The 213,029-nt window shown below is 35.4% G+C and overlaps 1 protein-coding gene and 1 pseudogene across 3 annotated transcripts; one reads left to right on the top strand and one right to left on the bottom strand.

Annotated features, from left to right (window-relative positions):
• Positions 1-18,793: 18,793 nt before the first annotated feature.
• On the bottom strand, positions 18,794-211,629 carry Ptpn4 (protein tyrosine phosphatase non-receptor type 4). Of its 3 annotated transcripts, none has more exons than XM_004836053.4 (27): positions 211,042-211,629; positions 170,217-170,371; positions 136,696-136,803; positions 124,475-124,517; positions 124,298-124,376; positions 119,522-119,566; positions 119,228-119,280; positions 118,530-118,650; positions 117,354-117,441; positions 107,920-108,008; positions 98,234-98,297; positions 94,577-94,749; positions 80,108-80,176; positions 74,095-74,220; positions 71,380-71,538; positions 60,517-60,676; positions 57,345-57,428; positions 57,202-57,258; positions 52,751-52,907; positions 49,345-49,511; positions 43,441-43,531; positions 43,209-43,270; positions 39,402-39,548; positions 37,439-37,567; positions 35,226-35,374; positions 25,790-25,925; positions 18,794-19,256 (listed from the first exon to the last, which is right to left on the bottom strand). In XM_004836053.4, the coding sequence occupies exons 2-27, from the start codon at positions 170,352-170,354 to the stop codon at positions 19,179-19,181; spliced, it is 2,772 nt and encodes a 923-aa protein (XP_004836110.2). In that variant the 5' UTR covers positions 170,355-170,371; positions 211,042-211,629; the 3' UTR covers positions 18,794-19,178. The 3 variants fall into 3 exon arrangements, with proteins under 3 accessions (XP_004836110.2, XP_012932182.1, XP_021092238.1); XM_013076728.3 differs by having other exon boundaries at positions 124,298-124,397; positions 211,042-211,248; XM_021236579.2 differs by lacking the exon at positions 71,380-71,538 and having other exon boundaries at positions 124,298-124,397; positions 211,042-211,188.
• LOC101701541 (dnaJ homolog subfamily A member 1 pseudogene) lies at positions 63,072-64,301 on the top strand (annotated as a pseudogene).
• Positions 211,630-213,029: the final 1,400 nt, after the last annotated feature.

Genomic DNA, 213,029 nt, shown 5'->3' with positions numbered 1-213,029 from the left:
ACAAATCCTTCAGGAGTGACAGGAAAAAAAAGAGATGAATGTGTAAAATTACTTTGGCAGACACTGACAGTGATAAATGCTAAAGAGAAAAGTAAAAGCAGGAACTAGTCTTAGGGAATGAATGGTTTCAGTTTGAGACAGACAGGCTAGGGAAGGAAGAAAATCTCTGTAAGAAGGTGGCATTTGATTGCAAACCTAAAGGAGGTGAAGGAGTGGTCATGTGGACATCAGGGAAGAGATCAAAGGCCCTGCAAGGGGGCATTGGGACCTTTTCAAGGAAGACCAGTGTGGCTAGAGGGGACGGAACAAGAAGAGGTGACAGAGGAAAGGGGCATGGGGTAGTGGCCTTGTGGGCCCTGGCTAGAGGAATAAGGCAAGTCAGGAGGATATTTCACAAAGATTCTGAAGTTTGGAGGAAAGGAGGAGAAACATATTTACTGAGCCCTTCTGGCAGTTTGATGCAGCTTCAGCTCTACCACCCAAAACCTGAGTCGGTGCAGCAGGGATAGCTGTTCTTGGCTCTACAGGTGGTGGCATTGACCAGATGGCTTCAGTCACCTGTGTGACATCTTTGCTGTGGAGGCAGAAAGGACAGTTGACTTCTCCTGTGCCTCTTGCTAGAAGAGTACTTGGGATGGCAAAAGAGTGAAAACACAAAGCCTTTTAAGGGATATACCCAGAAGTCACAGAAACACATCAGCTGCTGGTTACTGATTTAAGCAAGTGCAAGAGATGTGGGGTCAGGGAGGCTTCTGGCTAGATTTCAGAACAAGTCCTGGGAGGCCAGGTAATGTGGCCTTGAGGGGGCAGTTCATGAAGCTGAGAGGGTAAAACCAGTGCAGAGGAGACCCCAGGATATTAGAAAAGCTAGAAATGTGGAACATCTGAGGAAAGCCGTGAGAAGTGAGCAAAGCCAGCCCAAAGAGAAGCCACAAGGGCTACAACAACTTGGAGTGCTGTAACGGTGGGGCTAACACATCCCCTTTGGAGTTACACCACAATTTGTCCCTCGTGCTGGACATGGAACTACAGGATTTTTTAAAATTTTTATTTTATTGGTACATTTTAGGTATCCAATATAATAACATTTATCATTGGACATGTGCACATTTACATAATCTCTCTTGGTCCTTATTTTCCCCCCTTCCCCTGCCCTCCCTTCAACCCCTCCAACCCTCCCTATTTACAAAGACTTTGTTTCCATTTTTCCATTTTCTCATAATAATTCCATTCCCTTCTTTCCTTTCCCCTACCCCTCCTGCTTCCCCTTCCCCTTTGCGCCTTTTCTTCCTATTTCACATTATCTATTATATCTTTTAGTCATTATTTACACTTTCAGTTTCTCACACTCAAGAAACGATTTGGTATTTACACATGTGTGTCCTATTTATTTCATTTAAGAGTATTGCCTCAATGTGCATCCATTTAGCTACAAATGTCTCTAACTTTTCATTTTCATGGCTGAGTACTACTCCATTTTATAAAGAAACCACATTTTCTTTATCCAGTCTCCAGTTCATGGGCATTCAGGCTGTTTCCAAGTTTTAGCTATTATAAACTGTGCTGCTATGAACATGGGTGCACATATATCACTGTAGTATGATTCTTTTTAATTCTTTGGGGAAGATACCCAGCAGGGGACTAGCTGGGTCAAAAGGGACTTCCACTCCTAGTTCATTGTGGTACCTCCATACTGATTTCCACAGTGGTTGCACCAGTCTACACTCCCACCAGCAGTAGAGCAGTGTTCCTCTTTCCCCACAGCCCTGCCAGCATTAGTTATTGTTTGATTTCATGGTAGCAGCCATTCTTTCTGGGGTGAGGTGGAATCTCAGCGTTGCTTTCATTTGCATCTCTCTGATGACCAGAGATGTTGAGCATTTTTTCATATGTTTATTTGCTATTTCTACTTCTTTGTCCCTTTTTGGATACTGTCTTTAATTTGGGAGGTCTGATATTTTTAAGTTCTTTATAGATTCTAGATAGTAAACCTTTGTCTGAGGAACAGCAGGTGAAAATTTTTCCCACATTGTGGGTTGTCTCTTCATTCTGTTGGTGGTTTCTCTTGCTGTGCAGAAGCTTTTTAGTAAGAAGAGATCCCACTTGTGGATTGTTTGTGCTAGTTCATGGGCAACTGAGGTTTTGTTCATAAAATCTTTTCCTATGCTAATGTCTTCAAGAGTTCTACCTAACCTCTCTTCCAGCCGCTTCAGCATTTCTGTTTTAATATTTAGATCTTTAATCCATTTTGATTTTCGTTTAGTGCATGGTGAGAGATATAGGTCTAATTTTAATCTTTGGCAAGTTGAAACCCGATTTTTCCAGCACCATTTATTAAAGAAGCTATCTTTCCTCCAGTGAGGGTGTTTGGCTCCTTTATTGAAGATGAGATGGCTGAATGTGTCTGGCGTTTCTGCATCTTCTAATCTGTTCTGCTGGTCCTCAGGTCTGTTTCTTTGCCAGTACCATGCTGTTTTTATCACAGTAGCTTTGTAGTAGAGTTGCAGGTTTGGGATTGTGGTACCCCCTGCCATGTCTCTGTTACCTAGAATTGCTTTTGCTATTCTGGGTCTCTTCTTGCTCCAAATGAATTTTTGGATTGTTTTCTCAAGGTCTGTGAAGTATGCTCCTGGGATTTATATTGGGATTACATTGAATCTATGTAGCAGTTTTGGAAGTATGGCCATTTTCACTATATTAATCCTTCCTACCCAGGAGCAGGGGATGTCTTTCCATTTTCTGATATCATCTTCAATCTCTCTTTTCAGAGTGCTATAGTTTTCAGAGAACAGGTCTTTGATTTCTTTAGTTAGGTTGATTCCTAGGTATTTCAGTGTTTTGGATGCTATTGTGAAAGAAATTGTTTGCCCTATTTCTCTCTCAGTGAGTCTCTTGTTCGTGTGCAGAAAAGCTATTGATTTTTGTGTGTTGACCTTATATCCAGCTACTTGACTGAATTTGGTTATTAAGTCTAGAAGACTTTTGGTGGAGTTCTTGGGGTCTTCTATGTAGAGTATCATGTCATCTGCAAATAAGGACAATTTGACTTCTTCATTTCCTATCTTTATTCCTTTTATTTCTTTCTCTTGTCTAATTGCTGTAGCTAATGTTTCCAAAACTATATTGAACAGGAGTGGTGATTGCGGACATCCTTGTCTTGTTCCTGATTTTAGTGTGAAGGATTTCATTTTGAGCCATTTAGTATGATATTGAATGTTGATTTTTCATAGATGGCTTTTATCAGATTGAGGTAGAGACTGTCTATTCCAATTTTTTGTAGGGTTTTTATCATAAATGCATGTTGGATTTTGTCAAATGCTTTTTCTGCGTCTATGGAGATAATCATATGGTTTTTGTCCTTGGCTCTATTGATATAGTGTATTACATTTATTGATTTGCATATGTTGAACCATCCCTGCATCCCTGGGATGAATCCCTCCTGGTCAGGGTGTATGATCTTCTTGATGATCTTCTGCATTCTATTTGCCAGTATCTTATTAAGGATTTTTGCATCTATTTTCATTAGTGAGATTGGCCTGTAGTTCTCCTTTTTGGTTGGGTCTTTCTCTGCTTTGGGGATCAAGGTGATGCCTGCTTCCAGGAATGAATTTGGGAGCATTGCTTCCCTTTCAATTTGATTGAAGAGTTTAAACAGTAGTGGCAGCAGTTCCTCTCTAAATGTCTTATAGAATTCAGCAGTGAAGCTATCAGGACCCAGGCTTTTTTCATTACGTTTTTAATTACTTTTTCAATTTCGTTAATTGATATTGGGTTGTTTAGAGTTTTTAAGTCTTCCTCGTTCATCTTTGGTAATTCATATGTATCTAGAAATCTGTTCATTTCTTTTGTTCGATTTATTGTCATATAGCTTTTCAAAATAGGTATGGATGATCCTCTGTGTTTCTGCTGGGTCGGTTGTAATTTTACTCTTTTCATTCCTAATTGGATGGATTTGGGCTTTTCTTTCCATTTTCTGATAAGTTTGGCTAAGGCTTTGTCCGTTTCATTTATTCTTTCGAAGAACCAACTCTTGGCTTCATTGATTTTTTTGTATCGTTCTCTTAGCCTCCATTGCATTGATTTCTGCTCTGATCTTTATAATTTCTTCCCTTGCTTTCAGTTTCTCCTGCTCTTCTTTTTCTAGAAGCTTGATGTTCAGCATCAGGTTGTTTAATTGGGCTTGCTCTGTTTTCCTAATATGAGTATTCACTGCTATGAATTTCTCTCGTAAGACTGCTTTCATTGTGTCCCATAGATTCTGATATGCTGAATTGTCATTGTCATTTAATTGTAGGAACTGTCTGATTTTTTTCTTTAATATCCTCCATGACTCATCGGTTATTCAGAAGTATGTTGTTCAATTTCCATGTGTTTATGAAATTGTTGCAGTTTCTTTTACTATTGATCTCAAATTTCATCACACTATGACCTGATAGTATACAGGGGATAACTTCAATTCCTTTGCACTTAAATATGTTCTGTGAGCAAGTATGTGGTCTATTTTGGAGAACGACCCATGTGCAGCTGAAAAGAATGTATATTTTGATTTTGTGGCATGGAAAACTCTGTAAATATCTGTTAAGTTCATTTGTTCAAGAGTTTGATTGAGGCATGCCCTCTCCCTCGGCCACTGCTGCTGCCTCCTTCTGCCGCTCCTGGAGCTGCTTGTGTGCTGGTTTGGTGCAGACCTGGTACCTCTTTTGTGAAGACGCAGCTGAGAAGACTCAGGCGCTCACTATGGCTGATGAAAAGTCCAAGGAAGGAGTCAAGACTGAGAACAACGACCATATTAATTTAGAGGTAGCAGGGCAGGATGGTTCTGTGGTGCAGTTTAAGATTAAGAGGCATACACCACTTAGTAAACTAATAAAAGCCTATTGTGAATGACAAGGTTTGTCAATAAGGAAGATCAGATTCTGATTTGATGGACAGCCAATCAATGAAACAGACACACCTGCACAGTTGGAACTGGAGGATGAAGATACAATTGATGTGTTCCAGCAGCAGACAGGTGTCTACTAAAAAGGGAACCTGCAACAACTCTACTCCAGAACTCTGTTCCTACAGACCAAGCATACATTCTCAATTAGAAAACTGTAATTTCGTTCCACCACATCCTGACTACTACAGTATTGTTTTCTCTATTCTTTCATTTACCCCTTCCCCATTCCTTTATTGTACATAAAGTATCTGGTGTATGTGCACAAGCATATTGCATTTTTTTAACTAAATGGCCAACAATATATTTTGATTGACATCAGATGGAGACGGGATAGGGAGAAACTGGTTCTGTGAAAATAATTCCCTCTCTCCATTAGTGGCATGCTCATCAGCTCTTATCTTTATATTCCAGTAAGTTATTTTGCTCTCACTGCTTTAACAGAAAAGACAACAACATAAAAATCCTTGCATACCTTGTTTGATTGGAGAATTTTAATATTTTTCATTTATCATTGTAAAACCAAGGACAATTTTATAACTTTTTTGTACCTAGCTGTTACATGTAGGGAAATCTGTCTTTATGTTGGAGTAAATTACTCTTTAAAAGAAAAAGAATCCTAGATAGTTTTCCCTTTAAGTCAAGTGTCTTGTTGGGGTTTTTTTGTTTGTTTTGTTTTTGGTACCAGGGATCGAACTCAGGTCCTTGCACTTGCAAGGCAGGCGATGGAACCACTGGGCTAAATCCCCAGCCCTGGTGTCTTGTTGTTTAAATAAACTTGTTTTAAAAAAAAGAGTTTGATTGAGTTCTAGTATTTCATTGTTTTTTGTCTAGTTAATATATCTATTTGTGACAGTGGGATATTGAGGTCCCTCACTACTATTGTATTAATGCTTATATGATTTTTCCTGTCTGCTAGTATTTGTTTTATATAGTTGGGTGCACTAATGTTTGGTGCATAGATATTTATGATTGTCATCTCTTCCTGTTGGATTGTTCCCTTTACAAAGATGTAGTGTCCTTCTTTGTCTCTCTTAATCAGTGTTGGTTTGAAATCCACTTGATCTGCAAAGAGGATAGCTACTCCTGCTTTTTTTTGGGTTCCTGTCGCATGGAGTATTGTTTTCCACCCTTTAACTTTCAGTCTATGTTTCTTTTTGAACTGTGTTTCTTGTATGCAGCATACTGTTGGATCTTGCTTCTTGACCCATTCTGCCAGTCTATTTCTTTTGATTGGTGAGTTGAGACCATTAACATTGATGGTTATAACTGATACGTATTGACTTATCCTTGTCATGACTTTTTCTTTTTGTTGGATTCTCCCCCTTTGGATTTAATTTCTTGTTGTACCCATAGGATTCATCCTGCTGGGCTTCCTGGAGTTGTGATCCTCATTGTCTTTTCCTAGGATATTATCTAAAATTTTTTGGAGTGTTCGTTTGGTATTCACGAAGTTCCTCAAGTGCTTTTTGTCATGAAAGTCATTTCTCCATCAAAGACAATTTTGCAGGGTACATCAATCTGGGTTGGAGGCTGTTTTCTTCTAGGGCTTGGAATATGTCACTCCAAGCTCTTCTTGCCTTGATGGTTTGTGTTGAGAAGTCTGCTGTGATTCTGATGGGCTTTCCTTTGTATGTGATTTGTTTCTTTTTTCTAACTGCTTGTAGAACTTTGTTCTTCCAGTGGGTTTCTGAAATCTTAACAATTATATGCTTATGTGTAACCTTCTTTTGATCAAGGCTATTTGGAGTCCTATATGCCTCACTTATCTGTATGTCAAGTTCTTTTCCGCTGCTTGGGAAGTTTTCTGCCATTACTTCTGTGAACAGTTTTTTTATATCATCTGCACTCTCTCCTGTTTCTTCATTGACTCCAATTAGTCTTATGTTATTCTTCTTTGCATTGTCTAGCAGCTGCTGGATTGATTTCTCATGGTCCCTTACAATTTTAAAGCAATTTTTCTTTTCCTGGTCACTAGTTGCAATCTCATATTCTATATCTGAAATTCTGTCCTCACATTGGCTCATTCTGCTGTGTAGACTTTCAGTGGAGAGTTTAATCTCTGGAAATCTGTTTGCATCTGTTTCATGTTTTCCATTTGTTTCCTATATTGGCATTCCATCATGTTCCTCAGCACCTCTCTAGATTCGTTAATCATGTCTTGCACTATGGGCACCATCTCTGCTGTTACCTGAGAAATTATTTCTGATTTCATTTTTTTCCAGATCTTCTTTTGTTGCCAGTTCAGGGAGTCCAGGTGGTTGAATATCAGTATTCCATCTCTTTTCCCTTTGGGGTTACTGTAGGTGATCTGGAAGTCTGGTTTTGAGGCTTGTTTACATGTTTTCTCATTTTGACAGGGAGGGCGGATGCTGATGGTGCCTGCGAGGCTCACCTCCTCTGTGCTGGGAGCAGTGGCACATTGGCCTGGAAGCGTCCTCCTCTGCACTCGGGGTGGTGGCCGGAACTACAGGATTTAATTATCTTGTAGGATTTTGGTCTTGCTTTGCTCCCATTCCTTTCTATCTTACTAATTGTACCTATTGAAATGGGAATGTTTATCCTGTGCCATTGTAACTTTCATTTTTATGGGGGCACAAAGCTAAGAGTTTACCTTAAATCTCAGAGACTTTGGACTGGACTTTTCAGCAATTCTAAAACTATTAGGACTTTAGAAATCTTGAGATGGACTAAATGCCTTTTGCATAAATAATGCACATGAGTCTTTTGGAGTTCTGGGGCAGAATGTTATGGTTTATATCTAAAATATCTTCCAAAGCCTCATGCACTTAAAGGCAAGGCTTTTGGTAGGTGATTGCATTATGGGTTTATAGCTGCCTTCTTGTTAGGTCTTCAGAAAAGGTGGGTCACTGGGGGCATGGCCTGTGTCTATCTCTTCTGTTTCTTGTTCTCCTCTCTCTCTCTCTGCTTCCAACTGCCATGCCATGAGCTGACTCCTCTGTGATGCCCTTTTGTCATGCTGCTCCTCCTTGGGGCCAGCCAGCTATGGATTGAAACAAACTCTGAGCCAAAATAAACTTTTCCTCATTAGAGTTGTAGGTGTTGGGTTTTGTGTCAGCAACAAAGGAAGTAACTAAGCAAGTTACAGAGCAAGACCAGTTTCACAGAGTGGCTACTCCTTTTTTATCTTTTTAATATCATTGAAGAAGAGAAACATTCTCTCTGTACCCTCTTAAAAGTTTTATTGAGGGCTGGGGATTTAGCTCAGTGGTTTCGCCACCTGCTGCGCAAGCACGAGGACCTGAGTTTGATCCCCAGTACCAAAAAAAGAAGAAAGGATATCATACTCCTTGATTTGTAGTTTTTCTGCTGTCTGCCTTGCAAGTGCAAGAACGTGAGTTCAATCCCCGGTACAAAAAAAAAAAAAGTTTTATTGAGATATAATTCAACTGTTTAAAAGGTATACTTCCATTTAAATGCTTCTATTTTCACAGAGTTGTACAACCATCACCACAATCTAACTGTAGAACATTTTCATAATCTATTCATGGGAATTGTAGCAAGAATGAAAGGATGTTGGTTATACTGCATCTTTATTATAATAAAAAAGCAATGATGGCTGGACACAGTGGCCTACTCCTGTAGTTCAAGCTTCTCAGAAGGCCAAGGGATGAGGATCACTTAAAACCAGGAGTTTGAGGAAGCACAGACAACATAGCAAGACACCATCTCTTAAAAAGTGGAGGGAGAAGGGGGATGTAGCTCAGTAGTGCTTGCCTGTCCTGAGGGAAGACTTGAATTCAATCCCCAACACCACAAAAAAATAATGGCAGTGCTGATGATATGGGAAGGAGGGAGGCAGAGGAAATACAGAGGAAATAAGAATGAATCCTTAGTTGAAGCTGGGTGATGGGTACTGTACTTAAAATCATTCTATTTTATATATAGATTTAAATTTTTCTATAAGTGAAAAACAGGACTTGGGCCAATCCCTTGGAAAGCCTTCATTCTCTTGATGTATCCCATTACTTGTTTTGAAAACTTCAGCCTGTTAGGGCCATTTCCCTCAAAATTTTATTTGAGGCTTACATGTTTGAAAGACCATATTGTTTATTTATTTATTTTGGTACCAGGGATTGAACTCGGGACCTTGTGCTTGCAAGGTTATCGCTGGGACCACTGAGCTAAATCTCTGGCCCCTGAAAGACCGTATTGTAATCTATCTATTTACCACTCAGTAATAGAACATATTCTTCCAGTACTTACAAATCTTTCTCGTTCTCCTAAATTGTTACATAGTATAGCAGCTTGGAGAACCTCTTCTCCCTTCCTGCTTAGTTTCTTTTCTCCTATATCAGAGTGTTTGAAAAACACTCTGGATTAAGTAAGAGAAGTATGTTGAGGAAGATGGTTATAGGCTGAGGAAATGTAGAGACTTACAGGAGGGAGAATGAAACCTCTTATGACCTTCCATATCATATTTAGTTGCTTGTGCTCTAAAAAATGTAAGATCACTCCTAGTAACTTTTATTGGTTGGGGGGTGGAGAGAATGGGATTGAACCTAGGGCCTTTGGACTGTTTCTTACCCAGCCCATGTTTACCACTCCTTCTTTTTGGTACTAAGGAATTGAACCCAGGACCTTCACACTAAGCTATCTCTTCAGCCTGTATTTTATTTTCTGAGACATCTTGCCAGGTCGCGCAGGTAAAACTTGAACTTGCCATCTTCCTGCCTCAGTCTCCCAAAGTTCTGGGATTACAGCCATGTGTCACCACACCCAGCTTCCAAAAATTTTAAAAGTATTTATTTTGAAACAGGGTTTCACTGTCACTAAATTGTCCAGGGTGGGCTTGAACTTTGCAATCCTCCTGCTTCAGCCTCCCAGAGTGCACAGATTACAGGTGTGCCTCACCACACCCTCTTGTGATTCTTTCAATGGAGAGCTAAGGCTTTTTTCTTGGGATTTGAGTCTTTTGAAGTCCCTTGTTTTTTCTTGGGGGAAAAATCATTAAAGTGCATTATCTTTTTTGTTAGTCTCATAGTTGTCTTTCTCATACCCATTTTTAATAAATGAAAATGTAAATTAAAATATTAAGGACTTATCTTTACAAGGTTTTTGCAAAAACGCAATACTCTATACTCACTGGCTCATGTGATAATTAACTAAATGATATAATAAAGATATTGTGCCTATGAGGAGGTTATTTGGATGATGGTTAAGAAAGCTTCAGTCACAGATGCGATTAGGAATTAGTGCAGAGCCTGGGCAGGTACAACTCAAACTTGAAATCATTACGATTGACACACTTGTTATACAAGTGTTAAAGATGTCCTCATATCCCTAGTCCCCCAAAAGAATAAAACCAAACACAAATGACACACTAAAAATGCTTTGCAATGTATGACTATCAAATGACTAGTGTCTTTAATTTCCAACATCTCGTAAGTGTAAAATGTTACATCATTTTATATTAAAAAGTGAACAACAGATACTGCTATGGATGTAAGACAAGAAAATACAAGGGACCAATAAAGATATGAAGAGCTACTTAATCTTTACACACAAGAAATGAGTGTCAAAACATTTCATCTATGAGATGAGCAAGTAAATGAAGTTTGGTAACAGTTATGATTAAGAATGTGGAGAGTTTTTTGCTTTGGCTGGAACATAAACTGGAATAATTGTCTGCAAGAAAAATTACACAGTATTTATTGATATGTAAAAAAGCAGGTGCTGTATGATCTAGCAATCCTCCTGCTAGAAATTTATCTTATACACATACAGCAATGACTAACAAAATCTGCGTAAGGATCATCATAGCAGCATTGTTTGTATGACCCAAACTGGAAATAAACTGAGCATCTATCACAAAATTGTTATGGTATATTCATATGATGGAGTACTAGGCAATGATCTAAAAGAATGAAGACCTAAATATGCTGATATGGAAATATTTCAAGGTGAAAAAGCAAGTTGCTGAACATACTGTTTAACCTTGCTGGCATTAACAAAATGTATATGTATATGCAAATACTGAAAAACATGCCCTCCTTCCAAAGAACAAGGAATTGAAGAGGCTGCCATTGATTTGAGGGGGTTTTTCTTAGGGATAGGGCATGGGGGAAGAGGCTGTTACAAATCATTCCGGATTTTACAAGGGTTTTTTCTTTTTCTGAGATGGGATCTTGTTATGTTGTCCAAGCTGGCCTTGAACTTTTGAACTCCTGGGTAAAAGCCTCTTGCCTCAGCCTCCTGAGTGGCTGAGATTACAAGTGTGCACTACCAGGTCTGGCTTTCTCATAATGGATTTTTATTATATCCATTAAGAACAGAGACATAGAATAGTCATAAATCTTTATTTTTGTCCTAGTTACCTAAGTGATTATTTTCTTTCAGATAAAATGGCATACTTGATTGCACCTTGGGGAAGATGTGATCAGGCTGATCTCAGACCTATAGACACAGATTTTCTGAGTGACAAGGTCTTACATAAGTGTTAGTAGAATAAAAGTACTGGTGTTGGGAGAAGAGAGGAATCAACAATGGCTAGTGGCCACAATGCAGGAGATTCTCTTCAGACATATTGTAATTTTCTAAATCCCTTTTAATTCCTACTCACTCCCTTCATTCAGATACAACCAGTATGCAAACCAGTAATCCTGAAATCAATTTCCTGCTTATCATTCTCCCCATACTTCTTAAGTGATTACATAAGTTAGAAAAGCCCAACAAAAAACTCCCATAAAATAATCTTTTTTTTTTTTTTTTTGGCACTGGGGATTGAACTCGGGACCTTGTACTTTCGAGGCAGGCAACGGATCCACTGAGCTAAATCCCCAGCCCCCCATAAAATAATCTTGAAAAACTCCTACACTTTAGATTACTAAAGTACATCTTTATTTTGCAATTGAACATTAAGAGTCACAGCTAGTTTTTATCACGTTTGTACCTGAACAACTACTTTTCTCAAAATGAAATACTGCCAATAATATATGTGTAATAGTATTTCACATAGTATAAATTGCTTTTAGGACTAAAACAGTTTCAATTCAAACTAGTATTTTTATCCTGTTTGCTTTTGGTATTTGTAGATCTTTAAAAAGAAACATGAATGGCAGGAATTCTAGTTTTTTCACTGAAAGTAAGACAAATTCACAAGGCCTTTCAAGCACACAGTAAGCTGCAGTGACAAATGCATAGTAAGAATCTCAAAGTATCCAGTGTTGACCAAATTCAAGCTTACAGATTTTAAGTTAACCCTTAGCTTCTTCGCTTAATTATGAGAATGAAATAGTGAAAAAGATATTTTTTGTTGAAATGAGAAAAGGTAGTCTAAAAAAATTAAGAGACTAATTCCATCTTGCTATTAGCTCAGTAGAAACATCAAATGGCAACAGAAATGTAAAATATTTTAATCAGGAAGTAAACTAGACTTTTAACTAAGCAAATTTCCCCTTCATATTTACATATAGCACCTATTACAAGAAAATAATCCCAAATTAAAATATCCTCTACATAGAAATAATTATTTTCAAAATTTGTTTAAAAATATTGATGAGTACACAGTAAGCTATCAGTCCTAAAATTAAACCTACACTGTAGAAAATGACTAGCTTTTCTTATTTGATAAGATTACAATAGATCATAATTGTAATGTTCCGATGCTAGAGAACACGGGGTTGGGCAGTTTTATTTTTTAAAGCAGATATATTCTACTGGCAGAAAATGAAAACAGCTCAATGTAAACTGTTTTAGCCTCTTATGTCTTGCCCTTTGTCACATATATAAACTGTCAGAACTTCTGTCCCCTCAAACTTACTGATGATAAGTATCTATTTAACTCCTAGGTATTACAATGAAAACAGGTTTCCAAGTATTCACTTAACATACACAAGATGCAAAGCAGAAATGGTTATAGTAAACCAAACTTGGTTGAAACTAGCTGAGACAACTCAGAATCTAGCAACACAATCAACTGGATGGCCTTTATTATACTATGTAAGTTACAGAAAGGTGGCAAAGCTAAAATCGTACAACTTACCTTTTATATATCAAATAAGCTATGAAGAGATCATGTGAAGTATTTAAACTTGGGTCCAATCTAACGAGCTCCAATACTAATCAAATTTCTTCTGTATTTACAAAACTTCTAGGATAATTATATTTTTAAATGTATAAATTAAGTCAGTAGTAAGCATGAAATAAAGTGCTACTATTTGAAATTCAATAAACCAGTCTTAGCACTGAGATTTGAACTATTCTACAGAATTAAAAAAATCAAATAATCTTGCCAACTCACTTAAGGTTAAGACAAGATGGGTACCAAGGAATCATAGGACTGGAATGAAATTTTCTTGTCCAGAAAAGCAAGTAACTGGGACATTAAAATTCAAGAGTAGAAACCAAAATGCTTCATCTGATAAAAGGTAAAATAGTCTCAATTGTGACTACAGTGGATATGGAGAAACCATGAATCACCAACTGTTTGGGCCTAAGGACTGAGCAGGGCTATCTCCTTCTTAGTGGCTTCCTGGTTATAATTTTATGGTAAAATTTGGAAATTCCAAGGGTTGAGGGAATCTGACACTAAATTTCCTAATAGCTGTAGCAAAAGTTAATGAAGAAAGATATCATTTAGTTGTTCAGGGTATTTACTTCATATGAGAGTTAAATTAGTGATTTTGAAAAAGTTGGGAGAGTTGGATATAGGTGTCAACATAGCAAGTCCCAATTAAATCACGTTTAATGAATGATTTACTAAATACTACTACCTTTTAACAGAACTACTAAACAATTTCATCATGTCTGTAGAGGTTAGTTTAAAAAGGTTTTTTTGTTCAGCTGAATTAATAAACTTTTAAGCACAGAAAGCACCACTGCTACAAGTCTGAGTTGGGTTCAGTGGCCTTATGCATCTATGACATGATAATAAAAGGGCAAAACCATTTATCATATCAGAGGCTTCTGGACACATTACTGCAGTGAATCTTAGGCACAGTTTTCTGGCTTCACCAAAGTCAAGTTCTCACAACAATGCTGCCACAGTGACAAAGCTTGGGAACTTTCCTCCCTAGTAGATACATAACAGCAGCATGTTTATCCTCACACACAAACATTCTTCCACACCCTAGAAGTCTAGAATTTAAATATTTTACACTTAAAAACAGTATGTGCAAAATTTTCTGGAAACTTTCTAATCTTGAGCCAAAGCAAAAGAATATGACAAAGAATGCACATTATACTTGAATGCTTCAATAATGATTACTCTTGTTTATATAAAAATTATTTTTTAAAATTGCATTTTGTGTAATGACATATTCTTTCCTTTCTTTTTTCCAATGCTTTGCAGACTTTCTCAACCTGTAAGAGTATCCTTAAAATCAAGTCATAATTCTAACATTTGAAAGATACATTCATTTTCTCTATAGCATGAAAAACATACAAATATCATTTTATCCCTTTAAACAATGAAATTAAAGAATTGACAGTTTCAATCTTTTGTCCATAGAAAAATATTTTATCATTTACAGAACGACAGGAAAACTCCACAGTGTTTAACTGAAACTTTGATGAATGTAACAAGGCTTTCAAACATTTTCATTCTTGTAGCAGAAATTTTAAAAGGTTTCAGGAAATTAAATGTTTGAACTCTTCCATAAAATTGCAGTCTTTAACTTGCAATACTGGTAGTAACTTTCATTATATAAATTAAAGAAAAAGATGGTTTACTTATGTATGCATTGAACCATGTCTAACCAATGCTGCTGGACTATACCCCAGCAGATATTATTTCTAGCTGCCCATTTAGCCTGCATGACCAAAATAAAAACTTCAGAATCAACAGTATTCTACAGTAGAAAAACATAAAAATAAGATAGCAGCAAAGATATATATGGAAACATAAACATTTTAGTATCTACCTAAAACAAATTTACCAAGACTCTGCATTTTTGGCAAAATAGGGGTTGCTGTTTTTTTTCTGATAATATTAAAAGACATTATTATAATTGCTACTGAGAATAAATGAAGTCTACATGCAATAGAAATTATGTTAATAGTTGTAAGTGTGTTAAAAGAACCCAAAACATATGATTTAGGGATTAATTTCTTGGGCTGTTAAAATTGCCTAAATTATCTATTAGCAATTTTTTCTCAAAAATGTTTTAGGATTATATAAATTCCCTTGAATCTATACAATTCTCTAACAATTTTATAAAGTAGGTGGTATAACTTGTGTAGTAATCACATTCAGACACCAATAAATACGTCCCACAGATCACTAATTCCAGTATTTGTTATATTAATTACATGTAACAGAATAAAATAGCTATTTCATTTGGAGGAAGACACAACAAATGGTTCCAGAAATTGTGGCTAGCTGAAACAAATGTGGGAAGTAAGCAGTATTAAAATAAAGTATGTATTTTACTAATGTGGCAGCTTATAGAAAAGCATGTGGTGGCATCATTTATCTATGTCTTGTCATTTAGATGTTTGTCCCAACAAATATTTACCATAATGTATTTACTATAAGTGATTTAAATTCAAATTAACAAACTATAAAATAACTGCTAGAAAAGAATCTGTAAACATATCCACATTATTGTGGTATAAATAATTTTTACAAATTCAAAACTACTTTGGCAACCTTACCATCACAATATTTAAAACATTCAAAATAGATAATAGCGCACTGTTATAAATTCATGTTTCTTCTCCTTCCTGATAAGAGTATAAAACAAGTAATGCTTTAATTCTATTAGTTCACTTATGAATATAAATTATTTAATTATGAGGATGTATGTTCTAAATCTTAGTTCTGTTTTAAATGCTTTTAAAAATTAAGTCTTCACTTGCAGTTCAGGGTGTTTTCCCACAGCATACGTATTAGCCTAACTACTTAACAAAAGCTTATGCTTTCTCTCAGGGAAGCATAACTAGCAAAATGGAGTTAGGGTCCTAATTAGGATCATTTTGGAAACCTATTTATTTTCTAACTTAAGTGACATCTCCTAAAGTTGTCATAGTTATGAAATGAAAACACTGCCTGAGCAACTTCTCAAGTTCAAATAAACAAATTTACAAGAATTTGATATTCACATGGGCTACAATTCACTGAAGTTCTAGTATAATAAAAAGAACATTAGATTGAAAATTAGAAAACTTTTCCCTTCTTGTCTTGGCAGGCTACATAAAGGAAAATTTTCTTAGGCTGTTTACTTGGCTTTGATTAGAAACGGACGCACTGGTTTAACAAATACAACCAGTTCTTGAGAATGCAAAGCCTATTCCAAAATATTCTTCATCCTATGTACACAGTGCTGATACAAATCAAATACTCAATAAAATGCTTGAAATGAACACAGAAAAACTACCCTAAATCAGAGAGGGAAGTAGTTTTTCATTAACACTCCTTAGCATTTATAAAAGCCTCCTGATTCACAAATAATTATTTCCACTTTGAGTATATGGGCGCATGGGGGCAGCTGTGACTAGAGGAATTGGGGCAGTAGTTTACATACGAGAAATTTGGCATTTTTATCAATCAGTATTACCTTGTGGATGGAGTCTAGAACTACTGGGTTTATGAAAGCTAGCATTATTTCTAGAAACCTATTTAGATTAGTAAGCAAGTTAAAAAATTCTTAGGTTTAATGGATAAAGTTTTATCTGCTTGACAGAGAAGCTTAATTAGCATATTCATTTTAAGGAGTTCTGAAAGATAATTCATTTTAAATTTAAGTGAGATCCTGATAAATATGCCTTTATAAAAGGATCTTTTTCTGTACATGAAAATACTGATACAGGGTACCTTCCAGATGAAAAATTCGTGCATGAGAAATTTGAATGTAATTCTATATTTCAAATATATTGTCATTTCAAGATGGGGGTTAATGATTAAAAAGGGAGCTGCACTCATTGCCAACAATTACACTCAACCTCAGAAGTATAAACAAAACCCCTAAATTAAAGACAATCATCTTTTATGTCTACACAACTGTTACCTTTTTTACTTATTGTGTCATATTCTGTCCATAGTCAAAACTGACAGATTTTATTTTTTAAATTTAGGCCAAAACAACTGTCAAAAGTTTTTAAATATTCAGACCCTAAACATGGTTTTTCTTTTTCACTTTTAATTTGTAATAGTGTTACATCGGCCTAAATTAATGTTGGTAGAGAATGGAATGTTAAATAAAGTAAGACTACAGTTAATTTATTATCTTACATTGTCTTGAGTATGAAATCAGGAAATATGTAAGAGAATTTCTCTTTGACATAAAGGTTATGTTTCTCTCTTTTAAAATAGACAAAATATTTTAATATGACAATTTATTTGATATCTTGGGTGTTAATGTTAGGAGCTTAACTTTCTAGAATTTATTATTGTGGATTTTTAAGAGGTGAAATGACATCATCTAGGTTTACTAAAGATTTTTAAATCGTATCAATTTTAACCATATCCATATAAAATAATCATGTAAGAAGCTGGGGATGATTGACACATGCCTGTAATCCCAGCTCTCAGGAGGCTGAGGCAGTAGAACTGCCATAAATTCAATGGCAGCCTGGGCTATCTAGTGAGTTCAAGGCCAGCCTGAACTACATAGGGAGACTCTGTCTCAAAAAGCAAAACAAAACAAAAAAATTACACCAAAACAACAAAACCCCAAACAAAAATCAAATAATTATGTAAAATAATGATTGAGTAGGTGGGCAAATGTTCACTTATATTAAACTGGACAATTTAAAGTTCTATCTCACTAGACTTAAAAACAGAAAAACTTGTCAAAAATATACTCATCCTTGATGGGACTCAGATCCTCTCAAGCTGGACAATCAAAAGTCTCCTTACCAACATGCTTATAACTTAAAAAGTATATATAAGCTAGAGTAATTTAAATGTACACAAAAATAATAAGAAAACGCTCATTTTTGTTTTTGAGGGGTCACACTTAGAAATCAGTCAATAATATTTAATTCCTTGTTTGAAGAAACCCAACCAAAGACTAGTGCAGAAAAAGCTTGGTATTAACTGAGTACTGAAGAGCAATACTTTAGTTATGGATAGGAATAAATCACAACTATTTAATTGTTCTCTAACTTTAGCTTAGAGTATCAATATTTGTCTTGAACATACATGTTACACGCCATTTCTAAAGTTAGAAATAAAATAAATATGAAACTTGAAGAATAAGCTGAGCTGCTAAACTGTAACCCCTGTCCCTCAGTAAAGGAATGTTTGGATTTTGAACAATTCCATAACAGCAGGACATGAACTCAGTAGAACACAATTTTAACTCTGCTTCTTATAGCAAAATATTAAGTACTGAGTAAGAAACAGAATTTCTTTACCCTTTTTTCACTGCATAACTCTCAATACAAGAAGCTGTTTTTTTAAAAATGTGAACTTATTCAAAATGCATAAAAATGTCAGAATGTACAATATACATACACACCTCCTAGTGGGGTCAAATGAGTGCCTTTTCATTAGACATACAATGAGATCTCAAGGCACTTAAGGGGTTAAGACAATGCATGCATTCTTTTACATCAAGTATGTGAAATCACATGATTTGGAATAAGCCAACCATAAGATAAATATAAATTATATTATTAAATCCAAGAAAATTTGTAGATTCATATTTTACTTTCTATAAGATGCTGGTAAATGGACAATATGCAGCATTTCCTGGGAATAGTAACAAATTCCACCTTTCTTCTTCTGAACAGCAGGTCTCTACTCGGGGGGCAGGGTTGTAGGGAAAGATGTGCTGCATCCATAGGCAGTGTATTGGCTAATATGGAGAATGATATTGCTAAAATTTTAAAAATAAAATCTGGTAATCAGTATTAGTAGGTACATAAACCACCAAAAAAGACCAGAGCTGACTTGTGATGTTTACTTCTTTTTGCTTTCAAGATACAGGTGTACACCAGAGATGAGAATTCTGAGCCTTGTTTGTGGCAATTCTACCAGAAGGGGACTGCATGGCACCACCACAAAATTTCATAAATTACCCTGAACATACTCAGTTATTCACTATTTGTTCGGAGCAAAGCATGAAATAGTCTTCAAACACATGAATTATAGATTTTGAAAGAGTGACATTTTTAAACAATAAAGTGCAACAGTGCTGAAGTTTTTCAAAGTTTTTGTGAGTTCTTTTTTTTTTTGAGATGCCATTTCCTGTGAGCAGTGTCATGGCACAGTAAATATAATGAGAAGTAGTTTTCCAACACATATCCCAGAACTTTTGTTTTCTTATTTATTTTATGATGGTGTTAAGGGTTTAACAAAGCCTTCTTCATAAACTTTCAAAATAGCTTCACATACAAATCTGTATTGACTCTGAAAAATAAAATACAAAAAATAGAATTAATCAGAAACATCAGAATACACACACGTGTGCCAAACAAAAGCAAAATACCCCCAATCTTAGTTAGCACTTGGCTTGCTTAAAAAGGAAATGCAGAATGAATTAACATTAAGATACAATTTTTTACCAAAAGATGGGACAAAAGTAAAAGTGCAACATATTTTATTGACAAAATTCACCTACACATGACTGGTATGGATGCAAAATACTACAAACTCTCTGAAGAAGAATTTGCAAACATTTAACAAAATACATTATTACTTCTTTTTTCTTTTTTGGCACCAGGGATTGAACTCAGGACCTTGCCCTTGTGAGGCAGGCAGGGATGCCACTGAGCTAAATCCCAGCCCCATTATTACTTTTTGACACAGCCATCCCACTTGCAGGAACATATCCAAAGGATAAACTAGAAAAAGAAACTGAAAACACATATTGACAGATGAGGCTGTTTACTTGATTATTTATAACAGAAAAGTTACAAACAGTTCAAACTGTCATCAGTGAAAGTTGGGGTAAGTAATCTGTATCTCAGTGAAAAGGAAAAAAAGTTCTCCATACAGACTACTATACAGGATTGCAGAATATTTTAAGTAAAAAAATCAAGGTATATAAAGTTTGTATAACAGAATATTTTTGTAAAATAAAGGGGAAAATATAACTATCTATATCAGTTTAGCTTTTTTTGGGTGGTGGAGGTACTAGAGATTGAACCCAGGGCTTTCTCACTGACCCACAACCCCCCTTTTCTCCTTTTCTTTTCTTTCTTTCCTTTTTCTTTCTTTCTTTCCTTTCTTCTCTCTCTCTTTCTAACTTTCTATTTATTTATTTTTTTGCTTAAATTATTTTATTGGTACATTTTAGATATACAATATGTTTATATTTATCATTGGGTGCTTGTACCTGTACATGATGTATCTTAGTCCTTATTTTTTCCCCATTAGCTGTGGACCCTTCATCCCCTCCATCCTTCCCTATTTACATAGACTGTTTCCATTTTTTTCTTTTCTCATAATTTTTCCTTTTCCTTCTTTGCTTTCCCCTTCCCCTCCCACTTCCTCTACCCCTCTGGACCTTTTCTTCCTATTTCAAATTATCAATTATTCATTTTAATCTTTATTTACACTTTCAGTTTCTCACACTAGAGAAACTACTCAGTATTTATACATGTGTCCTATTTATTTCACTTAAAGAGTATGGCCTCAATATGCATCCATTTAGCTATAAATGTCTCTAGTTTCTTGTTCTTTATGGCTGAGTAGTACTCCATTTTATAAAAAAACCCACATCTTCTTTATCCAGTTTCCAGCTGATGGGCACTTGGGTTGTTTCCAAGCTTTAGCTATTACGAACTGTGCTGCTATAAACATGGGTGCACATATATCACTGTGATATGATTCTTTTAATTCTTTTGGGAAGATACCCAGCAGGGGAATAGCGGGGTCAAGACAGTTTCTTGCTAAACTGCCTAAATTGGGCTTGAATTTGCAAACCTCTTGCCTCAGGCTACCAGAATGCTGAGATTACAGGTGTGTAGCACTACTTCCATTAAAAAAATAAAATAAAACAAACAAATAAATAAAGCAAAGATAAATAATTTAAAAATGGTTTCTTTTTTTGGTACCGGGGATTAAACTCAGGCCCTTGTGCTTGCAAGGCAGGCGCGGCATCACTGAGCTAAATCCCTGGCTTTAAAAATGGTTTTTTAGGGGTGGGGATTTAGCTCAGTGGTTTCTGTGCCTGCCTCGCAAGGGCAAGGTCCTAAGTTCAATCGCAGGTACCAAAAAAATAAAAAAAATAAAAAAAATAAAAATAAAATAAAAATGTTTTCTCATAAAGACATAGACTGAAGAGGAAGCATGAGGCTGGACTTCATTAAATACATTTTTCTTATTTTCCAGATTTTACTTTAGAACTATGTATTATTTTATACCTTTATATTTTATATTAATTCTAAAATTAATTTTTAAAATTTCTAAATATTGAATATATAAAATAAAAGTGTATATTTCTAGTTAATGGCATAACCACATAAAGGGGAGTTATTCCAAGGGACTTTATGACACTAGCTCTTGGAGGATATATCTAAACGTAAAAAGAAGTGTGAAAAAATTAAAAACTATCTTTAGTAGCTACACTGTTGTCCTGTTAATGTCGTCATTTTGAAACTGTTGGTGTGCAATTTGAAATAAAACAACAGAGTACTTATGTTATTCTAAGTCTTTCATTGTTGGTATTGAAGAAAGCCAATATTCTTGCTAAAGGAGATAAAAGTATCAGAGGTGCTAAGTAAAACCACAGAATCAATATTAACTTATCACATATATATTTTCCTAGCTCTGGCAATTGAACATTTCAGGAAGAGCTGGGGGAAATAGCTCAGTGTTAGAATGTTTACCTAGCATTCATGAGCCCCTGGGTTCTATCCAACCCTGCAAAATCCAAACAACAATCAAACAACAAAAAACTGTAGTAAATTTTATGATTATGTGTATTTTACAATTAAAAAGAGAAAAAAAAAACCTATTATGAAAGAATGTAGCTGGGCCTGGTGGCACATGCCTGTAATCCCAGCATTCAGCAGGCTGATGCAGGAGAATCTCAGTGAGTTCAAGGCCAGTATGGGCTACACAGTCAGTTCAAGCCCAGCCTGAACTGAAATTTTACAATAAAGCCATATTAATCATAACAGTAGAATAAGCCCAGACTGCATAGTGAGACTGTCTCAAAAAAAAAGAAAAGAATATAGATTGAAAAGCAAAAAACTCAAGAAACTGTTAGCAAATCAAATAAAGCAACACATAAAAGTAATTGTACATTAAATTGAGGTGATATTTATCTCAGGAATGCAAGGTCAACTTAACAACCAAAAATGTAACACACCAAAAATATGATGCATCACAAAAATGTAAGAATAAAACTCCCATATAATCATTTCAGATGCAAAAAAAATTTTTTGAGAAAATTAAACACCTTTTCAGGACTGAAATACTTATCAACTAGTACAGAGGAAGTTCTTTAACCTGGTAAATAGCAAAAACTCTTGTTTAACATTTCTAGTGGTGGAAAACCAAAAGCCTTCCTGATAAGATCAGGAAAAGTGTTTTGGCCTCGCTACTTGTTATGGTTTAAATACGAAGCATCTCCAAAGACTCATGTATGGAGTGCTTGATCCCCAGTGTAGCATGCTCTGAGGTGGGCCCTAAAGAGGTGACTGGTTTAGGAGAGCACTAACCTCATCAATCCATTGTTTATAGCTGAATGGGCTATTAGGAGGTGAGGTTTAGTTGGAAGAAGTAGGTCAGTAGGGGCTAGGCTTTGAAGGATATATCCTGTCTCAGTTCTTTCCTCTTTCTTGTACTCTTATTCTCTCTCTGGTTCCTGGCTGCCATGAGGCGAACAGCCTTCCTCTGCCACACCCTTCCACCATGTTTCTGACTCACCACAAGCCTAAAGCAATGGAGTCAGCTGAACATGGACTGAAACCTCTGAAACCATGAGCTGAAATAAATCTCTGCTCTTTTAGGTTATGTCAGAAATTTTTTCCCAGCAGTGAAAATACATCACTTCCATTCAACACTGTACTGGAGGGTTCTAGGCAGTATACTTATGTGGGGGGAAAAAAAGGGAAAGGAAGAAAAAAAGGTATCTAGATTGAAAACAATAGCTTTTAGCAAGGTTGTAGGATATATGATCAGTAAATAAAATCAACTGCATCTCTATGCCTTTGCAGTGAATAGTCCAAAAATGAAATTAAGTAAACAATTCCATTTACAATACCATCTAATGACAAATTCTTATGAATATAACAAAAGAAGTATAAGACTTGTGTATTAAAAGCTACAAAACACTATTGAAAGAAATTAAAGACCTAAATAAACAGGACAATCCTGTTGTAGTTTGGAAGATACAAGTATCATCAATAAAGCAATACTTTCCAAACTGATCTACAGATTCAACGCAATCCCTCCCAAAATTCTAATTGGCTATTTTTGCAGGAGGGACAAATTGATTCTAAAATTCATATGGAAATGCAATGGACTCAGAAAAGTTAAAACAATTTTGAAAAAGAACAAAGTTGGATATTCATATTTCTTGATTTTAAATTTTACAATAAAGCCGTATTAATCATAACAGTAGAATAAGCCTAAGAGTAGATATTCATATCAATGGAATAGAACTGAAAGCCTAGAAATAAATCTTTATATTTGTGGTTAACTGATTTTTTGAAAGAGACCTGAGACAACTAAAGAGGAAAAAACAGATTTTTCAATAAACAATGTTGGGACAACTGGATAACCACATGCAAAGTAGTAAAGCTGGAATCCTATCTCAAAAATATACATAAAAATTAACTCAAAACAATAGTCCTAAGTATGAGATCAAACAATGTAAAACTCGGGCTGGGGATTTAGCTCAGTGGTTCTGCTGCCTGCCTCGCAAGCGTAAGGACCTGAGTTTGATCCCCGGTACCAATTAAAAAAATAAATTAAAAAATAAATAAATAAAATAAATAAAAATGTAAAACTCTTACAACATTTACATCTTTGTGGGCTAAGTAATGATTTCTTAGATATAACATCAAAAAGCAAGCAAGCAATGAAGAAAAATATAGGTAAACGGGACTTCATCAAGATTTAAAACTTCTGGGGACAGGGATTTAGCTCAGTGGCACCACTCCTGCCTCACAAGTGCAAGGTTCCTGAGTTTGATCCCCAGTACCAAAAGAATAAAAAAAAATTTAGAACTTTTGTGCTTCAAATGCTAAAATCAAAGTGAAAAGACAGATAAAAAATGTTTGAAAATCATAATTTGGTAAGGGACTTCTATTCAAAAATATATAAACCAGTGATAATTTTAAAAAAGGAAAAAGATTTGAACAGTTGTCCCTACAATAGCTGAATACAGAATTATTATATGATCCAACAATTCTACTCCTGTGACTACCCAATATAAATGAAAATGCATGTTCACACAAAACCATACATATAAATTTTCATGGAAGCATTATTCATAACATCTAGAAAGTGGAAACAACCCAAAGGTCCATCAATGGGAGAATAAATCAAATATGTTATAGCTATACAATGGAAAATTATTCAGCAATAAAAAGAATGAAGTACTGATCCATACTAATATTATGCTAATTAAAAGAAGGAAAACAGACCAGACTATATGGTTGTATTCATGTGAAAACATCCAAAACAGACAGAGGTTAGTTTTTGCCTAGGCTGCAGGTAAGTTGGATGTTAAGGAGGTTACAGGGCAAAGAGGAATAATTACTATGTGTGGAATTTTTTGTGGGGTGATGAAAATATTCTAAAATTAAATATAGTAGTGGTTGTGAACCTCTGTGATACACCACCAAAAGGAATGCTAAAGGGGTAAAATTTGTAGGTGGGTTTATATTTCAATAAAGCTGTCTCAAAGAAAAATGCTATGATTTATATGAAACAACTTAAAATCTGAATACTGACTACTTGATTTTAGGAATTATTCTTCATTACATTTAGGTGAAACTGATATTTTGTTGTTTAAAAGAATAAATACAGTTGATATCTAAGATTTGCTTCAAATATGGGAAAGTGAGTTCTAAACAAGTTATTCATTATATTGTCTGCTTTTGTGGTATATTTGAAATCTTTTATAATTATAAGCAAAAAAAGTGGCAGGCAGTTATTAAAGCACCTAAGTTACTCTGTTTCAAGTAATCTAACCTCCTCTAATAACTCTAACCTTCCACAATGGCTTAATTAATAAAAAAAAAATCTTAACATTAACTCTAAAATTCCATAATTCCTCTTTTGATTCCTACAGGATAATTAAGAGTCAGTGGAGAATATAATAAATAGCTTAATTTCTAGGCTTTTTGTTGTTGTTACAATTTAAGTTCTTATGTAAAAAAAAAAAAAAAAAAAAGGCAATTCCATCACAGGCATTTGGCTGAAAACAGGCCCACCACGATTCTCCAGTTGAATATTTCATCTGACTAAGTAATACAAGGCAAGTTCCTCTGCATCTGTTTAACACTCAAGATTTAACATGCTATGGTTGGGGATTTAGCTCAGTGGCACCACGTCTGCCTCGCAAGAGCAAGGTCCTGAGTTCGATTCCCAGTACCAGAAAACAAAACAAAACAAAAAGATTTAACATGCTATTCATTTGCATTGTTGGCAAAAATGTTTCTGTAAAAGGGCAGATATTATTTATTTTAGAAATTACAAGCCATATGGTATAATATCTTACAACTTCTTCACCTGCTTTTGTAATATGAAAGCAGCCGAAGACAATACATAAATGAGCATGGCTGGGTCCCACTAAAGCTTTATTTACAAAAACAAACGGTAGATCAGATTGGCTCATAGGCAAAAGTTTGCTGATCCCTGTGCTCAGGGTTATTAGCTCCTGGTAAGGAATTAAAAAAATAAAAATAAGATTTAGAATACACAATGATAACAAAAACCATCATGTTGAGGATACACGTGTGTACATGAAATACAGTACTTACAGGTGTTTGGATCATCATGGCTCGTTGATCTCTCATGGTTCTTACAATGTCTAGGGGATAAACTGGCTGATTGCATTCAATGAGACACATGGCTGTTTCCATAGTAATAAGAACCCCAGTTCTTCCAATTCCAGCACTTTTAAAAAAGAAAAGTATGGGCAAGTCTTACTGATAATATTGTTAAAATTCTTGTGACTTATATACAGACAAATGAAAGTACTGAGTCATAATATAGAACAATTATGTAGCAAGACAAATTTTTTCTTTATTACACAGCTCTTTTTTATTAGTATAGGTTTGTGATACATAATAATTACATTCATCTAGGGGAATAGGTATGTATACATATTGCATCTTAATAATTTTTGCTCCCCTTTCTCCTCTCCTTCCCCTCTCCCTCCTTCCCCAGATCCCCTTCCCATCACCACAGAGTCTACCTCTTTGTTTCCTATCATCTCTCTTACTTTGCTCTTTATTTACATTTTGGGTTTCATATGTTAGAGAAGCCATGGGATATTTAATCTTCTGTGTCTCATTTATTGCACTTAGCTTTATGGTCTCAAGAACCATCCATCTTCCTACAAATGACTCAAATGTATCTATTATGGCTGAATAGTACTCCATTGTGTATATATACCGTATTTTCTTTATCCTTTCCTCTGCTGATGGGTATAAAGGCCATTTCCATAATTTAGCCATTGTAAATTGTGTTGCGATAATCATGGGTATGCATGTATCAATGTAATATGGCTTTAATGCTTTCAGGAAGAAGAGGTAATAGCTGGGTCAAATGGAGTTTCTGTTTCTTTTTTTTGAGCCCTTGATAATAACCATTCTTAGTGAAATAAGATGGAATCTCAGTGTTGTTTTAATTTTCATTACTCTGATGGCTAAAGATGTTGAGCATTTTTTCATGTATTTATTGGCCATTTGTACTTCTTAGAAGTGCACGTTCATTTCAGTTGCTTGTTTTTCAACTGGGTCTTTTATTTTAGGGACTCAATTTTTTTTTTAGTTCTATACCAGTCTTCTGACCAAGTATACAGCAGTTGGCAAAATTTTTTTCCATTTTGTAGGCTGTCTCTTCACTCTGTTGGTTGTGTACTTTGATGTTCAAAAGATTTTTAAATTTGATATAATATCGTTTGTTGATTCTTGGTATTTTATCTTGTACAATTCAGGTTCTATTCAGAAAGTCCTTGTCTATGCCTATGTTTTCAAAATTTTTCCAGTTTTTTTTTTCCAGCAGATTCAGGGTTTATATATACATATTTTTTTTTTTTTGTACCAGGGATCGAATTTGGGACCTTGCGCTTTTGAGGCAGGAGCTGGAACCACTGAGCTAAATCCCTGGCTAGGGTTTATATTTTTATATCTAGGTTTTCAATCCATTTTGATTTTATTTTAGGAAAAGGTGAAAGATATGGATCTAGATTCCATTCTTCTGCACATGGATAACCAGTTTTTCCAGGATTCTTTGTTAATGAGGCTAACTTTTCACCAGCATATGTTGTTGACCCCTTTGTCAAAAATCAGACGGTTTAAGGTGTTTGGGTTGTTTCTACATCCTGTACTGTATTCCACTGGTTAATGTGTCTGTTTTTTTTTGGTACCGGGGATCGAACTTGGGACCTTGCACTTACGAGGCAGGCTGCAGAACCACTGAGCTAAATCCCCGGCCCACGTGTCTGTTTTTGTGCCAGTTCCATGTTATTTTTATTACTGTATCTTTGTATTATAACTTGAAGTCCAGAATTATAATTCCTCCTGCTTTGCCCTTGTTCATGACTGGTCTGGCAATTTTATTTTAGGTCTCTTCTGGGTCTATACAAATTTTAGGATTTCTTTTTTCTAGTTGTGTGGAGAATGCTGTTGGTAATTTTTTTTGGTGCCAGGAATTGAACTCAGGACCTTGTGCTTGCCAGGCAGGCATGGTGCCACTAAGCTAAACCCCTGGCCCGCTCTTGGTATTTTTGATTGGGATTGAATTGACAATATTGTTTCTGTCTGTTGAAGAACAGGGGATGTCTTGCATTTTCTAATGCCTTCAAACTTTTTCAGGGCACTATAGTTTTTGATATAAAGGTCTTTAACTCCTTGGTTGGGATCATTCCTATGTATGTATGCATTTGGAGCTACTGTGAATGGCATTTTTTTTTCCTGATTTCTTTCTTGGTGAGTTCATTGTTGTTGTACAGGAACGACTGATTTTTGTGTATTTATTTTGAATCTTGACACTTTGCTAAATTTTTTTGATTAGTTCTAAGAATCTTCTGATGTAGTTTTTGGGATCTTTTATGTAAAGAATCATGTCATCTGCAAATACAAATAGTTTGACTTCTCCTTTCCTATTTGCATCCATTTATTTCTTTGTCTTGCCTGATTGTTCTAGTCAAAATTTTGAACAGGAACAGTAAGAGTGGAAACCCTTGACTTGTTCATAATTTTAGAGGAAACGTTTTCAGTTGTGCCTCATTTAATATGATGTTGGCAGTGGGTTTGTCATAAATGGCTTTTATTAGTTTATGGGGAGGTCATTATCTACCTATTTTTGTCAGGGTTTGTATTATGAATGGATGGTGGATTTTATCAAAAGTTTTTTCTGTATGCTTTGTGATGATTATGTAACTTTTATCCTTATTTCTATTTATGTGGTATAAATTACTGACTTGCATATGTTGAACCATTCTTATATCCCTGGGATGAGGCCGACTTGGTTAGGATGTTTTGCATCTATTTTCATTGAGGAAATTGGCCGGTAGTTTTCTATTGTTGAGTTCTTGTCCAGTTTTGGTATCAGGATAATGCTAGCTAGCTTCAAGGGATGGGTTTGACTATATTCCTTCCCTATCAGTTTCATGAGAGAATTTAAGTATTGGTGTTAGTTCCTTCCTGAAGTTCTGGTAAAATTCAGCATTGAATCCATTGGGATTTTTAGTTGGTAGGGCTTTTATTTTACTGCTTGTTATAGTCTGTTCAGAGTTCACTGAGACTTCTTGGTTCAGTTTTGGTAATTCATGTGTCTAAGAATTTATCCATTTCTTTCAGATTCTCTAATTTCTTAGAATATAAGTTTTCTAACTAGTTTCTCACAATTCTCTACAAGTCATCTTCTGAAAAGGTATAAACATAATGAGGAACTTCCCTTAAAAATGCAAAATAACAGAATTATAATAAATTAACACATAGGTAAAAGACAATATTTTATACTTTAAATAAGTTAATGTTTTAAACAAAATTTAATTTTAATGAACTTTACCACTGAAAGAGTCAAGAACTCTTCGAAGTCTAATTATTAACCATGAAACTACTGAATACTTAGGAAAATGAAATGGATAAAAATGTTTTGCCTCTCAAATATTTGGTGTATAATCTGTTTTGATGATTTGAAAATATACACTTAAAATGTCTAGAAGATTTAAAGGTAAAGGATAGCTCAATATATCTTCTAAATACAACACTTAAACATGTGGTTATGTTAGGGAGGAAATAACTTGGCTCCTAATCTTTGGGTCAGTGGCAGTGAAGGTTGTAGTTGATTCTTTCAGGGAAGGGGACACTTGGGTTTGAAGGGAAGGAATGTAGCCTACCATTCTTTACCTAGAGCCCTCGGAATTATGTAATAATATTTGGACGGGTCATTCTAAGAGGTGGGAGTACTCAATGAACATCTTTAAGAGGGGCCACAAGTAAGGAAGGAGTCTCCTACTGGGTGCCTATGTTAGAGCCTGAACATGTGCCTCGAAATTAATATGTTGAAACTTAATCTTCAGTGTGACAATATAAAGAGGTGGGACATGTAGGAATTCATTAAGTGATGAGGACAGAGCCCTCACAGATGGGATTAGGCCACATATAAAAATATGAAAAGGGCTTGAGGGAGTGGTTTCACTTCCCTGTCCCTTCCACCTTTTCTGCTGTATAAAGACATGGCATTTGGCCTCTGGGAGGATGTAGCCATAAGTCACTATCTTGTAAGCAGTCAGCAGTCTTCACCTGATCCCAAATTTGCAAGAGCCTTGAGCTCAGACTTCTCAGTCTTCAGAACTACAAGAAATAAATTTTTGGGGCTGGGGATGTAGCTCAGTGGTGCTGTGCCTGCCTGGTCCTGAGTTCAATCCCTGGTACCAGAAGAAAAAAAAACAGACAGAAAGAAATAAAATTTTGTCCTTCATAAATTATCTAATCTCAGGCATTTTGTTGCAGCACCAAAGAGACAACCTACAACACTGTATTTCATCAGATCTAAATTATAATCCATTGCAAGACATGTTCCAATTTCAGAGATATTAAAAATGAAAAGCTTCAAGAACACCTGAGGAACTTTATGAATACCAAACCAGCACTCCAAAAAAATTTTAAACAATATCCTAGGAAAAGACAATGAGAGTCACAATGCTATGAAGCCCAGCAAAACGAATCCATCAGGCAAGACAAGAAATTAAATGCAAAGGGGACAATCCAACAACAGGAAAAGGTCATGACACGGATAAGTCAATATATATCAGTTATAACCAATGTTAATGGTCTCAATTCACCAATCAAAAGAAACAGATTGGCAGAATGGGTCAAGAAGCAATATCCAACAATATGCTGCATACAAGAAACACACTTAATTCAAAAAGAAACTCATAGACTGAAAATTAAAGAGTGGAAAACAATACTCCATGCGACAGGAAGCTGAAAAAAAGCAGGAGTAGCTATCCTATTTGCAGATCAAATGGATTTCAAACCAACACTAATTAAGAGAAAAAGAAGGCCACTACAACAGCCTTATAAAGGGAACAATCCAAGAGAAAGAGAAGGCAATCATAAATATGTATGCACCAAATACCAGAGCATCCAACTATATAAAACAAATATTAATGGACATGAAAAATCAAATAAGCATTAATACAACAGTAGTGGGGAACTCAATACCACACTGTCACAAATAGATCAACTAGACAGAGAATAAACAACGAAAAACTAGAACTCAATGAAATTCATGAACAAATGCTTAACAAATGTTTATAGCATGTTCCACTCCAAAAAATTAGAATACACATTCTTTTCAGCTGCACATGGGTTGTTCTCCACAATAGTCCACATACTTGCTCACAGAACATATTTAAGTAAATGCAAAGGACATGAAGTTATCCCCTCTATATTATCAGATCATTGTGTGATCAAATTGGAGATCAATAGCAGAAGAAATCACAAGAATTTCACAAACACATGGAAATTGAACACCACACTCCTGAACAACCAATGAATCACAGAGGAAATTAAAAAAGAAATCAGTTTCTGCAATTAAATGCCAATGCCAATATAACATTGGAATTTATAGGACACAATGAAAGCAGTCTTATGAGGGAAATTCATAGCAGTGAATAATCATATTAGGAAAACAGTGAGCTCAAATAAACAACCTAATGCTGAACCTCAAGCTTCCAGAAAAAGAAGAGCAGGACAAACCTGAACCTCATAAAAGGGAGGAAATTCAAGGGGTAAAGGAAAAGGGAAAGTGGGAGGGGTAGAGGAAAGGAAAGAAGGGAATGGAATTAATATGAGAAAATGAAAAAAATGGAAATAAAGTCTTTGTAAATATGGAGGGGCGGAGGGACTGAAGGGAGGGCAGGGGAATGGGGAAAAAATAAGAACCAAGATACAGTATGTAAAGGCGCAAATTTCCAATGATGAATGTCATTATATTGTATACCTAAAATGTACCAATAAACTTAATAATATAAAAAGGGAGGAAATTATAAAGATCAGAGCAGAAATCAATGTAATAGTAAGACAATGATACAAAAAAATCAATGAAGCAAAGAGTTGGTTCTTCGAAAGAATAAAAACTGACAAACTCTTAGCCAACCTTATCAAAAAAAGGAAAGAAAACACCCAAATCCATGCAATTAAGAATAAAAAGGGTAAAATTACAAGGGACCCAGCAGAAACACAGAGGATCCATCCATACCTATTTTGAGAACATATATGCCAATAAGATCGAACAAAAGAAATGGACAGATTTCTAGATACATACAAATTACCAAAGATGAACGAAGAAGACCTAAAAATTCTAAACAATCCCATATCAATCAACGAAATTGAAAAAGTAATTAAAAACTTAATGAAAAAAGCCCAGGTCCTGATACTTCACTGCTGAATTCTACAAGACATTTAGAGAAGAACTACTGCCCCTACTGTTTAAACTCTTCAATGAAATTGAAAGGGAAGCAATACTCCCAAATTCATTCCTGGAAGTAAGCATCACCTTGATCCCCAGAGAAAGGCCCAACCTAAAAGGAGAACTATAGGCCAACCTCACTAGTGAACACAGATGCAAAAATCCTTAATAAGATACTGGCAAATAGAATGCAGATCAACAAGAAGATCATACATCCTGACCAAGTGGGATTCCTCCCAGGGAAGCAGGGATGGTTTAACATATGGAAATCAATAAATGTAATACACTATATTAACAGAGCCAAGGACAAAAACCACATGATCATCTCAATAGATGTAGAAAAAGCGCTCAACAAAATCAGACACCCATTCATGATAAAAACCCTACAGAAAATTGTACTAAATGGTCTTTATCTTAACCTGATAAAAGCCATCTATGAAAAGCCAACAGCAAAAATCATACATAAACAACATTATCAATGGTCGAAAACTGAAAATTTTCACACTAAAATCAGGAACAAGACAAGAATGCCCACTATCACCACTCCTGTTCAATATAGTTCTGGAAACATTAGCCACAGCAATTAGACAAGACAAAGAAATAAAAGGAATGCAGATAGGAAACGTAGAAGTTAAATTGTCATTATTTGCAGATGACATGATACTCTCATATAGAAGACCCCAAGAACTCCACCAAAAGTCTTCTAGACTTAATAACCAAATTCAGTAGAGTAGTTGGATACAAAGTCAACACACAAAAATCAACAGCTTTCCTATACACAAACAAAACTCACTGAGAGAGGAACTGAAGAAACAACTCCTTTCACAATAGCATCCAAAATACTGAAATACCTAGGAATCAACCTAATGAAAGAAATCAAAGACCTCTACTCTGTAAACTACAGCACTCTGAAAAAAGAGATCAAAGAGGATATCAGAAAATGGAAAGACATCCCTTGCTCCAGGGTAGGAAGAACCAATATAGGGAAAAGGGCCACACTTCCAAAACTGCTACACAGATTCAATGCCATCCCAATTGAAATTCTAACAATTCATAGACCTTGAGAAAACAATCCAAAAATTCATTTGGAATAAGAAGAGATATAGAATATCAAAAGAAATTGTAGGTAACAAAGATAAGATAGGGGTATCACGATTCTCAACTTGAAACTATATTATAAAGCTACTGTGATAAAAACAGCATGGTACCAGCAAAGCAAACAGACCAGAGGATCAGAGGAACTGATTAGAAGATGCAGAAACAACTCCAGACATACTCAGCCATCTCATCTTTGACAAAGCAGCCAAACACCCTCGGTGTTTCTCGAGAAAAGATAGCCTCTTTAAGAAATAATGCTAGAAAAATTGGGTTTCAACTTGCCAAAGATTAAAACTAGACCTATGTTTCTCACCATGCACTAAACTAAAATTGAAATGGATCAAAGATCTAAATATTAAAACAGAAACACTAAACCAGCTGAAGAGAGGTTAGGCAGAACTCTTTAGATATTGGCATAGGAAAAGATTTCATGAACAAAACCTCAGTCACACGGAACTAGCACAAGCAGTCAACAATTGGGATCTCACCTTATTAAAAAGCTTCTGTATAAGAGAAACCACCAGCAGAATGAAGAGAAAACTCACAATATGGAGAAAAATTTTTACCAGCTCTTCCTCAAAGGCCTACTATCTAAAATATATAAAGAACTTAAAAAAGAAATCAGATCCCCCAAATTTAAAGATCCAATCCAAAAATGGGCATCTGAAATGAAGATATTTCTCAGACAAAAAAGTAGAAACAGCAAATAAACATTAAAAAATGTTCAACATTACTGATCATTTGAGATGCAAATAAAAACAATGCTGAGATTCCACCTCACTCCAGAAAGAATGGCTGTTATGAAATTAACCAATAACAAATGCTGGCGGGGCTGTGGGGTAAGAGAAACCCTTCTCCACTGTTGGTGGGAGTGTAGACTAGTGCAACCACTGTGGAAATCAGTATGGAGATACCTCAAAGAACTAGTACTAGAGGTCCCATTTGACCCAGCTATTCCCCTTCTGGGTATCTTCTCAAAAGAATTAAAAGAATGGGCTGGGGATTTAGCTCAGTGGTTTCACCACCTGCTGTGCAAGCGGAAGGACCCGAGTTCGATCCCCAGTACCAAAAAACAAACAAAAGAATCATACCACAGTGATATATGTGTACCCATATTTATAGTGGCACAGTCTGTAATAGCTAAAACTTGGAAACAGCCCTATTTGCCATCAACTGGAGACTGGATAAAGAAAATTTGGTCTTTTTTGGTACCAGGGATTGAACTCGGCTCTTTCCACTTGTGAGTCAGGTGGCATCACCACTGAGCTAAATCTCCAGTCCCGAATGTGTTTTTTTAAATAAAATGGAGTACTACTCAGCCATAAAGAATGAGAAATTAGAGACATTTATAGCTAAATGGATGCACTTAAGAGGCCATGCTCTTAAGTGAAATAAATACAACATACATGTGTAAATACCGAATAGTTTCTCTGGTGTGAAAAACTGAAAGTGTTAATAAGGATCAAAAGGCATAATAGAGAATGAGAAGCAGGAAGAAAAGGGGCAAAGTGGAAGAGGATGGTGGAGAGGTAGGGGAAAGGAAAGAAGGTAAAGGAATAAATTTGAGAAAAGGAAAAAACAGAAACAAAGTCTTTGTAAACAGGGAGGGCAGGGGAAGGGGGAAAAAAATAAGAACCAAGATACATCATGTAAAGGCACAAATTTCCAATGATGAGTGTCATCATATTGTATACCTAAAATGTACCAATAAACTTAATGAATAAAAAAATGAAAAGCTTCTAAAAAAAAAATCAGTGGAGTAGTTTTATCTTATTTTTGTAGTACTAGGGATTAAAACCAGGGCCTCTGCACTGAGCTGGATTCATAGGCCTTTTTATTTTATTTTATAAATTTTGAGACAGAGTCTTGCTAAGTTGCTAAGGTGCCTAGGCTGGTCTCGAATTTGTGATCTTGTTGCTTCAGGCTCCCTAAGCAATGGGATTACAGTTGTGCATCACCATACCCCATTAATATGTATTATTTATCTCTTATCATAAAGTTTCTGCCAATTTTTATGTTAGAATATCTTCTTTGCCTTCTATCTTCAGAGCTCAGTTTTTGAGTTGTCAATAATAATTACAATACAAAGACAAAATAATGTACATATGATATTTTAAACATGATCTATCTTGTCATTTATTCATTCATAAAAGACAGGAAATATAATACCTGCAATGAACAACAACAGGTTCTTCTTTTCCAGCCCTCTTATTTCGTACATGACACACAAAGTTCAAAAAGTCACTTGAATCATCAGGGACTCCATGGTCAGGCCAGGCTACGTACTGGATCTGAGTGAGTTGACGACTTTCATTTTTCTAAGTGCAAAAGAAAAATTATGCACCTTGACTTAGGAGTTACCATTATAAACAAATATAATACTCATGTTATTTTAATTTCAGAAGGAAAGAAAAACCAACTACCCCCTCCCAATAATGTATAAATCCACTAAAACCCTACATTTCAACAACAACAAAAAACATACTATTTTATTTAATTAATTAATTAATTTACTTTTGAGACAGGGTCTCATTATATAGTTCAAGCTGTCCTTAATTTTCATGGCAATCCTTCTCCCTCAGACTCCCCATTGCTGGGATTGCAGGTACATGTCACCACATCTAGCTAAGAAGCAATTTTATAGAAATAGTTGTATATATTTAAGTATTGGCTATTACCACTATTCTCTCCATATCTCAATTTCTATATTGTTTTTTAAAGATGATTATAAAGTAAACAGGCAAAAATAAATTAAGATCCAGAGAAATGCTTAAAGATTAACTACAGAACCATTAGGTGAGCAAGAGTGGTAAAATAAACATTTTTTTTGTGAATAAAACTGGCCTAATCCTGACAGGACAGAGATGAAATTTTAGAAAAAATATCTTCAAATAAATATAGATTAAAGCTGGAGGTGATAAACCAGGCATGGTGGTCACAAATACAAACCTAGGCTGAACAATTTAGCGACTGAGATCCTGTCTCAAAATAAAAACAGGCTGGGGATGTAGCTCAGTGTGAAGACACTGGGTTCAATCCCCAGTAAATAAAAAAACATACATACACACATATTGGAGGAGATCATAAAAACATGAAGCCAATGATGGGTACTATGAAGCGAGACTAAAAGCACTGGATTTAGATACATCTTGACTCAAATCATGACTTGTCTGGTTACAGCATGCAATAATTTCAGTCTTAATTCCTTCACTTGAAAAATGAAATGACATTTATACCTCTATAACCCATCAATCTTATGTTGAAAAGACTCCACGAGAACATCTGTATATTACTCAGCTACTTGGCATCCTATGTTCAGTAACAGGTCATTCAAAATTATGAAGTCATTTTTCATTATCTATTTGGGAAATATCTTATTGGCTTGATCTGTGACATTAGACCATGAGCTACACAGAGTTTATGCCCCCAAGTCTGAAATTCCTCCTCATTTGAATGAAATTTAACTTTTTAACTCTATAGTCACTTTAGCATCATCAATGCCAGTTTCCTTTTTCTTAAATTAGCACAACTTCTAGCTCCTTTCCTTGTGGTCAGAAAGGCCCTGTCTCACTGGTCTCCTGTAAGCATATCCTTAGAGTATGGGTGAATTCTCATTTCCAAAGGCTTAACTTTTGATGGGAGAGGAATGGACTTTCACAGCCTAGTTGTTTCCTCTGCAGCAGTTACTTCCTTCTTTTAGCCCTTTTCAAAATCACAGGTGGATGGCAAGGGAACATCTAGCTGTGGGCAATGAATGTGGAGTACACAGTCTCTAGCAGCCTGTCAGTACTAAAACCACTGTGCCTTCTACATACATCTTTCAGTAGAGACAGTGAGTCATCATTATTAATCAGGTTCCATTTTTGGCTTTGGAAGCTCAGGTGAGTGACCCAGCTAGAATTAAGAGCTGGCAGTTAGAAAGCTCCAACATATCTGTCGTCAAAGGTCTTACTTATGACTTTTTCTTTCTTGATATTGAGGGGATTATGAAGTTGCTATCCTTTTCTCTTTTAAAAAATGATACCCTTCAATTATTTTTTTCTATTTCCACAGACATACCCAAATACTCTACTGTTAGCACTTGGAATAAGAATTTTTTTTATACTCAAATACATTCCTTGTATAATAGCTATGGATAGGCAAAGTACTAGTAAGTATTATTTACCAGACTCCTTTCTCACTGACTACTCATATTTAGTGGCAGAAATGGAAATACATTTATTACGACACAGGGGAATATCCTTCATAAAATTCCAAAGTATTGCACTGAAGCAGACAAATATTTCAGTAATTTTTAAATGTTTCAGGCTAAAAACATTTTCAACATTCAATATCTATCTTGAACACAACAGCTCTAATGAATGACATCCTACTTTTTTTACCTCTTGGTTAAATAGTGTCATCTTCCTGAAGATATAAGCAGAGTTTCCTTCTTCGGAGTGGCAGGTGACTTGGTAACATCCATAGGATGAACTTCCCCTGGGTTCTGGCCAGTACTGGTGACATTTAACCTGATATCAATAAAATTAAACAAAGATTCTCCAATTTTTAAAATGTTTAAAATTAAACAAAGGTTCTCCAATTTTTAAAATGTTTTAAGTTTTAAGAACTTTTAAACTTACAAATAGGTGCAAGAATAATTTAATGAATTTTCTTATACTCCTCACCTCAATCTGCCAACTACTACTATTTTTTTCTGTGTAATTTTTTTTTACCCTTTGTACAAGTAATCCAGTCATAATTTGTAAATATCCTGATTAAATTTCTAACATTCTTTTTGAGCTGGAGATTGAACCCAGAGTCTCTGAGCTACACTACTAACTCATTTAAAAACATTTTATTAGCTTTAATGACATACAATTCATGATCATACAGCCACTCATTTAAAGTATATAACTTTTCAGTATATTCAGTTATGCAACCATTACCACAATCACTTTTAGAATATTTTTCCTATAACCCCCAAAATCCCTATAATTCATAAGTAGTCATTGTGTATTACATACCCTATCCAATCTCCTTTCTCCAGCCTAGACCTAGGCAACCACTAATCTGCTTTCTGCCCCTATGGAACTGTCTATTCTGAATAGTTCCTATTAATGGAATCATACAATATGTTGTCTTTTTTTTGTTCAACTTTTTTCACTCCACATTTTTCAGAGTTACCATATTGTAGCATATATTGTTGTTTTTTATTGCCAAAAATATTGAACTATATAAATATAATCAGATTTTATTTGATATACATTATTTTCACTTTTTGGCTAAGATGAATAATGCTGGTATGAATGCTCGTGAACAAAAAAAAAATCTGTATTTGAGACAAGTCCTCATTATCTAGTCCAGGCTGGCCTCAAACTTGACATACACTCCAGAGGGGTCTTGAACTCACAACCTTCCTGCCTCAATGTGCCATGACGTCTGGCTTTATGAACAAATTTTTCTGTGGACGTATGTTATCAATTTTCTTGGGTAGATCTAGGAATGAAACTGCTAAGTTACAGTAATTCTATGTTTAACCTTCTGAGGAACTTCCAGACTTTTTCAAAGTAACTGTACTGTTTACAAATCCACAAGCAGTGTATGAGGTTCCGTTTTCTCCACATCATAAACAACACTTTCATTATCTGTCATTTCTACGTAAGCTACTGATATGAAGTGGTATCTCACTCTCATTTTGATTTGCGTTTCTCTGATCACTAATGATACCTATTCAAATAGTCCCCCCCCCTTTAATTTAGTTGTCATTTTATTGTAAAGCTGTAAGAGTTCTGTATATACAATGATGCCTGGGTTCACAAATTTGATTCTTTCCATGATTCTGGTCACAAACCAAGTTGAATGAGAACCAAATCAAATTCAATGGTTAGGTTGAGTGTTGACCTTATGGGGAAATTTGATTCAGTTTTTGTTAAGTTTGGTTTGCAACCAGAATCATGGAGAGAATGAGTTTGTGAACTGAGGTATCAACTCACTGTATTGTAGACACAAGCCCATTAGATATACATTCATTCTTTTTATTTTTTAGACAGGATTTCAATAAGTTATTAAGTTGTCCAGACTGGGCTCCATCTTGGAGGTTGTCTCAGCCTCCCAGAGTGATGGGACCACAAGCATGGGCCACCATGCCCAGCTACATTAATCCTTTTAAATAATAACAATGGTTTTTATGTCACATTTATCATGTATTAGTCAGTTTTATGAGTAAACCATGATGATTCATATCATAAAACCATAAGAAAATCAAAATGTTACAAAAGATTAATCAATGTGAATATTTTGATTATATATACAATGTAATTTGAAAAAAGTCCAAGCAGTATGTGAGATTCAACTATGACTTACTCTACCACGTTCAACTTGTGTGGTCAACATTACAACCACAGAGGAGCCTTGTTCCCAAGTCATCTGCCAAAAATCTGTGCAAGTATGCGGTAATGGCCCTTGACAAGCAATGTACTGATTAATAATACTTGAAGAAGGAATTTCCATCTAAAATGAAAAGGACATTAGAGTAAAATCTTTTGCAGTATATGATTTTACTATGATTGGGAATATGAAAACCATCTACTAACTTATTGTTAAATTGAACATGACTAATCTCAATAAACTATAATCAGCAAAACAATCTTGAACAATTTTATCTGTACAAGAAATTTCTTGGCAATACCTAATAGTTATACATATTTATTTTTCAATTAGTAGAAAGAGGAATTTAAATATAAATATTTTTCAAAACAATATTATGATTTTAAAAGCAGCTCTATGGAGAATCCTGTTTCAGAAACAGAGAATAAAGAAATAAAGAATGCCCACCTGTAAGTAGTTTATTGGTAAATTTTATAAGGATAAAAATTTCTGCCACATGTTGTTTGAGCTTGGATTTTGCATATAAAACAACTTTAAGGGATATTTAAACTCATAGTTTTCAAAACAAGGTAAGACAATGAGTATTTGTGGATGATGAGTCATCATTTTACTACATTTGAGACTGAAAATAAAAAAGTGATACATGCACAGTTGATTCAAAGAATACTCAGGGGAAGAGAGAAAGAAGTCTTTCTCCCATCCCATCCTCTAGGTAACACCCAGGAGGGCAATCATTTTCCCCAGTTTTTAATATACTCTTTCAGAGATATACTAAACACAGCCCACAGGTGTACATGTAAAAATATCTTGTTTTTCTGTAAAACTATTTAAAAAGTGGTAGCTCATTATGTTTGACATCTTATTTTTTCTGAGGTTATGTCAAATCAATATCTGTAATTTCATTCTTTTAAATGGCTTTTCTGGATAAAATACACTATAACTTATTTAAAAGACATTTAAGTAGTGCTTTTCTCTTTGCTAACAATAACCAGAGCCTAATATTTCTGTGCAAACATAAATATATCTGTAAGGGCAACAGAAATAAACAAGAATACTGGATAATAATAATAATGATTAATATATAATTTTGCTACCGAAAGGGGTTCTTCCAATTTGTGCTTCTACCAAGAATGTACAGGAATACTTTTTTCCTCATACTTGTTAATATATAAATAATTGCTTGTGCACAATTCTGAAATTTTCAAATATCTGAACTTTAAGACTTTTACCTGACCCAGGCTCATATGACTGCAAAACTTGACCTTCACTTGACCTAAGATTATTTACATTCTTTATTAGTCCCACTTAGTTGGGATGTCTATAGTTTGTTGTGGATGGTGTAAGTATATTGATACTTGTTACAGGGCACTTGTCCCATAATCTAGAGATGTTACTTATTACAGTATATGTGTAATGAACTGAGTAACCTTTTAGAAGCCCAAAAATGCTCTCAAAGCATATGTGACCCCAAGGTTTCAGACAAAGGGTGTGGACCTGTAATATAGTACCATCAAATTTTAATCTTTCAGTTTCCTAGGTGAAAACCCAGTAATTCTTGCTATTTTGATTTACATTTTCCTTTTTTGTAAATTAAGTGTACTTTTAATTGTTTGATATTGTTTTTCAAAGTGTTATAACGCTACTATGGTTTTGCTAAAAACAACAACAACAAAAAGCCCTGATTAGAGTAACATATTAAAGCAGTCTATCCTCAGTCAAATTTTGCATCTGCAAATTTGACCACTTGCTAAGATTTATATATAACCTCAAGACAGTTGTAGGTCAATTTGGTCATTTAAAAGTATGCTCAGAGCAGTGAAAAATCTGAGCCAACAGACATGCGTATTTCCAGCTGATGACAGAGAAGGCAACTCTGTGCTTCTGGTTTCAAATGTCATCCTGTAAACAAGTGGCTTTTTGCAGGGTAGGTAGTGCCACATTTTTCACATTTTTGTGTTTTTTGTTGGTGATTTCACTGTTTACAAACACAGTGTTGAAATGCTGCCTAGTGTTACTAAGTGGAAGAAAGCTGTGATGTGCTTCATGTAGAAATGTGTTAGAGATAAGCTTCCTTTAGGTATAAGTTCAGTGTGAAAATGAATCAACAATATATATTAAATAAGGTGTCTTTAAACAGAAACAAATCTATGTATTGATCAGTTGGTGAAAATACTGTGCCTAGAGGCTTCTGGGAACCTGTATGTTATTTCAGAACTAATAATTATTATTCACTAATTCAGTATTTGCAAAGACTTCATGCATCATAACTACTTTAAATAATGAGAACTGTCTGTATTTACAAATAAAGTGATGTATTCGAGCTTAAAAAATACTTTACAGAGTAATGCTTAGATGAAATAAGATTGGCCATTTGTTGACAGCTGTTGAAGCTGGATGACAGATACATGATAGACTTTTTTTTTTGGTACGAGGGATCGAACTCTGGTCCTTGAGCTTGTGAGGCGGGTGGCAGTACCACTGAACGAAATCCCCAGCCCCTATGATAGATTCTTTATACTATACTTTTATACATTTGAAAAGTCATGAAATTTAAAATATCATTCGCATTTCCTTTTCTTTGAATTGTTTTTCAATGTCCTACGCCATTATTTTAACCAGTCTTTGTTTTGGTAAATCATTTATTGAGTTCATTGTACAATGACTAAATAAGCTTTTTAAAATATTTTTAAGAGTCTATTGTTAGATTTCAGTACTTTCTAATCATACAAAAAATTTAAAAATTTACATTGACAAATTCATCAATTGTTTCTTTTTAGTGTAGATACATACCTAAGCTTAGAAAGATCTTCTCCCTTCTGAAATATTAACCAATTTTCACAGATTTCTTCAAGTATTTTCACAATTTGTTTTTGAAATTGGGTCTTGTTATAAATTTAGAGTTCAGGCTGACTTGAACTCACTATGAAGGCCAGGCTGGCCTCAAAGTTGTGATCCTCCTGCCTTATCCTCCCAACTGCTGGGATTACAGACATGCACCACCACACTGAGCTCAAGACAATCTCATTTTTATATCTGTATTTTGATATGTTTTGAATATAATATCTAGAGCATGTGAAATATTTATAGGTAAATGATATATAGATCTGCTTCAAAACAATTTGGATTTGAGGATATAGATGAAATAAAACTGGCCAGGAGTTAAAAACTACTGAAGCTGAATGATGTGTGTGTGTACATGTGTGTGTGTGTGTGTATAAAGGTTTTATTTTTGGCTCTAAATTTTGTACACTTGAAAATTTTTACATTTCACAATTAAGAAAAAGATAGTGAGCCATTCCTCTCAACTCCCCAGTTTGGCGGGGGGGGGGGGGGGGGGGATGTGCTCTTTACAAATGATATATTGTATATACTTGACTCAACCCATTAACTACATGGCCTATTTCACCTGCAATGATTTAAAAGGGCACTTCTACTGTACACAAAGTTCTTTTTTTTTTTTTGGTACCAGGGATCAAACTCGGGTCCTTGCGCTTGCGAGGCAGGCGGTGAAACCACTGAGCTAAATCCCTGGCCCCACAAAGTTCTAATATTCAGTTCTGTCTAAGTTCTATTATTCTGGACTGGGCTATTCTGTTATACTTCTCTACCTGTGTATTATATACAAGTACCGAACAAGTTTCTTTAACATTACTTTGGTAATTTTTCAGTATCTGGAGTTTAAATTTTCTATTAAGGTTAGGCTCTCAAAAAAGGGCATTAATCTCAAAATTTATAGTGGCTCTCTATTTCAAACAACAAAACATAACAAAAATAATCACTTACATTTATATAGTTTGCATTGATGTAGTCTTCATTACCTTTTAAAATGACCCGTGTAGCATCATCTGAAAAAATTTCAAAGAAATAATGAGATTTTTTGTTTTTGGTGCTGGGGATTGATCCAGGGTCTTGTACATGCTAAACACACATTCCACCATCCCCAGCCTAGAAACAACATTTTAATACATTTTTGTTAAAAAAAAAATTAAATTTAACAGAGATGACAGATACTTACAAGGCGAAATATCTCTGTATCTATTTTTGGAAATATTCTGAGGTAATTTGGCACAAGACATTGTCATTCCAGGTTTTTTCCGATATAGTTGCTTAAAAAAGAAAGTATCAGTTGAATAAGCCATCAAAAATTTGTTTTGTTTTATAGACTTGTTTGTATACTAACAGGAAACAGTTTTTTTGTCCTTTGAATATTTCATCTACACAATGAGGTACTAATAATACACAGAGCACTGAAACAGAATTGCAAGCCTGAATTCTGCAGCTTCTCATGTGAATTATATACCATATTTTGAAAAATGATAAAACAAGTGTAAACAATTTTGCTTATACTAGAGGCACCTGCAGTTTTAAAGAACACGAACTAAGAACTTTATAGAAGAAAAATTGACATGTGCCTTGCACATTTTATAACTGCAATAACTTCTCTATAACATAAACTTCAGAGCAACAAATATGACAGCAATTTTGAAAAACACACTAAAAACCTTTCAGTTTTATTAAATAAACAAGTTCACACATTCCAAATATAGCATTTCAAAATCCATGGTATGCTCATCAAGCAAAATACCACTTACAGCATTCAAGAAGCATTCTTGTCAATCTGCCCACCCTTTCTTCCTTTTCCTTCCTTTCCAAGTACTGGGGATTGAACCCAGGGCCTCTGCACTAAGCTATATCCCCAACCCTTTTTAATTTTGAGATAGGATCTTGCTAAATCAGTAAGTTGCCCAGCCTGGGCTCAAACTTGCAATCCTCCTGCCTCAGCCTCTCAAGAGTGCTTGGATTACAGGCATGCACAATTACACTGGGCTGCATTCTATTCTTCCGATACAGTGACTGAGAATTTTCAAGAGTGCACTGACAAAAATTAGAGAAAGATTAAATCTGACAACGTGCAAACTCCAAATATGTAAGTTGTTTTCCTATAACTCAGGATTTTTAAGTCAACAGTATGCTTTCAAAAAAACAGCTACTTAATTATAGAAGAAAATTTACTTTGATGATATATATATATATGAAATTTCGTTATCGCCATAAAGACATTTATTTATGTAACTATAACTATTATAGCTATTATGGGAGCAATTTAAACAACTCTCGATTTTGGAACTCTTTCTATGTAAAACATTTCTTGGGACATCACTTTAGTTTATAAATTATAATGGATAGTAGATCACACAGTTAAGAAGCCATGAAGCGAGCCTGCACCCCGGCAACAATCCAGTGGATCCATTCCCCCCTCCCCCCCGGCCCGCGCTCCTCTCTACAGCCACCTGGTTCCACACTACAAAGATGCAGAGGACACCAGACCACCAGACCACGGTACTGAGTCCCACTGCTCCCAGCCTAGAGGTAGGGGCTTCTGAGCCATCGTCCCACTGCTCCTGGTCCAGAGGAAGGGGCTTCCCGGTCACCATGCCTCCCGCTGCTCCCAGCCCAGAGGAAAGGGCTTTTGGGCAACCTTCTGTCCCGCTGCTCCTGGCCCAGAGGAAGGGGCTTCTGGGCCACCATCCCTCCCACTGCTCCCGGGCCAGAGGTAGGGACTTCTGAGCCACAATCCCACTGCTCGTGGTCCAGAGGAAGGGGCTTCCTGGCCACCATCCCTCCCGCTGCTCCCAGCCCACAGGAAAGGGCTTTTGGGCCACCATCCCTACTGCTGCTCCCGGCCCCTGTCCCACCTCTCCCAGCTCAGAGGAGGTAATCCGTGCAGGGGCTAACAGCTCTCCACCCCAGTCCAAATGAGAAAACACGTAAATAATTCTCAAAACCAGACTTCCAGATCACCTACAGCAACCCTAAAGGGAAATGAGATGGAATCCAAGAGGAAGAGATGACAATCATAAATATCTATGCACCAAACACTAGTGCGCCCAACTACATAAAACAAATACTAATGGACATGAAAAGTCATATATGCACTAATACAATTGTAGTGGGGGACCTCAACACCCCACTGTCACAAACAGATAGATCAACTAGACTAAAAATAAGTAATGAAATACTAGAACTCAATTGAACTCTTGAACAAATGAACTTAACAGATGTTTACAGAGTCTTCCACCCCACAAAATCAGAATACACATTCTTCTCAGCTGCACATGGGTCATTCCCCAAAATAGACCACATACTCACACACAGAACATGTTCAAGTAAGTGCAAAGGAATTGAAGTTATCCCCTGTATATTATCAGACCACAGTGCGATGAAATTGGACAACACACTTCTGAATAACCAATGGGTCACAGAGGAAATTAAAGAAGAAATCAGACAGTTTCTTCAATTAAATGACAAGGACAATACAACATATCGGAATCTATGGGACACAATGAAAGCAGTCTTACGAGGGAAATTCATAGCAGTGAATATGCATATTAGGAAAACAGAACGAGCCCAATTAAACAACCTGATGCTACACCTCAAGCTTCTAGAAAAAGAAGAGCAGGACAAACCCAAATCTCATACAAGGGAGGAAATTATAAAGATCAGAGGAGAAATCAATCCAATGGAGACTAAGAGAAGGATACAAAATATCAATGAAGCCAAGAGTTGGTTCTTTGAAAGAATCAACAAAATTGACAAACCCTGGGCCAACCTTGTCAGAAAAAGGAAAGAAAAGGACCAAATCCATGCAATTAGGAATGAAAAGGGTGAAATTACAACAGACCCAGCAGAAATCCAGAGGGTCATCAATACCTACTTCCAGAACCTATACACCAATAAGATGGACAACACAGAAGAAATGGACAGATTCCTAGATACATAGGAATTACCAAAGTTGAACGAAGAAGACCTAAAAATTCTAAACAACCCAATATCAACCAACGAAATTGAAAATGTAATTAAAAACTTATCAACTAAGAAAATCCCGGGCCCTGATGGCTTCACTGCTAAATTCTATAAGACATTTAGAGAGGAACTGCTGCCACTACTGTTTAAACTCTTTTATCAAATTGAAAGGGAAGCAATACTCCCAAATTCATTCCTGGAAGCAAGCATCACTTTGATCCCCAAGGCAGAGAAAGACCCAACTGAAAAGGAGAACTATAGGCCAATCTCACTAATGAACATAGATGCAAAAATCCTTAATAAGATAATGGCAAACAGAATGCAGAAGATCATCAAGAAGATCATACACCCTGATCAAATGGGATTCATCCCAGGGATGCAGGGATGGTTCAATATATGCAAATCAGTCAATGTAATACACTATATCAATAGAGCTAAGGATAAAAACCATATCATAATCTCCATAGACACAGAAAAAGCATTTGACAAAATCCAACATGCATTTATGATAAAAACCCTACAAAAAATTGGAATAGATGGTCTCTACCTCAAACTGATAGAAGCCATCTATGAAAAACCAACAGCCAATATCATACTAAATGGTCAAAATCTGAAATCCTTCACATTAAAATCAGGAACAAGACAAGGATGTCCACTATCACCACTCTTGTTCAATATAGTTCTGGAAACATTAGCCACGGCAATTAGACAAGAGAAAGAAATAAAAGGAATAAAGATAGGAAATGAAGATGTCAAATTGTCATTATTTGCAGATGACATGATACTCTATATAGAAGACCCCAAGAACTCCACCAAAAGTCTTCTAGACTTAATAACCAAATTCAATCAAGTAGCTGGTTACAAGGTCAACACATAAAAATCAATAGCTTTCCTCTACACCAATGACAGACTCACTGAGAGAGAAATAGGGCAAATAATTCCTTTCACAATAGCATCCAAAAACTGAAATACCTAGGAATCAACCTAACTAAAGAAATCAAAGACCTCTTCTCTGAAAACTATGGCACTCTGAAAAGAGCGATTGAAGATGATATCAGAAAATGGACAGACATCCCCTGCTCCTGGGTAGGAAGGATTAATATAGTGAAAATGGCCATACTTCCAAAACTGCTATATAGATTTAATGCAATTCCAATTGAGATCCCAGCAGCATACTTCATGGACCTTGAGAAAACAATCCAAAAATTCATTTGGAACAAGAAGAGACCCAGAAAGGCAAAAGCAATTCTAGGTAACAGAGACATGGCAGGGGGTATCACAATCCCCAACCTGCAACTCTACTACAAAGCTACTGTGATCAAAACAGCATGGTACTGGCAAAGAAACAGACCTGAGGACCAGTGGAACAGATTAGAAGATGCAGAAACAATGCCAGACACACTCAGCCATCTCATCTTCGATAAAGGAGCCAAACAGCCTCACTGGAGGAAAGATAGCCTCTTTAATAAATGGTGGTGGAAAAATTGGGTTTCAACTTGCCAAAGATTAAAACTAGACCTATATCTCTTGCCATGCACTAAACTAAAATCGAAATGGATTAAAGATCTAAATATTAAAATAGAAACTCTGAACCAGTTGGAACAGAGGTTAGGTAGAACCCTTGAAGACATCGGTGTAGGAAAAGATTTTATGAACAAAACACCTCAGTTGCCCGTGAACTACCACAAACAATCAACAAGTGGGATCTGTTCTTATTAAAAGGCTTCTGCACAGTAAGAGAAACCACCAGCAGTGTGAAGAGACAACCCACAATGTGGGAAAAAATCTTCACCTGCTCTTCCTCAGACAAAGGTCTGCTATCTTGAATCTATAAAGAACTTAAAAAGATCAGACATCCCAAATTTAGAGACCCAATCCTAAAATGGGCATCTGAAATGAACAGACATTTCTCAGACAAAGAAGTAGAAATAGCAAATAAATACATGAAAAAATGTCCAACATCACTGGTCATTCGAGAGATGCAAATGAAAACAACGCTGAGATAACACTTCACTCCAGAAAGAATGGCTGCTGTCGTGAAATCAACCAATAACAAATGCTGGCGGGGCTGTGGGGAAAGAGGAACCCTGCTCCACTGCTGGTGGGAGTGTAGACTGGTGCAACCACTGTGGAAATCAGTATGGAGATACCTCAAAGAACTAGGACTGGAAGTCCCATTTGACCCTGCTATTCCACTGCTGGGGATCTTCCCCAAAGAATTAAAAGAATCATACCACAATGATATATGTGAGCCCATGTTCATAGCAGCACAGTTTGTAATAGCTAAAACTTGGAAACAGCCCAAATGCCCATCAACTGGAGACTGGATAAAGAAAATGTGTTTTTTTATAAAATGGAGTACTACTCAGCCATAAAAACTGAGAAATTAGAGACATTTATAGCTAAGTGGATGCACATTGAGGCGATACTCTTAAGTGAAATAAATAGGACACACATGTATAAATAATGAATAGTTTCTCTGGTGTGAGAAACTGAAAGTGTTAATAAGGACTAAATGTATAATAGGTAATGTGAAATAGGAAGAAAAGGGGCAAAGGGGAAGGAAGTGGGAGGGCTAGGGGAAAGGATAGAAGGGAATGGGATGAATATAAGAAAATGGAAAAATAGGAACAAAATCTTTGTAAATAGGGAGGAATGGAGGGGTTGAAGCGAGGGCTGGGCAAGCGTGAAAAATAAGAACCAAGAGAGATTATGTAAAGGTGCAAATTTCCGATGATGAATGTCATTATATTGTATACCTAAAATGTACCAATGATTAGAATGAATAATCGATAATGCAAAATAGGAAGAAAAGGTCCAAAGGGATAGGGGTAGTGGGAGGGAATGGGAAAGGAAAGCAGGGAAAGGAAAAATGATGAGAAATGGAAAAAATGGAAATAAAGTCTTCGTAAATAGGGAAGGGTGGAGGGGGTGAAGGGAGGGCTAGGAATGGGGAAAAAATAAGAACCAAGATGCATTATGTAAAGGTACAATTCCCAATGAGAAATGCAATTGTGTTGTATACCTACAATGTACCAAGAAAAGAATTTAATAAAAAAAAAAAAAGCCATGAAGCTAACTAGAATATGTTTTTCCATACAATGATATTACTTACATCAAACTGTGCCAGAACTGTTCCAGTAATAAGCCCCTCAGCTAGCTGGATCATTGATTCCCTCAAGGAATGGTCATCTTGATGGACGCTGTCTTGTGGGGCTTTCTCAGGAATGTACTGAAAGTCTGGCTCATTTTCTAGCTTTTCTTCCACTACATCATATACAGCTAAACAAAACAAAAAGACATAGAAATCTTAATGAAATTTTTAAGAACTTACCAGATATGTTCTTTAACTTTTATCAGTAAAATAATTCATTTATGAGTAATTATACCAGATATGATTTTGTTGCCACTCTATAGGGACCCAGATTATGTAAAGGTTTTGATACACCTGTGGGGGAAAAGAGCATTCTTGGCCACATGCCTGAAAATGTCTGTAACTTGAAATGACATTTAAGAAGCACCTCTGACTAGACCTACCCTTAATTTGTGGGACCAAGGGCCAAAGTACAAATAGAAATCTACATACTAAATATTAGCTACAAATAAAATAAATACAGAAATAAAAGGAATACAGTGCTAAACAAAATATGTTCTATTCTCTTTCTATAAAACCTAAGAGGCCATATTTCAGTTTCCTCTTTTTTTTTTTTTTTTCATACTGGGGATCGAACTTGGGCCCTTGCGTTTGCCAGGCAGGCAGCGGAACCACTGAGCTAAATCCCCGGCAGGAGGCCATATTTCAAATGAGAATTCTAGGCAAGAATTCATAGTCACAAGGTACATGACTCCAGGTCTGTAACCCAACCTACCTATTTTCCTCTTATCAACTCTATTCTTTAACATGGAGACCTATAAACATACATATGAACAGCCTAACCCACATATAAGCTCTGATGATTCTCCTCTTCTGGCAACTATTGCCTCTCAGCCACCTTGCTGGCCTAGAAACATATCATGTTATCTACTACTGTAAAAAATGGACCAGCAGAAAAATGTCCCTGAAGGCCTTAGAAGTAGGCTTAGAGCTATTAGAACAGAGAACCAAAGGCTGAAAAAAGTGCTTTAGAAAGAGAAGAAGTTATAGATGACAGTTTGGCATGTCTACTAGGTCCTACAAAATCTTGAGTCTATTGGAAGCACAGCTGAACAAAGGGCAGAGCAGGGCCTTCTAAAATATGGAGCCAAGGTAGAAGCCTCTTTAACCTTGGTCTGATTGCTCCTCAGTTATATATGTATTTTTGAGAAAAACTAATTACTGAAATAAAGAATAAAAGACAAAAAAGTATAAGTATATTTTGCCTAAGAAGAAATGAGAAAAGAATAAAGATCAGAAAAGCAAAAGTATATTCTTGGCAAATACAATTTTAAATTTTAATTATAAGCTGCTTTAAGTAAAAATAGATATGACAGATCCACACTGAAAACGAATAGAAGTCCTGGTCCAGATTTTAACTATGAAACAATGTTAGAAAGATCTTTTACAGAACTGGGAATACAGCTCAGTGGCAGCTCTCTTGCCTAGCATGTGGGAAGCCCTGAGTTTGATTCTCAGCACTTCAAAAAGAAAAAGTATATTTTGCAAGAAGTAGGCCTTACATGGGTTCCTCTCCTAATTCAAAGCATAAATGAAGCAATGTGAAACTGCAAAAAGACTAAGCCTTTGCCATCATATAGACTTGTTCATATTGTGGCTCCAAACCAGTCATGAATCTGAGCAAACAACTCAACACATGTGCCAAAGTGTCTTCAACTTAAATGAAGAGACTCTTTCTATCATACTGTCTGGTATGAAGATTAAATGAGAATACACAAAAGGGATGAAGTATATAGAAAGCTTTTAAATCACTGTTACCTATTGCTATTGATATTTTAAGGTCTTTAGTACCTATTATAAGAGAAAACAAATAAAATGGAGAGAATGCTTTCCTTGGTCTAGAATTTAAGAAACTTTATGTGATAGAAAAATGCCTAGTAATGAGTGAATCACCTCAGTATCAAGTTCCTTGAAAAATCAAAATAGAATGTTCTGCTGAAGTCTTTTTAATCTTCCTAGAAAGCCAATTCTACGCTATCAAGGGAGAAAAACATAAAAGTTGATAAAAATGAAAATGCCAGTTTTTAGCCAAGAAATAAAAAGAAATGTTTTTGTTGTTTTTACTGGGGATTGAAGCCCAGAGGTACTTTACCACTGAGCTACATTCCTAGTATCCCTTACATTTTAAAATTTTAAAAACATGGTATCACTAAGTTGCCCAAGCTGGCTTCAAACTTTCAATCCTCCTCCCTCCATCTCCCAAGTAGCTGGAATTACAGACATGTGCCACCATACCCAGCTTGTTTGGTTTTTAATAAAAATTAACTTTCTTGCAAAATTTTGCAGAGTTGGGTATGAGGGACAATAGGCAGAATTCTAACTACATTTTATCTTTCTGTGGTATATATTCAACAAGTGGTAACAAACATAGCATTAGCCAAATATTACTGTGGCTAAAACGATGACTGACAGTAAACTGTTTAGAAAAAACTACACAACTATGTATATTGCTGGCATATTGAACTTTTTTCTTAAAGGAGACTAATAAAAGTATTCACGGAACTTGAAAACAATGAACAATGTCTTCTGAACACTGGCTGAAGACTTCAGAGAAAGGGGGAAGCATTTCTACTAAAATTAGCTATTGTTGAAAAACTGAAGGAGGATTAAACTTATTCTGCATAGGACAAAGTGATAGAATTAGGAACAATGTGAGTGAAGGAAAACCGACTTTCAGTTCAATTCATAGTTTAAGATATCCAAAGGTAGAATGCTTTGCTTCAGGAGCCAATGAGTGGTCTACTTCAGCAGGATGCTTTTCATGTTGCTGTAGAGGAAATTCATGCAACTGGCAAAGGAGCTAGAGCTTATGGTGTTTAATGTTTCTCCAAACCTAGGGGTCCGTGATTAAAAATTTATAAGTCAGATATCTGGATAAGGAGATTACAGGGTTAGGCAGGTGGACAACATCTACTGAAAATATAAAGATTAAAAAAATATTTTAACTATAGATTTTTATAGAGTTTTCTATAAGTGAAACAAAATTCAAAATTTATTCATCCGGTAAGTATTTATTAAAAACTTAATGCTACTAAAGCAACTGGAAAAGAGGGAGGCCACTTTAGCTATGATAGAATAAACAGAGAAAGCCTTTCTAAGGATGGCATTTTAGCAGAGACCTTAATTAAGGGTATAAATTATAGAAAAATCAAGAAGTTTGTTGAGTGTTCAGTACGAAGGGAATGAGGAAGACTGAGTTGGAGATAAAGGTGTCAAGAATTTGGATTTTTCTTCAAAAACAAATGAAAGATATTGTTTTTGAGCAAGAAACTGACATGACATGCTTTAGAAAACCCATTCTGGCTGCTGCATCCATAAAACACAGTAATATATATGACAAATTCCCAGTGCTACATAAAGAACTTACCATTAGGTCGAACTAGAAGCACAAGTTCCCCAGAATGTCTCTCACAGCTAGCTTTGATAAAAAGGACAACTTGATCATGGGTATGTTCTGCAATGTCCCAACCGTTGATCAGTACAACTTGGTCCCCTTCATTCAGTCGAGGGACACAGAGGTCAGCCTGTAATGGAATGTAGATAAAGTTTAATATTTGTATGAGGTTTTCTGACAGTAAAGGACAGAAGTTTATTTTTATATACTCTATAGCAGAACTAAAACTACACACAGAAAAGCATCTGTTCATTCATTCCCCTATTTAAAAAGGTAAAAAAATCTAGTTTTCTCATGAAGATGCTATTTTTTCCTTCCTCACTCAACAACTTCCTGATGATGTATTATCTATCTAAAGATCCAAGTAACACTGATGATTTCAAGGGTATACATATAGGCAGCCTTAACTTTGTACTGTCTACATATGTACAAATTTCAGGTACCATTGCTTATGTAGCACAAATCCCAACAACACAGTTCAAATTTTAATTACCATGGCAATTAACTGTGAATCACTGCATGAAGTACAAATTTTGCTGCTATCATGTTTCCCTGAAAATAAGACCTTGCCAGAAAATAAACAGCCTTGAAAACTAGAGATCAAAAATGCCAGCCCCAATCAGCCTATCTTTGTCTTACCTTCCTTACAGAGTAGCCACTGAGCAAGAGATTAGTATAGAAAAGAAACAAAACATGATTAAGTGGAATTAGAGAAGAAATACAAGACCATGGGATTGTTGACACTACTGCTGTTTGAGAGACTCTAGATAAGCAAATTCTTGGAAGTTATTTTCACACCACAGAAAAATTCAAAGGACAACAATTTGGAAGTGTATCCAAACATAAAGAGGATTATGATAATTTGTCAAGGCAAGAAAAGATGTCCACTCTGCACAGTAAGTTTTATGAAAAGGAGGCAAGTACCATTCAAACTACTAGTGACAAGTTTTCAAAAAGAAATTAAACATATTACTTCTCAATGTTTCTGATGTTCTCAATTATGGGATACTAAATATCAGTTCTACTATTTTTCATTTCTTTATACCTTTTTATAGAGCTTTTAATGCTTGGGCAAAATTTAAAAATTTAAAAATTATGAGAATAACTATAACTTTTCCAACTGATAATCAAGATCATGTACTTCCATCTTGCATGATCATTTTTATGGTCTTGTACTACTGTGTAAAGTGAGGACTGCCTATACTTTATTGACTCAAAGCCAAGTAAAAGAAATATTAAATAGAAATATGGACAGTGTGTTTTGGGAAGTCAGCAAAGAAATACATGACAGTCAAGTATGAAGGATGACAGGCCTGATAAAGAAAGAAATGATGGGGCAGGATCTTCCAAGAAAGTGAATGCCCTATGGCAAAGGCATGAAGAAACAAAAGAAAAACTACGCAAATTTACTATAAATACCGATTCCATAAATCCAATAAGTGAAAGGCATTGTGGAAAAAAGCACTAGTTTAAAAGCCAAGCTGTTCCTCTGCTGCTTATAAAATGTGTGATCTTAGATACTCGACACTCTGAAAATGGAACAGAGATATGTGTCCTGATTATTTTATAGTTGTTGTGAATATAAAAATGAGATAATTCTATTCAAGGGTTTAAAATCTGGAATATTAAAATTTAAGGTTATGTTCATTCCCATTGTTTGCTTTATCTCTACTTCTGTAGTGAGGTAGATGACAGATATTTATAAAATTCCCTCTGTGCATGAGCAGTGTGGTACTTCTACGTACTAATTTAGTTCCAAGTTTTTATAAATGTCTTTGGGATACCTGAAGTGAGGTAGAGTGGGAGCTAATGAGTGAAATTTAATGGATTGTAGGAGAAAGAGGTATCCTCTCATTACTTTATGAATACTATAGGTGGTAGAAAAGAGGAGGATCTATGTGTCAGAGAGGGCAGCTATGAGTTTCTCTTACTGTACCCATTATCAGCAAAGGAAACTCTTTTATACTTAATCTGCCTTTTGTTAGATATGTTCTTATTTGAGCTTCATTCTTATCTGAAAAGTCTAGATTAATTATAGATGACGATGAATTTTCTTAGAGCAATAGTCATTAGCTAAAAGATTATCAGACAGAGGGCCAGGGATTTAGCTCAGTGGTTCCACTGCCTGCCTCCGAAGCGCAAGGACCTGAGTTCGATCCCTGGTACAAAAAAAAAAAAAAAAAAAAAAAAAGATTATCAGACAGAAAGAAAACATGATTTTAATTGGGAATTATTCATTTTAGGTATCTATTATAAAAAGATATTAAAATACTTGAAATCCTAGTTCTTTCAGTCACATAAAAAATGTGATTTCCAATTGGTAGACTGTGATGGTTTCTAAATTAATAAAAGACTATAAAAATGATAAACTTGCCGGGGATTTAGCTTAGTGGTTTCGCCGCCTGCTGTGCAAGCGCAAGGACCCGAGTTTGATCCCTGGTGCAAAAAAAAAAAAAAAAAGATAAACTCCTACTGTTCTGTAAGCCAATGTATGGAACATGGTTCTATGTGGCAGAAGGGAAAAATAATCAAAATTTGTATTTGTATAATAGCTTAAAAATAGAACTTGTAAGTGTATTTACAGAATGTTCCCTGAATATCTTGATCTAACTGAAAAGTATCTCTGCTTATTTGAAAACATTCACGGCTCAGAAAGACCAATATTACTTTTGTGTTATTCACTTACTGTTACCACTTCCACACAAATAAAAAAGTATTATCTTTTCTAATTATAAAAGCAACACATCTGCTGTCATGATTCAGACAACAGAGGAATATAGAAGAAAGTAAAAAATATCAATACACTAATTCCATTATCCAGGAGAAACACCACTAACACTTTTAACATATTTTCATATTTTCTTATATGTACACAATTTTAAATTAAAAAAAAACCATGCCAAACATATGTAGATTACAACTTGTACTTTTAAATAATACAATTTTATGGGCATATTTCCATAGTTGTATAGGACTACAAAATCACCCCAAAGCAAGGCATAATTTTTTCATCAACTCTGATGGTGCACATTTTGATTTTACTCAATTTCACACTATAATGAACACTTTCATACAAGTAACTATGGTTTTCTAGCTCAAATATTTCATTAGGAGGAATTCCTAAAAATGGAATTACATGATCAAAAGACAATTGATTTAAAAATTTCTATTTTAAATGTTTTTAGAAGAGTTACAAATGACAGTTTAAGAGTTGACTGTCTACGAGGTTGTTAGGAAACCATTTGTATTCCTCCATTCTATTGCCCTGTCTCTAGAGGCAACAATACTTTTTAACATTTTATCTGTATCTTTTTATATTTATCTCTACCTGTAAATAACATCATCCTTTTCTCTTTTCTATATTAAATATGAACTTTCTACATGACAGATTATTTAGCAAATGTTTACTACTTCATCCATAGTCCCAAACACATACATGTTTCCCATTCAATAAATTTTAGGTTGTCTTTTCCATTGTTGTCCTCTTCCTTCACATGCACTTTATGATCCCAGTAGTCATTTTATATGTAATATCCTTGGTCCCATCTCTAACCATTTTCTTCAAACAAGGACATCTGATCCAAGCTGTATCTATTAAGGCTTCACATCTTATAACATTACAATTTAGACCAAGAAGTTCAGCCACTCTGGTTATTAAGATGGTAACATAAATATCTGAAAGTTATCAGTAGTCATACCTGGCTACCACTGAGGACTAAGGATTAGAGGTAGGTAGCTGTACAAGTTCTTTTTAGTGGAGATTTAGGAGTGACAATCTGGTTTGAGTATGTATATGTGTGGTGGTGGTGCTACAAGGTCTTGGCTTGAAGCTGCCACTTGTATACTGATTTTATTTAGTCTATGTTTATCTGGAGTAACTCGAAAGATGAAGCTGATTCAAGGTACAAATTGGCTTTCACAGAAAGAACAGAAAAATTGCATAGAAAGAACAGATATGACAAGTAGATAGTCTTAATTATTTTTAAAGTTTCTTTTCGAGTCTGAATGCATTCCTGTTTCTGGCTTTTGTGTGATACCTCTATAGCTCTCTGATAAATTTTGTGTTTATGATTATGACGGGGTATTCCTTGAGTACCTCATTACTTGGACACAAAGTCCTTAAAAACCAGAATCAAAACCACATAATCATGATGTCCTTGATCAATCTTGATTGTGGTTTTCAAACCAACTATGAGGTTGTTTTGATAGAATCTGGTAACGCTTTGGAAGCACTGAAAGTCATAAATAGCTTCTTTAAAGATAGAATAAAAACTAACTTTCCAGAAATTTAAGAGATCTAGACAACATTTGATACTAGATGAAAAAAATGATTAAAAACTTTCCTTTATTTAAACTTTTTAAAATGACAAAATAAATACATATTCTTGAAAACTAAATTTACTTATAAAGATTGAATAACTCACAGGTGTTCCTGGTGCCACTCGGGACACAATTACAGGCATCTTCTGATCATATCCTCCCTTGATGAGAAAGTTAAATAAGTTAAATATTAACAAAATAAGACATTTTAATGTGAAAACTGAGTACAATATAAATTCCAGATTACCTTTACATTGAATCCAAATCTTCCATTTTCATCAGGTTTCATTCTGATTAGAACAAGATTATCATGTAGAATACCACCATTAGGCTTGAGAAGACAAAAATAACATAAATTTCTTCATTTTTAATCTATCCTTCAGATGTACATGAAGCATGCTATCTATATAGTTGTATTATCTATAGTATGAAAGAATCATAATTCTATTTGAATTATTAATTCAGGACAGTACATTTTTTGACTAATAACTTAAAGATACATATTTTCTATGCTTTCTTACCATTATTTTGGCAAGAACACTGGCAAAATGAAAGCATTTTGTCTTTATTTCCTCTCACCTCATTTAACCACTCTGATTTTCATCCTCACCACTCTACCACAACTGTTAATTAAGTACATCAAATATTTTCACATTGCTAAATGCAGTGTGCCCTTGTAGGTCCTTGTTTTCCTTGACTTATCTGTAGCCTTTGACAAAGTTAGTCACTCTGTGACTTCCTTCACAAAAGTCCTTTGTGATTTTTTTCTTTTACCTTTCTATCTGCATCTTCTCAGTCTCCTCTACTGGTTTTATTTCCCCCATCTCCTTTATGTTTACAACTTGGAAGGCTGAAGACTCTAAGTAAGACCTCTTAAACATCTACATACACTTTCTTGGTGATTTCTGTTTTCTGATTTTAAATATTAACTATATGCCACCAGCTACCTATAACTACCTCAGATCTCTCACTTCTAGTCCATCTTCATCTCCAAACGAACTCCTACTAGGAAACTCAAACTCAGCATGTATCAAATTGAAGTCCTGATACTCTAGCTGCACCTGCTCCATCTGCAGTGTTTTACATCTCAATAATTTCCAGTGTCACCCTTTTAACTGGTCAGGCTAAAAACATTGACATTACTTGATTTCTCTTTTATTTCATATTTGATTCACTGGCATATGGTGTGAATATGTCAGAAGAGTCAGATCTTATTTCTTGTATGGCCATAATTCTACTCTAAATCACCATTACTCATTTGCAGGGAATATTGCAAAACCTTACAACCAGCACATCTGCTTCTGCCTCACTTTCAGTCTATTTTCAGTTCAACAGCCAGAGAGATACTATTACCATGTAAGTAACATTATGATACTTCTCTCCTGAGATATGTCCATTTGCTTCCTATCTCACTCAGGTTAAAAAGGAAAATCCTTACAATAGAAGACTTTAGGATCTAGCTTATCTCATTTGCTCATATTCTTCTAGTCACACTGTCCACTGATGTTCCTTGATTATATCCATCATAATCCTGCACTATGGTTTCAATGTGTTCATCAAAAGTTCTCATTTGAAAATGAACCTCAAATTCATGGATTAATAGTATTTGGGAAGTGTGACCTTTGGGGAAAAATAAAATTAGACGAGGTCTTGAGTTTGGGGACCCCATGACAACATCGGTGGCTTTATAACAAAAAAAGTCCTGAGTTAGCATGTTGCTTATGCCTTGCCATATGATGCTATGTTATGATACATCAGAAAGGCCCTTATCAGAGGTGGCAACAGGTTACTGGACTTCTCAGCCTCTAGAATCATGGACTAAATAAAGCTCTATTTTTTATAAATTATCCAGTCTGTGTTATTCAGTTATAGTAATGGAAAACACTCTAAGACACTATCTTTGTACCTGTTACTCTCTTAGCTTTCTTGCTCTTCACAAGATATTTACATAGCAAATCACTAAGTTTATTCTTTGTCCATATTAAACTATCTAAAAGTCCAATATTACTGAAATTTTCTAATTCCTGCTTTATTTATACTATGTAATATTACTATATATTTAAATCGTTTAACCTATTATTTATCCTCAGAATATAAGTTCTTTGAAGGCAGAGGGTTGTTTCCTTCATATATTATTTGATAATGTCCCCAGAGCCTGTAAAAATGTGTGCATGCCACATAGCAGGTGCTCCAAAGTAATTTTTGAATATAGAGACAAATTAGATTATAAATTTTAAAACAGCAGGGACTTAAACATGTCTTACTTATCTTTGTATGTCTACTTCCATCAATCAATGTGTCTCACACTCACTAGGAGCCTAATAACTATGAATGAATGCATGAATAAATGATACACTTGAGTCAACGCACAGGATTGTGATAATCTGGGGGTTCTGATCTTTTTTTGATATGTCCATGGTAGTGAGGAAGTAACTGTAGGAGAATAGAATGGTTGCCTTTTGATTTTCAACTTCATATAATGCAAGAGGCTATGAGTGAAAAAATGAGAAGGCAATGAGTACAGTGGCTACTAAAGGCATGCCAATATCTGCTGTGGACCTGCCTCTCTTACCATCTTATTTCATTTCCTGATGGCTTTTAAAGTTGCTGAAATTACTTGTATTTATTTGTCTTTATATTTCTTCAGGAACAGTGTATCCTTACAATAAGCTGGTAATCTCACAGTAAATCCACTTCAGAAACCAATGAAAATTGATAAACCAGAGTATTCTAACAACTTACCAGTTTATTATGGTTTTAACGCATATTCTCTATGGCAAAATTACTAAAACAATTCATAAATTATTTTGTAAAACACAGAGTGAACATACACTTCAAGAACCGTATTTAATTTCAAACAACTGATGAAAAGATAAAGTCTCTGCATTAAGGAATTATATAGCAAAATTAAGGGTATTTAATAGATTACCAATATTAGCATTTGTTCTGGAAGTGTAGGTATGTTATGCAACACCAACGTAAACATAATTTGTCAATAATTCTAACTTCTAAAGCAATAGGCATTTTGTAAATGAAGAAGAAAACTCCACAACTGTGATATCTTATACTACAACTCATGACCAAAGAATGTGATAAAAAAGAGAAAGTGCTATCTGGGCACAGTGGTGCATACTTATAATCCCAGCTACTCTGGAGGCTGGGCAGGAAAAGAATAAATTTAAGGACAAAATGGGAAAATTAGCAAGCCCCTGTCTCAAAATAATATTTAAATGAAGAGCTAACTCAGTGGTAGAGTGCTTGGCTAGCATGCATGAGGTTCTGGGTTCAATCTTTAATACTGAAAGTGAGCGAGTAAAAGAGAAAGTTGTAAGTTACAACTAAAACATACTGTAATACAAAATAAATTGCATTTAGGGTTTAAAACTTGAAAAATGGGAGTATCTGAAGAAGTTGCTTACAGTAGACTTTTCAGGTGAAGACGGAACATCAAATGTTTCATTAGTATGGTTTTCCAGATCTTGCTGAGACTGGGAATAATGAATTTGGTTCCAACTGGTTTTTTTAGATTGTTTGGGTGGTAAAGCTGGAGGCTGTCCATCTTCAGGAGTCTCCTGTGATCTAGATAATAAAAAGAGGGGAAAATTAAATTTTTATAAATTATTTTTTAAAATAGTATCTATAATGTGTAGTAGAAGATAGGCTTTAAGGACCATATTTATTTGTGAGTACTCCTTCTTAATAAAAAATTTCTTGCCTTTAAAGTGACAAATCTGATTCCTACTTTACTTCAAAGGTATTCCTATAGAAATATTTATTAATTTGTTATCATACTATATATCTTTCCCCAAAGATTTTTCTAAGGTTTTCATAGTGGAGTCACAGGTAGCTTGAAAATAAGGCAGGTAAAGAGAAATCAAATTGAGAAGTAGAGTGTTCCAAATGAAACACTTGTATAGTCTATAAAGAATTTAAGTAAGTGGCCTATTCTCTTTAACATGGCTCATGTGAGTAATGAACTCATTAATGTGACAAGGACTAGAAGAATGTTGAGGTGGGTGATCAATGAAGAGACAAAACTGGAAGAAATACTGGAAGATATTTCACCAAAAATTCAACTAACATTAGATAGCATAAACTTCAGTTTGTGGTAGCAGGAATACATCCAGCTAAGAATTATAGGAGAAATTTCAAGCTAGAAATTGTAGCTTCTAAGAACACGCACAGTATAGAACATTACTTGTGTTTTCCACAAAGGCCAGAAGGGGGAACTGGTGGTTCAATTTAGGAAGCAAGCATTCTTGGAAGTTAAGTTTGAAAGAACAGCATATGGTAAAATGGTTCTTGTTAAGAGCACTGACCATCATTGGAATTATTATCTGTCTCAGATGGCAGGAAGTCCTTAGGGGAAAGATAACTGTTTCACTGAGGAAGAACAGATAAGAGAGCTGACAGTTGCTATGCCACCCCACATGGTTACTGCTGTGGTATTCAGACATACATTTCATCTAGGGTGTAATCACTTTCGTTGACTGACAACGCATGCCTAACATTCAAGCTGTAGTATCTCGAGAAAGTAGAAGTGTATTAGAGTTTTAAAATATTCTTTGCCTTCCCCTGGCTGACAAGCAGGCTTGACCATGGATTTAGCCAATGAAATGTGGATAGAAATGGTATATGCCCCCTTCTTTTTTTTTTTTTTTTTTTTTGGTACTGGGGATCGAACTCAGGTCCCTGAGCTTGCGAGGCAGGCAGCGGAACCACTGAGCTAAATCCTGGGCACTATATGCCACTTTTGACAGGACACTTTCAGTAACAGTTCAAGATTATGTTCTCCCTTCCACCCAACACCTTTGGTCACGCATCTAGTCTTGTTCCAGTAGGGAAGTGCTGTTACGCTGGGTCCCAGGATGAAGATAACGTGGAAGAGTCATAACCGACCCACGATGTATAAACAGGGCAAGGAAGAGATAACCTTTGTTGTTTGAAGTCATTATAATTAGGGTCATTTGCTATCACAGCATAATTTACCCCAAGATAACAAAGGTCACAGGAGGAGTAACTCTTGGGTACATTTTCCCTTAGTAGAGGAGGTGTGAACCTCTTTATAAAGGTTGGCTCCTAGAAACCTGGCAGATATGGGGATCAATAATGAATGGTTTGATTGTATAAATATCTAGGAACATTTCTCCCAAGGAGATCCTGAAATGCTCTAATCTGGCACAAAATATAACCACTAAACAATTAGCAAGAACACAATACTTTTCCTGCCTAGAAATTTGCAGAGAAGTATTCAGCGCATAAGTGTTCTAGATTCTGATAAGCCCATGAGGACTGAGTCAGTGTACACACCCCTCCCTTTCAGCAACAGCTTTCATTGAGATCTGGCTTAATGGCCAGGGATTGCAGGTGCCAAACATGGCAGTTTTTAATCTGCTATTTTCAACTCCAAGAACTCAAACCTTTAAGGACCAATACAGGGTGTAATTTTAAAAAATGGTGAATGATTAAAACCACTTATTAGAGTAAAAGACATGTCACTAATTGCCCTCAAAATAGTCCTGCTCATTTTGATCATATGTATCCCATCATTCTTGACAGTTTCTGAAACAGTTCAGGGAGTCCACTTTCATGGCTGTTTTCAGTTGTGCTTTCCTGGCCACCTAGATGTTCTAAATCCCTTCAAAATGTTTAATTTTCATGGTCATTTTGACTTTGTGGAGGAGTCAGAAGTTACACAGTGTCATATCTGGTAAATAAAATGAGGGCACACCATAATGTTTTTACAAGACTAACCTTCCACTGGATGGGACTCAGCAGCAGCATTCACTGTATGTTTACCTTGTAAAGATGCTCACAAAAGAGGACTTCCAGAACTGCTTCAGAAAATGGCAAGAATCAGAACTTTCCAGAATGTGCTGAGAGGTGGAGGAGCGGTGGCTGCCAGAGCTGTGCACTGCTAAGCTCTCCTTCCCGCTTCCCCCACTCTGGCCCAGCCCACTCACCAGCTGTGAAAATGGTGAAAGAAACCACTTACTAAGATGTTTTGGGGGTTAAACCCAATGCCACCCAAGAAGAATTGAAAAAGGCTTATAGGAAACTGGCTTTGAAGTACCACCCTGATAAGAATCCAAATGAAGGAGAAAAGTTTAAACAGATTTCTCAAGCTTATGAAGTTCTCTCTGAAGCCAAGAAAAGGGAATTATATGACAAAGGAGAATAGGCAATTAAGGAGGGTGGAGCAGGTGGTAGTTTTGGCTCCCCCACAGATATCTTTGATATGTTTTTTGGAGGAGGAGGAAGGACGCAGAGAGAAAGGAGAGGTAAAAATGTGGTACATCAGTTCTCGGTTGGATACCTTAAAAGATGTATATAATGGTGCAACAAGGAAACTGGCTCTGCAAAAGAACGTGATTTGTGACAAATGTGTGAGTGCTTTCTCAAATGCCGAGGTACTGGAATGCAAATAAGAATTCATCAGATAGGACCTGGAATGGTTCAGCAAATTCAGTCTGTGTGCATGGAGTGCCAGGGCCACAGAGAAAGCATCAGTCCTAAAGACAGATGTAAAAGCTGCAGCAGATGGAAGATAGTTAGAGAGGAGATTCTAGAAGTTCACATTGACAAAGGCATGAAAGATGGCCAGAAGTTAACATTCCATGGTGAAGGAGACCAAGAACCAGGACTGGAGCCAGAGATATTATCATTGTGTTAGATCAGAAACCATGCTGTTTTCACTCCATGAGGAGACGACCTTTTCATATATATGGATATACAGCTGGTTGAAGCACTGTGTGGCTTTCAAAAGCCCATATCCACTCTTGATAACCGAACCATAGTCATCACCTCTCATCTAGGTCAGATTGTCAAGCATGGAGACATCAAGTGTGTGCTAAATGAAGGCATGCCAATTTATCGTAGACCATATGAAAAGGGTCGTCTAATTATCAAATTTAAGGTAAACTTTTCTGAAAATGGCTTTCTCTCTCCGGATAAAACTCTCTTTGCTGGAAAAACTCCTACCTGAGAGGAAGGAAGTTGAAGAGACGGATGAAATCAGGTAGATCTTGGTAGAACTCGTGGACTTTGATCCAAATCAGGAATGAGGGTGCCATTATAATGGAGAAGCCTATGAGGATGACGAACATCATCCCAGGGATGGTGTTCAGTGTCAGACCTCTTAATGGGGCAGTGAATAATACTCACTGCTGGCATTTTGTGTGCAGTAGTGAACACACAAAGGACTATAATCATCATTTGCTCACTACTTGCTATTATTTTTGTTTCAATATTCAATTACAGTAGTGTTTTAAAAGTTAAATGAAGAATAAATGCAAATATAAAAGCTCCAACTTTGCCCTGTATGTATGATGACTTCAGTGTGCAAGATGAAGTTTAATGCCTGTAAAAAGTACCTAACCCTGGTGTCTGGTAGGCCACACCTTGTAACTGATTGTAGTTGTATACATGGACAAGCTTAGACTGAAATGCTAGGTATATGTGCTGACTTTAGTGTATAACCCTTTCTTGTTAAGCTACGGATTAAAACTGTACTTAACTGGCAATCAGAAAAAGGAAACAGTTTGTAGAAGTGTTGTTCTGTCTAGTTAATTTGTATTAAGTGGTACTCATTGTGATGTCTCTGCATTCTACTGCCTCAACTATTACTTGAAGGTGGCATAAAATATAATTTAGCCTGTGGTATCAGTAATAGAAATGATACTTTTCTGATGAAGGGGTTTATCAAAATAAAGCTGCTTCTTAAGGGTTTGCATTTCTAGGATTGCATTCCCTTCTGTTGTGCCATCTTTTTAAATACACACACACACACACACACACACACACACACAAAACTATGTTCACCAGTCCTGCTCATATTCTTTTTCCCTTCTTTTTGGACCATGATAAGCCTTTGAGTAGTGACTTCAGAGCTTTGAAATAAATGGGTAACTTTGAAATTAAAGTGAAGAGACTACATGGAAAGCTAATTTGCATGTGTAATATAAGAAGGTGTTCCTTAGGTATGTTACAGGCTTACTTTAACCCATTTGACTTATGCTCCAAAGTAACTGTAATTTAATGGTAATAGTACAGCAAATAATGATGAACAGCTTTACTTGTGTGTTTAAGTCATGTTCACATGCTTAAATCTGGGTATCAGAATTTAAGCAATTGCTGAAATGTATGAATGTCTCCTTAATATACTGATTACAAAGCAAAAAAAAAAAAAGGCAAGAATGATGGGTTAAGTGTTTCAAGAAAGAGGGAATATCTCGAGGGGGATTAATGGCAATGTGTCTTTTACTGTAATATAATTTTTAGATTAAAACATTTACCATACATTTTGATCATACCACATACATTCAAGTGTTTCTACTCTAGACTAGAAATTCAACCATAGCTGTATATGAAAGTAGGGCAGATAAAGAGTAAAACAGACATTCTTTGGCAGAACTTCAGATTTCCTAGTATTGGATAAAAAGTTTCTAAAACTTATCAAAACTCAGCAGTCATTAGGACCACACATAATAAACAGTAGGTATCTTCCCGTTATGTAGGCTTAAGTCTAACCACTTAAATAAGATGATTAGAAAGTTGTTTCTGGTTGTGCACACAGTTGTCGAACTCAGGAAGCACTTAGCCTCAAAACCAAAGGGTTGTGGGAGGAGGTATTAATGTTGAGATCAGATGGAAACATAGCCAGAGCAACTTGTTGTGTTCTTGATCTGGTTACAGGCCAAACATATCACCAAAATAGACAGGAGGACAAACTCAGGCCTGATCTACAGTGGAATATGTAAGTAAGCCAAACCTTGTTAGTATGGGTATTAACAATAGCAATGTTCAATTACATGAGACGAAAGGCACTGACACTACAGGATTTTGCCAAAACTGTTAAATCTGTGTTTCTGGGAGTTAGAGCTTAGGCATATATTGTCAAAAAAGCCCCAGAGATCATTTTTTACTGGGCATTTCTAGTTAGAAATTATTGTCTTAGAACAGTGGTTTTAATTTCATGGGTTGTGGGCCAATTTGGGACAACATACATTTGCCCCATTCATTGTTTTTGTAAAAACTATGTAGTTGATGACAAAAATTACACACAAATTTGAATTTTCAGAATGAAAAATCTGGAAGCATTGTAAAATAAAGGGGGGGGGGTTTGCATTACCGGCTGGAGAAAGCCAAAGCCAAAGCCACTGATACCTAAATGAAGAGGTATCATTTAGTGGGCATGGGCACTCAACTTACATAAATACTAGCCTGGGTTACCTGCCAGACTCCACTGAGTACTTGATAATAACTTCTGCTTAAACATGCTGTCTTAGTTTCTTTTCTCTCGTTGCTGAGACAAAATACCTGGCACACAAAGTTAAAGGGGGAAAGGTTTATTTAGCTTACAGTTTGTAGAGGTTTCAGTCGATAATTGGCTGGCTCCAAGGCAGAGTGGCAGAGGGGCAACAGTTCATGGTGGACAGATGGTAGCAAAGCAGCAAGGGATCTTAACAGCATCTTTCTGCCCCTTTTATCTTATTCAGACTATTTAAGGTGGGTAGCACTCATGCCCTTAATACTAGTGCACTAGGGCCTGGCCCCACCATGAATCAATCACACACACTAGATTCAGCCACCTCTGAAAATGCATGAGACTTTGGGGGGACATTTAAACACAAGCCATAACACATGCAGATAGGCAAAAAGACATGGCTAGGAATGGAGGCCAAGTATATAGACCTCGGCTTGGGATTTAAACTAAATTCTAAACAGAAGGCGAGGAAAAGGGAGTCCAGACAGAGATGGCAGTGGGAAAGGCAGTAAAACTGGGGTTCAGGACACAGGCTAACTGACCTCTGGTAATCTTATTAACTTTCTTTTTAAAATAACTTCTCACAGACTGGTATATTACTTCTCTAAGTATCCTTATTGCTCCTGATAGGTTTGTATGGGGGCCTTTTATACTCTGTGTTCTCTTAGTAATCCCGGTAACCATTTTTCCCTTTTATTTTTCCAACTTGAACAGCCAAACTCTATTCATACACACTTATGCACAGCGTATGCACATACACTAAAGTCTGTAAAGGTAATCAAGGATGTCAACACAGATTCTTCAAATTCATATACTGGTTACAAATTACATTTCTAAAGTACATTCTAAAAGTATTAGCTCAATTTTAATGAATAACTTCCTTCTTCATATCTAAAGTAGAGCTGTCTGTATATATGCAGTTGATATTATTTAAACAATTATCTAGGAAGGTGCCTTTAAAAAGTAAATCACAAGGGCCAGGGATTTAGCTCAGTGGTTTTGCCGCCTGCTGCGCAAGCGCAAGGACCTGAGTTCAATTCCCGGTACCAAACAAACAAACAAACAACAAAAAAAACCAAAAAGTAAATCACGCATTATTAGATTATTACACATTTAAAATAATGTCACAGCTGGGAATTTAGCTAAGTGGCACCCCGCCTGCCTCGCAAGCACAATGTCGAGTTTGATCCCTGGTACCAAAAAAAAAAAAGTCATGAAATAGATCAGTTCTTTAACAAAATAATAATGATGATGATGATGGTAATAATGTCATGAAATATATCAGTTCTTTAACAAGCGTTCTACTTCTATGTATATCAACACATCTGGCAAGAGTATCGGAATGAAGAGGCTGTGGAAGAAATCTTACAAACGGAGACTACCACCTGACTTTATAGCTGGCAATTGAAAAAGATCTGTTATAGAGAAAGTTAGAAATGAAATCACAAGATTATTATTTTAGCTGCTTAAAGCAAACAAAAACAAAAACAAACCTGTTTCTTGGTAGACATCAATATAAACTTCTCAGGAATAAGGACTCTTCAAACTTCTCTAAGACACATACCAAGGTATCATGTCTCATTTAACTACAACCACTACTGTCATTCAAGTCTTCATTAGGCATTTAACCTAATATTTTGCTTATAGTATGTCAGATATAGAAAACTCTGGTTTAAAACTTGAGTTTTGACCTTCTGGCTCATTTATACTGATATTGAGAGTATTTCAAAATAAACATCATTTCAGATTGATTACTAATCAATGCTTAAGACAATTTTTAAAAATGCATATTAACCCTCAGAGAAAGGATTAATATAATTGAATAAAATTGGCAATGTCAAATCATTTTATCAGTAAGAATTTATTCCAGAACAGGACTCCTAGACTTGATATTCTTAGTTTCAAACAAATTCAAAAGTCCCTGACCTTAGTTCCCAAATGCAAGTCATAGAGACTTTAGACAGAGATGGATGGTGGATAAGCATACTATAGCAACAGCAGCCCAAAGACCTATAATTAGTCTTGCTATCATGAATACAGCATCTAATATGGTGAATCCCCTGAGTCCTTATGTCTTAATATCTTCTTTTCATCTATAGTCTCTTTTATTTTTTTCATTTCTTTATCCTGGAGCAGCCTTGTATTTGCAGGGTTCACAATACATTGCTAGATTTGATCAAGATTGAACAGGGAACTGGGAAAAGCTGAGTTTACAGATGAAAGTTATCAATGCTAGTAGTTGAGAGGAAGCAAAAGAAAGGCAAAATCTGACGTCTAAGTAAAAGGACTTGATGAAGTATGAACAAAGCTGTGAGGATTCATTAGAAAAGACTGGAATGGATCAGTCCAGAAAAACATGGCTCAGGGGAATGGATTTAAAAGTAAAGGGTTAGGAGGTCTGCATAAAGTTTCTTATGATTAGAGACCTAAGAATAAAGTTAAGAATTTAAGGAATTCCTCTGTATTCAATCAGACATACTTCAAAAATGCAGACAAATAAATTATTGATAATATACCTAAAAGCTATCAGTGTAAATTAATTGAAGAAAGGTATGTAATTATTATATGCTAAGAGCAACACTGAGGTAGATACTATTAACATATTATTTTTAACAGGTGAGAAAATTGAGATGGTATAACCTTCAGAACTTGTGTTCTCATGACTATATTATATAGTTGCACCTCACAGCAAGAAAATGCAAAAGGCAGGAGAAAAGTAACTTTAAATCAGAGATTCCTAAATTTTTTGTAGCAGTGAAATATATTTTTCAAATGGAATGCTTCTCAGAAGCCAATTTATAAAATAAGATAAAAGCTTAGCAGCCCTCCTACCTACCCGAGGCCTTAACAGAACTCCAGGGACTTAGAAGAGAATATCCTGAAAATGACTATTTTAAACCATTCTGTGGCTGGGTTATAGCTCAGTGGTAGAACACAGCCCTGAGATCAAGCTGCAGCACACAAAATCAATCACCCAACCAATTGTGCTATTTGGGGTATAAATGGTACTATTTTAAATTTAAATTCTAAAACAGAAACTATGTTTTTATAAGCAGAAAGCAAGACCAGTAGAGACTAGGGCTTTGATACATCCACATTTAATTGAAATATTTCTAACTCAATGGTTTCAATATAATTAAAATTAGTAATATGCCTAAAATGATCCAAAGGATGGGGTTGGGGAGGTAATCAGGGCTCAAAACATATACTGTACAAAATTTACACACGTAAAAAATTTTGTAGCCGAGGGTTTAGCTCAGTGGTGCCACCTTGTAAGTGCAAGGTCCCGAGTTTGATCCCCAGGACCAGAAAAAAAAAGAAAGAAAATTTGTGGGCGAGGCATGATGGTGATGCCCATATTCTCAGGTATTAGGGGGGCTGAGGCAGAAATATTCCAAGTTTGAGGCCAACAATGGAAAACTTAGTGAGATCCTATCTCAAAATAAAACAGGGATGTAGATCAGCACCCCCTTGATTTAAATCTCTCTCTCTCTCTCTCTCTCTCTCTCACACACACACACACACACACACACACACACACACACACAGATTAAGATAATTTGATTAGGCCTCAAGAATTACTTTTTTTTTTAAAGTTTCAAAATCAGAAAATACATGATTACCAGAAACTGGTCAAAAATTTATAATTATAACTTTAAATAAAACATTAGATTTCCACCAATTGCATCTCTTACCAACTCATTCCTACAGATGACACTGTGCAATGTGCATTTATCCTCCTCCTTATAATATATATGTATAATCAAAATGTTTTACAGAGATATAAGTTACCAAGGCTAATCTCTACTTGTCCTGATAGCTCATTAGTCTTCTTTGGTTGACCCTACCCAAAGACCACTCTGACTCAAGTATCAGGCTGTGTTTTTCCTATTATAACTGTGTAGCAACCAACCAATCCATCTCTTTTTACCCCTTACTCTAAGACTCATCTTTTCTTCAAGCCTGATGACATTTACTCTTACACTCCTTTCTCCTTCTCAACAATTAATGGATTTTCTTACCTATCTATGAATCTCGTAGGTATTATATTTCCCCTCCAAATCTCCCACTTGCACATTAGCTGTATTAATAAATAAATGTAATAAATCAAGACATTGCATATTAGTGTGAAAATATGCAGGTTGAGCATTAAACTGATGGGACATTAGTACTGAATTTAAAAGACAAATTTACGTATCACTTGGTTACAATAAGAGGTAGGATAAACTTTAGCAATGAAATGTGTATGCTTTCTATGACTTACTCAGTGTGAGGACACCCTTGCAATGACTCTGGGGATTGAACTCAGGGTCTTCACACTAAACTACCTGTTTTTTATTGGAGACAGTCCCTCACTATTTAGTTAAATTGCCAAGTCTGGCCTTGAACTTGAGATCCACCTTTAGTCCCTCAGAGTGCCAGGATTTTAGGCATACACCATGATGCTTGCCTGTGATCTTAGTTCTCTCTTGTTACTTAATCTTCTCAACACTGTCCCCTTATCCTTGTAACGTCTTTCCTTAAAAAATTTTAAGAGGAGCTGGGGATGTAACTCAGTACTGGAGTACTTGCTTAGCATAGCATACACAAGGCCATGAGTTCCATCCCCACAACTAGAAAAAAATTAGGAAAGCTCTACTTTTCACTACCCTACTCCCTGACCACAATGCTACAAAAATATTCACAAATATTTGAATGGATGCCCCAAAAGGTAAAAGAACAGCCTGTGACTTGGGGAGAGAGGAAAAAGGCAAAAAGTATTCTGAAGGACAAATAAACTCATTTACAAATATATATTTAAAAACAGCATACTAAAATCTTGTATCAAATACCCTAATTCCCCAGATTATTTCTTTTTTTTTTTGGTACCGGGGATGGAACTTGGGTCCTTGCACTTGCAGGGCAGGTGGTGGAACCACTGAGCTAAATCCCCGGCCTTCCCCAGATTATTTCAAATAAAACAGTTTGGGGCATTTGAAAACACAGAATTAGGAAGCAAAATGAAAAAAGGTCTTACGGTGATGATTCCAGAACGATGCTATTAGCTTGTGTTGATGATGGAGATCTCTGATTCACAAAAACTTCACCTGGGGAAGTGTGAACCACATGGTCTACCAAATGACCAACGGAACATGGTCGTAACCGAGTTCCCTCTTGTGTGAATGTAGAATTTCGACTAAATGAAAAGGAAGAAAAACTAAATAAATATGTTTCAGTTCATTCAATTTAACTTTTCCAGTCTATTAATCATATGATTGTATGAGAAAGTGACTGTGTGCTATAAGACTAGCAGGGTTGACTAAGGAGTCTGTGACATGGGTCTGTGACATAAACAGTATGATATAAACAGAAAGAACACAGAATGGGATGTCAGAATCTGAGCAGAACCATAATCAACAATCTGCCACAAGGATGTTATCCATTTAATCATCTATTATCTCTAATTTAGTTTCCAGGTTTCAGTTACTACAACTTTATATGTCTTATTCAAAATTTATACTTGATTAGAATAAATGATTTAGAAATATTTTCTAGTCTGATTTCTCATTTCCTCTTTTTGTGGTACTAGGGATTAAACCAAGGGCCTTCACACTGAACTGCATTTTCAGTCCTTTTATTTTGAGACAGTCTCACAAAGTTGCTAAATTGCTCAGATTGGGATCAACCTTTGATCTTCTTGCCTCAGCCCCTCAGAGTTATGCATCACTATGACTGGCTCCTCTTTAATTCTTAAAAAGTTTTTTATTTATGAGAATTTTAAATCCTAAGAGTAGTCACTAAATACCATGTATTTCTATCTTTAAAAATGACATTTATGTAAATAATTATTCAATCACTAATTACAAGAACTACTTGAGCATTTACTATGCACCATGCATTGTTCTAAGTATTTTGCATATATCACCTCGCTTAGTCCTTAAAATAATAATGTAAGAAACACATCATTACTATAAATAAAAATTTTAGAAGAGGAAAAAGATGGAAATTAATCAACCAGGGTCCAAATGTACAGTGACTCTGGGGTCCACTTTCATACCACCCCCACTTTACTATCTCTTAGGAATTAAAAAAAAACTTTTCAGATCATATCTAAAATTATTTTATTAACCAGAACACATAATCAGAGTTCCTGCTAATTAAATTACTTCAGTCATTTGGACTAAAGTTCTTGTCTTCTTAATTTGCTTGTTATAATTTAGATATAAAATGTCCCTCAAACATCTCATGTGTTCAGAGATGGGCTTTTGGAAGGCGACTGAATCATGGGGCACTAAACTCATCAGTGGATTGATCCATTAATGCAGTCACAGCTTAATGTGTTATTAAAAGATAAGGCTTGGCTGGAGGAGGTGGGTCATTTAGGGTGTGACCTGAAAGGGTGCATTATCTCTGGATCCTTCCTCTTTTTTCTGGTTCTATCCTTCCTCTCTTTGTTTCCAGCTACCATGAGGTGGACAGGTTTCTTCTGCCATGCTCTTCTGCCAAGATGTTTCTGCCTTGGAACCAGCCAGGCATGTATTGAATCCTCTAATACCATGAGCTGAAATAAATCTTTCTTCCTTTAAATTCTGTATGTCAGGTATTTTTTCCTAGGAATGGAAAAGCTGACTAATACATCACTATAAATGTTTAATGGTGCTAGCAAAAAACAGAGAAATGCTGGCTACAAAAGGAGGCAGAAAAAGAAAGTTCTGAAATTTTTTCAAACAAGCTGATGAGCCTTTGTACAGTTCATTCAGTGTTTTATTAAGAAAAGTTATTTAACAATCTGCAACTGGCAAGATGGAAACTAAACCCAATTTTTCTAGTAGTAGGGAAGACACTTAGTAATAAACTTCTGTAAACCAAGCTGTTTATGCAATACTTTATGTCTAACATAAGTTTATTCTTCAGCTAACACCCATCAGTGACTTAGTGTTTCAAGTTTAGTGCAAATTTATTGAATATTAATGTATATAAAATATTTCTAAAGGAAAACTTCTTCAAATATTATATTCTCACCCAAATTCAAGTATTTTATAAATGAATCTCATGTATTAACAAAGTATGTTAATATGCTGACACATCTGTTTAATATTATCTTAATTATATACAGTAAACTTTTTTCTATTGCAAAATTAAGATACTGTAATCAATATCTTTGGCTAGGATAAATTTATTAACTTATTAGCTACACTAAAAGCATACACTTTTCATGAGAAATGCTAGGCTAATGCTGAATCACAGTTCTTTTTAGCATAGCTACAGCTAAACTTAGGGGACTATTACTGCAAATCCCTTTCTACACCATAGAAGTGGTACAGCCATGACTGGGAAGGAGCTTTTAAGTAAGAGAATCACAATCATTTGTAAAGCATTTTCAAACAATTTATGCTCCTTCGAAAATTCTGTTGGGAAACCACATGGCAAAGGATTATGTAAATAACAATGATATGAGATTTAAAGTTCACTAATATCTTGATTTATTTGCTGGGAATCTTTTCTGTGAAAGGCAACCGTTGAAGAAAGTGACGGTCCTTGTTCATTGCTCTACTGCCTCATTCCCCCAGACTATTCCATGCTACTTTTCCAATGAGCAAGAGAAGAGGAAATAATGCTTTAGAGCAACAAAATTCATGTTTGATCAGAAGAGTTAAACGTTTACATATTTTTATCTTTAGGCTATGGAAATATACAGCCAATTATTTAGAAATTAGCAAAATGAAGACCTGATACTATAGTTTTTACTTACTGATTAGGAGTTCCAGGTGGAGACCGTGATGGAAGGCTTTGTGTTTCTAACCTGTCATCAGATACTGAATTTCTGCTTACTACTTCCCAATCCATTAATTTCCGTGCCAATGGCTTACTTGGGGATCTGCAGAAATATTTAAATAATATTTACTTCTTTCCTTTTTATATCCCAAACTACAAATTCAAATATTTAATTGGTCATATGTTAGACCGTCAATTATATTAACAGTATAATATTCCAGAAATGAATTCATTTAGATGTTATTTACCAAATATCCTAAAAAGGGACATTTGCTTTACATGAAGAAGTAAGGACAAACAATACAGAAAGAATAGGATAGAAAATAGGAAGTGGAAAGTAAGAGAATCAGAAAAGGAAACAGGAAAAAAAAGGGAACAGTTTGTTACCAAATGTTTTCTCAAACCTTATCAATATTATAGATATTGCTTACTCCTATTGTAGAGTACTATCTGGAACTCTACTTATTACCAGATGTGTTGAACAATTCATACCATAGTATCTTCTGAATGTCTTTAAATCCTGAACCTCTTCCTCAATGACGACAGGACAAAAATGACAATTGTGCTTATCAAATATTATTTATAATTGTTTTCTTCTTTAAATATAGAAGGTCAGTGGAATATTTTTTGTTTGTTTGACAAAAACATTTTGGAAGGTTAACTATTCTGGTCTTGTGGCAGGGAGAAGAACATTTTATTCCCTATAAATATTTTATCTTTTGTCATAATGATAAATATGAGAACTAAATGATCTTTTCAAGAAAAAGATCTTTATATTAATCTAGACAGAGGGGCTGGGGATTTAGCTCAGTGGTTTCACCACCTGCTGCACAAGCACAAGGACCCGAGTTCGATGCCCGGTACCAAAAAAAAAAAAAAAATCTAGACAAATTGGTCTATAAACAGATCATAAGCCTTTAGAATTGTAGGACTGTCAACAATTAAAGTGTTTTTTATATGTAAATTAAGATACTGACTAAAATTCATTGAAAGTATATGGCATCTATTCAAATAACTACCTTTTTTCTTTGTACTGGGGATTGAACCCGGAACCTTGGGCTTGCAAGGCAGGCGGTGGAACCACTGAGCTAAATCCCTGTCCCCTCAAAGAACTAGCTTTTGACATACAGAGGCAATATGACACTAACAAAATGAATTAAACTACTTATATAAATATATAATAAATAATCTTACAAATATTATTTCTGTTATAAATTTGTTAAAGCACATAAAATTATTTTCCATTGTATTATGATTTTTAAAAATACAGATTCTGTTATCTTATTACAAAGACTAGATCATAAAAATTTAGATAAAATTTTAAAATCAGGACTATTTTTGGTTATAATTTATAGGATTCATAGGTCTTTGTTATGTTAGTTTTCATTTACTTTTAGATTTTCCAAAAATAATAAAGTATTGCTTAGTACTACACTTACTTTTTAGCATATTAACATTTATTAAAGTTGGCCATAATTTTTTCCCTCTCAACAAATACTACGCATGTATTCTTGAATAAATACATTTTTCTCAAGCAAAGAACAAAAGCAGCATTAAGTCATCCAATTACATTTAAACAATGAGATCATTATAAACTAAAATTCTAATGTTATAAAGTTTGCAATTGCACTTGTAACATAGTATTTCCTTTCCAATACATTAAACACATAAAAAGAAGAAATAAGAATAAACTGATCTAAGAAGCATAGTGCTGACCAAATAATACTCCAGAAAGTATTAATAACATTACACACTGTTCATTATAAACATTACATACATTAAGGAGCATTAAAATAACAATGAGTAGGGACCCAACTCAATCCTAATTCTGGCCTTTCATGGACAAATTGTTTAAATTATTACAAGTATACTAATACAATATGATTCTATGGCCCCTCTTCACCTCCTGAATTTCATGACTTATGAGTTTCCAAATTTTGAATGCAATGTTTTATGAATAACTTAAGTCACTTATGAATACAAACCACAAAAATGATGTCCTATCATTTCAGGGTTTCACAGCCCTGAACTTTTCTACTTTTACCTAATGATATCTCCTTAATTTAAAAACTGATGGCTACTTCTATTTTACTTACTAGAATTCTGAAACATGTTTAGCTTGTTTTAATCTAGTTTTGCTGATATTTCTTTTTAAGACAGGATCTTGCGATGTTGGCTAGGCTGGCCTTGAACTTGTAATCCTCCTATCTCAGCCCCCCAAGTAGGTGGAATTATATACAGATGCATGCCACTGCACCAGACAATTTCTAAAAGTGATGTAAGGTTACTGGCTAAGAAAAAAAAAGATATCAACTCAGATTTCATTTTCCAGAAGTATGTAAATTCAGAGCAGTTTAAGCATGAACATCACCCACTGAGTTTAAATTGTAGGATTTTTTGACTTGAAAACAATTATGGATAGCATTTAGTCCAATTCCCTCATACTGCAGTGCAAATACTGACATTAGTAACAACACAATGAAAACCTTGTATATTCAATTATTAAAATAAAATCTTAAACTTACCATTCATTTATGGTTCCTCTAGTAGTGGTAATCTTTAAGGTTTCTAAGCTATTCTTTTCTCATATATTAGACTACTAAATACATGCTGCAAGAGAGTTCACTAACTATAGTTAGGAGATCAGCTACTTTCATTTTGTAAGAGAAGAAAATATCCTTAGAAGGAAGAAAAAAAAATCCAGTATACTTAAGCTAGCATTAAGTGGTCAGAACACTTTCTTCTTGTTATTGGACTAAACATAGTTAGAAATTCTTTGAATTTAAAACTAAATTTCAAGTATTTTATTAAGAGTTTTAACCTCAGAGACCCACCCACTCAAACTTGCTGTCTATGTTTCCTGTTGAGTGTGGAAATTTCAGAGAAAAAAATACCACACTGCAGTGTGTTTGCAATGTGGTAAATTTATTTTCTGACCAAGGCACCTTATTTTTCTATTATATGAGAACACTGTTTTGCTCTCTTCTTAAATATTATTGTATAACTGAAAAGGTGTGAAAGCAATTCAGAGTTGATATATAAAAAAGAAAAAAAGAATAACTTTATTATTGTTATAAAAATCTTACCATATAAATTTAAGGAGAAATCTTTTCTAAGTATTCTATCAACTAAAATTTGAAGGAAGACAAGCATTCTAGAATTCTAATACTTTACCAAAATAACTTTAAAATAGCTAAAACCATCAGACAATTTTGACAGATAAAATTAGCATCACAATAAGTTGCTAATCTATTAGAAAAGCAATCCTAGAAAGGCTTAATCTTTCAGACAGAGATCATTAAAACAGCCCAGTACCATCAAAATCTCTTCTCAACTGATGACTCATTTTAAGGAGAATTCATACAATTTCAGAAAAACTGAAGGACTAAAGACAGTCTTATTGTACTGAAATTCTAGATTTACTATTTATCAAACAAAGCAAATTTATTTTATAAAATAAACTGATCAACTTCATATGTTAATAATAAAATGAACAATTAAAATGCAGTTATAACTGCATACTTCTAAAATTTGACTGACCAAAAGTATTAAAACAAGACTTATAAAAAAACCATTTATATGTGATATTAACCTTAACATGTAAGTACAACTATGATTTGGTAGTCCCAGACATCATACTACAGTATAACTAATCACATTACTGTTTTTAATAAATATCAAGTAAGAAGAAAGTTAAGCTTATTGTTAGGAATGAAAAAGTTGTAATATATTGTTATAGTGCAATTATAACACTAAGAAACAAAAAAAGTTTTAATTTAAAAAGTACTGAAATGTTTGTTGCAAATATGTTATGTACTAAGAACTAGAACAAGTTAGGCATCAAGAGCTCCTCTCAAAAAAGTGGGCAGGGCAGCTAGGGAAGTAACTCAATGTGAAGGCCCTGAGTTCAACTGCCAGTAAAGTTCTATTCTGAGAAGGAAAAACAAACAAACAAACAAACAAACAAAAACAAAAAACGGGAATACATTTTAAATTAGAAGAGGAAGTAAATTACTTCTCAAGAGAAATTGAAAGGAAAACAATTTCATGTTAACCTTTACTATACATTTTATCTTTCAATGGGTTTTTAGCAATTTCTAACTGGAAAAAAAAGGTATCTAACACTGTAAAAGGGAAGATTTTGAGTAACTTCAGTAGTCCTATGTACTAGGATAAGCATTTCTGTGTTGACTTTTTCCCTTCCATAATACTCAAGCCACTAATGTACCACTAAGATTTATATTTAGTAAACATAATCTTTCCTCATAAATCTAAAAACAAGATACAAGAAAATGATTTCAAAACTTTTTTGAAGAAATGCTGAAATAAATTATATCATTCGAATTCAAGTAAATTTATCAGGGCAAAATGCTACAGTCCTAACCAGCTGAATCCTTTCCATATCAAGTCATTTTGTAGACTGGTCTGTTGAGTAGCTTATTCATATACAAATCAGAACGGAGGTAACCCCGGAACAAAAGGGGAAAAGGCTAGTAAATTTCATTATTTAAACACAAAAAAATAAATTTCAATAATTTTTTGTTTCAAATGCTCTTACTTCCAAGAAGCTCACAGTATTATTTATTTTTACAAGCATTGAGGACATATAACTGAGAGCCTCAAGTAATCCTAAGAGGCAGGAACAAGGCAAAGATAAGCAGTACAAACAGGAATCTTGAAGTTAATTCTACACTTTATGATAAAATGATAAAATACTTTACCTGTGTAAAGACTTATTGCCATTGTAAATAACTAGATTTTTCAACATCAAAGAAAATGTACATGATATGGTAAGTGATAAAAGCAACATAAAGGGCCAGGGATTTAGCTCAGTGGTTACACTGCCTGCCTTGCAAGTACAAGGTCCCAAGTTCAATCCCCAGTACCAAAAACAAACAAACAAACAAACAAACAAACAAACAACAAACTTGAATTTTTTTAATGGTTGTCTTGGGATGACAATTTTTCTTCATTATTTGATACTGCTGGAGTTCTTAAATATAATGACCTATTAGTCATACTACTAGAAAAATTAGTGATTTTCACTTTGGGAGGGAATGTAAAAAAAAAAACAACTCAAAACACAAAACTCCTTTTCCTCCAGCAACACAAAATAGGAAGGACTTTTGGATAAATTCAAACATTAAAGTTTAGGATCCCCTGCCTCTTTGTTTTCTTTTTGGTAGTACTGGGGACTGAACCTAGGGCTTTGCACATGCTAAGGAAGTGCTCTACCACTGAGCTACATCCCCAGCCCCTAATAGCAAAATTAAACAAAATAAAAACAAAAGCAAAAATTCTTTAGTTCTATTCATTAAAATTTGAAACCTCTAATAATAGTAGACACAAAGCATATAACTCTGTAAGGAAACGCCGGTATCTAATCTTTTTGTTAGATACCTTCCATTGTCAGTGTTGTATTTCAGGTCTTCATGATTTTTTTACTTATTATTGCAATGAACTTCTTCTCATTGGTCTGGGTATTCAGTCTTCATTTAATAATCTATACTCTATCCTTGCTCATAAAACTAGCTAAACCTTTCGAAAATGTGTCAATTCACTTATTAAAAAGCACACTGGCTCTAACAAACCCTAAAAAAATGAAGATAATAAATTGCAAATAAATCAAAAGCAACTTATCTGTCTTGTAACAATATGATAAGTAAATCTGTAAACAGGTCAGATAGCATATGAAATATATCATTATATTTCTTAAAAATGTTTTAAGAGATCATCAATCTTCCAATAAAATGTTATATTAATAATGACACCTGATTTAGCCTAGTAAAACTACAATACTTGGTACATGAGTAATATTTATGCATTTTAAAAAACACTAAACCAGGCAAGTTTGTTTATCATTCCCTCAATATAATTTATTATGTAATCAAAGAAAAGGATTATGTGATAGTTCTGCAATAATTTATAGAAAGTTTTTAATAATTTTAATCCCTTTTTAAAATGCAGACTCTGAAACAGAATTGGCTTACCTTGCAAATACTCTGTCTTTATTTGCCTTTTCTTTGCCATACTGAACTGATTGGACTTCAGTTCTCCCACTGAAATACACAAATACGCATATTTAAAAAAGAATAACACGAGAACACACAACATGATTATGTTACATTTTTGTAAGAGATAAGACATTTCTAATAAAACAAAAGGAAGTGGTTAGGGAGAGTCGGGCATGGTGACACATGCCTATAACGCTAGAGCTCATGAGGCTGAGGCAGGATTATATGTTCAAGGCCAGGATGGACCATAGACCGAGACCCTATCTGCAGGAAGGGAAAAGAGGGAAGCAAAATAAAAAGGAAAGAATGGAGAACATTCCAGTTCTACCTAGATGGATGAAGTCTAATTATAATTCTTCCATAGACATTTCATTTTTTCATACTTCTGTGTCAACAACTACAAAAAAAATAATTCTGCATCAGAGAAATTTCTTCTGTGTTATGTCCTACAAACATATTCTTTTCTAAAGTTAAAGATAGATGCCATTTCCTCCCAAACAAGTCTTGTATTTAGCTAGTGTCTCTACTATTCTTAGTGAAGAGGTTGAAATATGAGAGATCTGGAAGAACTGTACTTCATTTGGAATGTTCCTTTTCTACTACTGATCACAGGTATGATGACTGGTTATATAAAAAGGAATTAGGGGCAAAAATATTGTGGGGGTTGGATACAGCCTTTCTAACAGCTGTGTAACAATCTCCCTCATCTAAATTTGTTTGAAATATCAAGAGTATGCTGCTTCTCTAATTGAGTCTTGACTCATAATTTTCTAGTGGGGTGAATTCAAATAAAACACTATTACTCAAAAGGTTGGAGTAGCAAGCTGAATTTCACAAAAAGGAGCAACTAAACCAATTAATGGCAAAAAGGTTTACATTTAATATTGCCCATAACCTAGTTTTCGGGGTTTAATATTGATAGAACAAAATGCAAAACCATACCAGTCTCAGGACACCAAATTCTGACAGTACTTCTCTTTTGACAATGAGAGCTTGTTTGGAGGTTCTAGGAGGGGAGAACAGCTACTCATATACCCTTGAGGGCCAGGGATTTAGTTCAGTGGAACCACATCTACCTCATCTTACTAACAAACTAAAAAGAAAACCATATGATCATCTCAACATTTTCAGGTCAAGAGCTTTAAAAAAAAAATCAGTATCCAATCCTAATGAAAACTTCCAGCAAGTAAGAAACTGAGGAAACTTGCTCAACATGCATTACATAGGGCATCTGTAGAAAGCCTACAAGCAACATCATACTTAAGAGTGAAAGACTCCCTGCCTCAATACCATTGGTAAATGCACGCAGATCCCAGGGAGAAGCAGATGTGGACAGAAGTGGCGCGGCTGCAGGCAGGTCCAACCAGGGCCCTGCCCCAACCCAAGTCCCTTGGGCTCACAAGCCCCAGCCAAAGACCCACCTGTGCACAGGGGCACACAAGCAACAGCCAGAGGCCCGCCCCGATACCACTGTTAAGTGTGAGCAGACCCTAGCCAGAAGCCTGCCCAGACACCAGAGACTAGAGTGCAAAGACCCCAGCCAAAGGCCCTCGCAGACAACAGCTTCATAGGCGGACAGGCCCTAGCCAGAGGCATGTCTAGACACCATCCCAAGTGTGCACAGGCCCCAGCTAGAACCCCGACTGGATAACAGGATGGCTCAGGGATCCAGAAGGATACCACTGAACCCAGGAATTGGTACAGCGGTGAGCAGCAGAGAAAGGCCACTCAGTGGCTTGCTGAGAATTGAACACCACTGGGTGGGCAAAAAGTTGCATCAACAAAGGCACAGCAGGCTATATCTGTTGAAATGAGAACACAGGTAAGCAAGTCTTAAAATGAGACTTTCAGATGACCTAAGGGAACCCCAAAGAGCAACGAGATAGAATAATCTGATACCCAACCACCTGGACTCCCTGAACTGGCAACGAAAGAGGATCTGGAAAAACATGAAATCAGAAATAATTTCTCAGATAGCAACAGAAATTGTGCCAACAGTGCAAGACATGATTAGTAAATCTAGAGCAAACACAGATAAAGAAAATAGAGGAGTGAGGAACATGATGGAATCCCAACATAGGAAACAAATAGAATCAATAAGACAGATGGAAACACATTTCCAGAAGATTAGAAATTCCACTCAAAGTTTACACAACAGAATGAGCCAATGTGAGGACAGAATTTCAGATACAGAAGACAGGACTGCAATTACTGGTCAGGAAAAGAAAAATTTCTTAAAAATAGTAAGGGACTATGAAAAATCAATAAAACACCTGCTAGATGAAGCAAAGAAGAATAACATAAGAATGACTGGAGTTAATGAAGAAAGCAGAGAAAGTGCAAATGACATTAAAAACTGTTCACAGAAGTAATGGCAGAAAACTTCCCAAGCAAGGGAAGAGAATTTGACATACAGATAAGTGAGGCATTTAGGACTCTTAACTAGCCACCATCAAAAAAAATCTACACATGGGCATATAATAGTTAAGATTCCAGAAAGCCATCAGAAGAACAAAATCCTACACACAGTTAAGAGAAAAGAAACAAATCACATACAAAGGAAAGCCCATCAGAATCACAGCAGACGTCTCAACACAAATTCTCAAGGCAAGAAGAGCTTGGAGTGACATATTCCAAGCCCTAAAGGAAAACAACCTCCAACCCAGACTGACGTACCATGCAGAAACATCTTTCAAAATTGATGGAGAAATAAGATACTTTTGTGACAAAGAGCACCTGCGGAACTTCATGACTACCAAACCAGCACTCCCCAAAATTTTAAACAATGTACTGGGAAAAGACAATGAGAGTCAAAATGCCATGAAGCCCAGCAAAATGAATCCATCAGGCAAGAGAAGAAATAAAATGCAAAGGGGACAATCCAACAACAGGAAAAGGTCATGACATGGATAAGTCAATACATATCAATTACAACAATCAACATAAATGGTCTCAATTCACCAATCAAAAGAAATAGACTGGCAGAATGGGTCAAGAAGCAAGATCCAACAATATGCTGCATACAAGAAACACACTTAATTCAAAAAGAAACTCATACACTGAAAATTAAAGAGTGGAAAAAAATACTCCGTGTGACAGGAACACCCTCAAAAAGCAGAAGTACCTATCCTATTTGCAGATCAAATGGATTTCAAACCAACACTGATTAAGAGGGACAAAGAAGGCCACTATATCCTTGTAAAGGGAATAATCGAAGAGGGAGAGGTGGCAATCATAAAGATATATGGACCAAATACTAGTGCGGACAAATATATAAAACAAATAGAAATACACATGAAAAATCAAAAAAGCACTAATACAATAGTAGTGGGGGACCTCAAAACTCCACTGTCACAAATAGATCAACTAGACAAAAAATAAACAATGAAGTAACAGAACTGAATCAAACTATTGAACAAATGAACTTAATGGATGTTTACAGAGTGTTCCACACCACAAAAGCAGAATACACATTCTTTTCAGCTACACACAGGTCATTCTCCAAAATAGACCACATACTCACTCATACAACATGTTTAGGTAAGTGCAAAGGAACTGAAGTTATCCCTTGTAAACTATCAGACCATAGTGCAACGAAATTGAAGATCAACAGCAAAAGAAATCAGAAAAATTTCATAAACACATGCAAACTGAACAACACACTTCTGAATAACCAATGGGTCACAGAGGAAACTAAAGAAGAAATCAGACAGTTCCTTCAACTAAATGATAATGACGATACAACATATCAGAATCCATGGGACACAAAGAAGTCTTATGAGGAAAATTCATAGCAGTGAATACTCATATTAGGAAAACAGCGTGAGCCCAATTAAACAATCTGATGCTGAACCTCAAGTTTCTAGAAAAAGAAGAGCAGGACAAACCCAAAGCTCATACAAGGGAGGAAATTATAAAGATCACAGCAAAAATCAATGCAATGGAGACTAAGAGAATGATACAAAAAAATCAATGAAGAAGGAGCTGGTTCTTAGAAAGAATGAACAAAATTGACAAACACTTAGCCAACCTTATCAAAAAAAGGAAAGAAAAGACACAAATCCATGCAATTAGGAATGAAAAGGGTAAAATTACAATGGACCCAGTAGAAATCCAGAGGATCATCAATACCTACTTCCAGAACCTATATGCCATTAAGATGGAAAACACAGAAGAAATGGACAGATTTCTAGATACATATGAATTACCACAGTTGAACGAAGAAGAACTAAAAATTCCAAAGCCAATATCAATCAAAAAATTGAAAACATAATTAAAAACTTGCCCAGGTCCTGATGGCTCCACTGCTGAATTCTACAAGCCATTTAGAGAAGAACTACTGCCACTACTGTTTAAACTCTTCAATGAAATTAGAAGGGAAGCAATAATCCCAAATTCATTCCTGAAAGCAAGCATCACCCTGATCCCCAAAGCAGAGAAAGACCCAACCAATAAAGGGAACTATAGGCCAATCTCCCTAATGAACACAGATGCAAAATCCTTAATAACATACTGGCAAACAGAATGCAGAAGATCATCAAGAAGATTGTACACCATAACCAAGTGGGATTCATCCCAGGGATGCAGGTTCAACTTATGCAAATCAATCAATGTAATACACTATATCAATGCAGCCAAGGACAAAAACCATATGATTATCTCCATAGATGCAGAAAAAGTATTTGACAAAACCCAACATGCATTTATGATAAAAACCCTACAAAAAATTGGAATAGATGGTCCCTACCTCAATCTGGTAAAAGCCATGTGTGAAAAACCAACAGCCAATATCATACTAAATGGTCAAAAACTGAAATCCTTCACACTAAAATCAGGAACAAGACAAGGATGTCCACTATCACCAATACTGTTCAATATAGTTTTGGAAACATTAGCCATAGCAACTAGACAAGAGAGACAAATAAAAGGAATATAGGAAATGAAGAAGTTAAATCGTCATTATTTGCAGATGACATGATACTCTCATATAGAAGACCCCAGGAACTCCACCAAAAGTCTTCTAGACTTAATAACCAGATTCAGTAGAGTAGCTGGATAGAAAGTCAACACACAAAAGTCAATAGCTTTCCTATACACAAACAACAAACTCATTGAAAAGGGAACTGGAGAAACAACTCCCTTCACAATAGCATCCAAAAAAACGAAATACCTAGGAATCAACCTAATGAAAGAAATCAAAGACCTCTACTCTGAAAACTATAGCATTTTAAAAAAAGAGGTCAAAAAGGATATCAGAAAATGGAAAGACATCTCTTGCTCCTGGGTAGGAAGAATCAATTTAGCGAAAATGGCCATACTTCCACGTCTGCTATATAGATTCAATGCCATCCCAATTGAAATTCCAGCAGCATACTTTATAGACCTTAAGAAAACCCAAAAATTCATTTGGAACAAGAAGGGAAGTAGAATAGCAAAAGCAATTCTAGGCAAGAAAGACAAAGTAGGGGGTATTACAACCCCCTAACTTGAAACTATACTACAAAGCTACTGTGATAAAAATAGCATGCTACTGGCAAAGAAAGAGACCTGAGGACCAGTGGAACAGATTAGAAGATGCAGAAACAACTCCAGACACACTCAGCAACCTCATGTTTGACAAATGAGTTAAAACCCTCACTGGAGGAAAGATAGCCTCTTTAATAAATGGTGGTAAAAACAATGTGGTTTCAACTTGCCAAGGATTAAAACTAGACCTATTTATCTCTCACCCTGCACTAAACTAAAATTGAAATGGATCAAACACTAGTGCGCCCAACTATATAAAACAAATACTAACGGACATGAAAAGTCATATATGCACTAATACAATTGTAGTGGGGGACCTCAACACCCCACTGTCACAAATAGATAGATCAACTAGACTAAAAATAAGTGATGAAATACTAGAACTCAATTGAACTCCTGAAAAAAATGAACTTAACAGATGTTTACAGAGTCTTCCACCCCACAAAATCAGAATACACATTCTTCTCAGCTGCACATAGGTCATTCTCCAAAATAGACCACATACTTGTGCACAGAACATGTTTAAGTAAGTGCAAAGGAATTGAAGTTATCCCCTGTATCAGACCATAGTGCGATGAAATTGGAGATCCATAGCAAAAGAAACTCAAAAAATTTCATAAACACGAGGAAACTGAACAACACACTTCTGAATAACCAATGGGTCACAGAGGAAATTAAAGAAGAAATCAGACAGTTCCTTCAATTAAATGACAAGGACAATACAACATATCGCAATCTATGGGACACAATGAAAGCAGTCTTACAAGGGAAATTCATAGCAGTGAATACGCATATTAGGAAAACAGAATGAGCCCAATTAAATAACCTGATGCTGAACCTCAAGCTTCTAGAAAAAGAACAGCAGGACAAACCCAAAGCTCATACAAGGGAGGAAATTATAAAGAGCAGAGGAGAAATCAATGCAATGGAGACTAAAAGAACGATACAAAAAAATCAATGAAGCCAAAAGTTGGTTCTTTGAAATAATCAACAAAATTGACAAACCCTTAGCCAACCTTATCAGAAAAAGGAAAGAAAGGGCTCAAATCCATGCAATTAGGAATGAAAAGGGTGAAATTACAATGGACCCAGCAGAAATCCAGAGGATCATCAATACCTACTTCCAGATCCTATACACCAATAAGATGGACAACACAGCAGAAATGGACAGATTCCTAGATACATAGGAATTACCAAAGTTGAACGAAGAAAACCTAAAAATTCTAAACAACCAAAATATCAATCAATGAAATTGAAAACATAATTAATCACTCACCAACTAAGAAAAGCCAGGTCCTGATGGCTTCACTGCTGAATTCTACAAGACATTTAGAAAGGAACTACTGCCATTACTGTTTAAACTCTTCAATCAAATTGAAAGGGAAGCAATACTCCCAAATTCATTCCTGGAAGCAAGCATCACCTTCATCCCCAAAGCAGAGAAAGACCCAACTGAAAAGAAGAACGACAGGCCAATCTCACTAATGAACAGAGATGCAAAAATCCTTAATGAGATACTGGCAAATAGAATGAAGAGAAGATCATCAAGAAGATCATACACCCTGATCAAGTAGGATTCATCCCAGGGATGCAGGGATGGTTCAATATATGCAAATCAATCAATGTAATACACTACCTCAATAGAGCCAAGGACGAAAACCATATCATAATCTCCATAGATGCAGAAAAAGCATTTGACAAAACCCAACATGCATTTATGATAAAAACCCTATAAAAAATTGGAATAGATGGTTTCTACCTCAAACTGATAAAAGTCATCTATGAAAACCCAACAGCCAGTACCATACTAAATGGTCAAAAACTGAAATCCTTCTCACTAAAATAGGAACAAGACAAGGATGTCCACTATCACCATTCTTGTTCAATATACTTTTGGAAACATTAGCCACAGCAATTAGACGAGAAAGAAATAAAAGGAATAAAGATAGGAAATGAAGAAGTCAAATTGTCATTATTTGCAGATGACATGATACTCTATATAGAAGATCCCAAGAACTCCACCAAAAGTCTTCTAGATTTAATAACCAAATTCAGTCAAGTACCTGGTTACAAGGTCAACACACAAAAATCAATAGCTTTCCTCTACACGAATGACAGACTCACTGAGAGAGAAATAGGGCAAATAATTCCTTTCACAATAGCATCCAAAAACTGAAATACCTAGGAATCAACCTAACAAAAGGAATCAAAGACCTCTTCTCTGAAAACTATAGCACTCTGGGGCCAGGAATTTAGCTCAGTGGTTTCGCTCTCTTCTGCACAAATGTAAGGACTCGAGTTCGATCTCCGGTACCAAAAAAAACAAAAACAAAAACAAAACTATAGCACTCTGAAAAGAGAGATTGAAGATGATATCAGAAAATGGACAGACATCCCCTGCTCCTGGGCAGGAAAGATTAATATAGTGAAAATGGTCATACTTCCAAAACTGCTATACAGATTCAATACAATTCCAATTGAGATGCCAGCAGCATACTTCATGAACCTTGAGAAAACAATCCAAAAATTCATTTGGAACAAGAAGAGACCCAGAAAGGCAAAAGCAATTCTAGGTAACAGAGACATGGCAGGGGGTATCACAATCCCCAACCTGCAACTCTACTACAAAGCTACTGTGATCAAAACAGCATGGTACTGGCAAAGAAACAGACCTGAGGACCAGTGGAACAGATTAGAAGATGCAGAAACAATGCCAGACACACTCAGCCATCTCATCTTCGATAAAGGAGCCAAACAGCCTCACTGGAGGAAAGATAGCCTCTTTAATAAATGGTGGTGGAAAAATTGGGTTTCAACTTGCCAAAGATTAAAACTAGACCTATATCTCTTGCCATGCACTAAACTAAAATCGAAATGGATTAAAGATCTAAATATTAAAATAGAAACTCTGAACCAGTTGGAACAGAGGTTAGGTAGAACCCTTGAAGACATCGGTGTAGGAAAAGATTTTATGAACAAAACACCTCAGTTGCCCGTGAACTACCACAAACAATCAACAAGTGGGATCTGTTCTTATTAAAAGGCTTCTGCACAGTAAGAGAAACCACCAGCAGTGCGAAGAGACAACCCACAATGTGGGAAAAAATCTTCCCGTGCTTTTCCTCAGACAAAGGTCTACTATCTTCAACCTATAAAGAACTTAAAAAGATCAGACCTCCCAAATTTAAATACCCAATCTGAAAATGGGCATCTGAAAAGAACAGACATTTCTCAGACAAAGAAGTAGAAAGAGCAGGGCCAGGGCTTTAGCCCAGTGGTTCTGCTACCTGCCTCAAAAGCACAAGGACCTGAGTTTGATCCCTGGTACCAAAAAAAAAAAAAAAAAGAAAGAGAAGTAGAAATAGCAAATAAATACATGAAAAAATGTTCAACATCACTGGTCATTCGAGAGATGCAGATGAAAACAAGGCTGAGATTCCACCTCACTCCAGAAAGAATGGCTGCTATCATGAAATCAACCAATAACAAATGCTGGCGGGGCTATGGGGAAAGAGGAACCCTGCTCCACTGCTGGTGGGAGTGTAGACTGATGCAACCACTGTGGAAATCAGTATGGAGATATCTCAAAGAACTAAGACTGGATGTCCCATTTGACCCCGCTATTCCACTGCTGGGGATCTTCCCCCAAAGAATTAAAAGAATCATACCACAATGATGTATGTGCACCCATGTTCATAGCAGCACAGTTTGTGATAGCTAAAACATGGAAACAGCCCAAATGCCCATCAACTGGAGACTGGATAAAGAAAATGGGTTTTTTTTAATAAAATGGAGTACTACCCAGCCATAAAAAATGAGAAATTAGAGACATTTATTGCTAAATGGATGCACATTGAGGTGATACTCTTAAGTGAAATAAATAGGACACACATGTATAAATACCTAATAGTTTCTCTGGTGTGAGAAACTGAAAGTATAAATAAGGACTAAAATGTATAATAGGTAATGTGAAATAGGAAGAAAAGGGGCAAAGGGGAAGGAAGTGGGAGGGATAGGGGACAGGAAAGAAGGGAATGGGATTAATATGAGAAAATGGAAAAATAGGAATAAAATCTTTGTAAATAGGGAGGACTGGAGGGGTTGAAGGGAGGGCTGGGCAAGGGTGAAAAATAAGAACCAAGAGAGATTATGTAAAGGTGCAAATTTCCAATGATGAATGTCATTATATTGTATCCCTAAAATGTACCAATGATTAGAATGAATAATCGATAATGCAAAATAGGAAGAAAAGGTCTAAAGGGGTAGGGGTAGTGGGAGGGGCAGGGGAAAGGAAAGAAGGGAAAGCAAAAATGCTGAGAAATGGAAAAAATGGAAATAAAGTCTTTGTAAATAGGGAAGGGTGGAGGGACTGAAGGGAGGGCTAGGAATGGGGAAAAAATAAGAACCAAGATGCATCATGTAATGGTTCAAGTTCCCAATGAGAAATGTAAATGTGTTGTATACCTAAAATGTACCAATAAAAGAATTTAAGATTAAAAAATAAATAAATAAAATAAAATAAAATTGAAACGGATCAAGGATCAAAATACTAAAACAGAAACACTAAACTGGCTGGAAGAGAGTTTAGGTAGAACTCTTGAAGACATTGGTGTAGGAAATGATTTTATGAAAAAAACCTCAGTTGCCCATGAACTAGCACAAACAATCAACAAGTGCGATCTTTTCTTACTGAAAAGCTTCTGCACAGCAAGAGAAACCACCAGCAGTGTGTAGAGAAAACCCACAATGTGGGAAATAATTTTTACCAGCTGTTCCTCAGACAAAGGTCTCCTATCTAAAATATAGAAAGATGCCGGGGATTTAGCTCAGTGGTTCTGCCACCTGCCCTGCAAGCACAAGGACCAGAGTTCGATTCCCGGTACTAAAAAAATAAAATATACAAAGAACTTTAAAAAATCAGACCTTCCAAATTTAAAGATCCAGTCCAAAAATGGGCATCTGAAATGAACAGACATTTCTCAAATAAGTAGAAACAAAAAATAAACATGAATAAATGTTCAACGTCACTGATCATTTGAGAGATGCAAATGAAAACATCGCTGAGATTCCACCTCACCCCAGAAAGAATGACTGCTATCATGATATCCAGTAACAAATGCTGGTGAGGCTGTGGGGAAAGCGGAACCTTACTCCACTGTTGGTGGGAGCATATGCTGGTGCAACCACTGACGAAATCAGTATGGAGATAACTCAAAAAAATTAGGACTAGAGGTCTCATTTGACACAGGTATTCCTCTGCTGGGCATCTTCCCAAAAGAATTTTAAAAAATCATACCACAGCAATATATATGCACCCATGTTTATACCGGCACAGTTTGTAATAGCTATAACTTGGAAACAGCCCAGCTGCCTATCAACTGGAGACTGGATAAAGAACATGTGGTGTTTGTTAATAAAACGGAGTACTACTCACCCACGAAGAATGAGAAATTAGAGACATTTATAGCTAAATGGATGGACATTGAGGCGATATTCTTAAGTGAAATAAATAGGACAGACGTGTAAAACTGAATAGTTTCTCTGGTGTGAGAAACTGAAAGCATAAATAAGGATCAAAGTGCATAACAGATAATGTGAAACAGGAAGAAATGGTTCAAAGGGGAATGGGAATCGGGAGAGGTAGGGGAAAGGAAAGAATGGAATGGATTAACATGAGAAAATGAAAAAATGGAAACAAAGTCTTCATAAATAGAGGGGTGGTGGGGTTGAAGGGAGGGCAGAGGAATGGGGAAAAAATAAGAATCAAGATACATTACGTAAAGGTACAAATCTCCAATGATGAATGTCATTATATTGTATACCTAAAATGCGTCAATAAAATTAATTTTTTAAAAAAAGAGTGAAAGATTGTATGCTTTCCATACTACAAGGAGCAAGAATTTCTGGTCTCGTCACTTGTGTTCAACACTAATCAACACTGCGATGGGGTTCAGCTGGATCAATACAAAAAAAAATTAAGAGCATCAGATTAGAAATGAACTATGACTATATTCTTTAGGTCAATGGTAGGGAAACTATGGCATGCATGCTGGGGTGGGCTCTTTGTATCACTGAAAGCTCTAAAAGGTTCACCATCACTACTCTAGGTAGAAAATCTGTTTTAAGGTATTAAAAAACTAAAATAAGTGAATGTAGCAAGGTTTTAGGAACCAAGACCAATATTTATCAACTGCATTTCCATCAATGACAATGAGCAATCTTAAGTTAAAATTTTAAAAATAGCATTTATAGAAAAATGAAACACTTGAGGCTAAATTTGACAAAGAAATGAAAGGCCTGTAAACCACAAACTGCAAACACTGAGAAAAAAAGACTTAAAGAAAAATACATAGGAGCTTCCTAATTGGAAGATCAGTATTTTTAAGGTATCTGCCTTTAAAAATTTTTGTATATATTCAGAACAATCACAATTAGAACCATATAGGGCTTTTTGTAGGAATTAATAAACTAATTCTAAAATTCATATGGAAATGCAGAAATCCCAGAATACTTAAAACAACTTCTAAAAAGAAGAGCAATTAGAGAACTAATACTACAGGACTTTAAGACATGAAGTTCAGAGAGAGGAACACACAAATATGAATAAGTGATATTTAACAAAGGTTCAAAGATACAATGTATATCCATTGGCCAAAAAAATAAACTTCAATCCAAATTCACACCAAATACAAGACAGACATCCAAATGGATCACCGACTTAAATATAAGATCTGAAACTATAAAACTCTTAGAAGAAAATAGGAATAAATCTGTGACCTTGAAATAGTCAAAGATTTCTTACATAGAACAACAAAAGATTCATAAAAAACCAAATAGGTATATTGAACTTGATCAAAATTCAAAAACTGTGCCTTTCAGAAGACACTGGTACATAATGAAAAGATAACAGCAAACACTGATGAGGATGTGAAGAGGTGGAACTCTTTCTGGCAGGGCTGAAAGCCTTGAGTGTGTTAGGAAAGTGCTCTATTGATGAGCTACATCCTCAGCACTGAGCTGGAACTCTGTTCATAATAGCTTTATTTGTAATAGATCCCTAAAAAATCCCTCACTTGATATTTATCAAGTGAATGGATAAATTACACACACACACAGTGTGGAATACTATTGTGCAATAAAAGAGTGAACTATCAATACACACAGCAACATAGATAGATAAATCTTGAAATAATTATGTTGAGTAAAAGTGACCAGAACTTCTTACACATCTGCAAGGAGAGAAAAAAAAGAAAGCATTTTACCTGAGGATAAGAGAAACTTATGTGTAATTACCACAGTGGACACTTAGGAATTGAATTCATTTAAGGAATACACATAGGTTTGTACTGTTCTCTCATTTCACTAGAGCTTTAGAGACTTCTGCTCTTCTTGCTGAGACTTACTACAGGTAGGTAAGGCTTTTCTTAACTTTTATCACTGATCTGACATTCTTTTCCTTAACTTTAAATTTCCAAATACTATTACCTTTTCTCAATATTGCTTTTAAAAAAGCAAGAAAGAGTTAAAACTTGGTATCAAGTCACTTAATCTACTGTGCTTTCTTGTTCAAATTTTGTAATTCTGTTTAATTGTTGCTACTGAACTTTTATGCTCCTTTTATTACTTTCTTGGGGGGGAAAGGGCAAATATTTTTAGTGATATATCCTGTACTAAGCTTCAGGCCATTATTTTTATTGAGATTACAAATTGGGTATTTATAAATGTTTGAAGTTTATGATATAAATACCTTTGAGACACACCTAATCCCTTTTGTCATGAATATATAACACGAATTGATCTAACATATAATAGTCAAGGATTTAACCTTTAGAAGATGGAAAATCTTACAATGCAAATGAAACAAAAAATAAATAATACTTGTCTTACTAGAAGATATCACTTTTTCCACATGAGTCTTAACAGGTTTCACTTTAAAGCTAGCTTTTATGGGCCTATTAAGAATTCTATAGGTAAGAGTAATCAGAGCTTCTTTAAATTTAGTTACTCCCCAAAAACTGTTGCCTTCAGTAAAAAATAGAAGTTATCAAGAATAAATAAAACAAAGGGTACAGCTGAACAGAAGGAAGACTGTCTAATGTTCTGTACAGCGAAGTATGATAACTATGATTCACAACATTTAATTGTAAATTTCAAAATAACTAGAAAGGAGGGTCTTGACTATTCTCAACACAAATAATAACGTCTAAAGTGATGGATATGTAAATTATCCTGAGGTGATCATTACACATTGTATACAACTAAAATGTCAAACTGTATCCCATTTTGTATCAGTTTCAAAATAAAAATTATTTTCTAATAAGACAATTTTAGGAAAAGGAACCAGTGGTTATTGTTCAATAACTAAATCTGATTTTACTTACTGGTTGTCTTGAATTTGTTACAATAAAGGATATGGCAACTCAAAAAATAATACAAAGTAATTATATTCATGCAGAAGAAATCTTGGTTTTTACAAATATAATAAAATAATTATATCTTGAACATAGGACAGTTTTCATATAATTAGTTAATAAAGAAGCAATAGAAATTGTAACATCTGGGGCCAGGGATTTAGCTCAGTGGTGCCGCCACCTGCCTTGCAAGCATAAGGTCCTGAGTTTGATTCCCAGTACCACACAAAAAAAGGAAGAAAGAAATGGCAACATCTGTCTGGATTGTAAATAAATGTGCTTGATTTACTTTAGAATACGATGACCTGCAATATCATCAATGAAATATGCTTATGACTGACATATGTCACAAGAATCTATAGAATTTCTCACTAGTAAGATATAGAAGCTACAATCCATGGAGATTTTGACTCTGTAGGTATAAGTGAGTAACAATGAATCTTTGACCTTTATTTTAAAGGGAGAAAGAAATCCAACAATAAAACCTTAATACAAACATAATACTTACCAGTACCGGAATTTTGAACCTAATGTAAAATAATGTGCAAAAAAATTCTTTTGAGGTGGAAGTGGTCTGTCCAAACGGAAGAATGTGTGATGTTCTACACATGCTTTCCACAAGTTTTTACATGCTCTGTAATTCACCATATTAAATCCCAACAATGTTTCTCTAGATTCATGCTGTAATAAATGACAAATGCAGAAAATACCAGGAAAATGTTAGCTCTAATGCTCCATTTAATTTACTTTTGACAAAGAAAATATTCCAGGCTTGTAAATGTTAACAATCCCTGTAGAATCTCTTTTCTTTACTCAATAAAAAGTAAAATGTATGAAGAAATTTGCAAACCATGAATCTCATTGAGTAATTTTACAACTTTCAGGAATTTTTACCCTATATCATAGTTAGAAAGAAGTTTAAAATTTTGATGCATTATCTATTTCCAAAGCTTGCTAGCTAGGATTCTGTTTCAAAATATAATTATGGCCCATAAATTAAAATTTAAGGTATATTATCAGTTTTAGAAATATCTCTAATTTTATAATTCTGCCCAGATTGTAAATAAGAATGTTCAGTACCTCTGAACAGTATTATAAAATTTAAAATTTAAAATAGCACTAGATTAGAATTTCTTTAAGTCTGGTCTAGATTACTACATAATTTCACCAAAGTAAACCATGTATAGCAAAGTACCTGTCCCATAAGTGTACAGATCTGATTTTCACACAACAAATACAACCATTTAACTTTCAACAAGATTAAGAAATGGATATACTAGCACCTCCTTTGTCTCCTCCTACCAGATTACCTTCCAGCTTTTATCACCATAAATATATGCTTGTTTTTGAATTTTATATACATGGAATTACACATTTTGTATCTTTAGGTCTAACGTTTCTGTTCATTATGTTTCTGATATACAGCACATCTACAGAGCTGTGAAGCAGTAATTCATTCATTTACATCTTCATTGTATTATATGGTAATAATCATACCACAGCCTACCCACTTTACTGTTGATAGACATTTGATGCTTACGGTTTGGGGATATTCTAATAATTCTGTTCTGTATATATATTCCTACATATGAGCACATTTCTATTATAGGATCGTAAGATATACATATGTCAGCTTCAGTTTTTCAAAATGGTTAGGTCAATGTACACTTCCACGGTGTATGTGCCACACACTTACAATCACTGGGTTTTTTTGGGGGAGGGTACCAGGGATCAAACTTGGGTCCTTGCTCTTGCATAGGAGGCGGCAAAACCACTGAGCTAAATCCCCGGCCAATCACTGTTTTTTAATTCTTTTTCATTTTACTGTCTCAATAGGTATGTACAGGTAGCATATTTTGGATATAATGCGTATCTCTTCTTGATGACTAATGAGGCTCAGCACCTTTTCAAAATAATAGCTATGTGGTTATTCTCATTTGTGAAGTGTCTCTCAAGTCACTGCCATATTTTTCTATTGGAATGCACATACAACCAAGGAATGTGTGTTTGTGTGTGATACATACATATTCTGTACTATCATTTAATGATGGCTTTTGATGAAGAGTTACCAATTGTAACACAGTCTAAATTTTTTAGGTTAAGAAAGTTTGCTTCACTGTCTTAAGAAGTATCTGTCCATCAAAAGATATTTTCCATGATTAAACCATGCTAAAATGCCCATGGTATGCATAATATACTATAATGTTAAAAGGCATGCTTAAAACATTACTTCTTGAGCTCAGATGGTAGAGTACTTGTCTAGCATGTATAAGGCCCTTGGTTGAATCCCTAATACCAAAAAAAAAAAAAAAAATCACTTCTACATCACCAGAATCTTAATTTTTAATTAAGATTAAGAGTTGTTTTGGGGCCCGGGATTTAGCTTAGTGGTTCTGGTGCCTGCCTCGCAAGTGTAAGGTCCAGAGTTCGATCCCCGGTACCAAAAAAAAAAAGAGTTGTTTTGCATGCAGAAACATACACAGTTTACATGCTGTATATTAACATGCAAAATACTAATTGTATTTGAAATGTAACAATATATTTCCTGCAATGTTTTTAAACAATGGACACAAAATGTTGTATGGAGAGATAACAACATCCTATGAAGTTTGGATATTTGACAACAGAGATGTTTTGGAGAAAAAAAGTTGCCCTTCTGTAGAATATAGCTGTACACTGTTTTTAATACTAGTTGGCTTTTGTTGCTGTTGTTACTTATAGGTAAACACATGCCTAGTTGAAACCCTAAACTCAGAGACCAAGTGTAAGGGTTAAACAAAAAGGTTAGTACATTACCAGGTATGTAGTGAGTTCTCAATAAATGTCGGATATTATAACTTTTATTATTACTGATAACACTGATACTATGATGGAAGGCAAATTAGAAAAGTTGATTTCTATAGTACTGTCTATATTTACTTAAAATTCTTGCCCTTTAATTTACAAATAACAAGATTTATTATACTATATTACTTTAATAATTTTTATTCGAACATGTACAATAGTCATAATATTCTCAACCTGGAAATGGCAAAATCATCTACAGCAGAATGAATAAATTATGGCATATTACTTCAATGGAATACTGCATATTAATGCCACAAACTAAGGCTATGTGTAACAATATGAATCAATCTCACAAACAATGTTAAAAGAAAGCAAATACAAAACAGAGTATACTCTATTTCATGTTTTAGAGTTCAAAAATATGCAAACTAACCCACAGTAGCACAAATGAGAATAAGTTTATCTATCTTCTGGTAGGATTAATGTCTGAAAGTGAGTATCAGTTCCATAGCAATGTTACTAGCTTGTGGAGTGCTGGTCACGTCTTAAATATTAATCTGGAAGGTGCTGATATTGGTATGTTCACTTTGTCAAACTGTATACTTAAAATTCGTGTACTTTCTTGTATTACATTTTATTTCAATAAAATGCTATTTTAAAAGCCTTTGTATCTTGTGAATATAAATGATAAAACAATCCCACAGTAGGTCAATATCTACCAATAAAATACACCTGACTCAAAAAATTTTTTAAGGTTTTAGGAGCATTTTACACACATAGCCATCTTGACATTTTCGCCAAGATTTCTCTAATTTATAAGAAATAATAAATCAAAGTATAAGATTAATTTAATTCAATGAAATAGATAAAATCATTTATAAGATGAAATTGTTTCTAGTATTTTATTTCCATAACGATTCAATTCATTGTAGTTAATATATTAAAAGGCTATTACCAGAATTCACCAGAAGGAGGAAATATAAGTTAATGAACTAGAAACTAAACATTCAGCTCTCCTAAAAGGAAATAAGCTTATATATGAAAGGAAGTGCTGAAGATTTACTAGGAAAAAGAAAAAGAATATATAAAGTGTTCAGTTATTGCCCTTATTTTTGGCTCCTGGATTTCACAATGAACATCACTTGTGAGAAATCAGTTTCTAAGTCCAAGAGAGCAGAAAGAATGACCAAGAATTTTAAATTAAAATCACAGATACACTAGAGAAACAAATACACCTGGTCATTAATGATCTCAGTAATCAGTTACCAATGGTATTAACTGCACTTTCATTTGTAGTGGTAGTAATGTTCTCTCATGAATGATTGGGCATTTCTTAAAAGATTTCAATTTTATGAATAATCATTATATCAGTACTCACCAATTCTTTTCTAAGTTGAATAAAAAACTGTTTGCACTTAAAAGAAATTTTTACAATCTTCAACCTGGAGAATAAATTGGAGTATTTAAAATATTGAATAATGGTATTAACAAACTAAGAAAATAATTATAGAAATGATCTTTTAGATACCTTAGTAATATATAAATGTTATTATATATACATACACACATTACGTCAATAATTAAAAAGGTTTTGGTGCTTTATGGAAAACTGATTAAAATCTATGTTCTCAACTGAGGAAAATTTTATCAGATTACCTATTACGACCTATGTATTTCCCAATTTCATATCTATAGAAAAACATACCACAAATTAAAATTTCAAGAAATATCATTAATAGTTGTTTAGTCTTTAAAATTATAAGCAATATTTATTGAAAAATGTAAAATTTCAGTTTTATATAGTGACTAAAAATTCTGACTTCTAAAACCATACTTACTTTTTATTTCACCTTCCTTTTTTTAGTTTTAATTTTAATTTTATTAGTACATGTTTGTAGTACATGGTGTTTATATTCATCTTGGGGAGTAGGTACCTGTATGAAACACAGCTTCTTTTTTAAATCCCCTTTCCCTTACTACTCACTTCCCTCCCTCCTTTTCTAAGTCCCCTTTTCATTCCTGTTATTATTATTCTTAGCTCATGTTTATGACATATAATGTTTACATTCATTGAGGTTATTAGGTCTCTGTATGTGGCATATCTTAAATCTTCCTACTTCCCCAGTCTCCCCTTGTCCTTGGTCTCCTGGATCCCTTCCCATTTGCAACACATCTATCACCCTGTTTCCTTCTACCCTTCTTTATTTTGATCTTTGTTTGTCCTTTTTGCCTTACTCCATTGAGAGATACCATATAGTATTTAAGCTTGTGTCTGATTTATTTCACTCAACATTTTATTTTCTAGGTGTATCCATTTTCCTACAGATGTCTTAAACTTAACCTTCTTTACAGCCAAGTAGTATTTTATGTAAAGATATCACATTTTCTGTATCCATTCTTTATGGGTATACAAGTTGTTTACAGGATTCAGCTGTTATGAACTGTACTGCTACAAACATCGGTATGCATGTACTGCTGCAGTATGATGTCTTTAGCTCTTTTAGGAAGATACCTAGAAGGGAATAGCTGGGTAACGTGGAATATCTAATTTTAGGTCTTTTGAGAAATCTCCATACTGACTGATTTCATCTTACTGCACTGCCTCTCTTCTTGTCTGCAACTCACATAATGTTATGAGTTCTCAAAGATTAGTATAATCAATATGAATCAAATTGATTTGTCTCCTTATAACCATATCCTAATTGATACTCAGATCTTTTTTTGATCTAAAGCTCTAATCACCGTGGGACCAAGGGATTCAATCTTACTTAACAAAACATGCTTTGGGTCCTGTCTCAATCTACTAATAAATATTTCCATGGTGATTTTAAGTTTTGATCCACATGACTCATAGCTATATCTATCCAAGAAGCTCTCAGCATTCCCAAAGAAGAAACTTCTCACACCTCAATCACTTGAGGCAAATGCATGAGTCATCTTCAAGCACGTCTGTGTAGAGTGGTGAACATGAGATATTCTTAGTTTACAGGTTTCAAAATTTTTATTTTACTTTTGCATCCACTGCGTTCACTGATTAAGGACAAAACAACATGAGGAAATTCTTCTGTCATATGACAATGGGCATTATTTCCAGAAAGTGAACAAAAGACTGGGTAAAACAGGCTATAGTTACGAAAAGAAAGCGAGCCAGGTACTTCAATTTAAAAAATCTACAGAAGCAGCTGGGTATGGTGGCGCATATCTGTAATCCCAGCAATAGGGAGGCTAAAGTAGGAGTGTTGCTGCAAGTTTGAGGCCAGCTTGGGCTACATAGTGAGTTCAAGGCCACCCTAAATTAATTACACAGTGAAACCCTGTCTCAAAAGCCAAACCAAACCAAACCAACAAATAAAAAAAATACAAACAAACCCATAAACAAACAAAACATCTACAAGAGCCACATATATTTTAGGAGCTATAAATTAATTTCCATTAAGAGCCATCATTTAAGCAATAAATAAAAATAAAAAACTATTTCTAAATGATCAAGAGAAAATCTAAACCAGTGTCAAATCGTCTTAATTTCACAAATATTAAACTGAACAAAAATCACTAAACTGGATGCTCTTTGGCATATTTTGTACAACTTCTATCATCTTCTAAATTTATTCTGTATTTTATTTAGTACATACAGCTATAATATTTTTCAGAAAAACATCAGTGAATAAAAATTTTGAAATATTTATGTTGTACAACTATAATAGTTATTTTTTTGGTTTCTATATGCCAGGTTTATTTTTTCCAGTGGATTTACTTTCAACCATCTGTCTATGCTTTAGATATGTCTCTTACAAGACATATGCAGACTGATTTTTAAAATAGTTGGAATATTTCAAAGAAGACAGATGAAAGAAAAATATGCACATGACAACATGTTCAACATCATTAGCCATTAAGGAAATGCAAATAAAAACAACAAAGATGTGTATTAATTTACATTCACCAGAACGGGTATAATAAAAAAGAGAGACAACAGTTAAGTGTTGAGGAGAATATGGTGAAATTGAACACACGTACACTGCTGGTGGGAATGTGAACTGATGCAGTTATGCTATGTAAGCTCAGCATCTCAACTCGCAAAGAAATGAAAACCTATTCTACCAAAGTGTATACCAACTAATGAACTGATGAACAAAATAGGTATGACCACAGAACAGATTACTGAGCAGCAGAAATGAAGTTGTATTCATACATGCTATAATATGGATAGACCACAAAAAACATTGTTAAAGGAAGTGAATCATAAAAAACAAGAGGATATAATTTCATCTACAGAAGAAGAAAATAGAGATTGCCTAGGGCTATAGATGAATGTGAGGCAGAGGAAGTGATGGAGAATGACTCCTAATGGTTAAAAGCTATCTTTTTTGCACAATGAAAAATTTTTATGCATAATTCAAAATTATATTATAGTGACGCCACACCCTGAAAAATACTATAAACTACTAAACTGTATATTTTAATAGGTGAATTTATACAGTATGTAAATGACATTAATAAAGTTGTTTAAAATTCATTTTGATAATCTACCTTTTTCAATATGAAAGTTCCTTTTGTTGGAAATTCTGTCTGTCTGTCTATCCATCCATCCATCCATCCATCCATCCATCCATCTGCAGTGCCAGGGATTGAATCTAGGCCCTACACATGCTACGTAAGCTCCACTGAAATACATTCTAAATACATTTATAAAATTCTTTAAATTTTGATTCAGGGTCTTGTTAAGTTGCCCAGGCTGTCCTTGAAGATTCTCCTGCCTCATCCTTCCAAGTAGCGGGGACAACAGACATGTGCTACTATACCCAGCTAGAAACTTCTTTCAACATTTCTCACAAGGCAGGTTTACTAGCAACAAATTCCTTCATTCTTGTTGGTCTGAGAGTATTTCTTTTCAATTTTAAAGATAACTACAGAGTTCTAGGTTGGAGAAATTTTCTTTCAACACTTTTAAATATTTCACTTTGTTCCTATTTTTGCTTGTATAGTTTCTGAAGAGAAGTTCAATATAACTTTATCCTTGTTTCACTGTGAAAAGAATGCTATTGATGTTTTGCTTCTTTCAAGATTTTCTTTGTTCTTGATTATAGTATATTTGGCTAAAGATCTTTTGGGATGTTTAACCTTCTTTTATTTTCTGGATTTCCTAGGTCTATGGTTTGGTGGTTGTCATTAATTTGGAAAGTTATCAACCACTATTTCTGAGGTAGGAGATCAGGGTATGGCAGAATGAGCAGGGAAGTAGATGATGGAAGTAGCTGTTAATTAAAAGATCCCAGGACACATGCAGAGAACAGTTCCTTAAGCCTCACACATGGACTTCCCAGGAGGACTGGAGCAGTTTTGGATAGAATGGTCTAGACCTGACATTGGTCTGAGGTATAGATGATACAAAAAGGAAAGTTGCTATTGAGTTCTTCGCTACTATGTTCTCTCACAGCAGCCTGCTCTTGTCCTGAACAGTGTACTTATTTTCCTTTTATTTGGCCCAAACTCTCTCTGCAGAGCATATTTCTACTAGCTTTAATAAATATAAAACTTCGTTACCTTTTGTATTTGTCTTGACAATTCTTTGCCCAGGACAGAAAGAACCTAGAAATCACCTCTAGAAGGAGACTCCAGCAACCCAAAATTCAGTAACATTTCTTCTGTTCATTTCTCTCTTTATCCTCCTGGTATTCTCATTACAGGTCTTAAGTATTCTTCTTTGTTTTTCCACTATTTTTCCCTCTTTCCTTTTCAGTTTTGAAAATTTGTTAATATATTTTCAAACTCATTGATTCCTCCTCAGATGCATACAATGTATTGACTATAAAGGAATCCTTCATCTGCAGCATTTTCAATTTCTAGCATTATCGTTCAATTGTTTCATAGGGCTCCTGTCTCCCTGGTTACATTAACCCAGCACTTCTTGAATATTGCACATATTTTCTATTAAAGATTTTTGCCTACTAGTTATAGTTACTTTAAATTCCTGCTATGATAATGAGGAAGGAGACTAAGGTATGGCAAAAGTAGGTGGGGAAGTAGGCGTGACCTGTTAATTATAAAATCCCAGGACACAGAACCGCTGAACATGGACTTCTCCAACTGGAGCAGGTTTTCAATAGAAGGGCCTAAACCTGACACCAGCCTGAAGAGTGGGTGATACAAAATAGGCAGCTGACATCATGCTGTAGCATGTACTTATTTTCTTACTTTTCTTTGGCCCAAATTCACTCTACAGAGCCTGTTTCTTTTCAAAACCTTTAATAAATGTAAAACCTTGCTACTGTTTTTGCTTCTCTTGACAAATTTTTTGCTCAGGACAGAAAGAACCTAAACCACTTCTAGAAGGAGACCTCAGCACCCCAAGACCACAACACTCTGAAGATTTGTTTTTCTCTCTCAGTCTAGCCCAGACTTATTATGCTTCAATTAAACTATCCTTTAAGTATTCCTTTTTAAAAAGTTTTAATTTCACCTTTATTTTAACAGATTTATTGAGATATAATTGACAAACCATGTAAGTCATCCATTTAAAATCTACTCTTAAGAGATCCAGGCCCTAACAGCAGTTTCTAACCTTGGTCATTTTCTGAATACATTTGTCTCTTCAGTTCTCAAAGGAGCAGTTTGCCTAGTGTTCTCAATTCTCTGAAGAAACCTAAGAGCTGCTGATTTTAAGGTTTTATTAGGTTTTTTTTTTTTCCTGTGAGGACAGTAGTGTGAAGTTTAAGCTCTTTACATTTCAGACTGGGAACCAGAATTCTCTTCTCCTTCCCATTGTTTTAATGATGTCTTTTGATTAGCATTAATGTTGATGGAGTTTAATTTATAGAATCCAAGCATTTCCAATTTCACTAATATTTTTTAAAAATATGAATACGAGCGTGATAATTTTTGGGTAACTATGCATGGAAAATGGATATAAGAGTATATATTCACTTTGTGGCACCCTCCTTTTTTCTACATGTAGGTCTAATTTTGAGAGAGCAGGGAAAAATGAAGAGACCTGAGTTTAAAGCTCTGCTTCATACTTACCAGTTATCTAACTCTGGCCTATCCAATTCCTCTGGCATTATTCCTTCTATATTTGCATTTTTTTAAAAGTGAATAATATATGAAACTTATAGGGTTCTAAGCTACAAATAAAATGCATTAAAGTCAATGAATATTTTTCCTCTCAGTTTTAAAGCTTCTACTTTTAATAAGTATACTTCATTTATGCAGAAACTTGGTAATTTCTCCATTTAATCTTTAGCATCAATACCTTATTTTAAGGTATTTATATTATTAATATAAAAGTAGCTGAAATATATATGACAAAAGATGGTCATAACCATTATCAGTGTTCCAAAGTGATTTTTATGGTTTTCTAAAGTAAACATATAGTACTTTAGTAAAATATAAAGGCAATAGCAATTTTAGGAATACTAATTTAGATATGGTGATAAGACTGATGCGGTCTCTTATTTATCTATGGTACTTACAAGAAGTACACTGCCTTTGTCAAAGTAAGTTCATGCTTTAAGAACCAAAATAAGGGGCTGGGATTTAGCTCAATGGTTCCACTGCCTGCCTCGAAAGCAGAAGGACCCGAGTTCAATCCTCGGTACCAAAAGAAAAAAGAAAAAAAAAGAACAAAAATAAAACATAAATGTGATGACTCTCAAAGACATTGGGGGCTGGGGATGTAGCTCAGCGGTGCAGTGCCTACCTGGCAAGCATGAGGCCTTTAGTTCAATTCCAGATCCCTGGCCCCCAAAAAGATATTGAATCTTAATTCATGACTTTTTGTTACCTTTTGGCAAACATTTTCCTAATGTTGTACTGTGTACTATTTTGAATGGTTAAGATCACAAGAAATCCTTACATTTCATGCTGATATATACTTAGTAGCTTTAGCAACTTTTAATCCCAACTGTTTAATTTTATTTATTCATTTATTTATTTATTTATCTATTTATTTATTTATTTATTTATGGTACCAGGGATCGAACTCAGGACCTTGCCCTTTCAAGGCAGGTGCACCTGAACCACTGAGCTAAATCCCCAGCCCCTTAATTTTATTTTTTAAAATAAAATTCAATTCAAAAAATCAATTCATAGTACACAATATTTTCCAATCAATACCTTAAATACATCTTTTGTTTTTATTTAGTTTGATTAATTTATTTATTTTTGGCTTTTTAGGGCATGCTAAACTCAGCCTGGCCTCAAACTCAGTATGTAGTTCAGGCTGGTCTCGAATTCACGATCCTCCTGCCTTGATGTCACTGGTGCTGGAATTACAGATGTATACCACCACAAAATCCTCCAAGTTTGGTATTATTTGTTTTTTAAAAAAATCTAACTTAAATGATGAAGACTTGAAAATATGAATTCTACTTCTCAACTTTAAATTAGCACAACAAATATTTATCTATAAAACAATATGTCAACTTGTTAGCATGTAAAATGTGTAAGACTGTTCACAATCTGAATTCAATTTATCTCTCAAGGAACATCTTACTAAACTCTTGTTCTCTTGCTTCTCTCCTCAAAACAGCTGAAGGAAGGAAAAAGCAAACCAAATACCCCATCATCTCATGCACTTGCCATGTTAATTCTTACTACTAGGGGTCTGGAAATGGTTAGTACTCCTACCTTTAATGCCCTACATACATTAAATGAGTTTTCTATATTCACTGAGCCCTTCTATGCTTCCTTTTTTTGAAAATTTCTATTCATCCTATAACAACTGTCTCAAATATCATGGAGCCAGTAAAATATTCCACAGAGAGATTATACCCTTGTTTCCACAAGAATTTGTCAACAACTCTTCTAGAATCTTTATTTTAGAATGATAAAACAACAAATTTATATACAACAGAGAATTTAGAAAATTTTAAACACGATATTTAACCCATATTATCTGAAAAAAATTTATTTCTGATTTTGACATTCATATAAAGTGCAAAATAAAAAAATTAATTCCTGTGTGTCATATCTGCACTTACTGGTAGGAATTACATCTTATTTTGTATTAGTCACTGAACATGCTACAATTTCATCAATTACATAGGAACATTTAAAAGATGTGAGATGAAACACTAAGTGATCTTTGGTTTTATACCTTTACAGAAATATAATTCATATATAAAATTTAATAATTTGGGGTGAACAATGAGTTCTGACAAGTGTTCAGTTATGTAACTACCCTCACGAATCATATAACAGTTCTATCACCCCAAAAAGTTTCCTTGGTGCCCTTTTGCAACTCATTTAATAGCCTCCTTCTATTTTCAGACCCTGGCAATCAAGGATATTTTGTCTCTATCATATGTGTGTTCTAGAATTACATATAAATAGAAATAAAGAGTAATGCAGTTTTTTGAGTCTGGCTTCTTATACCTAGCATAATGCTTTCAGGGTGCAGTCATCTCTATGGTTATTACACTGTGTCATCATAAAGTTCACTTCTTTTTAATCCCAAGCAGAATTCCATTATATATACATATATATACATATATAATAGCTTATTTATCATATCAATTTATAGACATTTGAATTTTCTTTCTTTCTTTTTTTCCAGTAGTAGGGATTGAACTCAGGACTACTGAGCTACATCCCTGGCCCTTGAATTTTCATTTTGTGTTATCAAAAATACTGTAGCTGTGAATATTATGTACAAATCTTTATATGAACTTAGGTTTTCCTGAGTAAATATCTAGGAAAAGAATTGCTGGGTAATATGGCTAATTTATTTTTAACTTAAAGAAACTGACAAAGTATTTTCCAAAGTTAGTATACTTGTTTGCATTTCTACCAGTAACACATAACATTTCTAGGTGCTCCACTTCCTTCTATCATTTGATACTATCAAACTTTTTTACTGCTCTTCTACATAGTCAAAGAACAGCTCACTATATTTTTAATTTGTCTTTCACTGGTAACTGAGAATCTCTCCGTGTGCTTATTTATCATGAATATATACCTTCTTTGGTAGAAGTGTCTATTCAAATATCTTGCCTATTCTTTATAATTACATTTTTTATTACTGCTGTAAAAAATTCTTTATATGTTCTACACTTAAGTCTATAAATAGATATATTTTACAGATTTTTGCCTGCCAGTATTTAATTTTTATGGATTTATTTTGTCTATTGTTGATTATATCATTCATATTTTGGGGACTTATCTAGGAAATTATTTTTTTTTTAGCATAGTTGAAGTAGTTTTTTAAAAACATTTGCTTTTGTTATCACATTTCTACTAAAGTGTTATGAAGGTAACTACTTTCAAAGACTCATTAATTAAAAATTATTTAGGAGGTATATAAAAAATTATTTAGGCGGTATATAAAAGAAAGACTAATAAAATATATTAATTTTGCTTTTTTCTTCCCCTACAGAAAATCACTGTATTTTTTTAAAAAGTCTCTGATCACACATACACACACACACAAACACAAACATATGCACACAAAATGTTAGATATACATGGGATTTGATCAAAGTGATTTTTATAGTTTTCAAAAAGTGGAAGATGCTATCCTCCCCTTTTCTCCATTCCAGAATACAGAAATGATGATGGTGACCCATCTTGGACAATGAAGACAAGAATATATGATAGAGACAAAAGAGTAATAAGATAAAAAGAAACATCAGTTGTAAACCCATGAAGCCACCACACTTTGCTTGCAATAATTTAAATCACTTTTTAATTTTGTGTCTTTGTTATAGGAGCTATGCCTATATTTTATTTAATAAACTAGCATTGCAATAAATGAATTTAAGTAAAATAGTGTACAGTGCTTAATGTGACTGAAGACACAGAGTAGGCACTTTAATATTACTATGCATTTATAGATTTTCTAAAAAATTATTCTCTAAGAAAAATTCGTAAGTAATATTTTTAATATGCCACTTTGAAACGAATTGTTTTGGCATCTTCTAGGAAGTACCAAGTAAGGAGGGTATCATATAATTGCACCATACAAGTAAAGAAATAACAATTAAATAGTTCAATGGTCATTTTCTTTAATATGAATTATTACATTTGATAACACAATTGTAAAAGCAAAAATACTGTTGATGTTCTTACCATGGAAAGGTATTCATTCGTACCCTGTTGTTATATATCAGAATTCCTCCTGACATCACTCCAATTGTAATTTCATTGTTACTTTGATCCTTTAAAATAAATAAATAAATACATGAAGAATCTAAAGCAATGGGCTTTAACTGTTGAGATATATTCTTATAACACAATTAATTTAGCATAATGTGACTTTTTCAAAGATTGTACAGAATCACATTACAATTACAAACCCAAATAATAACTGCTATCTCATAAAAATACGTAAAGGATAAACTTTAAATTCATTACTCTAAAGTAAAAATAATCTCAGGACTTCTCATAAATTAAGGTTGGGACTGATTCTTTGGTAAAGGAGAACCTGTGATAAGCCAATATTCATAATATAATGAGAAGATCTATAACTAATATAGTACATCAGAAACATCATTAGGGGTACTGAATAGAGAACAATTTTTGGAGAATTTTGAAGATACCAGAAAAGACATTTCGAAATATGGCTTGATGAATGTGAGAGTATTCGTACTATTCTAGCCCAATTTGAATTAACTAATCTGGACTGTTGAGAAAATGAGTACAATTAAAATATTTTTCACAGATGCTAATCAATCTTGGAACCGTTTTTTATTTTTCACTTTGAAAATTGTATCCTGTAATATATATAATACATAATAATATAAAAAGTATGCTTTTACCTCCTACCATTCAGTTGTTCAGAAGACAGAACTAATTAATGAATATATAAACAAGATATTATAATTGTGTCCCCAGAATAAATCTTTGAAACTATATTTTCAATAATTTTTATTCAAATAAAATCTTAAACTGTTAGGTGGTCAAATGTAAATGTACATTAATTTGGTTGCACTTTTTTGTTTGGCAATAACCAGTACTATTATCAGAGTCTTAAATTACTTTTTTAAAGGACATTAATTGGAATTTTGGAGCAAAATGGTAGACTGAGCCTAAAAGATAAAAGGCTAAATGTATGTTCTAATTAATCCTTTTGCCCCAAACAGATACATCAGAGAAGACACACAAAAAGAGAAAATACATAACAATCTCTAACACTTGAAATATTTTATCAATAGATCAGACATTTTGAACAATCCTTAAAATTATAAAGAGGATAAGATCACATTTACAGAAAAAAAACTCTAGAGACAATGGTTAAAAGAAATAAAGGGGCTCCTCAAGTTACTGTCAGGATGATCAAGTAGGGAACATCTAATGTAATTAGCTCCTGCCAATCCCACCATTTCATCCCAACTAGACTTCACTAGATGACATAGAAGTGCATGTAGCCTGTCTAAAATACTAATTGTGGACACCAGGGACAGGGAATTCAAATTAAGAGTGATTCCCAGAAGAGGAAGATGGTGTGTTAGTTACTTTGCTCATCATTGGGACAAAACACCTGACAATCACAACTGAAAGGAAGAAAAGTTTATTCTGGATCATGTTTAGTAAGTTTCAGTCCTTGTACAGTTAGCCAGCTCCAGGCAGAAGTGGCATGGTAGAAAGGCCTGGGCAGAGGGAAATTGCACACCTCATGATAGGCAGGAAATAGAAAGGAAAAGGGAAGTGGAAGGAAGGGAGATAAACACTTCCAGATCATACTCCCACTGACAAGCCTCTTCAACCAAATTCCACCTCTTAAACCAAGCCAGCTGGCCCCTTATCCGATAGCATTCATAAATCCTGCCTCTAAGTGCATGAGGGTTTGGGGGATATGCAGATATACACCACATTAGATGGGGAATCCAAAACACTGAAAAAGTCAAACTGTTATAGGTACCTTGTTCCTAGCTACATACTCCTTCCCTCCTACACTATTTACCAATGGGAAGCTGAAGTCAGAAGGAACCACATGAAGAGCCAAGTGAACTAGGAATCGCAAATATAAAAGGAACTACACAACTGAGAATCATCACACATTCGAGGAGATCTAATAGCATTAAACATAATACACAGAAACATCAATCAAGATGCTACATTACTAGAAAGAGCTGTTTTTATAAAAAATAAATGTGTTTATAATTTGTAGGAACTCAGTTTGTAAATCATCAATACCTAGACTGAAAAAGCAGTTTGTAAGGCACTGTGCCAAAGGTGGACCAAAGAAAATGTATCAAGCCCTTCACAGAAACAAATGTTATTAATTCCAATGGTTAGAAAAATGAACTTTGACCATATTAATTTAAAACTTTATTTGTGCAATAAGAAATAGAAATTATTATTACCTAATATTATACCATATATTCACTTGTTTAATGTTTTTTTTCTATTCTTTACTAGAACCTAAATAATAAAGAGTAAGCCTTTGTTTTGTCAACGGTTGGGGTCTTAGGCATAGAATCCCTTGAATTCATTCACAGAATGAATTGTTTATGAAAATATCTTAGCTGTTAAGCATGGCAACAAAGGCCTTTAAGCAACCATTCCATCCCATTTTATTTCCTCCTTCTACATAGTAAAAAATCTTCTAGTTTAGTGATGCCATATTAGTTTCACAATACATTTTGTGTCTCCATAATTCCATGTTTTGTTAATGTGGCTTTCCTACCTTCTTCACATTTCTCCACCTACACAAATCAAACTGAACCAAAGTCTAGATCACATTGCTCCTCTGTGAAAATTCCATTAGCCCACATCTATATGCTTCTCTCACATTTGTCTGTCTCTTATACCACTTATCTGGAACCCCTAATTACTATCAGCTATATGATAATTACTGGGTTTGTATTATAACTGTTTTTTCCAGATTATATTAGTAAATGAACAGTTATATGTTTTTTAAAAAAATTTGAATCTGCCAAGTATTGGCTCTTTTACGAAGCATACCGATCACATGCATTGTGTGGACTGCTATAAAAGTTTCTAAGTGCTTACACTCAATTTCTGTATTTATCTTTTAACCAGTAACAGATAGCTCAAAGATAAGCATCAGTTGGTGGATCATCATGAACAATTATATAATTTCACTTTACCTCACAGAACCTAGCTCTCAAATAAGTATTTCTGAATTGATTTCTGATAGCAATACTATGCTTACACTTAACCAGTTATACTATTAGGGAATAAGCTCAAAATAATCTCAGATGATAAAACCATGATGAGTTTTAACTTTAATTTTGGGACTAAGATTAAATGATTAAGTGAGAGCTTCATGAGGGTAACATTTGTATCTACTCTTCTCACTGCTGCATCCATGGTATCTATAAACAGGACTTGGAACACAGTAGGAGTTCAATAGTCACTGAATGAATAAGTAGTCAAAATACCTCAAGCTTTCCTTTTCTCAAAACTCTGAAGGGCAAAGTTTATTTTTCATCTATTACAGGTTATTTGCATCATTATTACAAATACCTATGGAAATAAGATATTCACCATTAAGTGTAAAACCTTGTTAGAATTGCTTTAGGGCTAACTGGAATCATCCCATACCTAACTAAACATCTAAAGACAATCCTATAGATAACATGAAAATAAAGTTTCTTAGGTAAGTAGTTAATACTATATGAACATTCTTATAAAAGACATTACATTTGAGGATCCATGGCTTAGATATTTCATAGCTCTTACATTCTTTAATTCTATTCTCTTAGTGTAATAAATGGTTAATGACTGGCTGGCTTTCTAGTAGGGATAATAGGTATTTAGTGAGCCACCAAAATATTCATTTAACAAGCAAGACACTTCAATCATGGCAGCAATTACTCACTCCTAAGATAATGCCTTTTCTTTTTAAGAGATCAGAAATTCTTTACAAAAAAATTAAATTTAGCTCTCACAATGTTCCTTGCTAATGATTTTCTTCAATCATTTTATATTTTTAGGATTAGTTTGATATCTATTATTTCTAATAACAATAACCAATTGTCACTCTTTGTAGGTGAGTATTTTGAAAGTAAAGAATGCTGGTTAAATAAAAGTTTTTACTCACAGCTTATTTAAAAATATGTTTCTTAATGTTCAAGTATTTGGAGAATATTTAAAGTTACCTTTTCATTATTGTTTTTTAATTTAACAGAACTGTGGTCAGAAATATTCTGTGTGCTTGAAAAGAATGTACATCTAAAGTTATTGGATACAGTATTCTATGTAGATTAATTAAGTCAAGCTTGCTAACTATATTGTTAAAATCTATTTCTAGCCAATTTTCTATCAGTTCTACTAGTGACTGAATGAAGAATATCAGAATCTATTACTTTTTTTGCTCCATGAAAAAAACAATGCTAAGAGAATAATAGTGCAAACTAAAGACTGGGGAGGCTGTAAATCACATATCGCACAAAAACTTACACTAAAAATATATTAAAAAGCTCTCAAAATTCAACAGTAGGAAAAGAGTGAAGAGACAACCTACAGAATGGGAACAAGTAAATAATTTAAAGAGCTAAATCAAAGCCAGATAATAGGAAACAGGGATATAGTTTTTTTTAAATTGAGACAGGTTCTTGTTATGTAGTTCAAACTGGCCTTGAACTCACTATTTACCCCACGCTGACCTAAAACTTGTGACAATCCTCTTGCCTCAGCCTCCTGATTGCTAGAAATTATGGGCATGCACCACCATGCTGGGCTGATCATTTGCAAATAGGAAGGGGACCAAGAGATAGAGGGAAGGAGGAGAGGAAGAAAAGTAGAAGATATGTTATGTAACTGTACCAACTCCCCACAATTAATGTAGTCATTATGTACTGTAAATATATACTATAAAAACTTAAAAAAGAAAACCAAATTTAAAAGTGAATAAAACACAGAAGGGATATTTCATCTAAAAAGATATTTTCACTATCATTAGTCAGTAGGGAATGCTATGATGTGATAAAATATACCTATTTGAAAAGCTTAAAAAGAAACAAAACAAAACTTAGAATAACATGTGCTCAAAAGAATATGAAACTACTGGAGCCTGATAACATTGCTAATAGGGATGTAGTTTCTTGTAAAGTTAAATATACTCTGACAAATCCCTCATGAGAGAATTACCCTAGAGAAATTAAAACTTAAATTCACACAAAAAAAGTTCTTGAATGTTTGTAGTTGCTTTATTAAAAAGCAAAAAATCCACTGAAAAAATTATAAACCAAGATGTCCTCTAATAGGTGAAATTATACACAAATCATAGTACATCCATACCATGGAACAATCCTCAGCAGTAAAAACAAATGAACTATTATTGAAACACGATAATTTGCACATATAAGATACACTGAAATATGTGAAAGAAGGCCATACCAAAAGGTTACATACTATAAGACTCATTTATAAGACATTAGGGAAAAGAAAACTATAGAGAATAGACTCATGGTTGTCAAACACAAAGACACAACATGAGTATGGACTTTTGTTTTGATATGATAAAATTCCTCTATATTCTACCTACAGAAATTCATACATGTATTAAAGTTCACAGAACTGAACATCAAAAAAATCCACCTACTATATGTGATCTTAAAAATAACATACCCCTCAGCTCTTTCCCCACGTCTTTTATTTGCTTTCTTGTAATTCTACAATTGTCATTCATTTTCATTTTTTTATAATCCTTTATTCCATATTTACATGATCTAACCATAGTAAATGTTCTAATATTTTCAAGTATGTTCTCTTTTGATGTGAGGTCTTCATTCATGCTGACAATCTACAGTAAAAATCACTCTCTTGGCAAACTCTTATTCATTTTTCTGGCTTAAGTAAATATACTACTTCTAAAAAGCCATCTTTACCTGCTGGTCCTGGGCTGCGCTAGGTGTTGCTGCCTGTGATGGTTAATCATGACTGTGCACTGGACTGTCTTGAGATTAATAGAGCACACTAGTGGGTGTGTCTAGATGAGTCATGGGGACTGTATCTGGTACCTGGCCCCTTCCTCTCTGGTGCTCTTCCCCCTGCTCTTCTTTCTTTGTCACCATGAAGTGAACATAGCCTTTTGTTATGATGTTTGCCTTGGAGTTACCCAACTACAGACTCAAACCTTAGAAATCGTGAAGCAAATGAAATCTTTCCTCCTTTAAGTTTCATGTACTAGGTATTTTGTTCCATTACATTTTGTAGATACGTGTTCAAATATGAAAGGTGAATCCTCATTCCTTCTTTCATTCATTCATTGAGGCAGGGTCTCGCTATATATCCCAGGCTGGCCTTGAACTGACTATGTATCCCAAGCTGGCCTCAAATTCATACCAATCCTCCTGCCTCATCCTCCCAAGTGCTGGGATTACAGGCATGCACCATCACGCCCAGCTAAGAATGAAGGGACATTTTAAAGAAGGCAAGAAGTTCAAGAGACTCTTACCATTTTAAACAGAATTATATGAAAGATTCGCAAATCACAAGCATAATTAGAGGAAGGCAAGTCAACCAGTTTTTAAAGGAAGGACTGACAGAAGTTTGTGAAGCTAAGAACTAAAGCTCCTGTTCCAGAACATGCTCAGGTGAGGTCTTAATGGATAAAAAAACTATTACATGGAAGACAACTTTGGAAACGTAAATATCTGTGTATCTGTATGGATCTGTGCATTGAAATATGTTCAAAATATTTACCCAAGGAAAATCTAGGCTCTTAAGTCCCTTTCAGCCCCATATCCTTACTGGGCTCAACAATCTGTGCCAAGAGAAAAAAAATCCTATTACTAATTAAACCAATAATATTCTATAATTCTACTGAGAACAGCGGTACTCCAGGTACTTCTAAAAGAGTACAAGGAGGGCTGGGGATTTAGCTCACTGGTTCCGCCACCTGCCTCGCAAGCATAAGGTCCTGAGTTCAACCCCCAGTACAATCAATCAATCAATCAATAAATAAATAAATAGAGAATACAAGGGGTGATCAAAATGTATGGTGAAAGTTTAAATTTTAAAACTTTTTGCAGTAAGACACATTGCCATTCATCTCCCCTCACTTTGAAAACATTTATTCCATCATTCTTGCCACTTTCTAAAGCAGGTCGGAAGGTCATCTTTCTTGTGTCTTTACAAGGTGTGATGAAAAATACAGTGAATGCTGCTACTGAGTGCTGTCTAAGGGAAAGGCAGGCTCATAAAGACACTGCAGTGTGTCCTCTTTCACTTTACTGTATTACCAGGTCTGGCACCATAACACTTCTGGCTCTTCCTCAAAGTCAAAATGACCATGAATGGTAGACATTTTAAATCAATTCAGGACATGGAGGAAGCCACAACAGTGCAACTAAAGATACAAAAGAAGGCTTCCAGATGTACTTCAGAAATAAGTACCCTTGAGTTATGACTGGCCTCACATATGAACAGCATGGGTTACAACCAGAATTTTGATTTTTACTTACAACCAAAGTCTTGAGTTACAACCCAAATGCTGGTCTTTCCTGTGTGGGGTTAACTGAGAAATACTGGGCCATTCTAAGGACCCTGAGATCTGTGTGGAAGAAAGTGTGGCTTAAAATTATGCTGTAGACTTTGAAGGCTGTGTAGAGGAGCCTGAGCCTTCAACTGACCCTGTGGATGATGACATTATCACTATAGCAGAGTCCATAGGCTTGCAGGTAGACAGTGGTGATGTTGAGAAACTGGTGGAGGAACACTCAAAGGAATTACCTACAGAGGAACTTCAGCAAATTCTAGCTGAGCCACAAAGAATGGCAGCTGAGGAGCTTTCTGATGAGGAGGGGGAGTATCAACAATCAGAGGAACAAGTTCTTCTAAAATAAAGGAAATCCTGAAAAAATGGACAGAGCTACAAACATTTGTACAGAAGTCCTGCCCAGACAGAGAAAAGCCAATCATTGTATTCCCTTGCTTAATGACAATGTGATGTCATACTACAGAACAGTGTTAAAAGAAAAGACAGAAACAGACAACCTTCAAACAATTTTTAGTTCTGAAAAGACTGAGAGCTAATGAGCCAGAAGCAGGTCCTAGTGAGCTACAGGGTCTCTTAAGGAGAGAAAGGACACCAAAGAGTCAGATTCCTTCTTATGGAAGGGGACTCTATTTCCATGTAATAACCACCTTCCATTTCATCCTCCTTTCAAGGCAAAGATGTCAACTTGAATGGTGAGTAAAGTATGAAATTACTGTTTCTGATGAACCAGGGACATTTTATAACATTTTGGTGAATACACTAGGAAAATTATTGGTGTTGGTCCAGGGATTTAGCTCAGTGGTTCCGCTGCCTGCCTCGCAAGCACAGGGTCCCAAGTTCGATTCCCAGTACCAAAAAAAAATTATTGGTGTTTCTGGTAAATTATGTACATTATACAACCCTTTCTTATTATGAAAAGGTTAGTGAAGGGGTGCTTTGGAGGATAGGACACATTACAGGTATTTCCATTATTTCTTATAGCAAAAAATAGTCTTCACTTACAACTAACTTGACTTACCAACCCCAGTGAACAAATTGAATTCATAAGTCAAGGGTCCACTGTATTCTAATAGTACTTCAGAAAGTGGAAGGAAAGATGTGATGTGTATTTGAAGCAAAGGAGAGTGTTTTGGGGGGGATTAGCTGTGGGATTTTATTGGAAGAAATTTTAAAAATATAAACATCATATTTTCTCATCGTACCATATATCATAACATGTATAACTTCTTGATAAAGAAGTCACAAGAAGAACACAGGCACAAATGAAGGACAGTCACTCACAAATGTAGTTAGAGCACAAGGGTCTTTCAAAGGCAAACAAGTTTGACACACACAAAAAGAAGTGTTGCACAGGAAAGGCCAATAACTATAAAAGCTTTTTTGTTGTTGGTTTTGTTTTGTTTTTAGACAGGGTCTTGCTATGTTGTTCAGGCTTTGAACTCACTATGTAGCCCAGGCTGGCATCCAACTCGTGGCAATCCTCCTGCCTCAGCCTCCCAAGAGCTGGGATTACAGAGGTGCACCACTACGCCTAGCTTATAGATTCAATTTTAATAAAGAGATGGGGGAAGATGAAAAATGTTAATATTTTCTATTTGTGCTTTATAAAAAATACGACACTACTAAATGATAAAAATTAAGAGTAGCAATACAGGCTTTAGTGACATGAGAATATCTTTTATGATCATGGTTACTTAAGTACACAAAAACAGGGCCAGGGATTTAGCTCAGTGGTTTTGCCGCCTGCCGCACAAGCACAAGGACCCAAGTTCAATCCCCGGTAACAAAAAAAAAAAAGTATACAAAAACCATTTTTCTTATTAATCTTTATTTTGAAAAATAAGTATTCTACAAGTACTGTCTTCTATGGTCTACAAAAGTTATTTTATAACATAAAACACTACCTGGAAGAAAAAGTATGAACAGTTCACTTTAACCAACCCTCTCATCAGGTATTAGAGGAATTTTCAGTTTAATATGTCAGCAGCAATCACAAGTTATTCTATTTGTTACTCTAATCCTTTTAAGACATTTCTGATACAGAGTAATGAAACCTAACTCAACAACTTCAAAGTAAGCTTTTTCTACTTACCCTTGCACAGTGGAATTCAACTCCATAGAGTTCTAAGGTACGTGCTGTATTTAGGTAATTAAATTCTGCTTCTGCAGGAGATAAGCCTCTGTAAAGACATAATTCAGTTAAAATTAGATTCACTGCAATATGGCCAAATCAGAAAAAGGGTATTTATCAGGAAAACAAGCAGTTTATTTAAATCTACAATATGCACCAAGTTAGACTACTCCTTTTAATTCAGTACAGTAACATCTAATTTAACTTATTTGGAGGTCACACTTTCAGTAACCGAAATTATCATTTTCCAGAATATTTTCTTATTTTCTACAAATGCAAGAATACAGCAAGTTTTTAAAATGTCTGACTGGTCTGATGAATGTAACAAAGCTACTTATTTTTAGATACCACTTAAAAGCATTACTTCTCAAAACTGCTTCATATACCAAAGCCGCACTTAATCACACATAGAATTTCTAAAACATGCATATCTTAAGATAATTTCCAGAGAAGTGCTTTTCATGGTGGGATGGACAGGTACTGATTCACAAGTACAGAACTGAGCCTGTCAGATATTCTGTGTGTATGTGTTAGTTACTACGGATTGAACCCAGGGTCTCAACTATGCTAGGCAAGTCCCCTACCACTGAGCTATGTCCAAGCCCTTTTTCTTTCATGTTGACACAGAAGGCTGTTAAGCTGCTCAAGCTAATCACAAATCTATGATTCTGCTGCTTCAGCTTCCTCAGTAGCTCGTATTACAGGTGTTCATTACCTTGCCTTACTAAAGAAACAGTTTTATTATAATTAAAAATTACAAAAAAGTTCCTTTCTCCTCTTGGGTTATTAACAAACAGAATAAACACCTCTCATCTAACTAAAACCCAAGAAAGAATTATCAGTTAAATTGACCTGTGTATTCTGAATATATTAATGCTCTAAAATTCCTCTTAGCTGACAATTTTACATAATAACAAATAAATTTGTTTACATGTAATTTTATGGTTGTAACAGAAAGGAAAACAAGTCATATTTTATAAAATAAGCCATGTTATCTATTTTCAGTATAGATCACCTATATTTCTTTATAATAATACTATTTTATATAATATTAACTTTTCTATACTTGTTACAATTAAAGTAAAAATAATTTAAAACATTTCTCCAAACAAGCAAAAAAACAAAACAAATTCTTACTTATGCTGCTGATGTAATTTTGCAATTTCTTTTTCAAAATCTTGAGGTTGATTAGGAATGAAAGAATAATCTGAGAGGTAGCCTGGCAAGTTTTCTGACTGATTGTAGTCTCCAAGTTCAGCTAATAATAGTAAGAAAATATTTACACTTTAATAAACAAAATTTTTCTATTATTATTATTATTAGTGGTACTGAGTATTGAACCCAGGGCTTTCCCACTGGGCTATATCCCCAGCTGTTTATGATTTTTTATTTTGAAACAGGGCTTCACTAAGTCACAAAGTTGCCCAGGCTGAGCTCAAACTTGGAATATTCCTGCCTCAGCCTCCCTTCACTCTGCCTCAGAGTGTTGAGATTATAGATGTACATCACCAGGCTTAGCAAATATTTAAATTATTATAAGCTTTCAGCAAAGTCATTAATCCATTATATTTCTGGAAGTAAAGTATTTATGTCTCTAATATAACTACTAAAGGAAGTTATAATAATTCATTTAACATTCTTCTATGACACAAACAATTTTAGAGCAAATTTTTTCAAGAATCAGAGTAACTGCTAAGTAGATATTTCATTTTCTCTGATGTTTCCATTTTCTGCATAGTAACATGTTGAAATAACTTCTGCATTAAAGGTAATATACTATCAACACAGAACACAAAATCATGGGCTATTTGACCTAAATGAGGGCTGATACTTACACTGAACAGCAAATGAAGCTAAAAGGGCAGCAGTATTATAAGGACAGGGCAATCTAAAAACAAAACAAAAAAATATATAACCCAAGGTTAAACATCAGTAATTTTAAAAGCGCTATAGTTTGTTATACTATTTACATGTAAAGTATGTGCCTTAAGAAATAAACTTATCTGATAAAAGAAACTGATACTACCTATAATCATTCTTTGATAACTTGCAATGATGATGAATTACTTCACTAATATAGAATTAAGTTTTTTTTTTAAAGTCTATTATAAAAATGTAAAATAGCCCACCTTCCAGTAAGAATGTCTTGTTTTATTTGCAAAAAATACTGGTACCTTAAAAAAAAAAGATAGTATTTACTAAATTATAATAATTTCAGTTCCAAAAAAACTGTACACTTACTTTAACAAATAAAATACAAATATTTAAATATTTGCTTTTACAATCTACATATTAACATATGTAATGTTAGCACATGTATTCATTAGCACATATTTTTAAAATAATCTTCATAAATTCATGAACACATTATCTTTAAAAGTCTTTGATACAGGAAATTTTGTACTTCAAATGTCTTACTTTTATTATAAAACTTCTCAAGATTATAAAGTTGTATCACCAAAGGAGAAGATTAAGGAGAAATATTCTGAGGATTGGTGTATACAGAAAGTGGAACTGATAAGCATCACACACACAAGAAAGCTGACATCAACACATAAAACAAAGAGAATCATCCTTTTCGCTGAGAGAAGAAACCAGTTGCAAGGACAGGCCTATGTTTAGATCATTTTATCATTAGGCTGTTGTAGAAAAGCAGCTGTCCACTCTCATTTGAGTTAAGAGGGCTCTCTCTGATCAGAAAAATAACCTAAGTTCCTTTTCCTACTATTGCTCTGGTAGTAGGAAATCATCTAATTTCAGAAAATTAGATTTCTTTTGGAATCAACTTTTGTTAAAGGATATGTAAGTATACTCTAACAAGACTTCTGAGGTTGCTAAAAGATGTCATTGTCTTTCTGTTTCTGGTACTGAGTAAGACCCATTCTTTATTAATACCTGGGCAAAGTCACTGGTTACTGTATGATGTTGGCAAAAGAAGACATTTTTTGTTGTTAAATGTATAAAAAGGGAATTTAAAGACCTTTGTTTTATTCAACTAAAAATAAAGTACATATCTCTAGAGTCAAAGCTCATTTAAAAATCCTGTCATTATCTCTGTGACAATATTCAAATTACCAAAGAATATAATTTTTTTAGAGAATCAGCTATTCATTACACACACAGGTAATCTTGGCTTGAAGTATATAAACTCCTTGTGAGGCTTAACGCATAATATTATAAATATTATCTACTTAATTCAATACTGTATATTTGTCAGGTCTACTTGGTATCATAATCAAAAGTTTAAGATGGACTAGGAAGTAGCTGAGGGTAAAGCACATGCTTAGCATGTGCAAAAGTCTGGTCTTGGGCTCGCTCTCAAACACAAGAAAGGGAAGGGAAGGGAAAACAGGTCCCTGGTGTGGAAACAATCCTATGGTTAGGATTTAAAGGTTATGTGTAACCTTGTTATGGTTTATATCTAGATGTCCCCTCAAAGCCTCAAGTGACCCTAAATGAGGCTTTTGGGAGGTGACTGGACCTTGGGAGCATGATACTCGCCAACTGACAGTTTATAACTGACTGTGATGTTGGAGAGTGAGGCCTGGAGGGAGGAGGTGGGTCACTGGGGGCATGGCCTATAAGGGTATATCTCCCTTTGCCCTTGTTCTTTCTTTTTGCTTTCTGCCACCATGCATGAGCCACTTCTTTACCACGCCACTCACACACCATGTTTGCCCTTCCTTGGAGGCAGCCCACTATGGACTAAAATCTTACAAACTGTGAGCCAAAATAAAAGTCTCCTCCTGAGTTGTAGGTATTGGGTATTGTCTCAGTGACAAGAAAAGTAACTAAAACAATCCTTGACATGACATTTTAAGTCCTACAAAATAATACCTATACTTGCTGAATTTTACTTACATATTCATTTAATCAAGCAGTATTACTGCAATAGAAATCAGAATTCAAGTCCCAGGCTATCGGTCTGTAATCTGAGGCAAATTAGTTAAAAATTGGCTGAACCTTGCTTTCCATATTTGTAAAAAGAACTAGTATCATTTCCCTAGTGTATGTATCTTAGGAACTGGAAAAATCCAATTTTAACAATGCCAGCTTTGCCATTGTTGCATAACATTTAACCTGATGGAGCTCTCTGACTCCATTCTTTTTTTCCCACTAATTCAAACTGGTGCATCAACATAAAAAGTTATCACAGATTTCTGGCTTGGGGGAGAATCTAAACTAGTCCTGAAAATTTAGCAATTGTGGCCAAGGATATCTTTGTCACTAATTATGACCTTCATATTAAAGCTACCAAAGCACTCAAGTTTTAAAGGAATATTTCTCAATCCTGGCTCCCTAAGGAGCTGATTCACATGTATGCTTAGATCATCTCTAAGACCTATTAATTCATAATGTTTAGGGTATGGCCAATTAGTATGGTTTAAAGCTCTCTTGATTCTAATTTGTAATTAGAAGCACTGATGTACATCACAGTAACTAAAAACTAGCCATGCATTTTACCAAATAGCATCAGTTATAAGACTCTGTATCAGAGGGCCTGGTGGATTTAGCTTGGTGGCACCGTGCCTGCCTCAAAAGCACAAGGTCCTGAGTTCGATCCCCAGTACCAAAAAAAGATTCTATATCAGTGTGGCTTTGTTTGTACTGTGGTACTAGGGATTGCAATTAGGGCCTCACATATGCTAGGAACGCACTCTATCACAGAGCTACTTCCCAGTCTCACTATTTTTTTTAGTAATTTTGAGACAAAGTCTCCCTAAATTATTCAGGCTGACCTTGAATCAGTGTTTCTCCTGCCTCATCGTATAGAGTTACTAAGACTGCAGGTATGTGCCACCACCCCCAGCTATAAAACATTACTCTAGTAAAAACTAAGACAACCTAGACCAGTGGTGGTGAACGTGTGGCACATGTGTTGCATCAGGCTGTTTGTTCTCATTGAAAGCTCTAAAAGGTTCACCATCACTGACTCTAACTGAAGGATTGAGTACAATTTTCAATGACTGTCAAACCTGGTTTTACTTTCTTTAACTTCAAGAAGTTATTTTGATTTATCAGTGAAACAAATTTATTCCTTGGTTATGTTTTCAGCACAGGCTATGAAGTAACTTATTCAAGTTCCATTCAGAAATTCAGTGAAGTAAATTATTCAGTGAAGTAAAGTATTTACAGAGAAGTAAATTATGAACCTGGTTGTAACTGACAATATGTTAACTACTTACATAAACAAAGTTATCATAAACATTAAACATGTTAGAAATCCAATTTTAAATTATTTTACACAAATATTTTATACACTTAAAAGTCTGATTATATAAAAATATACTATGGAACATTCTATTTGATTTAAAGTTATATGTACCTGAAAATAATAAAGTGCACTTAACACTGCTTTATAATTCAGAATTTTCATTAATTCAGAGTAATTTAATTCAGAGTATTTACCTTGGAGTTCGTGTAAAATTTGAGGAAGTTTCACTATACCAAGTATTACTTATTATAATAAAGGATCTTATTTTTAATTAACAACAATAATATGTGATTAAAGGCAAAAATGCTGGTATTTACACAATAAAACTTTGTTTCTTAAGGTAAATTAGCTTGAATTCTACTACTAGTTGCAAATGTTAGGACTGCCTTATCCCAAATCTTTAAGGCTGACTTTTTCCATTAATATCCAGCCTCCCCCAACAAACACAAAGAAAAGAACTCTCATAAATTTCAATCTAATTTTTCTTACTTGGTTTAGTATTAAGACTATACAGAAACTTGATAATTAGTATCTCAGGCTGAATATACTTAATTTAGCTTATTTTCCTCTCCACTTCAGCATGGTATTCTAAACAATAGCCAATACATTAAAATTTAATAATTTGTCTATAGGAAGCTGTAGGTGTGAATTTTTAAGTTTGACACTTCTGTTATGGAGTAATTTCAAAACTAGTTCACGCCCCTCCCCCCCAGCAGGACTACTTTACTCCCTGATTATGTTTTCAGTGTAGATCTAAATTAGCTTTCTCCTATTTTTTGGATGAGTAGGAGGGTTTTTAGGGATTAGAACCTTGGGAACCTGAGGTTCTATTCAAATTCCAAGACTAATTTAGATCCCCCAAAACCAGAATGCAGTCACTGTCTATATTCTTATATCTGACAATTTTAGAAGGTATAATATACTAATTCTTTATTCTGTCTTTTAAGTGATTACTAATTCTGCCTTTCAAATAATGCACAAGGCCATCATTTGTGTTATTTTAATGACAGTCATCACACTCTCAGTACTTCTTATTTCTAACTCTGACCATTTTACCTAAAATTCAAGATCAGTATCAAAATGCTCATTTGGATCATTTTGTGTATACATTGTCAACAAAAAGTCATAACAAAATTAATACATGAGCTCAGACCTCAAATGGGCAGTAAGATGGCCTGTAAAAGTCCTGGGTATGCTAGCATTCCTTCATAAAGTCCATTGCATTTTCTTTGGAGTCAAAAATTAAGAACATATAGTGGGAAAAGGTACCTATTGATCATTGTTTCTGCATATAATGGTTACATATTTCAGAAATTCTGTTTCCTCAATGAAAAAAAAATACAGAATATGCTTTTACATGGAGAAAAAACATTGAAAATGATCATACTATTCATTATCTCTTGGATATGATTTCAGTGTCATTTCATTACTTCATTTAATTACAGAAGCACTTCATTTAATATTTGTATAGCTTGGGAGGCTACTGTGGCTTGATGGGGTGGTCCTGAGGTTCTAATGCTAAAAGCCCTCCTACTCATCCAAAAGGGAGGAAACATCCATAAATTATTCTGTGTGCTGGCTGAGAAGCTGAGAATTACAACATGATAATCTATTTTTGTCTAGTTAATTTCCAAATTTTATATTAGAGTACTGACAGAATTTTCAAAAGATATAAGCTCCATAAACCTACCTTGTATACTCTTCTTGCAACTTGTTGGGGTCACTTACAAAAAATTTGACTCTAAAGTTCAAACTGTAAGGAGATCCTCCTAGAATTAATAAAAGTAGTACTAATTAATCACATTATATTAATCCTTTATCTTTATAACGTATACTTCTAAAACACCAAGTAAACATGTATACTCACTCTTTAGCTGCTTCCTTATTGGTTTATTTGGATCTAGCCACCTCTGAAAAATAAGTAAAGAAGACTGATTTCTTTTTTCCTTGAGGAACTAATATGTCAGTTCTTACAAATCTGTTCCACTTAAAAATTAACATTAAAAATTGCATTTCTGGTGCTTGCTTCGCCAGCACATATACTAAAAAATTGCATTTCTGAAAACATCTAGATGGGAAAATAATCATTAGATTACAGATAATATTATTCATATCAACTAACAAAATTATGGTAGAAATTATTGAATGTATTTGGATAGCTTTAAGGTTTTCATTTGAATTTCCCATAAAATTATATAATAAGCAACAATCTCTTTTTCAAAAGTAAAGATGTTTGGTAACTACAGAAACCTGAAGTGATATCTATAAATTTAACTATTTTATCTAGCAAGTTTTAAAACTTCTCTTTACCTTTCATAAAATAAAATGTTGGGTTTTACACTCACGTAAGAGAAAACAAGAACTACAGAACTTAAAAATTTACTCCATAAAATAAATTTTACAATTTTTACCCTACTCCTCATAAAAAATTTTAAATTTAAAACTCACTAATTTTATAAGAGATAATGTTTAGTTTAGGGAACAACTGCTTTTTGTGTACAATGATTTAAAGCAGTCTCAATATTTGAGTGCCAGCGAAGCTTTATTTCTGGAAAATTATACTGAATTCAGAAAATATTTCAACCGCCAACATGTTTCAGTTAAAAGAAATTAAAGAACCCAAAATGAGATACTAACAATCTGGTAGTGTTTTCAAAGACCTACATAGATATAAATTTTTTTCATAGATATAAGTTATGTATCACTGTTTATAAACCTAACTCCTACCACCCATATTGCTTCCATGAAAAGCACATAAATATTTTTATTTATTTATTTGTGGTGGTTATGGGAGTTAAACCCTCTCTCATGCTAGGTAAGCCCTCCACCACTGAGCTATACCCCCCGGCACCATTAGAATTTAGTAACAAACAATTGGAAATAGTCCATGAATTTTCCCATTATCTGTAATGTGTGACACATTAAATACAGTTGATTCTACCTTCAAACTATTCCTAGAATTTACCAGTTCTCTATCTACTTTGCCATCATCCTTGTTTCTAGTCTAGGCACTGGCTATCATCTCTTAATTGCTGTTTCTTTCTTATATCTCTCTCTTTATCCTCAACTGAGTGATAAACTTGACTATGTTGCTCCTTTGCTTAACACCTCTTGATACTCTGTCAAAGATCCAAAGTCCTTACAACAAACAGCTTAAATGGTCTCTTTTTACCTCCTCATCTCAAATTACTAGGTCCAGCCATGGTGGGCTCCTTTCTCTTTCTCAAAGATGCCATCTTTGGCCTCTTAATTTCAACCTTCCTTTTCACAGAATATCCTTCTCTAGCTTTCTCATGGCTGACACCTTCCTCTTTATTACTGTAAATCCTACCTCCTCCAAAAGGCCTTCATGGACCACTCTACCAAAGGGAGGTATGCAGCTCCCAGTTACTCAGTTATTTCCATAAGCAAGCAAGGAACACTAAACTCCTTCATAAGACTTTCTCAATTATATCATTAGTTTTTTTCCTTTTTATTGCCTGTATCTTTCACTAAATTATAAACTCCATGAGGTCAGGGTTAAAATCTGTTTCAATCAACAAAGAGAATATCACCTAGTATGAGACTTGGCATATAATATGTATAAAAATATTTATTCAAAGACTGTATAGACCTGCCAAATGACTCAACATTTGGAGGTAGTACATTGCTAATAAATAGCTGGTTTTCAGCCCCAAGACATTTGTTTACCCTATCTATCCCTCCATTTATCTATCTTCTCACCGGTCTATTAATCTAATTTTTTTTATATTTTCTAGGGAACGTTATTAATTATATTTGCTTTAATGGCTGTCAAAAATCAAAATTGAGATCAATAATCTATTCAAAACCCGACTTCCTCATTCAGTTCCCCTTCAAAATATTCTGACATAAGAAAAACAAATACATTTATACACAAACAGATGTGTTAACACAGCATAAAGTATAACAGACACCACTAACTTACACCTCATCAATGATATCAGTGAGATATGACTGATGTTATTTGCTTAAATCACAAAGACAGAGCAATGCTATAACAAGCACTATTGGACACTAAAGATGACATTTACAGTAAAAATGCATCATTAAGACGAAAGAAAACTTGGGGGAAAATTAACATACAAAGAAACTGTGCACATCAATAAGAAAAAGACCAACACTTAAAAAACAGGCAATGGATAAGGACAGTTTACAGTTAAAGGAAATATAAATGAGACATACATGGTATATAAAAAGATAATCATAATTAAAAGATAATCATAATTAGACAAAATAAATCTACATTAGGTTTTCAATTGTAACATTTATGTAAAATTCATTTCATTCTTAATTTCAAGATTGACAATATTTTTCCATCCTTACAGATTTGTTCTATTTCCTCCCATGCAAAATATTTGCTTTACTGAGTTGCATGGCTTTCTCAGTGCTGACTTTCCTCAAATACTGATGTCTGTTTTGTTGATCCCAGTCTCCTGGGGTCACAGACGGACCTCACTAATCCAAGTATTCACACTTAGTGGCAGACACTGCTAACTGCTTTCCACAGGGCCAATGGATAGGGACTTGACTGACCCAACCAGCTACTTTTGTATGAGTACAATTCCTCCCAAATATTCCCGTTAGTCTCAACAAATTCCTTCCTTGCTCACTGCTGAATATGAAATACTTCTGAAACTACTCTATTATTTAATGGCTTTGTGATCTCAGACAATTTACTTCATGTCTAAAACAAGGATAATATTCAACTCACAGTGTTAATAGGCTGAAGCTGAATAATAAAATTAAAATACATAGTACTTTGTAAGTTGTCAATGTTAGCATGTGCACAATTGCCATCTTGCTACAAAAGTATTTATGTTTGCTTTTTCAAATAGGATGCTTATTTAATTTTAAAGAAACTAAATACAGGATTTTAAGATCATTATGTAAGGTTGCTTTTGAAGCAGCCCATGAAACAATGAAAGATACAAAAATAAATAAAAATTTTTGAGTCAGGGAACCAGAAACAGAGTAGCTTCTTCAAAAAGGATGACAAGGATAATATTTCCTATTTACTGGAGAAAGGAAGCTATTTCTCCATTAAGTCCTTATTTTTTTTTTCTGGTACTTGGGATCAAACTGGGGACTTTGCACTTGCGAGGCAGGCAGCAGAACCACTGAGATAAATCCCCAGCCCAAGTCTTTTTAAAAAAAGTATTATTTTATTGGTACATTTTAGGTATACAACATAATGACATTCATCATTGGAAATTTGCACCTTTACATAATCTCTCTTGGTTCTTAATTTTTCCCCCTTCCCCTCCATCTCCATTAAGTCTTATAGGAACTTCATACTAGAGAAACATCTGTCAACTTAACGTGTCTCCTTTGATACACACATCAAAGTAAAAGTCCCTACTGGCACATGCATGATTATTTACATAGAATATTTTAAGGAATCTATGAAAAATACTAGAATTAATGTGTACTTAGCAAGGTTCCACTACAATAGGCTAATATATAAGCAATTGTAATCTTGGGGTTTATCCAAGGAATATAATATAGGTTTAGCATTTTTATATGTAATCATCTGTGTAGCAATTTTGTGTTATTTTTAAACGCTACTAGAATAAATAAGTTTATTCTATTATGAACTCACTCTACTTTAACCAAATCAACAAGTCCTACTGACTTTACCTTTTCATTCACTTCTTTTCATACCCTCCAGGCAATCATTAATTTTCCTAGTAACTTCATTATTCCAACTATTTTAAAACTACTGCCTATTAGTCATTAGCTACACTGTAACTAAAGTGAGGATATATCTAAAAAGTACAAGTGTCACGTTATTATAAAAGAAAATTCATAGGTAAGTATAATATTAACAGAATATAGGGTACTTCAAGATCTCATATACTGCTGAAAACTAAGCTTTTACTGCTTTCCTCCTACTTTAAATACCACCCAAATTAACTTTTTTCCAAATTCTTAAAATACAGCACTGTGTTGAATGCTTACAGTGATGCTGCTTTTCTCTGCAACACTTTTCTGTATATCAGCTACCACTTGTCATTTTTTTCCAAAGTGGAAGAGGATTAAAACAGAAAAAAGGAGGAGGAGGGGGAAGGGGAGGGGAGAGGGGGAAGAGGAAGAAAAAAAGGAAAAGGAGGAAGAAGCATTTGGAAGGCTACCCAGGAGGTTTATGCAATAGGTAGTAAGAGCCTGAATTAAGGTACAATATTACACTAGAAAGACATGGCACAAATATAAAAGAAAAATATAAGCAAGTATTTTGTTAATTCAATTCTCTTATTGGTACATTTTAGGTATACAACACAATTACATCTCTCACTGGGAATTGTACTTTTACATAACGCATCTTGGTGCTTATTTTTTCCCCATTCTTAGCCCTCCCTTCACCCCCTCCACCCTTCCCTATTTACAAAGACTTTATTTCCATTTTTTCCATTAGTCAGCATTTTTCCTTTCCCTTCTTTCCTTTCCCTTGACCCTCCCACCACCCCTAAACCTTTGGGCCTTTTCTTCCTATTTTGCATTATCGATTATTCATTCTAATCATTGGTACATTTTAGGTATACAATATAATGACATTCATCATTGGAAATTTGCACCTTTACATAGTCTCTCTTGGTTCTTGTTTTTCACCCTTGCCCAGCCCTCCCTTCCACCCCTCCATTCCTCCCTATTTACAAAGATTTTGTTCCTATTTTTCCATTTTCTCATATTCATCCCATTCCCTTCTATCCTTTCCCCTAGCCCTCCCACTTCCTTCTCCTTTGCCCCTTTTCTTCCTATTTCACATTACCTATTATACATTTAGTCCTTATTTACACTTTCAGTTTCTCACACCAGAGAAACTATTCAGTATTTATACGTGTGTCCTATTTATTTCACTTAAGAGTATCGCCTCAATGTGCATCCACTTAGCTATAAATGTCTCTAATTTCTCATTTGTTATGGCTGAGTAGTACTCCATTTTATTAAAAAACCACATTTTCTTGACCCAGTCTCCAGGTGATGAGCATTTGGGCTGTTTCCAAGTTTTAGCTATTACAAACTGTGCTGCTATGAACATGGGCGCACATATATCATTGCAGTAAGATTCTTTTAATTCTTTGGGGAAGATCCCTAGCAGTGGAATAGCGGGGTCAAAAGGGACTTCCAGTCCTAGTTCTTTGAGGTATCTCCATACTGATTTCCACAGTGCTTGCACCAGTCTACACTCCCACCAGCAGTGGAGCAGGGTTCCTCTTTTCCCACGGACCCGTCAGCATTTGTTATTGGTGGATTTCATGACAGCAGCCATTCTTTCTGGAGTGAAGTGGAATCTCAGCGTTGTTTTCATTTGCATCTCGAATGACCAGTGATGTTGAACATTTTTTCATGTATTTATTTGCTATTTCTACTTCTTTGTTTGAGAAATGTCTGTTCATTTCAGATGCCCATTTTCAGATTGGGTCTTTAAATTTGGGAGGTCTGATCTTTTTAAGTTCTTTATAGATTCAAGATAGTAGACCTTTGTCTGAAGAAGAGCAGGTGAAGATTTTTTCCCACACTGTGGGTTGTCTCTTCACACTGCTGGTGGTTTCTCTTGCTGTGCAGAGCCTTTTAATAAGAAAAGATCCCACTTGTTGATTGTTTGTGGTAGTTCATGGGCAACTGAGGTTTTGTTCATAAAATCTTTTCCTACACCGATGTCTTCAAGGATTCTACCTAACCTCTGTTCCAACTGGTTCAGAGTTTCTATTTTAATATTTAGATCTTTAATCCATTTTGATTTTAGTTTAGTGCATGGGGAGAGATATAGGTCTAGTTTAAATCTTTGGCAAGTTGAAGCCCAATTTTTCCAGCACCATTTATTAAAGAGGCTATCTTTCCTCCAGTGTGGCTGTTTGGCTCCTTTATCGAAGATGAGATGACTGAGTGTGTCTGGTGTTGTTTCTGCATCTTCTAATCTGTTCCACTGGTCCTCAGGTCTGTTTCTTTGCCAATACCATGCTGTTTTGATCACAGTAGCTTTGTAGTAGAGTTGCAGGTTGGGGATTGTGATACCCCCTGCCATGTCTCTGTTACCTAGAATTGCTTTTGCCTTTCTGGGTCTCTTCTTGTTCCAAATGAATTTTTGGATAGTTTTCTCAAGGTCCATGAAGTATGCTGCTGGGATCTCAATTGGAATTGCATTAAATCTATATAGCAGTTTTGGAAGTATGGCCATTTTCACTATATTAATCCTTCCTACCCAGGAGCAGGGGATGTCTGTCCATTTTCTGATATCATCTTCAATCTCTCTTTTCAGAGTGCCACAGTTTTCAGAGACGAGGCCTTTGATTTCTTTCGTTAGGTTGATTCCAAGGTATTTCAGTTTTTTGGATGCTATTGTGAAAGGAATTATTTGCCCTATTTCTCTCTCAGTGAGTCTGTCATTGGTGTAGAGGAAAGCTATTGATTTTTGTGTGTTGACCTTGTAACCAGCTACTTGACTAATTTGGTTATTAAGTCTAGAAGACTTTTGGTGGAGTTCTTGGGGTCTTCTATATAGAGTATCATGTCATCTGCAAATAATGACAATTTGACTTCATTTCCTATCTTTATTCCTTTTATTTCTTTCTCTTGTCTAATTGCCGTGGCTAATGTTTCCAGAACTATATTGAACAAGAGTGGGGATAGTGGACATCCTTGTCTTGTTCCTAATTTTAGTGTGAAGGATTTCAGTTTTTGACCATTTACTATGATACTGGCTGTTGGTTTTTCATAGATGGCTTCTATGAGTTTGAGGCAGAGACTATCTATTCCAATTTTTTGTAGGGTTTTTATCATAAATGCATGTTGGATTTTGTCAAATGCTTTTTCTGCGTCTATGGAGATAACCATATGGTTTTTGTCCTTGGCTCTATTGATATAGTGTATTACATTGATTGATTAGCATATACTGAACCATCCCTGCATCCCTGGGATGAATCCCACTTGATCAGGGTGTATGATCTTCTTGATGATCTTCTGCATTCTGTTTGCCAGTATCTTATTAAGGATTTTTGCATCTATGTTCATTAGTGAGACTGGCCTATAGTTCTCCTTTTCAGTTGGGTCTTTCTCTGCTTTGGGAATGAAGGTGATGCTTGCTTCCAGGAATGAATTTGGGAGTATTGCTTCCCTAACAATTTCATTGAAGAGTTTAAACAGTAGTGGCAGCAGTTCCTCTCTAAATGTCTTGTAGAATTCAGCAGTGAAGCCATCAGGGCCCGGGCTTTTCTTAGTTGATAAGTTTTTAATTACGTTTTCAATTTCATTGGTTGATACTGGGTTGTTCAGAAGTTTTAGGTCTTCTTCATTCAACTTTGGTGATTCATATGTATCTAGGAATCTGTCTATTTCTTCTGTGTTGTCCATCTTATTGGCGTATAGATTCTGGAAGTAGGTACTGATGATCTTCTGGATTTCTGCTGGGTCTGTTGTAATTTCACCCTTTTCATTCCTAATTGCATGGATTTGGGCCTTTTCTTTCCTTTTTCTGACAAGGTTGGCTAAGGGTTTATCAATTTTGTTGATTCTTTCGAAGAACCAACTCTTGGCTTCATTGATTTTTTTGTATCATTCCCTTAGTCTCCATTGGATTGATTTCTCCTCTGATCTTTACAATTTCCTCCCTTGTATGAGCTCTGGGGTTGTCCTATTCTTCTTTTTCTAGAAGCTTGAGGTGCAGCATCAGGTTGTTTAATTGGGCTCATTCTGTTTTCCTAATAAGCATATTCACTGCTATGAATTTACCTCATAAGACTGCTTTCATTGTGTCCCATAGATTCCAATATGTTGTACTGTCACTGTCATTTAATTGAAGGAACTGTATGATTTCTTCTTTAATTTCCTCTGTGACCCATTGGTTATTCAGAAGTGTGCTGTTCAATTTCCATGTGTTTATGAAATTTTTCGAGTTTCTTTTGCTATGGATCTCCAATTTCATCTCACTATGGTCTGATAATATACAGGGGATAACTTCAATTCCTTTGCACTTACTTGAACATGTTCTATGTGTGAGTATGTGGTCCATTTTGGAGAATGACCCATGTGCAGCTGAGAAGAATGTGTATTCTGATTTTGTGGGGTGGAGGACTCTGTAAACATCTATTAAGTTCATTTGTTCAAGAGTTCGATTGAGTTCTAGTATTTCATTACTTATTTTCTGTCTAGTTGATCTATCTATTTATGACAGTGGGGTGTTGAGGTCCCCCACTACAACTGTATTAGTGCATATATGACTTATCATGTCCATTAGTATTTGTTTTATATAGTTGGGTGCACTAGTGTTTGGTGCATAGATATTTATGATTGTCATCTCTTCCTCTTGGATTCTTCCCTTTCATCTCTCGTAATCAGTGTTGGTTTGAAATCCACTTGATCTGCAAAGAGGATAGCTACTCCTGCTTTTTTCGGGTTCCTGTCACATGGAGTATTGTTTTCCACCCTTTAACTTTCAGTCTATGAGTTTCCTTTTGAACTAAGTATGTTTCTTGTATGCAGCATATTGTTGGATTTTGCTTCTTGACCCATTCTCCCAGTCTATTTCATTTGATTGGTGAATTGAGACCATTAACATTGATGGTTATAACTGAAATGTATTGACTTGTCATTGCCATGACTTTTTCTTTTTGTTGGGTTCCCCCCTTTACATTTAATTTCTTGTCATGCCAGATGGGTTCATTCTGCTTTGCTTCCTGGGGTTGTGATTCTCAATGTCTGTTCCTAGGATATTGTGTAAAATTCTTTGGAGTGCTGGTTTGGTATTCATGAAGTTCCTAAGGTGCTCTTTGTCATGAAAGTATCTTATTTCTCCATCCATTTTGAAAGATAGTTTTGCAGGGTACATCAATCTGGGTTGGAGGCTGTTTGCTTTTAGGGCTTGGAATATGTCACTCCAAGCTCTTCTTGCCTTGATGGTTTGTGTTGATAAGTCTGCTGTGATTCTGATGGGCTTTCCTTTGTATGGGATTTGTTTCTTTTCTCTAACTGCTTGTAGAACTTTGTTCTTCTGTTGTGTTTCTGGAATCTTAACAATTATATGCCTATGTGTAGATTTTTTTTTGATCAAGGCTATTTGGAGTCCTATATGCCTCACTTATCTGTATGTCAAGCTCTTTTCCCCTGCTTGGGAAGTTTTCTGCCATTATTTCTGTGAAGAGATTTTTTATGTCATCTCCACTCTCTCCTGTTTCTTCATTGACTCTAATCAGTCTTATGTTATTCTTCTTTGCATCATCTAGCAGCTGCTGGATTTATTTCTCATGTTTCCTTATAATTTTGAAGCAATTTTTCTTTTCCTAGTCACTAATTGCAATCTTATCTTCTATATCTGAAATTCTGTCCTCACATTGGCTCATTCTGCTGTGTAGACTTTCAGTGGAGTTTTTCATGTCCTGGAAATCTATTTGCATCTGTTTTATGGATTCCACTTGTTTCCTACGTTGGGATTCCATCATGTTCCTGAGCTCCTCTCTAGATTTATTAATCATGTCTTGCACTAGGGGCACAATTTCTCCTGTTACCTGAGAAATTATTTCTGATTTCATTTTTTCCAGATCCCCTTTTGTTGCCAGTTCAGTGGGTCCAGGTGGTTGAGTATCAGAGTGTTCCATCTTATTTCCCTTTGGAGTTGCTGTAGGTGATCTGGAAGTCTGGTTTTGAGACTTATTTATGTGTTTTCTCATTTCGACTGCTGGGGTGGCTGTTGGCACCTGCACGGATTACCTCCTCTGAGCTAGGAGAGGTGGAACAGGGGTTGGGAGCAGCAGTACGATGATGGCCCAAAAGCCCTTTCCTGTGGGCTGGGAGCAGCAGGAGGGATGGTGGCCGGGAAGCCCCTTCCTCTGGTCCAGGAGCAGTGGGATGGTGGCTCAGAAGCCCCTACCTCTGGGCCGGGAGCGGTGGGAGGGATGGTGGCCCGGAAGCCCCTTCCTCTGGGCTAGGAGCGGCGGGACAGAAGGTGGCCCAAAAGCTCTTTCCTCTGGGCTGGGAGCAGCGGGAGGGATGGTGGCCGGGAAGCCCCTTCCTCTGGACCAGGAGCAGTGGGACGGTGGCTCAGAAGACACTACCTCTGGGCCAGGATCACCAGGACTCAGTACTGTGGTCTTGTAGTCCAGTGTCCTCTGCGTCTTTGTAGTGTGGAACCAGGTGGCTGTACAGAGGAGCGGGGTGCGGGGGTGGGGGTGTCGTCCAGTGGACTGTTTCTGGGGTTGGGCTGATTCCGCATGTTCTGTCGGACTTGGGTCCTTGGTAGGGTGTCCGCAGATCTGCCTGTCTGCAGTGGGCTGATTCGGCGTGTTTGGGGTGTGCACAGACCTGCCTGTCTGCAGCAGGCTGATATAAGCAAGTATTTTAGTAACTATGTTATACTAAAATCATGGATTGGTAAATACTGGTCTTCTTCTATGTGAAATTTTCTGTATGTCCTAAAATTTGGTAAAATAAAGTGACTCAAGAACTTTGCATTACGTGAAACAAAAACCTTCAAAGGATAAATCAAATTATTCCAAATAAATTAAGTCAGATTTTAGTTGTTTTGTTAGTTCACTGACTTTTATCAGTGATTTTAAAAATATGGCTCTTTGGACCAGGAACATTAGCATCACATAGGAATTTGTTTGAAAGGCAAATTCCTGAACTCCACAGTAGACCTTATGAATCAGAAATTCTAGGCACAGGGCCCAGAAATCTGTATTTTTAAGAACCCTTCCAGGTGATGCTCATAGGAATTCAAGTTGGAAAACCACAATATTAAGACATACAGAAATAAAGAATAACCAGTAAAATATTATAATTACAATATAAACTATCAAAAAAAAAGAATTTATAGAAAGATCAAGCTAACTAATCAATAATTTACCTTTTCTCCTACTGATAAGTATTTTAAAAATTTTTACAAAGTAAATGCACAGAAATAATACAGTCTCAAGGCTTTGATAAACAGAATCATGATAAAGGCCACTGTTGATAGTTAAACTTAATTGTAAACTTGACTAGCTTGGAGCTGCCTAGGAGATTAGTAAAGTATATCTTTTGGGTGTGTCTATTTCATGATGGAGGTGTGGCCTTGGATTCTATACATAGTGTCTAGCTCCTTCCTCTCTAGCACTGTTATCCCTCAGCTCTGCTTCCTGACCACCACGAATTAAGCAACTCAGCTACGCCATGGATTGAATCCTCTGAAACTGTGAGCAAAATAAAACGTTCCTCCTCATAGTTGTAGGTGTCAGGTATATTGTCCAGCAGTGGGAAAGCTAACCAATACAGAAAATTGGTAACAGAGAATTTCTGTCAATCCTGTGACTACCTGACCATGTGGCTCAGAAGTCTTTGGAATGCTTTGCAGGAGTTTGGAAAGGTTTTAAGATATCAGCTAGAGAAACCTAGAATGTTGTAAACATAACTTATTGACTATTAGATGTCTCAGTATATCATAATGCTGATAAGAGCACAGATAATAAACACCAGACTTGCAGGGAACAGAGACTCCATTGGGAATTAGACTACAGGCCATGCATGTTACTCTCTGGCAAAAAATTTCTCTACACTTTATTCATGTTAAGACTTTGTGGGAGGCTTAATTTAAGGATAATGGACTAATTGATCTGGTAGAGGAAATTTCAAGGCAACCCAAAGGCCAATAAATATATGAGAAAATGTTTAACATCTTTAGACATACAGAAATGCAAATCAAAAACACACTGACATTCTTTCTCTGCCCAGTCAGAATGACTATCATCAAGAATACAAAAATCAATAGAGGCAAAGATGCAAGGAAAAAAAGAAACCTCCTACCTGTTGGTGGGAATGTAAGCTAGTATAACCACTATAGAAATCAGTAATAGAGTCCTCAAAGAAATCAACAAACAAAATTAAACAAAAAAATAAAAATACCATTTGATCCAGCTATATCACTCCTGGGTATATTAGAAAAATAATTAAAATTAGCATATTATACTGATATATGCATACCCATGTTTAAAGCAGCAAAAGTTATAATTATTCAAATAAAAATTTAAAATTCATTAAATTAGTGAACATTATATTGTGAACAGAGAAAAACTAAAAAGAAAGGCAACAGCTTAAACTTACTGGGTTATCTGTGGAATCATCAGCCAACTGCAAACTAAAATAGTCTCGCTCAGTCAAATCAAGATGCCTAAAGACTATATCCAACAGAACTTGCCCCTGATCATGTTTCTGGAAGAAAAAAAAAAAAAAGAAATCAACTTTAATAAGCTCATATACTTTATGGTTTTAATCTGCTCAACTTTCTGTCTTCTTTTAAAATGGTATCTGTATTTATACCTATGACTTGAGAGTAAAGAGTTCACATACAACAATACTCTTTTGAGCAAACTAGTTAAAATATAATAAATATGAAAAAATAAAAAGAAATCTTTGAAAATGTCTCCTTTCAGGCTATCATCATGGTAGTTTTGTTATTTCATATTACTGCCATATTATCTTATATATTTATCCACATCACTTTTCTTCTGCATTTTATTCTTACATTTAAATTATGACTGATAAATGACATAATATAATTATGTGTAAAATAATACCAAAAAATGATAAAATTATTTGCAGCAAATTTAAGAAAGAACTATTACTGTCATTACAAAAGGACTCAGAAATCTTTAGAAAAATATCTCACTTTAATCTTACACCAATTCTATCATGAAGATATTATTAGTTATCCTTTTGTCTTAGTAAGAATTCCCCCAAGTTCCACAGCTAAATTTTGGTACAAAAGATATAATTATATTATTCCCTGAAAAATAAATAAAACTAATGCATAAAAATACAGTGAAATGATCAATGGGTTCAGTAATAAAAGAAATGAAACTGGGAAATTACAATGACATGCCGTAATAACATGCATAAATAACAATGCAAAAAATAAAACTCAATGAATAAAACAAAACATACTCATTACTGTTAATATTATAGATAGATACCTTTTGAGAAAACAAATTGGAAATATTAAACAAGAGCAATAATAATATTAACTACTTATGACATGCTAATGCTAACCCAAGTAGCAAATTCTAATTTTGCGGGAAAGTAGTTATACACACAGCAATATGTTAACTGCACAATTATTTATATAAGGCAAATATTAGAACAACATAGTAAACAGTAGTTATTTTACTACTAAGTTCTCCTCTTACTAGCTATGGTAGTTTGGAAACTTAGCTATAAGTTCAATTTCAGAACTGAAACATTAAGGTTATAGTTTTTTCAAATAATGCAAAGTGTATAGGTTCAGTAGATTTCAAAGCTAGATGATTCAGCAAATGAGAGATATAACCAAGGACCATTTTTCTTTCCACTTCTTTCAACTGCACTCTTGTGTTGGTTGTGTATGTGAGCCTTCAGTATGACTATTATAGCAATTTCAAGGTTCATACCTATACAGGACAATGTTTTAAAAAAACACATTTCCTTGTAAAGTTACCTTACAAAAAGACCTCTGTTTCTTTTCGTCCAGAACTGAGTCAAATGATTATTTGCCAAATCAATGGCAAGAAGTACATGCTTTAACAATGCATTTCAATGTTGGTGCCCACTCAGTTACCTGCAAATATTTTCTATATTGATACAACCTTTCTTCCCACCCCTTCCCATTCTGTTTAAATTGGTCTGAGGAAGAAGCTAAGAATTAGTCTTTTTTTAAAGCTACTAAGAAGAGTCTAACATACTCTTCTAGTCAAGACACAGTAGATTCCATTCAATTGGAGGTATAGCAAGTTCGGTTGATTGCCACAACTCAACATACCTAAAACAGAATTTTTAACATGTTTTTTAAACTCCAAAACATGGAAACAAGGCAACAAAGCTGCAGCAGATCATATGTGTCTTTGTACAATGAAATGTAGATGTTAAGAGACTACTGTAGCTTGCCTAATATTCATGGGGCCCTGGGTTCAACTTCCAGTACTATTAAAAAAAAACAAACCCAAAAACTAAAATTATAGAGACTACTGTAGTAACTGTCAACAAGTATAATGGAAGCCTAAACATGATTAGTATTGATACAGGGATGATATCAGACCTCTATATGATATAGGGGAAATATTATATCTCTCAACATGTTAGATGTCAGATACACCAAGTTTGTGCTCCCTAAAATTGAAGAATGAATTCTAGGAACTATGGAAGTTAAGAGTAAGAAATATTGATTGAGAGGAGAGATTTTCAGCTCCTGAGAGTCAGGAGGGGTCCCAGATGGGTGGCCGAGGACCACACTTATTAGGGGAAATTTTATAAAGCGCAACCACATGGGTACAATGTGGGTTAGAGCTATGATCAATTAATAAGGTTATAAGTATAGTTGCTTAAGTAATAGTGATCTATGGGGAAGCACGTCACGTAGCAAGTGTACTTGCAAAGAGCAAGGAAATTCTTAGGAATGTAATGGGTCTCAGGATCTTGGTCACCAAGGTGACTGATATCTATCTAGACTTTATTAGACCAGGCGTTACCATTTATTTCATCCCTTAGGGAAATATGTAGGCCTGGTTATTTTGTCTTTATCTTGAGATCTGGCCTCTTAACTCATGTGCCTCCAGCCACAGTTGTAATGTATTTTTTATCTTTTATACTGACTCTCTTGAGGGTCCAGCCCTACCTGACTGCCTATAGTATTTTTATCTAATTTAGCTGTCTATAATAGTATCAATGAGAATGAAGACAAATAGACCTATCCCAAAAAGGCAGAATTAGCAAAAAAGGAAAGATGAGGCTTGAAAGATGATGTGTCCATGGTCTGGATTAGTTAAATGGGTAGTCAGTGGTGCCATTCACTGAAAAAAGAAACAATATAAGAAATATTACAGTCTATGAGAAAAATTCAGCATTTTGTAGCTATGACTGAACCAAAAAAGGAATGGTAGGAGAAAGATGAAAAAATCCAATTGAAAAATAATCATATAAACAAATTCCTCATTATTTCATTAGTCTTTTCCTATTGCCAATAAGACAATAACTATTGTACCACAAACCGGGTAAGGTTTTTTGGTTTGTTTGTTTTTTGGTAACAGGGATCTCAGGACTTGTGCTTGCCAGGCAGGTGCTGGAACCACTAAGCTAAATCCCCGGCCCATGGTGTTGCCTTTCTTGCAGGCAGAATCCTGAGGTAGTGTGGAACATCACATAGTAAGAGACAGAAAATATGAGTGTGCATGCTTGTGTTTCTGTCTCTGTCTCTCCTTGGTCTCTTTCGTGTTCTTATAAAGTCCTTAGGATTTAATCATGCAGGGGATCTACCCTAATGACTTTAATCCTAATCACCTCCCAAGGGCCTCACCTCTAAACACCACACTCAGACTGAGTTCCTAGCCACTTAATACTTCACAATTGAAATTAAATTTCAACAGTAACTATGGGAATATATTCAGACCATATCCACACCACAGCACTTACTAAGGCCTACTAAGGAGCTAATTGGTCCAGTCCTTACCTTACTACTCATATACATCTCCCTGCATGCACATTCTTAGGTAGCAACAACATTCTTAATTTTTCCCAAGCATAATAAGCTTAATCTCTACACTTTCAACAGACTTCCTCATGGCTTTTTCTCTCACTCAGTTTAGGACTCCACACTAATTCCACCTTCTCAGTGAATCAATCTCTACCTCCCCCATCCTCCCATCTCATTCTATCTTATCCTCTTACCATGTTTTCATTTTCTTACTACTTATATTTATGTGTTTCACACTAGAAAGTTCTATCACACAGTCTTATTTATTATCAGATCATTATAATCTGGACCACTGTAAAGCATACTTTGGATCAGCAGTTCCAGAGCTACACTTCGTAGTACCAAAGGATTTTAAATGTCTGAAAGCAGTAAGACTACATGATCTCTAAGGTCCCTTGTGACTTTAAAATTCCATATTTCTTGGGCCAGGGATTTAGCTCAGTGGTTCTGGCACCTGCCTCGTAAGCGCAAGGTCCCCAGTTCAATCCCCGGTACCAAAAAAAAAAAAAATTAAAATACCTTATTTCTGCCCTTCTAAAGATGAACAGAAGGGCTATTTTCTGTGTAAGAAAAAAATATTACTATGTAATAGGTTAGGCATGTCAATAAGCCTAAGAGTTACAATCCTCTAGGAAGATGAGGCAGGAGTTACCACAAGTCTGAGCCCCACCTGGACAACTAAGTGAACCAGTGGGACTCTCAAAATTTAAAAACATTCTTTTTTTCCTTTTTTGGAAAACGCTGGGGATATAGCTCAACAAGAAGGGCCTGGGTGCAATCCACAATACTGATGCCCCCCTCCAAAAGCAAAGCATTCCCTAAATGTTTAGTCTGAAGCCATATAATAGCTCTTATGAGTGACAGAAATCCTTGAGATCATTATCAGATATAAACTCTGCTAATCTTCTGGATGAAGAATATGTTACAGGAAAATGTTTTCATGGGAGGTTATGGGGTAACAGACAACATAAACTTTAAAAGAAACATAAAGTTATTCTTTTATATGAAAAGGTTACTTGCTGATGAATAATTAAAAATTTAATAACAGCGTAAGAAAGTACCAACAGGTTTTTTTACTGGTTGAACTCATTTATAAAATACGAGGAGGAGGGTGTACACCAGAGCCCAACACCTGCAGGCAGATCCCAGCCAGGGCCACACACAGACACCAGTGGCTTGGGCACACAACCCCAACCCAAAGGCTGCCCAGAAAAGAGCTGCACAAGCACACAAGCATCAGCCAGAGGTCAACTCCATACAATAAGTAAGATGGAGACCCTAGCCAAAAGCATGCTCAGACACTAGGGTTGGGGTGCACAGCTCCCAGCCAAAGGGCCTTCCAGACAACAGTTACATAGGAGGGCAGGCCCTAGCCAGAGACATGCCTAGATACCATCCCAAGTGTGCACAGGCCCTAGCCAGAAGCATGATCAGACAACAGGTCAGCTCAGGGACCCAGAAGGCAACCATTCTGAACCCAGGAACTGGTACACTCATGAGCATCAGAGAAAAGGTTGCTTGGTGGATTACTGAAAAATGAAGACCACTGGGTGAGCAAAAAGTTGTCTCAACAAAAGCACAGCAGGCTGCATCTGTTGAAATGAGAAGACACGTAAACAAGTCTCAAAATCAGATTTCCAGATCACCTAATGGTACCCCAAAGGGCAACAAGATGGAACAATTTGATAGTCAACAACCTGGACTCCCTGAACTGGCAACGAAAGAGAATCTAGAAAAAATGAAATCAGAAATAATTTCTCAGATAACAACAGAAATTGTGCCCATAGTGCAAGACATGATTAGTAAATCGAGAGCAGACGCAGAAAAAATTAGAGGAGCTGAGGAACATGATGGAATCCCAACACAGGAAACAAATGGAATCCATAAAATAGATGCAAACAGGTTTCCAGGACATTAAAAACTCCACTGAAAGTTTATGCAGCAAGATGAGCAAATGTGAGGATAGAATTTCAGATACAGAAGACAGGATTGCAATTAGTGACAAGGAAAAGAAAAATTTCCTAAAAATAGTAAGGGACCATGAGAAATCAATCCAGCAGCTGTTAGACAATGCAAAGAAAAATAACGTAAGACTGATCAGAGTCAATGAAGAAAAAGAGAGTACATATGACATTAAAAAACTGTTCACAGAAGTAATGGCAGAAAACTTCCCAAGTAGGGGAAAAGATATACAGATAAGTGAGGCATAAAGGACTCCAACTAGCCATGACAAAAAAAAAAAATTCTACACATAGGAATATTATAGTTAAGATTACAGAAACCCAACAGAAGAACAAATTTCTATAAGCAGTTAGAGAAAAGAAACAAATCACATACAAAGGAAAGCCCATCAGAATCACAGCAGACTTCTCAGTACAAATTCTCAAGGCAAGAAGAGCTTGAAGTGACATATTTCAAGCCCTAAAGGAAAACAATCTTCAACCCAGATTGATGTACCCTACAAAACTATCTTTCAAAATTGATGGAGAAATAAGATACTGTCATGACAAAGATCACCTTAGGAATTTCATAAGTACAAAACCAGCACTTCAAAGAATTTTAAACAATATCCTAGGAAAAGACAATGAGGATCACAACACCAGGAAGCCCAGCAGAATAAATCAATCGGGCAAAACAACAAATTAAACACAAAGGGAGAGAATCCAACAAAAAGAAAAGGATAAGTCAATACATATCAGCTATGACCATCAATGTTAATGGTTTCAATTCACCAATCAAAAGAAATAGGGACTGGAGATTTAGGTCAGTGTTTCTGCCGCCTGCCTCGCAAGCGTAAGGTCCTGAGTTCGACCCCCAGTTCCCACACCCCAAAAAAAGAAACAGACTGGCAGAATGGGTCAAGAAGCAAGATCTAACAATATGCTGCATACAAGAAACACACTTAGGGCCGGGGAATTAGCTCAGTGTTTTTGCCGCCTGCTGCGCGAGCGCAAGGACCCAAGTTTGATCCCTGGTACCAAAAAAAAAAAAAAAAAGAAACACACTTAATTAAAAAAGAAACTCATAGACTGAAAGTTAAAGGGTAGAAAACAATACTCCATGCAACAGGAACCCGAAAAAAGTAGGAATAGCTATCCTCTTTGCAGATCAAGTGGATTTCAAACCAACACTAATTAACAGAGACAAAGAAGGACACTACATCCTCGTAAAGGGAACAATCCAAGAAGAAATGACAATCATAAATATATATGCACCAAACAATACTGCAACCAACTATATAAAACAAGTACTAATGCACATGAAAAATCAAATAAGCACTAATACAATAGTAGTGGGGGGCATCAATACCCCACTTTCACAAATAGCTAGATCAAGTAGACAAAAGATAAACAATGAAATACTAGAACTCAATCAAACTCTTGAACAAATGAACTTAATAGATGTTTACAGAGTGTTCCACCCCACAAAATCAGAATATACATTCTTTTCAGCTGCCCATGGTTCGATTTCCAAAATAGACCATATACTCACGCACAGAAAATGTTTAAGTAAGTGCAAAGGAACGGAAGTTATCTCCTGTATATTATCAGACTACAGTGTGATGAAATTGGAGATCAATAGTAAAAGAAACCACAAGAATTTAATAAACACATGGAAATTGAACAATACAATTCTGAATAACCAATGGGTCAGAGAGGAAATTAAGGAAGAAATCAGTTTCTACAATTACACAACAATGCCAATACAACATATCAGAATTTATGAGACACAATGAAACCAGTCTTATGAGGGAAATTCATAGCAGTGAATACTCATATTAGGAAAACAGAGAGAGCTCAATTAAACAACTTGATGCTGAACCTCAAGCTTCTAGAAAAAGAAGAGCAGAATGAACCCAAAGCTCATATAAGGTAGAAAATTATAAAGATCAGAGCAGAAATCAATGTGATGGTAAGACAATGATACAAAAAAAATCAATGAAGCAAAGAGTTGGTTCTTCGAAAGAATAAACAAAACTGACAAACCCTTAGCCAACCTTATTAGAAAAAGGAAACAGAAGACCCAAATCCATGCAAATAGGAAGGAAAAGAGTGAAACTACAATGGACCCCGCAGAAATCCAGAGGATCATCAATACCTACTTCCAGAACCTATATGCTAATAAGATCGAACAAAAGAAATGGACAGATTTCTAGATACATAGAAATTGCCAAAGCTGAATGAAGACCTAAAAATTCTAAACAATCCAATATCAATCAATCAATGAAATTGAAAAAGTAATTAAAAACTTAATGAAAAAAGCCTGGGTCCTGATAGCTTCACTGCTGAATTCTACAAGACATTTAGAGAGGAACTACTGCCACTACTGTTTTAACTCTTCAATCAAATTGAAAGGGAAGCAATACTCCCAAATTCATTCCTGGAAGCAAGCATCACCTTGATCCCCAAAGCAGAGAAAGACCCAACTGAAAAAGAGAACTATAGGGCCGGGGATTTAGCTCAGTGGTTCCAGCGCCTGCCTTGCAAGCATGAGGTCCCAAGTTCGATCCCCGGTACCAAAAAAACAAAAGGATGAAGAAAAAGAGAACTATAGGCCAATCTCACTAATGAACACAGATGCAAAAATCCTTAATAAGATACTGGCAAATAGAATGTGGAAGATCATCAAGAAGATCATACACCCTGATCAAGTGGGATTCATGCCAGGGATGCAGGGATGGTTCAACATATGCAAATCTATCAATGTAATACACTATATTAATAGAGCAAAGGACAAAACCCATATGATCATCTCAACAGATGCAGAAAAAGTGTTCGACAGAATCCAACATGCATTTATGATAAAAACCCTACAAAAAATTGGAATAGATGGTCTCTACCTCAATCTCATAAAAGCCATCTATGAAAAACCAACATCCAATATCATACTAAATGGCCAAAAACTGAAATCCTTCACACTAAAATCAGGAACAAGACAAGGATGTCCACTATCACCACTTCTGTTCAATATAGTTTTGGAAACATCAGCCACAACAATTATACAAGAGAAAGAAATAAAAGGAATAAAGATAGGAAATGAAGAACTCAAATTATCATTATTTCCAGATGACATGATACTGTATACAGAAGACCCCAAGAACTCCACCAAAAGTCTTCTAGACTTAATAACCAAATTCAGTAAAGTAGCTTGACACAAGATCAACACACAAACATCAATAGCTTTCCTCTACATGAACAGACTCAATAAAAGAGAAATAGCGCAAATAATTCCTTTCACAATAGCATCCAAAAAACTGAAATACCTACAAATCAACCTAATGAAAGAAATCAAAGACCTTTTCCCTGAAAACTACAGCACTCTGAAAAGAGAGATTGAAAATGATATCAGCAAATGGAAAGACATCCCTTGCTCCTGGGTAGGAAGAATCAATATAGTGAAAATGGTCATACTTCCAAAACTGCTATATAGATTCAGTGTAATCCCAATTAACATTCCAGCAGCATACTTCATGGACCTTGAGAAAACAATCCAAAAATTCATTTGGAACAAGAAGAGACCCAGAATAGCAAAAGCAATTCTAGGTAACAGAGACATAGCAAGGTGCATCACAACTGCCTAACTTGAAACTATACTACAAAGCTACTGTGATCAAAACAGCATGGTACTGGCAAAGAAACAGACCTGAGGACCAGTGGAACAGATTACAAGATGCAGAAACAACGCCAGACACACTCAGCCATCTCATCTTCAACAAAACAGCCAAACACCATCACTGGAGGGAAGATGGCCTCTTTAATAATAAATAGTGCTGGAAAAACTGGGTTTCACCTTGCCAAAGATTAAAACTAGACCTATATCTTTCACCATGTACTAAACTAAAATCAAAATGCATTAAAGATCTAAATATTAAAACAGAAATGCTGAAGCGGCTGGAAGAGAGGTTAGGTAGAACTCTTGAAGACACTAGTGTAGGAAAAGATTTTATGAACAAAATCTCAGTTGCCCGTGAACTAGCACAAACAATCAACAAGTGGGATCTCTTCTTATTAAAAAGCTTCTGCACAGCAAGACAAACCACCAACAGTGTGAAGGGACAACCCACAATTTGGGAAAAAATTTTCAGCAGCTGTCCTTCAGACAGCTACTACCTAGAATCTATAAAGAACTTAAAAAAAAACAGACCTCCCAAATTTAAAGACCCAATCCAAAAATGGGCATCTGAAATGAACAGATATTTCTCAGACAAAGAAGTAGAAACAGCAAATAAATACATGAAAAATGTTTAACATCTCTGGTCATTAGAGAGATTCAAATGAAAGCAAGGCTGAGATTTCACCTCATCCCAGAAAGAATGGCTGTTATCATGAAATCAACCAGTAACACATGCTGGCAGGGCTGTGTGGAAAGAGGAACCCTGCTCCACTGCTAGTGGGAGTGTAGACTGGTGCAACCACTGTGGAAATCAGTATGGAGATACCTCAAAGAACTAGGAGTGAAAGTTCCATTTGACCCCGCTATTCTCGTGGTGGGTATCTTCCCCAAAGAATTAAAAGAATCATACCACAGTGACATATGTGCACCTATGTTCATAGAAGCACAGTTTGAAACAGCTAAAACTTGGAAGCAGCCCAATTACCCATCAACTGGAGCCAGGATAAAGAAAATGTTGGGTTTTTATAAAATAAAATGGAGTACTACTCAGCCATAAAAAATAAGAAATCCGAGACATTTATAGCTAAATAGATGCACATTGAGGTGATACTCTGAAGTGAAATAAATAGGACACACATGTAAGTACCGAATAATTTCTCTGGTGTGAGAAACTGAAAGTGTATATAAGGACTAAAAGTTATAATATATATAATAATATATAATAATTATATATATTATATAATTATATATAATATAATAATTATATATTATATATAATGTGAAATAGGAAGAAAAGGGGAAGGGGAAGTGGGAGGGGTAGGAGAAAGCTAAGAAGGGAATGGAATTAATAATGAGAAAATGAAATAATGCAAACAAAGTCTTTGTAAATAGGGAGGGATGGAGGCATTGAAGGGAGGGCAGGGGAAGGGGGAAAATGTAAGAACCAAGATAGAGTATGTAAAGGTACAAATTCCCAATGATGAATGTCATTATAATGTATACCTAAAATGTACCAATAAAATTAATAATATAAAAAATAAATAAAATAAAATAGGACAAACCATAAAATTTAGTATTCCAAAATTAAAGTATGAATTCTATAGCTGAAAACTAAAAAATTTTGTATATATTAATAAGTAGGAAACTTTTCTCATATAAAAGAGCCTCAAGAAGAAAGAGTTATTTCAGAAGAGCTAGTTCAAACTGAGAACTAAAAGACATAACTACTCCCTATATAGGTTATTTCAACTACTCTTCTTCCTATTTTTAGCTTTATACATTATCTTGCCTTTTCTGGCACTTGTTTGTCTAGTATTTGAGCTTTTGTGCATACTTGAATTGCTTCTTGTTGATATTTGGTATTTAGTTCTACTATCTATGATAGCCTTTCCATCTTCTACTATAAAATATGTTGATATCTCTTGTATTATTTGAAGTTCTAAAGGGGTGATTCAGCTTAGCTAACTCTTGTTATTGATAAACTGATTCCTGTTTTGTCTTATAATTTTTTGATGTAGCCATTAACTCTGGGAATCATATGTAGTCAGAATTCATAATAATAACAGCAACAACAATAACCAATACCTACCAAATACTCTCTATAACCAGACACTTGTTACATACATATATACCGAGTCATTTAATCATCAAAACAACCCTAAAAGTTAAGTATTATTAAGACTCTTTAAAGGTGAAGAAGTGAGGGGCAGGGAGATTTCATAAACTTTTAAATATGATACAGGTAATAAGAGGCAGAGCTATCCCAGGTTATGTGGCTTGAGACACTTAGAACCACTATGCAATACTTTGTTTTAAAGAACTATTTTGCCCTTGTCAACAATGGAAGGCTATTTATATTTAGTCATTCCATCTGAAAGGGAAATTATTTAAACTGACAATACACAACTGCTTTGTACAGACTATTCTAAACCAACTTCCTTTTCCAGCAATATGGCAGATTAGAGAATATAAAAAGTCATGGGCCGAGGATTTAGCTCAGTGGTTCTGGCGCCTGCCTTGCAAGCGCAAGGTCCTGAGTTTGATCCCTGGTACCAAAAACAAAACAAAACAAAACAAAAAAACAGAAAAGTCATGTGACAAAATATCTAGGCATGCTAGATAAAATGTAATAGCTACTCTTTTAATTGCACTGCTAACCTAAAGAGAACTCTCTACCATGCAAAAGGAAAAAATACACCTTGGATGTAAGCTGTCCTTAGACTGCCATGAGCAAGCAATTTGGGGGAGACACAGGTGTAACAATATGCAGGGCTTGGGACCAAATAAGGTGAGATATAGTTCTAACATTTGCCCATTAAAAGAAAGCCTATACAATCTGGCAACACTCTCAAAGAAAAGTAAACTGGGGAGCTGGAGAAGCTTCTCTGCTTCCTAGCAAGATCCAGATAAAGAAAATTCTCTCAAAAATTTTAACCAGGGGACAGGGATTTAGCTTAGTGGTTCTGCCACCTGCCTCACAAGTGCAAGGTCCCAAATTTGATTCCCGGTACCAAAAAAAAAAAAAATTCTCTATTCAAACTATCTAGTCTAAGGATAAAATATAGACTTTTCAGAAATTCAAAATATAATTTACACGCACCTTTTTATTGGAAATCTCTTGTAGAATGTGCTCTAATAAATCAAAAGTATACACTAACAATGAGAAACAGATGGGCCTGGGATGTAGCTCAGTGGCCGCACCTGCCTGCCTGGCAAGTGCAAGGTCCTGAGTTTGATTCCCAGTACAGAGAGAGAGCGAGAGAGAGAGAGAGAGAGAGAGAGAGAGAGGATGTTTGAATGTGTGTGTCCCTAAATTATTCCTAGGTTGGAACTTACACCCCAAAGTGATGGTATTAAAGATGGGGCCTTGGGTAAGTGAACAAGTCATAAGAAATTCTGGGATGAGTGCCCTTACAAAAGGACTTCAGGAAACTAGCCCCTTTTATCCATTCTGCGAGGACACAGCAACAGGCATCATCTTGAAAGCAGAGACCAAGCCCTTTCCAGACAAAGGCCCTGCTAACACCTTGATCTTGGATTTCCCAGGCTCCCTGTGAATAATACGTGAATGCTATTTATGAACTACCCAGTCTAGAGGAGCAGAAAGGGATCAAAGACAAATGGGAAACAAATTCTTATACATGAAATAAAAGGAATCACCAGGATTATGGCAATATGAAAATGTTTGGGTCCAGCTGCACACTAAATATATAAACAGTCCATAAAAATATCTCAGAAAATTCACTAAACTGGTTAATCCGACAGAATATCTGATGTGAAAAACATTTAAGAGGAGACTCAGACAAAAAAACTGGGGCATAATTAATAATAAATGTAGGAAACTAAGAAGCAAAAAAGAAAATGACCAATTATATTAAAACCAAAGTTTCACACACACAAAAATAGTGATGTGTTATGTAGCTCATCTATGAATAACATTTAGTCATAAAAATAATGTACATCAGAATACTAATGTAACCACATTATATCAATTACATTAATAGGATGGGAAGTGGAAGTATGGGGTAAAAGAGAACTAACATCTTATATTTTAAAATGGGAAAGAATAGATAATGCCTAAAACTGAAAAAGTAAGCATCTGAAAGAGAGCATGTAGTAAAAAAATACAGGTAAATTCCAAGAGAATCTATTGAAAAGAAGTGCACAGTTGTCTCTAGGAAGTATATACGGACGGAGAAGAGCAAAAGATTGCTACTTTTTTGTAATATACCTTATAACACAATTAAAATTATTAGGCACTTTAAATTAAACATATGTAATCTGAAAATACAAAAATTACATAAAAAACTAAACATGTTACATAAAACAAGGCAATGAATAATTCTAGGAAGAGCAAAACAATCATAGTATATGTTTTGGCTTAGCAATGGGTAAATAGCATGATCATAAAAAAGTAAATAATAACACTGATGAAGGTAAAACTGCTGCCTTCTCCTTAAACATTTTCTCTTATTTCTTTAAAATAAAACTCCAATCTTATTTGCAGTCACAATGCAGATATTTAAAATACCCAGCCTTGTAGGCCAAATATGAGTATGTGACTAAACTGAAGCCAATCAAATGTAAGCAGAATCTGCAGGGTAGAGTCTCTGGAGGCCTGAGCAGAAAAACTGTGTTCTTGTTGTTTCTTTCTCCACCCTACCACCTACCTCAAAAACTGACATGATTGTAAGAGCTAGAGAAGTTTTCTGGATCATAAAGCAATCTTATTAATAATCCTGTACTAAGGAAGGTTAAAGAAAAACAGGCGGCTTTAATTCCAAGAGACCATAAGTTAATAATGTCAAAAACTCTAGTGGAATGATTATATCAGGCAGGATAAGAGATTAAGCAGAAGAAGGGAAAAAAAGGAATCAGCAACATGAAAATAATGTAATGACAGGAATAAGTCAATACCTTTCAGAAACAACTCTCAAATGGTCTCAACTCTCCAGTCAAAAGACACAAATTCGCCTACTGAATCAAAAATCAAAATCCAAAGGTATGTTACATGAAAAAGACACATCCAATCAAAACAAATTTATGGACTAAAAAACCAAAGGATGGGCGGGGATTTAGCTCAGTGGTTCTGCCACCTGCCTGGCAGGAACAAGGTCCCAAGTTCAATCCCTGGTACCAAAAAAAAAACCCCAAAGGATAAAACAATAATCCATATAACATGAACCCCAAAACAAGCAGGAGTAGATATTCTGTTTTCAGACAAAATGGACTTTAGGTCAAAACTGATCAGAAGAGTCAAAGAAGGTCACTACATATTGGTTGGTTAAGGAAACAATTCAACAGGAGAAGATAACAATTACAAACATACATGCACTAAACACTGGTGTACTCAACTTCATAAAACAGTATTAGTGGACATAAAAGATCAAATAAGCATCACAATCATCATATTAGGGGACCTCAGTATCTCACTATTACAAATACAACAACTAAACAAAAAAATCAACAAATATCAGAACTGAACCAAACCTTTAAACAAATAGACTTAATAGATATCTACAGATTGTTTCACCCAACAACAGAATACACATTATTCTAAGCAGCACATGGAACCTTCTCCAAAACAGCTTAAGGAAGATCTAACACCAATACTCTGTAATGTTCATGAAATTGAAAAGGAAGGAGTACTCCCAAATTCTCTCTTTAAAGTTAGCATTACTTTGATTCCAAAACCAGAATTGGACACAACTAAAAAAAGAAAATTTTAGGCCAATCTCTTTAAAGAACATACATGCAAAAAATCCTGAATAAGATACTGGTAAACAGAATGCAACAAGTCATAACACAGATCATAAATCATATCATATACATCAAGACCAAGTAGGTTTCATCCCAGGGATCCAAAGATGATTCCACACTCTCAAATCAATAAAAGTAACACATTACATAAACAGAATCAAGGACAAAAAACCACAGAATCATCTCTTAGACTCAGAAAAAGTCTCTGACAAAACCCAACATCCATTTATGATTAAAAAAAAAACCTAAAGAAAATAGATATAGAAGGACTTTATCTCAATCTGATGAAACCATTTATGACAAACCTACGGCCATTATCATATTAAATGTGGAAAAACTAAAAGCTTTTCCTCTAAAACCAGGAACAAAACAAAGATGTCCACTATCACTAGACCTGTTCAATAACGCACTTGAAACCAGTAGCAATCAGAGAAAGAAATAAAAGTGATATGTATGGGAAAGGAGGAAGGGAAGGCAAACTAACCTGATTTTCAGATGACACAATCCTTTACATAGAGGATCCAAAAAATTCTACCAAAAGAGTCCTAGAACTAATAAATTCAGCAAGGCAGCATGATATAAAATCAACACAAATAAATGAATGGCATTCCTATATACCAATAATGAACCTACTGAGAAAGAAATTAGGAAAATAATATGATTTATAATATTCAAGAAAAATTAAATACTTAGGAATAACCTAATGAAGGAAGTGAAAGGCCTCTATAATAAAAACTATATTACTCTAAAAAAGGAGATAAACAGTGTATCAGACAATGGAAAGATATCCCCTGTTCCTGGATAGGCAGAATCATAATTATCAAAATGGTCATACTACCACCACTGATATATAGATTTAATGTAATCTCAACTAATCAACAGCATTTCTCACAGAACTAGAGAAAACAATCCTAAAATTCACATGGAACAGTAAGAGACCCAGAATAGCAAAAAACAATCTTAGGAAACAAGAGCAAAGCATGAGATATCACAAACCTGGATTTCAAGTTATATTACAAAGCTACAGTGATAAAAACAACATGCTACTGGCACAAACACAGACATGTGGATCAATGTAATATAATGGAGGATGCAGAAACATAACATAATGGAGGATGCAGAAACAACCCCAGGCCCATTCAGCTATCTGATCTTTGACAAAGGGGCCAAAAATATATGCTGGAGGAAAGATAGCCTCTTTAACAAATGGTACTGGGAAAACTGACTATGAACATCAGAGGATTGATTTTAGATTCATATCTCTCACCATGTACTAAAATAAAATCAAAATGGATCAACTATCTAGAGAGGCAGGAAGAAGGGAAGGGAATGAAAAAAATTAAGATGTGTTATATACATTTACCAACTCCCAACGATGAATGTTAATCATTATGTACTACAAACTTACACTAATAAAAAATCTGAATATTAAAACTGAAATAATTTGCTGGAAGATAAAATAGGTAAACCTCTTGAAGACATAGACATAAGCAAGGACTTTAAACAGACCTTAACTGCACAAGAAATGACATTAAGAATCAACAAATGGGATTTATCAAATTAAAACGCTTCTGCAAAACAAAGGAAACAACCAACAGAATGAAGAGACAACCTACAGAATGGGAAAAAATTTTTGCCAGCTACTTTTCGAACAAAGAACTAATATCCAGAATATACAAAGAACACAAAAAGAATTAGCTGGCTGTGGTGGTGCACACCAATAACTTCAGCACTTGGGAGGCCGAGGCAGCAGAATTGCTGTGAGGTTGAGGTCACCCTGGCTACACAGTGTGTTCAAGGTCAGCCTGGACTACAGAGTGAGATCTTGTCTCAAAAAAAAAAAAAATCCCCCACATAAGAGATCTAATCAAAAACTGGACAACTGAAATGAACAGACACTTCCTCAAAAGAGACACAAATTGGCCAATAAATACATGAAAAACTGTTCAATATCTCTGGCCATTGGGGAAATGCAAATTAAAACAACACTAAGATTCCATCTTACTCCAGAAAGAATGGCTATCATCAGGAAATAAAATCAAATAAATGCTAATAAGGCTGCAGGGAAAAAGGAACACTTCTGCATTGTTGGTGGGAATGTAAACTAGTACAACCACTGTGGAAATCAGTATGGAGATCCTCCTCAAAAAATTAAAAATACAAATTTCATTTGACTTATTTATTCCCCTTCTAGGTATCTTCTTGAAATAGTTCAAGACATCATATTATAGAGATACATGCATATCAATGTTTATAGCAGCACAATTCATGATAGCTACATCTTGGAAGTGGCCATATGTCCATCAACAGATGTGTAGGTAAAGGAAATGTGGTATTTACACACAATGGAGTACTACTACTCTGCCATAATGAAGGATATATTTGAGTCATTTGTAGGATACACCTTGAGACTACAATGCATGGTGAAATAAGTCAGTCACAAAAAGTTCATCTTATATGAGAAACAGAAAGTATGAATAAATTAAAGAGCAAAATAAAAGATAACAGGAAACAGGAAGATCTTTTGCAAATGGGAAAAGAACAAAGAGATGGAGGCAAGAGGGAGAGAGAAGAGGATGAAAACAGAGTTAAGATATGTTATATACATGTACCATTTCCCCATAATGAATATAATTATTATGTACTACAAGGTTGTACTAATACAAATTTTAAAAGAAGGATTTGAGGAGAAGAATGAATGGATGAATTGCATTAAGAATATTAAACCTCATTGTGAACACTAGGAAGTCAATAGCTAATGTCTAAAACAGAAAAATAAATCAGCATAAAAGGGCTGAGAGTACATCTGAGGGCTAAGAGTATGGGTTAGTGGCAGAGTGCTTGTCTAGCATGTGCAAAGTCTTGGGTTTCATCCCCAGGGGGAAGGGAAGGGAAGGGAAGGGAGAGGGGGAGAGGGGGAGGGAGAAATGTCAAAAGTACATCTCCAAACGTATCTGTAGGATAGAACTAAAACTGAGATTATTTCATCATAAGTTTTGCCCTCATTGGTTTTTTAAATCATGTTATTACTTAGACAAAAATTAAAAGCTAAAATATTAAGTACTAAATAATTTAATTATCTACTATAAAAATATAGCCAAAAAAAGATGTGGGCTTTTCTTCTAGTTACTGGAAAGTGATTTCTAGGCTCTTGGAATACTCTACCACATGACAGTGTTTTTGGCCACTAGACAGTCTAAACTATGATTTATGACGGTGACTCTGGCCAAGTCGTATCGATTTCTCCCTCTAGAAGAATCAGCAACTGAAAGTATTAGTCTGACCTGTAGGAAGGGATGGAGATTAAAGGTCATTCATGGGGAATGTGATCAAGCTCCCATAAAAAGTTCAGACACCAAAGACTTGGAAGGACTTCCCTGTTTGGCAATATGCTGTGTAATGTCAGACACTGTGGCAAGGAAGAGCTAATATTACCTATGAGTCCATGGGAAAAAGAGAACCAAATATTGTGTGTTTAAATCACTCCAGGGCTCTGCCCTATGTAGCTCTGGCCTTGGCTGTATCTTTTCACTGTAATAATGATAACCCAAGTATAACTGCTTTCATTCAGTTCTATGAAATATAACAGCTTTCACTCAATTCTATGAAGTTTTTCTAGCACATTATCAAACCCATGGTGACTTTAGGAGACTATTAAATTTGCAGTTATTGCTAGAAGTTAAATATGGTCTGGTGAACATTATTCTCTAATCTTTGTATTTTGGTTAACTCTGGAAAATTAAAGAAGGAGGAGAGGAAAGAAGAAAAAGGAAAAGGGTAAAAAGGGAAGTTCCATTTCTAGAGTACCTAATAGAATCTCTATTGGGTACTTGATACACATTCATTTAATCCTGATAACCCTAATATAGCAGATGATATTATTTCTACAAGGAAATTGAGGCCAAAAGGTCAAGTAAGTGAAATAATGTCACAGATCAACTATGCAGCAGATCAGGATGCAAATCTAATCTTTCAGATGCCAAGGCCCATGTTATTTTATTTTCCTATGCTGTCTCCCTATACCACAAAGCTTCCTGTATTTATTGTTCATAGAGTGATTAAAACCTTAATTTTGACATTATTATATGGCTAAATTGTCTTTCTACAATATCTAGTTATCTTACAATTTAGGACCAGATATAAGTAGGTGTACTAGAATTTATCTGTAATACCTACAACCTAGGGCCAGACAGACTTAGCTCCTTGTAGAAGTTAGTAGACTTGCTACATGAGGTACTGTTGATAAAAAGAAAAGCAAGTAATTTCATAGTGATTCAAAGTAAGTGATGTCAAAAAAGACATACCGTGGTGGGCTGGGAGTGTAATTCGGTGGTAAACTGTTGTCTAGCATGTAAAAGACCCTGGGGTTTGAGTCTCTGTATTGCAAAAAGAGAAATTTGTAGTGAATCCAAGTTATAAATTAGCTCACTGTTAAAATCAAGTACCTATTCAATGTAGTAAGTGCCTATCTACCTCCAGATCTCATTTACATGGAAAAAAAATTTAACTGTAAAAGAAGCAGCCAAAATTATAAGCTCTGAAGTTTATCATAAAGAAATCAAAGGAAGCACCAAAAGAAAATGTGTACACATTCAGAAAAATCTTTGTCACAACTGTATCACTAATTCCTCATTTATAACAGCTGTTGCTTTCCTTTATGCAAACTAAACAAACTGATATGTTAAAAATTTTGTGTAGCATTCAAAAGGCTAATGGAAAAAGTCATAAAACATTACTAAGAAAAATATTTAAGAGGAAGGTACTACTATGTTGTATTCTCATAGAGGAGTAAAATAAAAGTTTTAGGATGAAGATTTTGGTATACATGTACATGCAATGCACATACATATGCAAGTCCAGCTTTGTTTTAAATATTTGTGAGCATAATTCTTTTGTCTAATTAATAAAAACAACATGAAATAATAAGAGCAAAGACCTAGTTAAAGCTAATTGGGTGCTGCCCTCAACTGAAAGCCAAATTTCTAATATATAAATATTGAACTATTTGAGTGAGGAACAAACATTCTGAACAGGTACAAAGATGAGAAGCAACTTCCTCTTTATAGTACTGTTATCAGCAGAGAGCACCCACCAACACCAACTTCTGGGAAAGGGGCCTGACTGGGTACCATGGTTTCCTCAGAATCCACAGGACACTCAGGACAGAAAATAATCTCAGGCAATTACGGCAAATCTTTTAGAACTTTCAATGATAACAGCCAGCTGTGGCACAAATGCCATGTGTTTGCTGCCACTTACCTACCGGAAGAGGATAGGCAGTGGGGCAGTAGTGAGAGTCATGTAGCTTCCTTATGTGGTAATGACTATGTAAATCTCTTTCTATGGTCACCAAAACCTTTCCAATGAAAACTGACAGTTTGTTTGCAAGTTCTAGTAAAGAGCTTTGTCATGTGTCCTTTCTCAAGGAAGAGATCACACTTACCTGAGAAAGGCAAGGAACACATGGAGTAAAAAACAAAGCAGGACCCAAGCCATTCATCTGTTTCTATCAATCTAGGCAACCAGAGGCCTAAATAGACAGTTGCATTCACTATAATACATAAAAAGCATTATGATGGCAAAAATATTTAAATGTTTACCCCCTCACATAATATGGAATAAGTTACAAGGTAGTGTCTTTAATAGCCAAATATTCTGGACATATTGTGAACATGGAAGAGAAACAGTGGGCTAAAATATTTGTGAAATATTTTTAAGATGCTGCATATGTAAAAATAAACACAAAAATGTTAAGTAGTAATAATTGATCAGCCAAGGAAAGACATTTCTCTGACATAGCTAAGACCAGCTCAACCAGGGTTAAAGGTATATGTCAACGTTTCAGTTGAAATCTTCTAAAATAACAAACCCATTATCTCAGCTGGTTAGCGTTCCATCTTTGATTTTAATTTTTTTTTTTCAGTACCAGGGATCGAACTCCGGACCTTGCACTTGCCAGGTAGGCACAGTACCACTGAGCTACATTCCCGGCCCTAGGGTTCCATTTTTGAAAAGCAAATGCCAATGTATCCCCCTCACCAAATCTATATACCTCACACTACTTTGATTTTGTAAGATATACGATTTATTACTGAGCTATTTGGCTCAACTATCTTGCTCAAGTGCATAATGGATCAGAGAACATGTCAGAAGTAATATATTAAATGTTTCAAGAAAAAAAATCCACTACTATACAATGAGATATACTTTTTTTTGGTACTGGAGACTGAACTCAGGATCTTGCGCTTGCGAGGCAGGCAGCAGCAATGAGATACACTTTTTTGCATTTTTAAAAAATCAGGATTTTCAGTTTGGGTCAGATGGGATAGTCTGTATCAATCACTCTTGTTCAGATGAGAAAATTAAAAATTAATGTTTGGGGCTACTAAGGCAGCTGGGTTATGGAGCACAGGTTACTGGAAAGGAGTCAAAGAGAAAAACCTAGAAAAATCTAGATAAAAATTCCTCTATGGTCCCCAACTGCCTCTGAGGATGTGCATGCAGAAGGCTAGAATCCCAGAGTTCTACGAGAGAATAAATGCTAGCTAAACAAAGATTTGCACAATTCTGAAAAGATGGAAGTGCAGGCTCAAATAAAGAAGAGAGACCTTGAACACCCTAAGCACTGAATTGAAAACCTAGACACTTTGTATCCTAGGAGTAAGAACGACATCAAAATAGAAATGCCTTAACAAAGGCTAAAACTAAGCATCCATAAAATCAAAATAATCCACTGGCAATTTAACTTGAGTACCATAATAAAATTCAATACTATTTATTGAAGATGAAAATCCAGAGGTTCTACAGTAGGAGTCAGCAAACCTTTCCTGCTAAGGGTCAAAGAGTTTATGTTTTGTGTTTTGAGATAAGGTCTTGCTATGTAGCTCAGGCTGGCCTTGAACACAGGCTAGCCTCTAACTTGCAGCAATCCCCCTGGCTCAGCCTCCAGAGTGCTTGGGATAAGTATTTTTTAGGTTCTGAGGGAAACCAATAGTCTCTATTGTACATTCTCTTTAAAAGCAAAAAACACAACAATAATAGTCATTTTAGCTATTGGTCATACAATAGTCTAAATTTGGCCCATGGGTGATAGTTTGCTGTCCATTACTCTATACTTAATTCACAATGTCCAGAATCTACAATGAAAAATTAGTAGACATATTGTTATGGCTTGTGTCTAGATGTCCTCCGAAAGCCTCATGCAGACTTTTTCAGAGGTGGCTAAATCTGGAATTTGTGATGCTGGGATTAAGAGCATGTGATTACTAAACCGAAACACCTGAGTGATTGGTTTAGCAGTGCCCTAATCCTGGTAGTATGGATGGGATAAAAGGGGCAGAAAGATGCTGTTAAGGTCTCTTGCTGTTTTTGCTGTCTTCTGCCACCATGAACTGTCACTCCTCTGCCACCTTGCTGTGGAGCCAGCTGAATATGGACTGAAACCTCTGTGAACTGTAAGCCAAAAAAACTTGTCCTCCTTTGAGTGTTGGGTATTTTGTCTCAGCAATGAGAAAAAAGTAACTAACACAGAATTTGGTATCAAGAGTGGAGCTGTTGCTGTGGCATTACCTGGCCATGTGGCTCAAGAGCCTTTGGAACTGGCTTGTGGGAAGGGGAAGAGTTAGGAAAGGTTTGGAGATACTGGCTGAAGAAGCAGAGCTGGAACATCTTAGACTATTCCATATGGGAGATTCTGGTCAGAGCTCAGAAGACCAGAAAGCCAGTAAAGACCAGGCACAGGAAGTTTCTGCTGGGAAGAAGGAATGCATCAGCTGCTGGACTCCAGACAATGTGTGTTATGCTTTAGCAGAAAGTTTATCTGCATTTTGCTTATGTCTAGAGACTGCCTGAGACTGAGATTAAGGACAGCGGACTAATTAATCTCACAGAAGAAATTTCAAGGCAGTCTAATGTTGAGGCCACGGCATGGTTGCTGTTGGGGGCTTTTAGCCAGATCTATGTTGAGAATTCAGAGCTAAGAGGCCAGCAGAATGATTTAAAACATTTTGAGTTTGGCCAGAAAGGAAATTTCAGTAAAGTTGTGGCCTGCAAAGATAGAGCAGAGGAGATCCTGATTGCTGAGAAGGAGCAGGAGAATAGAAAAGATGGCCTGAAGACATCACAAGAAGCAGCAGGATTCCACCCTTTGTCTCAAAATTGCAAAAGTGACAGACTTTGCTCTGAGAAGAGAGCCCTAGAGCACCATGTTCCAGAATGGTGGTGGCCTAAGGAAGTTGTTCCTCAGGATTTTGTTCATAGGCACCCTACAGTCAAGAGAAAGAATCCTGGTTACTACTCCAGCAGCAGTTTATTTGAAAGCCAAATAAACTTATTTCCCCTCTAACTTTGGGTGTTGGGTATTTTGTCTCAGCAATGAGAGAAAAGTAACTAACACACAAGTGAAGCAGCAAAAAGTGATGAGTAATCAAAAGGCAAAGCAGTAAAAAAAAAACTTAGAGGTATTCTGTATTGGTGTTAGTAGGCAAAGGCTTCAAAACGCACAGATTAACATTTAAAACAATAGTGGAAGAGATAAAATTTTAATAAAGAAAGAAAACATAAAAATACAAAAAATTAAAACTATAAAATATATAACAATGTTATCATATATAACAATGATTGTACAGACATCCTACAACTGCAAATACAATATATGAAATACGGTACTCATGATAAGTTTAACAGTTGATGAGGCACAATGAGAGAAAGAATTGTTGAATTTAAAGGCAGGTAAAGTTATTCACACTGAAACAATGAAATAATGAACAACAATACTAGAGCTTATGTTAGAAAAGATGCAAATGTAACATATATGGAAATCAGAAGAAGAGAATACAGTAGGACAAAATTATTTGAATAAAGGATGAGACGTTTTTCAGATTTTACAGCAACCACTTACAGATTCAAGCCTAGTAAACATCAAGCAGAATAAGAACACACAAAGACAAAGCCACATCTGCGTGTATTAACAGATAAACTACTAAAAATCATATAGAAAGAGAAAATCTTGGAAACAGGGAAAAAATGTCATAACTCTCCGTCAGGAGAATAAGAATGAAAGATGACTTCTCAAGAGACTATGAAAGCCAACAAAATGGCAACTTTAAATTAGTGAAAGAAAGCAAAAACAAAAACTATTAACACAGAATTCTATACAAAGCAAAAATATTCCCCCAAACATAAGGACTAACTAAAGACATTTTCAGACAAACTACAAAAACACAAAACAAGACATGACAAGAATGATGGAATAAGTATATTCAAAGGAAAAGGCACTATTTTCAGGGGGGTTAGCAGCAATATGTCTTTTACTATAATAAATTTGACCAGCCCTTGTTTACTGTGTGCTCTGTAATTATTATTACTAAATAATGTGTATGAATAATTTAACTACTCTACTGCTAGGATAAAAAATACCTAATTCTCAAAAACAATAATACTTAGCAATTTCTTCCTCTTTACTATTAAATAATAAATTGGCATTTTTATAATTTCTGTATATATGTATTTTTAACCAGTACTTCTAGAAAACTGGATTTTACAAATAGTACCTGTACAACAATACATAAAAATATTACATACGTGTATAAAATAATCGGCATATTATTATTTTGTGGTATTTCAAAATTAACAAGCTTCCAAGAAAACATTTCTGGAAATAGAGAACAGATCAACTGGATCATGAGACATAGAAGAAACTAAACTTTTCTAAATGCATAACATGAGTCAGAGACACAAGTATTCACCAATATTCTCATCTAATACTAAGCATCCTACGTAGGGCAGGAATTATTCCCTTAACAAAGAATCTCAAACACAAAGGTAAATTCACAGAGCTGACATTCAAAATAAAGATGAATAAAAATCACTAGATAATTGCCTAGTAATCTTTCAACAGAAACAAATGCCATCTTCAGTAACAAACTTATGCATGGCAAATGTAAGGCCCAAGAAAGATATATGTCTGATAAAAACACAAAAGGCATGAATAGAATGAAAGAATAAGCCAAGGTATATGGTCGCCCTTATTGTGTACAACTATAAATCTGATTGATAAAGGGAAGTTTGTTCATACTCAGTATGATTATAGCTTAGAGGAAAAAGCATTTCAAATTAGATAAAGAAAATTTTAAAGATCTATCTATCACATGCTACAAAGTTGGTAGAATTCCAGGAAAATGGCAGAGTAGTAAGCGGCAACAAATCAGCCTCTCCAAGATTCAGAATACAGACACTGTAAAATAATAACTTGGGGAAGGAAAGCAGGAGAGTTGGATCCCTAGGACCCAGGAAGGACCTGGAGGGAATACTGGAGCCTACAGAGAAAATGAAGAGTCAGATCACAACATGAAAAAAGGAAGGGACAACCTGCACTTTCTCCCTGGCTCCTGGCTTATCATATGAGACAGGAAGATCGAATCTACAGAGACACAGTGAAAGTGGGTGACTCCAGAGGACTCCAGGGAGAAACGCACCACTGGAGTGGAGCAGTGAATGATGTGCACTATAGCAGCTGGTGACTGACTCCAGTCCAAGTGGCTGTGGTGTACCCTGGAAAGTGTGCTTGGTCAGACATCACTTTAGGGAGGTGCCAACTGAGCCTGGGACTCAGAGCAGCCAAAGGTCGGCTTCATCTTAGGACTTTCAGTCTTAAGCTAGTATAGTGACTGGGTGAGGGACAATCACAGAAGATGTCCATGATCAGAGAGCCATCAGAAGGCCAACAAGAGACATACACAGTGTTAATAGCTAAATGATTCAGGCCCAATCCCAAGACCAGACATCAAGGTTCAGTCTGAACTTCCGTGGATTTTCAAGTTCCAGAAGCAACACCATTCCCTCTCCAGCATGAATATGGGCTCTGATCACCTCCGTTCTCTACCAGAGAGAACAAAGTCATGCCTTGAATTGGACACAGCCACAAAACTATAGGCCCCAGAAGACAACTGCTAGTTTGAAATCACAGAAAAACTTTTTTTTTTTATGTTTTTGTTCACTCGAGTTTTTCTTCTCTGATTGTTTTTGTTTCTTTGTGAGGGTTAGCATTGTTTGTATTTTTTTGTTTGGTTTTTTCTTTTGTTCATTTTTGGGGTTTTTTTTTCATTCTTTCCTTCTCTCCTGTCTTCACCAGTTTCCTGAAGCTTGGGGTAATCTTCCTCTGTCCTTCAGCCTTGTTTCTAATCTTTTTCCTTGTCCCTTTTAATTTTCTCTTCTTAGGGTAAATTCACTCTATTGAGTGAATATTTACTGTATAACTTTCTGATTTGTCTTAGATTTTGTTAAATATCTATAAATCTTTTACATATGGTTAAATGTTGCAAATTATTAGTTAAAAGTTTGTCATTTTCCAGTCTGTGTTTGATGCTGTTGTTTTTGCTGATTGTACTACTTTAGCCAACATGACATAGTTACTGTGATCAATTGATCTTTCTTGCAACCCAATACCTAGATTGTCTGGGGCCATAAACAGCACTACAGTCCAGTACCAAAGAACTGGGTCCTAGGCCAAACAGGTGGGAACCTCTCATCCCTAATAAACAGAACAGGCAGGATGCTGGGATAGACTCAAAGGCCAAGAACCAGTTATGCCTAGAAGACATCTATGAAAAGTAGTCATTTCTGACAGAGGTCTTGCTATTAGTACTAAACCTACCTACCATAAGCAATTTATAAACATCAATGCAGAAAACAACAACAACAACAAAATAAAAAATGAGAAAACAGAGGAGCAAGATGTAACCCCAAACCTCCAGTTTGTCCAAGGCAAATCTAGAGGACATTAAAATGGAAGAAATCAAGTCACCCACTTGAACTTTCTGAAATGATAACAGCAGAAGTAACAAAGCAGATGGATGCATCTCTAGAAAAAACAAAACATATAATTACACAGATAATTAAAGAGATGATGACCATAATGAAGGACATAGTGAATCTAGAGTAGATCCAGATTTTAAAAAATAGAGGAGCTCAAGAAAGTGATAGAAACTATAAATGTTCAACACAAGAAAGAACTGGACTCCATAAAAAAGATTCAAACAGATATCCAGGAGATTAAAAATTCTATTGAAAGTATATGCAGCAGAATCAACCAATGTGAACACAGAATATGAGATCTAGAAGACAGGGTTGCAGTTAGTGATCATCAAATGAAAGACTTCTTAAATATAGCAAGGGACTATGAAAAATCAATCCAACAGCTGCTAGACAATGCAAAGAAGAGTAACACAAGATTGACTGGAATCAATGAAAACTCAGAAGACAGCAAAAAGGACATAAAAAACTTGTTTGCAGAAGTAATAGCAGAAAACTTCCCAAGCATGGAAAAAGATTTTGACATACAGATAAGTAAGGTATATACTTCCATGATAAAGAACATCTGAAGAAATTCATGACCACCAAACCAGCACTCTAAAAAGTTCTGAAGGATATTGTAAAAAAGACAACAATTCTACAAATCCCAATAGAAGAAATTCACCATGCAAGGCAACCAATTAAATAGAATGGAAAAAAAGGGAACCAACAAAAGGAAAATAATAAATTGACAAGGACCAGTCGATACCTATCAGTTATAACCATCAATGTGAATGGTCTCAATTCAGCAATCAAAAGAAATATATTGGCAGAATGGATCAAGAAACAAGATTCAATAATATGCTACATACAAGAAACACATTGAACTCAAAAGGAAACTCACAGACTGAAAGTCAAAGGATGGAAAACAATACTTCATGCAACAGGAACCTAGAAAAAAAGCAGGGGTAGCTATTCTATTTCCAGATGGATTTCAAGCCAAGACTGATCAGATGAGACAAAGGTCCCTACACATTTGTTAAGAGAACAATCTAAGAAAAAGAGACAGCAATCATAAATATATATGCACCAAAACCAGTACGCTCAACTACATAAAACAAACACTAATGAATATAAATATCAAATAAGCACTAACACAACTGTAATGGGGGAATCTCAATACTCCACTGTCACAAATAGATCAACTAGACAAAAACAAATCAACAAAGAAATATTTGGACTGAACCAAATCTTTGAACAAATGGACCTATTAGATATCTGCAGAATGTTCCACTCAACAACAGAACACACATTCTTCTTAGCAGCACATGGAACTTTCTCCAAAATATAAGACATAGCAACTCATAGAACATACTTAAGTAAATGCAAAGAAACTGAAATTATCCCATGCATATTTATCAGATCATAACGCAATGAAATTAGAAATAAATGGCAAAAGAAAAAACAAAAACTACATGACACATGAAAATTAAATAATACCCTCTGGAACATCCAGTGGGTCACAGATGAAATTAAAGAAGAAATTAGACAATTTCTACAATTAACCAATAATGCCAATACAACATACCAGAACTTTATATGATGCAAAGCAGTTGGTAGAGGGAAATTTATACAGGTGAATTCCCATATTAGAAAAAGTGAGCTCAAATAACCCAATGTTGAACCTCAAGCTTCTAGAAAAAGGGCAAATTAAACCCAAAGCATATATGAGAAAGAAGTTATAAAGATCAGAACAGAAATTAATGCAATTGAGACTAAGAAAACTTTATAAAGAATCAAGGAATTAAAGAGTTGGTTCTTTGAAAGATTAAACAAAATAGATAAACCCGGAGCCAACCTTATCAAAAGAAAGAAAAGATCCAAATCCATGCAATTAAGAATAAAAAAGGTGAAAACACAACAGAGCCTGCAGAAATCCAGAAGAGCATTAATACCTACTTTGAGAACCTGTACTCTAATAAGACAGAAAATTCAGAAAAAATGGACAGATTCCTAGACACATACGAATTACCAAACCTGAATGAGGAAGATATAAAAATTCTAAATAGTCCAATGTTAATGAAATTGAAGAATAATAAAATAAAAAAACTACCAACAAAGAAAACCCCAGTCCTGACAGATTCACTGCTGAATTTTATAAGAACTTTAGAGAAGATCTAATGCCACTACTCCTCAAACTCTTTAATGAAATTAAAAGGGAAGAAATACTCCCAAAGTCTTTCCTGGAAGCAAGCATTACCTTGATACCAAAGCCAAAGAAAGATACAAGCAAAAAAGAGAACTATAGGCCAATCTCCTTAATAAACATAGATGCAAAAATTCTCAGTAAGGTAATAGCAAACAGAATGTAGCAAATCATCAAGAAAATTATACCATGACTATCATACCATGACCAAGTAGCATTCATCCCAGGGATGCAGGGATGGCTCAACATATGCAAATCAATAAATGTAATACACTACATTAACAGAACCAAGGACATAAACTACATGATCATTTCAATAGACACAGAAAAATCATTTGACAAAGTTCAACACACATTTATGATAAAAACCATACAGAAAATTGGAATAGAAGGTTTTGAATCTCACTCTATTTAAAAAAAAATAGTTGACGTTTACTGTACCATTTACTAACAATGAAGTATTGGTATCATAAAAAATATATGAGTTATCCTTTATTGAGTACAGAAAGATACAGAACAAAGAAAATACTTTAAAAAACAGCCTTAGTATTTTAAATAATTTTTTTTCTAAAAAGTAAACTGAAGAAAAATGCAATGCAGACAAAACTAAAAAATCCTCAATCCATACTGTTAAATACTCATTTAAATACTTCCATGTATGAAATTTCTCTGAATTGTGCACTGAATAATGTATGTTGAATTCTTTATCATGAATTTTGAATATTCTTTCAGTTTTTGCAGCTAGAATTTCTCATGTATATACATGTCATTACTTATATATACATACACATATAAAATAAATCAAATTTTAAAGTATGTGTGCATATATATACATATTTTTACAAGTATAACACACGCAGATAAACAATCCAAACAACACATAGAGCAAACAGAAGTGAAAAACAGCTCTAGGAGGAAAACACTATTTATAATGGAGGTAGAACACAGACAGATGCAATTATGTGGCAAGGTCAGGACAAAATGGATGCTTCCATCAGTGGGCCATATTGGCAGGCTGCATTTTCCCAGTAAGTCCATAGCAGTATTTCTGATCCTACACAGTCTTCCACATTTTAGTAAGAGACAGGCTATTTACCTTAATTCTGAGTGTGATTCTGTGATACCCTTAACAAACAATATGGTAAAAGTAACATTACATGACTTCCAAGTTCAGCTCAGAAAAGGCAATGTAGCTACAGCCTGTCTCCCCACCCAAAAATGCTCACCCCGGAAACCAGCCACTGCACTGTGAAGAAGTGTAAGGTATAGAGAAGTCTTACATTAAACAGTCCCTTCAGGCCCAGCTGAGGTTTCAGGTATTAGACATACCAATGAATAAGCCTTCAGATGATGACGCCTGACATATAATGAATGAGATAAAAGCCATCTAGTGTGAATCCCTGAGGATATTAAATGGTTGTTTTATGAGCTTAAGTTTTACAGCAATTTCCTATGTAGTAATAGTAGTAGCTCAAACAGGGGAGGGTTCTCTTCAGCCCTTCCTTGTCACACAGGTTACTGTTAAACAATTATACCAAAAGTAAGAGTAAAGCCAAAAATTAGAAGAAAAATATTCATAGGTTAAAGAAATCAATCTATACAGTATGGGTACTATACATTTTAAAGTATTTAAAGAAAACATGTTCACCTGTGCTGCAAAATTCTTTTGGAAAGCAATGACTTCTATGACTGATGTTATAAATCACTGCTTGGTCATTTTCAAAGAAAACTGAGTGAAAAGAGAGATGCTAGTAAACCTAGCAGCTGCACACAATGAAGATTTCTGAGACTTACTAGTACTAAATGAACATGAGCAAACCAAAATCAGAGCTCTCAAATCCCCAATGAATTTGCTGGCTGCCACTACCACTCAAAGTTGTAAGGTGCATAACTGGGGACCTTTTCACATAGATTAAAACATGCACAGATTATACAAAAGTACAACAAAGCATCTCTCATTTTGAATGATATAGATCCAAATAACCAGAGAAATAAATGTCTTACATGTCCCACAGGAAACTTCTCACAAATATTTTTCTTCTTACATAAGTTTTTTGATGACCTGAGATAATAGCAGAGAACATTTCTAGCACCACGGTACTTATTCTAGTAATATAATCATCTCTACTGGAACTGACAGTTAAGTAAAAAATATGACAGATGGGGAAAAAAGCAAATCCTTTCACAATATTTTCAAATAACTGTAAGTTAAAATAAAAACTAAATTAAATAATATTAACTTAAAACAAGAATAACTTCATGCTCCCCAAAAGAATTCTAATGATTCTAAAGAGGAAAAAGGGCTCATTTTTATATCAATTATCCAATAAATGAGTTTCTATTAACCAGAAATATTTTTGAAGCACAATTTCCTTCATTTCATATTATTTCTGCTTGACAACCTATATTCCAACTATCTATTAATATATAAGACAATGCGGGCCGGGGATTTAGCTCAGTGGTTTTGCTGCCTCCTGCTCAAGCGCAAGGACCCAAGTTCGATCCCCGGTGCCAAAAAATATATATATATAAGACAATGTAAAAAAAGTTAAAAGTTGAACATTTTCAAAAAGCACAATTGTTGCATATGTTAAATAATCTCCTCAAGGGTATTTTACTAATGTAACTTTCACTACTCTGAAGCTCCTTTTCCAATGTAAAATGGCTTGGAATTTGAGATAAAAAAGATAAATTAGTGATCCTGCTATATCACAATACACTGAAAAAGTTAAATTTAAGAAACGGTAAATAAACTGGGCACAATAGCACATGCCTGTAATCCTAACACTCTGGGACAATGAAGCATGAGGAATGCAAATTCAAGCTCACTGAGCAATATAGCCTCAAAATTAAAAATTTTTAAAAAAGGGTTATGGATGTAAATCAGTGTGAAGGCCCTGGATTCAATCCCTAGTATGGGGTGGGGGTGGGGGGAAGCAACTGATAAATAAAAGATTAGCATTTTAAATTACTTAGAGATTCCAGTATAAAAACACTCCAGTAATACAGTACAAAACAGATGAGTCAGATACTGTTCTTTTCATAATGTTACATTTGGGGGTGTGATAATGTTACTGTACTAATTTAGGGGTTACTGATGCTAAAGTACTCTAGGTTAAGTCTACTATGTTCAGAAAGTTCATGAAAAAAACTATATAGAAAGTAAGATAAAACAAATGTAAAAAAGATAATACCAGCCTAATATGAGTAAACGACATGTGGATATTCATTACATTATTCCTTTACTCTATGTTTCAAATGTTAAAAATAAAAAGGGAGAGGGATATATCCTTGTGAATGTTCACAGCAACACTATTTTTAAGAGCCCAAAGTCAAAACAACCCAGACATATACCAGTAGCAGCTGAACAAGTAAACAGAAATTAAGTTAATGTATAAATTGTGCTATATTCATACAAAAGAGTACCATATGCAAAGAAAATGAACTACTCATGGGTAAAACTCACAAAGAACAATGAGTAAATGAAGCCAGACACAAATAGGATGTATAATATCTGTTGAATAAACATTTCAGACAATACATAGATAAGATCAGGGTGTCATTTATCCTTGTTTAGCAAAAGTTTTACAGACAGAAGTAAGATTAAAATGGAAATGTATAAATTATTTAGAGAGCAAATTCCTTTCAGGCACTTTCAAGCAGCATTTACAAAAGCCATCCACATAACTATTTACCTGCTCTACTAATCATAATGCATTGCTGGTTTGTCAACAGTGTCCAAGTGGGCAACACTTTAAAAAGATCTACTTTGAATAAAAATATGTAACAGTTTTGACACAGCCAGAGACTACCACAGGGCCCTTACTCATCAAAACCATGATTTGTGTTTTCTTCTGCGGCAGTAAGAGACTTAAAAAGAAGTTTTTGCTAAAAACCGTAACTCTTCACTTGGGCCTACAGATAGGTTAAAACAAGTAACAAAGCAGAAGAAAACTTGACGTTCATTTTGTAAAACTGAGTCAAATCCTTCTCAGCTCTGCACATATGCATGTTAGTCATTTGGGGAGTATCTGTCTAAAAGTTGGCAAAACAAATTTATTACACCTAAATTCATTACTTTTCAAGACTGAAGACACCAGGATAGAGAGATTTACAGGGACATTCATTATGACTTTGGATTCAGGAAAAACCTTGTATGACTGCCCCTCAAGTCATGAGGATTCTTCCCATGGAAACTGAATTGTCCCTCTAGTCACAAGAATTCAATCTGAGATAGCAGACCAAAACTGAGATGATTGACCAGACCTTGGGCCACCTCAGCTAAGCCTTAAATTCAATTCCCAGTCTGATCCTCTCACTTTTTTTTTTGTACTGAGGATCAAACTCAGGACTGCACTTGCGAGGCAGGCTCGGCACCACTGAGTTAAATCCCCAGCCCTCAGTCTGATTCTCTTCATCAGTGTATGCCCTCTCCAGCTACTACTCAAGCTGGGGTCCTTCCCCTATCTTTTCTTTTTCCAATTAAAGATTTTTCCTGTACATTCATACTGTCATTTTAGTTTCCATTATCAGTAAAGTAAGGACCCACCCTAACCAGTGACATATGTATCTAATACAAACCTACATCAAAGACTTTTAATTGAATAAGACATTTCCAACTGACCATAATTTAATGGTTCTAGATTTAAAATATAAATTCAAAATATAACCAGAGTAAATGATGATGGGGGTGATGATGATGATGATGACGACAATGAAGATAAGATGTGGAGGAGAAGGAGATAAAATACTTACATTAATATTGAAAGCTTGGACAGTGTTATCCAGAAGAAAGATGTTGCAAACCACCTCTGTATGCTGTCTGTCTCTGGCCAACTCTGATGCTCGTACATTGTAGGTTCTGCCAGCAGGCAATCGGAAACGTGAGGTCATTACTGTCCACACAAAATCTAAGTTTAAAAAAAAAAAGTTTTTTCACTAAATAAATGGATAGTGGAAGATACAATGTAGTTTGAAAATTATTATATGTTTTTAATTAAACTTATTATTTAGGCAGAAAACAGTTTGGAATTTTGAAACATCAGGATAAGAATTGTAGGTATGAAAGAGATATGTAGCTCATCATCTAAAATTACAAACTGCCTTGAAAAAGGGGCTTTATTTTGAATTGTTCCATTGAGAAGACTTAATACAGTCTATGGCCATACTACCCGGAATGCACCAGATCTTGTCTGAGAAGACGTAATACACAATTTTTTCAGGAAGTCAAATTCTAATTTAAAATATATAAACTTAAATGTAGCCAAAATAGAGAGAGATCTGCCATCTCAGGAAGTTGGATGTTACTCCTGATGCAGGTATTTAAAAACACTGCTGAATTAAACAGGAGAGATTAACTTTGGCAGGACATTCCTTTTTTCCACACAAGATTTTGGGAAACCATAGGAGGCTTCTTTTTTAAAAAAATAGAACAGCCTTCATTTTAACTATCGTTAAACTCAACGTAATCCTAACAGTATTATTATTCTTAATAAAATAAAAAAATAGAAAACTTAAGGATAACAACCCTTGCTTCTGAAATTTTAACCTGAGATGAGGAAAACTATAAAACTCAGACTGACATCACTACCAGATGCTGAATGACAATAAAGCTGTAACTTCAAAGATCTGACAGAAAATATATGAAACACAGACTTTTACACTCAGAAAATTAACATTCACGTTGGAGAAAAATAGCCAAAAATATTTTAGGCATTCTATGATTCCAGGTTTAAAATCTATAAAACTCTGCCTTATAGACAATATATAAAAGAAATAAAACTAGGAAGAAACACAAGTATTTGGGGTTTTTGAATATAAGTAATAAGTAGACAATATGAAAATGGAGTAAACAAAATAGTAATAAAAAATAGCATTTCAAATAGATGCTATTCATAGTTGGAGTTGACTCTCATGACTTCATGTCGATAAACACTGAAATTAAACAAAAGTATAAAAGCAATTCCTCACCCGGCATGATGGCACATGCCTGTAACCTGACCACTCGGGGGAAACTGAGGCAGAAGGATCACTGTGAGTTGGAAGTCAGCCTGGGCTACTGAGCGAGTTCAAGGCTAGCCTGAACTACATAGCAAGACTCTGTCTCAAAAAACAATCAAACAAACAAAGCAATTCCTCAAATATAATACAGCCAAGTAGAAAGCAGAAGGACAGAAAAAGTTGTATCACGGAAACAACAGAAAGAGGAGTAACTATACTAATATCGATAAAGAAGACTTCATATCAAAGAAAATTAGCAGGAATAGGGAGGGACATTACATAATGATGAAACAGTCAATCTACAAACATGACAGAAATAAGTGTGAGTACACTAATCAACAAAGCTGTTAAAATATATGCAGCAAAAACTGTAGAGCTGAAATAAAAAACAGGCAAATCCTAGTACAAGTCTCCTCAATAAATGATACATCTAAAAAAAAATTAGCAAGAATACAACAGAATGTAATAATAACATCAATCAATAAGATCCAATAAATATTTATAGAAGACTCTACCAATGACAGCAGAACACATTATTTTCAAATGCCTAGTAAACATTTACCAAGAGAGACTATATCCTGGGCCACAAAACAAATCCAAACAAATTTAAGGAACTGAAATTGTGCAAAGTATTTTCTCTGAGGACAACAGAAATCAACAACAGAAAAGTAACAGGAAAATCTCCAAACATGCAAAAACTAAACAACATGCTTCTAAGTAACCCAGAGAAAGAGAAACCAAAAGATACACTGAATTAAATAAAAAGTAAATATAACATATCAAAATCTGTGGGACACAGCTAAAACAGTACTGGGAGGGAGATTTATAGCACTATATAAACACAGCAGCAAATAGAAAATGTTTCAAGCCAATAATCTAACCCCCTCCAATCAATAACCCAGACAAAGAGCCAAATAAAGCCACAGCAAACAGAAGCAAGAAAATTACAAAGAAAAATCCCACTTCAAAACAGAACAAAGTAGGAGTCCCATTCCCAGATCTTATGATTTACTCTATAACTACAGTAATCAAGATTATATAATACCAGAAGAGACACACAAAGAAGTAAAATAAATTAGAATTCTCACACAGTCAACTGATTTTTAACGAAAGTGCAAAAGCAATTCAATAAAGACGGTAATTTTAACAAATACAAAAAAATAAACCTCAACCTACACCTCATACTTTATATAAAAAATTACTAATTGGATCAGATTTAAATGTAAAAACTAAAACTGCAAAACTTTTAAAAGAAAACATAAAAAAAATCTTTAGGACCTAGGTTTGGGGAAGTGTTCTTAGATGTGATTCCAAAAGCAAATTCATAAAAGAAAAAAATTTGACAAAATGAATATTTCACTAAAATTTAAAACTTCTGATGTGCAAGACACTAAGAATACAAAAACATAAGCTACAGATTGAAAAAATGTTTACAAACCATTCATCTGACAAAGGACTAGTATCTAAAATATATAATGAACTCTTAAAACTCAACAGTAAAATAATAATAATAATAAATCTAATTAGAAAATGACCTAAAAACATGGACATTTCACAAATAAGATAATTATCATAATTCAACATATAAAAAGATGCTGAATATCATTAGCTATTAGAAAAATGCAAATTAAGACCAGAACGGGATATCATTCTATACCTATTTGAAGAGCTAAACTAAAAAAGCAGTAAGTTTGAAAGATACAGAGAAACTGGATCTCTGATAAAAATCTGAAATAAACACAGCCCTCAATATGTGCAGGTTCTACATCCATAGATTTGAGGGACCAAGAGTCAACAATATTCAGAAAAACAACTGTAATGAACATGTAGTATATTCCCCCCAAATTACAGTACTTTTTTCTTGTTACTCCCCAAAATTACAGTACTACAATTATTTTCAAAACATTTATACTATAGTAGGTGTAAGTAACCTAAAGATGATTTACAGTAAAAAAATCATACACAAGGGGACATGTGCAGGTATAACGAAACACTATGTCCCTTTATATAAGGAACTTGGGTATCCACAAATCTCAGTGTTCTCTAGGATCCTGGGAAAAAAAAAATCCTATGGATACCAATCTTCCATGTATACATAATTAAAATACTCTAGAAAAATATGGGGGAAATGTTAAGAAAAGTGATTATATCCTCTAAAATTAAAACATAAAAGAAAAAAAGGCTTTTTGAAATAGAGGAATGAAGCAATTACACGTTTCCTGTAATAAGGAATCGTCTGTCTCTCCCCCAAGAGAATACTAACTGACTCCTAATTTCTCTTTTTTGTTTTTTGGGGGTTTTTTGAGACAGGATCTCCTTATGTAGTCCAGGCTGATCTTGAACTTACAGCGATTCTCCTGCCTCAACCTCCCAAGTGCTGGGATTACAGGTGTGCAACACCAAGCCCAGTCTAATTTTCCTTTTTCTAATATATCTTCTATATGTAACTTAAGAAAACTGTATCAAAGTACTTTCATAATGGCTGAAGAACACATTTTTATTTTGAAAACTAGGATATTAGGGCATGGTCTAAAAAGTTTTCTGGATGGTATTTCTCTTGACCAGCAAATATTAATTACATTAAAAGCAGGATCATCATCACCCTATCTTCTGATTCCTGTGTTTCTTGGGCCAATGTTTCAGATTACAAATCCCAATGTATTTTTTCAGTTCCATAGGAAGGGGGATTCTAAAATGACAGAAGTGCCTGTATGAGGCAAATTATCTAGAAAGGTGAAAATCTGAGTTTGATTATTCAAATTTGCCAAATGCAAAGGTAATTCCCTCTCCCTATTCAAGCATAACTTCCAAATTACCATGTTTAGTACATCCCTTTTAAATGGCCATCTTTAAAACTAAAGTATTTGTCATTACTCAGACATTTATTTCTAAGGAGTCTTAACTGGATTTATCAATAATTTAAAGAAGTTATAGGTACTTTGACAACAGGATTTATTTGATAATTTGTCAATAAAATATTTCCAAATACCAAAGAAGAAAATGCTATTGAAATAATTATCTTCCCATTTTATTACTCTTCTGTGTTTCACTTCAAAAAGTTTTTTTAGGGGCCGGGGATTTAGCTCAGTGGTTTCGCCGCCTGCTGCGCAAGCACAAGGACCTGAGTTCAATCCCCAGTACCAAAAAAAAAAAGTTTTTTTAAAAAGACAAGACAAGGGCCTGGGTTTTAGCTCAGAGGTTCTGGCACCTGCCTAACAAGCGCAAGGTCCCGAGTTTGATCCCCGATACAAAAAAAAAAAAAAAAAAATGCTGAGACAAAATTAGAATCGGTAGTTTGAGCTCTGCTACTATAATCAATATAGACTAATAAAGGAATATAAAGTGATTCTAACTTTCAATTTGTGAAGCTCAAAAATAACATTCAAATGCTCCTAACAACCTTAGCAGTAACTACTATGGAAGAAGATTGCAAAAAAGCTATACTTTTAATATCTCTTCGGTTTTACAGGGTTTATTACTGATCAGAGAAAAGCCTAGGGGGATCAATATAACAACACATTCAGTAAAACATAATCACCAACAGTATATTTTCCATGCTTCTGGTCTTTACAACCAGTAAGTACTCCCCTTTCAACCCACTGTTCCTCTCCATTTCCATAATCATGAATCAAGATCTTCTATTACTGTCACCATAATTTATGTTTGCAGCAACAGATTATCACTGAAAATAAAGTATGTTTGCTTACATAAACCAACAAAAGGAAATGAGTAAAAACTGGAAACAAGCATCCTGGTTGTTAAAGCTCTAGTTTCTACAAGAGACTAACATTTTTTCATTTAATATTATATGTTACTTACATCAATCCTAGTTACATAATTTATTAATTACATAAAATGTTCTTCCAATTAAGAAATCACTGAGGGCCAGGGATTTTGCTTAGTGGTTTCACCTGCTGTGCAAGCGCAAGGACCCGAGTTCAATCCTTGGTACCAAAAAAAGAAGGAAAGAAAAAAAAAGAAATTATTGAATTGGGTTCATATTCACATTAAGTCTAAACCACAGCAGAGAAAAAAATCCTTGGGTATCAGTCATTTGAAAGTACAGTACATTTACCTTTGGTTGAGTTCCAATCTTTTATTCCATCAATTTCCAATTTTTAAATTTAAAAAATGTTTTAAATGATCTTTTAAAGGCAAATTTTGGTGCATTATACTTTAAGAAGAGGAGGAGGAAGAGGAAGAAGGAGGTGAAGGGGAAGAGGAAGAAGGGGAAGAGGAGGAGGAGGATGATAAGGACATCTAAAAACCCAGCTCTCCATAAAAGTAAAAAAGAACACAGGCACATCAACATTGTCAAAATCAGCATTTTCAAAATTCTAGAAATTAACAGAAGGGCCCCAACACTCTGAAGAGCTCTAATTCAAGATAAACAGCTGAACCTCAGTAGCAACAAAGAGCTTTGTAGCATTTTAATGTGACCTATATCCATCCCCTTCTCCCCAAAAATGTGGCTGGTGGTATTTGAAAATAAAAAAACTAACAGTCACGATAGCTATAGCAACAGGTAGTCTCCCCCCCCCATTAACTTTATTGGTACATTTTAGGTATACAACACAGTTATATTCATCACTGGGATCTTGTACCATTACATGAGTCTCTTGGTTCTTTTTTTTTTTTTTCCCCCTTCCCTTGCCCTCCCTTCAACCCCTCCAGCCTTCCCTATTTGCAAAGACCTTGTTTCCATTTTTTTCCTCTTCTCATATTTTTTCCTTTCCCTTTTTGCCCTTCCCCTACCCCTCCCAATTCCCCTGCTCTTTTAGACCTTTTCTTCCTGTTACACAATATCAGTTACACATTTTTTTAATTACAGTATTAAGATCTAGGAGACATTACCACAGATTTTACAGAATTTAAAAGGATATAGAAAGCATATTACAAAAATCATTTTTGAAATAAATTTGACAACTTCTAAGAAGTAAATTAGAAGACAAATTAATGAAACTAACTCTGGAGGAATATAAAATCTGAATAGCACCTATTAAAGAGAGTATATTCCTAGCTTGAAAACCTACCTACATGACAACAGCAGGCTCATAAACATTTTAAGCGATAAATTATATCAAACATTTAAAGCAGAAAAAAGAAGGAACACTTCTCCCCTCATTTTAGGAAATCAACATTGTGCTACTCCTAAAATTGGATAAAGATGTAGAAAGTGGTTTTGTTATAGGGATGGCAGTGTTGGTTCAGTACTGGAAGATCCACCCCCCAAAAGTCATCATTTTAACAGAGGAAAGGAAAAAGCCATATGATCCTGTCACTAGTCGGAGAAAAAATATTGGACCAAATTCTACAGCTGTTCATGGTAAAAGCTATCAGGAGACTAGAAGTAGAACAGAAACTTCTCAACAAATTAAAGACATGTACTCCATACTTCCAGTGAGAACACCTTGTATGAATGGAGAAGATACAATGCTTTCTCCTTAAGGTGGGGAACAAGGGCAGATATGCTTACTCTTTATCTGTCCATTAAACTTTGAAACATAGTCCCCACCAAAATAGTCTGGCAATAAAATGACACAACTAGGATAGGACTGGCATAGCAGAAGCAAAATCTTTATATGTAGATGAAATGATCATCTACAGAGAAAATACTAAGAAATCTCTAGGAGCCCCTAGAACTTGTACTTGAATTTAGCAGGATTAGAAAACACAAGGTAGATATAAAAATTCAGGTCTCTGTATACTTGCTATAAATGAAGAATTGGATATTGAAACTGAAAAGTTATGTAGGAGTACAAAGGACTCAGAAAAGCCAAAAACAAAAACAAAAACAAAAACAGTGTTGGAAGACGTTTAGCACCCAATTTTAAGACTTCTTCTAAAGCTACAGTAATCAAGGCAGTGTTGGTGTAAGGAAAGACATATAGAGCATTTGAATAAAATAGAGAATCTAGAAATAGAACCACACATATATGGTCTACTGAGTTTTGAAAGATTATTTAACATTAACATTTTTTAGAATATAAATTTGATTCAAGAGCCGAGGAAGAGATAGTGTCTTCAGCAAACGGCACTAGAACACCTGGTATCCATATATAAAAAATTAACCTCAACCCTTTATTTCCATACATGAAAATAACTTGAAGGGATCTATGAACCTAAACAAGAAAGCCTAAAAGTATTAAACTTTAAGAAGAAATTATAAGGGAAAATATTTATGAATTCAGGGTAGGCAAGAACTACCTAGGATACAAAAAACATGATGTATAAAAGAAAAAAATTGATAAATGAGATTCCATCAAAATTTAGAACTTTAAATGACATCATTAAACTGAAAAGTAGTCCTTAAACAGACCATATTTACAATGCATATAACCTATGAGCAGAATATAGAAAGAATTTTTAGAGCTCATTAATAGACAACCCAATTAAAATGTAGACATAAGATAATAGCCAGTATAGCACAAGGAATGGTGTGCAATTCTAGAATCAGAAAAATACTAATCAGTACAATAATAAGATTGAATTATACACTCATTAGGGAGATGAAGTCAAAAGTTTTAAAAGCCTTGTCATGACTTTTCTTTTTGTTGGATTCTCCCCCTTTCCGTTTTAATTTGTCACGCCCAGTGGATTCATTCTGCTGGTTTTCCTGGGGTTGTGATCCTCGTTGTCTTTTCCTAGGGTATTGTCTAAAATTTTTTGGAGTGCTGGTTTGGTATTCATGAAGTTCCTGAGGTGCTCTTTATCATGAAAGTATCTTATTTCTCCATCAATTTTGAAAGATAGTTTTGTAGGGTACATCAATCTGGGTTGGAGGCTGTTTTCCTTTAGGGCTTGAAATACATCACTCCAAGCTCTTCTTGCCTTGAGGGTTTGCATTGAGAAGTCTGCTGTGATTCTGATGGGCTTTCCTTTGTATGTGATTTGTTTCTTTCCTCTCACTGCTTGTAGAATTTTATTCTTCTGTTGAATTTTTGGAATCCTAACTATTATATGCCTATGTGTAGATTTTTTTGATTAAGGCTAGCTGGAGTCCTATATGCCTCACTTATCTGTATGTCAAGTTCTTTTCCCCTCCTTGGGAAGTTTTCTGCCATCACTTCTGTGAAGAGGTTTTTTATGTCATCTGCACTCTCTCCTCTTTCTTCATTGACTCCAATCAGTCTTATGTTATTCTTCTTTGCATCGTCTAGCAGCTGCTGGATTGATTTCTCATGTTCCCTTACAATTTTAAAGCAATTTTTCTTTTCCTCCTCCCTAATTGCAATCTTATCTTCTATATGTGAAATTCTATCCTCACATTGGTTCATTCTGCTGCACAGACTTTCAATGGAGTTTTTATCTGTTTATATCTGTTTTATGGATTCCATTTGTTTCCTATGTTGGGATTCCATCATATTCCTCAGATCCTCTATTTTTTTATCTGTGTCCTCTCTAGATTTATTAATCATGTCTTGCACCATGAGCAAAATCTTTGCTGTTATCTGAGTAATTATTTCTGATTTTATTTTTCCCAGATCCTCTTTTGTTGCCAGTTCAGAGAGTCCAGCTGGTACAGTGTCAGAGTGTTCCATCTCATTTCCCTTTGGGGTTGCTGAAGGTGATCCAGAAGTCTGTTTTTGAGGCTTGTTTATGTGTCTTCTCATTTCCATGGTGGGGGGGGTGCTTCTGGCACCCACGAGGCTCACCTTCTCTGCCCTAGGAGCTTGGGATGGCAGCAGGAGAGCTTCCTTCTGGGTGCTGGGACCGGCTCAGCTTCTCTGCCCTAGGAGATTGGGATGGCAGTGGGGGAGCTTCCTTCCAGGTGCTGGGACCAGCTCAGCTTCTCTGCCCCAGGAGCCTGGGATGGAGGCGGGGAGCTTCCTTCTGGGTGCTGGGACTGGCTGGGCTTCACTGCCCTAGGAGCCTGGGATGGAGGTGGGGAGCTTCCTTCCAGGTGCTGGGACCACCTGAGCTTCACTGACCTAGGAGCCTGGGATTGCGGTGGGGGAGCTTCCTTCTGGGTGCTGGGACCAACCAGCTCACCCTCTCTGCCCTAGGAGCCTGGGATGGAGGCGGGGAGCTTCCTTCTGGGTGCTGGGACCGGCTGAGCTTCACTCAGTAACAGGTAGTCTTGTATCCACTGGATGGGAAAGAAGGGGCATGAAGCTCCCCAAAAAGCACCATTTCTGGAGAACTGTCATTATTTGGACATTTTACCAACTACATGCAAACTTCTACTTTCACAGCATGCCTTCTTATCAGACTCACAACATGCTTACTGTAAATAGCATTTTATCCAGGATGCTTCTGGAAAAGTTATCCATAGCAACTGTTTAATATCCTAGCTGACCAGATAACAGGTGGTAGCTGGGGGGGGGGGGTGGTACGTGCCTGAAATACAAGGCAGGAGGATCACAAGTTCAAGGCCAATCTAGGATTCAAAAGAGGGGAGAGGAAGGGAAGGGAAAACTTAGTAACAGTTGGAATGAAAAAGAAGATGACCAAAAACAAAAAAGGGAAAAGTTGGAAAATGCAATGTCCATAAAGAATTATGAAGAGCTTCAACATATTCCAGGGAACCAACAATCCATCGCCAGGTGCACAATTGTGTGCATGTCCACAAAAGAGCTGAGAAGATCTCTTATCCCTTACTGACTTTGAGGTTCTGCAAAACCAAAAGTAAAAGGAAGGCTTTGAAATGAGCCCTGGAAAATCTCTCAGCAAAGACTGAAATACTGGTTCAGGTGTTTAAGGAAATCTCTGCAATCATTAGCTGACATCTAATTTAACTAGACAAACATAATGGCATATATGGCAAACAACATATAAACCCTCTAAAATTAGTTCAAGAATAAAGAGCATCTGTAAGGGTAGTTAGACGGTTAAATAGACAAACAGAAACAAGAGTATAAATGTGTTTATAACTTTTTCTTCTGCCTCATTTAAAAGATAACTGCATAAAACAATGCTTATAAAACTGTGTTGATGGGCTTAGAATATTTAACAATGTAATTTGTATGACCATAATACAAATGAAGACGAGAGGGTGAGTCACCTAGCAGCAAAATTTCTATATACTATAAAAAATGCCAGGGCAATAACTAAGAAATAGACTGAAAAATACAGTAAAATTCAAAATGAACTTAAAATAACAGACTAAAAATTACATAAAATAAATGGCAGTTAATGGAGGAATACAGAAACAAAAAAGATAAGCGATATACAGAAAACAACTTGCAAAATGGTATTACCTTGTCCATAGTTACATTGAATTATGGACTAAACACTCAAAAGGCAAAGCCTGACATAATGGATTTTTGGGGGGGGAGTACTGGGGACCGAACTCGAAACCTTGCACTTGTGAGGTAGGTGGCAAAACCAATGAGCTAAATCCCCGTCCTGACATAATGGATTTTTAAAAGTCTGCTCCAAATATGTGCTCTTGACAAATGACACATTTCAGATTTAATAACAAACTAAATGTAAAAGGATATGTGTACTACAAAAAAATAGTAATAGAGAACTAAATAACTACACTAATGCCAAAATAGATTTTTATGTAAAAAGTTATTTAAAAAGAGGACAATATTTTCTAACAACAAAAGGGTCAAAATATTTGGAAACTACAAAAGACATCCCAAAATACATCAAGAAAAAACAACAGAATTGGAGAAAATAGAGAATTTAACAATAGTTGGACTTCAATGTTTCAATACTGAATAGACTGAAAAAAATCAACTTCATATATAAGTGAACTCTTACAAAAAATTAACAAGACAATTAGATATCTATATGCAAAAGAGTTAGACTCTGAATGCATGCACATAAAAAAATTAACTATGGTTCAACATATAAAAATTGATCAACATGGGCCAGGAATTTAGCTCAGTGGTTCCAGCGCCTGCCATGCAAGTGCATGGTCCGGAGTTCAATCCCCAGTACCAAAAAAACAAAACAAAACAAAAATTGATCAACATAATATACCACATTAACAGATGAAATAACAAAACCACATTTATCTCAACTGATGCAGAGAAAGCATGGGACAAAATTCAACACTCTTTCATGATGAAAACACTCAGCAAGTCAGAAATGGAAGAAGCTACCTCAACACAGTAAAGGACATGTATTGTATAAAAGACTTGCCATTAACATCATACTTAATGCAGTTTTATATAGTACTGATCGCTTCTCCACCCTTTGGCTAAGATCAAGTGTAGTTTTACATAGTAGTGAAAGTCCTAGTCTGCATAGTTTGGCAAGGAAAAGCAATGAAAGTCTTCCAAATTAGAAAGGAAGGAGTAAAATTATTTCTGTTTGCAGATGACATAAACTTGTTATGTAGACAGCTCTAAAGAGTCCATAAGAATCTGTTAGAATAAATTCAACAAAGTTGCAGGATACAAAACCAACTCAATAAAATCAGCTTCATTCCTAGATACAAACAATGAATGATCCCAAAAGGAAATTAAGGAACCAAATGAGATCTGGGTATAATTCCAGCACTCTGCAGGGCCGAGGCAGGACAATTACCAAGTTCCAGTCCAGCCTAAGCAACTTAATGATTTAACAAGCACCCATCTTCAAAATAAATAAATAGACAGAGGGATGGATGGATGGATGGATGGGCTAGGGATATAACTCAGTACGAGGGCCCTGGGTTCAATCTCCAGTACCCTCCAAGAAGGGGAAGGGAGATAAACAGAGGAAGGAGGAAGGGAAGGAAGGAGGGAGAGAGGGAGAAAAAAAAAGAAAACAAAATTTAGATCTGGGGATGTAGCTCAGTGGTGGAGTGCTTGCCTAGCATGTGTGAGGCCCTGAGTTCATAATCCTAAAACTGGAAAAAAAGTACAACAGTATGAAAAAAAAGAGTATTTAGAAATAAACTTAACTAAGGAAGCAAAACTACAAAACAGTATTCTAAAGCTAAAAAAATACTATGATAAAGAAATTAAAGACACAAACAGATTAGAGGACAATATTATAAAAGATGTCAAAACTATCCATGGGAGAGAAAGATGGAAACAAATCTTTTGTAAATGGGGAGGGGAAGAAAGGTTGAAGGAAGAAGAGAATGGGAAAAAAAGAAGATATATTATGTACACATACTAATAAAAGAAATAAAACAAGAAGAAAAAAAATCCAAAACAATGTTGACCATGTTAAGGTATGGAAAGGAGGGGGGAAAAAAACTATCCACGGGAGATAAAAATGTAGCTTAGTGGTAGAGGGCCTGCTTATTGTGTGCAAGGTCCTGCATTCAATTCCCAGCACAACCCAAAACCATAAAGACTGACAGAATAGAGTTCAGAAATAAACCCTAGTATATATGTTCAAATTATACTCTTCAAAGGTTGTGCCTTAGTCCATCTCGTGTTGCTATAATTAAACACTTGAGCCTGGGTACATTATCAAGAGGTTTATTTTGGCTCACAGTTTTGGATCCAAGGAAGTTGAAGAGCATGATTCCAAGATCCGTTCATCTTCTAAGGATGGATCTGTGCTGTGTCATCACATATGGAGAAGTAGAAGGAGGAACAGGCTTACACAAAGAAAACTCTTGGATAAGAAAGAAACAGAACAAGAGATGGAGAGAGAGAGGAGGAAAGAGAGGAGAAGGAGATGTAAAAAGAATTAAGATGTATTATGTACGTGTACCAACTCCCCACAATGAATGTAGTCATTATGTACTGCAAACATGTATTAATAAAAATTAAAATTTTTTAAAGAGACAGAAGTGGCTAAGCTGCTTTTAACAACCAACTCTTGTGATAATTAATCCAGTTCTACAGAATCTAACTCACTCCTGGGAGACCTAATCCAATACTGAGAGAATTAATCCATAAAGACATTAATCTAGTCATACGGATGGTACCTTCTGACCTAATCACCTCCAAGACCTCACCTCTTAATAGTCCCACTGCTCTCAACACCATTATATTGGATACCAACCTTCTAGCAAATGACCTGTAGGCAACAAGGTGCCAAGCCTAGCTAAGACTCAACAGAGAAAAAAACATCTTTTTGCCAGGTGGGCATGGTAGCACATGTCTGTTATCCTAGCACTCAGGAGGCTTAAGCAGGAGGATTGCCGTGAGTTCGAGGCCAGCCCGGGCTACATGGTGAGTTCAGGGCCAGCCTGAACTACAAAACAAGACCCTGTCTCAAAAAACAAAAACAAACAAACAAAGAGATGGGCCAGAACATCTTTTCAACAAATGATTTTGGAAAAACTGGATATCCACATGTAAAAGAAGGAAGTTGTACCATTACTTTAAACTATATACAAAAAGTAACTCAAAATAGACCTAACTTGAAAAACCAGAACTCTCTGAAGATGGGGAAAGCTTCATGACCTTGGGTTGGGCATTTTAGATATGACACTGAAAGCACAGGCAACAAAAAAAGTAACAGACAAAAGAACATCAAAATTAAAATCTTTTGTGCAAAGGACAATATCAAGAAAATGATTAGAATAACCACACTATAGGAAAAAAATATGTGCAAATCATATATCTAATAGGTCTAATGTCCAGAATATATAGAGAACTGCTACACCCAACAAAAAGAACAAGGGCTGGGGTGTGGCTCAGTGGTAGAGCATATGTTTTGCATGGATGAGACCCTGGAGGGGACAGGGGAAACACGGAAAAGAAAAGGAGCCCAATTTAAAATGACCATAGAACTGGAACAGACATTTCTCCAAAGTTACCTATGAAAGGATGCTCAACATCACTAATAATTATGGAAATGCATATTAAAATCACAATGAGACACCCCTCACAACCACTTGAATGGCTACTATTTAAAGCACAACAACAAATCCAGTGGAAACTAACAGGTGTTGGCAAATAAAAGGAGTTGGAAGCGCACCATTGGCAGGAGTGTAAACAATGCAGCCATTATGGAAAGCAGAATGGCAGTTTCTCAAAAAATTCAAAATAGCATTATTAGAGGATCAGGTCATTTCTCTTCGGGATATATACCCAATTGAAAATTGGAAGCAGGGTCTCAAAGAAATGTTTATACACCCACATTTACAACAGCACCCTTCACAATAGTCAAAAGGTAGAAATAAGGGTCTATTAAATAAACAAAACTGGTATATTCATACAATGGAATGTTACTGGCCTCAAAAAGGAAAGAAACTCTGACATACGTGACAACTAAAAATAACCCTGAGATGCTATGCTGAGTGAAATACACAGTCACAAAATTATAAATACTGTAGGTTAGCACTTATATGAGGTTATTCAGTATAGTCAAAAACAGAATAAAACAGAAAGGGGAATGGAGAATTGTCAATGGTACAGAATTTCAGTCTTTAGAGATGAAAAGAGTTCTGGAGATGGATGGTGGTGATGATTATACAACAATGTAAATGTACCTAATACCACTAAACCAGACATTTTAAAAAGATTAAGATGGAAAATTTTATGTATATTTTTTTAAAAATAATTTTTAAAGGACACCATATGAAAAGGTGATCTAAGTTTCTGTAGTCACAAATGTTCTTTTAGAGGTATGTCAGGTAGTTAATTAGTGAAAATATTGCATTTTTTAATTTAATGGAATTTGTAGTGCCAGCTTCTCATCATTTGTGAGCTCATCTTTTACTCTAAAGTCCACTCAACAGGAGTTTTTCTATGACCTTTTAAAGAACATGTATCACTTTCTATAAAGTCCTAGCAAAATTTAAGAGAACAGTAATATAAGGTCAGCAAGTTAATTTAAGAGAAAAAGGAAAACCTAAATTTTGTACGAACTTATATCAGTAAAAGGGAGGGGTGAAAATTAAAACAAGACCAAATAAACTTAAATACTGTTAAACATGCCACATTCATTCTAAATACAAGTTTATGTTCCATGAGGAAGGATAAAAATTCCAATAATTTAATACCATGCTGCCCCAAGAGGGCAGCATACTACTTTTAAAACTTCAGTATCTAAAATGTCTAATAAAGTAATTATCTTCAACACCAATAATTTCTTCTACTTATATACACTGGGCTTTAAAATGAGAAGTGGAAAACACATAGTGTCTTAGGAGTATATATGCATTGCTCTCAATAGCCTCAGCTGAGCCCATCCTTCTGTCATTCATTACACATATGAAGAGGCAATCTTGGGAGTAGATCCTCTAGCCCCAAGTGTTCCAACCTATAGCAATATCCAGCTGAGTAAGCAGATATTGTGGAGCAAAAAGACCCATCACTCCTCAGTTATCTTAATTCCTCACTCACAAAATCTATGATGATTGGTGTATGTTACTAAGTGTTGGTTTGTTAGGCAGCAATAATAACTGGAAAGTCTCATATTCTATCACTTAATTCTTAAAATAATGACAGTTGGCTTTCCATATGCCAAATATTAAATCTAGACCCGTATCTCTCATCATGCCCTAAACTAAAATCGAAATGCATCAAAGACCTAAATATTAAAACAGAAACAATCTGTTGAATGATAGAATAGGTCAAACTTTTGAAGACAGGTGTAGACAAAAATTTTATGAACAAAATAAATCCCAATTGCACAGGAAATATTACAGAGAATCCACATTTGGGATCTCATCATATTAAAAACCTTTTGCATAGCAAAAGAAACCACCAATATAGTGAAGAGGCAATCCACAGAATGGGAAAAAAATTTTTACTTGCTACTCCTCAGACAAAGGACTAATATCTAGAATATGTAAAGAACTCCAAAAAAATCAGGCTCCCCAAATTTAAAGATTCAATTCAAAAATGGGCATCTAAAATGAATAGATATTTCTCAGATGAAGAAGTACAAACAGCATATGAAAAAATGTTCAACATAACTAGTCATTCAAGAAATGCAAATTAAAACAACACCAAGATCCCATCTCACTCCAGAAAGAATGGCTATCATGAAAAAATCAACCAATAACAAATGCTGGCAAGGCTGTGTGGAAAAAGGAACACTTCTCTACTGTTGGTGGGAGTATAAATTGGTGCAACCAATATAGAAATCAGTATAGAGATTCCTCAAAAAACTGAAACTAGAGGTTCCATTTGACTCAGCTATTCCCCTTTTAAGCATCTTCCTGAAAGTTAAAAGCATCATACCACAGCAATCTATGCACACCCATGTTTACAGCAGCAGAATGTTAATAGCTAAATCTTGGAAACACCTCACATGCCCAACACTGCGTGAATGGATAAAGAAAATGTGGTTTTTATATACAATGGAGTACTACTCTGCCATAACAAAGGATAAACTTGAAGCCATTTTTAGATAAATGGATGCACCTTGAGACCATATTTTTAAGTGAAATAAATCAGATACATGTTTAAATATTTCAGTTACAATAAAATTTGTATCAATAAAATTAAATTTGTTAAAAAATTGACAGTTCACTATTCTAATCTCAATAAGGATTAAGTGGCTTACCTAAATTTACAACAGGCAAAAAAAAAAAAAAGAGTAGCCCTTAAAACCAGAACTATTTAGTTGCAAGGAAGATACTACCACATAATGATTTCTACTTCCTCATGCAAAATTTATTCTTACTGTTCTTTTCTAAGTCACCCAAGAAAGAATCTAAATTAACTGACAGTATCACTGAAACAATACTCTTCAATCTGATCCACTGCACTATCCATACTGTCCCCTCCCACCCCCGAATGGCTTTTTATTAAGTTTTATTAGTATATGTTTGCAGTATGTAATGATTACATTCACTCCTAATACATTTCAATTTTCTTCTTTTTCCCCCTTTCTCCATTCCCTTTTATGTTTTCCCAGCATCAGATTCATTCATTTATAAGTCTTAAAAAGTAAATTATCATATATACAGATTGAAAACCAGACTAATAGGCCAAGAAACACATAAAACATGTCAAACAATGTATTAAGTCAAGGTACACTTTTAGATTGTCCACATTGGATTACAACACTTCTTCTTTTTTCTCCTTTTTTCTATTACCTATCTTTTATTTTGTACTATATATTATGTATTTATATTGAGTTTTTCATATAGAAGAAACCATGTGATATTTAAGCTTGTGTGGCTGAGTTACTGTTTTCCTCAATTTCCTCCTCAACACTACCCTCAAAAATTTTAAAGGGAGGGCTGGGGATTTAGCTCTGTTCCAATGCCTGCCTCGCAAGCACAAGGTCCTGAGTTCAATCCCTGACACCAAAAAAAAAAAAAATATTAAGGTAAAAGAAGTAAAACCAAATATACTGAAATGTCTGTTTAAGGAAGAGTAGAGATTAACTCACTGTTCATATATGTTAGTGATATTAACAGAAAAAGGGTTACAGGGAGACTGAAAATCAGTACCAGAGTTTTTAGAGTTTTGTTTCATTTGATTTATCACAGCCTATTTTTTCCTAACCTGTTCCAATAGCTTCCTAAGTCAATGTCCAAAGGGAAAAATGTCCTTACTGGGAAAATGAATAAATGCAAATGAATGGGCAAAACAATAAAAATAGAACATCTATTCAGTTAATTAAGCTCTCAAAATAAAACATTTCTATGTTACTGTGCTGCACTCATTCAGAATTTAGCAAAGAAAGAGTTTTCAAAGCTAAAGGCAGAGGTCATTCTTTTCTGCTAACAATTGCTGTTACATTTTTAATACTCTGTAAGTCACGGATGCACTGTAAATAACACTCTAATTCTGTTACTCTCTAGCTTTGACTACTTAGGCTCACTCCATTTTTCTGAGCCCGTTTCTTCATCTGTAAAATAACAAAACTTTTTAATATTCTTTAATCTATACATGCCCTATATGGTAGCCATGCCATATATGACTGACTGAGCATTTGCAACATGGATCATGACTTTTAAGAATTTTTTTTTCAGGCACAGGACTGAACCCAGAGTGTGACCTATGCTAGGCAAGTACTCTTTATCACTGAGCTATACCCCCAGCCCAGGAATTTTTTTAAACTAAGTTAAATTTAAATGGCTTCATTTGGTTAGAGGCTATCATACTGGACAGTGCAGGACTATATGATCTCTTAAGTATCCTTCTAGGTCCAAAACTCAATCATTTTTACTTTCAATCATTTTAATTTTAATTTTAAAATGTCCTTTCTCCCTAAAATTGAGTAATCAAATGAACCTATATATCAGCCTGATAACATAACTAACCACATGGGGGAAAAATCATCCTAGTAATTGTAAAGCACAATATTCTTGACCAGAGTTGACAAACTTTTTAAGAGCCAAATAAAAAATATTTCAGGGTTTACAGGTCATATGATCTCTGTTGGAACTACCTGACTCTACCTTTGTAGCATGAAATCAGCCATAAACAACATATAAACAAATGAGTGCGGCTATGTTCCAAGAAAGCTTTAATGGTATTGAAGTCTGAATTTCACATAATTTTCACAGGTCATGAAATACTATGTCTTTTGAATTTTTCAATCATTTAAAATATAAAAAGTATTCTGAGTAAACCGGCCATACAGAAAGACGTGATCAAATTTGCCCCATCTGCCAGTTTGTTGGCCTCTGCTCTTGATTACATATCCACAGTAGAATATATTCTGAGGAAAAATCAAAAGAAATGTAAAAAACCTTGAAATTTACTTTTTGTTGTTAATTGTATTTTAGAGTTTTCTTTTTTGGATGGCTTATTTGTTTTGATAAGAGATGGCGATCTCACCATGTTGCCCAGGCTGGCCTTGAACTACCTGAACAAATAAAAAATATGTTAATATTGTTGGGAACCCTAAGTCTGACAATAGGAGGTAGGAGGTTAGATTTGGCACAGGAAATGTAGTAGCACTGGATCAGAATTAGAGGTACTGGCACAATTTCATTTTTAAAAAGTATATTAGCGGGCCAGGGATTTAGCTCAGTGGTTCCGCTGCCTGCCCTGCAAGCGCAAGGACCCGAGTTCAATCCCCAGTACCAAAAAAAAAAAAAAGGTATATTAGCTACCTCTGTGTACTAGCTGAACCTAGAAGCAAAAATACTCCAATAACACTGAACATATCTAATCTGGTGTATTCTAATGCCCACTAAAGAATTAGGATTCTTTGGGAGAAGGGGCTGATTCCATAACTGAATCAGGCAAGACTCAAGAAATGCTAAAATCACTGGGTCAAAGTTTGTTAGGAAACAAGATACACAACTTGAAAGTATCACCCCACAGATTGCTTATTAATTATAAAGGGGAAGAGATATCTTTACAATAGAGAAATGTCAGATCACACCATAACCAAATGATCAAATTTAATATAACTCTGATATTATACACAATACCTACGTAGCATTCTTGCCAAAAATGTTTAATGCAAATCCAGTGATAGAAAAATAAGTAAATAAAAGATACTGGACTAACTTAGTTTGTTGATATTCAAATCCAGACTGGGGCACATTCTACAAAACAATTTGCCTGGATTCTTAAAAACTGGGCATGGTGGCACACACACCTGGAATCCCAGCACTAAAGAAGCTGAGGCCAGCCTGGGTTACATAGTGAGCTCAAGTCCAGCCTGAACTACATAGTGAGACCCTGTCGCAAAACAAAATAAAAGTGTTAAGGAGAAGATGCAGACGCCTAAGGATGTATTATAGACTAAAAGACATACAACAACCAAAGCAATGTATAGTCCTTAATCTAATGATGGACGTAGGAGGGCAAACTACAAAGGAGTTGTTTGGACAGTTGGAGAAATTAGGACATGAAGTGTATTTCAGATAATAGTACTGTATCAATCCTCAACTTCTTGAGTGTGACCACATGGATATAAAAGGAGAATATGTTTGTTCCAAGAAGCTGTACGTTTATATACTGAAACATTTGGGTAAAGTATTATGATAATGATGATGTCTTCAATTCCCAAATAGCTGGAAATTTTTGAAGTATATGCAGAAAGAAATAAAGCAAAGTAGCAAATGTAAATCTATATGAAGGTATACGGATGTTTAATGTATGACTTGCTCTTTCCAGAGGTGTACAATTCTTCAAAATAAAAAGATGTACAGAGAGAGTATAACAAACATTCTCTTTAAATTATGTTTTTTAACGTAACAAAAGCATACACAATGAAACCACTGCTATACAAATCATCAGGCAATTAGTCACTAAAATTTTTCCGAATAGCTGATATACAGTACTTTGCATTTGACCACTTTATATGGAATGTTCTCAAAGAAACCATCTGCTTTGCTACAATTTTAATTTATCATACAAAGCTTTGGATGTACCTATAGTATAAAAGACAATACTAACTTGGCTTGCAGCTACAACACTGCATTCAATGAGGGTTCTCTCACATCTTCTGAACTGAATTTGGTAATATAAAACAAAATGGACCAGATTCTGTCAGGACAGTACTACCAAACTATGAAATATAAAAGACACCCAGGTGGAAGGAAAAAAGAAATCAAATGTAGCAAAAATTTCTCTCTCTACTTACATATATACCAAAGTAATAATTATACAATAACCCAAATAAGATGGGTCTTATTTAAGAAATGTTGCACTACAACAAAAAAAGTATCCCAGGTAATCATACACAAAATCAATCACCCAAGACATGAATACATAACACAGGACCTTGCAATAATGACTAATGTACAAACAGCATTTTTCCAAATGTCCTTTGTCCTCTAAACTGTTACTGACCTGCAAAGAACCTCAAATGACAATATCAAAATAGATTTGATATTCATTAACTAGATGTTAAATACAGGAATCTAATTTGTATCATTTCTTGCATCAAATTCAATTACTTGAGGCTTTTTTGCTCATTTTACAACTTATTATATCCTATTTTACAACTTATTATATCCTATTTATACATTATAGCACTTAAAGTACTCTGTATGTACATGTGTAAACAAGTGAGAAAAAGAGAGACAGACAGATCCAGATCCACTAAGGCCCAGCCAGTGTACTCTAATCATGTGCCTTCAGCACACCCGTTTATTCATGTAAATACATGAACAGCTCCTAGTTGCTAGATACAGTACTACAGGACAGATAATAATTCTGCATACATCTATATCTCAATCCTCAGGAAGCTTACAGTCTAAAAGAAACTAAATAATACAATGAATTGATATATGATAAGATATTAAATTGTTTTAGTGAATCAAAGAACTATACCTTCTTATAGCTTATTACCTAAGCTCTAGAAATAACATTCAGTAGCCAACTAGTTTTCTTTCCTTCTCTCCATGTTTTCTCAATTGCTGTTTTGTTTCCTCCATATAAGACTCCAGCAATAAAGCCAATCTTACATTAGTACCACCAATCAATGAGAATATTCTTTATTACTGTTTAAAAAGAACCAGCCTTAAAAAAATGGAAACAAAGCTTTTGTACATAAGGGAGGGGAGGAATGGGGGTGGAGGGGGGAGAAGCAACAAGATATATCACGTACTGGTAGAAATTACCTATGATGAATGTTATCATTATGTACATCTAAAATGTACTGATAAATGTTTTGCAAAAGAAAAGAAGAAAAAGAACCAGTCTTATATGCAGTATCACCTTTTGGGCTTTGTTGTTCCTTTCTTCTTCAGGAGAAATTATTTTCTTACTAGTTAGAGATTTTGAAGTAGAGATGTATGATCAAATGCTATTAAAGAATTCTGAGCAAAAGGGCAAGGTCATCTCCTTTACATTACATGTAAATGCATTTTCTTTTTTTTTTTTCAATTTTTATTAATACAGTGGCACCTCCATTCACAAACTTAATTCTTTCCATGATTCTGGCTGCAAACAAAATTGCATGAGAACCAAATCAAATTTCCCCATAAGGTCAACTTTGAACCTAATCACTGAATTTGATTTGTACTTGTATATGTCTGCAGTACATAATGATAATATTCCTCCTGGGGAGTTGGTACATGTATGTAACACATCTTAATTCTTTTTTCATCTCCTTCCACTCCCCTCACTTGCCTCTCCTTCCATCTCTTGGTCCCCTTCACATTTGCAAAATATCTATCTCTCTATTTCCTTTTATCTATTTTTATTTATATTTTAGGTTTCTTATATAAGAGAAATCAGTCAATTTTAAGCTTGTGTGATTTATTTCACTTAAAATTATATTGTCAAGGTGCATTGATTTTCCTACAAATAACTCGTTTATCCTTCTTTATGGCAAAGTAGTACTCCATTGTGCACAAATTTTCTTTAACCATTCATCTGTTGATGGACATACAGGCTGTTCCATTTTTCACTGATATGCAAGATATTAAAAACTCTATGTCCGAAGTATGCTACTGTGCTAAGAGAAAACAAGTTAAACATCTATATTATAAACTCATAAGAAAAATTAAGACCCTAACAGATAAATGAAAAAAGAATTGAGGAATGTATGCAAGAAGAAACAAAATTAGTGAATAAACATGAAAAAAAGTTCAACCACACTATCACTAAAATCATACCTCATATTAAGTAATATTCTTGGTTAGTTCTAAGTAACACTCTACATTTAACCATATTGCTACTTAAAATTTCATTAGAGAATGTCAAGAAAGTATACTTAAGTAAAATAGATAAAAACTAAATAGCCTCACGTCAGTTTAGGTCAAGTCTGGCCACCAAATAAGCTATTAAAAAATACTTTGGTTAGGACCAGGTATTTAGCTCAGTGGCACTGTGCCTGCCTTGCAAGTACAAGGTCCTGAGTTCGACCCACAGTACCAAAACAAAACAAAACTTTGGTTAGATATTTGGGGATTTCAAAATTGCATATAAAGAACTATCAAACTACACAATTCCTTTTGTAAACAATTATGCTAACACAGTTTAAAAACCATTAAAATGGCCAGATGCAAAGTGGATCACAATTTCAGAATCACCTGGGATAATTTTTCCAAATCACAAAACCCTTCCCAATGAAGATATCCCATTTCCCTAGCAGCTTTGGTAGCCAGCCAGTGTAACTGACTGTAATGTATATTGGGCAGGAATAGGCAAGATAAGTTGGAAATGTAAAAAAAACAAGTATAGAGATTTTATTACAATGCAAATGAAACAATTTGGAAATCCCTAAAGTCTATAATGACTTCTACACAATATACCTTTAAAAAGAAACAAACAGAACATCTACATTACTTTTTTTTGTTTGTTTTTTGGTACTGGGGATCAAACTCAGGATCTTGCACTTGCGAGGCAGGTGTCAACATTACTTTAAAAACAGATATTTCTTAAATAACTGTAATTTCCTTGGAAAATTCCTTCCTTTTATTTTTCAGGCAGATGGAGAAACAATACAAACTTTGATCAAATATGCATGCCAGATCACTGGCTACAGTGTAGTGGAAGCTGAAAAGCACTAAACTAATGTCAGTATGCATTTTAAGGACACTACTATAAAACTCTAGGCAAAACATGATGAACTTTTAATAATTAACATCAAGAAAAATTTAAGTCATCTCCAATAATTTCAGAAGTTTTACCAAAGCTTAACATTAGCAACCTGAAGAGCAAGTGATAATAGGCCTGTGACAGAGAAAATAAGATAAGAGTAGAGAGGAAAACTCAGGAGTAATAATGAATGGCAATCTAGACAACTAGAAATGGTATCCAGAGCTTACAGTAGCAGATAATAGGCAGAGAACCAGGCAACCAGGGTCTTGGCATCATAGAGGTCAGAGAAGCACTGAGATCCCAGCAATTAGGAAAAATATAATAGGGAAACAAAGCAGCAAGAAACATGTCTAATTTTGTGGCTCCTGATACAGTTTATAGCACATAGCTGATAGGTCCAGCTGTAAAACTCAAGTCCTGGAATTCAAAAATAGCATTTATAACACAGAAAAGGCAGGACAGGTACAAATTTTGAACACAGCTTTTAAAACCTCAACCTTCCATTTTCCAGCTGTGAAAGTCTGGACAACTCTGCTTTTGAGCTTCAACCTACTCATCTGTAAAAAAAGAATAATACTACATACTTCACAGGCTTGCTGATGAGAGAATTAAATGAGATCTGTACTTTAAACATCTAGTGTAGCTCAACAAATATTAGTTTCATTCAATTGTCCTTCCACTTTTCATCTAGGCTGCTGAAATGACAAGGGTGGAGTGTTTGACTTGGCCACACAGTTTGAAAGGCTGGTCCAACTAGGCATTAGAAGACTTCAAGTACAGAAAGTCAGACAGGTCATTAATTCAAAATGCCTCATGTAAGTACTAGTTCATACAGAAAAGAAGTGAAAGTACATGACTTATATAAGTAAAAGGGCCTGAAAATAGAATTATGGTTAAGAGCGTAAATAATTAGAATGTTAGCTTAATTAAACATAATCACACATTATAATGTATCACTATACTGAAGGAAAGGAGGGAGGGGTCATATACTAAAGTCAAATGATCTCCAAAGTATATTTTATTTTTTAAATTTATTTATTTTGGGTGGTACCAGGGATCGAACTCAGGTCCTTGCACTTGCAAGGCAGGTTGCAGAACCACTGAGCTAAACCCCGAGCCCCAAAGTATATTTTAAAAGAAAAAAAATAGCACAAAACTTTAGTAAGTTACTTTCTATGTAGAAAGGTAGAGGTAAAAAGTAATCTACATTTCCATTTGCTTCTATTTGCTTAAGTACTATAGAATATACAAAAATAAAATTGATAACAATTGGAACAAGGAAAGAAAATGATATTGGGACTTCTCAATATGTATCTTTCTAAATTATTCTGAAATCTGAACCAAGTTGCCGGATTACCAATAAAAAAGTAAACAAGTTTTCAAAGTAATTGAGATGTCTGAGAGTTCTGATAATATACATTGCTACTTAATAACTATGATATTTCTGTACATATTTTAGCTGTATACTAACAATGACTGACCATTTCAGCAGTATATAGATTTTGAGTTCCTCTAAAAAAAAGGACAATAACCTCATTGAAGACAAATATGATGTCTCTTTCAATTCTGTCTCCACACAGCCAAGCATACCATCCTTGATACTTTGTCAGTGTTCAAAGAGTATATTAAACTGACTCTGGATTGAATAAATGTTTCCATCTGAAGTCATCTCCAATTCTACTGCTGATGAACTGTCTATATACAAGTTAGATGTATTTCAAATTCATGTTTTACAGAAACAAGAAACTCCTAACAACTGTACAATGAAAAGGCAACATATATAGTTAATAATAAAATAAGGTTAATAATAACCCTTGAGTTACTCCAAAGACTCACCATAAAATGGCAATCACTTGAAATGGAGGCAGGGAGTTATTCCAGCTATCTACTAAAGTTCATTAATTAGAGCATTTTTAAAACAGTAAGTATTGCTATATGGTTTTGCTTATCCATCTTTCAAATAACTAGTTTCTCTTCCTTAATCCCAACAAATTATTGGGAGCCATTCTGAGGTCTCAATGGTCCCATGATGTTATAATGCTCAAAGGCAAGATTAGATCAGCGTAAGAGAGAGACTTCAACAAAGAGGAGAGAAATAGCAAGCAGCGCTCTCTCCAAGAGCCTAGACTCACAGCGTGGGAAGAGCAGATCAAACCTGCAGGCACAGTGACTACTGGTGACCCCAGAGGCCTCCAGAGAAAAATACACCAGAGGAACAGAGCAGTGGACACAGCGGACTGCAGTGGCTGGTGAGTAATCTGGGTTCAGACCTCACCCAGGAGAGGTGACTGGCTGATAGCCATCTTGGAGAGGTGCCAACTGAGCTCAGAACTCAGAACAACTATGAGCCGACTCCATCTAGTGGTTCCCAGTGTCTCAGTGCAGATGCCAAGTTCAAGTCTGCAGGAGATCAGGGAATGCAGTTCAAATCAGCAGGAGGCACAAGGACTATTGTAGGCTCAAAGAATCCTGTTCCAGCCTCATAGCCAGAAACCAGTCTGAACTTCAGTGGAACTAAAGGGGCAGGCTGCCTGGGATTATCCACTACCCCACCGTGAAGCTGTGGCTGGCTTGCTGGGACTAATCAATTCGGCTCTGGACTCGGTCTGACCACATTGTCTACCAGTGACAGAAGAGACACACCTTGAATTGGACATTTTCTTTTTCTTTTTTTTTTCCTTTTTTTTGGTGCTTGTTTTCTTTTTTCTTGATTGTTCAAACACAATTTCTAGGGTTTTTGTTGTTGTTCTGTTGTATTGTTTTTATTTCTTCCTTTTCTCTTTCCCTCTTGTCCTCTTTACCAGTTTCCTAAAGTTTCTATGAGCTTCCTTTGTCCTCCAGCCTTGCTTCTGATTTCTTCCTCTTCTTCTATTTCGCAGATTCCACCCCAACCCTCTTAAATTTTCTCCCCAAAGGGTAAAATCGCCATATTAAGGGCTTATATATTACATACAAGTTTTGGATTCATTTTAGACTTTGTTACATAACTACAAATCAAGTTCATATGGTTAAAGGTAGCAAATTAATAGTTACCAGTTTGTCATTGTCTAGGCTGTATTTGATGCTATTATTATTATTGGTTGTACTACTTTAGCCAAGGTGATACAATTGTGCTAATTGGTTGTTCTTCCTGGTATACCAAGACTGAGATAGCCTAAGGGTCTTAAAAGAGAAAAAAAAAAACAAAAAAACCCCTATACATCACTGCCAAAAAACAGGCAGCTGGGTCAAGTAGGCAGAAACTTCTCATCCCCAATAAACTGAAGAGGTAGGATCTTGCAACAGACTCAAAACTCAAAAGCCAGCTACACCTGGTAGACACTTCTGAAAAGTAGTCATTTCCTAAGGGTTCTGAATACTGTCAAGAAAGCTACTTGCCATAGCACTTTACAAGCATCAACCCAGGAATTAAACTTAGAAAAAAAAAAAAGAAAAGAAGAAGACACATAAACAAGATGCAACCCCACCCCCACCCCCGCAGACTTTCAGCTCACCAAAGACAAACCCAGGGGGCAATGAGGTATAACAATCTGAAAGCCACCCACTTGGACTCTCTGAAATGGTAACAGTGGAAATAACAAAGCAAATGAATGAGGTCTAGAAAAAAAATCAAAACAAATAATTTCTCAGATAACTACAGAGACAGTGATCAGAATGAAAAACATGCTTAGTAACTATAAAGCAGATACAGATTTTTTTAAAACCAACAAAAAACAGAGGAGTTCAGGAAAATGATGGAAACTATGCACGCCCAGCATAGGAAACAAATGAAATCCATGAAACAGATTCAAACAGATACCCAGGAGATTAAAAACTCCATTGAAGGTATACACAGCAGAATGAGCCAATGTGAGGACAAAATATAAGATACAGAAGTCAGGATTGCTATTAATGATCATGAAAACATTTCTTAAAAATAGCAAAGGCCCACGAGAAATCAATCCAGCAGCTGCTAGATGATGCAAATAAGAACAATGCAAGATTGATCAGAGTCAAAGAAAAAGCAGGAGACAGTGCAAATGACAACCTGTTCACAGAAGTAGTGGCAGAAAATTTCCCATACAGGGAAAAAGAATTTGACATACAGATAACTGAGGTATACAGAACTCCAATTAGACATGATCAAAAAAAAAAAAATTCTTCCCCAAGGCATATAATAGTCAAGATTCCAGAAATTTAACACAAGAACATAATATTAAAAGCTGTTAGAGAAAAGAAACAAATCACCTAGAAAGGAAAGCCCAGCAGACTTCTCAACACAAACCCTCAAGTCAAGGACAGCTTGTTGTGAAGTATTTCAAGCCATAAAGGAAAACAACCTCCAACCCAGGTTGATGTATCCTGCAAAACTATCATTCAAAATTGATGGAGAAATAAGGTATGTCCATGACAAAGAACTCCTGAAGAAATTCATGACCACCAAAGCAGCACTCCAATGTGTTCTGAAGGATGTTCTAGAAAGAGATAACAAGGATTACAACTCCATGAACCCCAACAGAATGAATCCACCAGGCATGGCAAGAAATTAAACAGAAGAGGAAAGAAGGATGGCAAAACAAGAAAATAACATGACAGAAATAAGACAATACATTTCAGTTATAACCATCAATGTGAACAGTCTTATTCACCAATCAAAAGAAACAGACTGGCAGAATGGATCAAGAAGAAAGATCCAACAATATGCTGCATATGAGAAACACAGTTAACTGAAAAAGAAATGCATAGACTGAGAGTCAAAGAATGGAAAACAATATTCCATGCAACATGAACCTGGAAAAAAGCAGGGGTATTTGCAGATGAAGTAGATTTCAAGTCAAGACAGATTAAGAGAGACAAAGAAGGTCACTACATCTTTGTAAAGGAAACAATTCAAGAGGAAGAGATAACAATCATAAATATACATGCCCTAAATAGCAATGTACCCAACTATATAAAACAAATATTAATGGACATGAAAAATCATATAAGCACTAACACAGTTGTAATGGGGGACCTCAATACCCCACTGTTACAAATAGATCAACTAGACAAAAAAAAAATCAACAATGCAATATTAGAATTGAACCAAACTTTTGAACAAATGGACTTAACAGATGTCTACAGAGTGTTCTACCCCACAATATCAGAACGCACATTCTTCTCAGCTGCACACAGGATATTCTCCAAAACAGATCACATACTAGCTCACAGAACATGTTTAAGTAAATGCAAAGGAATGGAATTACTGGGCTGGAGATTTAGCTCAGTGGTTTTGCCACCTGCTGCGCAAGCGCAAGGACCTGAGTTCAATCACCAGTACCACAAAAAAAAAAAAAGGAACTGAATTATCTCATGCACATTTTCTGACAATAGTGCGATGAAATTGGAAATCAAAGGCAAAAGCAACCACAAGAACTTCATAAACACATGGAAATTATATAACACTGGCTGGAATACCCAATGGATGACAGGTGAACTTAAAGAAAAAATCTGACAGTTTTTACACTTAAACAATAATAACAATGCAACATTATGAGATGCAATGAAAGAAGTCCTATGAAGGAAATTTATAGCAATGAATACCCATATCAGGAAAACAGAGCAGGCTCAAATAAACAACCTAATATTGAACCTCAAGCTTCTAGAAAAAGAAGAGCATGTCAAGCCCAAAGCTCATATGAGGAGGAAATTATAAAAATCAGAGCAGAAATTAATGCAGTGCAGACTTTAAAAAAATACAAAGAATCAATGAATTGAAGAGTTGGTTCTTTAAAAGAACAAATAAAATTGAAAAAACCTTAGCCAATCTTATAAAAAAAAACAAAAAGGAAAGACTCAAATCTATGCAAAGAATGAAAAGGGTGAAATCACAACAGATCCTTCGAAATCCAGATCATCAATATCTACTTTGAGTATCTATATTCTAATAAGATGGAAAATACAGAAGAGACAGATTCCCAGATACATATGAATTACCAAAACTGAATCAAGAATATAGAAAAATTTTAAATAAACCAATATCAGGAAATGGAACTGAAGATGTAATTTAAAAAACCTATCAACAAAGAAAAGCCCAGGCCCTGATAGATTCACCGCTGAATTCTACAAGACATTTAGAGATGACCTAATGCCACTACTTCTCAAGCTCTTTAATGAAATTGAAAGGGAAGCAATACGCCCAAATTTATTCCTGGAAGCAAGCATTACCCTGATAACAAAACCAGAGAAGGATCGAACCAACAAAGAGAACTACAGGCCAATCTTCCTAATGAATATAGATGCAAAAATCCTCAATAAGATACTGGCAAACAGAATACAGCAAATCATCAAGAAGGTTATACACCATGACCAAGTTGGATTCACCCCAAGGATGCAGGAATGTTTCAACATACACAACTCAATAAACGTAATACACTATATTAACAAAGCCAAGGACAAAAACCATATGATCCTCTCAACAGATGCAGAAAAAGTGTTGGACAAGGTCCAACACCTATTCATGATAAAAATTCCACAGAAAATTGATAGAGACAGTCTTTACCTCAATCTGATAAAAGCCATCTATGACAAACCAACAGCCAACATCATACTAAATGGACAGAAACTGAAAGCTTTCACTCTAAAATCAGGAACAAGACAAAGATGTCCATTGTCACCACTCTTGTTCAATATATAGTTGTGGAAACATTAGCCAGAGCAATTAGACAAGAGAAAGAAATAAAAGGAGTAAAAATAAGAAAGGAAGAAGTTAAATTATCATTATTTGCAGATGACATGATGCTCTACATAGAAGATCCCAAAAACTTCACCAAAAGACTTCTAGATTTGATAACCAAATTCAGTAGCATAGCTGCATACAAAATCACCACTCAAAAATCAATAGCCTTCCTGTACACAAATAACAAACTCACAGAGAGAGAAATTAGGCAAACAAGATCTTTTATAATAGCATCCAAGAAAAAGAAATACCTAGGAATCAATCTAACAAAGGAAGTAAAAGACCTCTACACTGAGAACTACAGTACTCTGAAAAAGGAGATCGAAGGGGATATCAAAAAATGGAAAGATAGCCTTTGTTCTTATTGGATAAGAAGAACCAATATAGTGAAAATGGCCATACTTTCAAAATTGTTATACTGAGGGCTGGGGATTTAGCTCAGTGGTTCCGCCGCCTGCCTCACAAGTGCAAGGACCCGAGTTCAATACCCAGTACCAAGAAAGGAAGAAAGAAAGAAAGAAAGAAAGAAAGGAAAGGAAAGAAAGGAAGAAAGGAAGAAAGAAAGAAAGAAAGAAAGATTGTTATACTGATTTAATGCAACCCCAATCAAAATTCCAATAGCATGTCTCACAGAATTACAAAAAATTAGAATTAGAAAAAATGAATTTGAAACCAGAAAACTAATTTGAAAAAATTAATTTGAAATTAATTTCGAACAGACTAGAAGATGCAGAAACAACTCCAGACATACTCAGCCACCTTATGTTTGACAAAGGAGCCAAATACCTTCACTGCAAAAAAGCCTCTTTAATAAATAGTGCTAGAAAAACTGGCTTTCCACATGCCAAAGACTGAAACTAGACCCGTATCTTTCACCATACATTAATTTAAAATCAAAATGGATGGTTTTGCCACCTGCTGTGCAAGCGCAAGGACCGGAGTTCAATCCCCGGTACCAAAAAAAAAAAATCAAAATGGATCAGAGACTTTAAAACAGAAACACTAAATGTGATGGAAGAGAGAAGAGGTAGAATGCTTGAGGACATAAGAGTAGCCAAAAACTTTATGAACAAAACCCAGACTGCACGGGAAATACTACAAAGAATCAACAATGGGGACCTCAACTTATTAAAAAGCTTTTGCACAGCAAGAAAAACCACCAACAGAATGAAGACAAAACACAGACTGGGAAAAAATATTTGCCAGCTATTCCTCAGACAAAGAACTACTATTTAGAATATATAAAGAACTCAAAAAAAAAATCAGACCCCCCAAATTTAAAGACAAAAATGGGCATCATTTTTAATGAAAAAATGGGCATCTGAAATGAACAGACATTTCTCAGATGAAGAAGTAGAAATGGCAAATAAATATATGAAAAAATGTTCAACATCACTGGTCATTTGAGAGATGCAAATTAAAACAATACTGAGATTCCATCTCACTCCAGAAAGAATGGCTGCTAACAAGAAAGCAACCTAGGGTCAGGGATTTAGCTCAGTGGTGCCACTGCCTACCTTGCAAGCACAAGGTCCTGGGTTCGATCCCTGGTATGAAAAAAAAAAAAGAAATCAACCAATAACAAATGCTGGAGAGGCTGTGGGAAAAAAGGAACCCTTCTCCACTGTTGGTGCAAGTGTAGACTGGTGCAACCACTGTGAAAACCAGTGTGGAGATGCTTCAAAAAACTAAAACTAGAGGTTCCACTTGACCCAGCCATTCCCCTTCTTGGTATCTTCCTGAAAGAATTAAAAGCATCATACCACAGCAATATATGCGCACTCATGTTTACAGGGGCACAGTTTGTAATAGCTAAATCTTGGGAACAGCCCAAATGCCTATCAACTGACTAATGGATAAAGAAGATGTGACTTTTTACACAACGGAGTAATGCTCTGCCATAAAGGATAAGCTTGAGGCATTTATAGCTAAATGTATGCACCTTGAAACCATACTCTTAAGTGAAATAAATTGGACACATATTGTTTCTCTGGTGTGAGAAACCAAAAGTGGAAATAAGGACTAAAATGTGTAACAGATATTGGGAAATGGGAAGAAAATGTTCAAATGGGATGGGGAACAAAAGAGAAGAGAGGGAGAAATGAAGGAAGAGACAAGAAAAAAAAGAAATTAGAAGGAAAAAATGGAAACAAACTTTTGTGCACAGGGAGGAGAGGGGGGCTTGAGGGGAGGGGGAGAATGGGGAACAAAGAGGTGGGAAGTATCGTGTACAGGCGCAAATTCCCTATGATGAGTGTTATTATGCATGTCCAAAATGTACCAATAAATGTTTTGTTATTAAAAAAAAAAAAGAAATCAGGGTTCATTGGAGAAATTGGTATTTCCAGATATAGGACAGAAAAGTACATCTTGCTTGAAATATCACCTTAGAAAAGGAGCCAACTTGAATGAGCCCAATAGCAAAATCTGGGACTATGTGAATATCAAAACGACATAAAAATTACAGTACTAATAAAAGCCACCAAACTGGAACAAAACTCCCTGAGTATATACTGAAATACGTGAGTGAATAAATAAAGATTTGGGAAAAAAGGGAAAAAAATCTTTCAGTAGAATAGTAACTTATTAGTAGATGTAGATGGCAACACTCAGAGTGCTAGTTGACTCAGACAGGAGTCATCAGTGGGCCAAAATGATGGTATTTAAAGGTTTTATAAGAAATACTGACAAGCTTGGTCTTTGTATCTTCCTACCTAGCGTTACCAATTACAAAAAGGAAAATGGACAATGGGGATGTAGCTCAGTAGGCCTGGCATGTGCAGAGCCCTGGGTAAGATCCCCAGCACCACAAAAAGTAGGGGGGAGGGGAGGGGAGGGGGAGGGAGAGGGAGGGGGAGGGGGAGGGAGGGGGAGGGGGAGGGGAGGGGGAGGGAGAGAGATGATTTCACAGTAGAGAAACCCAGTGAATATGAACTTACAAAGTATTCAATGTTAAACACTACCAAAGGTTGCCACCTGCCTTGCAAGCGCAAGGACCCGATTTCGATTCCTGTACCCCCCCAAAAAAATTACCAAAGGAGGGCCAGGGATTTAGCTCAATGGTTCCACCGCCTGCCTCAAAAGCGCAAGGTCCTGAGTTCGATCCCCAGTACCAAAAAAAAAAAAAAAATTACCAAAGGAAGGACAATACTGTATATATCTCCTAGTGAGGCACTAATAATAGCACATCAACCATTAGACACAGAGGGTCATGTTACAGAAAAAAAGGAACTGCACTGTGCAAAACTGTTACAGTTATAAAAGACGGGAATACTGAGAAACTATTTCAAACTAAAGATGACTAAAAATAAAAAAATCTAAATGCAACATATGATCATTAACTGGATGTAGGACCAAAAAAGAAAGACAGAGCCCCAGTACCCCCCACCCCAAAAAAGACAGAGACTGTAGGGATAGCTGGAAAATTCTGAATGGCATCTGGACCTGAAGTTAATGTTATATCAATGTTGGTTTCTGATTTGGTACTTATGTTCATGTTTTAGTAAATACACCTGAGAATAAAGGTGATGGCCATCATGTCTACATATTGCTCTCAAATGATTCAGAAAAAGTCTGACATTACAAATAATACATTCTTTTGAAATGAGATAGGGCTGAAAAATGGAGTACCAGAAATAAGAGATGATTAGGTAGTTTCAGTGAAACTTGATAATCCAATTAAATATAGCAGAAAGAGGGAAAGAGTCAAAGACATTGCTAAGGTATCTCTGGACATCCAAAAAGGAAGACCCTACTAAGCCCACTACACAGTTTGATCAAAATACAAATATGGTGAATGCTTCAATTTTAAAAAGTTATTATAGTAAAAGACACACTGCCATTAATCCCTCTCAAAATACACCCCCTCACCTCAAACACATCCCACTGTTCTTGCCACTTGCTTAAGTATTTCCGGAAATCCTCTTTCATGAGTGACTTGCTGAGATGTGATCAAAAATAAGAGTGAATGCAGGTCTGGGGATTTAGCTCAGTAGTTCCGTTGCCTGCCTCACAAGCACAAGGTCCTGAGTTTGACCCCCAGTACCAAAAAAAAAAAAAAAGAGTGAATGCTCCTGCTGAGTGTCATCCGTCTTCCCAATGTCAAAATGATCATGAAAGTTAAAGCTATTCAGTACACAATTCAAAGGTATCACAAGTAAAGACACAAAAGAAGACTTCTAAAACTGCTTTAGAAAGTACAAAGACTGATGAGATAGGTGTGTTTGAAGCAAGGAAGGAGTACCTGGCGGGGGGTTAATAGTAATATGTCTTTTACTATACAGTAATAAATTTTTAAAAATTTCAATATTCACCCTATTTTTCCATCATGAGATATAGTAAATCAGGCACAAGATGTCTCAGGTTCATCACATGTACACACACAGTATATAAGTAGTTATTTTTCATTAAGTTTGAAATAATTTCAAAATGTTAATGTAAAAAACATTCAATGAGAACTCATGTCAACCTTCATGCCTAGCAAAATACCTAGCTCATTGCTCAATAAAAAATATCTGGCCTTCCCTTCCTAAAGAAAGGAATTTGCCAAAGAACAAATCTCAACATCATCTTCAACTTTTTCCTCCTTCCCACATATCCAAACAGAGTCTCAGTTCTAATAAAATGACCTAGCCAGTTTTCAGTTCTAATCTCACATATTTATTTCCCTATTTCTAGCTCTTTATTACTCCTGACCTGGGTCACTCCAACAGCATCCTTACTTGATCTTCTAATCCATTTCTAAACTCATTCTTGTACCTGCTTAAATCCTAGAATCATAACTCTGCGTCAGGAGTTACCTTTCAAAACCTACATTTGATCTTATTTCCTTATTCAAATACCTCTAATTGTTCCCTAATGTTAATGGTAATTTCCCAGGCCGGAACACCAAAAAGATACTTTATACACATACACATTCACATTCAAACACACAAAAAACAGTGAGTTGTAAGTACTGGGAAGAGGGGAATTTTGAGCTGACTTTCTTCATGCCTACTTTAGAGTTTAGCATTCGTTGTATTTTTCATTACATAGTGGGGATGCCAAGGGTGAATGGGTAAACTTCCCAACAGTTGGAGACTCTAAAACTGTGCTTTTCCTAATCTTTTCCCCAAGTCAGTACCAAACAAAACAAGATAATTTTTACCACACTGGTATAAACCAAGGAAACTAATGACAAAGAAGATACCCTAAAGGCTGATATGCCCAACTGGAAGCTCCATCCCAAAGGTCTTAAAATGATCCCATCCACTGCACAAACGCAAGAAGCCTAAGATTCATCTACCACAGTCAGCACACATGCACACATATACACAAACATTCACACAGGAGCAGACACTGACACATATCCGGACAGAAAGACAACTTACATTTCTCTAAACACATTATGCACCCTTTCACACTTGTGACTTCTGTACATGCTGTCCTCTCTACCCTGATGAATTCCAATTCATCCTCCAAGATCATACTCAAATGCCACTTCTCATTTCTCCCAGATCTTATTACCCTGTCACTGTGAACTGTTTGTTGACATGTGTTACCACTCTAATATTTGAGCTCAAAGATAAAGAATTGTACCTATTTACCTTTATACTATTGCTCTAACTACAACAGACATTAAAAGGAATGTTGCCATTATTCTGCAATAAATCAAAACAATTAAAATAGGCAAAGTAAAAGAAAAATTTATCAAAAGGTAAAAAAATCAGTTCTCAGTATATCAACCAAACATTTAAGTAATCACTTAAAATTATATTAAGGAACACTATAATGAGAAAATGAAAAAAATAGTGACATCAGCTCTCACCTACTGATCATATCTTCTTTTTAAAGGACAATGCTAGGTGTTTTATATATCTTTATTCTCACAATTCAAGGCCAACTGGCTCAGAGGTCATATAATACGTCCAATGCTTTTGTGAGCAAATTCCCAAACAGACTTGTCTGACTTCACAATCTGTGGGTCTTTCTTCATATTACAGGCCTCCACTATGTAATGTTTCCAATATATTAGACTCAAATTGTATGCTGACCATGCATCTTTACAAAAAGAAAAAAAGGCAATTGACTAGAAGGAAACAAAATGTCTATCAGAATAGTGATTAAAGGCAAACGTTACAGTATGATCTTTTTTTAAAACTCAGCAACTTTTAAAAACAAAATTGCAGGGCCGGGGATTTAGCTCAGTGGTTTTGCCACCTGCTGCGCAAGCGCAAGGACCTGAGTTCGATCCCTTGTACCAAAAAAAAAAAAACAAAATTGCTGAACAAAAGACTAAGAGGCAATACAAAGGAAATAAACTTTGTTTTTTTTCTTATATTTAGTAGGTAACACAAAAATGTAAGGAAAAAATATAAGAAGGATATACTAAACTATACCTAAACAAGCACACATTAACCCCTGGGTACTCGTTACCAGAACTCAGACCTGATTATTATGACTGGATTAAGAAGATTCTTTCAGAAAAATGTGAATTTTGAGGTAGGCTTGAAGAGAAGGAACACTGATTACAGAGAGTTAGCAATGTTTAAGCCAAGAAAACAGGGATGGAGAGGAAAACAAGAATGCTTTCTCTTTTTTCTTTCTGAGAAAGAGAAAAGGCAAGAATGAGAAAGAAGTGTAATGAAATGAAATTGGGGGAAAGTCTTCAAGGCCTAGAAGATAAGTTTGGGATTAATTTGATAAGCACCAGGGAACTGCTCTATATTTTAAGTAGGAAAGTGGCATGCTGAAATAAAGTCTTTAAAGATAAACTTTGTTATATTGCAGCTCAAGAACTAAATAACTTGTCTAATGTCATATACAACCTGAAGAAGACTACATAATAGTAGAACTCTGATTTTGTAGGAAACAAGATCTAAACCCATACTACCCAGCATTGTATCATCTACCAGCCCCAGCAGGGTATAAATTTTAAGTTATTAAAAACAATACAGTTTCTCATATACACACTAGTGATATTTCAAGTGTTTCATACCCACACACGGTTAATGGCAACCATATCTAACAGTGGAACATAAAGAATATTTCTATAACTCAATAAAGCTACAGGAGGGGAGAATTACTTCTATTACTGCAGGAAGTTTAACTGCACAGCACTTATCTAAAGAATAATCTTAGAGAATGAGATGTGATCTGATTTCTACTCACTAGAAGTATAACTCTGGACAAGTTAATTTTCCTTAGCTTCTATTTCTGAGGTGTGTGGGAGGAACAAGGGATTAATAATACCTATCTCACAAAGTATGTATCTCTTGAGGATTAAGAGATAACATGAAAAATACTTTGTATACACTGTATGGCACTTAACAAGATAATAAATACTAATACTCTTCCCTTCTGGATCCTCTTTTCTTTCTACCACTCTATGTAACCTTTGTTAAAAAGATACAAACACTGTAACTCATCCAAATTAACATCTTCCCCTCAAGAAAGTCCACAGTATGTAATGCTCATTCTGTTCTTACTGATATCTTCAAATACTTGCACCTCTCTTCCAGTGTTTCTACTTGGAGTAATGAAATGAAGAATGAATGTGAGGGAAAATGGCTCTAATAGAGAGTATATAATAAATCTCTCCACTTCTTTTCCCCATCTCATTATATATTTGACTTCTCATGGATAGGAAATGTCCATGAAATCTCAGAGGATATGAAACAAACTATGTATCCCTAGATAAATGTATTTCTCCACACCATTAAAGAAAATTCTACAGAACTTCTACTTTATATTTCTTCTCACCATCTGTACTAATTGCATATTAAAAAAAGAAACAATAACACCTTCCTCCTACAGTGCTTTCTTGGCAAAGAATAAAAAGATTTCCAGAATGCTAAACCAATGTTCAATTCCTCACAATTTATTCTAGTGAATTGGTAAATCTGCTTTTGTTTCATTTTGTTTTGTTTTGCTTTTTGAGACAGGCTCTTGCTATGTATGTAGTTCACACTGGCCTTGAACTCACTACATAGCCCGGGCTGGCTTCAAACTTGCCCCAATCCTCCAGCCTGAGCCTCCCAAGGGCTGGAATTACAGGCAGGTACCACCATGCCCAGCTTGTGGGCTGGTCAATGTAATGTATCTGGACTGTAGCATGTAAACAACTTCAAAATATCCAATAACCCATATAAACAACAGTATTCAACTCAATCTGTACCCAGGACATTTCTACCCATAACCAAATTTTATTTAGAGCAACAATTTATATTTACTCACATAAGTCACACAGACTTATATTCTTATGAGTTCACTGAGTTTGCATTCCTAATAACTAACATAAACAATTCAAGGGCTGAGGATGTAGCTCAGTGGCGCCGCACCTGCCTGGCAAGTGCAAGGTTCTGAGTTCGATCCCCGGTACTACAAGAAAAAACAAAGAATTCAATCAGAACTTTTAACCACTTGCCTTTAAACATCTATCATACAAGTTAAGATTCCCACCTATTTTTAAAGTGTTCTTGTTCTTTAAAAGCAATATTAACTCTCAGAGGAGGAAAAAATAAAAACTCTCAATAACAGTAAAATTACTTAGTGGCTTAATTTATTCCTTAAAGATAAATTACTCAAAAACGTGACCACTGACCCCCATTTTTGAGTTTAGAAGTGGTCATAAATAAATATAAACCAGTAACATTGAACTGACACTTAACAACTCTAATTATGTTTAATGGACAAAACTACAGTATTTGAACAAATATACAAACTATAGAGTTTAGCAAGAGTTGACAGGGGCCATATAAGTTCAAAACCAAACCAAAGCAAAACAACAGAAAAACCTGAAAAGTTTTTATTACTATTCCACATAAATTATCCTACTTTATACATTCAAAAATACAAAAGTTAGGATCTATGCCTGAACTAATGAAATATAACTTGTGAGATAGTGTAATTTTTTTTTAAATCCTTCAATAATAATGAAGTATACAATGGTCACAGAATAGTTCAAATTAATTTTCCTGAGGCTACATTCTAAGTACATCAGACCCAGAAAGTATTTTTAGCAAGTGTGTCCAATCAATGCTGGTTTTATGCCTAGCCTAAATTAGAAATTAGGTGTCATACATTTAAAGTAACAATGTTATTAGGGACATTTTAAAGATATTCAATCAGGTCATAAGAAAAAACACAAATTTGACAATTCGCCCATATAACTAGAAGCTTTTAGAAAACAGGCAATAAGAAAGTCACATCCTCATCTAATGCTACTTCTGAGGAATGTGATTTTCTAACTTAATAAACTATAACCTACTCAATTAATATTAAGAAACGCTATAATAATGTTTCCTTGGGTTTATAAAACTCTCCCTACATATTTAAAACAGATTAGCTCAATCACAAATATTACAGTGTAACAAGATAAGCCCATATTGCTCTTATAAATCACTCAAATCAAGATTCTATGGGACTATGCACATGTGTCAAGACAAAATGTACAAAGATATGTATGCCATAAAAAAATTCACAGAGATACAAAAATAGCTTTTGTGGTAATTGGAGCAGAAACTTATTCTGACAAAAAATGGTGCTGTCCGAATCATTGAACTCCTTTATAATAACTTAGTAAAGTAGTTCTGTACACTACAGATTTGCTTTCCAAAAGGTTTCTGTTTAAAATTCAGTTGTACTTATATTCATCAAATTCAAGATTTAACTAGTATATTCAGCTCTCTCCTACTAAGTACACTTTGAGTTCTCAATAATTATTTATTTTAAGGTCATCCCCTCCCCCCTTGAAAACTGAAAAACAACTTTTCCCCCGTGGCATATTAAGGTTCAGAAAAATGCCCTGGTTTTTACTGTTCCAGTCTTCTTTATACTCAAATTGTCTTTTACAGGTAGGACACGTCCACTTTTTGGGTCTCCATGGACTTGACCAATGAGCTATATTGTTTCAACTGGGCCCAAGATCTGGTCACAAAACTTAATATTAAAGTTCTCATTCGAAAAGTAGCTGGTATCTTGCAGATATCACAGGTCCTCCCAGAACAAGCAAATCGTTTTAGTGCATACTGATGTCACTCTGATGCAAGGCCAAGTCTCCCATCCCAAGCTTCGCAGAAACATTCATATATACATATATATGTACAACCATAAACTGTACCATTTAAGGAAAGCTCAGAAAATGCATCATTACACCTATTTATCATAATACTGAACTTTTTTTTTATTTTTTACAGATTCCTACACACAAGTATATACCGGTACAATCATGAGGGGCTTAAAACTTCAATGGTAAAGATAGTGTTCATGCGACATGCAAAAAGCACTCACATAAGCCAAGTGTGTGCGTGTGTGTGTAGGGGGTGTCTACCAGCAGTGGAAAACTCCGAAGGTTCTAAAGCCTATGTAGAGTTCAGGTGCTTAGGAATATTCCATCTCCACATCTATTCCATCCCTTGCCCCTTCGCTCACTCCTAACAGATTTCAACCATAACCCCTGGAAGCTGGAAGAGCAGAGGTCTCAGGAAGGTGGGGAAGGGGCGTCTTCTCCCCTTCTTACAAGCACCCTTGTGCTTCTGGCTTGCCCCACCTGGATCACTCGCACGAAACGCACATGCCCCAGGTAATACCTCGCGCAAAACGTGCGGGCCGAGAGGCCGGTGGGGACCCGAGAGCCTCTTACCTTCGTATCACAGCCGCGTCCTCTCGGCTGGAGAATAAGCTTGGAGGCCTGGGAGCGCCGGGAAGAAGCGCGTCCGCTGCGCCACTCTGGGGGGCTCCCTCAGCGCCCCCCGAGCAGCCGCCGCCGCAGCGGCCGCGCCACTGCCCCGAACCGCCAGCACCACCTCATACTGCGGGGCTGCCGCGGGCCAGCGCGCCGGGAGGGGGCAGGAGGCGGGCAGCCGGCGCCCGCTCCCACCTCCCGGACAGGATGAGATAATCCACACCCCCAAAGTGCCGTGGGGGAGGGGAGCTCGGGGCGGGGGGCCTGGCTCCAAACCTCTGACCCTTCGGCCAAAGCCAAATCACTCCCTGCCCCAACTCAGGCCCAATTCCTGAGGACCCGGGAGTCCTGAGAGAACAATGTAGGGGGGCCGCGAGGAGCAGAAAGGCGCGCAGCGCGGCGTTAGCGGGTTGGCAAGCCTGGGTAGCGTTTGTGTGTGAGAGTGCAAGTGGCGCTCAGTCAACCCCCTCCTCCTTCTCCCCCTCCTCCTCCTCCTCCTCCTCCTCCTCTCCTTCCTCCTCCTCCACCTCCTCCTCCGTCTCCTCCTCCTCCCTCAAGCACACCCCGTCTCCTAGGCCGCAGCATAGCAACCAAACATGGCGGCTGCGCAGGCGCCGCCAGTCAGCGACCAGGAGCGGTGGTGGCAACGACAGGAGGCGGTCTCGCGAGAGGCGAGGCCACGCCCCTTCCCCGCTGGAGGTGGAGAAGTTACACCCGCCCGGACGCGGAGGGACACGCAGGTGCGAGAAACCCGGTTTGGGAAGGTTGGGAAGACTGGCTGGAAGAGGGGTGGAGCGACATGGCCCCGCCCCGTAGCTGCGCCACGATTGGTTGCTTGGATTGTAACCCGCCCCCCGCCCCCCCCCCCCGCTGGACCTAAAGACCTCAGGGACGTGCTGGCCGGGGGTGGGCAAGAAATCTAAATGTTAAAGGGGGAAATAAGGTCTCTTGACAACAGGTCTTCCAACTTCAATGCTAATAGAGGACGTAGGCTTTTCGATGCAGTTTTGAGTCATTTCCTGTCCTAAATCTATGCTCCACAACAAACCTAAACAACGTTCAATTATAAAAAAAACGTTCAGGTGCCTTCTCTGCCAGGAACAAGGTGCTTTTTAAAATTAAATCATTCTAATAGCAAATATGAATTTGGCATTATCATACGAAAGGTTTTACCTGGGTGCGTCCTAATATTTTACTGGTGAAACCAGCTCATTGATGACAAGACAGATGCCTGTGGACTGGGTGATCTCCGCTGAAATTAGGGAAGGAGGGATTGGGGACCACCGCGATTCCCTTTTGTCTCCGCTTTGTCAGTGTCCTTTCCTCTCACTAGCCGCCCTCTTGCTCCTCCTTGCTTTTAGCCTCAGCACCTTACCAGAGCCAGCCTTTTTAAAAACGTGCCTTCAGAAATCCCTCCAATCAGGGAAATCTATAGATCTGTGAAAGATGCCAATATGTATTCACTGTCTTCTCTCTCACACCCAGCCCCTAGTTTTGCCATTTGAAGACCACAAGTTGTCCACTGATCCATTTACAATATTTTCCTGGTTTACTTATCTGTTTTCTTTTCAGATCTCTGCTCTGCCCACTCTTCCTTCCCAAAATATGCATTCTTGCTTTTAGCTCTTCATTTCGTATGTTCTCCTTGTTCTAGTGCCACTATTAAAATGTTCTCCTAACTTTCACCTATAATCTGTTAATAGCCATTCATTCTTTAAAAACTCAGATGGGAATTCCACAAGAAGTAATTTATTCCTTCTTTGATGCTGATAGCACTAGGTCTATACCTCCCTTTGGTTCTTATCACAGGGTGCATTTTATAAGCCCTGGTTGGGTCTTGCCACTACTCCAAGTTCTGATCACTACTGCTACTGGAGGAAAAGGAGCTCTCCTTTTCATCCCCTATAATGTCTGATGACACTGCCTGATCAAAAAAATAATAATAA

The sequence above is a fragment of the Heterocephalus glaber genome, unplaced genomic scaffold, assembly GCF_053883595.1.
Source record: "Heterocephalus glaber isolate CG9 unplaced genomic scaffold, H.glaber_assembly_v1.0 deba00000347, whole genome shotgun sequence".
In the NCBI taxonomy this organism is placed as follows: domain Eukaryota; kingdom Metazoa; phylum Chordata; class Mammalia; order Rodentia; family Bathyergidae; genus Heterocephalus; species Heterocephalus glaber.
The sequence above is the reverse complement of the archived record's forward strand: the minus strand, read 5'-3'. Positions and strand labels throughout refer to the sequence as shown.

Bases quoted from the DNA above. Each gene is read 5' to 3' on its own strand.
- Ptpn4 (XM_013076728.3), bottom strand. From the start codon at position 170,354: ATGACCTCACGTTTCCGATTGCCTGCTGGCAGAACCTACAATGTACGA. The intron at 74,221-80,107 runs GTAAGCCAATTC...ATATTTCTGCAG, and splicing joins AAAGACAGAGTATTTGCAAG to ATCCCCAAGTAAGCCATTGG. The intron at 19,257-25,789 runs GTAAGTACTGTA...TTTATTTTTCAG, and splicing joins CCATGATGATCCAAACACCT to AGTCAATACAGATTTGTATG.